The sequence below is a fragment of the Pseudochaenichthys georgianus genome, chromosome 22 (assembly GCF_902827115.2).
Source record: "Pseudochaenichthys georgianus chromosome 22, fPseGeo1.2, whole genome shotgun sequence".
Taxonomy (NCBI): domain Eukaryota; kingdom Metazoa; phylum Chordata; class Actinopteri; order Perciformes; family Channichthyidae; genus Pseudochaenichthys; species Pseudochaenichthys georgianus.
Genome location: NC_047524.1, coordinates 22,617,072 through 22,872,767, shown reverse-complemented (window position 1 = coordinate 22,872,767; position 255,696 = coordinate 22,617,072). Strand labels below are relative to the sequence as shown.

At 41.4% G+C, this 255,696-nt stretch overlaps 6 protein-coding genes across 11 annotated transcripts; 3 read left to right on the top strand and 3 right to left on the bottom strand.

The window, feature by feature from the left end:
- Positions 1–14,712: 14,712 nt before the first annotated feature.
- odc1 (ornithine decarboxylase 1) lies at positions 14,713–20,428 on the bottom strand. Its single transcript, XM_034111679.2, has 11 exons — positions 20,309–20,428; positions 19,267–19,416; positions 18,906–19,035; positions 18,366–18,539; positions 18,058–18,230; positions 17,746–17,962; positions 17,580–17,663; positions 17,311–17,473; positions 16,954–17,069; positions 16,639–16,853; positions 14,713–16,550 (listed from the first exon to the last, which is right to left on the bottom strand). The coding sequence occupies exons 3-11, from the start codon at positions 18,999–19,001 to the stop codon at positions 16,412–16,414; spliced, it is 1,377 nt and encodes a 458-aa protein (XP_033967570.1). The 5' UTR covers positions 19,002–19,035; positions 19,267–19,416; positions 20,309–20,428; the 3' UTR covers positions 14,713–16,411.
- Positions 20,429–34,901: 14,473 nt separating this feature from the next.
- nol10 (nucleolar protein 10) lies at positions 34,902–66,258 on the bottom strand. The gene is made up of 21 exons (XM_034112145.2): positions 66,045–66,258; positions 65,512–65,557; positions 65,323–65,421; positions 65,148–65,225; positions 65,027–65,064; positions 62,749–62,885; positions 62,515–62,580; positions 61,810–61,870; positions 61,247–61,332; positions 60,578–60,656; positions 58,528–58,677; positions 57,230–57,296; positions 55,875–55,927; positions 48,173–48,299; positions 45,076–45,155; positions 39,596–39,694; positions 38,378–38,470; positions 38,060–38,236; positions 36,827–37,140; positions 36,456–36,558; positions 34,902–35,165 (listed from the first exon to the last, which is right to left on the bottom strand). The coding sequence occupies exons 1-21, from the start codon at positions 66,108–66,110 to the stop codon at positions 34,902–34,904; spliced, it is 2,283 nt and encodes a 760-aa protein (XP_033968036.2). The 5' UTR covers positions 66,111–66,258.
- Positions 66,259–67,022: 764 nt separating this feature from the next.
- Positions 67,023–86,366, top strand: LOC117468049 (V-type proton ATPase subunit C 1-B-like). Its single transcript, XM_034112003.1, has 14 exons — positions 67,023–67,144; positions 67,378–67,575; positions 68,737–68,804; positions 69,330–69,415; positions 70,538–70,600; positions 70,764–70,858; positions 71,355–71,441; positions 71,527–71,627; positions 72,102–72,170; positions 76,276–76,368; positions 76,460–76,547; positions 83,691–83,788; positions 83,894–84,023; positions 85,418–86,366. Exons 1-14 carry the CDS (start codon positions 67,055–67,057, stop codon positions 85,505–85,507), a joined length of 1,356 nt encoding a protein of 451 aa, XP_033967894.1. The 5' UTR covers positions 67,023–67,054; the 3' UTR covers positions 85,508–86,366.
- A 1,457-nt stretch (positions 86,367–87,823) lies between these two features.
- Positions 87,824–89,143, top strand: kcnf1b (potassium voltage-gated channel, subfamily F, member 1b). Its single transcript, XM_034110805.1, has one exon. It carries the CDS (start codon positions 87,824–87,826, stop codon positions 89,141–89,143), a length of 1,320 nt encoding a protein of 439 aa, XP_033966696.1.
- Positions 89,144–116,223: 27,080 nt separating this feature from the next.
- On the top strand, positions 116,224–131,076 carry mocs1 (molybdenum cofactor synthesis 1). 2 transcript variants are annotated; one of them, XM_034111254.2, is made up of 11 exons: positions 116,224–116,529; positions 117,480–117,588; positions 120,189–120,356; positions 121,906–122,070; positions 123,248–123,309; positions 124,841–124,952; positions 126,120–126,232; positions 126,726–126,836; positions 127,009–127,129; positions 128,045–128,092; positions 128,321–131,076. In XM_034111254.2, exons 1-11 carry the CDS (start codon positions 116,290–116,292, stop codon positions 129,313–129,315), a joined length of 2,244 nt encoding a protein of 747 aa, XP_033967145.1. In that variant the 5' UTR covers positions 116,224–116,289; the 3' UTR covers positions 129,316–131,076. The 2 variants fall into 2 exon arrangements, with proteins under 2 accessions (XP_033967145.1, XP_033967146.1); XM_034111255.2 differs by having other exon boundaries at positions 128,045–128,107; positions 128,321–128,411.
- Positions 131,077–131,395: 319 nt separating this feature from the next.
- daam2 (dishevelled associated activator of morphogenesis 2) lies at positions 131,396–253,737 on the bottom strand. 5 transcript variants are annotated; one of them, XM_034111036.2, is made up of 26 exons: positions 253,598–253,737; positions 197,376–197,656; positions 185,899–185,988; positions 177,097–177,171; positions 168,007–168,101; positions 159,857–160,190; positions 159,141–159,251; positions 158,425–158,528; positions 158,214–158,280; positions 157,904–158,021; positions 157,626–157,764; positions 154,385–154,443; positions 154,106–154,290; positions 153,151–153,453; positions 152,813–152,920; positions 150,185–150,214; positions 148,558–148,664; positions 146,921–147,005; positions 146,408–146,514; positions 145,570–145,658; positions 143,062–143,230; positions 141,934–142,041; positions 141,690–141,750; positions 141,040–141,171; positions 136,471–136,641; positions 131,396–136,384 (listed from the first exon to the last, which is right to left on the bottom strand). In XM_034111036.2, exons 2-26 carry the CDS (start codon positions 197,541–197,543, stop codon positions 136,172–136,174), a joined length of 3,228 nt encoding a protein of 1,075 aa, XP_033966927.1. In that variant the 5' UTR covers positions 197,544–197,656; positions 253,598–253,737; the 3' UTR covers positions 131,396–136,171. The 5 variants fall into 5 exon arrangements, with proteins under 5 accessions (XP_033966927.1, XP_033966930.1, XP_033966929.1 ...); XM_034111039.2 differs by lacking the exon at positions 253,598–253,737 and adding an exon at positions 234,666–234,720; XM_034111038.2 differs by lacking the exon at positions 253,598–253,737 and adding an exon at positions 234,597–234,678.
- Between the last annotated feature and the right edge of the window lie 1,959 nt (positions 253,738–255,696).

The following is a 255,696-nucleotide window of genomic DNA, read 5'->3' as shown; positions in this document are numbered from 1 at the left end:
GTGGAGCAGTCGTTCTACGTGGACAATTGTCTTCAGAGCCTTTCAACACCTGAGTCTGCCAAGCTCCTTGTGGACAAGATGCGTCAATGTTTAGCCTTAGGGGGTTTTGAGATACGGCAGTGGGCAAGCAATATCACTGCTGTCGTCTCCCATCTACCATCCACTGCCAGGTCAGAGAGTACAGAGCTATGGCTAGCAGAGAAGAGCGCTGACCCTCAAGAGCCAGCTCTGGGCTTGATGTGGCACTGTCCGACTGATCGACTTGGTTACCGGTCAAGGCCAATGGAGAGCGCGACACCCACTATGTGCCACATATATAAGGTGCTTGCCTGGCAATATGACCCTCTCTGAGCCATTATTCCTTACACTACGAGGGCCAAAGTGCTTGTTCAGAAGTTGTGGGTGAAGAAGAGGAGCTGGGATGACCCAAACCTTCCTCTTGATATTGTTCAGGCTTGGTCCAGCTGGGAGAGGGAACTCCCCAGGCTGGCGGACATCACCCTGCTACGAACCTACACGCCACTGGAGGCTGCAACTGAAGCCACCGACTACACTCTGCATGTCTTCTGTGACGCCTCCGAACAGGCATATGGTTCTGTAGCTTACCTCGCAATGAAGGTTGGTGACAAAGTCCATGTGTCATTTGTCATGGCAAGGTCTAGGGTAGCCCCGAAGCGCCAGCAGTCGATGCCAAGGTTGGAACTCTGTGCAGCGTTGACAGGAGCTCAGCTATCCTCTCTCCTCCATCGAGAGTTCACCTTAAACATCACCCAGCCCTATCTTTGGACTGATTCCATCACAGTCCTGACTTGGCTGACGTCAGAGTCATGTAGGTTCAAAGTCTTCGTGGGAACCAGGGTATCTGAGATCCAGGAATTGACAGCCAAGCACACCTGGCGGATGTTGACACAGCCAATAATCCAGCCGATAACCTCACCCGTGGCAAGACAGTAGCTGAGCTGGCGGCAACAAATCGGTGGATTCAAGGTCCAATATTCCTACGTGGCCTGTCTGACCAATGGCCGTCGCTTCCTGCCCCCACAGAGCCCGAAGATACTGACGAGCACAAACGAGCTACCTTCTGCGGCCTAACACGAACCAGTTCAGTACCTCCAACACCAGATGTCACACCGTTTGACACATGGACAGACTTGGTCGAGGCCACCAAGCAGTTACTTCACGGGGCGGCAACTGACCTTTCCTTGCCTCAGTCTGACACCTGCGTGACGCTGAAAGCCTCCTGTTGCAGCGCAGCCAAGCAGAATGCTTCCAAGAGGAGATTGAGTGTCTTAAGGCTGGAAAACCAGTAAAACCTGGCAGTAAGCTCAGTATGCTTTCACCGGAGATTGATCCTGCAATGGGTATGATCCGCGTCGGTGGAAGATTTCGCCACCTGGAGACTTCCTGTGATATGGAAATTCACCCCATTGTTCTCGATCCCAGAGCAAGAGGCGGTGGCGTCATTGTCAAATGATGGTTGACTACTTCTGGGTGCAGTTAATCAGAAGCTACTTGCCATCCCTTCAAGTCCGCCAGAAGTGGCGGCAGCACACTGATGGTCTTCTTCAAGGTACTGTCGTGATCATAGTTGATCCTCAGCTTCCACGTGCCCACTGGCCAGTGGGGAAGGTCGTCAAGCTGAAGGCCAGTGCTGATGGATGCATCCGGTCGGCTGAGGTTCAAGTCGGGGACAGGACGTACCTGCGACCCGTGGCACGCCTTGTGCAGCTACCCGCTTTATCGGACGACGATGCTGATCCAGGGACTTCCGCTACACCTTAGGGAATGTATTCTGTTTTACATAATAGCTATGCTACTCTGGGGGCGGCTGTTGTAAATTCCCCTTGTTTTCTTTAGTCTGCGTTGTATCGTTTGTGTTTTTCGGTCGGGCACATTTGGGGACAGCTGGAGTGGGCAGCTGCGGGTCCTCGAGCGGTTTGTTTACCATGTGCGTCAGTGAAGAATAAATGATGCAATCATTCTACATTCATTCATGATTCAATACTGCTATAGCTGTTGTAAGAAGCATTCAAGCTAATTAAAGTCCAAAGACTGTATTCCTTGTCTCCGTGTGAACTCTCTAACCGGAGTGCTGTTTCTGGATGAAGCGGCTCCGGCGCAAACATCGCACAACATAAGATTCCCCAATAGAACCATTTAGGAAATTCTATTTATCCTTTGTCAATTGTTGCAGATATGAAATCCGACAGTTTATTCGCACACAAGTGATGATATACGCCATCAGAGAAATAAACAAGCGCACACCAAGGCCTCTGCCCAAACACCATAGGATTTGACATCTATGACACTTGTGCAGATGTGAGCTTTGCCATCAGAGCGACGCACGAGTTGCTGAAGAACCATTCAGACCCTCACAGCTGTTTGCTAGCTGAACCCAAAACAAAGGCAGTGATAGGAGCAGGAAGTTCAGAAGTATCAATAGCTGTTGCACGTGTTCTTGCTCTGTCATCAGTTGCTCAGGTTTGTCTTTGCTGTACTTTTGACATTTTCAAGATTACTGATGAGTAATGCAGTACAATTTCAACCAGATGTATTCCTGTTTGTCACAGATTAGCTACTCTGCCACAAGCGAGCTTCTCAGCAGGAAGTTGAAGTTCCCAACTTTTCTGCGAACGATTCCTAGTGATAAACATCAGACAAAGGCCATTGCTGAGCTGGTGAAGAAGTTTAATTGGAAAACGGTGGGTATTGTGGGAAGTGATGATGAGTATGGGAAGTATGGTAGTGATACCCTCAAGGATATTTTCGATGAAATGAAGGATATCTGCATTGAATTCAGTGACATCCTGCCTGGCTACTTTTCCCAGAACAATTCAAAGGCCAATGACTGCCTGGATGAGCTGGTGAGAAAAATCAACAATTCCACAGCTGAGGCCATCATCTTGTTCACCAAGCAATCCAACGTCGCTGCCATCATTGGGGCCGCTGTTAAATACTCTCTCAATAGAACTTGGATTGCCTCTGATACATGGTCCACCTCTGAAAAACTCTCTTCACTGTCAGGCATTGAGAAGGCAGGAGAAGTTTTTGGATTCATCTCAAAAAGGAATGAGGTGCCTGGGTTTAAAGACTATGTCATTTCATCAATGTTCAACGGGACCACTAACGCCATCCTTAATAATTACATGACTCAATTTTGTCCCACTAAGTCTGAGGAGAACAGAGAAAGCAACTTCCCCCTAAAAAAAACAGCCAAAAAGATCCTCAAGTGTCTGGACCCAATGGACTTGACCAATTACATTGACCAGGATGCATCATACAATACTTACTTAGCTGTTGAAGTCATTGTTGAGGGTCTAAGAAGCCTGCTAAAGTGTGACCACCGCCAGTGTAAAAGAAGCACTAACTTTACAGCCTTGGAGGTACAGTAGTTATTTTTGCTTATATATGTTTGCATTGCAAATGTACATTATGTCTATAAAGCTGATTACTTGCAGAGTTTAATGAGAAGATTGAAACCAATCTATGCGTTTTTAAAGCAGTGGTTCTCAACTGGTGGGTCGTTTCGACTGGGTCGCAGATGTGTGAGTGAAGAAGAAAAAACTTGAAAAAAAAGATTTTTGTTATTGGGAAAAAAGTCAAACTTTTATTTTGAAGGCCCGATTTTCTAACGCTGTGCATGCAGTCGGCGTTGGACTGAAAGTACCGGGCGGAGACCATAAACTGTTTTGAAAACTTCTGTCACGTAGTGATCATCTTCTCAATTAAACATCTTTGCTGATGTTTTTTCGAGTCTTCTGGACAATGAGGCCCATTCCCAAACCGCCCCCTACACCCTACCCCTACACCCTACCCCTCCGTTTGCGCGTTCACGCGGAGGGTCCGCCATATTGAGGGCTGGTCCAAAGCAATCAGGGCGGAGGCATAGTGGGTTATAAAAGCCTCCGACAGCAAGTTTCCATGGATGCAGGCTTGATAATCTCACTCCACAGGTGTGCAACCGTTTTTCGGGCATGGAGGAAACAACGTCATACAAATGTGAGTTCCATGTGGTTATTTTTTTAAACGATAAATAATACGTTGCCTTAACTAATACATGCCTTTGTGAACATGTATTTATAAATCTACACGTGTTAATTTGATTTGCCAAGATTACATTAGATTTTTATTTTGAAGATGTACAAATCTAAATCGGAATCAAACGAACAACACATGTGTCAATTGATGTATTCATTCACTTACGAAATCGGTTTAAACTTAAGTGTGATTTGTAATGTCAGGGACTGTGGTAAAAACCAAGGCACTTATTGCTTTAAGAATGGAAAAGGATGACCTGTTCTGCAAAAAACGCAACGCTGCCAAAGAAGCATGGGAGTGAGTTATGCACTCAATTCATATTTTGTGCAATGAAAGTAATGAATGTGCACTGTGGGTCATTGCCTTAACACCAATATATATTGTTTAAATATATGATAACAGGTCAATCATTAAGGAACTGGACCTTTGGCAACATGTGTCTCACAAACAGGCCTCCAAGAAATGGGAGAACCTAAAAAAGAAATACAAGGAAAATGGTGTATTGTTATTGTAAAACATGTTTGTTTTTGAAAAAGCTGAACCAAGATTTCTAACATGCATTTGTTTGCAATAGGAACTTAAAAGGCCAAGGACTGGAACAGGGACTGATCAGGGGGAAGAAACCCCTGCCACATGGCCCTTCTTCATGGCCATAGGTGCAAGGCCTTCAATTAGTCCTCCTGTCCTTGTTGCCTCAGCCTTGGCAAACCCCACAATCCTCTTTGATCCGGAGGCTGCTTCCTGCTCCCCCCCCCCAAATGTGGCTGATGATCCAGACCCCTCACCACCCTCATCACTGTCTGAGGCTGGAACCACCCAGCAGCCCCCCCACAAAAGAGTGCCTAGAACGCGAGGCAGAAAAAGAGGACGAACGCCACAGAGAAATAATGCAGCACTCAGATAAATTTCTAACCCTGTTCGAAAAAAATGGTCAACAAAATGTGATTTATTTCCCCCCCCCCACCATTGGCCATTTCTATGTTGATTATTGATGTTACTTTAAAGACTTGTTTTTGTTCGCTTGTATTATTTAACGTACTGTCCTTCATGTCTTCAATATTATATGGGATATAGTAAATACAGGTAGACGGGTGATGAAGGTGACATTGCGTTTGCTTGATTGTTAGATGGCTACATTGTTCTGTGTGGGTTTCATAATGTAGAAGGAAAAGTTTTGCACAAAGTAATGTTGTGCACGCAACTAAAGTGTTTTTTCCAAAGTCTGAAGATTAACCCTGAATATCAGCATTTTAAATAAAGATATGTCTGTGCGCTTCATAAGGCGTTAAAATATACATGCCATTTACGGTGTTAATTGCTCATGTCAAACCATTTGCAGAGTTTCACTCAAAAACAAAAGTGATTGTATTAGAAGACCTGTGTTCATTTGCTGAACCTTTGCTCTGTGCTCGTGATTGAATGATCCAAGAGGTAAGGACATGTGTCTCCAATTTGGGATTATGCAGAAAGACAATTCAGGAAAACCAAGTTTGAAATCAACGGTGCACAGGTTTATTTTATTTCACCTCTTTTCTCTAAAGTGAGAAGTGGAGCTCACTCAAACAAACACAATTAAATCAGGTATGTGTGCACATCATTTCAAAAACACAAGTTAACAGACAACCACGTTTTGCCAAAAAAAAACACAAAACATCATTAGATGTAATCGTGCTCTCAGGTGTGGTGCCATTTGGACAGGAGCAGAGAGTTGTGCAGCAATCCTGTTCCTTAGGTGGTGTCCAGGACTTTCCTGTCCACATGCTGCGGCAGGGGGAGGACTCTGGTCCCCATCTTCAGGGGGGAAGGCTTCAGCATCCTCAAGGACATCGTTCATGTCTATGCACAGATTGTGCAGAAATGCACAACATGCAATGATGTCGGGGCAAAGCTTGGACTGACCTCCAGCGCTTTGAAAAGGGTGGCCCTCCAGCCTTCATCCTTCCAAATGCTCTTTCCACCACAGACCGAGCCCTGGCATGATGCCTGTTGAATCTGGCCTGCACCTGGCCGCGAGGGACCTTGTAGGGTGTGAGTAATCCCACTGGTTTTTCCAGGCAGGGATAACCACCGTCCCCAAGGAGGAACCAACCAGCTGGGGGAAACCGTGCCTGGCAGAAGATGGGGCTGTTTCGCAGTACTCTGGCATCATGAACGGAGCCTGGATAGCCGATGAAGACATCCAGGAATCTCCCAGTTGAGTCACAGATGGCCTGCATCTGGATGGAAGGAAACAGCTTGTAATTGATGTACTCCTTGTGGTACTCGTTTCCTGGAGGTTTGATGCGAATATGGCATCCATCAATCGCACCAGCAGCACGGTGAAATGCAGGACTCTTTGCAAGCTGACAGAAGCCATCTGCAATCTCTGGCAGCTCATCTGCGGTTGGCAGGGAAATTAGGGTCTTCAGGTTGGCCTTTATCTTCCCGGTGACGTGTTTGATGATCCTGTGGACCGTCGATTTGGGAATCCCGAATGCTGAACCCACCACAGAGAGCGATAGTCCATGGGCCAAGCCGTAGAGGAGAACAAGCACCTCGATGTCTTGTCCCCATCCGTGGTCCTTTGGAGAGGAAAGCATCTGCACTAAATACACCACACTCGATCGCTTAACTCTAAAGTCCTTCTTTAGACAGGCTTCAGGGTTGGCATACACAGTGAGAATTGGGGCAGTAGCATTGAGCTGCATGTAAAGACCTTTGCCCCCTGTCTCTCTCACTCACACACACACACACACACACACACACACACACACACACACACACACACACACACACACACACACACCACACACACACACACACACACACACACACACACACACACACACACAGCAAACAATTCTGAGACCAAGTCAAATTAACCTTTCCTTTTTTATTCTATAAACTACTGACAACATTTCTCTGTGTTGGAATTCTACAGACACTATACAGATATACACGTATAGCTTATAAGGAAAGAATAAATGAATGTATATCACAATATATCTAAATATCTATTTGTATTACACATACAAAGTTTATAGGCTACTATATAAGAAATAAAGTGAAGATAATTGTTGTATTAGCAATATTGAAATGTTTACCTGCCACTGGCACATCGCTAAAATGCGCCTCAACCTTCTGCGCCTTCTGTTGGATCTTGCCATTGCACCCGCTAACAGGCGACGGATAGCAACGCAGGTCAATGCAGCCGACAGATGTGGGTTGGACACCATGACGTCCGTTTCCGTTTCCTGCGGAGAGAGGGGAGGCCGTCCCAAAGCTTGCCGCTGTATTTATACCCTTAACCCTTAATGGAGGGAACTTCATTCAGCTGTGAGTGTGCCTACAGACGGAGTTCACTCCGTCACGGAGGGGGAGGGTCGAGGGAGTGGTTTGGGATTGGGCCTCAGAATCAAGATTGTTGCCGGAAGTCAACTATTCTTTATACATCCATGGGTACAACTTCAGATAAAAATGAACACGTTTGATGATTGGCAGGTCACAGAACAATGGGAGCTATCTACCGATCTACCCTTATCCACAATTTAAAGTAATTCAGACTCTCTCCTCTTTGCTCTTCTCTCTGTAAGGAGCAGGAAGTTCAGCTGTCAGAACAAAGTGAAAAACAAACAATGGCATAACATGTTCTTCATTATGTCGGGTAGCAATAGATTTATTTATTTTCTTCTCAGAGTGTACCAGAATGCGTAGTTTATATGTTAGTATTTCTAGAAATCTCCTGTGGGGGAGAATCCCCCCAGACCCCCCTTCTGGGGTTGGGTTTTCAGCAGTGGCGAGCCGTGACTTTTATACCTAAGCCCTCTGACCCCCCTACCCTCGAGAAAAAAAAGAAGAGATATTACGTCACAGTGTATACATTAACGGAATATCAAAACCACGCCCCGGGGTGCAAAACGCATTAATGACAGCGACCCTCTACCACACAAAACAACACCATTTATATAAACACCTATCATGACAGGGCACCCACAGCCAAGTCACAATTACAAATGAATTAAGTCGGCACGGCGGCCCGCATTGAAAATGACTTAGGCCTACCTTTGATGATCAAATCACTTAAACACAAAGTCCATCCTCCTATCCTTTTGGATGAAGTACTTGCGGGTCATTCAGCTGATCCTTTGCCACTCCAGTTTATCATTGTAACTCAATCTTGAAAATGACTCGGTTAATAATTTCACAACGATGTCATCATTATCACTGAAGTGAGCCATCATGAACGAACTTATGCTAATTATAAATCTATCGATCATAAATCTATCGATTAGATTTATGATTCGAAAATAATAAAAGTAGGGTAGACATGTGGATATTATCCGGCTGAACAAAACCTGCATTTATCTAACTGGTTCGTTTTCCACAGACCTTATTTCGAGGTATTTTCCAAAATCCTATGGAGAAATCCCGTTGCTTTCTGTCGAGGGAATCCGAGCGAAGCTTACTTCCGGGTTTTAGGATGCATCACTGCACCACTTGCATAGACCTCACAGCGGGCGGAACTTGTCATAAAGTCCGCGAAAATAAAGCCCGCCCATTTAGAGGTAAGATATGATTGGTCAATTGTACTGTCATTTCACATTACTCTCGTTCAGTTAATATAGCTGGGCCCTCTGTGAATGTAGAGAGGGACCAACAAGCCCTCCTGTCTTCACATAACTCGCAAAGAAGGCATTTAACCCTTCACATTCCAACATAAACTGAACAGGCAGATTCGAAGGATTTATTTCTTTGGAAATATTATTTGAAATACAATTAAATCAAGTTATTTTGGTAAAACTAATGAAAAATGTAACAACAACTAAATATTTAAAAAAATATTTAAAAAAAAACGTTTTTTTTTTAACGTTTTCAAATATTATTTTTTAGAATATCTTAGGCCCTCACAGAGGGCCTAGGGCCCTGACGGCTCGCCACTGGTTTTCAGCATGTGTGCCTTTTTATGTTATACAGTTTCACTTTAATTAATAATGTATGATGAAAAGCGTATTACAGCACTATTTTTTGTTGAATACATTTGAGTGGTTAAAAATGTTGTGTCGCGATTTATTGACAAAGGAAAAAGTGGGTCCCGAGGCCTGACCAGTTGAGAACCACTGGGTTAAAGGATACAGCCAACTCTTGCTAGTTAGCTTAGCCTAGCATAGAGACTGGAAACACAAGGAAAAGCTAGCCTGGCTCTCCAAACAAGATCATCCCAATAGCACTTCTACATTTCACTGATTAACAGGTTACATCACCTTTGTTTAATCCCCACATTAAAAAACTTGTTTATAGTTTTTGTCCTTATTTATCAGGTTGAGAACAGTAGAAGGAGAACAATAGAAACTTCAGGAAGTTACCCCTGGCCAATAAATGTCTGCATATAATTCCCTTGTAAAACCATAATGTATTGTACACTTAATGTAACTTGGTCTTGATTACACTAGTGTGAAATATTGTATTGGCTTTAGAGTGGCTGCAGACAGATTTTGTTTCAGGTTGACTGAGAAATGCTAGCCATTTCCTCGGGTCTCTATTTCCTACACTAAACAAAATAGATTGTTTGCTGATGGTAGCCTAGAGTTCTGGATGAAGGACGTGATTTTGTACACCAACTCTAAAGATAGCATTACGTTGGTTCCCTCTACAAAAAGCAGACAAAACGCCAGATTGCTAATGGCCTAAAAATAAACTATATGATTGAATGGATTTAACGTCACCATCACTGAGTTATTGCGTTTCCCTGTGAATGCCGACACATCATTGGTAATATAATGTAGACACTTGTTAGCAACCAATTTTTTCAACACTAGTGAAAGTTTCAAAACTTACAAGAAAAGTGATATATTTTCTGCCTTGGAACAAACTGTAAACTCCTTTAAGGTTATGTTAACCAAAGACCTCATTTTAGGAATGTAATCCCCTTCAGGGACCCAGAAGTGAGAAAAAAATGCGAACTAATTTCCAAGGTTAAGGACTCATTCTTTTTTTATATACCTTTCGAAATATTTTGGAAATGGTCTCCTATATGAATTATTTCCTGTTTTATTATGTATAGACATAGAGGAAATAAAAAACTTGTGTATTTTATGTAACATCAATGTAGTTCTGTTTATGTTTATCTCTACAGCTTCTTATGGAAATCAAGAAAGTTAACTTCATTCAAGTTAACACATATTCAATTTGACTCCAATGGAGACCCTTTTTTAGGATATGACATTCTATATTGGAACATGACTCAATCCAAGGAGAGCACACGCATAACAAAAATGGGAGAATACGAGCCAGAAGGAAATATCACAGTACCACATGATCTTGTTAGAAATAAGGTCGGTAAGGTCAGAATGTCATTATATATTTGTTTCCCAAAATTGGTTATGATTTTTGCACTAATTGGGTTTTTCCGTTTACAGGTAACAGCCTTCAGGAGTTCAAAGAGCAGAACAAAGGAAAATTGTGCTGCAATGACTGTGTTCCATGTGCAGACGGAGAGTATTCTGATGGTACGTGTTTATTCTTGTATGAAATAACCCCAAGCTCAGATGTTTAAATGTTTATCCGCTAAGAGGACCCTAATTATGGATAAATAACTGAGGATATAATCGCATTTCCAGAAACACAGTTTGATATTATTTTCCTTTCTTACACATACCAACTGTGTTCTACTCTGCTCTGTATTTGTTAGTGGTAGATTGAATTTCATTTGGAATAATTCATTTGTAAAATGGTTTGTTAATTGCATTTAGAGCCCCTCGGTTCTTCATGCCATGTTGAAATATAGGCTGCATGAATATAAAGCATCAGATGTACTTCCCCTTAGTTCTGAAAATATTGTGTGTGTCTCCTAAAACTGTCTTGTTTAGCTTTTGTTTTTATTTAGCTCCACCCTTTGGTGTCACTTCTGGTTCCAAACACTAAAATGGCAACAACTCAAAAACTAAGATGGCAATGGCCAAATTGACAAACTCACAAGCCAATGGGTTACTCAGAAAGGATGCATAAATGTCTTCTTTTGTTCTCCAGTGAATAAAGATAAAACTAAAAAGATTAAAGAATGAATGATAGTTAATAATCATTGCTCAGCCTTATTCTCTGAGGTTACAGACCACATACCTGGTCTGAAATATTGGTGTAATAATGGACTAAGACCTATTTTAATATTAAGAAAATATGAATTATTAAAGGACTTCTGTTTCGGGAGAATGTAAAAAACGTGCAGACTGTGGCTGTTAGAGTCCCCAACAAGACTAAGGATCAGTCCAGTTCTTAGGTCTTTCCAATTGCAAATAAAATACCATTGTTGGTTTACAAGAACTGAACGTTTTAATGTAAAGATACATGCCTTTTCTGCATCTACAACTCAAAATATTCAAGTCTGATAAGAATCTCAGTTCTTCGATCTTCCCTGAAAAATGTTTTAATAACTTTTAATAAGCTTTTTAGGAAACAAATATTTTTTGTTTATGTTATAATCTGAAAAAGAGTTTAATTATTACATTATGCGTTCAAAATGGATTAAAACTAAAAAGTGCACAATTTAAACTCTTTTAACAAGAACTCAATTAAATAATATCATGTTAATGTTTTGTTTTCCCAAATGTCTAAAGACAATTTTGCAAGAATTTGCAAATATTCCAAACTCTTCTGTCACACTGTTGCACGGTAAAGGGATACAGATGCTGGGGTTTGCCATTTATTCATTTATGTATAGCAAAAAAATTATGTTTCAAGAACCTCTCACGTAACCCTTTTCAATGCAGTGTTTTCATCATAATGATACTATTCTTTCCTCATGCAAATACATTTGCATTTATAATTTTTTACCTTCTTTAGGAGAGGAATGTAAACGCTGCAGGACAAAGGAATATTCATCTGAAAATAGGGATAAGTGTTTGTTGAAAAAGAATGATTTCCTAAAGCGGTCACACCCTTTCATTGTCTTTTTGAGTGTATTGGAATTATTTGATTGTCACTATTGGTTTTGCTGTTGTGTTTACAATCTATCGGAAAACTCCCATTGTGAAGGCGGTCGGGGGTTACTTGAGTTTCGTGGAGCTTTTTTCCTTGCTGGCCTGTTTCTGCCTTTCATTAAGCTTTACGGGAAAACCAAATCACACTTTCTGTAAGGTGCGACTGCCAGTCTTCGGCATTGCTTCCTCCCTCTGCATCTCGTGCATCCTGGCAAACCTGCTCCAAATCTTAGTGGGCTTTAACTTTGACCTGAAGAAGAGGTCCTGGATAAAGAATGTCAATCAACCACTGGCTGTTGTGACAATCGTCTCTGGGTTCCAGGTCATCCAGTGTGTAATATGGATGATCTGTTATGGCCCACATCCTAAATAAATCATATTAAGCAATACCATCCTCACTTATTGTGACAGGGGCTCCGATACATTCTTCATTACCATGTTAGGATACAATGCCTTCTTAGCACTTAATTGTTTCCTGTTTGCTAGTTAAACAGTTGCCAGATCTGTATAAAAATGCAAATGTAATCAGCATCAGTATGCTGCTATTTTTAATCGTTTGGATTTTCTTCATCCCCATTTATATCAATTTGATCGGGAGTTACACACAAGTCATTGAAAGCATAGCCATTCTGATTTCTTGCTACGGCATCCTCGGCTGTCACTTGGCCCCAAAATGTTACATTATGTTGTTCAGGAAAGAAATTAATAATGAGAAAACAATTACTGACTACATCAGGAATCATTACGAGCAGACAAACATGCCTGTGATGACCTCATGATCGCAAATCCATAAATGATTTGGTTCACAAGAATACAGCTTCCTGTGGTGAAATCATAGCATCGTTTTAATATGTAGCCTATCAGACGGCTGCTTAACATATAAATCAATAGTTTGACCCAAAGTATTGATTCAAACATGTTTAATTAAATACATAATGTTTGCATTGCTTCTGCTATGATAAAATGTTCCATTATACTAGCAACATTTCGAGCAAGTCTATTTACATTTTCTTTCTATAAACCGACTCAAACACTGCGAGAGCCCACACCGGTGTTTACTTCCTGACTGTTTTCTTCTGCTGTTCCCTTAGTGTTTACTTCTTGTCTGTCTCTGTCCTTTTATCTTTTAACCTATTTCCTTGTCTTGTTTTTTGTTCTGTTCTTCACTTTGGACACTTTAGGAACCATGAATCCAAAGTTGTGTGCTCTCCTTAAAATATAAAAATGATTTTTAAAAAAAATACATATTCAATGGAGTTTTCCGATGGAGCGAACGGACAGAAACAATTCAACAACAATGTGTTTTTTGATGCAGATATACACGAGTGCATATGGTCCCTTGATCAGATTGTCCTTAGCAACGTTCTGCTATCCCTAGCAGCTGTCTGCTATAGAGAAATAACAGACCACTAAATGTCCAAATAGACCAATCAGAATTGATTATTCAACTAAGCTGTGTAATATAGCGTGTTAAATACTGTAGGCAAAACATTAACCTAGAGACAGAGCCAAAAGGTTTCCCCCTTTTGCAATTGATGTTATAACTCAATCTAAATGGCTGGCAGCGTGTTCACTTGTAAAATGCTAATTTCTTGGGTTAGTAAGTTATTTCACATAACTGTAATGATTTTCTTCTTGCTCTAAATGTATTTCATACATATTTACATGGATGAACATTGTGTGAGTGCATGAAGAAATGAATACTGACTGTAAGAAAACTAATGTTGGTCAGGACTCCCTGGAAGAAGAGATCTTGTATCTCAATGGGACATTCCTGGATAAATAAAGGATAAATAAAAAAATAAAAAAAATAATGCTAAATCATCCCAGTTAAACTTTTTTCCACACTAAGATTCATATATATTTTTAAACAACTTAAATGTACCTATAACGTACTATATTTAAATAAAATGTTGTGTATACTCTTGTTAATATTGTCATTTAGGCATGAGTAGTGAACATGAGATTGTTAATGTACACTTTTTGAGCAATGTTTCGTCATGAAGTGCTGTATACTGTGAATAAATGAACTTATTTCGGAACACTGTCACACTTTTGTAGCTTGAAAATGTCCCAATGGAATATGTACTGTGCAGAATGGTTCGGCACCAACATGGAAGACAAACACAAATATTCCAGAAGTTTCCCCGAAACACTTCAGACAAAGGTATCAGCTACAGAATACAAATCATATTCAACCACATAACAAAATCCCAGTTGGAATGAAAAAGCCTGAATGGGCTATGGTGCAGTGCTAAACATAATGTATTTAGTTGTGTCAATTATAGTTATGGGTGTGTAATGTCACTCATAAATTGTTTCTAGTATTCTTAAATGTAAAACATGTTGTAAACGTAATTCTATGTCTAATATAACTAGTGAAAGTATAATTATATATGCATGTATCCTCATGTTACTTACAAGGTAACCAACTCCCCTTTAGGCTAACTTTCTGGAACAAAGTACAATTATTTTTTAGGATTTGGCATTTGAAAAGAAAAACGACTAACGAGTCGCTGTGGGCATCAGGAAAAGCTCTATATAAATAACATTATATTATGAAACAGCTGTTATTAGAAGGTTGGCCAAATGAAGCATCACAGTTCCTGCTGCAAACACTAGATGGAGCTCTTGAAACATCCTCTGAAGAATGTTTTAAGATTCATAAAAGTAGTTGATTTATTTTTGTCCCACATGTAGAAAAACGCACAACTCATTTGGCTCTGCATCCAATGTTTTTATTTATTAAAAAAATACAAAACTTGAAAAAGTTTCCATAGGAAAGCGCTATGAATATGCAATCCCGTCTCTTTCGTATCAATTTCTCAAATGTATTCTTTAACACTGGTTCTTATTCATATAATTAACAGACTTCTTCACGTCTACAAGTTACAACAAAATAAAACTGAAAATAAAATAAGGAGAAGAGGTTCAGTATGCTTCTTGAGTCCCTGTGTTTTAAGTGTTAATCTTGAATATGTGCATTTGGTGGCACCTGTGAGCGTTGGGTGACCACGACAAATGAGAAGCGACCTTTGACAAAGGTAGCTGAAATGTTATGAGTCTATAATGCTCTGTGTGTACCTAAAAGTAAACAAAAGGTTACTTTACATGTTAATATCTTCAGGATTAACACTTGAGAGGTGCTGTACAGAACTAGAGATCATGGAAAGGATAAATATAAACAAAGCAGCCATTTAATGAGGATTTAAATCGCCCCTCCAACCACCTCTTTGCAAGTTACAATTTTGAAGTCTTAAAGGGGACCGATCATGCAAAATTCACTTTTGTACGTCTTTTATACATGAATATGTGTCCCCGGTGTTCCAGGGAACTCACCAAGTGTCAGAAAACACAACCCTCTCCATTTTCCTCCATACCCAAATCTCTAAAAACGGGGCTGCAACGGAGCTGATTATTATTTGAATTTTTCTGATGTCAGAAAAGGGGGGCCCCGCCTATCAATCAATCAATGTTTATTTATATAGCCCAATATCACAAATGTTACATTTGTCTCAGTGGTCTTCACAGTTTGTACAGAATATCAGTATGACAATATGACACCCTCTGTCCTTAGACCCTCACATCGTACAAGGAAAAACTTCCAAAGAAAACCCAGTTTAAAGGGAAAAATGGGAGAAACCTCAGGGAGAGCATCAGAGGAGGGATCCCTCTCCCAGGACGGACAGACGTGCAATAGATGCCGTGTGTAAATTGAAAAGATAATAGATTGCCTATATGGGCAACTCTCCACCTATCAGGGGAAAGAGAGACCGCTCAAAAGCGTTGTAGTACATATGCCAGGCCTGTAAGTGGCGATGTAGTATGCCACAAAAGCAGAATCAGCCCCTGCAAAAACAGGGCTGGAAAAGAGCAAATAGAGCGAAATGAGGCATGGCTAAAATGCATAAAAAACTTCACAGACATGTTTTATATAGGTATGGCCCTACAATATATGTTTCAAATCTAGCATGATAGGTCCACTTTAAATTAATAGCATTAGCGACCCCTTACCTCTTGGACTTTGGCTACAGTTTCAAATGTTGCGAGACCTTACACGATATCAGTTCCACTAATAGTTTCTTCATAAATTAACAGTACTGAAGTTCTTCAGTCACTTTCCCAAAATGAAGGGCGGAATACTGCAGCAACAATTTCTGAGGACAGAGTAGCCCTGTGACACTCTGCCTGGAATACAGAGACACTCTGTGATTCAGCCTCATTTTATCTAGGGTTGATCCTCACTTCTGTACAGAACACAGATGTTTGTGCAACAACATGCCCCTCTCGTTCTCCTGTCAAGTAACTGGCCTTCAAAATATATCATGACATATGGGGAGAAGAAAGAAACTTCTCCAATAATTAATAATAACAAAGAGATGCTAGATCAGGAGAACATAACTGTGATGTACGGTATGCGTTTACACCACAGGGGCCTGGCAGGGCTTAGTGGGCATCTCCAAGCTGCTCTCTCGTCCACAGCAGGCCGGCACCTCCAACAGGGAGGACTCCTCCGCAGGAGCTGGCATGCCCTGGGAACAGATCTGCTGCACGTGTTGCCTGTAGGAGACGAAACAGAGAAAAGTTATATTGCCTTCTTCCTCACAATGAGACAAGTGTTCCATCAGGAGCTTTCGGGACTACTCACCAGGCAGTGCGAGACATGACGTAATAAATGTCGGGTCGTTGGAAGCCATTGAAGGTGGAGGCAGCGGCCACGGTGTAGGCCCCCATGTTATCAAAGATCAGCCAGTCGCCTACCTGCAGGTCAGGCAGGTAGCACTGCTCGACGATGCGATCAAGTCCATCACATGTCGGGCCCCAGATACTGCAGGGGTATCTGACCTGATCTGGCTTTGGCTTCTATTGAGAAGGGGGTGGACACAAATCATTAGTATCCACTTTTCAATTACTCATAGTTATGCAGATAATTTGCCACATTTTTAAATCTTGAGTCACTTACCTTATGTAGTGTTGGCAAACAGTGAGCATGGTCATAGAGTATACAATTGAAGGATCCATAAACGCCATCGTTTACGTAGTACATCAGGGTCCTATCTGTGGTCCCCTCGTCTTCCTCTGTAGAAAAGTAGAAATAATTTAAGTACTGAGAAATATTACCAATCTGCCTTAACAATATTTGTGCAGTTGAGCATTATTATCGTTATTAATCCTTCTGTTAATTGTTTTCTTGATTTAAATGCTTGGTCTATAAAATGTCCATCCTTTATTTATCAAAATAGTCGACTTATAGATTAGTTGCCTAACGGTTTGCAGCTCTATAACAGAATAAACGAGTATACTAAATGAAGGCTGTTACCGTCAGAGGCAGATTCCTCGTCCATGATGACCTTCTTGGCGATGATGTTGACAACCAGTGTGTAAGCAGAAGCCACATAAAATCGTCCTGGCTCAGAAATGATCTTAATGCCAGTGTCAGCGGGGAAATACTTATCCAGGGCTGGGCTGATGACTGCAGTGATCTAGCAAGGGGGGGGAAAGTGCCCATTGATTATTATAATGTAAAAAGGATTATCTTGTGCTAGTTCTAGCCTAATGTCCAAAGAAGACAAATACAATTCAAGATACCTCTTCGAATTTGAGTTCATTATCATCTGAACCAGGAAATCCACCTCCGATGTCGAGCAGGTCCATGTTGAAGCCCACCTCAGCCTAGATAGTAACAAAATTCAGTTTAAGACAACTTTGATGGGTACAAAATTAAATATTTTTTTAAGCAGTTGTCACAACTCACCCCTATATCGAAGACATAACGGGCATCAGCGATCGCCTGAGAGTAAGTCTGGGGATCGGTGCAGCCACTGCCAACATGGAAGCTGACGCCAATCACATCCAGCCCCAGTTCCTTAGCTTTCTCCAGGAGACCTCGACACGCTTTGAGTGTCACACCAAACTTCACGCTCAGGCGACACACAGCCTTTGAGTCATCTGTGGCAATACGCAGCACCAGCCTGGGCACAAAAATAGAGTTAGAGGAATAAATATTGGATATAGAAAATCAAAATTCCTGTTCAGTCTTTATATTTAAAATGGAAAGAAATCTCACTTGGCATTTTCATGACAGCGGGCCACTTTCATGAGTTCCACCTCGCTATCAAAGGTCATCATCCGGACACCGTGGGCAGATGCGTACTTGATCTGGGAAACTTGCTTGCAGGGGTTGGCATAGATGATTCTGCTTGGATCCACTCCCAGAGACTGAACCATATGAATCTCCGTCTAGAGGGGGACAATGCCAACCGTCAGCAAAAAATAAGTGGCAATTTAAAAACTCAAGCTGCCAATGCTAGTTCAGCTTATCATCAAGAGAGCTTTGAATAGTAGAGAAGATCTATGGAAGATTACAACACACACCTTGCTTGCACAGTCGAAGCCAGCTCCCAGGGAGGCCAGTACCATGACTACAGCCTGACTGTCATTGCATTTGACGGCGTAGAAGGGAGTGACGCGTGGCAGGGCCCTCACCCAGCGCAGGTGCTTCTTGAAGACATCCCCCAAGTCGCAGACGTAGAAGGCATCCCTGTCATCCTGCGATGGAACAGATGAAAAAATGTGTTCAACAAAAACTATTTCAAAAAATAGAATATTACACAACACCTAAACAAACACATGCTAAAATAAAATGTGATACACATTTTATGACAAGATAATCGCCACATGGCAATATCCTATTGTCCCATGCCTATTAACACCCTTGTGTTCTTTAGAATTGTGTAAAGGGAATACAATTTTGACATTCCAACACCAGTCACCTGAACAAGGTGACTGGTGTTGGAATGTCAAAATTAAGTGGTGAATGTGAACATGATGCAACACTGTTGCATCGTTCAGATTCACCACTTAACAAATGAGGCTATCTGCATATCCCCGAACAAGTCAACACAGGACACTCACCGTCATGGATGACTCATTGATCTTCTGCTCGACGATATCCCGTGCAGAGAAGCCCTCCTCAAGGAAAGAGAAGTCAAACTCGGTGGCAGTTTCCATGCTCACAATAAATCCTTTTGATTAGTCGAGGAAACTGAAAGAGGGAGCGGAGAACATATTGAGATTACACTCAGCTTTGAGGACAAAGTGTATTTTGTGTCCTTGATTGCAAAAGACTATTTGTTCCTCACTCACAACTCAAAAAAGTGAAAGTGTAAGTGATTCTCAAAGCATGGAATTTGACTGAAAGACACTTTTGTTACTGTATTATCTGATACAAAGCAGTATTTTATAGAGTTCAAACAGCTGACAGTTAGATACTTACTTGGATATGAAAGAGATTAAATTTGATTGGTGCAGTTATTCAGGTACAGAGCAGCCAAGGCGGTTCACCAGTGAAGTTAAATCCCTTCAAATAAGACTCAAGGCCAGGGCCTGCTGAGGAGCCAGTGTGTGTCTTACAAGACTGATTATTCTGTAACAAGAGCATTTGACAGGATTTTAACATAAAAAACATTTTCTGATGGGAATACACTTGGAAAGTAAAAACGTTGCTTTCTATGGACTCACATTTTGTTTGTTAAAGACTAAAATAAACCTCAAATTACAATATAAATGTAATCTTATCCTTACTACTGAATTTTAATTATGAATTAAAAACATCAAAGTTACGGATTATTCTATAAAACGAACCTAATTTATAGCCAAGACATACACTATTTTACGACTATGTCATGACTAACGGTACTACGACACCATCTGCACAGTGTTTAAACCCCGCCCAGTTTCAGATGTAATCCTATCATAAAGAAGATCCGCCTTCAACGTAAAAGAATGGCACGAAAATTGACCAATCAGTGACTTACAACTGACGCTGACGTCGGCATGCCGGTTCCGTTTAGAGCTCTGCGTGCCATGAGGTAATTTAGCATGAAAGTTACTACTAAACGTGGTTTCGCAAAGTCAACGCAGCCAATGTTAAAACATATTTTGTGTATAGTGAAGACACCGAAGCAATAAAAAATCGAAATAACAGACAAATGTCGAACCGGTTAGATGGCGAGATTAACACCAAAGTAGATAACTATTCCTAGATAACGTCCGCTAAAAGGCCGCCTGTCACACTGGCCACGTCGTAATGGTAAGTAACATTTACAGCTAAACTCAGCAGCAATTCAATTTGAATAAATTGTTACTTGATAAACCAACAATACCAACACCGTTACGCCCAGGAAGACAATTTTTCATTGTCCTTGTTTAAGCCGCCATAACCTTAGCCTGTTAGTTAACGTGTGCTACCGTTAGTTAAAAAGCGAATGGGATAGCTCACATTTCACGTTGTTTAACATCGAAAATCCTTCACTTACCTTAAAAAGCATTTACAAAGAGTGTGTCCATTAGACCAGAATGCTGGGATAAAAAAATTAAGCCGTACTGAAGGTGCCGCCTCTGTCAGGACTGAAACTGGAGTGGAAGCCGGCTAAGGAGTCAGCCAGTATTTATAGAGAGCTGGTAACTACGACAACGCAGCCAGCTGAAACCGGCCCCCTATCCACGTATGAACCGGTTTAGGCTCGTCACCTCATCCACATGGTGGGGAAGAAAGACAGACTGCTGTAAAACTGCGTAGCCTACATGCGGAAGATAGCTTAAGGTAACACAGCGAGTTCAAACCGAACATGCATCTACGTAAATAAATAATACGAATAAAAAAACCTTCAGGGCTATTGATTGCATCGTGGTGAGACCAGATATACAGCCGGCTATCTCGTAACCTCTGTCTAGCCCAGGTCTAGCCCCAGCGTATCCTACTTCTCATCTGAAAAGTTGTGTGATCCTTTTTCCAGGTTATGGCTCTTGCCAGGCTGAGAGTATGTAGAGACATATGTTCCAAATATACATTAAAATACTTGAAACCGTTTAACTGATTATAGATTCCACATTTCATTCATTTTTAAAGCATACATTTTTAACATTCTCAGGTGCCACGTTCAATCAAATTAGTAGAAAAATCACTAGTCACCGCCTTAACAAGTATTTGTATGCTAAGAACTACCTGTACTTTATGATGATGACCACCCGACAGCGGGTGTGGCTCAGGATAGGTAAGGCTAATATCTCACTAACTGGGTCATTCCAGAATTGGAGGACAATTTAGACACCACCATTTTTGAAAAATTAACCTTTTATTGTTTATGTATTTAGGAAAAACAGATAATAAACCATCAAAAAAAGTGATTTGCCCAGCTAAGGCATCAAATGTATATTTTCCAAGAATAACCCCTATTATATTAACAGGGTTGAAAGTAACAGGGTTGAAAATCAATGCTAATTTGAGCTTTAACCTCAGGAATGAATGCTAGATGTAGCATGTACTTTCAAGGCAAGGACAAACTTGGATATTTAATGAAAGAAAGTTAACTTTGAAATTAATGCTTTATTCTGATAATGAGTAACAGGGTTGAGTGGGTTAGAGTGCCACCCTCTTTTAAAACACAAAGACAGACCCGATAACTGCCGTTACAAGATACATAAAAAAACAAATTAAATTTATGTATCTGTAAAAGTGGAAGAGCTGTGCCCATTTACAAGTGTTAGTTACATGCTGAGTTTTGCAAGATTGTCCAAGGACTCTGCCAAGGTTCAAAGTAGGAAGTGCAAAAAGAATTCGCAATGTGCAGAGATAAAGAACCTAAGATAAAAAGGGAACATAAATGTAGACCCTACAATGTCACATGTTGGTTTTTGGTGTTAGGTCATAATGGAGCCTGGGACCTAAGATTTTCATCGACATAACTACACTGTAGCTATGTACGTATGACAAATAAAAGCCTTGAACCTTGAATTGTTAAGAACATCATGGTGTTACTTGTCCATTAGCTTTGATCATGTTCAAATAGAGTGTAGTTTATTTGCTTGAGAAAAGTCAGGGAAAGTTGTGGTTTGTGCTAATGCCTGTCTCAAGACGTGTTGTGCACACTGAACTGCACAGTACAGGAACATAAGTTGATGAAACAGTAAAACTGACCGTGGCATTTCCTTATGGGAAGAAGGGAAGAGAAATAGCCAGATGCAGTGATACACATGACACAAAGTCACCAAGGCCCGTACACTGCACTGTATCTTGTGGGTGGCCAATAACAATCATCATCCTTGTCCTTTTGTGAAGCCTTGTAAATGTGGGGGTTAGGCCACAATGGCCCGCAGTAACGATAACAGAAAGTCTACACATAGCGAAAGATAGACATGACAAATGGAGGAGAAGGAGAGGGGTGAAGGAAAGGGTGGAAACAGACATTTGGTGGAACAGAGACAACACATTAAACAAAAGGAAATGACTGGAGTCAAGAGGAACAATCTAATTCGGGTATTTTATGTGTTTTGGGATCTTGTGATTTTGAACAAGCTGATAAACATCTGTTGTAAATGAATTAGCCCCCAAGTGTGGGCCCACTTCCTGACTGACAGGTCTGCAAAGGAAGCGACGCCTGCTAGAACAAGTTCAGATTCAGGGCAGGACCATAGGGAAAACTACGACGTATGAAAACGATCATATTTATGTCATCATACGTATTTGGCGCTTAAACTAATTACAACTTTTTTGACCGATTCGGGAAGGGCTAGGCTTTTTAGTTTTTGATCATTCAAATTATTGGAAAACATGACTTCATTCACAGAGCCTGCAAAAGATCTGAATGGAAACCCCATCGTGCAAGAAATTTGACTGCCATCTTGATTGTAGCCTCAAGACCTGGAAAAGATATTAAGTCAAACCCACAGATATGCGGTCCTCATGAAGCCCTAAAGTTTACTGTTAGTGTCCTGGAACCGGTGCTTGTGCAACATTTCCACATGTACTTTTAGGTCACACTAACCAAAATCTTCTTTTCCTCCATTTGGTAATGTCTGCACGCAGACTAAATGTCTATGAAAGCAACCTTTGGACTGATTAAACTGTGGTAAGGGGGGGAAATGTCTGGGGGCAAGAATTTTAGGGCTGGGAATGAAAAAACATTTAGGAGTAGACGCACCATTGGAGCCCTTCCCACCATTCTCAGTAGCTTGCAGGGTCATCTGTTTTTGTATTTGTTGTCTCAAACGTAGAAAAGGATATAGATATAACATAACAAGTGTATCTGTGAACATGGCATTTGGAGCGCTTTTGTGACATGTGTGCGAGTTGACAACACCTCATGATTGAGTCATCTAGTGATCCTGTTAATCAGGTCACAAATTACACTTTGCAGACTGCCATCACTTTATTGAGGCCATGCTGTCAGTTATGCGGCTTTCACACCAGCGCTTTTCAGTTTCTAGCTCCGAGCGGGAGCTTTTCTGGTTCAGCTCCGGTTTCCCTTTTCAGCTCCCGCTCTGTTCACACCGCCCACTGGCGCCCCAGAGCTGCCCCTGCTGCGTCATGACGTCACCGTTTACATAGCTGATTTGCTCCCCAACGGAAGCCATTACGGCGCTCACAACAACAGCAACAACAACAACAGCGTCGGGTCGATGATCGTGTTGCTTTTAATCACACGAAGCCAGAATAAATTGAATAACGACTTCTCCAACCTTATACTTTTCTCCAGAGTGCCGTGGTTCATTGTTTATTAATGTGTTTCTGCAGCATTTACCGACCGCTGCAGTATTGGCTGCTCTTCCACGGGAGTTTATTCTCCCGTTAGCTCCCGGTTAGCTCGCACTGCAGCGGCCGCTCTAAAGTATTCACTGTCCGACTCACACAAGCAGCTGATGCATATCCCCAGTTCCCCTTAGCCTAAGTGAATGTGTGTCAGTCTGAATTGACACTGTTTGGTATCACAACGCTGTTATGAAAGTTTCTCTGGTATAAAACGGGTGATGTTAGCATAGCAACCGAAGCTAAACTGACTACTTGCATCCGATAGCTGCAATAATACAAAACAACACGTCTGCCTCTCTCCACAATGATCGATAACAGTGAACGGATGGCCAAAGTAAGGTACAAATAAACAGAATCACACGAAGCCTGGTTAGTGTTGCCTGACTTTATAAAGTGTGTTTATAGGCACTACTGCTTGTAGGCAGGCATAACAGTCGACCCATGTTCAGGGGAGGTGGATTTAGTTTCCTGCACGCCTCGACGTAAGAGAGACGTAAGCGACGTCGCCTCTTAGCTCCAAAGCTCTTGCCTCTGGACCGACAATTTTTGGAGCTGGAAATGAAGCGGATTCCGGAGCTAAGAGCCGGCGCCGCTGCGGTGTGAACAGGAAAACCCGGCGCTTTTCAGGCTCTAGCTCCGAGCCGGAGCTGAAAAGGCGCTGGTGTGAAAGGGGCATTAGAGGCAGACAGCGTAAGTGAGAATCTCTGGGATTAACACACAGCAATACAGGTTTCCTTCCATCACATCTGGATAGGACAATAGTATAACCTGTACTAATGAGTATTGTCATCATCAGGGGCAGTCCTGTTACTATCGTATTGTGTGTTGCACTAACTTAATGGTACTCACAACAAACAGCACTAGGAAAGAAACGTGTGTTTGTCTCACAAGCTGCATCTGTACTGTCAGTTAGTGCCGCTCGGCTCTACATACACATACTTTTTAAGTTCTGTCATGTGCATTATGCCTCAAGAAAAAAGCTAGCAGGGTGTACCAAATATGTATTTATGTGCATACTGTTGATGTTTGTTTGCATAGTAACGGGTGAAGTCTCTGCATTACCATGGTTTTTGGCTCTCAGCAACAGAATTGAGTAAGTCCACAGATACTTTCTGTGATTTAGATTTTGCTTGTTAGTTTGCGCTTTTTGTAATAAACATTGTGTATGCATTTTATGTTTTTATGTAAATTCATGAAATGTGTTGCGTTTGCGTTGTAAGCTAAACAATGAATAACTTGTATTTAAATCACATAACGTAAGCATTGTTGTATATTGTCTTTCTTTAGCCTAGTAAGCTATTATAAATAATCTAAATTTCTTATTTCTTTTTTTCAATTCATCACCTGCTATGAACATCCAGCCCCTGTAGCTCCTGTGCTGTGCGTTATTGTTGGTCTGTGCATATCATTGCTGTTGTAAAAATGATAGCATCTTCTGTGGTAGTTAAAACAAGTATGATATAAACAATCTAATAATCCATGCCCAAAAAGCTAAAACATGCACTTGTTGTGTTAAACATACTTGTCTTGTGACAAAATGTATATAAAGTTGTAGAAAAAGTGGTTTCAAAATATTATTTAAGCTATGATAAGTAATAAGGGTATCTTTTATCTTGAGTTCTGTGCCAAAGTGCATTAGCATTTTTCGCTCAGGGGTCATTTAGATGCTTCTTATGAGACTTGTGTTTTGTTTTGGTAAAAATGTATCGTCAGTTACCTGAGATTATTCCCGTTAATCTGGTATAACACAATAATAGGTTCTTAAATATTAAGATCCCCTGAGACACAGTGTCGTGAAAAAAATAAAATAAAGGACCCGCCGACTCGCAAAACCCCTTTGCGAGATCTCGCAATACTTTTCATTTAGTACTTCCTGGTCAGTTCGGCTGCTACGGCAACACAGAAACCACAACAATGGAGTGGTTCATCGATTTTACTTTGAGCTTGGCTTTAAATATAAAGATATAACATCAGTGCTTGGCAATAGGCACGGGTTTCACACATAGACTGTATATATAAAGGGTTTCACATAAGTGAAGACACCTCAAGAGAACACTCAGAGCGAGGGGACATGCACGTCCCTCTGAGCTGAGTTATTGACAGATTCGAATTTCGCGGATCAATAACTCACATAACGTTGTAAAAATACAAACAACATGACTTTACAATCATAGCAAGGTAGACAACGAGCTACAGAGTCGTTTTTATCAGAACAGTTCGATACGCGCCGTCATCTGAGCTAAACATCAAGAATTGGTCACAATCTGCAGCTGGAGGAGGGAGAGGAGTGCTTAGGGACCGTCTACAAACTGCAACGGGGTTTTGCGAGATCTCGCAAAAGTATTGCGAGATCTCACAAAGGGGTTTGCGAGATCTCGCAAAAAAAACTGAGAAAAAAGGGAGGAAGATACAACATTTAAAACAAGAATGACTTATTGTCATTTGTATGGGTCTGCCCCGGTCTGCCCACAATATGTTTACAGAGAGATAAAAACCCCCATCAAATTTCAGATTAATCAAGGATCTACTGTTTCATTGTAAAGTGAAGATGGTACAATTCACCTTAAGGGGGAATTAAGATAAGAACATCCTGATGTATTTTCTTAGTTTTCTTTGGTAATCTAACCAGTGTACCAAAACTGGTATAGCTCGGGACTATTGTCTGGAATGTCCCAATTAGTATTAATTATAGGATAAGATACATGTATGTGTACATTTGGTAAACAAAGTTGAAGCTCTTGGCCTGTGTGTTTTTCTATAGCTTGTATTTACGGTCTTTTTTTTTTTTTTTTATCTGTCCATGATTAAGCTATCAAGATTAAGAGTTTATTAGTTGGGGAAAGAGGGGTTGGAGGGATTTACAGTGTAGAATATTCAATATTGGCGTGGTTAAGACTGGAAAAGTTAATACACAACATTTAAAAAAAGAAACAAAAGGACTACTGTGACAAAGACATTCCGAGGAAATAGTGGAGGCGAATTTCGAGATCTGTATTTTCCGAAAATACAGGCTTGTAATTTAGGTCGAACTGTAGTGTCTGGCTTGGTACCGCAAAAAAAAGTGAATTGAAGGTTTGGTCTTGTGGGTCTCTGCTGACTGGGCTCATCCATAGTTCATTCACATGGCTGAGGTCATAGTAACACTACCCCTTCTGGACTTCTGTAATATATATTATGCAATGGAAAGGGATGAGGGCCACGTTTGAAAAAGGTATTTGAATCCCAAGTTTAAAGTCAGGATTTTGATGATAAATTCAGATTTGTGAGACTAAGTATATATTTTGAAAGTAAAGTTGTACAAATAAATGACCTATTTAAAACCTGAATTCCTCTTTATACTCATAGACCAATTCTCAAGTTCAATGTTATAACTTAAAAAAAAGTATTCAGTATTCAATCCGAAGGTCAGAATGACTCCATATTTCCAACAACCAGCAATGTTGAAGGTTGTTTCAGGCCCCTTTGAAGTACTTATTGTTTTACCTCTTTTCAAAATACAAGCCTGCATCTTATATTTTATCCTTGTCATATTAATTGATTTTGAGACACAGGAAGAGAATAAAGATTCAGTGTGTGAATATAAATAAAGCTAGATGGTTATAGTAGGTTTTGTGTGTGCATTTCATGCACTTTAGAAAACTATAGGACAAGTAGTTATTTCATAACATGTCAGTTTTTTCAAAATACTGACTTTTTCAGAATAAGACCAGTACATCAAAAGTAACACCTCAACCCTTTTTTAATTATATTCCTTAATGTAACACAAATGTTCAAATATAATGAAATGTGCATAGCCAACAACTATTATTGCATTAAAGCCTAGTTAAAATAAAAGGTTGTAATAATGAATAATTTTAACCATGCAGGCCGGCTGCCCCACTTGCCCACTTGTCAGCTCTGTCCCTGGAGTGATGAGAGGAGAGTTGTTTAATCTGGCTCTCTGCTGACTCATCATTTCTTCTTCTTTCAAGGTTGAGCTTCCCAGAGTTAGTTTGCCAGAGGCAAAAAAAAGAAAAATGCGATGATATTTTCACTGGATCTTTTGTGCTTTTCCTGGGCTGGCCTGAAGCTCGGTGAACAGGCTGCGTCAGCACATTTCACCCCTTTTGATCCTTTAGGGGAGAAAGGCACAGACTGAAGAGAAGGCTCACTGCATCTTATTGAAGGTGTCATGTCATGGCACAATTATATTTGCTCTGTGAAATTAGGATGAAATGGGTAGAAGAAAAGCATTGAATATGTTCTACATGAAATCAGGATCCCTACAAAGAAACAATAAGTTGTCAAATAAATTACCTGCAATGTAAGTGTGTACAATACAAATTCTAAGTTTGTGGTGCTCACAACATCAATAAGTCATGCACACCATTACGTGGGGCTGTGTTTAGGCACAAATTAGCTATAGTGCAAAGTTATTATTGTCTACACATTTAGAATGTTAGCATGTTAACATTGCTAGTACTAACAAAAAAGGCCCAATGTGGAAGGTATTTCGTCGTAAAACTAAGTATTTTTCCAGGAAATCTGGAGAATCCATTTACTTGAAAAGAACACTTTTCAATGGCAATACCATCTTCCTGGGAAATAGCCCCTAAGAAACATTTTAGAGTTTTTTGTGGACAAGCTACAGTAATAATGGACACACTGCCTCATTAAACTTCTCAACAACCATGATAGATCAACTAACCTTGATCAGATTCAGTTTGATTTAGGTAAAGAATCCCTGGTTTTCTTCTTTTTGGATTTTAAATGAACTTGAGTGGCTATTACACCCCATTGGCCTACTGCAATCAAGCTCTGATTTGCATTGATTGGAGTTAGCATCATCTTAGATCATTAATAAGTGAATAATGCATTGAAATTGTTAAGTATTACTTTATATTAGCACCCTTACTCCATGTTTAATGGTATGTCCCGTCCCGTGGTGGAAGATTTTACACGCGACGTATTACGTGAGAACCCAATGCTAACAAGCTAGTTTAGCAAGCTAATCGCCGTGCTAACAAGATGGCAAGCAGAGCAACGGGAGTTTTCGCGCCACAGCTTTTGTTCGATGGAACCGATGATAAGTATGACCTTTAGGAAACAAGATTCTTAGGCTGCCTACATATCCTGAAATTAAAAGGAACTATTCTCCATGAACCCACTGGAAATAGTCCTGAACAGCTAGCAGAAGACAGGAAAAAGAATGTTGATTGCTATGCTGAGCTAATAAGACTGATATATGATAAAAGCCTATATAAGACACAATGCCGCTGATGATGGCAGGAAGGCTCTAAGATTATTGAAAGAACATTATTCTTGAAAAAGTAAACCACAGATAATAAACCTCTACACGTTGTTGACCCAGCTACACATGACAGACAGCGAAAGTGTTATCAACTACCTTATATGGGCGGAGAACATTATCACGGCTTTGAAGGAAACAGGTGAGACCATGAGGGACGGACTCATAATCACCATGATAATAGGAGGACTAGCAGACACCTTTAAGCCACTGGCTGTTCATGTAATGCAGAATGAAGATAACGTTATAGACTTTAAAAGGAGACTGTATATGAAGAGGCAGACAAATTTAAGATAAAAGAAACCACAGATAACGTGATGAAAACTAATGTTAAGCAAGGCAGAGGCAAGATGTCTGCTAAGAAGAAGATGCTAACGTTATGCTACAAATGTGGAATAAGAGGGCATAAGGCAAGAACATATTATAGAAAAGTGTTGTGTGGTTACTGCAAAAATAACACACACGAAGAATCCCTGTGCAAGAAAAAAGGGGGACAAGATGGTGTCAGAAAAGTGACAGGAGGAAAACAGCGAACAAGACCAATTCTTCAAGGCAAAGCATACAAAGAGCGGGAGACCTCCAGACAACGTAGAGATGAGAGGCATCATGGTGGACGCTGGAGCAACATCCCACATCGTGAACGATATTTAAAAGTTTGACAGCTTTGATGACTCATTCCTTTCAGGGACACATTCAGTGGAGTTAGCAGACGGGACCAAATGCAGCGGAATAGCACAACGCAGAGGAACAGCGACAGCACTGGACGACAGCACAGAGCACAGCTACGAGATGCACTTCATACCCACATGACATCTTCTCTGTGGCAAGAGCGGCAAAAAAAATCCTTCAAGAAAGGAGAAAGCCACATGGTTACCAAGGACAGTAGCAAGTTTGACATCCACGAGAGTAGACATTTGTATTACTTGCCAACTGTTACAGAAAATGTTGAAAAATGTAAAGGGTGTCATGATATGCAAACTTGGCATGAGATTTTGGGTCATTGCAACTATGAAGATGTACAGAAATTACAAAGTGTAGTGACAGGCATGGAGATAAAAGGAACAACAGTTAAGCCTACTCAGTTATGTGAAGTGACTAGAAATAGGGAGCCAGACAGAAAGGCTGAGAAACCCTTAGAGCTAGTACATACTGATTTAACTGGTCCCATGTCAAGACTGAGCAGAGAAGGCCACAGATATGCACAGTCATTTACAGATGACTATTCAGGCACTGTGATGGTATATTTTCTGAAATCAAAAAGTGATACAGTGCAAGCCACAGAAAGGTTCTTGGCAGACATTGCACCTTATGCAGAAGTCAAGTGTATTCGTTCAGACAACGGCACTGAATTTACAAGCCGCGACTTTCAGGCACTCTTAACTAAAAATAGGATTAGACATGAAACGTCTGCACCCTATTCACCACACCAAAATGGTACAGCAGAGAGAAGCTGGCGAACTCTTTATGATATGAGCAGATGCTTATTGATAGAGAGTGGGTTACCAGACAAGCTATGGAACTACGCTATGCAGGCTGCAGCTTTTGTAAGAAACAGGTGCTACAGCAGGCGCACAAAGAAAACGCCATAGGAGTTGTTCACAGGCAAAGAACCAAATGTATCCAAACTGCAAACATTTTGAACAACATGTTTTGGTTACAAACGAGAAAAATGGAAGCTAGACTCTAGATGTGAGCAAGGGGTTTTCATTGGCTATGATAAAAACAGCCCAGCTTATCTGGTGTATTACCCAGAAACAGAGAGGGTGCAAAAGCACAGGTTGGTGAAATTCACAACCAAAAAGCGCAAAAGGAAACGCAAACATCTGAATCACACATAATGTGGTCATGAGGATGCACACTCCAGGGCAATAGGCAATGATATAAATGTAGAAAATGTATCAAGTCATGGTATTCAGATTTGTGTAACTGAGGCTTTACTTGAAGAGACTGAATGTATACACAGCCGAGTAAAGCCACAGAGACCAGGGCCACCCCTCCCTACAGGCCAATCACGCACGCTGCATGGGGCCCCGCCCAGAGGCTAGAAGAAACTAGAGCATCACTCGAAGGTGGGTTATTGTATGAGTCAAAAATGTACAACTTGCGAATGTTGTATAAGTCAAATTGCCAATTGCCATATTAAAACAATCAGCTGCAATTCATGACATGAAGAAGGCAGTCTCTGCAGAGCATATAGGCTAATGGAGATGCAGTTATTTCCAGCATTCTTTATTTAACATTCATTCAAGTATGTGATGCCTTTTATCTGCTAATGTACAGGAGGAAGAGTGATACACTGTCTGTCTAGTTGGCTTACATAACAGTTAAAGTTTACAGCCTAAAAAACATGGAGCATTTTCCCCCCTTTTATTCATTTTTATGTCAATTTGCACACTTCATGGTGACGCTCAGCCTCTCCCCTTAACTCCTAACAGTCATCATCATGTCAACCACAACACAGAGAAATCTCACAATGTCGCTTGGGGCCCCCTCTTGCTTGCGCCAGACTTTTTAGTTACCCTGACAGAGACTGTAACCAAAAGGTATCCACAGAGAAACAAAAAGAGACCAGCTCATCGACAGGATTTTGAGGACAAAGCACAAACATGCATGGACTTTTGCTACAGAGCAGTCTGTGATATCCCTCAAACCTACAACGATGCCATAGTGTCAGCAAAGTCAAGGCAGTGGAAGAATGCCATGGACGAGGAGATGCGGTCTCTGGAGGAGAACGAGACCTTCCAGCTCACACAGTTGCCACCAGGTGAAAAGGCAGTGGGGGGAAAATGGGTCTATGCACTCAAAAGTGACATTGATGGATCAGATAAATACAAGGCAAGATTTGTAGCAAAAGGCTACAGTCAAAAACCAGGAACTGACTAAAGAGACATTTTCACCTAGCTGATGTGACAAGTGTAAGAGTACAGAAAGCAGCACAAGAGGGTCTCATTTTACACCAGATGGACGTTAATGGCCTATTTGCATGCACCCATTGATTGTGAAATCTATATGGAGCAACCGGAAGGCTATGAAGAAATAGAATAAATATATAGGCAAAATCCCAGAGGTTCGAAATGCTGGATTGCAAGGCCAGGGGGACCCCATGTGAGCCAAAACTTGAACAAACATGATTCTGAAAAATTGACAGACCCAACAAAATATAGAGAGGCAGTGGGAAGTTTAATTTACTTGTCCACATGCACTAGACCAGATATAGGTTTCGTGGTCAGTAAACTATCTCAGCACATGGCTGAACCAACAGAGGAACATTTGAACAGAGAGTTCAGATATCTAAAAGGCACAACAGAACAGGAGTTATGCTTTAAGAGAAATAACAGAGAGACACTATAGGTCTAAAAGTGTACTGTGATGCTGACTGGGCATCAGATGCAACAGACAGGCGAAGCACATCAGGATATTGTGTCAGTCTATGTAAAGGAAGCTCTCTGATCTCATGGGAAACAAAGAAACAACCAACAGTGGCATTATCCACCTGTGAGGCAGAATACATGTCTTTAGCATCAGCTATACAAGAATGTATCTATTTAGATCAGCTACTCAAAGGTATAGAGTAGACACATACCACCAGTATGCACAAACAAAGGTGTACGAGGACAACCAAGGTACTATAGCCCTTGCCAAAAAAACAGTAAACAGGCAAAGGAGAAAACACATTGATATTAAGTACCATTTCATTAGGGAAACTGTAAATAACGGAAAGTTAACTTTGGAGTACTGTCCAGCTACAAAGCTACAACTAAAGAGGTTTGCTCAAGACATGTTTGGCACTTAAAAGTGCACGAGTGTATATTCACATTGTTAAGGCAAAAGAGAAGCCTTATTATGTTGTTTGTTTTTGATGTAACCAATAGAGTTAAGTTATGGTACGTCCCGTTTGTGACGTCATAAGCATAAGCGCGGAGCGCTCTATGTCTCATGTTGATTACGCAGCACAGCCATGCTGGGTCATGTCCCCATCCATGCATGTCCCTGAATAAATGGATGAGCGAAGATGACTGCGCATACTTTATTGATTTAACAGAAATCCTCAGAAATATCAAACCACAGGTGTCGTGCAGTTCTACGTAATGGTTTGGCATACAAGGTTAAATATATCAAATAGCACTTCCTTGCCTTTGTGGGGATTCAGTTTCCTTACTCTTTGTGCCAGCTTTGGTTGACCAACTTCCTGTGGCCTGATTTTCAGTTGTCATGGTGAAGCCAAAGCATACTGAAAGAAAAGGGGGGTGATTTGCCTGGAGCACAGCTTAAAGAACTTTACCTGATGACATTTTGCGAAACGGTGTTTATTTGTTCTACAGTTAAAAAGTTCATGGTGAGTCCCAACACAAAGGATTGAACTAAGCTGGAGCCCTGTCACGTAGGCGGTGGTTGAGGCTCAAACAAACAGAACATACATTCAAGTTCTTTATAGTTATCCGATAATCAAATGTAGTCATTGACTATTTAAAAAAACAACGTAGCCTGATCCTACAGGCTGACATTTGGAGTTGCTGAATACACCATAGCAATAGCCTGTATACACGTTTAGGGAAGATCTGTGTTCACAATAGCAAAGGGAACAATCATTTAGGGAAAGCTTAGCTTCTATAGTCTTCATTACCAGCCACACCTTGGCCTCAGAAAAATATCAATTCTGAATAACTGGCTCGTTGTAACAAGTGACACAATTAAATTAAAGGGTTTGGGAAAAACTTTTGTTCTTGTTGATTCTGAGTCACATTAGAAAATCGATACCACTCTGTCTACATGTTTAATATGTTGCTAGAGCCAGCAACCTTCAGCACAAAGACTAAAAACGAAGGGAAAAAAGCTTGTCTGGCTAGGTAAAAAGCTAACAAAATGTGCCAAAAAACACCTTTAAATTCCCTACAGATTACAGATAGTCAGGCTAGCCTTTTCAAGTCTTCATGCTAAGCTAATTTAGCTAGTTGCTAGCTTAAGTTTGTTATTGACTGGACAAGCATGTTTGCTATAAATCCTCTCATGTAACTATCAGCAAGAAAGCCAAATAAGTGTTTTTCTCCAAACCGTCAAACTATTCTTCTAAAAGGTTACAAATGTAAAATTATGGCTCTCGGAGCAAATGTCGAGGGTGAAATGTGTTTTGTGTTGTCTAACATGCTGATTTATTGGAGTCCTCCTCAATGAGGTGTTGTTAATGTTGTCACAAAACCTGACAGATGGGTCACGGTGAAAAAGCATGGTGACATCAAATGAGTTCAAATGAGCCTGGGGCCAGAGTTGGCACGCTGGGGGCTGGAATGCACCTCCCTCACATTTCAATTTGACCAATGCTGGAGCAGAGGGGGTTCACACCATCAGCACACTGGGGGGATGGGTAGGACACCCACACAGACCTTCTATTTCCAAGAACTGCAGTTGTTGGCGGGGAAAAGAGAAAAAAAACGTCCCGCACTAACATTTTCTCCTCCCCTCCTCTTAGCTGTGACGCATGAAGGTAGTGAGCTGGAAGCATGGCGTAGTTTGAGCATTTGCACATTTTGAGCAATAAAAACAATGTAGACAAAGTGTTGTACCAAATATAATATACAGCACAAGAGTTGTTAACCCAGTGTTGGCTTAACAATATTCAGTAATAACAAAAGGCATTACAAATACATATCTTTTTACATTTCCTACCCCACAATTTACTGCAAGTAGTAGGCTGAGGAGCAGTAGTTTAACTCCGTCTGCCTGCTTAAAAAGTATGAAGACAAGGTACTTTAGATAATGGCATAAAAATGATATGCATACAGTCAGGCAGAGACAAGGGTAATCTTTTATAATATGCTCTAAATTGACAGAAAGCACGTAAAACACATGGCACAGACCACCCAGGAGCAGGGTGGGGAGAGGCATGTCTCTTCATCAATGTCAGTCTTTGCCACTTGTGCACAATCCCCAGTCTCCAGTATGTCTCTAGAGCTTAAAATCTTCAACACTTGAAGTTGAGTTAATTAAAGCTGCCTCAAAACCTTGATGTGAGCCGAGTACGAGTAGGCTTTCCTCCTCAGTACTGGCCTCTTGCTCTACCCCTTCCTCCCCCTCTCCCCCTTTCTCCCCCTCCTCCTCTCCCCCTTCCTCCCCCTCCTCCTCCTCTCCCCCTTCCTCCCCTTCCTCCTCCTCCTCCTCTCCCCCTCTCTCCACCTCTCCCCCTACCACCCCCCCAGCCTCTGCCGCGGTCGCTGCTTAGGTGTCCGGCCGAGCGCCTCAGCTTCCTCCTCTCCTCATGGTGATCCCTCTCTGCCTGCTGCTGCTTCCTCTGCTGATCTGACTGCAAATGAGAAAAGGAAAAGGCACGTTAAATAAATAAAAGTATCCTGCTGTGTGTTTCCACCACCTGTGCCTTCATGGAGTGAACAAATTGTACATTTGGGGAAAGAGCAGAGTGAACCATTACTCATTTCCAGGTTATATTTTAATGTCAACTCGGTTAAATACACAATTTTGTGTTAAATACACAAAAGCATAAGCAAAACTTGCTCAGCTTGTTTCTCTAATAACTTTTTCTGACAACCCAGCCATCCGATGACTAAAATCCTTTATTCGGTTAAAATAAGTAGTAGTAACAACAAGATTTAATGGTGTATTGTAAACATGTGGCTAAAAATATTATCATAGCTTCTGGCAGACGTTAACTCAAGAGGAAACGTCATTACAGAAGACCAAAGAACAAATGGACTGTTACCTTGAATAAAAGAGATTTTTTTATTATTAATGTTGGCTGATCTAAGTTCACATAAAAAAAATATTTAACAAAGATCTAGCTTTATTGTGCAAATGTTATATCTTATACCTTATTGTGTATAACTTACTATTTTCAAACAGCCTGTGATTATTTTAAATGTATTTTCTTATACATTATTATGCTCCCTTATATTTAGCGGTTGTTCATATTTAGTTCTTGTTACGACAACATTTCTCTTAGTTTATCATTTTCAAACAGTTTTAAGTATGTTGTTAGTGGTAAGTGAAGCTGGCTTTATGTGAAACGCCTTTTGTTTAACCAAAAATTCGACCATGAGTGTCTACAGTACGCAAGCGATGGAAAGTGCAATATATCTATATAATTAACATCATTGCAATTACACTCACAGCTATATATAACTATGTGCAATATTATATTATTATTATTATTATTAGTATTATTATTAATAATGCTATGATAATGTGCAATTTACGTAACTGCCACTACGTTTTAATTTTTGCACTACCAACTACTGAAAACTACTGAATACTGCTAATAATGATTGCATTGATTGTGTGACCATCTATGTTTCTATGTTTCATGTTGTCGGTGGATGTTTGATTGCTCTTTTTCTGCTGTGTTTATTGTGTTTGTTGTATTTCGTTACTGTTACTCTGGCACAACAATTTCCTTCGGGATGAATAAAGTCTTATCTTATCTTGTCTTATCTTAAAGAATGTTTCTTGAGTGACTGTATGAAGTTACAAATTCTCCAGGCCAATGCACCTTTGACAATTGGTTAGATTGAAGAAGTTGAACAGAGTGACGGGAGCGAGTTACAGGACAGACGGAGGATGGTGCACCAGGTTGGTTTACCTTTTTGAGACTGAAGGTCAGCTGCTTGCTGCCTACTGCTGTGTCGGCCATAGTGCCGGTTCCAGAGTGCTCCTCTAACTTCAGGCGGTCCTCCAAAGAAGCCCTGGCCGAAAAACACAAATTCCTCAGAAACGATGTACCAAACAGTATCACAGGGTCAGGGTACAAGTTATCAATTCCACACCAAACTCGAGCACCGTTTTATTTGTTATAATTAATATTCTAATGAATTGACAACTGGACAGGTAAGGTTATCCCTCATTGTAAACAGCTGAAAACCCTGAAGCAAGAGCCTAAATACTAGTCTGGGTTTCAAAAATGTCCTGCACAATAAGCCTCCAACACTTCCCATTTGATACATTTCCACATACTTCTGTAGTTTCTGCTTGCGGGCCATGTCGTTAAAGCTTCTGAACTCCTCCCCGGCTTTGATCTGATAATACTGAGGCTGGCGTGCCTTCTTGCTCTCGGCCGTGTTGGAGGTTTCCTCTGCTCCGTTTTGCTCCTTCTGCAGCACAGTGTTACGGTCCGCTTCCTTCCTCTCCAGCCGCCGGCGGTCCCGGCCCTCCTCCCAGAGCAACCTCCGCTGCTCCCGCACCTCCTCCACCCAGCTCTTGTCGTCGTCGTCGGAGCTCTCCTCCTCGGAGCTGGCCCGACCCTCGGGCTCCTCGTCGTCCTCACCCGCCTGGATGGAGAAAGCCATTCATGTGATATTGTTTTTTGGCACCAAAATACGCCTGAAGCGTGTCTAAATATACAGTTTGCAACCAAGAGAAAAATGCCGCAAGATAATATCTAATATTTTAATCCAGTACATGGTATTTATTTTTATATATTTATTATGCTCCCTTCTGGCAAGAACCAATTAATATCCCTACTTCCCCTCACGTGGGAGCAGCTCCAAACTTAGAAAGCCGGATGTCCTACGTTCAGACACTTGCATTTGTAAATTAGGGCTGGGCAATATTCAATGTTATATATAAGTATATAACATGGTCAAAGACAAGAAATTGTACTCTAAATGTCTGGAGACTATATGTGGGCGATATGGAGAAATTCTTCTATCATGGAAAATATTTTTTTAATATCATGGTAAAACAATACCTTATTCAGTCTGTAAATTAAATTAAGAAATGGGTTGAAATAACCATACCCTGCTATTATCCCCTTTTATTTTAAGAATTATTTTTTTAAATGGAAGTTTCAATGTTCCTGAGAACAATTTCAAAAGGTTAACAAAGAAATGCATGCCTGACTATAGTTAGCGCAACAAAAAACTCACATGCGTATTTTAGAGTATAGCAAAACAAAAAGGACTCGACTTTTCCTGCAGGATTTGCTTATCTGTCGGTTCAAAAACGGACAAAACACTATCGAAATAAGATGCAACAGTTCTTCCTTCTCCTTTTCAATAATTTCACTATTCTCAACTATTCCTACACGATACCTTGCAAGGCAGCTAGATTTTCTACATCACCTAAGAATCACAAGACCACGCAACAAGACCTTCCCTGGTGGAAACCATATTGCCCCACTCTGCTGCAGTAGCTGTATGTTTTCCTACCTGTGCAAGAAATGTGAGTGAGAGCCAGGTTCAGCGTTACCTGTTGGGCGTCGGCGGCCTGCTGAGCCATCAGACGCAGCTTCTTCTTCCTCTTCTGTCCCACCTTGGAGACGATGGGGTTGAGGAGGCGGAACTCTTCGCTCCGCTCGTCCACCTGGTACTCGGGGTTCTCAAACATCACCTTGAAGCGGTCGTCTCCCAGGACGCTGGGGAGAGCCTGCAAGTTCGATAGTGACATGGGGAGGGGGAAGAGATTAGAGTTGGTGTTTTTTCTCTTGCATACAGTATATTAAGAGTAAATACATTCAAAGACTTGGGAAGTGCTCATGGTGACATGTTGAAATATATGTCCTCCTACCTTGCCCTTCTTTTTCCTATTAGTCAGCTCTGCTTCGTCATCACCCTCCTCCATCAGCTTGAGAGCCAGCTCCTTGTTCACCTTGGGTAACTTCTGTCTCAGAAAAACATATTGGGCATTTGATTACACACATAAAAAAACAGGCAGTATAATCCGCTTAATCCTTGAGTCAACATATACATTTTTAGTAAGCTTAAGGTTTTATTCGCTTGAAGAAGTGTGACAGAATGTGCTTTGCATGCCACCTTTGGCAAGATTTCCTGTGTCACTTAACGCATGTTCTCATGTCCAACTCTTCACAAACAGACGTGGAGTCACAGTTTTATGAGTGTTTAACATTTTTTATTTTATAAAAACTAGTTGTTTTGGTCAGGGTCTGAAAAAGAGTCTTATGGCGCATTTCCACTGCAGCGCGTAGCACGGTTTAATCGTGCCGTGCCAAAAGGTGAGCCTGGTCTACCAAGGCCTAACTATACCGTACTAAGCCGTGCAAGGCCCTGCAGTGGAAATGCGCCATTAGATTTATAAAGGGGCCATATAATGCCCTTTTCTTTTAGGTTCATATTTGTATTTCTATTTATACAGAATTACACAAAATTATCAATTTCTCTGGTTTTTACTAATTATAGGTATGTGTTTATAAAATAAAATAATGAAAAATTAATTTGACTCAAACTACTGACAACATTTCTCTGTGTTGAAATTCAACAGACACCGGAATGGAATGGCTGCCACACATGTAGAGTGTCTCAATTATTTCCAGAGCTGTATATAGAAACGCCCTCTGGCGTGAACTTTAAGATTTGAGCCTTAGCATGCACAAAAACCTATATAACGCACTACAGGAAAGTGAAACCCCCAAAAAGCATAATAGGGCCCCTTTAAGTTGTGTAACTAAGTTAGGTAGTCATCGTAAAAAAGTCAAAGTCCAGGGCTTTAGGTTTATACTGCCATAGCGTGAAATGACAAGCAAAGCCAAACGTGCTAAGTGTTAACATGGGAAAAGACTTAATACATTATCCAGGTAGGCCAAACCAGTTTAAAAAGAAAAGTGGATCTGATGAATGTTCACATCATGAATGTATGTTGCCATGAACATGTATATGAAAAACAATACTAGAAAGATTGTGATCTGCAGGATTTTCTCCCTTACACCAACTTATGTCACTAGCTATAACCACTAGTGGAAAGTAGAGACTTTATGTCAGGACCGCTTACCTTAACCTGCACTCTCTGCGTCCTGGACTCCTCGATCTTCTGGCGGATCTTATCCTTGCGATACTCGTCGTATGCGAAAGGATTTGCCATGGTTTTCACCTGCGGCCAAGACAAACAGCAAACAGACACTTAAACAGAATGTTTCATCTGATGTATCATCGATGCATATTCTACACCATTTAAAGGACACCTATCATGCTATATTCAGGGTTCATACACTTTTTCACCAATGATTTTTAATGACTTTTCCATGACTTCTCAATGACCTTTACCTCATTTTCCATGACCAAACAAAAATTACCACTGAAAATGGTTTATTTGAACATGGAACAGGAAAATAAGGTCTGCATATGAAACATGTAGTGCCTATCTAAAACAAATCAAATAGTAGGCTTACTAGCTTCTACACGCTAAAGCAACTGTAGTCAGGGATGCAAACTAATCAGGTATGAAAAAGGTGACAAGGATCCGAGCCCCCCGACCCCATGGAATATCGGCTTTAAAATTATGAATAACAGATGATTTTAGCAGTCAGAACAACTAAAGCAGCAGTGTTAATAATAACAGAAACGCCAAAGAGTCACATCGAATAGAAATATATAAAAGCATTTATTTTAATTGTGTAGCAGTCAGTTTATAATTTTAACAGCACTGTTGAGCATTTTAAAAATGTATTTTCATGCCTCTGTGCAAGGCTTAGTCTTTCTATCTTTATAGCCACTGGTGTAAAGTAACTAAGTTCATAAACTCAACAAGTACTATACTTGGGTACAATTTTGAGATACTTGTACTTTATTTAAGTATTTCAATGTTTTGCTACTTTGTACTTCTACAGTTCAGAGGTGCATGGTGTATTTCTACTCCTCTACAGTTCAGAGGTACATGGTGTACTTCTGCTCCATTACAGTTCAGAGGAACATGGTGTACTTTTCCTCCACTGCATGTATTTAATACCTTTAGTTACTTCACAGATGTGGATGAATGATGTGAAATCTAATCAAGTGTTAAATCAGACTTTAGTTCCACCTGGAGTAAATTCACAAGCTACCCTGCAGTATACAAAGTCATTCAAACTAGCTGCACCTTCACCAGCTTTGAGAACACTTTCATGATCAATCATTATAAAACATATCATATATATAATTCTGAAATGGACCAATCTGCACAATGACTACTTTTACTGTCGCTACTTTAACTATATTTTGATGATAATACTTTTGTACTTTTACTTGAGTAACATTTTGAATGCAGGACTTTTACTGTAACAGAGTATTCCTACACTCAAGTACGAGATCTGAGTACTTCTACTTTTACTCAAGTACAAGACCTGAGTACTTCTACTTTTACTCAAGTACAAGATCTGAGTACTTCTACTTTTACTCAAGTACAAGATCTGAGTACTTCTACTTTTACTCAAGTACAACATCTGAGTACTTTACTTTTATTAAGTACAAGATCTGAGTACTTCCACTTCTACTAAAGTACAAGATCTGAGTACTTCTACTAAAGTACAATATCTGAGTATTTCTATATGGGGTGAGGTGACGTGACGTGCAACAACATTAACCTTTCTGTTGGTCGCTTGTTAGCAGACCCTTCACGCGATGGCAGAGCGAACAGGTACAGGCAGGGCCCATAATGATAGCCCTATAGTTAAGATCTACTACCCACACATGAACATATGGAAATGGGTTACTATTTAAAAAAATAAATGTATTTATAAATGTATTTAGGAACCTATCCATGTGATTTTTAGTGGGGGTCGACCTCAAATCTTCTAGGGGGTCCAGGGGCATGCCCCCGATAAGATTTTTTTTTTAATTTTGGAGTTAGATGCATCAATCTGGTGCATTTTGAGGGGAAAAATAAAGAGACTAGATCTATGGAAACACCTATATTAAACAGAACTGTATACATTTCAATAATCATAAAATCATGGCCATAACCAATAACATACCATTTCCAATATGAAAAAAATACTGAAACTTGTTTATTAAATTTATTTTTGGTTCATTTATAGTTGTGAGTGTCTGTGCTCCTGAATCAGCCTCTCCTGTCTCCCTCCTCTCCCCCCTGCTCCTCTTTGAGGCAGCAGCAAAGACTAGTTTTCTCTCAACAAGTTTTAAAAGTGTATCTTACCTTTTTATTTATTTATTCATGCATATTTTACTAATCACATTACATTTCATTTAGCTGACGCTTTTATCCAAAGCGACTTATAATGACCGATTACAGGGACATTCTCCCTGGAGTAACTAGGGATTTGAACTCACAGCCTTCCGATCTTCAGCCCACCTCACTATCCATTAGACCAATCACTACCCTCTCAAATGGAAATATGTGTTTACATAAATGGTGACCACACCGTTTGAGACCCACTGAGAACTTAGACTAAGTTAACTATCTAAACACTCAGAGTCCTTTACCTCATCTGAGCTGAGGTTATCCCGAGCTTGAATGACAAACAGAGACCAATCAAGGGCTTTGATTTATGATCTGTATGACAGTGGCCATGTCGGCAGGCCACATCATGTGGACAGCCAGTCACCCTGTGTGAGGCAGGCCACTTAACAGGCCAGAAGGAGGCGAGATCAGTGCAAGGGAGCGAGGGATCATAGTCCACAAGTTATCGATCGCAGATGGCGTCGTGGTCACGGACGAATAATAAAAAAAATTATTAAAAAAAACAAAACCTAAATGGGTCGCGAAATATACTTGGGCGGCCGTTAATATACCTGGGCGGCCCGCCCAAGTATAGTCTATGTGTGGGAAACCCTGGGGCTGATTCTGTGAGCTGCAGCTGACCACGCCCCCCTGCAGGAGAGGGGAGCATGCTCTGAGATCAGCTGCTAGGCTGAGGGGGAGAAAAAGAGATCTCCGTCCACCGTGTTTTATTCTTATAGAAGTAAGAAGAGAAGTAACGGGGCAGAAACCCTCCTTTTTACGCAGCGGTCCAGACATAGACATCAAACGGCGACACATATTCAGTTGGCAGTTACTTTGGCATTAGGGCAGGGATATCTAGATACTTTCCAAGGTTTGACATAATGAATTGTGCTACTTTTAAAGCAAGCAACGATGTTTTCAAATCTGTAATCAAAAAGCTCCTCAAAAACACTATCGAAGCAGTTCCTGCCGTTGCTACGTTAGTTCAAACAGTAACAACGGATTTTCTTAGCGGATGCATGTCAATTTAAATCAATAAAATCAATTTATAAATCCATAAAAGCATCTCAATTAATATTGTGAGTCATGTCGTTACTTTGTTGAGAATGTGGCCATGTAATAAGCGGGATAATGTGCACATTGCATAATGTGCCTTCATGCCGATCTAGATCCCTCCGCTTCGCGTCGGGGATCCTGATCAGCCTGTCGGTGTTCTTTTCCCCATAATGACCGCGTCGCTGCACATTATCCCTTACATATGATTATATAGAGCAGGGGTGGCCGAGCCGCATGCGGTTCTTTGCCTAGTTTCATGCGGCTCTTCAGTTCATATCGAATTGTATATGTGTGAGTTTGGGGGAGAGACACTGACTCTGTCCTGACTAGTGTTGCATGGTGTACCGATACTTGAAAGGTATACCGCGATACTCTGCCGTTAAAAACGTTACTATTCCTCCGTTTCATTAGTATCGGCACTTTAAGAATGAGCGGGGAAAGTACTCCGGTGAGAAAGCTCCGTTTTAATAAGAGCTGTGTGTGTTCAGCGCTCTGCTTCCACTCCCTGCACTGCAGCCGTGCCTGCAGTCCCGCCCCTCTCAAGCACGTTCTAAGTGCCTCCCCTCTCTTGTGCACGCGCTAGCTGCCAGAGCATGTGAGAAAACGAGAAGCATGGTTGCAAGTGGGAGTGCAACTGCCGCTGCGCATCGGCATGTTGACAAAAAAGACGCCAGAAGCGAAATTTGGAAGTATTTGAGCTATATCTCTGACAGTGAGGGCAAGCCTACGGACACTACGAGGCCTGTCTGTAAGACATGTATTAATTTTATTTAATACGAATTCTTGTCATTTATTTTATTTATTGTTCTCATTGTTTAAAAGTTTGTGTTATGTTATGGTTCTGGTGTGAAATAAAGCACAATAATTACATTTAAGACTGTTTCCCTCTTTTTAAGAAAAGAATCGGAATCGCAATTCTTGACTTGGTATCGAAACCAAAATGTTGTTATCGTGACAACACTAGCTACTCCTGACAGTTAAACCTGATATTTAGTGGGTCTGTTAAGTATTGAATGCTGATAATTCTGACGCAATTTGGCCGGTCAAAGTTGCTTGGGCTCGGATAAAATCGCTCCTCTACTTTCGTCCCGTGTTAATTTCGTCCCGGCTCTCCCTACGTGTGTGTGGTGTCAGGTGTCAGTATGAGAGGATGACAGCGCGTCTAACTTTGATGTGGCCCAAGAGCCAATCACAATAATACCTGCGATGCAGTGAACCAATCACCTTTGAGGGGGGGGGGAAACCTATCGTTGATTAAACACTATCCAGTGTTTCCCCTACCATTGTCTTGGAGGGGCGCTGCGCCTCAAATAATCTATGACTACTGTCACATTGAACATGTGCTCTTTTATTAAATAAACTAAACGCTTTCATTTTAAGTTGTAAGTTTAGTGTTTTTGACCCTAAGAAACACTGATGCATTAATCAATAACAATAATACACAGCTCCTCTCTCTGCTCCAGAGGATTTAAAAAATATATCCCAATGACACAAAAATGCATCAGTGACGTGGTTGAAATCTTGTCTCCAGAAAACAAAAAACTGAAACAAGCGGTATCAGTGACTGTGTGTTTGATGTGGCTCTTTGCAGTAACAGAGAAAGAAATGTGGCTCTTAACCTCTGACTGGTTGGCCACCCCTGATATAGAGTCATTATTCGTTTGTTTTAAAGCAGGAGGCGCAAAAGCTTGTCTCAGCCCTCGGGAGGGAGAAAAAGAGCCACAGCGGAGAATAAACAGAAGGGCAACCATGGCAACCATGCAAGGGAAGTCTTCTTTGCTGCTTTTGTGGCAGACTACAGCGCCACTTACAGGCCTGGCATATGTACTACAGCGTCTCCAGCGCTTTCGAGCAGCAATGGCCGGCCGTGGCCCAACCTCTCATTCCCCTGATAGGTGGAGAATTGACCAATAGCCGTAGTGCCACTTCACTGACGTCAGTAAAGTGTTGTGGATCAGTGTCTGGATCAGTCTGTATCAGATCCGTTGCAGCCCCTTTTTTAGAGATTTGGGTATGGAGGAAAATAGAGAGGGTTGTGTTTTCTGACACTTGATGAGTTCCCTGGAACACCGGGGACACATATTCATGTATAAAAGACGTACAAAAGTGCATTTTGCATGATAGGTCCCCTTTAAGATACGTTAACACAAACTATGAATTCATTCAAACCTTTATTTAACCAGGTCCCATTGAGATCATTGATCTCTTTTTCAAGGGAGACCTGTCCAATATGGCAGCAAGCAAGAATGGCGCCTTACCTTGTGATAAAGCCTGATGTCCATGAAGTAGCCGTGCATGTAGGCTCTCAGGAGAGAGGATCCCACCAGGTGAGACAAACCTGACGCACATAAAGACAACACAAGATCAGCATGATTATCTTTAGTTGGCTAAATAGATTAATACAAAATAACAAAGTTATTCAATAAAGCTATTAAAGGAAAACAATTCAAATCAGAAATTCTTGTATTCTGTATTAAAAAAAAATGAACGTATTCTTTGTCACAAATACTTTCATATAGAACATGATATTTTACGAGGCGACATAACTGCCTAATTGACAACACAAGGATAATTGTAGTCAGCTACATAGGGTTGCAAAATTCCGAGAATTTTCAAAGATGGAAACTTTCTATGGGAATAAACTGGGAATTTTCAAAATTGAAGGTTGGCTCTTCATAGGGAACTTAAATATAGCTGGGGAAAGTATATTTTAGCATAATCTTGACTAAAACAAACGGATGCCATTCAAGTACACTTGAACATCCATGCCATAGCACACTGCTTACTGCATGGCTATTGAGACCACACAAAGGTTCGCAACAGGCTCACAAATGTGAGAGTGGAAAAACTGGTTGGCTCTGACACAGAGCCATCCTCAACAAGGCTGGACAGTGACACTGAAGAGGAAGACTCAAGAGTTGGATGTTGATGAGGCCCAGGAAGAGTCTATTGACTGAAAGGGTTCAGTAAAAATGCAGAGGATTGCTTGAAGGAAGATTTGCATGTTTAAATGGGACTTTTTGGAGGGAGAGGAGATCTTTTCATTTAACATTTTTGAATGGGACTTTATGGGAAATGTTTGGATGGGGGTGCATTTTTGTTCAATTTTTAATGAGTGGGGTTGGGGGGGGATGAGTAATATTTAACTCAACACTCCTGTTTTCGTTCTTTAAGGCGAGACACCCCAGGTGAATAGGGTAATTTTTTTAACTTAAAGGTATCAGCTAGAAATTTCTCCAGTTAATTACTTACAATAAGGCAATTGTCTTTTGTATTACAAGTTTTCTGAAATAGCATGTTTAAATATACAAATTATCCATTATCTCATTAAATATGCACATATTTTAACACATTTCAGGAATTGAAATCTGAACTTTGGATAAAGCCAGATTCAAAATTATTGTTTCATTTTGTAGTCATATTAGTATCTAAGGCTTTTACAGAAGGGATATTGGATATCTCTTTTTATCACTCCATAAATCAGAAAATACTGTCAACAGCCCTAAAATATATATTTTCGCCATGTTTTTAGGTATACAATGTTGTATAATTCAGGCTATGAATGATATATGAACAAACCCTTTTGTAAAAGCCTTCATAATATTGATAGGAATATAACTGGAAGGTTTGGTGGATCTACATGCTACTGAAGTTGAAATTTTGAACTCAGAGTAGGAGAAAAAACTCATTTTGAGAAAACGACCTTTAAAGATTGCAGTGAGGTGCTAGCTAAACCCTCCTGTTCTTTGGATGATAGCTTGCGCCTCGACGCACTCCGTGAAGGTATTTCGTGTTCGGGGTCATTTGTTTTTGTATAACCTTGCTTCGTGCAAGTGACAATTGTTGGCGTCTTCTCTGTGAACGTTTTTTTCGCCGTTTTTTTGCCTTTTTGAGATTTCAATTTCTAGCGGAAAGCTAACCAGGAAGTGTTTTAGCACATCACGTGACGCATCTGAACGAATCACGTTGTCAGAAATTGACACCAGCCAATGAGATTTCGTTTCTTGGTTTAAGACCCCTTTGTGCTTTCACGATTGGTTGCTGATACAAAGGAAATGACCATATTTGGATCCGATGAGATTGTGCAGAAGAGACACAGCTTTCCAGCGATACCTCTGTTGACATGGTGCACACAGCGGTCGCGGTACTTTATGTTACGTTAGAATGCTAACTTTTGGTGAATTTAGGAGAAATCTACAGACGCAAATAGACAAACTATAGTAAAATAAACACTTAAATGTGTATTTTGTACGTTTTCCTTCCAAAAGCCTGAAAGAAAACATGTTATAGAATCAAAATAGCACAAAATCTCAAAATTGACCAGTACTTGAAAAACGATGTTTTTGCCTGCCGTGTCTCGCCTTAATTAAACAAATAATTGTTCAATTAAATAATTAAAAATTGTTCTGTTCTACTTAAAAAAAAAAAATGAATGCATCAACCAATCACGTTACATGGACGTGTCACGATATATAAACACTACAAAAAGCATGGACGCTTCATATTCATTAGCCAAAGGCAGCACATGTCGAATACACTCTTTTAGCTGTTGCCTGTCACCGTAAAATACATTTTATTTGACATTTCTGTCATTTCTTCACCAAGCTTAAGTCTTGTTGTTTTAAGGCTTTAGCTAAGAATTATTATATTCTTTCTGATTGTACAGTATAAGTAAATGCATTGCCTCATATCTTTCCCCGAGGTATGAATGGGAGCAGTCACACGCCCAGGTGATTGTTAGAAAGCATTCTGATAGCTTAAAAGGCTGATGCATGTGAGAGCGTGTAGAGTGTCACAAAGAATGCTGACTTATTGCTCTTCCCTAAGATCTCCCGTCAGTGAGTTCTGCGCCGGCTGCTTCCAGGTTACATAACAGGGCCACATCACACAGCTTCTGTAAATCAACACTGCTGCTCGCCTCCCTGCCCCCTCATCTCCTTTTATTCCACAGCAGCCAACCACCTTTCTGCTTCTTGTCATTTGATCTCTTTACTGCTGATCCTGCATTCCAATGTTCATTCAACCCTTTCAGTATCTCCCCTGACCCTCCTTCCTCCCACCCCCACACACTTCTTACCTAAAACCTCTCAATCTGTCTTTAGGCCTCTAGTTAGGTAGACGGGCCGACTGTGGAAACCTAAGGTGGCAGATTGATTTATAGCTTTTGCGTTACTTTGAGGGCCCTTTTTATGCAGGAATCTGTTTATTTTGTTACCCTCTTTTAAAATACAAAAGTTAAATGAACCGATTGGGGTTGCTTGGTTTTCGGAACGTAGGGAATTAGGTGCACAACTTTGAGTTTTGTTTCCACAAGCAGTGAGCTTTTCAGGAGAAATGAAGGCAGCAAGGTCTCACCAAGATTTTCCAGGTCCTTCCTGGTCACAAACTTGTAGTCATCGTACACTGTGCTCTCCGGACTCTCCTCCAGCTCCTCTGTCAAGTTGTCCAGGAAGGAGCACCACCGAGGTGCAGGGCCAAGTGCCTTCACACACACACACACACACACACACACACACACACACACACACACACACACACACACACACACACACACACACACACACACACACACACACACACACACACACACACACACACACACACACACACACACACACACACACACACACACACACACACACACACACACACACACACACACACACACACACACACACACACACACACACACACACACACACACACACACACACACACACACACACACACACACACACACACACACAGTGTTGAGTAAGTACGAAACCTGTCGTGTATTTGTTGAAACAGAAATAGACTCACTGTACAAGCTCTGGTTTCCATTACAGTTAGGTATTACAGAACTATTTTCAAAGAAGCTTGGAATTGTGCTGACGTTACCCGAAACTAATGGAGCAAAAGCACTGGCACAGCAGAATGTCACTCAGGCCGAGCAAATCAAGAAGGAACTCCATTTCAGAATCAGAATACCTTTATTAGTCCCACAGAGGGGACATTTGCAATTTGTAACAACTTCAATAAAATTGATACCACAAGTAGCTTTGTTTAAAATTGTTAGATCTTTAAATCTTTCTTTTCTGGGAGGAGACTTCAGGTTGTCTCGGAGTACAAGTACTTAGGAGTACATATTGACACAAACCTCAATTTCAAAACCCATATCAAAAAGGTCTGCAATAAAGTAAAGTTCAATCTGTCAAATTACAGATACATTAGAAACTTCCTATCATCTGCAGCAGCTAAGCTATACTTTCACTCAATGGTCCTCTCCCACACTAACTACTGTCTGATCAGCTGGTCTAATGCACACTCTACAGCTCTAAAACCACTGGAATCGCTGTATAAACAAGCACTCAAAACACTAGACAAAAAGCCATTCCGGTATCATCATTGTCACATAGTTAAAAGTATAATCTGTTCGGCTGGGAAAATCTCATAGTTTACAAAAACATCTGCTTAGTTTATAAGATCACTCGTGGGTTGGCTCCTCCTCTGGCTGGCTTTATCAGCCTAAAGTCCACCTCAACCAGGGTTACTAGAGGTGCGGCTAGGGGAGACGGCACCATCCCATTTAGGAAAAGCGCATTCAGCCAGGCTGTCTTTTCATTCCATCAATGGAATTCAATACCACAACCAATAAGAGAATCCTCATCCTACTACACATTCAAGCACAGTGTTAAAAAATGGCTCATTAATAACCAACAGTGTCAGCACTGATGTCTGGGTGTAGGTGTGTGTATGAGTGTGTATTGTAAATGTTTTATTTATTTATTATCATAACTTGCTTCTATCTGTATTCAGTGATGTAATATATTGTAAATGTGTACAATGGTATAACAATGTTGTGGTATTTTTATTATTGCTTTTAGGATGTCTATCACCATCTGGCAAAGGGACTATCGATGAAAACTAGCCTTTTGGCTAATTCGAGTACTTTTACATGTTTTTAATATGTTGATTAATGTACACTGTCCCTTGTTTTAAATAAATCAATTCAAAGTTTAAGTATGATTACATTTTCTAATTTTAGTTTGTTATAAACAGATTGTGAATGCAGAATTTGTTGACGGGACAAGTTTAGAGCAGGCTTCGGTTTAACCGTCGAGGAGAGCAAAAGAGCAGAAACACATTGGTCAGTATGCAGAATCAGAACCCATTGGCCAACTTCTGGCCATGATTTAGTTTTAGTTACTTAAAATTAGCTTGTTAAAAAAATCTATTTGTAGATCTGTCGTCTTGCAACTCAAACGCCACACATCTTCATCGGACTGTAAACAACGAGTGCTTCACAGAAAAGGTAGTCTTGGCCCAGATATCTGCTGGCTAGTACCGAACTTGACCACTGCCTCCAGTTGCTTATCATCGTCATCATCGGGACATGGGTTTTACTTTTAATGTAAACACTTTTATCAGGATAAAACGTGCACCTTACAGTTGCTGCAATTTTAAATAATGGCTGTTAATGTTCACTTAAGATGAAAATGTGAATCACTTGTCGCTCTAGTTATCCCTCATATCCATATTGGATGTTAGGACATACCCTTGAAAAGGGGCAGCTCTGTAAGTGAGTGTGTAAAATCCTCCACCTTTGTTCTGTGTAAAAATGCATGCTAAAGTCCAGCTTTTATGCTGCTTGGGAAGTCTGAGTAAGCTACAATCAATGGCTATCTTGGTCAATTAGTTGTTCGTAGGTTTAACGATTGAGATCGAGAGTTTTTGTCCCGGCAGCAGACATACTTGAGACTTTTGTCTCACCAAGGAAATGCTGTTCAGGGAGAATAAATTGTTTTGTTTCCGATCTCCTACATTAGAATCCTTATTATGGGGTCACTTTCAAAAGGAGGATTACAGTGCGCCATAACCTTTTCAATGTGCAAAAACGAATCATTGTTGAATTAAAATGGACTTCCAAAGGTTTTGATCTTATCCTTTAAAAAGGGGCACTACTCCCGTTTCTTTTTGGATTTGACATTAACTGAAAACTCAGGTTGAGTGCGATTGTCTCACATGCGGCTTTCACACCAGCGCTTTTCCCTTTCTAGCTCCGAGCGGGAGCTTTTCTGGTTCAGCTCCGGTTTCCCTTTTCTGCTCCCGCTCTGTTCACACCGCCCAGAGCTGCCGCTGCTGCGTCATGACGCCACCGTTTACGTGCCTGCTTCATAAATTCCAAACCGCGGAAATCCCTCACATCGACAACAACAACAATGGCCGATTGTATTGAAGAGCTGTTCGCTTTGGTTATCCTCTTACGAAACGACATGGAAGACATCGGACGACTTTACAAACATCACATGCGAAATGCAAGACTTCTTTGTGGTCTTCAGCATCAACGACGAATCTGCCCCTGCCCCCGCCTCGACGTAAGAGAGACGTAAGCGACGCCGCCTCTTAGCTCCGAAGCTCTTGCCTCTAGACCGACAATTTTTTGGAGCTGGAAGTGAACCGGATTCCGGAGCTAAGAGGCGGCACCTCTGCGGTGTGAACAGGAAAAACTGGTACTTTTTAGGCTCCAGCTCCGAGCCGGAGCTGAAAACGCGTTGGTGTGAAAGGGGCAACAATGGCATGAAAGACACTACATTTCACCCAAAAAAATCACAACATTAATAGTGTGTCATGTTTCTATCCCCGGTAACACAATGGCATTTATTTTTTGCGAAAGAAAACACACTGAAAAGTGCTGCAGTGGACAGGGCCATGTTGCATTGTTCGTGAACCAAATTCCGGCTGGGCTGACCGTGTTTTCTACAGAACTGCTGATTTAAATAACTTCCCGCGTTGCAGTGTATTCAAACTGGTCCTCTGCAACAATCTCGTGAAATTTAAAGTAGATCGGTTCGAGGGTTGATGAGATAATCAAAACTCAGATACATTCAGAATACCATCATTATAGCACCACCTGAATGTAGGCGGGATCTGAGCCGATCGCTGTAGTTCTGGGATCAACAGGACACTTGTTTAATAACTTAGTTGGCAGTCAAACAGAGTAAGGCCTCGATTTTTTTGCAATTTTAGGGTGAAATGTAAGTATTTTCTGGCATTCCATCGTAGCTTTGGAGGCTGCCATTTAATAAAATCTGTTTTTTTTTTGCACCCGGCTGAAAATAGCGACACCATAAGTGTTTGGCTATTTACACAAAATCAGCCACTTTCCTTACTTTTGCTTACATAAAACCAAACAGAGAGAGTCAACTTGAATAGTCATGCTTTACCATGCTGACGTCATGTGAAGTCGAACATTGGGGACAAAGTCTAGCCTCCAGCACCTGGTCATTCTTTAGTTTAATCACTGCTTTGCTTCCAGCTGATAAACTGTGCAACAGACACAATCAGAGCTGTTAGTGAGAGCATTTCTTCTACGTAGAAACATTAGAGAAGCATAATGTCAGGTTGTTCACACGCCTAAATGCACAGGCTTGTCTAGTCCTGGCTTTTTCCAAGAAAATTGATATCTGAGATTATAAACAACATAAAAGTCCCCTCAGGACATGAAGCACTTGGCAAATTACAAAATGTCTCGACTCATCGCATAGCTACACATATGCTTCATTTCTCAGAGAATGCAGTAATATGTTGTATCTTAACATGCCCAAGCCAAACGGCCTATATTGTTAACAGCAATTCCTAATTGATAAAGGATTTGATTTTCGAAGGTTTATAAGGTTATGTTGAAACTAGAGCTGGGTGACATGATATGGCGATATTTTATAATCCCTTTCCATACCTATCACACCAGTAAGAGGGTTTTTATATTAAGACATTTAGCGCTATTCATGATACCCCGGACTAACCTTACCACTCCTATGCATCTGTATCAAATATAAGAATAGTTACATTTAACTGGAATTAATTTACGTCTTATAATATCAAGTTATCATACACACAACTTTTTAAATATTCGGATTGGGATTCATGTCGAATCATACGCGTGGACTGGAGGGTGTGTGCAAGCAACCAGGGCTGCTCAATTAATCGTATTTTAATCGCAATTACGATTTTGGCTTGCAACGATTATGAAAACAACATCGAAATAAAACTATTATTTATTTAATTTTTTTTATTGGTTTTTCATTTGAATTATACTTAAAGTTCAGGGTAATCAACAGTTAAAAACATACTATTAACATTTTTTTTTTCAATAAATGGATGTTTTCGAAGTAAATGGATAATCGTTTTTAATACGGGGTGGCGCAGTGATTTGTGCATCCGATCATCAGATCAAGTGGGATCAAGGGGAGTGCTGGGGAACTCCAGTTCGAAACCCACTCCTGCCGCCACTGCGTTGTGTCCTTGGGCAAGACACTTCACCCGGATTTGCTCCTGTGGGTATTGTCCACAGTACATGTATAATACGTGTACTTGTAAAAGAGCCTCGATGACCTCGATGACCTCGAGGCGTGAAGATGGACGGTGTGGCGCAGTGCGCTGTGCAATGATCATCAGATCAGGGGGGGGGACACGCCGCTGCTGCGTCTGTAAAGCCGGTGTGTCCTTGGGCAAGACACTTCACCTGAACTTGCTCCTGTGGGTATTGTCCACAGTATCTGACCATTGCATGTATGATATACGTGTAATGTGTGTATATGTAAAAGCGCTTTGAGTCATTGAAAAAGCGCTATAATAAATGTAAGGAATTATTATTATAATCGTGATATCAATTATTGACCCAAATAATCAAGATTATGATTTTTTACAAGGTTCACTTTACTTTTTTATTTAAATTCCAACCGTAGAAAAGAAAAATATATTTTTCATTGTTTTACGTTTATAAAGCCCGGCAGTCCTAATGAATTCTCCTATCATCTTTCTTTGACCCCATGACGTTTCACATCGAGGTTAGGAAAAGGCTCATTTCTTTACAATACGACCACAACCCCAGTTTCATCAAACGAGAAACTGTTTCCGTTCAAGGAGGTGAAATGACGGCTCGCTAAAAGTCAAAAGCTCTCGGGCTGCCAGATAACTCGGTGGTTAGAGCTGTTTTTTTTATTTATTTTTTATAAACCCTCTCCAATGCTGGCTGAAGTCTGGCTGTAAATTCAGGTAACAGGGTACCTCAAGGCTCCATCTTGGGGCCTCTACTCTTTAACATCTACATGCTACCACTGGCTCAGATAATGAAAAACAACAAAATAAGTTACCATAGCTATGTGGATGACACAAAAATGTACGTAACAATTTCACCAGGAGACTATGCTCCAATTCAAACACTGAGTAAGTGCATTGAACAAATCAATGACTGGATGTGTCAGAACTTTCTCCAATTAAACAAAGATAAAACTGAGGTGATGGTTTTTGGAGCCAAGGCAGAACGTTTAAAAGTTAGTGCTGAGCCTCAGTCTGCAATGTTCAAAACAACAGATAAAGCCAGAAATCTAGGTGTAGTCATGGACTCTGACCTGAGTTTCAACAGTCACATTAAAACAGTTACTAAATCAGCCTACTATCACCTAAAGAATATATCTAGGATTAAAAGACTAATGTCACAGCAGGATTTGGAAAAACTTGTCCATGCTTTTATCTTCAGTAGACTGGACTACTGCAATGGTGTCTTCACAGATCTCACTAAAAAATCTATTAGAAAGCTGCAGCTGATTCAGAACGCCGCTGCTCGAGTCCTCACTAACACTAAGAAAGTGGATCACATCACTCCTGTTCTGAAGTATTTACACTGGCTTCCTGTGTGTCAAAGAATAGATTTCAAAATACTGCTGCTGGTTTATAAAGCTTTGAATGGTTTAGGCCCAAAATATATTTCTGACCTCCTGCTAAACTATGAACCATCCAGATCTCTCAGGTCTTCAGGGACTGGTCAGCTTTCTGTCCCCAGAGTCAGAACTAAACATGGTAAAGCAGCATTCAGTTATTATGCTCCAAATATCTGGAACAAACTCCCAGAAACCTGCAGGTCCGCTGCAACTCTTACTACTTTTAAATCCAGGCTGAAGACTTTTCTTTTTGCCGCTGCTTTTAATTGAACTATTCACATCTTAAACTGCACTGTAACTTTTATCCATGTATTTTTTCTTTTAATGTTTATTTTAATGACTGATTTTTAATGCCATTTTCTTAATGTCTTTCGTTTTTTGTAAAGCACTTTGAATTGCCTTGTGTTGAAAGGTGCTATATAAATAAACTTGCCTTGCCTTGCCTAACGCTTGATTCGATATGCAGCAGCGTTTCCGTGAATGGAGCATGCATTTCCAACACATTTATATAAATAGCCTAATTGAACTTGAGTTTGTGTAACGTTTACCTGAGCTTTTTCTGTCTGTGTGTCTCAGGCCAGCAGCTTAAAAAAATTACGGGACAATTTATACTCGATTGTTCGCGATATAGTAATTTCATACATCGTGCGTAGAAAAGGCTGCGATACATTTAGTTTACTCAATATATCGCCCAGCCCTTGATAAAACCAAATGACCAGTTCAACAAATAACTATAAACACAGTATTGTATAGAACTGTGGCAAACTGAATTTATAACCCAAAGCCACAAAGAGACATGTGCTTAAACGCAGAGGGTGTAAACAGGTATAATCAGACATACAATACAATTAAAGCATGCAGCCATATTCCCAAGAACTCCAAATACAAGCATGGGCCTGAAGATGATTCTTGTGACCCTTTTAATGCAGGATATCATGTGCTTAAATGCAGAACGACCACGTCCATCATTCCTGGAATGAACCCATTTACACAAAGCAAACTGTAGTGTACTGTAAACACACACCTACTCTATAATAACCTCGCTGTCAGATCATATCAGAGTCACAGGACGGTCTGTTGACAACAACGCGCTTCAGCAGCTTTACTTGTGATATTGCGTCCTTGTGAGCACCACAATCTTGAGTGTGAAAACAAACTGCCAACAATCTATTGCTTAATTCCGCCCACACATGTCCTTTTTACACACCTGAATAAGCTTAGTACAAACAGTCCTGTTCTGCTTAGAGCAATTATTGTTGCACAATTGGGTATTCGTATGAAAAAGCAACAGTATGAGAGTGTGACCTGCGTGCTGTTAAGTAAACAGTGAGGAGTGCAGATGCCTCTTGACTCACCGGCATGTAGAATGTGTTCATCTTGGGATCCTCATTGGCAGTGAAGAGCATACCTGACGAGAGGACACAGGATGCAGGCAAAACAATGTGAGGACGTGGGAAGATATTAATAGAGTGCCATCTGTGGTGTAAACACTGAATTTAGTTCCGCTTGGGAATATTTGAAGGTCCAATAACACTCGGAATGTCCCATTAGCCTTGGGACGCTACTGGTATGCCGAGAAGTAAATGGGACTTTTAAGGATAGAATGACTTTGTGCAAATCTTGCCTACCAGAAAACTGTTAAACCTGTTAGGCAGCTGAAAGGAAAAATAAATAAGAATTTGTGTGAAATAAAATGTAGGAAGGGGTCTTTAGCTCTCTGCTTTTTAACAGTTTGTATAATGGATGAAAACAATATAAAAAACACATTTATGATTTCAATGATAACTTCAATGACGGACAAAACTCCCAACAGTATGAACTTTACTGGAAGATGGCGCCCCCTGGAGGTGAAAGACTGCTTCTATTCCTCCCGACCACTCATTTATAAAAGGGACCATATCAGTCCCAATACACTTAGGTCACTATTTATGTTGGTTTGTATCGTTTTTTTCCATTCTTCAATTTTATAAAGTGCAATGTATTTAGGAATCCAATGTTCATGCTTAAAAAAGGAGAACTTTGAGTAGTGTAAATCAATCAATGTACTTTTTAATACCCTACATGCTTGAAAAGGATCTAGTGAACTTTAAACCGCACAGAAAGTTTTTCAAGCACAAAAAGGTTTGTTACTGTATGGAGAGGTTATTAGAAATTAGAGATAGTCCGTATGTATTTAAAAACTTTAAAAAGGACAAAAACAAAGAATAGATGCATCTGTTATCTTATGAAATGGTTGTGATAAGGAATAAGCAACATGTAGATCCCTTAATATTAAAAATAAATAATAAGGTTAACACAAATAGCACAGAAATATGACTATTATGTTGTGATTCAACTCTTAAAACTCTAAATGTCTTTCGGTTTCCTGCTTCGTGTTTGTATAGCCTATATGTAGTACTTTCAATGATGCATATTAGGTAGAAAGTGTAAAACGGGTAAACATAAAATAAGCTTAGGCAACGGCATGCACCTTTTTAGTCTTTCGTTTGCCCTTCAAAGCCTTGTTTTATGTTCATTCTTTTTTGTACAACTAGAAGAACCACAATAAAATAGAACTGCTACTATCGTTTAAAAAAATTAAATTAAATTCAAAGCATTTAATCCAACTGCTACAACGACACTTGTGTTGTCCAGCATGATCAAATAAAGAATAAATAAGAGATATAAACATTATCTTATGTTTTATTATCCTTGGACGGACTGTTCTCACCTGAATTAGGGTAGATGCAAACATCATTGATGTTGGTCTGAGGTTGTATGGAGGAGAAAGCCTTGCCCTGTGAATAGATAGAATAAATAAAAGTTAAACAGCAATCTAGACAGTCCAGCCCTGATAAGGTTGTTTAAAAAAACTAATATACAAATATGAAAACACATCATCATCATCATCCACATAAAGCAAAGGTCAGGTTCTGTAGTGCAGTGGTTCCCAACCGGTGTGCCGCGGCACACTAGTGTGCCGCAGGATCTTTTTACGTTCCACATTTTGTTCTCACTTATTAAACTTTACTTCATATAAACTTTATTTTTATTACATGTACAATGGAGCTGATAAGCTAATAAAACATATATTGCTCATATTTACAAATATTAAATACCGACTGCTTAAATTCCCATGACTTACATCAGCCGTCATTGTTTACGGCGTGCAGAGCAGCTTTTTATCCTCGCGCCAAAATAATATAAGAGGAGTGAGAGTGCTGGAGGAGAGGTTTGAGTCATATTTCCCTCCTATGAATGAAGACTTCGATTGTATGCGGGATCCGTTTAATCCTCATTAATATCAGCCACTAGTTTAAATAGCAGAGCTCAGGATGCACTCGCAGAGCTATGGAGCGCTCCCTGAAACTGAAGCGCGGTGAACTCCTTCTGGATATCTTTTGGCTGCTTGTGGGACACAAGTATCCATCCCTGTCAGAGAGTGCTATCAACGTGCTTTTACCGTTTCCAACCTCCTACTTGTGCGAGCTGGCGGTTTACTCACTCGCATTTCATGTCAAAAACAAGACCCGCCCCAGGCTGTCAGTGGAGCAGGACATCCACGTTGCGCTGTCCACTATCCCCCCACGCATAAAGAGACTCTGCTCCCAAAAGCAGGCACAGGTATCGCACTAACATGTGCCTATCATAGTTTTATTTTAGTTTTGCCGTTTAAACTGATTAGTCTGTTATAATTTTTATTAATTGTAAGTTATCATAGGCCTACCTCTTTTGAAATCCAAATGTAAAATAATAACTCAGTGGTTTTTAGTCTGGTTCCATATGATGGATTATATGGTTTTTAGGATGACTTATATTTGATTATTTGTTCTATAAAATGTTCTATTAAATTAAATACACATTTGAAAACCAATTGATGGTGTATTTATTGTTTGTAGTTTAAGCTCTGAAGTGGTTTTTAAATCTACGAGAAGTTGGTGTGCCTTGGGGTCGAGAAATATTTTCAGGTGTGCCTTGGTAAAAAAAAGGTTGGGAACCACTGCTGTAGTGACCATTGTTGAATCTTACAGTGTCTTTGCTCCAGACTTTTATAATCTTGGAGTCGGCAGACACTACCAGGTCCAGTGGGTCGTGGAAGTTGATTGATTTGATTGGCAGGTTGTAGAAGTGATCTTTAACCAGCAGCGGCTGGTTGGAGCGCAGGTCATAGATCAGCACCTTCAAGACAAAGCAAAGGGTTCATAACGCTGCTGTAGTTCACGCATCCATTTCCTTCTGAAAAATGCTACCATCATTCAAACCAACAGTAATGGCTACATGTATTAACAGAGGCCACATCACAGGGCACTTGCTGCTCCTGACCTTTTTAGTCAAAATAGAGTTTGTTTTGAGAACAGTGTGGCTTTTTAGAGACTGAATGACATCAGTCACAACTTTATTAGAAAACTAATCTCAGGAAACACACAATATAAAATGTTCTGCTACTATGGGTATCTTATATAAACCAAAAACCAAAGTTAGAGGTTGGTTGTGAAGTAGTGTGCGATCATGGTGGATCATCTTGGTAAGGAGGTTATACCATGAGCAATATTATAAACAGTGTTTAGAGCAGGGCTCTCGACTAACTTTTTTCACCATCCTCCCGGAACCGTCCCGAAATACAATCTAAGCCATCCCGAAATTAATGTGGACCGTCCCGATTTTAAAATGTTAGTTTTTCTACATTATCATTAGTTAAAATCATTCAAAGTGACCTTTAACATAAATAAAACATCATACAAATCATTAGATGATAATTCATCAACCTTTTTATTTGAGTAAATCACATAAACAAAGGCCAAATATATTTAACCAAACACACACACGAGAAAATTACTCTAATATTGAATTCAATCAAGTCCCATCCAATTAACAAAAGAAATCCAACACTGTCCTGAAGACAGAACCCAGAGTAACCACTAACCAGGATGACAGTCTGAAACACAGTCAGGAGACCTTTACAAACGGCCCGCCCCCTCGCACATAGACGGGAGAGAGAGATCTCGTCTGGATTGGAAAGCTCAAAAATACATCATAGACGCATGTTGTAGTCTCATATTAGAAACGGAGTTGGCGAAACTAAAACTGCGATATAATGTGTATGTAGCAATAATACATATGACATACATTTTTTAAATGTCTCCAGTACCGATAAAAAGTCCGATAACGTCGGAGCTTAACGTTACCACTGTCTTCCGGCCCGGGGCCCGTTTAACACCGGGGCTCGGTACCCATCCCTACATGGGGAGAGGCGCAGCATATTGCTAAGGACTAAATACGATGGAGGGTTCTCTTCTCAGTCTTATTACCCATAGGGGATGAAGAGGAGTAAGTAAATAAAGAGACCGGCGCTCCAGGGTCTGGTTCTGCTGTGCGTTTTTGTGATGTAACGGTAAAACATTTCAGAATTCCTCCACGGGATGCCATTGTGCATCACTCAACCCGCAAAATACACACACTCAGTACATAGCTAGACCCGCGAATTTGCAGGCACAGCCAGCGGCACAGCTGTAGCTACGTACTGTGTGTGTGTGGGTGGGTATTTCGCGGGTTGCTAAATGTTTTGTGCGTGTGTGTGTTTATGTTGACAAGGAGGTTTAATAACTGTGCTATTATATCCTAACTGTTAGGATACGACTGTGGCTATGAAGTAGTGCGGTCGTCTTCCAATCTAGTCAACACATTGATTTATCCCTGGGCAGGGACAAGGGTGTGTGAATGTTAGTGTCTGTAGGAATATGTGAAAGAGCCTTAAGGGGTCATACAGACTGGAAAAGCGCTGTATAAATACAGTCCATTTATCATTTACCATGCTGCAAATGATTCTTCAGCTTTTTTCTCTGGTAATGTAACATCCAGACATGTGATGACTTAAATCCTTCAACTGGGAGAAATATAAAGTTAAAAACAACCAAGATTTGTGGTTGGCATAAATGAAACTGACTAAAATTAGAGATTTCTCTAAGTTGGAAAATTGGTGAAAACATTGCGATAATGCAAGTACACAACTCAACACAATAAATAAAATGGGGTAGGTTTATAGACATTTCAAGGAAGAAATGCTACTTTTTTGGCTCACCTGTCCTGTGCTGGTGCCTACTGCCATGGTGAGGGAGCCGTTAAACTTCAGAGCGGTAATGGAGGGCAAACTTTGAACTCTGTCAACAAAAACACAATGAGAATAACACTAGTGAGGCAAAATACTAAAAAATGAAATGGTAATAATAATAATTTTAATAGCGCCTTTCAAGAGACCCAAGGACGCTTTACAATGGGAAACAAAACTACAAAATAATAATACACTGCAGTGTTTTAAAACACACCGTAGAGGGTGTATTCACCATTTTACATACAATTGCATATCGTTTTAAGGTAAATGAATCATTATAATACTTTGAGAGGCATTTGAAATGCAATATATGTTAACAATGTCGTGCTCATGTAAATTATTTGTGACACATGATTTGTGTCATGTTGTGCTTAATTTAATCCTAAACAATTGGTTGTATATAATAGAGTTGACCTAAAAAGGTAAAAAAGTCACTTAGTAATCTTCACAGTTGGTGATATGACACAGGGTTAAACTGTGAACCCTATACAAGCTGGACATCTCAAAGTGTACTGTAATAATGCGCAGCTTGTTTTTGTGCTGCAGAGGAACAGGTGGGGGAGAAAAGTGAAATGTGGCTACATGTGCATCGTTAGCTGAATAGAAACGTGTTCTGGGTGTGGCACACATGGTACATACTCTGCTCCCTCAGCCAGGCTGCTCAGAGCGCAGTCCAGCTTGCCCACTCTGGTCCGAACACGAGGGTCCCAGCACTCCACCCTCCCCTGGTCATAAACAGAAGAGAGGACAGAGATAGTCAGATAAATGCAATTCCCATGTTTCTAGATCCTTGGAAGTGAGATACAACGTTTTGAATTTTAACACTCAGAAATGACTTCACACACCTATGTTCATCAGCGAAGATAGTTTGTAATACACAATATCTAAGCAGGCCCATTTCAGAACAATCGTACAAATAAGTTCAAATCAACCACTTTATTAAACACAGCCAATGGAATTGATACTTCTTGTTTCAGTGTAACTGAACTCTCTATTTGAACTCGGATACAATAACAAATAAAAAGTCTTAATCCAAAGATTTCAAGCTTTACCAGGGGTTTCTATTCGTTTTTATTATGTAGTTTATATCTTTGTATATTTTACAATGCTATAAGCAATCAATGCACGGCCACACGCACAGTTCTACTTGTGTCTGCTAGTAACCGGTGGCTCATTCCCAAACTGCCTGCTATGGGGCTTACCTCAGAGGATCCTGTGGCGAACAAATGATGGACAGGGTTGATGTCACACACGTTGTTTTCCCTGAGAAGTCCAGAAAAACAGGCAACATGAACATCAGCAGACAGCAATCACCTTAGTGCTAGTCAGTTAATAACAGATCACACATGTTTTCCTCTGGATACAACTAGAGTTAAAGCCCACCATCTGGAATACATTTAAAAATGTTAAATGTTTTAAAAAAAAATCTCATTTAGAAATCCTGCATCTGATGTCGCTCACAATGAGTTTCAGCAGCCGCTATTTCCTTGTGTCAGAGGAAACATCAGAGACATTCAGCTGTATGTGATTGACTCTGATGAGGAGTCTGTTTGGCACCAAAATCTGTGACTAGTCGTCACAACAGAATAGTAAGGGTAGTTAGCTTTTCTTTGGTGAGCTTTTGTAACTGGCAGTTCCTGAGATGGCGATGTTAAATATACAATAACTGCACATCAAAAACTGAACACTGAGTATGATCATTTTAGAGAAGAGCACAGACATCTGCTCCCTCAGTATAAGAGGAATGTGAAAACACCTCTCTGGTGACAAACTTTGTGCTGAGAACAGTCAGTGTAGTCAAGGTCAGGCTTTTTATTGGATAAACACATTACGAAAACATTTAAGGGTTTATGAGATCTGCAAGTGTTATTGAATCATGCACATGTAAACAACATTGTTATACTCACACAGCATCGGTCTGAAGTGAGTTAAGGAAGCGCCCTTGTTCCAAATTCAGTCTGAACACCTCAGAACTGAAGAGGAACAAATACAAAAACAAAAAACATTAGCAGTATCGCCAAAACAGCTTATTTATCTGGCACGCACAGGAGGAATACAAAAACATGCCAGGAGTAGAATACTGCGTATCTCACGCCACATAACTTATGCAGCTGTATGAATAGTGAACAACTCTCTCTCACCTCGTCCCCACAAAGAAGAGGTCACAGGAGGGGTAGTGGTAAGAGAAGTCCCGTCCAAACTTTGGAATACGTGTCTTGTAGTAGCTTCCATGCTGCGAGTGGAACTCTACGAAGCGGTCACAGTGCAAAAACACTAACTGTACGGAAAACAGGTAGGAAATTAAAAAGGTAGAAGTGTCAAAAATACAGAATTATTAATTGCATTTTCATTTCAAAAGAAAAGTTAGGCAGGGTATACAAACCATAACCAGCTGTTTACCACAGAGATATAACAAATGTTTTCCTTAAATACCCCCTCGTGTAAGAATATGTCAGCAAATCACTTTACATTTCATCAGACACATTTTTGAAAATGAGTGATGCTGGGAAATTGTATACAGCTCCGGAGAAAATTAAAGGTGGGGTAGGTAAGTTTGAGAAACAGGCTCGAGATACACTTGTTATATTCCATGGAATGCTCTTAACATCCCGATAGCAATGAATATCTTAAGGGCTTTGACAAAAAATCCATAACAAAAATTCATCTGAGGAAGCCGTAGTGCTGTAAAAAGCACGACCAATCATCTGAGCCGGCCCGGCTAAAGTAACTGGATGGCCTCCCTGCCTGTCAGCCTTCCATCTGTGCACAAACTTATCTCGTGCCCTCATTGGTCATGTGCGCGTTCGTGTGTGTTGGAGGAGGGGCTCTGTAAGGAAGTGGCAGATTTGTTCAGGTAGTGTATTTTCTAATTCTAGCGATCTCGAGCTGGTTCCTCCAAAATTACCTACCCCACCTTTAAGAGCCCACTGCAAAATTATCAGTTTCTCTGCTTTTACTATTTCTAGGTGTGTGCTGGAGTGGATTTTTTTTTTTTATATTGTATTCATAAAATACTGACAACATTTCTCTGTGTGGGAATTCAACAGACATTGGAATGGAATGGCTGCCATCCATGCAGAGATGAGAGTGGTCTCTTATTTTTTCCAGAGCTGTATATATTTCCCCTAATTATCTTAGCTTATTAAGCATAAAATAAAAATGTTTACCACGTGGTTGGCAATTTCAAGGCATGGCGTGAATACTAGTTTCTAGGGATGCTCCGATCCCGAATTTCGGGGCCGATCGCCGGAATCAGTATCGGCCGATACCGATCGAGTCTAAATGGAAGATTTAAACATCACTTTAAATCTTCCATTTAAAGTGATGTTTAAAACTCAGTTAATGGGGCTCATTCACTGGAGCTTCCACAAACATCAACTTAATTATTACATTCAAATGATGTACATTATTCAAGTTTACATTCACTTTGGATAATAACACGGGAGAAATTAGCGGAAGCGCTCTCTTTTCCTCTCTCTCTCCCTCTCCTGACAGCCTGTCAGTAGCTCATGCAGCTCACTGATCCAGTAATGAGTGACCCGACAATGAAGAATACATATATTTATAATAACTAGTTTAGCTTGTTCCAGAGGTAGATAAAATAGCTAAGTGTGTTAGCTGTTAGGTCTAACTCTTACGGTACCTCCACACAGCAGCTTTTCAAAAATCTTGAAAATCTTGGAGCTGGGTGTGTCTGAAAGCTTGGGGATTTTTTGCGAGCAACGCGACCAACAACCAATCACATGAATCTCCCGCCCCCGACATACAAAGCAAAAAACCCCGGGGATTTTATGCGACCAATATATATATATATATATATATATATATAAACTCCCCAAACAGGCGAAAACCTACCAGTTTCACCCACTGTCTCTGCCACCTCCCTCCATGCCTGATTCCTCCGGTTTGTGTCCCGTTAATAGTTCTGGTCGTAAAGAACCGGGTGATTTGCTACCGTAATTTCTCGTTTGGAATATGAGGAAATGAAATGCAGTCTGGTTCTCCCTGTGTGTGTGTTTTGCTGCGCTTACCGGTCCGGCGGGCGGAGCTGCAGTATTTCTGCTTCACACACGTTGCATACCACTATTTTACTGTCTTTTTCGGACACCTTCAAATAATGCCAGACCGGTGAAGCCATTTTGGCGAGCTTGTTTTGCCGCACACAGAGAAAAGTGTCAGGTATTTTACGTCATGCGATCGGCTCTCGCGATCGGCATGTTTGGAGAGCACCGATCGATCGGTAGAGAGTGAGTATCGGCCGATCTCGATCGGAGCATCCCTACTAGTTTCTGATAACCTTACACAAGACAATGTTATGCATTTACAAACCATAAACAATGACAATGATACATGACACAAAACATGCATAAAATCAAACGTTTACAACAGCGTCTATAAAGCGTTGGGGGAGTGTCTTACCTTTGAGTAGTCATCAGACAGGATGTCAAAAGCCACAACTGTGAGAAACCGAGAAAGAAGTTAATTAATTAAGACGGAGATGACATGAATGCCTTAAATCAAGGTGTGTCCACTGACTTACCATCTGAATCCAGACAGCGCTCAAACTTTAGGGACAGCTGGTATGTGTCATAGCAGCGAATCCTGGGTTTGTAAGTACCTAAAAGTAAAGGAAAACAGATGTGTTTATTTTTTATTTCGTATCCACCATGACATGTTATCATGACATTAACTTTAGAGTCCACACTTTGTCTTACCTGTTGCCAGGATGAACTGCCCATCCCTGGACACTTTGATGGAGGTGCACACTGTGGGCATCTCAAAGTCCTGGATGAGCTCAATCCTGCGCTGAATGTCTGGAAAAAATAAGATTATTCTTACATTAGTTGGAATAAAGACATACAATTAACCTGTCTGTAATAATTAAATTGAATGGGTCAACTCACCAACATCTTTCTTCTGTAACTGCCTTTTCTTCCGATCTGACAGCCACTGCATTCAAAAAGGTACATGTGATTAGGAATTGTCATAAAAATAACCAATAAAACAATACTTACAGGAACACTTATAGCTCAAACTTTATAGCTATGTTTCATATGAATTTCTTCCGGTTTTATTTCAGCTTTCAAACCTTATAACTATGTTTTTTTATTACTCTCTTCTGGGTTAATTTAAGCCTATATCACTGTTGGAGCATTTACTGAAATGAGCTGTGCATTGTGGGATATGAAAACTAAAATGAGTGTTCCCCAAATGTTTTTTTTCTTTATAAAGCAAGAAATGTCAGTTTATTTATATGACACATTATATCAAGTGAGTGTTTTCTTGAATATTGTTCGTTAGTGAAACGTTGTCCATGCACATTGTCAGAGCTACAGTTGTCAGGGCTACCTGTGTGAGCTAACAGTTAGCTCCTGAATTGAACGCCAAGCAGTAACTTCATCCCTCTAAGTGCGCTCGAGCGTTTCGTGCTTCTTACCTCAGGCAGAGATTTTCCATGACTTAAATTATAAATCTTCACGTCATTCACACTAGATATCTGCATTGTAGAAAATGAATAAGACTCTGGTCACACATAACACTGTTACTGCACACCGGCAAGCAGCATTGAATCCACGTTGTTGCTGCGGCCGGGGCAAAAACAGGAAGCGAGGGTGAGTTTTCCGAAATAGGTCCGACTAGAAACTACTGTGACTGAGCATGGTCCCTCTCCTCTCCAAACTAGTTTGGGTTTAAATAATAAATACAAAAATAATGGAGTCTTTGGATTAAAATCCAAAATTGGTATATTTGAAATCTTGTGAATTCACGTTAATTCTTTAGTAGCATCCAGCCCTAAAAGTCACCATTCTATTTGATGTTTTCTTGTGTGCGAAACTATTTCATACACACTATGGCGCATTCTAATATTCAATTAAAATTCCTTGTGATAAAATAAATAATACAAAATGATATCCATACAAGAATGTAGGGACTCAGTTTACAAATATTATTTATAAATTGTCTGCAACTCCACAAAAGTGGTATCTTTATGTTGCACACTTGTTTAGCATAACATTTATCTAGACATAAGGTTGGTTAGCTAGCTGTCACTGTTTCAAATGAAATAAAAATAAACATGTATTTATCTGCTTTTATTTATTATTTATTAATAAGGATGACATTACAATAGTTTTTAAGCCGACACCTGTGGTAAAACCAGAAATACATACGAAGAAAGGTAACCTAAACTGCGCTAATATATATATGCCACACACAGCTCCATATTGTATTTTTTAAACACAATGTTGTATTTTGGCTACAGGCTAGGGCTTTTCTATTTATATTGTTCCCATACATAAATGCAAATCCCATGTGGTTATTACAAAAACCACAGCACACATGTATACATACTGTATATGTATAAAAAGAAGATATTTTTTTCCAAGAGTCCATGAAGAGTGACAGCTGTACCCAGAGTGATGTCACAGCCTCTTGTGGGCTGGCTGGATGTCAGTGAGTCTCAGGTGGAGCTGCTGCTCAGACTTTCCTACACTCACAGTTGGACTGACACAGCACTGTCATGAAGATAACCTGACGGTAAGAAACATTGCTTTGAAATGTTCTATTCTATTTAGTAGTTTATTTTATTAGTAGCCATAATAACAAAGGAAACTTGTTGATATAATCCAAGATTACTCAACGAATAATGAAAACAGAATAATAATTATATCACGGAAATATGATTTTAAGAAGTCAGCTTAGTATGAAAGCCTATACATGTCTCTATGATGGAGTTCCTCTCATTCTTTGTGTTTTGTCCTGGGTCACAGTGTTTTTGGTGCCAACGCCTATTTTTGGAGGATTTAGACTGGAGGTCTCTATGTGACACACTGGGAGTCATGACAGACTTTTGGCTGATTTCGGTCCCTTTGGACAAGACCAGTTTAACCAGTGTGGAGAAATTGAAGCGCAACCTTGCCAAAACCAACCTGGCCTCCTGCTGCAGGTTCTCCATTCCAGAACTCAAGGTGAGGCTGTGTATCGTCTCTCCTAATGAAGAGCCCGGTGGAGCTTAGGAAAGTAAACAACATCAAATACAAACATTATGACAAGCTAAGGGAGTGTGAGTATAGCATTGTTAAACAAATAAAAATAACTGTATGTTAGCACTGTGTTTATCCCAGTACAGTAGAGTGCGGTGAGGAGGATGACGGTGTTTGGTGTCCTTTCTCTGGTGAAGGGTTAAAGGCTCAGGTTGCTCTCTACAGTTTGAGGCAACATTTCCATCCGACCCAATTCACTTAATGTCATCCATGTTCACCTTGGCTACCAGAAGTCATATTGTAACTGCAGTTTTGAATTTCTATCAAGAGTTCTAACCTGAAAAGCATTAATACAATTATACGTGCCAATCTCCTGGCTGAATCTGAAGTGGAGACACCCCAGGTGAACAAGATAGAAAGAAAAAACTAAGAGATATCACCATAACCCCAGTAAATTACTAACATTGAGGCCATTATTTTACAAGTTTTCTGATATTCTAAGATTAAATATGCAAATGACGCTTTATCTTGTGAAATATGTCCAAAAATTGGATAAAGCAAAGTGGTTTTATTTTGTTGACATATAACAGTCGAAGGTTTTAGTCAGGTCGTTTAGATTCTTGTTTTTAACACTCCATGAATCAGAAATGAATAAAATAATATCTGCAGAAACCCTCGGAATATAGATATGAAGTGTAGATTTCTGGTGCAGAGCACAAGAAGAAAAATCATGTTTATAAAGGTCGGCTTTTAAGCATAATATGTGTTTTAAAATTAAAAATATACTACAAGGCCCTGATACTTAAAAAAATAACTAATAAATATCACCATGAAAATTACTCAGTTGATTACTAAAATTAATTCAATGATTTTTTCTATTACTCATCATTAGTTTAAATGTACAAATAACGCATTATCCCATGCTAGCTGGTACATTTAGGATAACATTTGCAAAGTGTAGTACAAAGTATTTTTATAGTCTGATGGAAGACATGTTATTAAAGCCAATAGCCTCAGAGGGGGGCTCGCCTCAGGGGGGGGGGGGGGGGGCGCTCGCCTCAAAAGCCAGCATGTTCATAAGTCATTATACATGCCAAACTGTTTGAGCCACGGTAAAACTGACTGTTCTGTCTATGCTGTGACCAGGTGGGAATACTGGACAGTCTGCTCAGCGTATCAGATGACCTCTCCAAGCTTGACACACTGACTGAAAGGTAAAAAGAAAATTCCAAGCATGCTTAAACAAACAGAATATGTCTATTCACACGAAACCTGTTTGCTTCCATGGTCACGTGCACGTTTGTAGCTTAATGTGTCTTTAGTTAAGACGTGGTGTAACTCTGAGCTTGTGTGCGGTTTGCGCCATGATTCATTGATGGTCAGGGGCATGCTGATGGTCAGTTTCCCTCCTGATTTTAAATTCATTGTTGGTGGATGAGAGCCAGTAGCCTATAGCCAATAATGAACGTACAAATTTGGCCTGGCAAGTTCAAACGACACAGATTTCTACTTGTAATTTAGTCTGGTATTTTATTTATTATCCCTTAGTTTTTTTTACATCTCTCTTTATAGATCTTACCTAGGATAGGAAAACCCTTGTTAGACATGTATAGTACTTTGTTGACGTCATTAACAGCATTTAGAAAAAATTGATTTCCAAAATTTGAACCGAATGAGCATAACGAAACATGACCAAACAAGTCTTTATTTAATGTTGTGTTTTTCTGTTGCCCGGTCAGTGTGATTAAAAAAACACATCAGTGTATGAGGGAGGTGATGGAGCAGTCTGATGACAAAGTGCTGGAAAACGCCTTAGCCAATGGAGGTGATTCACACACAAACACACACACTCAACATGCATAGGGTGTTTATTACATAGTAGGAACTCATAAGTAAGTGCTTAGAAGCCAGCAGGCTACATGCACACTGCAGATGAGACATATAACGACTTAAACCAAGCTCCATATGCATGTCTACACATGACATCCACTCCCACTCACACATTCAGAGATCCCTTTCACCTTGTTTCCACTTATGTTCTGTGAACATCGGAGTCAACCGGAAGTTTTTCATTACTATGGAAACCTGATCTCTGCTGCGTTATTTATTTTTTCTCCAAAATGTATCTCAATTAGGTTTTTGTGGCAGATGCAGGAAGAATCCATAAAATGGTCATTTGTTTAACATGTTAATTTCATGTAAAAGTAGCCAAAAAGTGAAATTTATTTGATTACGCTTTTTGTCAAATTGTGTATGTTTATCAACAAAGTTAAACTTTTCAGCTAGTTAAACACATTTCTAAATTAGAGTCAAATGTTCTTACATGGTTATCAGCTACATATGAATCGAAGTAAATACAAGTGGAAGACTACATTATAACATTCATATACAATGATTTATTTGGATAAATGTTACATAAAAACAGTTTTATCCTAGCAGCTATTGCACACATTAACACATCATAGGAGCGTCACACAGATGCCTATTTTTATTTATTTATTTAATTGTGAATTTTGAATGTCCATGTTTGTACTAGTGTTTTCCTTCTTAAAATGTTTTTTAAATATTTTGAGATTCGGTTGAGCAGGGTATACTTGTACTTTTACTAGTCCTTTATTAGAGATGTGTCTGTTGTTTGTGTTTATTTTTAGTGTCAGGATGGAACCCTTGTCTTTTTCTCTGCAAACAGAATCTACCTACGGGTACAAATAAATAACCTGAACCTGAACCTAATTGTCCTGTTTCTGTTGGTGAAAAAGTGACAAATCAACTTAATTGAAATCTCTGTGTTTCCTTGTGTTGAACACTGGGGAACTACGGAAACGAAACAAAACTGTGTGAAAACGAGGGAATGTGTTAGTGTCCTACATAAAGGCAGACAGATAAAGCAACTACAATCCATCACAAACAAGGCTAACCCCTGTCTCTGATCACTTTCCTCAAGCAGACCACAGCATGAATCAGACTGCCGCCGTGTCACCCCTGAAAGCTTACCTCAACTCTCTGAGGGGTATTTGTTCTGCCTGGAGTGCAGTGCTGTGTGATACAAAGTGTGCATTTCTACAGTAATGTATTGACACTGACTTGTTTTCCACTGTGTGGTGTGTTTACAGTTGTTCGATTGTTGTTTTCGGGTGATTTTCTTACCTGTTTTGTGTGTGTGTGTTTCTCAGTGGACCTGATGAGCTACATGACAAAGTTTCAGTGGGACAAAGCCAAGTATCCCACAGCTCTGCCTCTCTCCAGCCTTGCAGACATCATCACCAAGGTACAAACCAATGGAAATGAGAAGGATATTCCCATGAACCTTCCATTTATGAACACAGACAGAAATGCTCCGTTTACGTATGGGAGTCAAACAGATGTCCATTCATTCCTATGGGAACATCCATGATCCAAAATGTGTTTGTGAAAGTCCCCCTCTTTCGTTTTTTTTCTGTCTAATATTTACCTCTAGACAGAGATTTTGAACACATTTGAGCTTTAGCAACACATTTTGGATGGACTGTATGCATATATGCTGCAGTAATGCTAACTTCCTGTGGAATTGTATCCTAATATCCTTTGTGTGAGTGGGCACATTTGCTAAAAGCCAAGTTGATACATAAATTAATCATTGTGTATAAAAAAAAAGGAGTTTAGGTACTTTTACAAATTTAGCAAATTTGAGAAATGTTAATTTGCTTATGGATTTTTCTTGTTTTGAGCTCAGCACATGTTGTTCTGATGTTGACATGTCTTGTTAACACTTGCATGCGTGTCAGGAAGTTTCCCAGATGGAGACGGAATTAAAATCTCGAGCTGCAGCGTACAGCAGCGTGAAAACGAGCCTTCAAAGCATGGAGTACAAACTACAGTGAGTGGCTTCAGTGACGTATTAAGTTAGAATTATATCACTTTATTGTCAATTAAATGTTCAACTTGAATGTCTATCTTTCCTGTGGGAGTTTGCAAACTTGCAGTCTGAATGACATAGTGAGGAAGGAAGACCTTGTGACCTCGGAGCATCTCACTACTCTGCTGGTAGTGGTGACCAGGTGGGTGATACAGTGGCCAACATGGGCAAACACTTTACAAGGGCCCGAAAAAACACTTTTATAAGGAGAATGGCACCGCATTTTCAAAAACAATGCAAATGAAAAAACACATTTGATCCCAAACACAATGCAATGAAGAATTATATTCACCAATTTAGCAACACATGCGTAGCATTTAGAAAATATTCACCTATTTGACTAAACATGCACAGCGTTTACTCTTGCAGAGTTAGTCTCATAATTCTAAGTGTTTTCTCAGTATATTTGAAATGACTAGGTAAGCTAGGTTAATTAGCTAGCTTACTGTAGATCTGCAATAATATCAGAAGGAATCATGCGATCACATTGTTAAGCCAATAAAACCTACATTTTAAGGATTTTTCTACCGACAGTGACAGTTGGCAAAATTCTACCCTCATTGTATGGTAAAACTCATGTGTGGTTCTTCATTTGTAAATGTCTTTCTGATCACAGAGGGAGCTACTTGCAGTGGGAGAGGACATATGAATCTTTTTCACAGTTCGTGGTTCCACGGTCTAGCAGGTGAGTGGTCTGAATTCACTCTTAGCTTTGGGACAAGCCATTCTACTCGTTTTCAGTAAGTGCACCAGCAAAGCTCTAAGTACCTGTTCTTAAAAGGTCAGGCTAAGTAACCACGGGTGATCCATTACCGGCAGAAAGTAAGAGTCATGGCTCAGATCAGTTGCAGGGAAGGAAGTGGGGTTTTTTTTCTGAGAAAAAAATGTATTCAATTGGGGTTGAATGCTTTTTGGTATAATGCCAAAACTTGAAAGGCATGCCTTACAAGAAAAAGTTATTTGTAAACTGACAGTTCAAGTATACCAAGACCTAACAAGCTCTACTTAGCCACAGATCAAGTGTTGTCCATTTGTTTGTATAACTTCACAATTAACAGTCTTTATTTTAGATAAAGTGAATATAAGAACATCTTATTATATAGATTTTTGAAAGTTGTGGCGGCTTTGCTTTGGTGAAGCAACTGATTTCATATCATTATTTACTATTTCATATTTCATCTCTTCTATGGCAAAAAAAACAAACTGATTTACTTAAACAACTTTTCATCGGTGCTTGAACATAGTGAAATGGAACTCGGCCGTAATTTATTTTATTCCTTAAAACTATACTTTTTATTCTGTAAAGTTCATTCATTTTGTGACATTATGCTATTTCTATAATAGTTGCTTTGAAAATATATGAGCATATGAGGAAGTGCTGTAAACCTGCATTCTCTCTAATAACTAGCAGCGGGCGACTTCACAAAAAGAAGTTTTGTAGAAGTCTATGAGAACATTTACCAATGTATCACTTTGTCACGATTCTATCACGATTCTCATGTTATGTCACGTTTGTAGTTTTGTCTGTGTTGGTGTTTTTCTTGTCTTTGGGTTTTATTGTGTAAAGTGATCACCCCCGTTTCCTGCCTGTCTGCTTTCTGTCTGTTTCCCTCCCTGATTACCCGATTGTGTTCACCTGTTGTCCTTGTGTTTCTCCTCCCCTGCCCAGCTGTGTCTTGTTCTGTGATTACCCTTCTGTGTATTTTGTCTAGTCTTCCCCTGTGTTCCATGTCGGTTCATTGTTTCCCCTCCATGTTATTCCACGGTCTGTGTTCCTTGTGCTGCTTTGGATATTTTGGATTCTGCCTTGTTTTTGCCACAGCTTTATTATTTAATAAAGCTCGCTTTTCGCTATTCTGCATTTGAGTCCTACCTGCTTCACCCGTTCGTAACAGAATGAACCGACCACATTTGGACTCAGCAGATTTTAATGTTTTGGCCCCACAGGCGGAATGTCTTGGGTACTCTCTGGAGTACATTTTTTACACCTGGAAGAACGCCTCATCTAGACGGGGTAAAGAGGCTGCTTTGAAGGAGGCACGCCGGGAGGTTGCTCGCAAGCCCTGGCTCAGGAGCTTGTTGCCTGAGTGGCTACAAACCTTTTCAAGTAGCCCTGAGGAATTGGCACAAGCTTCTAACCCTTTCCTGGGATCCAACTACTGTCCTGTTGAGGGTCCACAGAGTCTCCAAAAGCCTCTAGGAGACGCAGGGCCAGGATTCCAGCCCGTGCTCCAACAGCCATGATCCCGGCTTCAGTTCCGGTTTCCACAGCCATGGATCCATGCACCAGTACCGGCCCGCAGAGCTATGTTTCCTTGCTCGATTACCTGGCCCACACAGCCATGGTCCAGGCCTCTGTTCCGGTTCCAGCGGCTCCAGTTCCAACCTCAGACCTTTTCTCAGGAACCCGTCTGGCGTTTGGAGGTCCACGGAGCCTCCAAAAGGTCTCTGGAAGATGCAAGGCCAGGATTCCAGCCCGTACTCCAGCGGCTCCGGCTCCAGTGCCGGTCCCAGCAGCCATGGGTCCGGCCCCAGTTCTGGCCCCAGCGGCCATGGTTCCGGCCCTGGTTCCGGCCTCAGCAACCATGGTTACAGCCCCAGTTCTGGCCCCAGCAGCCATGGTTCCGGCCCCAGTCCTGGTCCCAGCTGCCATAGTCCCTCCTCTAGTCCCTTCCCTAGTCCCTCCTCAGGTCACTTTCCTAGTCCCTTCTCTAGTCCCTTCTCCAGTCCCACCTCTAGTCACTTCTCTAGTCCCTACTCAAGTCCCTTCCCAAGTCCCTTCCCGAGTCCCTTCCCGAGTCCCTTCCCAAGTCCCTTCTCTAGTCCCTTCTCTAGTCCCTACTCAAGTCCCGCCTCTAGTCAATTCCCTAGTCCCATCTCTAGTCACTTCTCGAGTCCCCTCTCCAGTCCCTCTCGAGGTCCCTCCTCTAGTCCCCTCTCTAGTCCCTCCTCGAGTCCCCTCTCTAGTTCCCCTCTCAAGTCCCCTCTCGAGTTCCCTCCTCTAGTTCCTCCTCTAGTCCCTCCTCTTGTTCCTCCTCTAGTCTCTCCTCTAGTCCCCTCTGGAGTTCCGTCTCTAGTTCCCCTCTCGAGTCACGTCTCAAGTCCCTACCCAATGTCCTGTCCCGTTGGAGGCCCCGTCGACTACTCCTCTGCCGGGGGTCCTACCAATCGTATGTCTGTCCCGTTGGAGGTCCCGCCATCTACTCTCCTGCCGGGGGTCCTGCCAGCTTCTTGTCCTGTCTCGTTGGAGGTCCCGCCGTCTACTCTCCTGCCGGGGGTCCTGCCAATCCTATGTCCTGTGCCGTTGGAGGCCCCGCCGACTACTCTCCTGCCGGCGGTCCTGCCAACTCTTTGTCCCGTCCCGTTGGAGGTCCCGCCGTCTGCTCTCCTGCCGGGGGTCCTGCCAACCCTTTGTCCTGTGCCGTTGGAGGCCCCGCCGACTACTCTCCTGCCGGGGGTCCTGCCAACTACTCTTCTGCCGGGGGTCCTGCCAACCCTATGTCCTGTGCCGTTGGAGGTCCTGCCGACTGCTCTCCTGCCGGGGGTCCTGCCAATCCTATGTCCTGTTCCTCTGGGGGTCCCGCCGACAACTCTTCTGCCGGGGGTCCTGCCAACCCCTTGTCCTGTTCCGTTGGAGGCCCCACCATCACCTGTCTCACCGGGGGTCCTGCCAACTACTGGTCCTCTTCCGTGGGGGATCCTGCCGAAGCCTGTCCCACTGGCTCCGGTTCCTGTTCGGCCGACACCGGGTCCTGCCCGGCCTCCGGAGCTGTCTGGTCTTCGCCCTCGAGCCCGGCCCCCTGAGAGCCGCGGTCTTCTCCCTCGAGCCCGGCCCCCTGAGTGCCGCGGTCTTCGTCCTCGGGCCCGGCCCCCTGACTCTTCCTGCCGCTGCTTTTGCCCTCATGCACGGCCCCCTGAGTTTGCCTGCTGTGGCCTTCGCCCCTTTTTGAACTTTGCCTTGCCCCCAGGCCGTCCACCCGAGACCCCGTCCTTGGTCTCTGCCTTGCCCCTGGGCCTTCCGCCCGAGACCCCCTCCTTGGTCTCTGCCTTTCCCCCGGGCCGTCCGCCCGAGACCCGTCCTCCAGACCCCCTCCACCCACCCTTTCTTGGCCCTAGTTATGTGTCCTCCCTCCGTTCCCCCTCCACCCACCCTGCTGGACCTTTTTTTTTTTTTTTGGGACGTCTGGGATCCGTCCTTTGAGGGGGGGTTCTGTCACGATTCTATCACGATTCTCATGTTATGTCACGTTTGTAGTTTTGTCTGTGTTGGTGTTTTTCTTGTCTTTGGGTTTTATTGTGTAAAGTGTTCACCCCCGTTTCCTGCCTGTCTGCTTTCTGTCTGTTTCCCTCCCTGATTACCAGATTGTGTTCACCTGTTGTCCTTGTGTTTCTCCTCCCCTGCCCAGCTGTGTCTTGTTCTGTGATTACCCTTCTGTGTATTTAGTCTAGTCTTCCCCTGTGTTCCATGTCGGTTCATTGTTTCCCCTCCATGTTATTCCACGGTCTGTGTTCCTTGTGCTGCTTTGGATATTTTGGATTCTGCCTTGTTTTTGCCACAGCTTTATTATTTAATAAAGCTCGCTTTTCGCTATTCTGCATTTGAGTCCTACCTGCTTCACCCGTTCGTAACACATTTTCTTTATTAATAGCGAAGATAACATGTTCCCGACGAGTTCATGTTCTCTATTGCTTCTATTAAGTCTTCTCCAATACAGAATAATGTTATTTTATATTGTATGATCTTATTTAGAATAAGATGCAGGGTTTATTTATTTTTGTGTGAACATCAGGAAGCTGTACGAAGATGGAGAGGGAGGCGTTTTCTCCGTTACACTCTTCAAAAGAGCTGTGTGTGAATTCAAAGTCAAAGCCCAGGAGAGCAAGTAAGCAGGATGGATAGCCAGATAATATTGCATCATGTCAAAGCTGTGTTGTAGGTGTCACTTACCATGGTGTAGCCTATGATCCACACAGGTTCACCGTCCGCGAGTACAGCTTTGATCTGGAGGCGAAGCAGCAGCAGGAGAGGCAGCAGCGTAGTGTTCACAAAAAGGAACAATACGTGAGTACAACATCATACTCTGAAGAGTTTTTATCAGGCCGTCTGTACCATTCCTTTGAACACGTTATCTCTGGAACCATCTTCAGGGATTTGTTTCAAATTTAGCACAAACGCTCACTTTGGCTCAAGAGGTAACAACCTAGATTTTGGTGGTCAAAGGTTTGGTTGAGGGAAAAGAGTAGGAACTAAGATGTATGCGCCACATCTATACCATGAGCGCATTGCTCAACATTTTTTTTTTTGGCACCGACACCAATCAACAGTTGTGCGTCAACTCGGCAGGGATCAAGGCACGTATATGCCTCTCCCTGCTTCCACCGTCTACACACAAACTCTTTTTCCTTACTGATGGTATGTAATTTGGTTAAGAACTCAAATGCAGGGCCGCTCCTCCCTACAGGCCAATCACGCAGGCTGCATGGGGCCCCGCCTTGCGCAGGGGGCCCCGCCCAGAGGGCCTCAGCTGCTGTGCGCAGTTCTCCACTCAGTTCTCAGCGCACCCCCCCGCTGACACGCGAGAGTGAGAGGTGACAAGGGGAGCACGTCTGTAACCCGACACCGTTGCAATGAATCGACATCTGACCAATCACGGCTTTGATACGGCCACTAGTGCAGGTGAAGAGATGTTGGTGAAAAGACAGTTTCAGTCCGGCGCAAACAAGAAAAACAAAACATGAAGAAACTAGAGCATCGCTCGAAGGTGGGTTATTGTATGAGTCAAATGTACAGCTTGCGAATGTTGTAAAAGTCAAATTGCCATATTAAAACATCAGCTGCAATTCACGACATGAAGAAGGCAGTCTCTGCAGAGCATACAGGCTAATGGAAATGCAGTTATTTCCAGCATTCTTTATTTACCATTCATTCAACTATGTGATGCCTTTTATCTGCTGATGTACAGGAGGAAGAGTGATACACTGTCTGTCTAGTTGGCTTACATAACAGTTATAGTTTACAGCCTAAAAAACATGGAGCCTCTCCCCTTAACTCCTAACAGTCATCATCATGTCAACCACAACACAGAGAAATACTGATAGCAATGTGTGTGTAGTTGTTGATACATTGCTGACAGAGGGAACTACATTTGAACACAGATTTAAGAAATATCAGTTTTTGAGCATGTCATAAGCATGTTTTGTCTTGACTATATTATAATAAAATAATATAGTATTTATATTATTGAATTGATTAGGATTATTATTATTAGTAGAAGTAGTTTATTTGCATTAATTATATTTGAATCTTTTTGAGGCTAGTATTTGGCAGGAAATGTAGACGCATACTGAACGACATACATGCACATTTAACATTTACCTCACTGTATAAAAAAGTAACTGTGTTGATAATAATAAACAGGAATTATATTTGCAAAGTAGCCTACTTTGTTTCCAAACAAAATGTTGTTCACTCATGTCGGTTGGGGGGGGGCCTTATCTCACAATGTCGCTTGGGGCCTCAAGTTGGCCAGGGGCGGGCCTGCTAAAATGTATAGGTGAAGAGGCACAACGTGTCTACTTCAATGCACTCTTATTAGATTATTTTATCAACTATAAGCTTTATCAAAAAGGAAGGTCTTAAGCGTACTCTTAAAAACGGATAGGCTGTCTGCCGCCCGAACACAAACTGGAAGCTGATTCCACAAAAGTGGAGCTTGATAAGAAAAGGCTCTGGCTCCCATTGTACTTTTAGAGACTCTAGGAACAACCAACAACCGTGCATTCTTGGAACGCAATGCCCTAGTTGTAGGAAAGTAGGGTATAATAAGTTATTTAAGGTAAGATGGCGCCTGCCCATTAAGGGCTTTGTAGGCGAGAAGAATAATTTTAAATTCTATCCTGTGTTCTATAGGGCAGTGGTTCCCAAACTTTTTGTGCCCAAGGCACACCAAAGGACAAGTACAAATCTCAAGGCACACCTATTGTGCAAAATAGCCCTTATAACACGTGTTATCACTGATATCATGTAAAATATCTGTAAATGTGCATAATTATTTACTAATGCCAAATAAAATGTGACAAAGACAACTATATTACTCATGAAATATTTATTAACGAAATATTTCAGAAATTAATTTGAAACGTTATCAAAGCAGCAACACACTCATTTAAACCAGACAGGTCACAACATTAAAAATGAGACAAAGGAAATTCAGCACAGAGAACTGTCAATGCAAGGAAGCTGCATTGTCCATGGTCCTGAACTACAAATTATAAATGTAACATTTCAGCAGAGATGGGGTCGTTACTAAAAAAAAGTAATATATTACATATTACTTTAAAAAAGTAAAAAAAGTAATATATTACACTACTTCGTTACTCTCTACATAAAGTAACTCGTTACTTTACTCATTACTTTACTCGCAGGGCCGGCCCGCCCCTCCCTGCAAGCAGATCACGCAGACTGCTAAAGTTTCAAATGTTCTCTTTAGTTCAGTTTCCATTGTCGCATAAGACTGATCCAGATCCTGACCGTGGCTGTTCTCTGTCTCCTCCTATCTGACCGTGGCTGTCCTCTGTCTCCTGCTATCTGACCGTGGCTGTCCTCTGTCTCCTGCTATCTGACCGTGGCTGTCCTCTGTCTCCTGCTATCTGTATATTTTGCGCAGTCTATCTCTGCTCACTCTGTTGCGTCGGCGTGTTCTCCTGCGTGTTGGCCATGTGTTGCACTGGAACCAGACACCGCAAAGACTTCAGCCGAGCACGTACGAACTGCGCATGCGTGAGTGGCAATAACTCTCCTTACCAGCAGGCGGCGGTAGTGTGTATTCGTCATTCAAAACAGGCAACAACCGGAAAACAGAGAAGAAGAACAGACTGTGATATAAACAAACAACAAATAGCTGTGCGGTAGCTCCACCTTAGCATGAGTTCTTTGCAGGTGTGTGTTGAGGTTTGACGTGGTGTTTACAGCAGTGGATAACAGCTTCTGGCCTGGACACAGTTTGCACCTCACCGTCACATTCCTGTCTATTCTTCGGATGAACTCAAAATAATGGGCATACCTCCACCCCGCGAGAGTTATCGCTGACTCAGCCATGTGTATGCAGCACTGCACGTGGAGATGTGGACGCGCAAGTCGCGCAGATTACGTACATATAAACCTACAAAGTACTGATGTAGTACATTTTTTATTTTTTATTTTTGTGTAGTTGTATATTGCAATAATAAGGTATGGTTGTCACAAAATTCCACGGCACACCCGGACTTGCCTCACGGCACACCAGTGTGCCGCGGCACACCGTTTGGGAACCACTGCGGGAACCAGTGTAAGGCAGCCAAAACAGGAATGATGTGGTCTCTTTCCGGACTCTGGTTAGTACACGTGCTGCAGCATTTTGAATTAGCTGAAGCGACTTAACATAACACCCTGATAATAAAGAGTTACAATATTCCAGCCTTGAAATAACAAATGCATGGGCTAGTTTCTCTGCATCGTTTTGAGGCAAGATATGCCTGATTTTTGCAATGTTGCGTAGATGAAAGAGAGAGCATTTCTCCGCGATCCAGTCGTGGTAGATACCTTGTTTGTTTTAAACATCATAAATACACAAACAACAATGAATACTTACAGGTTGTGTACCTGAATCTCCCACTGGTCCAAACAAAGTAGGGACAGCATCGTTCTTCAGTGCCCTACGCTGTACATATCTGGCATGAATCGCTGAAAGGTTTGGGAAGGTTTGTTTCGTGAAAGGCTGGCAGAGGGTGCAGCCATAGCTCTGGGTGTGGCTACTGGGTATCCCTAAGTAGCCATACCCAGGAAGTAAACATGAAATCTCCAACGAGGTGTTTTTGGGAGGTCTTTTCTCTGTTAGAGTTTTACTCGCTACAGGGTGTACTTTGAGGGTTTTTTACTCTGCAGACCGTTTACATGCATAAAAACCTTCATAACACACAAGGGGACGGGTAATAACCAGAAAAGCATGACATGGGACCTTTAACATCAAAAAATGTACGGTCATCCACGTTTTTAAGTCCTTGAGGCAGTCTTGAATTTTATTTAGATGATTGGATTCATCAGGCTTGATGGGTAAATATAGTTGAGTATCATCCGCATAACAATGAAAATGTACAGAGTGATTCCTTATAATATTGCCTTACGGAAGCATATATAATGTGAACAAAATAGGTCCAAGCACTGAGCCCTGTTGCACTCCATGGCTAACTTTGGTTTGCATGGAAGATTCATCGTTAACACGTACAAACTGAGAGCGTTCAGATAGATAGGACCTAAACCAGCCTAAAGCAGTTCCCTTTATGCCAACTAAGTGCTCTAGTCTTTGCAATAGGATATCATGGTCGATAGTATCAAATGCAGCACTGAGATCGAGCAAGACAAGAATAGATACATGTCCTTTGTCTGAGGCTATTAGAAGGTCATTTGTGACTTTAACCAGAGCTGTCTCTGTGCTATGATGTGTTCTAAAGCCAGACTGAAAATCTTCAAATAAATCATTGTTTTTTAAGTAATCACACAACTGTTTTGCGACTGCTTTTTCAAGAATTTTTGAGAGGAACAAAGATTAGAAATAGGTCTATAGTTGGCTCAAACCTCTGGATCGAGGTTGTGCTTTTTAAGAAGATTGTGGAACATAGCCTGATAATAAAGACATAATCATAATATTTAATAAAGAAGTGCTAATTAATGTAAAAACTTCCTTTAACAGCTTAGTTGGAATTGGGTCTAAGATACGTGTTGATGGTTTGGAAAAAAGAATTTAATTTAATTGTTCAAGGTTTATGGCTGAAAAGCATTCTAATTTACTATCTAGTGTAATATTATAATAACTTATGTTTCTGGGAGCTGTTGATAACACTATACTGGTCAAAGGCAAGAGGTCATTCATTTTGTTTCTAAGAGTAACAATTTTATCATTAAAAAAGCACATAAAATCATTACTACTGAGTGCTATGGGAATAGAAGGCTCAATCGAGCTATGGCTCTCTGTCAGCCTGGTGCTGAAAAGAAATCTTGCATTATTCTTATTCTCATCTATTAATGAAGAGTAAGCTGCTCTCGCTTTACGCAGTGCTTTCTTATATACATTGAGAGTAATATGCCAAATTAAACAAGATTCTTCAAGTTTAGTGGAACGCCATATCCTTTCAAGTTGTCTCGATCTTTGCTTTATTTTGGGGGTTTCGGCATTGTGCCATGGACCTAATCTATGTTGTTTTATTTTCTTCTTTTTCAAAGGAGCAACATAGTCTAATTTTATTCGCAGGGCATCTGTAGCACTATCAATAACATGATCAATTTGGGGTGGTGTACATTTTGTATAAGTGTCCTCCCTTACATGCAGACATGCTATCGAGTTAAGTATTGGTGGAATCTCTTCCTTAAATTTGGCTATAGCACAAACAGATAGGTTTCTGCCGCAGGAGCTTTTGACTAATGGTTTGTAGTATAGTAACAGCAGGCTTCCATCAAAAGTTACCAAGAAATTGTCGGATAAAGCAGGATTATGGTTCGACTAATAGTTGCTCAATTTCAATACCATAAATCAGAAAAAGGTCGAGAGTGTGATTATAACAGTGGGTTGGTTTATTTACACTCTGACGGAAACCAATAGAATCTAATGTTAAATGTAACAGTAAGGCTATTTTTATCGTCGTCAACATGAATATTGAAGTCACCTACGATAATTACTTCTAGAATTCTGATAACAATTCTGAATAAGGACCTGGTGCACGGTACACTGTAACAAATAAGATTGGCTGCAAAGTTTTCCAGGTCGGATGCGTAAGCCTAAAAACGAGGCTTTCAAAGGAGGTATAATTTAATTTTGTTTTAGTATTGATAAGTAAACTTGAGTCAAAGACTGCTGCAACTCCACCTCCTCAGCCTGTGCCTCGGGCAATATGAGTATTGATATGGCTGGGTGGAGTGGCCTCATTTATGCTGACATATTCTTCATGTCTCAACCATGTTTCAGTGAGACAGCATATATCAATATTATAATCTGATATTAAATCATTTACCAATATTGCTTTAGATGCTAGAGATCTTATGTTTAATAGTCCACATTTAATCTTCCTGTTTTGTTGCTCTGTAGTAGTTGTTACATTTACTTTTATTAGGTTATTATGTATGACACCTCTATTAGGTTTTACTTTAAATTGTCCTTGGGCAGACACGCACACCGTTAATATTGGGTATTGTATTGGAGAGAGCGCAGAGAAGCGTGTAAGACTGCGACTCCGCCATAGTCTCAACTCCAGTTTGTCATGGATTAAGTCCACAAAGCCCTGAAATGTTTGCCGAAATGAGATTTGCACCTTCCAGAGTAGGATGAATGCCGTCTCTCTTAATCAGACCAGGTTTTCCCCAGAAGGCTGTCCAATTATTTACGAAGCCCACATCGTTTGCTGGGCACCACCAAGACAACCAGCGCTGAAATGATGACATGCGGCTATACATGTCGTCATTTATCCGATTGGGGAGGGGACCAGAGAAAATTACGGTGTCCGACATTGTTTTGGCATATCTACACACCGACGCCACATGAACTTTGGTGCATTCTGATTGGCGTAAACCAGGGGTCGGCAACCTTTCTGATATGAAGTGCCATTTAAAAAGAAAATGTGTGATCAGTGTGCCGACGATCGTGAACTGTCAACAGGAGGGCGGGGGGATTGTCTGATTGTCTGTGAATATTTATCATTCCTGAGCAGGTGGCGCATCGTATTCTCTGCCTCAATATGAATGTAGGTAGGCCTATATGTGTATGCTGACTTGTGTACTTGTGCTCTGGTCACAAAGACTGGAAAAGCAACATATATAATGCAGTCCATTTACCTTTTTAACACTCTTTTGAACGCACTCGAACAAGGTAAAGGAAATGTAATCAGAAGTTGGCACAAACTTCGCCTTGCACTCGAGGATGAACTGATTAGAATATATGGTCTAAGGTCAAAGTTACTGTGACCTCGCAAGACAAATTGTTGGCTTTAATTAGCTAATAGTGACAACACTACCCGCATGACTAATAGGATAGAATGAGGACAAGTGATGACATTTTGGACAGGGATGGATGTAACCTGCAACCTCACTGCTAGATGGCGGCATACAACTGCAATTTTAGTTTAGATACTTGATGTGTGTAAAATGTATATTTTAAATGTCATTGTTTCCTGTCCATAGGGAATCTTTGTGCGTTGGCTGAAGGTGAATTTCAGCCAGGTGTTTATTGCCTGGATTCACTTGAAAGCACTGCGAGTGTTTGCGGAGTCAGTCCTCAGGTCAGCGCTGATGAGATGTACTTTCATTTTCTCTTTTAATCTTCTTGAAACATTTAATTTGAATTATTTTACTATGAGTACACTCATGATGATGTCTCCTGTTAGGTATGGACTACCGGTGAACTATCAGGCTCTTCTGCTGCACACGGACAAGAAGCGTTCAAAGAAACTCAGAGAGGATCTCGCGTCACTGTTCAAACATCTGGACCCCACTGCCTCTAACAGCAAGACTGATGTAAGAGGGCAAATACAGCTTCACAAACCAAGTTCATTTAAGCTTGTTCCTTCAGCTATCATGTAATGTTGAAATATCATGGTGGACTAAGTATTCAGATCTGTATGGAGTAAAAGTCCTGCATTCAGATTTTTACTTTAGTAAAAGTGCAAATAAATTGGCATTTAAATTTTAAAAATAATTATGCCCCAGAATAGAGTGGTGCAGGGATAATTTAAAAGCAATGGGATTTCTCCATAGGATTTTGGAAAATAGCTCGAAATAAGGTCTGTAGAAAACGAACCTGTTTTATAAATGCACGTTTTGTTCATGTGGATAATATCCACATGTCTACCCTACTTTTATAATTTCGAATCATAAATCTAATGGCCAGAAGCAAAAGGCTAATGTTATGCTATAAACGAACTACAGCCGAATAAGCAGGGTCGCACGACTTCAACGTCACGCCAACTTAAGATCCATATTCAAAAATACAGATTAAAAAGTGTACAAGTTGAAGCGTTTGTTTTTAACAGTTTGCAAGAGCGCAGGTACTTGCTTTCAAGCAGAACAGGGGCAAACAAACTTAGAGGAGTTCGGCGTAATAAAGTACAACGTCCTCGACAGCTTCTGTGGTCCTATTCAGCCACTTGTTAACAACCATCGTTTTTCAGACACGTAAACTCTTCAAAAATCACCAGTGGGGTCACTGCTGATGTATTTAATGTCGTAGAACAAAAAGTGATCCGTCTCTTAAATTTGTGTCAACCACAGACCTTATTTCCAGGTTTTTTCCAAAATCCTATGGAGAAATCCCATTGGCTCTGAGACGAGGGAACCAATAGTGGTAAAATGCTAACTCACTTCTGGGTTTTAGGACTCGTCACATTACCTGGTAGAGGTGGGGTTCATTTTGTTCTCCAATACAACATCATCATTTGTTTGTTAAATGTATTATGTATAAATGATCCGAACATGCAACGTAATGTCCAGGTTATCAGTTTGTAGTTTTGGTGGTTTTATGGGCAAGAAAATAATGAATGTTCAGATACAAACTACTATAGTCTTTGATCGGACAATCCATTCTTTTATTTTTAACCTTGTTTTTTTTAAACCAAGGTTATTGATAAAAAGCAGTCCATTGTTTTTTATCTTCAACGGTAATGGATAAGAATCAATCAGATTCTGAATTTAGCAAAATATCGTCCAAATTTGTATTTATTTTATTCATTTGGGCAAAAAAGGGCTATTTACAGCAAAAACATGTACACATTCAAATAAGGCCAAGATTTTCACAATTTAAAAATTATATAAAGAAAAACTGCCTGATTTGAACTATGAACATACTCCTGCAGCTCTGGGTCAAAGTGTTTGTCACATGCTGTTTTCTGAGGTCTCCTCTCTCTGCCGAGCAGGTGAGCTTTGACATCCCAGGACTCTGTCAGCCTGAGTACCTCTCCTACATCTGCTTCAACATCAACACCAACCTGCTGGAGCTCAGCTAGGATTAATCAAAAAAGATGAGCCACACAAAGACCAAGCAATGAGAGTCTTGTCGATCATCTGGTGGAGTGGGCCAATCAGAGCCGAGGAGACAAAGACCCTCAACTATAGAATGAAACACTTCCTGTGATCCACGAGAAGATCTTTCTTTGGACGCAGAAATAACAGTCCAGCTTCCCACAAGTGTAAATACTCATTGAACAGTGGATGCATTTTGAGTTTCTTTTCAATACAAAATCAGCTGCACATGGACTACTTTTTGTGCACATGGAACTGCGGAATAATTTAATAATACAATGACACACACTGTTATTTGAATGTTGATGTACAGCTTAAAGCATTTTAATTGAGTTTATCTTCCTAGTAACCTCAAAAAGCCATCACGGTGGGGTATAGTGTTTCTCTTTCATGCAGGTTTCACATTATACAACACTGCACAACGACTATGTACATATCACTTTTATTTTAACATGTATTTAATCTGAATGTTTTTAATGTAATGTTTTCAATGGTGGAAGAAGAACTCAGTTAATTAAGTACCACAATAGTCACTCAATGAAAATATAATAACCCAAGGGTAGTTTTCATTGTCAGTTGCCATTGTCATTGCATTACAAAACCAGTAAAGCCTTTTGCAGCTCCAGAGGGAGCTGTGAAGTCCGATAAATTGCCTCATAATGATGTCACTTGAGTCAGCATTGGCTTGGGCTTTAATACAATTACGGGTGGAGTTAGAAAGAAGTTAGCTCACTTCTGTAGCCCGTTGCTCGTCTCTGCTTGTAGCTACATTAGCCGCTAGTAGCATAACACATTGTCAACGGAATTGTCATTTGTTGAGTTGCATTGTGGGTTATGTCAGAAAGAAGAATGTATGAAATAAAATAATATTTCTCTGGTTACGCTGCAATGACTATTGTTTTTTAAGATTTTAAAAAACATTTAAAAGATGATCCAACAATTAGTATAGCACTGTTAGCTAAACATGTGCAGTATTCCTATAGACCATGAGATGATTTTTGAGGTATGGGAACACATACAAAAAAAACATATTTGCTGCACATAATTGTTTCATTTGTTTTGCTTTTCTCTAACCTTTGATTATCTTATCATGAAATAAGAGTCTGAAGTCTAACTCTTTTGTACATTAACTTTTTGAATGCAGGACTTGTAACAGAGTATCTCTACAATGTGGTTTTTACTTTTGATTCACTAAAAGATCTGTGCACTTTGTCCATCACTGGTTACTTCACCACTAAATGCTATACTGTCTCTGATCACCAGAGAGCACTGTTCGTGTTCTGTGCATGTTCACAGCTTGAGTTTGGCCTCATAAAAATATATTTGATGACTAAATATGTTCGATATTGGAAGGAATCCTTTGGATATTACCAATCCTCCTTTGGTAATGCACCTTCAAATGAAAAAAACGTAACACTATAAGGAAGGGATAACATTTTGTATGTATTAAAGGGGCCTTATTTTTCTCATTTTCAGGTTTATGTTTGTATTTATTGCCTCTACTGTGACATGTTGACATGCTTTAATGCTCATAAAGGTCCTTATTTTTCTCATACTGCCTGTGCTGCAGCACCTCTTTTCACCCTCTGTCTGAAACCAGAACCTAGTCTGCTCTGATTGGTTAGCTGGCTCGGCTGGATGTCTCACCCCTTAATCTGTTACTTACAATGTGTTGGAGCGTTAGCCAATAGAAGCGCGAGTGATAAATAGTGATGTCACTATGTTACAGAAGTAAACAAAGGAGTCCTATGGAGGTGTTTCAGGCAGAGCCATTTACATGCACGAAAACCATTATAGGCCTAAAGACACTATGAAAAGGGATAATTCCCCAAATGATGATAGGGCCCTTTAAAGAGTGCAGTGCTTGTTAATAATGAATGATAATGTAAAATGATGACTAATGATTGAATGAATTACTGAAGTAACAGCCAAACAGGCTACATATTGCATCCCCCACACGTGAAAAAGATCCATCTGGATGTGTGTGAGTGTGTGTGTGTGTGTGTGTGTGTGTGTGTGTGTGTGTGTGTGTGTGTGTGTGTGTGTGTGTGTGTGTGTGTGTGTGTGTGTGTGTGTGTGTGTGTGTGTGTGAGAGAGAGAGAGAGAGAGGGAGGGAGAGAGAGAGAGGGAGAGAGGTGGGAAGTGTTAGGGAAAGCTGGCCGCTCAAGCCGTGCTCACAGTGCATGAAACACTCTGAAGAGGAAACCTTTACGCGCAGATATAATGGACATCAATCCTGGTTACTGCGCTTTACTTTAACAAGATATTCCACCTACTTGTTCATTCAAAAAATTAATAAAATGTGGACAGTTCCGAAACCAAAGTATAGAAGAGGTTCGTGCGACGAGGGGGAGATTGCTGTCAACATTGGTGGAGTACGGGTGGAGCTTTTTGGGGATGTTTTAAATCGCTACCCGGAGAGCAGACTGGCGGTGTTGTTGAACTGCTCCACCCAAGATCACGAAGTCATATCGTCGCTTTGTGATGACTTTGATCCGGGCAGAAAGGAGTTTTACTTCGACCGAGATCCCGATGCCTTCAAGTGCATCATCGACGTTTACTACTTCGACGAAATCCACATCAAACCCGGCATCTGCCCCATCTGCTTCATCAAGGAGATGGAGTTCTGGAAAATAGACCAATGCGTTTTGGATGAATGTTGTAAAAGTTACCTCAGCGAGAAGGAGGAGGAGCTGACAGAGATCGCAAACAAAGTCAAAGTGATTCTGGAGGACCTGGAGGTGGATCGGTTCATTACGCGCACCCAGCGGTGCCGGAGGTTTTTATGGAGACTGATGGAGAAACCGGGGTCCTCTCTGCCGGCGCGCGTCATTGCTATCATATCCTTCCTGTCTGTCTTGGTCTCGGCGTTGGTGATGTGCATAGGCACCATCCCGGAGCTCCAGGTGAAGAATGCTGACGACAAACTGGTGGAGCACCCGACCCTGGAGGGGATCGACACCGCCTGCATGTTATGGTTCACCGCAGAGTACTTGCTGCGTCTCGCCTCCTCTCCGAACAAGCTGCACTTCACGCTCTCTTTCATGAACGCCATAGACTTTTTGGCCATCATGCCTTTCTACGTGGTCCTGACCCTCACCTCCCTCGGCACCGCGTCCATGATGGAGCTGGCTAACGTCCAACAGGCGGTGCAGGCGTTGCGCATCATGCGTATCGCGCGTATTTTCAAGTTGGCGCGCCACTCCTCCGGGCTGCAGACTCTGACCTACGCGCTCAAGAGTAGCCTGAAGGAGCTGGGGCTGCTCCTCATGTACATGGGGGTGGGCATATTTGTGTTCTCAGCGCTGGCCTACACCATGGAGCAAAGCCACCCGGAGACGCTTTTCAGCAGCATCCCGCAGTCTTTCTGGTGGGCCATCATCACCATGACCACGGTGGGCTACGGCGACATCTACCCCAAAACCACGCTGGGCAGGTGCAACGCAGCCGTGAGCTTTCTATGTGGAGTCATAGCCATCGCCTTGCCCATCCACCCCATCATCAATAATTTTGTGGTGGTTTACAATAAGCAAAGGGTGTTGGAGACTGCAGCAAAGCACGAAGTGGAGCTGATGGAGCTGAAGAATGGCAGGGGCGTGCGCAGAAAATGCAGTAATTAGTGGTTCCCAAACTTTTTTCTCCTAAGGGGGCCCTTTTTCCATCGTTAGGTAAACTGATGACCACTGACTAAGTGACATATACAATGGATATTTCATGATATATTTAACAACATTGCAGAATAAGGATAGAGTGTACAGTTCGTACAAATAATTAAACTAAAACTGCAGGAAGTTTGCGTAAAATGAGAATGTTTGATTTTGAGAATGTTTGATTATTTCCTGTGAATGTTGCACCAGAGATGAGTTTTCCTGTTAATTTGAGAAACTTTCATGACTATTATGACAAATTGTTAACTTGTTAACTTGGTAACTGTATACATTTTAACTACACAACGAGGCAGTTTACCAGAGAGGGAATAGTTTGTGTTCTGGTTTTCACTTGCCCGTATCACGTCTATGCTTATAACATTTTTGAAACCATTTTAGTAACCATTTAATAAAATGTGATTTACAAAAGGCAATGCAATCATGCCATAAGCCAACTGTATATATTTAGAAAAATGTTTTATACAAGTTGTTGTACACTTCTTAAAGTCAAGAAGGCGTTTGATGTGTCGGCCTCGAACGAGCCGATTCTTTTGAACGGCTCTTTGGTACGAACGAGGGGAACCGAGTCGTACTTGGTGAGAGCCGTTCTTGTTATCGTTAATCGTTGGTCCGCACTCACTGCCTGCCAAAATCCACTCGCCTTTTAAAAAGCTTGATTTTGCTCCCCAAACGTATTCTGTGAAGACCCGCCCCTACTCTGATTGGTAGGTTTCAGCACGGGGAGTGAGATGGGGTGGGTCTTAACGGAATACGCGCGAGAGAGAAGTCATAACAAGTGGTATACAGGACAGGTAGACGACGTGTTTTTCGGATGGAAAATGAGCCAATCACGAAAACGCAGCAGCACTTGGATGCACTTCAACCAAAACCCAGGCAGCAAGTGCACCATTTGTAAAGGCAACATATCCTTTAAAGCAGGGTCAACAAATAATCTCCATCACCACTTAAAAACACAGTATCTAATATTAAGAGATGCGTGAATTTCATTCAAGGCAAGGCAACTTTATTTACTTAACACATAGGCTACAGAGGGTAAATTCACTGACATGAATGACATGGATATGGCGCCACCTTGTGTCATGTTTACAATGCAGATTATTGACATTAGGTCTGGCAATACAGTCAATCATTATCCTGGTGATTATTTCGCAGATAAACCTAGTAACCCCGCCCCCTTTTAAAAAACGGCTCTTTTGAACGGCTCTTTGAAAGGAACGGAGCCATAAGATCCGGCTCCCTTCAAAGAGCCATAATTCCCATCACTAGTTGTGACCCCCGGGATATTTTGGCGACCCCTAGTGGGAATGAGGACCCTTACTTTGGGAACCAGAGGATTAAGAGACTGTGTGGAGGCAGCAAATACTTTTCCAAGACCTTTTAAAGTTTTCTTTCTGAAGCAATAAATGGTAGATGGTAAATGGACTGTACTTATATAGCGCTTTATCAGGTCTTTTCGACCCCTCAAAGTGCTTTACATACTACGAGACATTCACCCAATCATGCAGAGCAGTACCACTTGTTCTATGGAAGCTAACATTTATTCACATTCACAAGCAAAAGTCACATGTTCAAATGTAATTGGGCAAAACACATTTAAAACATCTCAAACCACACATGACATAATGTATTTGGTTTGCAGAGACTTTGACATTGAGACTTGTTATGGTCCTATGTTGTTTCTGTTGTTGTTTCTTTTACAATCCATAATTTTGTTATTGCGAATGTTGTTGTTATTATTGGATTAAAAGTTGTGCATAAATAAACTCTTTACATACTTACGCTGGTGCATAGAGAATCATTCAAGCATCACTTGTAACATATACTTATGAGCAAGGTGGCACAAATGTATGATAAGAAAAACAGAATTATTTGGAGGGGAGCACAAATCGAGTTTGATCTTCTTGATATGTTATTCATTTCATTTCATTTCAAACCTTTATTTATACAGATAAAATCCCATTGAGATCATTGATCTCTTTTCCAAGGGAGACCTGCTCAAGTAGTTCCACATGAAACATAAAAGCATAAACAGAACAACAAAAGGACATCATACAGCATCATTTACAAAATTATCCACATAAACAGGTACCAACAGCTTCCGATTGAGTAGCATCCAACCGAGCTTTAAAAACATTTAGTGGCACCAGATTGTTCAGTTTCCATTTAATTTGCAGACTATTCCAAGACAGAGGAGCTGCGCATCTAAAAGCTGTCTTCCCTAAGACAGTCCTAGCAGTTGGCACATTTAATAAAACCACACCATTCGATCTCAGGCAGTAGCCACTTACAATTCTCCGTGAGATCAGGGAGCAGATATAAGATGGAAGTTTCCCTAGCATGTCTTTGTATATAAAAATGTACCAATGACTGAGCCTCCGTACAGTTAGTGAAAGCAAACCAGCCCTTGCATACAGGGTACAGTGATGGGTTAATGCTTTACAGTTTGTCACAAATCTCAGTGCACTGTGATACGCAGCATCTAACTTGACCAGGCAATGGGCAGGTGCATTCATATAGACCAGATCCCCATAGTCCAGCACAGGTAAAAAGGTCACAGTGACTAGCCTTTTCCTGGCCTCAAGCGAGAAGCAGGACTTGTTTCTGAAAAAGAACCCTAGCCTAACCCTCAGCTTTTTAAGCAGGTTATTGACATGAAGTTTAAAAGAGAGACAATCATCAAGCCAGATACCAAGGTATTTGTAACAGGCAACAACTTCAAGTTTTGTTCCTTGCGTAGTTACAATATCTAAAACAGGCTCTGGTGTCTTTTTAGCTTTTGAAAAGAGCATTACCTTGGTTTTATCCACATTTAAAAGAAGCTTTAATTCAGAGAGCTGAGTCTGAATAATGTTAAAAACAGCCTGTAATTTAACAACAGCCTCCTTAATGGTGGGACCTGCACAATACATCACAGTATCATCCGCATAAAAATGTAAAGTAGCTTCATCCACATTATCACCTACGCTGTTAATATATATGGAGAATAAAAGTGGTCCTAAAACAGAACCTTGTGGTACACCATTAGAAATGTTTAACCACTCAGAAGACAGTCCATCAAAATGAACACATTGGGACCTTTCAGAGAGGTAGTTCACAAACCACCCCACTGCAAGGCTGGATATGCCTATACTGACCAGCCTCTGCTTTAAAATGCGATGATCAACGGTGTCAAACGCTTTGGAAAGGTCAATAAACAGAGCTGCACAACTCTGCTTATTATCTAAAATACTAGTAATGTCATTTACCACTTTCATTGTGGCAGTGATGGTGCTGTGTTTCTTTCTGAATTCTGACTGATGTTTAGACAGGATGTCATTTGTACATAAAAACTCCTTTACCTGTTCACTCACTAGGCGTTCAAGAACCTTAGCCAGAACTGACAATTTAGAGATTGGCCTATAGTTATTTAAAATAGTTGCCTCCCCTCCTTTCAGTAAAGGCAAGACATAAGCAGACTTCCATACTTTTGGAATTGTATTTGTGCTGAGGGAGAGGTTAAATATATATTTGGTTTCAGTGCATTGGTGACACATCAGTCACAGACTTGGAAAGGAGCATTGTGGGTGGATTTATAGCTGATAGCATCTTAAGAAATGCCTGTTGAAAGATTGATCTATGCAGAAATATGACTAAAGCTGAGTTATATTTGGCAGCCCCCGGAAAACAAGCGTGTGATTAATCTCTTAAATCAGATTATGCTGAAGTTTGTTGTTAAAGGGATATATTGTGTGTTCTTATTTAATGGTGGACCCACTGACCAGTAAGAAGGTGTGATTTTGTATTCCCTTGGGACAGATAGGGAATGTTGGTGGGAACATTTATAAATTATGCTTTTGAATAATCCAAGGCAATAAGAAAACGTTTTGTCACAAAAAAAAACAATCCATATTTGATATTCATTCAAGCTGTCAAAACTAGGCCATTCTAAATGTTCACAAGTTGCATTCACTTGCAAAAAGATAATTATAATAATATTAAAAGTAATGCAATGCTTGTTTGAACCGGTTTGAGCAGGAACAAAATATTTCAAGACTGCAATACAAGTAAAAAAAATAAGTATGTTCAATTACAAATACATCATCATACGGTTTTCCCATTAATACATTTGTATATACCTATTTATAAATTATTTAAAAGATATCTGATTCTCTGTCATTTATTGTGTAACTACTATACTGTAAGTGCATCGTAAAATAAAAAAAATGTAAGCTCAGGACAATCAAATACAAAGTTCAATAATTCACTCATAGAGATTTCAGATGTGTACATAAGTACAGTAAGTGTGCATAGTTATATTTTACGAGTTACTCGGAGACTAAAAGGATCGTGCAGGGAAAAAAAACACACATATTTATGCATTAATTCAAATATTCAATAGGCTTCTTCTAGTACTACTAATTCAGTCATTGTGTGTTTGTTTCTTCCTGCAGCCATCTTGCAGGAATGATAAAAGAAGTCGCTTTAAAAACTGGTTTATTCCACTAAGGCAGAGTTTGTGTAAGCATGAATGGGTCAGTATCTGTTGTCCGGGTGAATGCCACTGCTGATGCTGGGAGATGTTTTCAGAGTGTGTCTTTATCAGCATGTTGCCCGATGAGTTACTTTGCATCGCCTGTGACACGATGCAAGGCAGCGGTCTGTGAGAATCTGCTGTCCCCAGCGGGAAAACACTTCAAAGTAAGGCTATGCACACCCACACATTGAACTCTCAAAAACACTCCGCTCCCTCTCTCCTCCTCCTCATCCTCCACCCCACCCGCTGTTTCTCTGTGTCTGTATCTCACTCCTTCGTCCTGCCTCCACCTCCTCTTCCACCGTCTCCGATGACGAGCTGTCAGCTTCACTGGGAGTTAGTGCTGTCATCTTTTTAGGGCGCACACATCCCAAACTTCACACTTTGGAAAGTCTTTCGAATTCTGAAGGTAAAAATAGCAGGAATAACTGATTCATTTATGCAAGGATGATGGGAAATTGACATTTAAAACACATTGAAGGCTTTTATGTCAATGTAAGTTTATGGAGTAAATGTCCTTTTTAAAACATAAAAAGCAAAAATTGGATTGAAAAAAAAAACAGCCATACTTTCCGCATTTAAATGTGAAAACGCATTGAAGGTTTATACATACAGCAATGAAACAAAGCAAACAACAATAATTATAAAGGAAAACAATTTAAAAACACAATAATAATAATAACAATAAATACAAAATAGAAAAGGTAGGTGGTCCGACACATGAAAGATATTGAAAATGTTTAAAAAGAAGAACAAAACACACTATTTATAGTTCATACCAACAAAAATTAAGAAAAAACAAGACAACACCAATAACAATAAATTGAAATAAAATAATATTTTTTTTTTTTATTGAAGACATTTAAAACATAATAATATAAATAATAATAATTAAAAACAAGGTGATGGGGTCCCTATCAGGAAAGATTGAAAGTGTTAAATAAAATAAATAAATAAATAACATGTTTGGACTATAGAATTATCCAAGTCTGTTGTCACTTAATATATGGATAGATATAAATTGAGTGCTAGTGGGAGCTTGACATCACCAAACATTGACTTTAACAGAAACATAGCACTTTATATGCCACACGATGTGAGACAAACTGACCTTCGTCCAAAATGTGCAGCTAGACATCTGTGCTACTAATGCACAGTTTCTCCCAACTGTTGCTTTCCTACTGTGTTCGATCTGTGGCAAACCTGTACACAAATGCATCAAAGACGTAAGGGCCTCCTCGTCAATACCCCCCCCCAAGGTGCATTGTAATGCTTCACAGGAAAGGTCTCCCACGATCCTTTCAGTCTCCGAGGGCACGTGTGTCTGTAGGAGGATTTACAGATAAATAGATTTGATTGAAGAATGGTTTAATACCGATTCCTTCCTAATGAGTTCCCACTGGTCATGTTATTGTAGTGTAGGCGTGCACACAGGTAGGTTAGTCTAAAGGGAATCGGAGATTCACACTGCGCGTCTTTTATTTTTTCTGTAGTGTTTCATGAGACATGTGAAACTCGATTTTGACAGGATAACAACTGGTGACTTCTAGAATTGTGTGAGTAACATTCTGTTTTTAGACTTCTCTGTTTCAGTGTGTGTACTCTGTATAAATGCTCTGTAGTTGATCTGACTGAAATTGTGATTTTAAATCTCAAAACCGCTACAGTATCTGTCAGGCAGAAACTTGGGACAAGTAATTTGACTGAAACCTTAAAACTGAACTAACTGACTGCTAGGGTTAAATTTGATTCAAACATTTGTAGCATACTAAGAGCTTTATTGAGTAGGTGTAACTGTATTAAGGGTTAAACTCATAACTGTATAACTTAGGGTTTAATGTAATTGTAAAACCATTGGGCCACTGAAAAGACAATAACAACTCAGGAGGGAGCCAGTCTAGGGCCCAATCCCAAACCACTCCCTCGACCCTACCCCTCCGTGATGGAGTGAACTCCGTCTGTCAACCCAGTCTCACGGCATTTCGTGTTCACCAACACGATTTTTAATCTATTGATTCGTGTTCACCATCACGATTTGCCCCTTTTTTTCGTGTTGTACAGCACGATTTTGAAAGCAATGTATTTCTACTGGTAACGTGTTTCGTGCCTGCAGGCTGCAGCACGTCTTTTTCTCCGGTTGGGTCGTGGAAGACCAGAAGCTGTGTGGTTCATAAAAACATGTTCTTACTCAATATCAAGCCACAATTATTGCTTTTATTTTAAATCGTATAATTTCTGACTTTTGTTGCCGTCTGTGAGGAAAATAAATGGGGCTCAGAGCCTCAGGATACTGAAATCTGTATTTTTAAATATTTCTTTCCTTCTAATTTGTTATTCTTTTCAAAATAACACACTGTTATTTACTCACCAATAACACACAATTATCCTTGCTTTTATTTATTGGTTTAATTCCATAATCTCGGGCTTTTTTGGTGTCCGTCAGGAACTGAATTTCAAAATAAAAATAACCGGAAACAGACGTAGGCCTATAAGGGACATTTCGAGCATCATTGCGATTGTCAACATTTCTGAGTTTAGGATGGCCGAAGACACTACACTACCCATAATCCCCAGCTATCGTTTAGGACTACAGTCTTTACGCAGAGCGTCAAACAGCTGTGTGAAATGGAACGAAACCACGCCAGATTATCCAAAACTGGAATCGAACACCCCCCCAGAACTACACATGCTGGCTCTTGTGTTTCGCAAAATGTTCTATGGGACGTCTCTACTGAACGTTTTCGTTTTTCCCACAATTAGAAGTTGCCATTATTAAACACATTGGTGTTATCAAATGTAAAACATATAATTAATAAATGGGTGAAAATCGCTTGTGTCCATAATGCGCAGCATTAATATATAGCATTAATATATACCCACATGACAGCTCATTGCTACTTTGTAATTCTACTCCACTACAACTCAGAGGTTAACCTGGTATGTTTACTCCACTGCATTTATTTGAGTTACTTTGCAGATTCTGATGAATTATGTGAAATATATAAACAACCCTTAAATCAGACTTTAGTTACACCTGAGTAAAATTCAGGTAAGGTGATTGTCAAGTGCCAACAATCAGGAGAGATATTTGATAGTTGGTGCTTGAGAAGACTAAACATGTATCTGCAATTGACATGAATGGAAACAAGTAATAAAGTATATTCATTACTCGTTATTCTCTACTAATAGTTAATTAAAGACTGTATATTATGGCTATTTTGCACATCCCTTTCAAGATTTTCAAAGGTTTATTGACATATCATACACAACAAAGGTGTAGTTATGCAATGAATGAAAAACTTGGGTCACAGGTTCCTCAACAGTGCATTACAAGACATCTATCAATATGTGTGTACCTCCACCATTAAACTGTCATATTCTGCACATTTCTTATTCTATCTACATACATAAGAGTATAATTAATGTGTATAATATCAGTTAAAATAAGTGCTTCAACATAGTTAACATTGCAGGAAAGCAATATATTAGACGTTAATTACTTTGTCAGGCTTAATATTTAATATTTAATGTTTAAATAAAGGTTAATCCGTTTTTCTGTTTTGCACCTCCTCCTATTAATATCTTTGTACATCCTGCACTAAACTGTTTTATTGTAGAGATCACTTATAGTATCTTCTTGATTTTTTATATTCTATATTTCTATATTTATACTTTCCCCCTATGAAAGTATGTACTCTTAATATTTTTTTAATCAAATATAACACATAAAAACAATAATTCAATAACGTGCTTTAACCACTAGGAGGTGCACACAAGGTGCACACAGCCATAATAACTTTGTATTATTAGTGTGTATGTACAACATCTGAAGATGTATCGTTTTATGCATGCTTTCACATCATTTTACAGCATATTGCTATACTATTTCAGACTCAGTATTTACATTCTTACATTCAAAGAAAATCAGTAATATCTTTAAAAACTACAGTCCTTTTCTATCAGCTGTGCACCGTTATGGTGTAAATATAACCTATCTATGAATTAGATCAAATGTAAAAGTCAGCCGAATTAGTGTTGATACTGCAAGGAGACGTATTGTGTGAAGAGAAATTGAAGATGTTGTTTAATTGTTGATATATTTATGATCCACGTCAAGTATTCAGTTTCGGCGCCATTTCTTCCAGTTTTTCCAAAGGTCTTCTCATCAGGGCTCTCTAAATAAAGAACAACGGCAGATCTGTAATATGTAATGCGGCCGAACCGTGTATTACAATGCCGTTATGTGATGACTTTCAAAGAGAAAAGCAAGAGCACTCGGAATTAAGTATTATTTTATACTTTTAAAATGTTTTCCGGATTTCATATAATATAAACACCAACTCCCAGCATGCATTGCGGGTAACACATCCAATCAGCGAGCTTAAAACCATAGCTGAGGATCTTGGGTAATCGCTCGAAATGCCTACGTCTGTTTCCGGTTATATTTATTTTGAAATTCAGTTCCTGACGGACGCCAAAAAAGCCCGAGATTATGGAATTAAACCAATAAATAAAAGCAAGGATAATTGTGTGTTATTGGTGAGTAAATAACAGTGTGTTATTTTGAAAAGAATAACAAATTAGAAGGAAAAAAAGATTTAAAAAATACAGATTTCAGTATCCTGAGGCTCTGAGCCCCATTTATTTTCCTCACAGACGACAACAAAAGTCCGAAATTATACGATTTAAAATAAAAGCAATAACTGTGGCTTGATATTGAGTAAGAACATGTTTTTATGAACCACACAGCTTCCGGTCTTCCACGACCCGACCAGAGAAAAAGACGTGCTGCAGCCTGCAGGCACGAAACACGTTACCAGTAGAAATACATTGCTTTTAAAATCGTGCTGTACAACACGAAAAAAAGGGGCAAATCGTGATGGTGAACACGAATCAATAGATTAAAAATCGTGTTGGTGAACACGAAATGCCGTGAGACTGGGTTGCGTCTGTAGCCACACTCGCAGCTCAACGAGGCTCCCTCCTGTCAGATGGAGGGAGTAAACACAGCAGCAAGCTTTGGGGACGGCCTCCCCTCTCTCCGGCAGAAACAGGAAATGCCGTAACTGTATGTAACAACGGTTTCAAATCAGCATCTCTTAGACACAAAGTTTAAATTAATAACTCAAATAAAACTCCAAACATCTTTCATTGTGTTTCAAAGCTCTTTTAGTTTTAAACCTGATGTTTATAAGCTTCTTAGTTTTTGCAACGGTCTGTAAATATACACAACTTTATAATAAAATGCACACATTTACCTTTTTCTAGACTAAACACAGGTATGACCCTAAGTTAAAAACATATGAGGTTATCATGAGGTTGTTAACATCGCAATTTATCAGTGGATGTTTGCTGGAACTACTTGTAAACAGCGTGTTTCCTGACGGACACACACAGCGTGACTCCGGTCAGGTAGAGACCGGTCTCAAGTCAGCACCGCTGCAGACTCGCTGTTTGAGGGCTTGATAGCCCACTCCCCCTCCACACTCGTTGCTTTGGAACAGCCCTCAATATGGCGGACCCTCCGCGTGAACGCGCAAACGGAGGGGTAGGGTGTAGGGGGCGGTTTGGGAATGGGCCTAGATTTCCTTTTGAGGGCCACCAGCTGCAGAGAGTTAACTAATTAAAGGGACGTGGCCCCACAGCTGTGAGAACTCAGCAAATCAGGTGTCCATTTTAGGTAGCACTTTCCTGGAGCGTCAGCTTCAGCGTCGAAAAAACTTTCAAGATGGCTGAGTGAGAAGCAGCAACGTTGCAGGCTTGTAAAAAAAGTTTAGATTTGAGTCCTTGACTGCAAAACTGACAGGCAATAGCTTATTCATGATACACTTTAAGTTATTATAGAAGCTTAAATAATCACAATTTACTTTAACTCTTCAGTTACCCACACTTTTGACATAAAGTGCCTGCTAGCATGACCGACCACGATTACAACTTAAAAGTTCTCCGTGAGGCGTGTGACGACTCGGATATTGAGGACATGGAAGCGGACAACTCTAAGGGACACAAAATAAATTGGGACCACACACCAACTAAAGGACCGAATCCAAAGAAATCAAAGGTTCATGGCGAAACACAAATGGCAGAGGATAGCAGCAGCACCATTCTCCAGGCAATACAAATCTTGGATGAACAGACAGAGCTGTTAAAAAAGTTTGAAAAACGCATTGAAGCAAACACTGAAGCAGCTAAAGAAAATAAGAAAGACATTTCTGCTCTTCAGAAAAAGTTTGATGATCTTCTGAAAGATAACACTTTACTACGTAAGTCTGGCGAGGAGCAAGCCCGCTACAAACGGAGGTGGAATCTGAGGATGAATGGTCTGCCTGAAAAAGAAGGAGAAAACACAAGAGAAGCTGTGATCGGGATACTCACAAGAGTTGTTCCGCTGTCTGTGGAAAAGCTGCGTGACTCAGTAGACACTGTCCATCGGCTGGGTATGAAGGGTAATGCAGCTACTTCCAACAACACACCGAGGTCAATCATCATTCAGTTCGGGATGAGGACTGTTCGTGACGAGATCTGGAAAAAGTCCAAAGATGCGAGAGTCTGCAGCGAGATGCACATTCGTTTCAAAGAGGATTTCTCCAAGGAGGACCGGGAGGCTCGCTCCAAGCTGTGGCCACTGGTTCAAGAAGCCAGGAGAAAGGGGAAGAGAGCTTTTCTGAAGGAAGGCTTCGCGCTGATTGACAACAAAAGAGTGGACCCGGAATAACGTGAAAAACACCGCAGTAATTAACTGGAGGGACAGGGAGCAGGTTTTCGGTCCTCAGTAGGTATGCTGAAGTTTTCAGTTTGAGTGTTTATTTTTTTTTTTTTAGGATTGGACATGTCTCAGGTTATATTCAAAATGTTGTGAGCTATTGCACTAAATATGTTTGTTAAGGGCTACGTTACTCACTCCTGCGCATCGATATAGCATTCCTTTGCGCATTTTCTTAAGGTTTCTATCTTTGCTCTTTCAATGTTATCGTTCATATCCTTAAATGCTAGGGGGCTAAAAAACAATGTGAAACGTAAGGCAATTTTTCTTTTTTGTAAGGAACAAAAGGCAAATTGTGTTTTTCTGCAAGAAACTCATTCTGCAGAGGCAGATACAAAGTTCTGGAAAGTACAATGGGGAGACAACATTTTCTTCAGCCATGGAACATCACATTCGGCTAGAGTGATGATTTTATTTAACAGGTTACCTGGAAATATAATTGACCACAGGAGTGATACAAATGGTCATTGGCTAATGGTTGTGACTGATGTTAATGGGACTAATTACATACTGGTGTGTGTTTATGGATATAACAGAAAGATTAAAAACAATAATTTTCTTTCAATCTTGTGCCAAAAATTAGAGGAATGGAAAGTACTTTATATGACTGATAAGATTATAATCGGAGGGGATTTTAATGTAGTTCCTGATGAGTGGTTAGATCGTCTTCCTTTAAGGGGACATTGTCATAATTTTAATGATTCTATTATTCACTTGGCCTCTAAACTTAATTTAACTGATGTTTGGAGAATAAATAATCCCTCAAAGTCACAATATACCTGGTTTAACTCTTCTAACAATGGTCAGTGTTCTAGGCTCGATTATTGGTTAATCTCTACTAGTTTAACTAATAATGTCTCAAAGTGTGACATTTCAGCATCACCTCTGACTGATCACTGTGTCATCTCTTTGTCCTTTTTACAATGCAACTTCAGTCCCAATCTTAAACCTATATGGAAATTCAATAATAGTCTTTTGGAGAATGCAGATTTTTGTAAAAAGATCAAACAACTGATAAAAGAAACTCTGGCTTTGGATATGTCATCTCTCAGTAAATGGGAATGGTTTAAATTTAGTGTGAGACAGATTGCGATAAATTCCAGTAAATACTCCTCTAGATTAAAGAAACAAAAACAACAAGAGATGACAAGTGAAATTAATAATTTATGCCTTAAAGCTGAGTTATCATTGGATGAGCAAATTAAACTGAACAATTTACAAACTCAATTAGACAATATGTATTTGGAAAAAGCTAAGGGAGCTTTTATTCGTTCGAGAGCCCGATGGATTGAGCAAGGAGAGAAAAACACTTCTTATTTCTTCAATCTTGAAAAGCAAAGAGAAGTGAAAAAGAAAATCCAAAAACTGAGTGTTAATGATGTCACTATTGAAAATCAAGACCAGATAAACGAAGAAATTAGACTTTTTTATAGCAATTTATATAACTCAAAGTTTTCTAAAGAAAACTGTGATAACCTTTTTAGTAAAATTACAGAATTCAAAAAGACAATAGATGCTCCTTTTAAACAGTATATGGACGATCGACTAAAGATTGAAGAATTAGATAGTGCATTACTGCAAATGTCTGGTGGCAAATCACCAGGGCTGGACGGTATAACCATAGAGTTCTACAAATATTTTTGGTCAGATGTGCGAAAAATGCTTTATAAGGCTTTCACAGATTGCATTTCAGCAGGAAACCTTTCGCCAACCATGAAACATGGCGAAAACAAAACCAAATAAAAATAATCTTTTGTTGGATAATTGGAGACCTATTACCCTACTATGTAATGATTACAAACTGTTAGCACATGTTTATGCTAACAGGTTAAACTCAGGTCTGAATCAACTAGTAGATGAATGTCAATCAGCCTTTATTAAGGGCAGAAGTATTCATAACCATACCAGACTGATATTGGATATGCTCGATTACCAGGAGTTTATTGATACTGAAGGTCTCGTATTATTTCTGGATTTTTATAAGGCTTTTGATACTGTTGAACATTCCTTTTTAATGGAAACTCTAACATTTCTGGGTTTTGGTGAACATTTCTGCAACATAATTAGGATGCTCTATTCGGACATAGATAGTTCTGTATCTTTGAACCCTGGAATGAGCCCTAGGTTTAAGGTTTTACGTGGTATTCGACAGGGTTGCCCTATTTCCCCAACATTATTTATTCTGACCACCCAAGTTTTAACAACGCTTATTATAAAGAATCACAAAATATTAGGCATTACCCTCTTTGACAAAGAATTTAAAATTAGTCAATTCGCGGATGACACATCCATTTTCCTAAAGAATAAATCCATGGTAAAGGAAACTCTTAACACAATTTCAATTTTTTCAAAAGCATCAGGGTTATCTCTTAATCTTTCAAAATGTGAATTACTCCCTATCCATTCATGTGATGATTCCGTTATTGACTCTATTAGAGTGGTACCTGAAGTGAAATATTTAGGAATAACATTGTCTAAAAATTATATCAGGAGAGAAGATCTTAATATTTGTAACCGTATCACAGATATGAAGAAATCTCTCAGTCGTTGGTTAATTAGAGATCTTACTATTTTTGGCAGAGTTCTTCTTACTAAAGCAGACGGTATATCTACATTTATTTATCCATGCCACTCATGTTTTGTCTCTTCGGCCAATATTAAAAAAACTAACTCAATTATTTTCCAATTCTTGTGGAGAAATAAAACTCACTACATTAAAAAGTCACAGCTTGTTAAAGAATATGATAAAGGCGGAATTAAAGCTTTAGACTTTGAATCGATGATTGGAACAATTAAAATAAAATGGTTGAAAGCTTTTTTGTCCCAGCCAGAATCCATGTGGTTCCATATTCCAAAGGCCATATTTAAACGTCTAGGAGGGTTTGATTTTCTTTTAAAATGTGATTTTGAGGTTAATAAGATTCCGACCAAATTGTCAAATTTTCATAAACAGATACTTCATTATTGGAAAATGATATTTACCCACAATTTTTCTCCTCATGGATCTACTTTATGGAACAATAGAGTGATTATTATAAACAGAAAATCCTTGTTTAGGAGTGATTGGTATGAGAGGGGTATTTTGTTTGTTAGTGATTTACTAGATTGCAATGGTAAACTGCTAGATGTTTTGGCTTTTTCAACGAAATACAATATAACGTGTACTGCTAAAGATTATAACAAAATCTGTAAAGCAATTCCTCTACCACTTATTGAAATGATTCATAATACTTTACTGTACTCAAATGTTGTATCAGTTTTACCTAGTTTGGAATTTATTGGCGATACTCTTAAGAATAACAAATCTATTAATTCTTCTTTGAAATCCCACTTTTTTCACAATTTGAACAGAGGCTTATTTCCACAAGGGACCGATTTAGACACTTTATCTGTAATGGAAAAAGCTCTATCTTATTTTATAAAATGGCCTATTTCTCCTAAAGCAAAAGAAACTCATTTTAAAATTGTTCATAAAATCTACCCGGTTTCTACTTTTTTAAATTCAAGATTTAAATTTGAAGTGGAACCATGTTCCTTTTGTAATTTATCTGATGAATCGTTGGAACATTTATTTTTCTCATGCCCTTTTTCTAAATTGTTTTGGTCGAATGTGAGAGATTGGTTGTTACTTAAATTAACAAACATTCCGGCCTTCAAAATATATCACATTTAAAAAAGAAATATATTTTAAGATCATGTTTAATCATCTGATTCGTCTGTACATTGCTGTTTTAGTCTGTCTTCTTCTAATTAGTGTCTACACTGTGTGCCTATTGAGCTGTTTAGAGCCATGTGGGACAAAACCCGATCCTGCCCCTCCCTCTTACTGTCTAAGTGAACGGTGACTGTAAAAACTACACTGCGCATGCTCAGAGTATTGTCCTATTTAATGTCTGTGGCAAAAAAAAAATGACCATAGGGGCATAGTGCTGCCATCCCCACCATACTCATCTCACATAATTCAGAGCTTATTGGCTGTAAGCAGAGCCATATAATAGAAGAGTTACGACATCTCCTTTCACTCCAATGGACCACTTTTTTACAGAAATGGCGGATCGTGGAGCCTCTCAATCGTTCCCCGGAAGTTAGCGCCAAGGCTGGCAGAGCTGTAGAGTTGCAGCATAATAGACCGTTCGTGACGGACTTTTAAAGGTAAGAAGAGGTTTAAAGATTTATATTGCGGATATTATCAGTACATCTGATTCAAATTAACATGTGTATTAAAGGATGTCAGTGGATTATCCCTAAATTAGTAGATTTAGGGAACGTTTACAGATAACAGATTAAGCTAGCATACCGAAGCAAGTTAGCAACACACGTTGAACAGCCTTTTAATTGTAAATTCCGTTCTCTTAATGTCATTTCGTCCAACATGTTGAATTAGAGAAGAGGGGCTTCTAAACGGGATTATATGCGGGAGTGGAGGGAGTTAAATATTAGATAAATACAACTTTGGTGCGTGTAAGAGTGAGTGTTTTTAGCAGAGCCATATTGTGTCCTTGTGATTCTGTTGATTATTACCTGTCTGTATAATGTTGCAGCTCAGCTGATTTTGGATTGATGGCAAAGGGAGAGGGACTTAAGTGAGAGTGAAAACACAAGGTAAGTTTAATACTACTGTTTTATATAAGTACACACCTTATCTCCCCAAGGCATTTCCCATCCAATAGGTGTGCTATATAGGTGTGTATAACCCTTTCTCCTGTCTGTTACTCCCTCTTTCAGCACAAGAACCAGAGGAGGATTCAATGGAGCCTGAATACCTGCACTGAGACCCTCACCCTGCACCCTGAGTCTCAACTCTCAGTGTTTTTCAAGCCTTTCCCTGTTTTTTTGTATTAAACAAAACATTAAGCTTTCCCAATGGTGTGGTTTTCGTTTTGTGAAAAAGTGCAAATGCAGTGTTTGTATATAATTACATCACATATGTTGTTGCTGTTGGTCGTGAAATTGCTCCTGTTGACTTGAGCCAGCCATTTTTTCCTCCGCTCTGTGTCAGTGGGGTACCGTAGCCGTACATTCTTACTCCTTTCTCTGAGCGATTTGAGCATCCCCAGGCAGTACAGCAAACCATGGTGACGACTAGGAGGCAGCACAGCAAACCAGGACAACACGGAGGAAAAGGCACCGACAAACTGCATGATATGCTATTCAATATTTATTGAATTCCATGTATTTGCAATGGATGTTCCTAAAGCAACACATTTAACATCATCATCATCATCATCATCATCATCATCATCATCATCATCATCATCATCATCATCATCATCATCATCATCATCATCATCATCATATGCTGCTGCTGCTGCTGCTGCTGCTGCTGCTGCTAGTCCTTTCATAGTCATCTGTCGGTCTCCTGTCCTTTCTGAAAGCCATAAAGATGACATTAGTCATTTAGATAGCTTGTGTCCTCAATTACCAGGGGATTACTGAAACTACCATGAATTTAAGAAAATGGTAGAAATGAATCTAATCTGAATTTTAAAGCATTACTTTAGATCCCCTCCCTCTAAATGTATCAATAAACATTAGAAAGTGATCCTCCTGACTACCATACAAGTTTAAGAAGATAATATTGGTTTGAAAGAATTCAAAGCTATAAATAAACAGCAATAGGCTCTTTAACCAAGGCACTGTTAGTAACATGTAAACTAGTTGTTCACACTAATCCTAATATTATCACTTAATATTAGCAAATTCGATTTTAGTTTTTAAAACATATTGATGTAAATACATACACATATCGATTTGTTTTATAAATATTGCAAATCAAAACCTTTGTTCACTAATAATTACCAAAAATCGTAGTTCTATCTCCTGTTATCAATGTATTCACATTGCCCGCCATGAACTTCCGGGGAACGATCCTCGTCTACATGAACCACGTGACGATAACCGTTTTTGGACTTCCGTTGTCGTAACTCTTCTATTATATGGCTCTGGCTGTAAGTACGTGTGCCGCGAAAAATGTGGTGTGTGAAGAGGAGACAAGAGAGCTGCAGTGACGCGTCCTAAAACCCGAAAGTAAACTGCGCATGGCTTCCCTCGACAAAAAAGCAATGATATTTCTCCATAGGATTTTAGAAAATAGCTCGAAATAAGATCTGTGGGAAACAAACCTGTTAGATAAAGGCACGTTTTGTTCAGCCGGATAATATCCACATGTCTACCCTACTTTTATAATTTTCGAATCATAAATCTATTGATTAGATTAGATTTATGATAGACTTTTGAAACTACAAGAAGATAAGGAGGACTTTTACAAAAAAGTAATAGAGATTTTTGTCCAGAAGGATAGGCAAATGGATTTAATCTTCATGTCAAGGTAAGACTGCAATTTTATTGAAAATGGGATCTTACTAAGAGAGAACAATTCAATATTTAAATGAAAAAATTAAATTTTTTGGGTATCCTTTTGTTGAACTGTCTGTTTAAAATTAATTGAAGCATCAGACAAAAAAAGCTTTTGAAAATAATATTATATTTTGATTTAGGTCAAAATATAATATTTGTAAACCTGAAGAGTCAGTGCCAGTGCCTCACCAGCCATGAACCTCACTGCAGAAGCTTATATATAGAAATGTTTTGTGCCCCACCACTTTTGTACATATAAAAACGCCACTGTATATATAAACTCCCCAAACAGGCGAAAACCTACCAGTTTCACCCACTGTCTCTGCCACCTCCCTCCATGCCTGGTTCCTCCGGTTTGTATCCCGTTAATAGTTCTGGTCGCAAAGAACCGGGTGATTTTCTACCGTAATTTCTCGTTTGGAATATGAGGAAATGAACTGCGGTCTGGTTCTCCCTGCTTACACGCGGTTTGATTGGCTAGCGCTTCTACTGTCAGATTTGCATAAACGTGATTTGATTGGCTGACGCTTCCAGCTCAGCTTCAAAAGTTGAACATTGCTCAACTTTTGAATCCTGGAAATCCTGGAAATCTTCGCTTCCCCACAATGCAGTTCGGCAAAAAGCGAGGCAAAGTGACGTCATCCCCATTCAAAGTCAATGGGCAGAGAAGCGTTGGAAGCGGTGGAAGATTCGTGTGCAAGCATTATCCATGTCTTTAGGCGGCTCTTCTAACGGCCCGTCCACACTACAGCTTCAAAAAAAGCTTGGAGCTGGGCGTGTCTGAAGCTCGACCAACAACCAATCACATGAATCTCCCGACCCTGACACACAAGCAGCGGTTTGATTGGCTAGAGCTTGTACTGGCATATGATTTCATTGGCTGACGCTTCCACCGAAAGCTTCAGAAGCTTCAAAAGTTGAACATTGCTCAACTTTTGCAACCTGAAACGCCAGGAAAGCTCCGCTCTGCTTCCCACAATGCAGTTTGGTGAAAAGTGACGTCACCCCATTCAAAGTGAATGGGCAAAAGCGTTGGAAGCTTCTTCCAACGCCGCTGTGTGGACGGGCCGTAATGATGTAGTAGTAGCAGCTTCACTTGTAGCTTCGGTGCTGCTAGCCTCTTTCTTCTTGTGAATTATATTCTTTTTAGAAAATAAGTCAAGTAAAAAATGTTTGCCTGCCATTATAGAGCTTTTTCGTTAGCGTTATTGAGGGAAAGAGCTGCCGCAAAATCGGCTCGCTGCGGGGTCACGAGCGTGATGACGAATCATACTTTTTTAAGGAAATCGTTTTTATTATATTGTGAAATGTATTGTGTTTTTGTCATTATTACAACAAATACACACTTGCAACTCATAACACTGGCAATTATGTTATATTTATTAGACTTTTAAAAAAAAGATCATGCTCCAAATAAGTGGGGTACAGCGTACCCCCGCGTCCAACACCCACTACACCACTGGATACGAGTCCAAACAACTCACAGACACACAGGCCAGAGCGCTGACAGGGCGCCCTTTGAGCATCAGATCTGACGACGCTGATTGGCTGAAATTATGTTTCGGCGGCATAGTTTACAGATAGCAACAGTCAGCTTGTTGGCTGCTGCTGCTCTGGCTGAGGGCTCCTTTCTTACCACCCAGACGAGAGAGGGTAATGATACACGCTGCGGCCAGGCAGGAAACATGTGACTTATCAGTAACTTTAGACATCGTAAAACAATTTTAAACGAGATTTTATTGTAGATTATACATTTTACTGATATCAACTATATAATATTTACCTAGTTCATTAAAAATACAAATAAAAAAAATATATTTTTCCTTAAATATATTTATTTTTTTATTTTTAAGGACAATCAAACATGTGGGAAGAGGGGGAGCGGCGCCCCTAGCGCCCCTATGGGCCGGCTGCCACTGCCAAGCACTGACCCCAAAGTGGCATGAAACCGTAATAAACGTATTATATTCTTTGCAAGCTCTTGCGGGCCACATACAATGAAGTTGCGGGCCGGATTTGGCCCCCGGGCCTTGAGTTTGACACCCCTGCCATAGACATATAGACCTTATGTTGATGCTAATTTGACCTCGTTTTGTAGGCTACTTTTAATTAAGTAACATTTTCAAAGCATGGCTTGTACTTAATAGAATATTTGCACATTGATGTAGACAGGGTTGGGAGGGTTACTTTGTAAATGTAATCAGTTACTGATTACTGATTACATGGCTCTGAAAGTAATCCGAATACAGTTACAGTTACGTGTCTTTAAAAAGTAACGTAATCAGATTACTTTTAGATTACTTTTGGATTACTTTCTTTTTCCATCTAAAATGGGTATGTTTTGGTGAACAGGAGACACAAAAAGCAAAAGGAAACTGAACGTGTTTTTACTGTTTTAATGGCTTATCAAGAGCACAACTGAAACATCACATCTGAAACGATTTAACAACATAATACACTTGTTGGGGATGCAGCTTGGGATGTGAGGAGTGAGTGAGGGACACGGCTTAGAAAGGGCGTGTCGCCTTCTGTCCTGCCAGTGTTGGCAGGACATGAATTAAAATGTCGAACTCGGACTTCATTTTAAGGACATTTCGGACAGGGGCGGACTGGCCATCGGGACGTTCGGGACGAATCCCGATGGGCCGGTATTGAAGTGGGCCGGTCGGACGATGTGGGCCGGCCGGTAACCGGCAGGGCTCGACATTAAATGGCCCGCTGGCCCTGAAGCACTATTAAGACACCCCAGGCCAGCATAACGTACTTTCCACTTGCCCGCGCTCGGGCCACTAAAAATATTGCCTTAAAAAAATGGTCCTGTGGTATTGGTATTTTGACTAGCAATTTAGTTAAATTGTTTCGTTTATCAACGCTACAACATAGCGTTCCGTGAGTCGGTTGTCGTTGTTGGGTGAAAAGCAAACTGCTGTTTGCTGCGGAGCGCAGCGCGAGCAGGCTCCTGTGAGCGTGCTCCTTCACTAAAGACTATCGCGCCACCTAACCATTCACCAAAATGTTTTTAATACCAGCGGTAACCGGCCAAGCGCCGGGCAAAAAACAATCTTCAAATAAAAGAAAGTCACCGGAGGAGTTAAAGGAGAGTGACAGGGAGCATGAGAAGAAGAGGGAGAGAAAGTTTCAGCTTGATCGATGGAGTTGGCTTCTAGTGGTGCGGTCACGCGTCCTAAAACCCTTTTATAATCTATCGATTAGATTTATGATTCGGAAATTATAAAAGTAGGGTAGACATGTGGAGATTATCCGGCTGAACAAAACGTGCATTTATCAAATAGGTTTGTTTTCCACAGACCTTATTTCCAGCTATTTTCCAAAACCCTGTGGAGAAATCGATAGTTATGGCTGTAACTACGGTTCTATGAGTCCCGGATGACCGCCAGAGGCGGTGCTTTAGCACTGGCTATGTCCATCGCGCGCATGCGCAGCTCGAGTACCAATAACAACAAAGTCACCTGTGACCCACGTGACACCGGCTACATCAGCCGGTGTCGACAGAGGATCTGTTCCCAGAATCTTCTCGCGAGCACACAAGAATTCTGAGTGACAGGAAACTCTGGCGGTCATCCGGGACTCATAGAACCGTAGTTACAGCCGTAACTATCTTTCTATTTCGTCCCTACTGACCGCCAGAGGCGGTGCTTTAGCACTGGATGACCTATACCAACCATGTCATGAAGAATCCAAGCACTTACTCACCTAGTTGGAAGCAGCGGAGCTTGGCCACAAGACCACCCCCAGGGGGTGAGGAGTGGCGACATTGACCCGGTAGAACCTGGAGAATGTGCCAGAAGACGCCCATGACGCCGCGGCGCAGATGGTCTCCAGGGGCACCCCTCTTAGGGCAGCCCACGATGTTGAGACGCCTCTTGTAGAGTGGCATCTGGCCCCTGATGGCGGGGGGCGGCCACTGGCCCCATAGGCATATGTGATGGTATCCACCACCCAGTGGGACAGCCGCTGTTTCGAGAGAGCACGACCCTTCCTAGTGCCGCCATGGCAAACGAAGAGCTGCTCTGACTGTCGTATACAGGCCGTAGCATCAATATACGCCCTCAGGGCACGCACAGGGTACAGCAACTCAGGTGTGCCGTTCTCCTGTGGAATGTTAAAGCGTGCCAGCTGGATAGGCCGATTGGAGTGGGCTAGTGGAAGCACCTTGGGCAAGAACGCCACATTCGGCCAGAGGGTGACACCCGAGCCATCGGAGTTCCACCTCAGGCATGTACTGCTTACGGAGAGGGCATGAAGCTCTCCGACTCGCTTCCCTGAGGTTATGGCAAGCAGAAATGCTGCCACCAACCTGTGGCGCCCCACTGTGGCGCCATCGACTCCGACATGTCGGGCAGAGATAGCAGCCATATACACCTTCAAAGTGGAGTGAGAACGTCCACTATCCAGAAGGGACTGCAGAAACTCTAAAATGGTGGCCACGGAGCAATGTCCCGGATTCTCAGCCTTACTCACACACCAGTGGGAGAAGAGCCTCCATTTGCACTCATACTGTGCCCGAGTGGATGGAGCTCTGGCATTCAGGATAGTTTCCCTGACAGATGCCGTGACACCGCTCAACAGTGGGTTGGGCCCTGCAGAGGCCAAACCCAGAGCTGAAGGCGGCGAGGGTCGGGATGCCGAATCTGACCCTTGAGCTGTGACAGAAGGTCCTTCCTGTCGGGGAGACGCCACGGTGGGCTGCAGCAGAGACTGCGTAGCAGTGGGAACCAGACTCTCCCCGGCCAGCGGGGGGCGACTAGAAGGAGCCTGTGCCCCTGAGTAAGGACCCTCTGAAGCGTCTGAAGTATCAGAGGCAACGGCGGGAAGGCATACAGGAGAGTGTCCGGCCAGTCGTGCGCCAGGGCATCCTGACCCAATGGGCTGGTCACCTCCGTCCAGGAGAACCAGAGGGGGCAGTGCCTCGACTCTTCCGAGGCAAAGAGGTCCACCTCGGCCCTGCCGAAGAGGCTCCAAATTATCTCCACCACCTCCGGGTGAAGCCTCCACTCCCCCGGTGGAGGCTTGCGCCGTGAGAGGAAATCTGCGACCTGATTCAGGTCCCCTGGCAGAAAAACTGCCCGCAGACTGGTGAGGCGGGGGAGCGCCCAAGGCAAGAGGCTCTGTGAAACGCGGAGCAGCTGTGCGGACCTGGCGCCCTCCTGGTGGTTGATTTGGGCAACTGCGGACATGTTGTCCGAACGAACGAGCACATGCCTGCCCGCCAGTTGGGGTAAAAAGTGCATGAGTGCGAGCAACACCGCCCGAAGCTCCAGCACATTGATATGGCGTGCACCTTCCTGGGCAGACCACTGACCCTGCACGGTCCTGCCCTGCCACACCGCACCCCACCCCGAGAGACACGCATCCACAGTGACAGTCTCCCGGCGGGATGGGATGGTGCCCATGGGCACACCCATCAGAAGATAGGCCCTGTCCCTCCAGCGGGACATAGAGTGGAGGCACCGCTGAGACACCCTGACTCTCTTGTGCCTGTGCCGCTTGGCGTCCAAGTGACAGCTGTTCAGCCACATCTGCATGGGGCGCAGTGACAACAGGCCCAAGGGCACAACGGCTGAGGCAGCTGTCAGTCTGCCTAAGAGCCGGAGGAACTGTATGTAAGGCACCCTCTTGCCCAGTCTGAAGATGCGAAGATGGTGGGAAATGTCATCCACACGACGAGGTGTCAAGTAGGCCCTCATGGTGACCGAATCTAGGACCATCCCCAGATAAGTGACCTGCTGGGAAGGGTCCAGGCAACTCTTCCCGGTGTTCACTGTCAGGCCCAACCGGGCAATGTGGGATGAGAGGCGCGCCGTATCCTGGGCCCCTTGGGCCCGGGATGGCGCGCAAACCAGCCAGTCGTCCAGGTATGGCAGGACCTTCATGCCCTGTGCCTGCAGGGGAGCGAGCGCTGCCGCAACAACCCTGGTGAACACCCTTGGGGAGAGGGAGAGACCAAAGGGAAACACCCGGAACTGATAATGTCGGCCCTGAAAGGCGAACCTCAAGAACTTCCAGTGATGGGATGCAATTGGCACGTGGAAGTAGGCGTCCCTCAAGTCCACGGTTGTGAACCACTCCCCCTGTGTGACAACACGAAGGGTGTCTGCTGTGGTTAGCATATGGAAGGGTAGTACCCTCAGGAATCTGTTGATTCCTCTGAGGTCCAGAACTGGACGGAATCCGCCAACTTTCTTGCTCACAAGAAAGTACGCCGAGTAGAACCCCCCGCCCTGACGCAGGGGGTCCACTGGCTCGATTGCGCCTTTGGCCAAGAGGACGGACAACTCTTGGGCTAGCGCTAAGGCCTTCGCCGGGTCCTTGACAACTGTCATTCTGACCCGGCCGAAGGCTAGGGGCCGGCGTCGGAACTGCAACTCGTAGCCCTGGGTTAGTGTGGAAACCACCCAGGGGTCGGAAATACAGGCAGCCCAGTAGCTGAGCTGCTGCTGGGAAAAACAGCCGACGACCGGCCCCGGGACTTCAGGGCCTAGCCCCCCGGCCCCTGGAGCCCCTTGGGGGGCGCCGGTAAGGCTCTGAAGCGCCTGGAAGCCATTGGGGCACGAAAGTCATTGGCCGGTTGAGTGGGCCGCTGGGAACTCTGCCGACCACCCCAGTAAGCCGGTGGCTGAGTGCGGCTGCTAGAGCGGCCCCTGGGCCTGCCGGGAGTGGCCGCGGGACTGCGAAGACCCGAGAGCTGCTGCCTTGTCTGCCTCGCTTGGGCAGCGCGCTCCAGTGTCTCCAGGGCAGCTGACCCAAACAGCTCCCCTGGCTCGACTGGCACGCTACGGAGGACTCTCCTACATGTCTCCGTTAGTGGTGACTGGGCCAGCCAAACCTGGCGACGAGTCTGTACCAGAAAAGACATAACTCGTCCCAATTCCCTAGTCATTAGGGCAAAGGCCTGCAGTGATGCATCACTGAGGCCCAGCAAAGAAGGCTCGGCCGGAGCCTGCTGCAGCGAGGCGGAGACGGCCAGCATTAGATGGGAGAGGGAGTTCCCGATACGACCCATGCGTGCCGCTGCGTCGTAGGTGCCTGGAGCTCCCTCAGGTACTCCTCTGAAGGAGGAACGGTGAGGGGGACAGGGGCTGGGTTACGCCTGAAGAAGGCACTAGCCGGAGACAAGTTGGCCTGCGGAACCGGAATCTGCAGGTGCGCCAAGGCCGTATGAATGATGGCCGCAATGGAGCCGTCCTCCCCGTCCTGCAGAGACCCCTGAGCAGAGGAGAGGGAAAACTCCTCGAGCGGGACCTCGTCCTCCGTCTCTTCATTGAAGAGGTTAGCCGAAGCCGCTAGTGACAAGGCATCCTCATACAGAGGTGCGGCAACCGAAGGAGGGGCGGCAACCGAAGGAGGGGCAGCAACCGAAGGAGGGGCAGGCGGCCCGCTAGCAGCCCCTATACCGGGCCCTGGCTGAAGGGCCACGAGGAGCGACTTCATCGTGTCCATGTCGGTAGCTAGCTGATCCACTTTAGAGGACAGCCTGTTCCTAGTCCTCCTATTGGGGGGTGCACCCATGGCCATCGCTCCCTCAAGTCGCCAGGGACGGTCGAACTGATCTGGGGGAGGATGTGACCAAGAGAGGTGTCCGTTGGCTGCCGCCAGACGTTCCACCTCAGTGATTCTAGCCACTCTGAGTGCCCGGGGCATGCAGCTACAGTTCATGCAGGCCCCTACCGTGAGAGCTTCCCTTAGATGCTCGAGGCCGAGGCAAGAGGGGCAACGGTCGTGGCCGTCCTCGGGCTCAAGAGAAGCCATACAGGCGCTACATGAATGAGCCATTCTGTAGGTAGCCAGATGCAGAGAAGCCGGGAGCGGGTGCGGGAACACAGCCTTCACCAGCTACCTGCCCTTCACTGGCTGAGCTCGAGGCGAGTTCCAGATGCAGCGTAACCGGGAGCGGGTGCGGGAACACAGCCTTCACCAGCTACCTGCTTAAACCGAAAACACAAGGCAGTTTAGCGTCTACCAGGAGCGGGGGCGAGAACACTGCCTTCACTGGTTAATTTACAGACGAATGCCGGATGCAGCGTAACCGGGAGCGGGTGCGGGTTAGGGCTAGGGTGACTTTGTTGTTATTGGTACTCGAGCTGCGCATGCGCGCGATGGACATATCCAGTGCTAAAGCACCGCCTCTGGCGGTCAGTAGGGACGAAATAGAACCCATTGCTTTTTGTCGAGGGAACCAGCAGCTACTTCCTGGTTTTAGGACGCGTCACCTCTCAATATGATGCCAATATAAACAAGGTCTTCTGTCGGCTCTGTACATCAATGCCGACCTATGCTGACAAGTAAGTGAAGAGTAGACAATATAAAGGTATTGGCGAAATGTCCCACCAGTTTAGGATAATGAAGGTTCTAATCAAATCAATTACATAGCCATTACATGTCTAACTCCTAATGACAGGAAGGCAGAAAGCGCATTATACAAATAATAATACTCATAAAAATAGCAGAATTTTTTTAACAATGACCACAATATCATTATTTTAATAAACCAAATATGAACAGAGGGCCAGTGGCATTTTACCCTTAATGTCTACCTCTGCGGTAAGTCACTAGCACCCCCCCCCCCCCACCAGACTGGTGCACAGAGTGTGTGCACCAGTCTGCCTTGATCTATGAATTCCTGTCTGTGACTCTCACGGTATCTGCTGCCCGCAGCTGTTTTATAGAAGGAAAACCTGCTTCACTTCATGACATCTCTGTAGCGCCAGGAGGCAGCGGAAGGGTTAACTCAGCCTCTGAGAAGATGAGCTCGCACCGCCTTCACTGTGTTTACCTTCAGAAATAATCATTAGTAAGGCTAAAGAGCGACCGCAGGCTGATGTGTTTTAACCACACACACCTCTATATACACACACGCGATTTAAACGCAGACTTTTGTTCCTCCATGTTTCGTTGTTATTGTTTCAGAGCGAGCAGACCCGCGATTTTTTTTCAAACGCTTTTTTGGCCCATCTGCGGTGGTAATAGGTTTTGTGCGCTGTGATGATTCCGCTGTACCTTTAGTAATGAATATTAAATGTTGTGAGGAAATCTTTCCACCAATAATTCCAATAAGTAATCCAAAATGTATTCACTTCAGGTTTACGAAAGTAACTGTAATCAGATTACTCGTTTTTCAAATGTAACGCGAGCTGAATACAGTTACTTGATTTTTGTATTCTGATTACGTAACGCCGTTACATGTATTCCGTTACAACCCAACCCTGGATGTAGACTATTTCTTTGAGCATGTCGTCATATCATAAGTGATTAAATGTGGGCTTTTAACAGAATCTATAAACATTTACTGGCTCCAGTCTTTTATGTTTCCCCCGGACTACACTACCCAGCGTGCACCAGCACTTACGTTGGCTGGCCCGATTGGCTGACGTGGCCCCACTCTTGATACTCCCCTCCCAGACTTCAGGTCGACTGACATGTTTTACTGCAGCAGAGGAGCTCAGAATGCCGAAAACAACCACAGCAAACCTCAGAGCTATGACTGCTTACGCTAGCATGTGCTGCCGCTTGTTTGACAGACAGAGGAGTTCAAAACATTTCAGAAAACTCCTTGTCCAGTGTGTAAATGGGAACATTCAGCGACTGTATTCCGGCGCTACGCACAAGGAAAACGCTCTTGAACTTGGAGACTCGACTTCATCTGCTGCCAACTTTGCTTCTTCTGTGAAAGCCCGGACAAAACAGGTAACCTAATACTGTGTATGACTTAAACTCGGTCCTTTTAGAGTGACTGTCTTAGTTATCAGCTTATGTTAGTTTATGAGTAATAGCATGTCGTGTGTCAGTTTGTTAGCCAGAGCCAATGTCCAGTTAGGGGCCCTTTAAGGTTAAACTGCCTAACTCTTATAAGAACTAAATGTTAAACCAGCAAGTTAATACCTACCCAAGTGTTGTAAAATGAGTTGTGTCCCAGCTAAACTATAAGCTTCAGGATACTTTTGGGTGCATGCATATTCAGTAGCCTATCTGGCTATCATGTGATTAACTTGTGTTTAGCATGTGTTTTCTTCATATGCTGCCAATGTGTTTGCTTCCTATTTTTCTGATCACTTCTTGCATAACAGTGGACCACTGCTGACAGTCAAAGGTCAGGAGCTAGCTACAAAGTCAGGGTGACTAACATGTTTTTTAAAGCTTCAGGATATTCTTGCATTTCCCCAATAATATGCTCCTGGGGTTATGACTTTTTTCTGGTTTATGGCCACTGATTCAACCTAGACTCTAGACTTGGAGACCAAATATTGTTCATCAAGACCAGTCACATTTTGGTGACATTCTGATCATTATATCCAGAGATGGCGATAAGGCGGACCCCTGATGTTTGGTAGGATCCAAACATCAAAAATAAAATCATTTTGCAGTAAAATATTTTTGTACAACCATCCACAAGACCTATGAAAAAACATAGTCATGCTTTTTTCTACTTTGGGTAGGGGCAACTCAAAGCCTTTTTTTGTGTGATTTGTTCCTCTACAAGATGTGAAGTATGACAAATTAAATGTGTGTAAACAGAAGAAGTCCTGCAGATTTAGGTTTGCTAAACAAAAAGAGATCCCAATGCTATTACCTTATTTTTCTTTGCAACAGTTTCACTTCACAGTACCATTGTCGTGTTTTTCCTTTATCCCCATCAGAGTCTAAGTGACGACAGCATACTACCCTTTTCGGCGTTCCTGACTGACAACTTTGGCAGGAGGCACAACTACCTGCGCATCTCCCTGACTGAGAAATGCAACCTGCGTTGTGAGTAGAGTCTCATTGTGACTTTAAAAGATGTCCTTACTGTGTTTCCCCTAGGATGGAGTCATAGCAGCGGTGCTAAGGCACGTGGGCCCAGCATAATGTGAGCGCGGAGTGCGTGGAATTTTTTAGTGCGTCCCGCCAATTTGTTTCTATGTCTGCCAGCACAAGAAAGGCTCTTGAGGCCTAGTACCAGGGCCGGTTCTAGCCAATTTGCTGCCCTAGGCGAGATACACTACAAAAACTGAAACGTATTGACATAGGTAATATACGTCAAAATGGCTTCAAATGTATTCAGTATTTTATGAACATGTTTTAATTGGGGGGTGGACGTCACATCCTCTAGGGGGGTCCGGGGGTATGTCCCCCCGGGAAGATTTTTTTTTTTGAACATTTTATAGTAAAATGCTTTAATCTGGTGCACTTTGAGCACACACTTACTAGAGACCTGATCTAGGGGGTACAACTCTAAAACACCCATTTTACATTTTAATAATCAAATAAGTATGTGAACATAACCAATAACCTACCATAGCCAATAACAAATAAATGTAACATTTATATCTTATTTTACCTAGTGAACATTTATTTATGCATATTTTTGTATCTCTCCAACTTTAAACGATATTTTTGGTTTACTGTCCTATAGTATACATTGGAATGATTTCAAACCTGTTTTTATTTATCCTAATAATTATAAAGGAGTGCCTTGAAAATATGCATTTACATCATTTGTAAACACATATTTGTTTGAGACACTGAGATAACTTGGACTACAATTAACTATCTAAACATTCAGAGAGTCCTTTACCTCACTGAGCCTCTCAGTCTGACAGGAGAGCTCTCCTCCACCCTGGTTGTAGAAACATCTACTTCTTATATCCGTTAGCGCAGCTAGCACCAGATTCTAATAACAACTGCGCCGGTACCGGTGCACCCTCTCTCTCTCTCTCCCTCGCTCGCTCTCTCGCTCCCACGCTCGCACTTGTGAGCTGCGGGCGCCTGATAAGCCAACATCCCCCATTTTCATCACTTACAGCGCCCATCGTACAGGGCAAATTAAAAGTGTAACTGGTGTGAAAAGGGTGTTACATTTACTTAATTCTGAATGTTGTTACATCAAGGCCAAACATTTGGATGAGCGCCAACGGTCAAACATGATTTTCCCCCTCCCAGAGCTACCAGCGCAGAACCCCCCAGATCTGGTGCCAAAAAAATCGGCCCTAGTACTTACAGTGGCAATGTCACTGCCTTATGTTCTTTTAGTTTTTCCCCAGATGCTGTTTATCCCGCTACTTCAAGAAACCACTTTAACCACTAACTACATCACAGCTCCTACTGCTGGGTAAAAGTGTAATAAAAATGATCTGGAAAGAGGATTAAAACAACAGGATATTAATTGTCGTTTGTGAATTGAAATTCCCTTTGCATAATAATAGCAGAAAAAGAAGAAAATGCTCACTTCTGTACTTTGAGAGGTTTAGTTTAGGAAGATTAAGGTGGTAGTAATCAGCTGCGAATATTCGGTGCGCGCGTGCACGTATTTATCATGTGTAACGTTACTGTTGAAACTGCGGATAAAGCAGCTTCATCATGGCAACTGGACAACAACTAAGCTAAGCTACTACTTACAACATTCAGGTAACTTTTCTTGTTGTGCCCAAAGTTTCCGTTAGAATTAGTTTTTCAACATGTCCGTTAAAGTTGAAATCTTCCGGACAAAATTTGAAAAGTGCCGGTCAAAGGTCTTCTTTGTTATTTATTGAGCTTTAAAACAAATTGATATGATTCGATATTAAACAAACTAATTATAGTAGATTAACTACATTCAAAAGTGTACAGTAACTTACAATAACACGGGAATAATACACGGAGCCCTCTCTCCCTCTCCTGACAGCCCGTCAGTATCTCATGCAGCTCGCGAATCCAGTAATGAGTGACCCGACAGTGAAACTAAACATATCTATAACTAGTTTAGGTAGTTTGAGAGGTAATTAAAATAGCTACGTGTGATATTCTAACCTGAAGTGTGTGTTTTGTCCGCTCACCGCTGCATGTGATCATGCAGAGCTGTGTGTCGACTCGTCAGCAGCAGCTGATCTCTTTCCCGTCAGATTAGACTTTACTCGCGTTTATGTCCATATCGATCAGATCCAGCTATTAAAAGCGATGTCAGGCGCCCAAGCTGAGATTGTATATATTACATTTAGAAAAAAAAATAGTAGGCCAACGGAATTCAGGTTCAGCCCTACAGGGTTCTTGCTTTTTTTTTTGTATCTTCAAAGTTTTTGCACTTATTGTACGTTTTTTGGGGTTAAAAGGGTCTGCTGAATGAAATGTAATGTAAACATTTATCAAAAGTATTCTTCGGAAATAAACGTAAGCTACAAGAAAAGATTCTAACCAGCCAAGAGTTTTTTTACAAGGACACTTAACTGGTTAAGTCTCTAGTATATTGTTATGGATCCACCTTTGGTGCACTTTCTCCTTGACTTTACGTGTCTACCAGACGATATGTAAACCAGTAAGTATTCAGGATAAAAGCATATATTGAGTGGCAAATTACGTAATTTTGTACCATTTCACCTACTCTCTATCTTCAGGTCAGTATTGCATGCCGGAGGAGGGGGTGAAGCTTACACCACGCGGCCAGCTGCTGTCCACCTCGGAGATTCTGACCCTGGCTCGCCTCTTCGTCCAGGAAGGGGTGGAGAAAATCCGCCTCACTGGAGGAGAGCCCCTCATCAGACCTGATATCCTGGATATCATCGGTACGGAGAAATTGAGTTGAAAGAGTCTTGTTATTTCATCTCATGGAAGGGTGCATTAAACCAGGACATATCAATTATTATTATAATTGTATTGTATTTGGTACAGGCCAGAGATGCACATAAAGAACACGACAGTATGATGAGATGAAACAATACCAGCTCACATATATATATATATATATATATATATTGAAGACAAAATAAAGTTATTTAGCTTTTTGGGGTCTCGCTTTCTGTAGTGTGTTGTATAGGTTTTTGTCCATATAAATTGTCAAAGGCTAAACTGCCAAAGTTCCCTCCAGAGGGAGTTATTTTCCCACACACTCAATCAGAGCAGACTGGGCTCTGGTTTCAGACAGAGGGTAAAAAGAGGTGCTGCAGCACAGGCAGTATGAGAAAAATAAAGACCGTTTTGATAATTAAAGCATGTAAACATGTCCCAGTAGAGGTGCAAAATATGAACTTGAAAATTAGCAACATGTGGCTTTTATTTATGGGATTTACTTTAAGACTGAATATAAGTAAGCTATCAGTGATTCATCTTTAAACCCTGTTGACTAGACAAGAGCTTTTCTAAGTGACACAAGGAGAGGAGCAGTAGTGGGTTTTCCATGCATGCCTTAAGGTCAAGTCATACTTGTGGTGAGGAAAATGATTTGTCATAGCACGGCTATGTGCTTAGTCTAAGGACATCATCATTTTACAGCCTCATTTTAATATTAACCATTGTAATTAAGGCGATCAGTTCCTGACCATTGCGCTTGTGTGCGCAACATTAAAGCATGACATTCGTCAACAAAACATGTGTTGTGACCAATGGGCAATGACTATGTAGAAAGGAGACCTAAGGCTTCCTCATGCCCAATAAAGATCATCAATTATCTCTGTCATGTGACAAGCCTCCACCATGACCTTACATGGCCTCACTGTATTCTTTGAAGATGAATAGTGTAGTTTTTTGAATGCAGGCTAGGACTGGACCATGACAGTCGTTTTTAATGTCCAGCCGTAATCATGACATAACAAGTGAAATGTTAAGGTTTTGTTAATAAAAGCTTTCTTGCATATTGATCATGAGGTACTGTGCAAAAAAGCAGAAAACTCAATGTACATTCAATCATTCTCTCTTTGACGTAGAGGACATCAACCCATTTTATGCAATGACACTAATATGACTACATCCCCCAAATTGGGTTGCACATTTCCAAGCTTGTGTCTAAAGTACACTAAAGGGTCCCTATTGTGCTCATTTTCAGATTCATAATTATATTTTCAGCCTCTACTGTGACATGTCTCCATGCTTTAATGTTCAAAAAGGTCTTCATTTTTCTCATACTGCCTGTGCTGCAGCACCTCTTTTCACCCTCTGTCTGAAACCAGAGCCCAGTCTGCTATGATTGCATTTTGTAAACCATTCATATAACTGTTATTACTCTTCAATCAAAAGGAGTCATTTATACGTGAATATTACTTTGTGTGATTATATAGCACAACAGTTTTTCTCTCTGTTTTTCCTTTTCCTTGTGCTCATGTGTCTCTCCCTCTACAGCTGAACTGAGGAAGTTGGAGGGCCTGAAATGCATTGCAGTCACAACCAACGGCATGAACCTGGCCAGGCTTCTGCCTAAGCTGAAGGATACCGGTCTTGACCTGATCAACATCAGCCTGGATACACTGGTCCCGGCCAAATTTGAGTTCATTGTCAGGCGGAAAGGTACAGAAATGTGTTTGGTTGTAAGCTTAAACGATTTTAAACTGTAATAGGAGCTAGAAAACCGTTTTTGATGCCCTGCTTCAAAGTAATCTTTAAATTACATGAAGTGTTTGATACTGTACTTAAAGAGGCCCTGTTATGCTTATATTCAGGTTCATATTTGTAGTTTGTGCCTCTATTGTGACATGTCTCCATGCTTTAATGTTCAAAAAGGTTCTCATACTGCCTCTTTTCACCCTCTGTCTGAAACCAGAGCCCAGTCTGCTCTGATTGGTTCTATGGTGATTTGTCAACCGCTTAGAGATGTCCCCTAAGCATATCACATACAATGTGTTGGAGTGGTAGCCAATAGAAGTGCGATTGTTACGTAGTGTTTTCACTATGTTACATCAGTCGACTACGAAGTGTGTGTCAGGCAGGGGGGATTGTGTGGAAGAGAAACTCTACAGGAAAAGAAAAACCCAAAAAGCATAATGGGGCCCCTTCAAGTGTGGCTTCAGTTAAGTTGTATTTTGTCTTTGCCTGAATCATGTCTCAATATAGAATTACCGTTATACTCCAAGAGACTTGTGTTGTTTGGTCCTCAGTTTCCTTGACAACGTATGAGGCTCTTATCTCTAGGATATAAGGAAAGATGTGGCACATTAAAGTGTTTGTTCTTCTACACCTTGGTGACATGTTTTGCAGATTGTAAATCCTGAAATAAACCTGGTCTCCTAACCTTAAGCACACATGTGGTGTTTACAGAGGGAGTTACCAGCCAGCGTGACACTGCCACGGTTTGTGCAGATGAAAAATGATGTGTGACTTTTGCCAAAAAAAAGCTCTGACTGCTTCTGAGGGAATAAATGTAGATTTGACATATCAGTGTTTTTTGGCCAATCATGGATTCAGACAGCTTAGAAAAGGAAGCAAACAGTTAACGCTGAAGTATGTTGTAAAGCTCTGCCAAGCGGAAGTAGCCCACATTTGGAGAACATGACTCCATTTTAAGTGTATGTGCTTGTAGTATGGCTCTATACATTTTTATTTAAAATGTCCTTCAATCATACTCCGTCTTTGCCTCGTAGCACAACATTCAAGATATCACAGTAAAACGAATGAGTTCATATAATGATTCATAATTGAATGACGTTTAAACACTCATCATCAATTTCTATCCATGTTTTTCCTCAAGGGTTCCACAAGGTCATGGAGGGCATTGATAAGGCCATCGAAATGGGCTACAACCCTGTCAAGGTATTTTGTTCATCTTTTTAAAATGTTTTACCTGGGAACAAATGAATATTTTTGCTTAATTTTATTTGTTAAATCATTATTTTTATGTCTTCAAAAATCTTGTTTATGTTTGATTTGTTGTGTTTTTGTTCTACATTGTGACCTTTTTTACAAAAATGTTTACACAAACAAATTGATGTCTAATATAGTAACATTTTTTATGTTTCCTTAACATTTTAAATCCTTCTTTTCATGTCTCTGTTTGAGAAAAATATTTGTATGTTTTAATCTTCCTATTTCTCGCATCTTGTGATTTTAATTACATTATTTTTGTCATTTAAAATGAACAATATTTACAGAAAACAAATGTATGGTTACTGAATCATACGTTTTGGAAATAATATGGCTCGATACTCATAAACATGATCAGGAACTATTTTCAGTGATACATTTACCATGTTGTATTTGGACCTCTTGTTGTCTCTTAATAATCTGTTTCCTCTCACTAGCTCTTAATGCAAAGTGCTGTGTCAGCGCAGTGTCGTAACAATATGTGACCCGCTCGATCCAAATCAGTCGGAAGTCGCAACGGCTCATTTCAAAATAAACGTGGATTTGTGTAAAAAAATGGTTTTTCGGGGTTCGGGTGTTTTGTTTGAATTTAAATAATCAAAGTGTTGGCTTTCAGAATATGAAACTTTTATTTCCAAAATTACTCGCTCTCACTCGCACCCTGCTGTTCCGCAGTGCAGCCCCCCCCTCCCTCCGGCTGAAGTTGTGAATGTAAGGCGTATAGTAATCATAGATTACATGGCAGGTTCTGTTACAGTTTGTTTTCATCTGATTTCAATTAAACAAAGTCTTGGCTTTCAAAATATTAAACTTGTTTCGGCAAATTCAGAGGATAAATATAACTTTGAAGCTTTTAACGGCATAATTACAAGCGCAGAACGGAGTAACTTGACGTCACAGCAGGCATAACAACAGCCGGTGTTTCTCACGAGTGTTTTCCCCGGGAAACAAACACAATACACACAAACGCAAAAATATACAAACACACACACGTATACACACACACACTCGCGAGCTTCCCCCAGACCAGTAATCCAAACGAAAATATCTTCCCTCCGTAGTATTTCGATCCTTTGCTCCACTAATAATCAATCAGATCGATGGATTCCAGAGAAGAGGAAACTTTGAAGGCCTTTTTCTCAAAATGATGACTCGGTGACAGTCACTATATAATGTGACATATTTTGCTTAATATTTGGAGCAAAAAAACAATCCTGATATCATCAGACAGCTCGGAATCTCCTCTTTCCAACAGTGTATACAACTCAAAATGTGTCTTCGGGTCAATGCTGAATATAATATTTCCTCCATATCCTAACACTTGTCCTCAAAGTTTAGAAAGTCATTGAGCTGCTCCCTGATTGGCTGTCTGTGTCTAATGCTACCTACCGTAGTTCCCTATTGCACTGTGACTGGAAGAAAGAGAAACAAAGCCACAATCTGAACAGGCTCACATACCCTGGTGTGTTGCCCCCTGCAGGTTAACTGTGTGGTGATGCGCGGCCTCAACGAGGATGAGCTGCTAGATTTTGTGGCGCTGACAGAGAAGAAGCCTCTGGATGTGCGCTTCATTGAATACATGCCCTTCGATGGTGAGTGCTCCCTTCCCACAATGTCTTGTTACGCAGGTCTGAAAACTGAAGTCATATTACAGTCATAGCTTAGACATTCAAAGTTGGGATGTATGATCTGAGCACAGATACAGTAGGTGGCAGTATGCACCTTTCAAGCTGGTTTGAAAACTGCCAATAAACAAAGATAAAAAACAAGTGCAGCCCAAGACCCCAGGACATAGCAGCCAAACCATGGATGTATAAAGAGAACAACGTTGGAGGGGGGACCTCGCTCATTCCTATGAAGGTTGCTCAATTGCACATGAAGCCAAATTGGCCTGCCCCTCGAGAGCAAAAGGCCCACAGAGCGTTTTCAGATGAATGAAGAGGTAACAGAACTCTGCATTCAGCTTTTAGCACACTTCACCACTTTTACACCCTATTGAAGAAATAAGGGCTCTACATGTGTTCGTATACATTTTGTTAAAAAAAATGATCTGCTGATTTACAGACAGCGGTCATTTGTTTCAACGTCCTGCACACTTCCTCAGGGCTTGGGCCAAAAGGTGGTACTGCAACTTCGTCTGTACATCAGCAGATACTAAATCAACCACCCATTGTTAACATGTCTTCAGTTCAACTTGCAGAAAGTGATGTACGACTACACACACATAGGTTGTTATATTCAGGGGTGCACATAACTTTCTCAGATGAGTACCTGGAGTCAGTGTTTGGTACTCCAACTTCTGGCTCCACTCAAAGTTATTTGATGAAGCCCTCTGTATCGCCAACGTCAACGGGGGGGGGGGGGGGGCTAGTGGAGTACTTCGTGACCACGGAGTGTGAACGCTGTGATCAGCTGTTTTAGCCCAGTTCTCCAGTGAAGGGGGGAGTCTCCCTCCGCAGCCGGTTGGCGTAGTTTTGGCACAGTTCCGTTGTACAGACCGACGTTAACAGCAGCCCTGTCTGTGCACACGGAGACCGACTCTGTCGTCCGGTGATCGAACCGCCTTCTGGAAAAGCTTCACAAGTACGTCGGTACGCAAATGCGCTTTGTGACACAAGTGACGGGACGCATTTCAGATTGTTGCTGCACATGCGTACCTGCGTACCAGTTCTGTGCACCCCTGGTTATGTTGCCTAGGAGCTGAATTGTGCTGTAGCTTGTGCTACGATCTGCATGACTTGCTTCTCTCCTGTCTGCAGGAAACAAGTGGAACTTTAAGAAGATGGTGAGTTACCAGGAGATGCTGGACCACATCAGGCAGCAGTGGCCCAACCTGGAGAGGCTTGAAACCGGACACACAGAAACAGCCAAGGTCAATACCTCAAACGGCACTTAATATTTCTCAAGTATAAATGTTATGGCTTATTAAAAGCTAATGTACTTTCTTGCTGTTTGTGTCCTAATGGTTGCTTCCACTTATTATTAAAGTCTTTGGATAAACACGTCAGCTTAATGAAATACAATGTGTTGATCAATTAGTGAGTATCCAAAAAAAGCAATGATGCTATTCCCATTCAATCCTGCTGAGGTTATTGCCTGTGGACATTGTTCTTACTTCGGGCACTTTGAATCGTTCTAAATGACTCGAATGTTAGTTTGACTCTCATCTTTCACCACACATCTGTGTTGCTGGAGTCATTAGTTTATAATAAGTTGGCCAATGAAAAACTGAAATACAAGAGACAATCAATATCTTCTGACATCTTATCAAAGCAATTTGCCAAATCAATCATTTTGTTATTAAATGCGCCACATTATTGTTTTTCTAGGATAATAGTTTGACCCTTATTTATGTCTTGTTACAGACATTTAAGGTCCCAGGCTTCAAAGGGCAGGTGGGCTTCATCACCTCCATGTCTGACCATTTCTGCGGCTCCTGCAACCGCTTACGTATCACTGCAGACGGCAACCTGAAGGTAAAGCTTCTGGCTTCTAGAAGTATTAATGTGGTCTGATTTAGTATTAATATTTTGTAATGCAGTATTTGTATTTGTATTTACATATTGTTAATGATCCCATAGTTTCTTTGGAACCTTTATTGATTCTATTTGAAATGTCTTCGCTTCCTTCTTACCTTTCTCCTCTCAGGTGTGTTTGTTTGGGAACACTGAGGTGTCTCTGAGAGATGTGCTGCGCTCCGGAGTGCCGGAAGAAGAGCTCCTGCAAATCGTTGGCGCTGCTGTCGGCAGGAAGAAGAAACAACATGCAGGTAGACTTGTGTTCCTTTGAGTTGGAGCCGATCACATGACGTCAAATACATGACACTTTTCTCTGTGCGCGGCAAAACGAGCTCGCCAAAATGGCTTCACCGGTCTGGCAGTATTTTAACGTGTCCAAAAATTACAATATAATAGCGTTATGCAACGCGTGTGAAGCAGAAACCCTGCAGCTCCGCCCGCTGTGACGGACCGGTGAGCGGAGCCAAACACACACTAAGAGTTAGACCTAACACACTTAGCTATTTGATCTACCTCTGGAAAGCTAAACTAGTTATACATATATTTATTCTTCACTGCCGGGTCACTCAGTACTGGATCAGTGAGCTGCATGAGACGGTACTGACAGGAGAGAGAGGAAAAGAGAGCGCTTCCGCTCATCTCTCCCGTGTTATTCTCCAGAGTGAGTGTAAACTTGAATAATGCACTTCATTGGAATGTAATAATGATGTTGGTTGTTGTTTGTGGAAGCGCCAGTGAATGAGCCCCATTAACTTTAAACATCACTTTAAATGGAAGATCCCCATCCCCCCTCCCCATAGCCCCCACCCCCTCGATCGGATCGGCGATCGGTATCGGCCGATACTGATTCCGGCGATCGGCCCCAAAATGGCCGATCGGAGCGTCCCCACTGAACACCATTCCTCATGTAGCTTAGATCTGGTGACATTTCGCTGTAGCCTAACGTTAGCTTTTGACCTCTGTTAATTGCTTTGAGCTTCAGAGGAAGGTCATTTGTGAACATTCTTTTTGCATGTCGAGCGTTTTTTCTCAATCGCCCAAAATCATAATGGCCTTTTGTGAAGGTAAACAACGCAAAGGAAACGTCCAAATGAGTCGCCCCTGCAGCACTCTTTAACCTCATAATGTCAAGGATCATTTGTTCTACTTCCTGTTTGTCTCCTCAGGCATGTTCAATATTTCCCAGATGAAGAACAGGCCTATGATCCTCATTGGTGGGTGACATGGCTGTACGTACAAATCTCTGAGACACTCTGCTTAGTCGTGACTTATTTGTGATGTTATGATACTAATGGGGTACACCACGATAGCTGTCCTACACATCATACACATTTCAACATGTACATCTGAACTTATAACAAAAGAACACTTTTATCTGAACGGTGAATGTTTGTTGTGTTTGGTGACTCTGTCTCCTTGACTAACGTCCTCTTTTCCAACAGACACTACATCTGAAATGCGTTTGTCTCTGCCAAAGTCTCGAGACAAAGCGACATCTTCCCCCGTAGCTTCCCATTATACAAACGCCACATTGCTCTCTCCAACAGCGGCTCCTCACAGGAGAGTCCTGAGTAGAGAGGGGTTGTTGTGCCTTCCAGACTGCACTGCTGCAACACAGGCAGCCCGTGTTTGCTGCCTTAGAACCTTAACGAGTGGGGGTACCGGCGTTACGTCGCATATCAACACAAATACACGCACACGTGTCAGCAGCGACATTAATGAAGGCTGTCTCAGGTACGCACAAGCCAGTGGTCTCAATGCTCTGAAGAGCCACTTACTCAGGCCCCCAGGAACACCCACTTGTTGTACATTACTCATGAAGGCCAAAATGAATCTTAAACAACACAATGTAAGACTTTTCCACAATCAATGCTCCAGCAAAGACCCCAGTGTCAAACTCAGACAATCTGTGAGTGATCAGACGCAGTCGGGCACACATGTCTATAACACTGAGCTGGATGAAGCTCAGCTAACGCATACAGACACACAGGGCCGAGCCAACATGGTGGATGTTGGGGGGAAAGTTCCCACACGTCGGACAGCCACAGCCCGCGCCACCGTCATCCTGGGCCCCACTGCTTTCCGGCTGCTTCGGGACAACCAGCTGGCTAAGGGTGACGCCTTAGCTGTGGCGCAGCTGTCTGGCATCATGGCTTCCAAGCACACCTCAGCCCTCATCCCGCTCTGCCACCCCCTCCCCTTAGACCACGCCTCTGTCACCTTCAACCTGGACGAGCAGCAGAATGCAGCGGTCATCACAGCAACGTGTCGCACTACGGGCAAGACAGGAGTGGAGATGGAGGCCCTGACAGCCGTTTCCGTTGCTGCGCTGACCATCTATGACATGTGCAAGGCGGTGAGCCATGACATCATCATCACTGATGTGAAACTGGTCAGCAAGACGGGAGGGAAGAGGGACTTTCATCGTCATCCCTGACTTAGTCCCTCCACTGACTGCATCAATCTTCACTGGCGTTGTAATATTTTTCCACAAAAATGAAATGTATGCCATCGTAATAATTAAAAAAGATATGCTCTAATCACATGAAGTTCGACACACATTCGACCAGTAGTTAGCTTGATCTCCACTAACATTGCACCAAGATTAAATGACTTGATCTCTCACTAATCCCATACAATATGAATCATGGTATCTAAATACGTTTAATTTAAACTAGAAGGTCTTAATTATTTATTTCAGTGTCATAAGTGTTAATATTTATTTCCTGTTAGACATTCAACCAGGTGCAAGTGAAGAGCTTAAAACAGTTGGTCACTAGAGGGCACTGAAGATGCACAGGCCTCCCTGTTGGAACAAACTGAGGGTGACCCTATTGTATTCACATGTTGAATGTATTCATCTTTTATTTAACTACATAAACTTGTGATTTAAAAAAAGAGGGAAGCCTGGGTGCGGCTCCGGGGGTTGCTTTCATTGCTAGTGGACTAAAACGGCGGATAAACTGTGGCGAGCTTACACTAATTGCGCCGCATAAGCATATAATAGTGTGGCGCATTTGCGCTTCAGATGAGGAGAGGCCCCCTCATAACGGCATGCACCTGTCTGGCACAATACAACTCAGACTGGCTTACTGTACGTCAATCAAGTGGCAAATGCCATAGTAAGGATGGATGATCGGCTAACTGTAAAATAAAAAAAAATTAAATGTATTTTTTTCTTTCTTTTTTCCCCCAATGCCATGCATGCGATCGACATATTGAGCACCCCTGAGTCTATTACATTCATTATAATACATGATTACATTATTTTTGTTACCCTTGAAAGAAATTCATTGATTGTTTGTTGATTTGATGGTAGCACAACATGTGTAATTCAACTGCCTGCAGTCCTGCACAACAACAGATGCAGCCTTTATGTATTATGTTTCATATTCATGTTGTCAGTTCTAATGTAAGTATGATCATCACTAGTCGACCCAAGTTATACAGGTTATAGCTTTTGTATCATGGCAAATAGTTGATTGTATTATTCGCTCTGCTTTCAGATCACTGCTTTTGATTTCCATAAGTGAAAGCAAGCTGTGAGATGCTTGGGACACATTTATTTTCCTTAGAGAAATTATAGTATTCTTTAATCTTTTTCCTGCTATGTCCATTGTGGTTTAATTAAAGACAATTGAAAAAAGGGGTTTATCTTTAAAACATGTCAAATGTTTTTTCAAATTTCAGTTCAAACATTGCATTTGATTAAGTCAACAGTTACTACAGTATTACAATCGGACGCATACTATTGATTACATTACGATGTTAATATATGGGCGGCACAAAAAACTTCAGTGTACAAAAGAGATTTTGAATTATTTTCTGAGTAGATTTCATTCATTTACTTTTATAAAAAAGGAACTGCAAAACATAAACTTTCAGCTGCACGTTGCATCATACAGTACAGGCTGAATGATCAGCAGACTGTAGATAATACAAAAATAACTTGCTGTGTAACTTAGTCACCAGCATTCACAATGATATGGCTCGCTTGAAGTGAATATATCTGCACTTTCCTTGTTGGTCGGAGTTTGAATCTTTATTCAGCTAAATGTAATGTAGTGAGTCACTACCCCTCAGTGGTGACAGTGAGGAACTACAACACATCATTCAGAGGAAATGTACACTTTAATGTTTATCATAATTATTCTTATAACTACTGCATCACTATTATTAATAAAGATTTAAGAACTTATGTTGAAAGCATTTGTGATCCATTTCCACAGGGTTTTTCACGTGGAAAAGAATACATCAGTTTGCAAGTAAGAATTACTTTTATTATCAATAAATCAACCTTTTATATTGTTCAAGCGGTGAACATTTGGTCTTTAAAAGTTCTGGAAAATATATAATTTAAAATGAAAATATTTCAAAATATTTTTAAATGGTTGTAGAATAATTCCTGTCAATGGGCTATGAATAGACTAATTGTAAATGATTGCACAACTTTGGAGCATGACACATTTATATTGAACTAAACAGTGTAAGCATGTAGAAATCATTCTCACAATCAGTTGCAAGGGACAAAGGTTTATTGTAACCTTACAAAAGGACCAGGGTAACAAAAAAACAAAACGAAAATAATAGAAATGGAAGAGAAAAGAAAATAATTCTCATACATCATCCTTATGTCTTAAAACTATACACGGACCACAGTTTAATTCTTCATATTTTTAATATAACAATTTTGTCGTAATGCTGTGTGGACATACAAAATATAGCTAAATAAGGCAAATAAATAGCGGTACAATTTACAGGAAAATTGAACATTCCTCAATGTTTTAATTATTTTTTTATTACCTTATCTCAAACATCAAGAATGGTGTACAAAATGATTTTTCCACTTCTGTACATCTTTCGGTGGAGGATACCTTTTCTTTCCAACCTTAAAAATACTGACTGCTCACAATCATACAACATCTGAAACTGGGTGCATTTTTCTCAGGCAGTACAAATTGTTGTGTAACAGGTGTGTATCATATTGCAAGCAATATTCTAATAAAGTCAACACATCACACCTCGTGCACCCTTCTTTAGGCATGCAGGTCAACGCCAAGTGCATGATTTGACAGAAATGTGGCGGTGTCAGAAACACACTTTTATTTTTACAAGTGACCCAGACTGGTGGGGGTTAAAAACTCTGTTAATGCAGCGGAGTCCAAACCTCACTTGCCCCTTTTCTCTTCTTCACACCATGCTTTTTTGCACCACTCTTTCGTTGCACCCCTCTCATATTTAAAAAAGGGCTCTAAATCCTCAAATTAGCGCTGCAAAATAAAATGTCCCCTGACAAAAGTGCATTGAACAAGCTACTAATTTCATTCCTTTTCCATCTGTACACTCCGAAATCAGCCAGTCAATGGCCGAATAAACATCCAAGCATGTAACAACATAATCCTAATAATACTGAAAATATTACAATACCCCTCAGTAAATAGTCTGCACTACAAAATGTGTTAAAGCTCTGGATTAAGAGTTTAAAGGGGCTGCCAAAGTCTGATATACCAACCGTGGTTTACTGGAAAGACAAAAGAGCAGAGGTTAGGAAATCGAGTAGCTCAAATATACATGAGATGCTGGTTAGAGAATAAGCAACCATATGTCATTTTCCCCTTAGGACTTTTCAAAGTGTCTGATTTTATTCTATTTGGATTTCTGGTTATCCTCTAAAGTGTGGGACAAAGGAACTTAAAGATCCTCTCTGCTCTCTCTTTGTCCTTTAACCTCATAATAGCATCACTCTGCAAAAAACCCAAAGGACTATACACGTGGTAGGAGTAGGTTTCTCTGCAATGTGACCGATACAGGATGGAATAAATAAACGTTTAGGGAAAAAGGAATTTCTCTCTACAGGTAGTATGTCGAACATCTCTAATCACATGGCAGCCATAGTGTAGTACACCTGCCGCACTTTAATAGAGGGAACTTTGGTGAGCTTAAGCCTAGAGCTTGGAACAATTGCCTATGGAAGAGTATTAAGGCCAGGTAAAAGGTGGAAATAATTCATGTTCTTAAGAATTAAGTTGAGAATAGAGTCAAAATACAGAGAATAGTTTTGAAATATTTAGGATCAAGTTGTTGATAATGGAGTCAAAATTAAAGAAGGTTAAACTTGTCAGAATAAATCTACTCAACTAATTTGCACCTACGCAATGTTCGATTTTATTCTCTAAAGGCAAGACAAATACTAATAATGTCCTGCTGACTAATGCCTGGCCCTTATACTCTTCAGAACAGTCGCATCATGTTATCACTTTGGAGAGCTGCTATTTGATGTTTGAGACGTCAGGTGGAACATGAGTTTACATCTGAGGCCACAAGATGGCGCCAATTAGTCCAATTCCAACTGTCGGCTAGAAAACACTGTATTATTTTGGAAAGCCACAAGCACTAAAACACAATGATAGGAATGGTACATGTGTGAAAACAGGTGAGAGGCACTTCAAGGTGAAAATAAAAACAAAACAGAAAAGCTGGTAAAATGAATGAGAGACAACACTGGGATAGCTCTATATATAGATGCTCAATAATTCATTGGAAATGTCTTTTTTTGTGTATTTTAACACTACTGTTAATACACAAAGTGCGTATTGAGACAAGTGCAATTAAATAGTTTCTTATTTAAAGTGATACAAAGGATCTTCAATATGAGCTATTTGTGTTTAACTGTAACTATGAGAACAACCATGTAAATCCAACCCCTTTCCAACTGATCCTGGAGCTATTGTGCAACTGCTTTGGCGCAACAGCTCCGGGATCTTACCATAATAAGGACACATGCCAAACAGAGGAAAATTAAATACGGGATGTGTCCTTTATCTTTTTATCCTCTCCAAAGAAGACCAAGTCCAATTTCCCCACTGTACCGTTGGACATTACACAAAGCCCTACGCTGTGCTGCAGTAACCATGCAATGCAGATGGAATAACTCAAACGGGTTGCAGCCATGCCTACTGCCATCTACGGAGGAGGATTAGGGCCACATGTGAATGTATTTTTGGATCTTACCAAAAGTGATTTATTTTTTCTTTGAGCTCTGAAAAATCTGAATTCTCAATTCTGACTTTTTTCTCCACATTTCTCACTATATTCTCTGAAAACACTTGTGGCCCTAATCATCTTCCATATTAACAATTTAGAAATGCATATACAAATAATAAAAGAATGAATACGGTAACAACTTAAAGAAAAGAGACCTAGGTTGGCAACATGTTGCCCATAGTAACAGGGACTGAAACATCTGAGAGAAGATGGAAGTAAGGATTGTTTTCTATGACGCTCTCTGAGGCGCTAGAAGTGCTTTGTTGTACCCTGACTTACGTTGTAGACTGATCAAATGGTTTATCTGACATTACTATGCCAATTTAAATAAAAATCCACATAAATACTGCATTATAAGCCTTAAACCAAGTAACTGTACGGAGGACCAGAAGGGCCATTTCTGCCATTCTTTTTGAAATGGCGTCTCATGCCACAAGCCACAAGCTAGTTTTCTCGGGATAACTGATTACTGTAGGTCCATTCCCAGGAGAACAAAGGCGGATTTGATGAGATAATAAGATCACACGTTTTTCAGAATCTCACAATAATTATGTAATTTAAAAAAAAGGAGTGTCTTGTTCACACATGGTTTTAGCCTTTGGTCACAGATGATTTAAAACTGCAAAGTAACTACTTTTGTATTGGTCCTCTCCTGATATGACTATGGGTTATGTGAATATTATGTCTTTCAAAAAGACCATTAATAATGGGTATTCCATGATCTGACTTTGTAAGCTTAAATCAGTTGCTTTAATTGTTGCGTCGTCATATATGTATTGAACTCCTGATCCCATAAACATACATTTTAAAGTAAAATAACCTTTAATTTTCTTGTGATAACGGGTTGATTATCTGGAGATAGCAAAGCTTTTTTTTCTCTCGATATGGCGAAAAATGTGACTTGTGATTTAACGATAACGCATCAGAAAACAAAAATGGCAATTCCAGCTTTGTTGGCCTCCGTACTAAGCCAGTGATCAAGCACTAGTTTAACTTAAGAAACCCTAAACTGCAGATCTAAATTCATACATGGCATTCCTTCATTATCTTTGTTCTGGGGGAAGGTAACTGAAGTACAGAGAGGACTTTTTCCAGAGGACCCTGTAGATCGGATCATGGAGTGTAAAGTTGGTCAGAAAAGCTACAGTGCAAACAAGACGTACAGGTGTGAAAAGGAAGCAATTATCTTTTTTTTTTACATAAAGCGCAAAATGTATAGAAATTCACTTTAACAGCAATGTGAACTTGCAACACCAACAAATAATGCATTGTGTGGACAAAACCCCAAAATGCCATGAAAACATAAAAAAAACCTCTACATCTTTGCAATTAGCTTGTCTGCATCTAAATATAAATATATATCAACGCCTAATTGCAGTATGTTTTCTATTAATACATGTACATTTGTTTTGCTTTGGCACGCATTAATGCCAGAACAATGTCAACAACAGTTAGGAGTGTAGGTGAGGATTGACCCTTTTGGCACAGTCATCACTTTTGAGTTTTTCCTTGAACAGAGGATCCTCTTAAAGTCGAAGCTTGGGATGTACGTGCGTCCTTCCTGGGAATGCTGTGCGCTGGAGGAGGCTGCTGGGATGACATCTTTCAGAAGCCTACAAAGCATTCTGGGATTTGCCAAATACAAGCCCCTCTTTCCAGTGAAGGACGTTTTAAGAACAGCCATCCATTCTGTGGATATAACACTTTCCGCGGGACACTTGAAGTAACCATGACTGTGAAGGTTATGGCTTACTTCCCTGTTCCCACTTTCTTTTTCCCATGCTTTCTCTTGGCCCTAAAGTCTATGTACAATGTGACCAAAGTCCCATGTGTTTTCAGGAGCCAGTGAGTAAAAGGATAGGGCCGCTCTATCACCGAGGAGAGGGGAAATGAGCAGTGAAAAACAGGGAGTGGAAGAGAGCCGGAAGCTTGAGCACAGTGTTAAGAGGGTAAGGTCAAAAGATGGCGGGATTATGTGTCACAGTGGTCTGTCTGTCCATCCATTAGATCCAAATACAACGCCCAGGACAAACAGTTAGGAATAGCTGTAGGAGACCAATCAGAGGAGGGTGATGCGTCCTTCAAAATGGCGTGGCTGTCCATACATGTCCAGTCCAGCCGTTACTTACATCCTCTCCAATGTCTATGGTCGCTATTCCAGGACCTGGACTAACGGTGTTAAGAGATCTACACCACGGCAGTATTTACGTGTCTAGTGTTTTCTTTTTTTGTCCTTCCTTTTTCCCGACCTAGTAATTGACCTTAGTGACTGCTCGTTCGCGCCCCCCGCCCTCCACCAGCTGGTTGACGGAGCGCTTGCGGTTCCGCTTGAATTTGTTCAGGTCCTTGTCGAAGACCTCACCGGAGCGCAGTGCCGACACCAGGTCGTCAAACTCCCCGCCGACCTCGTCTGAAGCGCCGCTCTTCTTGGCCCGACGCTCCCGCTCCCGCTGCTCCTTGAGCTGAAAATGGAAACCGGAAGTTAGACACATTATGTTTGTTTTGTATATTGGTGTCTCAGGGTTGATTCTCTGAATGTGCGAGTCACCATGGCCTCCATTCGTGCCCTCCTCTCCTCCTCGTCTTTACGGCGCTGCATGTTCTCCAGGTCCTGCCGTGCCTCGCTGAACGACTGTAAGAAGGTGTCAAAGATCCCGAAGAACTCATCGGGCTGCATCCTCCCTTCTTCCTCCCCAAAGTGCTTGAGAGATTTGGTAAACTGCACAGAGACATTTATTGTATTTTTACAATTCGTTTAGAAGAGATTAAACATTTGGCCAATAGAGTGGTGAGTCCTGAAACCCACTTCCGGTTCTCTGGCATCAGAGTCAATACTTTGTTGACATGTTTGTGGTTAGAAGCCTGAAATAAGATCTGTGGCTAACAAAAGCTTACGAGATGTTCACGTTTCGTTCAACGACATGAAATACGTCAGTGAATAGTGAAATATCCAAAGCCTTTATGTGTCATATAAACGACGGTTGCTAACAAGTGACTAAATGAGAATACTCAAGGTCAACACGGCCTTTAGCTTAGCGGTGGTGACGCACAACTATGCAACGGTTTTGTAGTTAATTTATAGCCTGTTAGCTTTTAAATTCTGACGATTGCATTTATGCTTAAAACATGGTTTTAATATGTGGAGATTATCCTGCTGAACTAAATGTGTTAGCTATCATAAACGTGTGTTGTCAACATAGCCTATTTTTAAACAATATATCAAAATCCAATGGGGAAGTTCTGTTGCTTTTTATTAAGGGAGCCCTTGCGAAGCTAACTTGCAGGTCGGCCAACAAAATAAGACATCACTGCACCAACTGGTTTCGTAGTACAGGGCGGGTGGCTGCATACAGTAGCAGCGCTAATGTCAAAGACACAAACATTATATTTTAATTTTGACCAGGATGCAGTGACACAAATATTAGGGAAGGCTTAGCTTCCCTAGCCTACAGCACCCGCCGCCCCTGGCCAGGACCATGCCTGCAGCCAAACCTACTTGAGCTTTCTACACACACATGCTTTGTACTGTGGTATACAGCAGGAACACAGCAAGATCCGGGCGATATCCTCCAACTTTAAACTATACTAAACTATTAATTGGTGCAGCTTGGAAGTTTAGATTTCTTTGTATTAAAACTTTTCTAAAATGTTAAGCAGAAATGCAACTGTGTATCTTTTGCCAACTTTTGGTGAATACGGGAGAAATCTACAAACGGAGAATAATGTATTTCCTGATTTCCCCCTAATCTGATGAAGACATTTTGGATCAAAATATCCCAGACTTTTCAAATTAACCAATGCATGAAATGTTTTTGTATGTGTTGTCTTGCTTTAATTGCGTCAACATATTGTTTTGGTTAGCGAGCAGAAGTCCCTCCTGCTCGGTTCTATTGTTCCAGTAAAGTAAAATATCAATCGTGTTTACAGCACACTGTGTGTGTTCTAGTATTGTGATCAAAAGGAGTTGCGGTTTGCTCTAGTCTGAGGATGTAAGATATCCTGTCATCATGGGCTGTTCACCATGGAAGCCACACACACACACACACACACACACACACACACACACACACACACACACACACACACACACACACACACACACACACACACACACACACACACACACACACACACACACACACACACACACACACACACACACACACACACACACACACACACACACACACACACACACACACACACACACACACACACACACACACACACACACACACACACACACACACACACACACACACACACACACACACACACACACACACACACACACACACACACACACACACACACCTGCTGTTTGTGCGTGTATTTGTATCAGTGGACGTTCATTGAACACCTTGTTGAGCATTTAGATTCAAAGTTGTTATTTTAAAAGGCTGACTCATACTGGCTCTGGTAATCACATCATGTATTTGTTATCACTTTAACAAATGTAGTCAACCTCTGCTTAAATCACTCATGATATGGTGGTATTGTGACTGCTCTGCATGTCATCTTGCTATAGAAATCTGCTGTAAGCTAGCTAGCTAATGTAGCTAACATAGTGATTTCAAATATACTGTCAAAACACTTATGGATTCATGAAATCCTGTATTGCGTCAGGGAGGATTAGGTTCTCCCTTAGGGGCGCCCTGACGACGTTCCATGATACCTGGCAGCCTTTGCTGGACCACATTGACACCCTTACTATTGGTGAAGAACCCAATACTTAATTCTCAGCAGAGTATCCCCCCCCCCCCCTTTTTCTTTGAAATACTATTTAATATTCACCCTTTATTTAATTTTGTTTTTATTTCCTTGCCCCCCCCCCCCTTGTATGTCTGTGTGAATGAGATTGCGGGGTATTGGGGTTCGTGTTTATTTGTCAACTGTACTAGGAAAACACAGTATTTTACATGCAATGTCTTGAAAATGTCCGTTTGATATCTGTGCGAAAACTAATAAAAACATTTATAAAAAAAAAAAACACTTGCCAACAGTGACATTTCGGTTGTGCATCGTGCAGCATTTTCTTTAGCAGAATGTTGTATTGGCAGCGTTTTGTTTATGCAGTGCATTTAGTAAACGCATGTTTCGTCAAGATGGTGAACTTTTTCTAAACGCTGCGCATTAGTTCAAGAAGATGTTTCTTAAGTTACATGTCCATTGGCACATTTGTGTTTTTTATATATTTGCATTGTTTTTTAAACTGTAGCGCGTTTCTTCTAATGTAGGTGCTTTGGGCCGTTGAAGTGCGTTTGCACCTGTTGGCCACCGTATGAACCGAATGAACTCAACTGCATCTAGATACAAACTGAACTGAAAATCAAATGTCTTTATCCAGCACGAAGAGCTTTTTTCTGGAGCTGGAAGACGGCGATGTCTGCCAGCGACGCTGAGCCAACTTATTAGGTAAAGGAAGAAAAATGTATCTGGCGATGGAGTAACAGTTAAAGTATTATGGATGAGCAGCTGCTACTGAAAGTGGGATTAACTTAAAGTTGAAGATTGGTGCTGAGCTAGAAATAACAATATGAACAAATGATTGCCTATGTCAGGGAGTTCTGCAGAGTTTTGGCAGATGCACCTGTGTAAGATCTGCAACCGTGTATACTAGCTTTCTTTGATCCATTCATTGCCATTAGCACGCCGAAACAAACCCCATGAGTTTGTCACAGGGTTGAAAACCTGATGCTATTGGAGGTAAATCAAAATACAGACTTTAAAATGTCACAGCAGTGTTGCATGTTTGGCCTATCCAACTCCCATAGACTTCCACCAATCAAATCATTTCTCAACCGTTTTCAGTGTGACATCTCTAGTTTAAAATTAAGCTTAAAACTCTTTTTATGTATTGCTAGAAAATGTGGTGCCGATGTCTTGTCCTCCACACATCCATGTGATAAGCTTAGTGATCTTCTTTACATCGAGCCCCTTCTTCAGGTGACATCACTGCTGTGTTAGGAATAATCCAGCACACGTTCAAATCAGTCAGCAATTACAATTGTAAGCCTAAACTGTTTTTCTTAGGCTGGATCTTTCATTGTCTGTGAACATGTCTCTGTGTGGGTGTTTTAAGGATACACCCGAGCAATCTCTCAGGATAAGAGAAAACCCCCTGTCCCAATAACCCACATGACCTTGGACAGCTGTAATCCCTTGTACTGTATGTAGTAATGTCTGGCGAGATACATTTGTTGCCATGGCGCTGTACTGTTTATTCATTCTCCTCTACTTTCTTGAGCCGAAACACCCACACACACACACACACACACACACACACACACACACACACACACACACACACACACACACACACACACACACACACACACACACACACACACACACACACACACACACACACACACACACACACACACACACACACACACACACACACACACACACACACACACACACACACACACACACACACACACACACACACACACACACACACACACACACACACACACACACACACACACACACACACACACACACACACACACACACACACACACACACACACACACACAGGTCCTTTTGTTTTACAGTGGTCACCGGTGTCCTGCTCCTCCCGTTCCTTCCCCATGACTTCCCCTCCAATACTTTAACCTCCTCCTTGAACAAATAATTAAGTTGCGGGGAGGCTCTGTTCAAGCCCCTCGAGCCCTTCCTCCTGTCTTCATTCGAACGCTCATGAACCTCATAGCAAACAAGGTAAGAGGTTCACATCTTCCAATGAGTCGGCAGCTGGATGCTAACAGCACCCAAGGCCTTTTTTATTAAATCAAATGTTTAAATAAATGTTTTAAACACTATATTTGGGGATCCCCACAGTCCCACTGGTAGCTGAAGCTTACACCATTGAATACAGACATCAATGCATGAGCCAGTAGGATTCCAAAGGCCATGTGTTGCACTAAGGAGGAGTGCAGAATCAGAACGAAACAAGATGAAGAGTAATCTTTGTAACTGCTTGTTTCCCTGGCGCTGCTCACGTCTGTCTACAAAGGACACGGCGGGATGCACAGAGGTGAGGTTCTCTCTTTAGTATCTTTGCTCACTCCTCCCCCGTCTGTCCACGACATAAAGGTTGTGCCGTTACCTTGTCCTTGGCTTCGCTCAGCTGGTCCTCCAGTTCAGAAAAGCTGAAGCCAGCGACGGTGATGAAGTCTCCGATCACAGCCACAAACTTGTCCCCACGTTCCCTCGTCCTGCTCTGCTGGTAGAGCAACTCCTGCAGGGCAGAACAAGACAAGAGATACGTGATTTAAAAAGCCAACGATGGTGAAATCACGAGGTAACTGTGTGCTTTAAGTCGGGAAAAGGAAGACGGGGACGGAAGAAAACATCTACTTCATAGGGGTCTGAAAACAAGAACGATGACAGTTTGATGCCATGGTGAAGTCCTGTGAGAGTTTGCAGTACGTTGCCGGTTAGGATCCCTTCATTGTTCATCGCTTAGGACTCTTTTACAAGGAGCTGGGTTTTCCGCAGGTGTCCTCCTCTTCTAAACAAGCCGCCCCGGGGATTAAAACCAGTTCTAACATTGAATAATGGAGTTTCACATAAACAAATCACTGTTTTTCCATCTCTGTGACGCGTGACTCCGTGTTTCTGTGTGCGGCTACAAATGTTCCGTTTCTTGTCGGTGTGGAAAATGACCAGCACGTAAACACTTCACTCTGCTGTCCATCGCTGCCCTGCTCCGACACATCATTACAGACAGGAGTAGAACGTGACACAACAACTCACCGCCTCTAGAGCCTTCAGTCCACTTCTGATATTGTGAACCTCTTTTTCCAACTCCGACAAACTAGTCAAGGAGAAAAGAAACATGAAGGGACATGTCTTTACTGCACTCCCGACTAGTTTTGGCGTGCAACTTGGGACCTTATTTACATTTTCAGCAAGTAAAATTAGAAAAGACTTTTTATATTATACAACACATGCATGTAGGACTATCTCCCTCCCCCACTGTAAATACTTGTGCACTCACTTGACTTTGGCAGCCTCGGGTACACTGCAGAGGTCGTTCTGGACGTGCAGCGTGTCGCTGTAGTTCTTCTCCATGATCATGATCAGGTAGTGCAGCATGGTGATGTTCCTGTCGAGACACAAGTGAAGTCAAAAGGTTTTTAACCAAAGTAATCAAGGAAACACTTATTCTTGTTGAGTTAAAGTATCACCTTCAATACTCTTATTTAACCCTTTGAATCCTTGGCTGTTTTAACACTTTGTTATTCATTTAAGTGACATTCACTAGGATTGCGATATATATTGAAAAGTCCAGTGAAGTCGCTTGGATACCCTTAGAGAAACCCACCTGTTGTACTTGTACCTTGGCCATGAACATTAAAACAGTTAGCAGCTTAAGAGTTTGATTTGTGCACCAGCACTTACAATGGTCTGTCTTGTTTGGAGAGAATATGTCAGCAGTTTGAATCTTTATCGTTTATTGCACTTATTTCAAGTCGCTTTGGATAAAAGCGTCAGCTACATGAAATGGAATGTCATACCACTATCTGGGATGCAAATAGTTGAAATGCTATGTAATGCTTTTACAAAGAAAAATGCAAATTGACCATATTGATGAGTTGTTTTTTTTCTGGCCAGAGATTGCCTTTATTCGAGTTGAAAGGGGAGGACATGACATGTTTGGTGGGCTCAGGAGTCGAACCCTCCTACTTTGCTGCGGAGACTGCATACTGGATGCTGGATGGGACCTTTTTAAAAGTATTGCCAAAAATGTACTTATATTTTCAGGAATTTCGGCACTACTGTATGCACTACAGTTCCCATAAAGCTTTGGGTGATACAAACAGGAAATGTATGAAAGTGCATCTGAGTAACTGTGGTTTAGAGAAGCGGAGGCACTACAGGCAAACGCTTTTTTTTCATGCAATTTTTTAGAGTTTATTTTTATTTTAAATCAACAAAATGTTACCATTTGATAATGCATATTTTGCACATAAAAAGTTTTAAAAGTATACCAAAAGTATCATGCTATATAAGTTGCGAGCAGTATCTGTTTTTCACATTTATAAAGGAACTCTGGAATTGAGAGGACATTTATCTCTCTTTGGAAAAATGGAGTCACAACAGTCTCTCCCCCCCCCCCGATCACCTGTCTATGCTGGACTTGGTGTCAGCGATCTTGTTGAGGCTGGAGACCTTGAAGCCGTAGGCGTTTCCTCTCTGGCCCTTGTTCATGAAGTTGCCGAAGGCCAGCACAACCTCCAGGATCTGAGTCAGCTTCTTGCTCCGCACCACCTCCTTGGATGCATTCAGGATCGCTGGAGGAAGATGGATAAAGAGAGAAGCAGCTGGAGCGATCATAGAGTTTGTGATTGATACGTGTGCACTTTGCTTAGTGCATCACTTATATTATAAGACTAGCCTTATTCCATTCTGCTTCTCTACTCAGCCCCCGTGCGCACACATCTCGTCTTTCCTTCATTTTTGTAATCCTTCATGATGATTGATCAATATTCCCCACAACAACTGGGCAGCCGAGTAGGGAAACCCATCAAGTCTCTCCATCCATCCATACAACAGCAGGGGGGAGGGGTTGTTCCCGTCCCCCCTGAGAACAGAATGGTCTGGCAGAGTGCAGGTGGTTCCCTCTCTCCGCAGAGGAAGCCTCGGTGTGAATGTGAAACGCATTAACAGAGCCACATTGTTATTGTTCCAGTTCGCTCTGCAGTGATACAGCACGGGAATCGTTCTTCTGGCTCTGCTGACAGGGTTCTGCTGGCGGTCTTGTGAAATGCTTCAATTGAACATGCTGGGTGGTCCAGGAAAATATAGTCTCATCGAGACTATGTGACAAAGTAACACCAATAATAAAAGGGGATGGAGGCTTTATTACGGGCATCGATGGACATTGTGGTCTGGGAACATCTGGATCCAATAACAATGATTGTTAAGGCTTGACTCAATGCTCAAAACGCACAGGTTGTTTCCTCTGCGCACACTTTCTTTTCCAGTAATAGATAAATGGATCTGACAAACAAGCCACAGTCAAGAGGCAACCTTCGGGTGTGAGCCTTGCTTTCTCTCTGGCGTCCAGCAGGGGGCGACCCTACTCGTTGCATAAAGAAGTCAGATTTTATAGAAGGCTAGGAAAACAATTCTCAACATTTTCCTAATAGGTTGAATCCATAGTCTTCTTCAATACGGCGTGATGTCAATTGTGTAAATGGTGGTACCATTAAGAGTGAAATAGACGATTAATGGGGGTATGCTTCGGGGCGTTGCCATCTTGTGATTGACCGATCGCAAGAACACTGTTGTGTGGTTTGAATGTTTTCTGTGTTTTTCGACTTAAAACTTGAACTCCTTTACAATTGGTTTTCAGTTCATGAATGTTAATCGTAAAATTCACCAGAGTCCGTTGTACTGGTCACTCCTGGTTCCAAAACAACAAAACAGTGTCTCTCAAAATGCCAAAATCAAAATCATTAAAACCGCAGTCTAACAACCAACGGGCGATGTCGTGGTGAGTAAGTTCCCTTCTTTAATAAAGTCTATGTTTAGCGCTGCAAATAAGACACTGCTGGAAAATATAATGTGATGGGTGAGAGTAGGAAAAGGGCATTAAGGCCAGCAGAATAGTGTTTTCAATGATCTCTTGCTTAAACAGTCCTCAGGACAGCTCAGTAGTGACACACCCATGAGCACACAAGTCTATAGACCTCAGTGGATGCCTTTTTCCTGGGTCTTTGAAGTGAACGGTTTATGAAAGGCTTTCCCATCGCAACATGGGCCAGCTTTCCAAAACAGCCTCCTTGGTAACCTGGAAGCTGGCTGGAAGTGAACAACTACCCTGGGCCAATGCACAATGGGCCAGCGCTCTCACCATGCATACACATGTGCACACTTAGAACAGAGAAAGACTTTCTCATGTCATGATGAATAGCATTAGTTCAAAGTGATCAAAGATGCTGACATTTTCAGTGTATGTTTTTGCTTCTAGATGTGTAAAATCATGTGTATGTGACACACCCTCAAAGCATGTTCTGTAAAATGATTATAGCTTGCTCCATTTCTGTTTAGGGTGAGGGTTTCTTTAGTAGCTTTGCTCTCGGACAGTGACTTGAGACAAAAGTGTACTAACCCATTAGCGCCCAAATACTATGTTCTGATTGGTCTGAAGTCTTGAACTCTGGTAAGGACAATCCTTTGGGCAAGTACGTATCTAACGGTAGAGCTTATTTTTCTCATACTGCCTGTGCTGCAGCCCCTCTTTTCACCCTCTGTCTGAAACCAGAGCCAAGTCTGCTCTGATTGGTTAGCTGGCTGGCTCTGTTTTGATTGGTCAACCGCTTAAGAGATGAACCGCTCCTTAGCCGATCATGTACAATAGCCTTTGCACACACATTTATATAAACACACTACAGGAAAGGGACAACCCCAACATGAAAAAAAGTGCCTCTTTAAGTGGCGTGGCATTTAGTAGTTTGTGTACAACAACACAGCTCTGTGGCAGGATACACAGTATAAGATGTATGCTTTGGCAGAAAATAGATATTATGATCGATTTATTTGTTCAAATGTTAACAATATAGAATATTGCCGCCATTATCCTCTATATAATCACTTAAGAGTTGAGCCTTTTAGTGTTTGTCCTTACCTTCAACCTTAGGCTTGGTTTCGCCTAGACGCTCTGCAAACTTCTTCTTGAAGAACAGAGCCTGCAGTCTCTGCTGGTAGTGGTCAATTCTGATGAAGGGAACAAAGGGGAGTGTAAGTTCAAAGCTTGAAGTCACCCAATCGTACGAAACTCCCCCTCTCAGTTTTCACAGGCCTTTTATCGTCAAACAGGCTCCCATCAAATTGGCAAGTTGACAAATGGCATTGTTGAACCTGCCCAAAAGTTCACAGGGGCAGAGAATGGGAATTTCAAGGACGGATGAGGGATATTAAATGGCAACAAAAAAAGAAATAACTAAATCCCAGAGGTATTCCTGGGACCAAAGGAGATGTGGTCAAAAGGGAAGAAAGTGGACAGGGTAATATTTCACGGAAGGAAATGAAAAGGTTTAATTATCTAAAAAAAAAGGTCCAGATTCGGAGAATGGAAGAAATGCGCTTATTTAAACATTCTCCACTGTCTGATGCGATGGGAGTCCTCAGAGGGCCGTCGTGGCTTCTTTTCACAGCTGAATGAAGAATTGCTCAAAGTTAGAGGCTTGTTTTTCATCCCAGCCCCCCCCACGTTGCTTTTGAACAGCCATCATACTCTGCAGGATTTTAGGATCTATTTGTGGTAACTGTCTTATGTCTTGATCCTGCACACAATCTGCATGTTGTTCACTTTGGAAATGCTCCATTTCAAATGCTGACAATAGACAGACCTATTGCATCTGTTTTATAACAGAGACACTGACCTTTGTGACACAGATGTTCATCACCATATCTTAATGTTACAAATGAATAATATGATTTGATAATAAAGTAGACCTGTGTACCTGCTCATTTCAAAGAGGAAGCGATCAGCCCTGGCCATGCGCTCCAGTTCGTGTTTGTGCTCCTCCAAGAGATCGATGTCACTCTTCTCCGGGACAAACTTCAGCAGCTGCAAGGATGCAAAGTCAGAGTTTATCCAGATGCTAAAGCTGTGGAGCATACTTCATGCATAGTAGCTAAAAAAAAAAAAAAGGATTTCAGGATTCCAACCCCCGGTCCTCTGCTTAGGGGCCGAGAGCCCAGTACATTGGCCACCAGCTCAACCAATTCAACAATACGGCGGCCCCTATTAGCTCGTTGATTAGCTATATACATTATGCTGTAATATGTGTAAATCATTCCAAAACTTTATCAGTAAAAAAATATCAGGATGTTTCTTTTTTTTGAAATATATGAAATCTATAACTGTGTCTTCTGATCAAGCAAAGAACATCAAACCACTTAAAAAAACATGTCTACCCATAAGAGACTTGATTAGCCCCTTTTTTGATATTTGCATCACCCCCCACCCTCACCTGCTCCAGCATATCTTTGGACAGCTCTTCCCTCTCGTCCATCTCCAGGATCGCCCTCTTGATCTCTTCATTGCTCATTTTTAACCTGCAAGGGAGAAGCAAATTCGAAGGGGTTGTAATTACATTACATTAAATGTAATTAATTGGCACATTACAAACAGTGTAGAGAAAACTGTAACTAATACTCTGATCTGGACCCTAGTCAACTCCCGGGAGCAATGCCAGCTGTTTTCAGTGCATGTTAAGTGTGCCGGGTTGCGTTAGGATCAATAACAGCATTGTTAGTCTGTGCGTCAAAGCCTTATTGAGCAGCTGCTGACCCCATTTGGATCTAGTTCGTACCCTAGGGTCATTTTCTATTGACACGAGAGTGGGTTTAGGGACAGTGCTGCAGCATGTCAGATGGAGAAGGCTCCCAGGGACCCTCTTTATCGATCTGTAAAGGGAGGGGGGGGTTTGGTTCAAATTTGTGAAAGGGCTTTGGATCATTGCCATAAGAAGACACACACATGGTAACCATACTGTTGGGTGGATTCTAAATTATGTCAATTGATTACAGTTTACATAAAGTACGCCTTAAAGCCTCTTGGGAGGAGCAGGGTCATTTGCATGATTTCATATGGCTTAAAAGGGACTGTTCAACCCAAACTCAAACATATATGTATATTATTAGTTATTCCTGAATCCAGATTATTTTGGAGTGTTGGAGATATCGGCCATAATAATGGAATTAGATTTTTAAAAACACAATAAAAAAACTTAACAGCAATGTCTTTGAAAAATATAATGACCTGGTTACTGAAGACCATCCCCAAAATTAGCTGTGAGCAGTTTCATGTACATGTAGGAACTATTTTCTTTCTACCCAGCTACACCCGCAAATCATATGACCGTGCAAAAGGAAGCGTCTACTTACGAACAAGAGGCTTTCTGAACTGTTTAACTAAACGGCTCAGCAGAGAAGGCCACAATTCATGTTTTCCTCAAGTTTTTCATACACATTCAAAAGTACAGTTGTATATTCAACTTTCACAACTTACACTGCACATTGATACGGTTGGCGAGTGTAAGAAAATAGTTCCTACATGAAACTGTTCACAAGTCTGTGTCATGGTTTCTGGAAAACAACATTTCTTTTGAGTTTTTCAAATGAATTTTTTAAATGAACACAAGACTAGTTCCATCATATTGGAGGCAAGGCAGACCGAAATATCCTTAAATAAAATGTACAAATACCACAAATAAGAAGAAAAATGGTATGTTGGGGGTAAATTGTCCCTTTATTGGGGAGACTAATAGCACTTCGATGTCTAAGAATAGACAAAAACCTCATAATCTAAACACTCCAGGGACACATCCTGGATAATGCTTTCTGTCTGTCATATGACTAAGCTTGCTCTTACCATTGGTTATTCAATTACACGGACAGATGTCCTCGTGTGTCCATTAAAAACACATTTCCTGTACCAGACCCAAGAAGCACCTGCCTCAAGCAGCTTACACTGAGTTACATCTCCAACCCCTGACCCAAAGTGTTTCCTATTTCAGTGCTCAGGGCATCTCTTCACAATTACATCTAAGATAAAAGCAAGAAGATTACTGATAGTACAACAAAACACCATTGATGGAACACGTACTTTGAAAGAAGAATGACACAATTCTGTGCACGTCGGCCATCGATGACCGACAGCTCCTTGACCTTCCGCGTGCTGACGTATATGTCATCCATGGAGCCCGTCTCTTTCTGCAGAAGGAGAAAGACAGAGATCCAGATTACATTTGCAACATGGTTCCACCTATAAGAGAGCTCAAAATGAGAAGCCTGCTCAGTGCTGCTTCTCACATCTGTTAACTTGTTGAGAATGAACTTTTGAGCATTTGACAACGCGTTCATTTGGAGCAGACATTTTAAAAAAGAATGAAAAAGTATTGCCGTTTGATCACTGATACCATCAAGCACGTACCATACTAACATGTTGCACTCCATCCAAATACGTTAAGAGGTCTCAGCCACTGACCCTGAAGGCATAATGCACGTCTTATTATAAACCCTGAACTGAATTATGGATGCTGTATGAAAACATGTTTTAAAAAAGATGTGGAAAAATTCACAAATGTATGCCGTTTGCAAGAAAGAAATATATACATAAATTCCTGCGGGGGAAGATTTGATTTGGCGAGTCACCACAGCAAACACAATGCAGGCAGACCTATACAACTCTCAGGAGGAACAGGAAACACTGCGCAAGACTTGGTTCAGGCCAGTCACACGAATGTAGCATTAACATTCCACACGGAGAGGGAATACATGTCTGAGAATAACAGTCAGGGCTGCATGTAAAACACAACCTATTTCTGGTCTAAGCCAGCATACTGTTGCCAGAAAACATTATTTTTGAGGTTACCGGCTATGACGTATTTAAAACAGATGCAGCTTATAAAGCAAGTGCCGTTTTCCATGCCTGCGTTGACCCGCAGTGCCTGGCAACAGCCTGAGGTTGGCACTGGGTTAGCGGGACAACTCCCATTCACAGAGCCCGCCAAAACCCTCTCTGCCTACGCACTAAAGGCAGCTTTGCCAACTTGTTTCTAGACTGTGCACTCAACCCTATGTAACTGGAGAAAAGCCCCTTCATCTGTTATAGAAGTTATCAATTGATCGAATTGGAAACTGTTTTCTTTTCTTCTTGTGCCAGGAAACATGAAGGTTGGACATGCAAGTGGCAGCATTTCAATTCAGACGTTTCCTGCTAAGTTAATGATGATGATGAATTATGAGGATTAAAGGAGACATTATATGCACATTTTCAGCTGCATAGAGATGTTGGGTTTCTACTAGAATATGTTTACATGCTTTAATGTTCAAAAAACACATTACTTGTATCATGTGGTCTATCTAGATAAACGCTCAGTTTTAGCGCCTGTCTCTTTAAAAAGCCCAATCTGCTTTGTTTGGAAATGTTTTAGGGTTCTACTGCATCACTGCTATTGGCGTCCCGTCACTGTCATTGCAGCCAGGAAATAACTGCAACGGCACTTTCTACCTATTTCTCTAATTCTGTGGCATCATAACTGAAGTGCTGATGGCTCATTCAAAGTTTCTGGATACAGGAACGTTTTTCATGGATTGAACGTTTTAATAGTTTCACAGTATTTATATTGCAACTATACCTAGTTTGTAACAAAGAAACATGGCAGAGGAGAAGAAGATAGAGCATTGGAATGAAACCATGAAATAAAGATCCTGAAAAAGCTTTAACTCACCTGTTTGAAGGATTGGTTAGTGAGCAGCTCCTGCCCAGGCATTCGTAGAGTGCAGAGAGACAAACAAATTGAAAACACATGCAAAGATTAGCATTTCAAGCAGAAAAAAAGAGGTGACCATAGAGCAAGGAACTACAACTGTGCATACTACAAGCTGAAGCTGGGAAGCAATGCTAATCTAATGTCCAACTCATCACAGGCTCATGAATTTTTTTGCAATTTTCTCTGCATAGGTGAACAGAAAAGCTTTTAAACTCTGTTCTATTTTGGTTTCAGTATTTTAAAAAGAGGTCACAACTGTTATCAGGACCGTTTCTTCCTATAGGCAGACTACGCAGATGCATAGGGCCCCCGCGGCCACTAGGGGGCTCCCAAGCTGAAAGTTCAGGTTCAGCCTCAATATATTTGGCGAGAATTAAAATGAGCCGTCTTTATTTGTAGACAGCCAAGCCCCCTCCTGTGTTCGGTGAAGCATTATATACTTAAAAATCAAATGTAGGATATAAACACAACTACTGTAGGGCTGCACGATATTGAAAAAAACTGACATTGCGGTTTTTTGTTCCCCTGCGATATATATTGCGTTTTCTTTAACCTGTTAAGCCCCAAGGTCCCTGCGGGTACTTTACTTTTTTTTTCACGACACTGTGTCTCAGGGAATCTTAATATTTAAGAACCTATTAATGTGTTATACCAGATTAATGGAAATAATCTCAGCTAACTGACGATACAAACCATTCTTACCAAAACAAAATAAAAGTCATCTAAATGACCCCTGAGCGAAAAATGCTTTGGCACAGAACTCAAGATAAAAGTACCCTTATTACTTATCGTAGCTGCACATACAAGATATCCAATTAAAGCTGAGGTTCCACAGATTATTTAGGTATATAGTATCATCACTGAGTCATCCAAACTCGCGACAGGGGAAGCAAACACAGACATCACAACACGTACCTTTTACGGAGCTTCTAGGGAGATCGTCTCACCGTAGCTGTCAATCTGATCAAAAGACGTGTTCAATGGCATTAAAACGAGAAAAAACGAGGCTGAATCGGTTAATCCATAGGTTTTTAACGTCTCTGTATAAACAAATTATTTCATTTATAATCCATAATTCCATTTTTATGTAAAAATCGCAAAGCAAAAGTTAGCTGCTAATGGTAGCCACCAGAGTGGCTGCTGCTTCCGGTCTTGGCTATGCAGCAGTCTAACCCACACACATGACCAAATAAGGAGTGAGAGTGACGCGTAGCCAAAACCGGAAGCTGCATACACTCTGGTGGCTACTATTAGCAGCTAACTTTTGTGCTCCGATTTTTCCATAAAAATTGAATTATCGATTATAAACAATTGCTTCAAAGCCACAGATACATTATTAACCTATGGATCAACCGATTCAGCCGCGTTTTTTCTCGTTTTAATGCCACGTCTTTTGATCAGATTGACAGCTACGGTGAGACAATCTCCCGTAAAAGCTCCGTAAAAGGTACGTGTTGTGATGTCTGTGTTTGCTTCCCCTGTCGGAACAAGGAACATGAAAAATGAGTGTGGTAACTGAACCTACAGAAGGGGGAATGTAAACTAAAGTCAATTTTGAAAGAAAAACCAATGACAAGTTAAGAAAAGCAATTATGCCGTGAATACACTTTGCAATATCGCAGTTGAATGGAATCGCACTCTTGCTAAATCGAGCAAGGTTGTCAAAGCCAGGCAGACCTTGGGTTTTTATGTGGCCGTAGAGATGGCCATTTAACCGCTGGCCCGTGCCAATAAAAGCCTGCTCTGTATAAATAAATACACACAGTAAATAAGCGTCAGCAACAGCCCCAAATGAATTATTACTCTTTAATAAAAGCCTGAAAAGAGAGGTTGTGCTTTAAGCTGTCAGAAGGCTTTTAAGCATGGCAGTAAAATACCTTGTAAAGGAATTCAACAATAGTAATACCTCTTCAGAGACTTTGACAAGCATTACTCTTCCACTGATGTGAATATTTGAAAATCATTGCGGCATATTAACGTTCCACTTTGACGCAGTAAAACGTATCAATTCATGCATATAACATTATCCCATGACAAGTGGCGTGTAATAACTTTGTAGCATTGAGGGGAGTAATTGCTATGTACTGTATGGTGTCGCCCCGAAGGCACGCATACGGCAATTATCCTGTTAGCAAGTCCCTGGTTGAACATGCTTTAGTCAATTGCCTCTTTATTTTAAACCGTGTGCTTTAGTAAAACGCTTCCTGTGTCGTGACTCTTCGTGACTTCCCTGGTGTTTCCTCAGTGTTGCTCTGTTCCATGAGCCCGTGATGACCCAGTCAATTCCCCATTTCTCACACTAATACACCGCAGATATCAGGGCAAAGCTCGAGCTCAGAGGCGTTTCGACAATACAGCATTATAGTGAACAGCTGTTCATGTTAGCCTGGAGCTAGACTCTTAAGACTCAAGAGACCTCTTACAACATCCTACCCTTCAACCCACCACACACACGTATACACACACACACTAGAGAATCACTTCCAAGTCCAAATGCAGCAGTTAGTAAAACAAGAGGCTTTCTGGGCCTATATTTGTATCCTCGCCAAAACACACACTGTATCCCACTTGGTAGAAAATCCAAACCTGTTGTCTCTGATAGGCGGAAAACATCTTTTCGATGTCCTTGAGGTCAAGAATCTTGAAAGCTCTCAGGTCATCGATGTCATTCCAGATGGTGCCGTTGATCACATTCTGAAAAGGGTTAAAGGTCACAAGGGGTTGATTAAAAAAAACTTCTACATAATTATATTAGTTTTTGCTGTAAAAAAATCTTAATGCTAAATAATGAAAAACATGGATTTTTCTGATGTAATGATCTCAGATTTTGGACAATGGTTGCTTTCATTAATAGGTTTGGTTGCAAATGTGATTTTTTTTGTTCTTTAAATTGAATTAGAGTTTGGCAGAGTAGATCTTCTCACCTCTCCTAGTTTGGCCCAGTTGAAGGACTTCAGAGGATGAGAAGGCGTCGGGATGGACTTGGAGCGCATGTTGGAGTTGAATGAAGAGAGAATAGGAGGAGGCGGAGCTCCGAATATGGGAGGGGCTCCTGGTGGAGGAGGCGGTGCTCCAGGTGGGGGAGGAGGCGGCGGAGGAGGCGGGCAGCTAAACGGCAGCGGAGGAGGAGGAGGAGGTGGTGGACAGCCACCCATCATAGGTGGTGGAGGTGGAGCCATGGGGCTGCCAGGGGGAGGAGGAGGAGGCGGGAAAGACACACCCATCCCCTATAGGTTGGGAGAGAGAAATAAAAGTTATGCCATGTTTTGAATAACATTTCATTGCAGCAAAGATGCAATTTAAACACAAACTAGCGTAGCATATGTATTGGAAGCAGGGTTAAATAGCTAGCTTTCATGAAAGAAGAGGAAAAAACTGCTAATGCCCCAAAAACAGTCCAACTAACATTATATCTTGTTAGCTAGCAAAGTAGCACACAATACATCCAACAAAAGTCAGTTACTGGGCCCAGCCTTTTAAATGTAATTGGCTTATTTTATCTTATGCAAAGAAGATAGTCTCAATTAGCTATCGTTATTTTTCTTGGTACCTTTGTCAATAACACATACAGTACATGTTCAAAGAGTAAAATATGAAAGCTGTGGAGCGGCTAGAAGGCAACGTTGACCATTTCCTGCGTGTTTTTGCTAAGCTAAATGCACATTGAACACATCTTATTAGGAACTGCAGTCAATCAAGCAGATATGATTTCTATCAATTTGTTGTGTTTTTGTATTTAACATTATTTACTGGGCTGTTGACAAAACAGAGAAATCTGTTCAAAATAAGATAAACACAATTAAAGAGCAGCATATCACCGATTCATACAGGGTGATTTATGTTTTGTTGTAAGGTTGTATAAGAAGCAGCACGGCTCACAGATATGTTATTGATGTGTGAGGACAGGTCATGGACTTGTTCCCTGGCTGAGCGAAGCTCCACTCCCTCACGCTGGAGTTTGTCCTTCATTTTGTTCAATGTCTTCATCATGTCATCCTTTTCCTGGGTCTTGGTTTCACACTCTCGCTCCTTCTTCTCTAGTTTACCTAGCAGCTCTAAATGATCTAAAATGACAGAATGGCAAAACAAAGCATGGTATATTATAAGATGCATTTTCCCTTTCAACCTGCAGAGTGCAGTGTGTCAAACACGTCTTACCTTTCCTGAACTTCTCTGCCTGTTCTCGCCACTGTTTCACCTCATTCTCGTTGACCAACCTGTGAAGCAGGCAGACACAAATGAGCACAGAAACAAAAACAGACATACACTTGCACAGAACTCTCACATGTAGGGGTCAACAGCAGTACAACCAAGTCAAGGGGAATTCAATATTTGGGTTGGAAATCAACTGAAAATAAATCTTATCATCCAGATTCATCACCGGCATTGACTTGGTTCATGCGGTTTGCTCTTTTAAGCAGCGTAACACAACATTAGTGCTGAAATAAATCCTGCAGGAATTAAATCAATTATATTCAGTTACACAATTTGGCACTTGGTTAATTTGGTAAATGTGATCAGCTAATGTGTGGGCAGGGGCAGGGTATGAGTAAAGAAATAAATAGAAACGTTAAAACTGAATGAAAAAAACAAAGGAAAGATGATCATATGAAGTGTTTTGAAGAGTTAATTTAGCTAGAAAGATTTGAAAAGTGAAACCTTGAGCATCGGTGAAAGCCATGTCTAGAGTTGAGAGAATAGACATGTTTCAGTAGGATAGAGAGTATACAAGTAACAAAGAGCATAAGAGAGGGTGCTAACAAGTGCTAACGTACGACTGCCAACGAGGATAAAGCAAACTTGCAGTAACGATTCACCCTTAATTACTTGCAATCAATTCACAAGCAAATCCACAAGAGCATTTCGAAGCAAGTTGGTCATGAATCAGATTTAGGTCCTGCAAATGATTGCGTTAGTGAACAGGACGGTCGGATTATAAAGTGAGGGCTGCTTTAATGACATCTGATCCAACTCGTTCAAACCGAGCACTTTCTTATTCACTGGTCAAATAAATACCGTTACATTGTTGTGGAAAGAATGTGATTGGTATAGGAGTGTTAATTTTGGATGAGGCACACGTGTGAGTAGTCAGAGCAGTCGTCATGGTGACCGCAGATGATGGATGACTTTGTCTCCAAGTTGTTTTAACAGTTGTTTTAACATCCCCCTCGTCCGCACCACAAGACGTACAGTACATTTTCAACCTCCGGCACGCAGCCAAAGCAATGAGGAGATCTTAGTTTATGCAAATCCTTACAGAATTTACTCCCGGAGAGTTTATGGAAACACAAAAATACTTGGCAGTGATGTGAAAGCAAGGGATAGGCTTTGTCCGCCGTGATTGATCTGCAAAGGACAGTAATGGACTTTTTTCGATGCCGCGTCCAAATCCTGCTTTCTGTATGTTACTGGAAAGATTTACGCTCAAGTGAACTGATTGCACAAACAGTAGTGGCTGAATTAGTGAACAAAGTAGGAGTGAGCGGGGGCCAAGATTTACCACGCAACATGTTTTACGGAGCTTTCACTGCGGAGACTAAACATATTCATCACTGGTTTGAAGCTTGCTTTAGAAATAACAAAAAAAGTGGAGAGTGGAAGAAAGATGGTGAAAAAAAAGGACGTCTGATAGAAGAATTATGGGAAAAACACACTAAATGTATTGTATGGATCCATCTTCTTACACTACCAACAGCACACCGTTGTCTTTGGCTGCTGAACACAAGTAAAGACTGGTTTTTAAATTCCGTAAAAACAAGACCACAAAACCCTCAACATTTGAGTAAATCCCTCTGTTCAACAGTGTTATGAAATACAGAACACGTCTACTTGCGCTTGGTTTTCCCTTTATAAAAGATTAATTTCACCTTCATGAAAGTGACTGCTTGGCCGCACCTAAACATGGCTGACTTGACCGGCCTGTCCGCTTAATGCGATTAGAGCAATTTTCCTTTTGATCTCCAGCTTCCGCTTTCATGCCAATTCATGCTTGGAGCGTGGCTTCCTCTGATTCTACCCAGGACCCCCTGCTGCTAGCTTCACCTCACCTTCCTGTGAAACCACATTCTCCACTGCCATCATAACATGTTTGAATATAGCCAGTGCAAGAGTGGTGTTTTATTACACGGCTTAGTTGAATACTAGATTCTGATTGGTCAATTCAGAACACGTGACACGTTGTTAATCCAGAACAGACAGACCGCTGTCAAGCACTTATTGACCGTTTTTAAGGACGCTTACATCTGCACAAACAAGAAAACAGCGGAGAAGTAACGGGCAGAAACCCTCCTTTTTACGCAGCGGTCCAGACATAGACATCAAACGGCGACACATATTCAGTTGCCAGTTACTTTGGCATTAGGGCAGGGATATCTAGATACTTCCCAAGGTTTGACATAATGAATTGTGCTACTTTTAAAGCAAGCAGCGATGTTTTCAAATCTGTAATCAAAAAGCTCCTGAAAAACGCTATCGAAGCAGTTCCTACCGTTGCTACGTTAGTTCAAACGGTAACAACGGACTATTTTTCTTAGCGGATGGATGTCAATTTAAATCAATACATACAACTATTTTTTAAATCAATAAAATCATTTTCTAAATCCAGCATTTCAATTAATATTGGGAGTCATAACGTTACTTTGTTGAGAATGTGGCCATGTGTAATAAGCGGGATAATGTGCGGGATAATGTGGATAATGTGCGGGATTCATGCCGATCTAGATCCCACCGCTTCGCGTCGGGCTCCTGATCAGCCTGTCGGTGTTCTTTTCCCCATAATGACCGCGTCGCTGCACATTATCCCTTACATGATTGAATATTGTTTTACTGTGAATGCTTCCTCCACTAAAGCTCTGACGCAGTGGTTATCTGCCCTCCAGCTGTGCCTCAAACAATCTGACATATAGCTGGAGTTGATCAGACTTGTCTTTGATCTTGGTTGGAAGTGATGCATTAACCACGAGGACTTTCCATAAATGAGGGTTTACAGCTTCGGAGAATAGGAAGCAGCTTTTAGAGGCCTGAAACACTCATTGGAAGTAGAGTGCACTTACAGTAACTCTCCCTTATCATATTATGAATTACAGTTCCTACGATGGTTGGCGTGGATCCCTTTGTACAATAGTATCCTATTATACAATTTGAAGGATATTATAGCAAATAATACCATTTATTTGAATGACAAAAACAAGACGATTACGAGATAACAGCAATGTCATTAAACACTAATTGTGACGAAAAAGACAAGAATGAAATCTAGTTAAAAAATTAAAACGTTATCAGAATGTATATTTTGTTTCTCTTTCTCCATTCCTACTCTTACTCACACATAAGTACACATCTACTGTACGACAACTGTCAATTGGCTGAGGTTATTTGAGGATGATGAGATTCCACTTACATGCGAATGATGTTCTTAACACTGAAGTTTTCCAGAGGGGCGCTGTCTGGGTCCTGTCCCTTCTCGTCCTGCAAGACTATCTGCTGGAGGATCCTGTCTAAGAGCTGCCAGTGCTGCAGGCTGCCACCACCACGTTTATCTGGATGTGAAGTCGCACAAAGACATACTAAGTTCCTCCATATATTGGTCAGTGCAACATGTAAAGTTGGTCTATGACGTACACTTTATCTGTTAATTATTGTTATGTTAGAAAAGCTTCCTGTCATGCATGTACTCACAGGGCATCTGGAGGCAGTGCTGGAGGATGGAGAGGAGGTTGGGGTAGGCGTCTGAGTGACTCAGCTTCTTCTTGATCAGCTCAAACATTGCACCGGCACTCTTAGTATCGACGTGGGACTATCAAATAAAGAACAGGTTTTGAATGACAAAATACTGTCTGACCATTCATTTGTTTGCCTTTTGGATGAGTTAAGCCATATGGCAGCTGAACCTTATAGCCAATTGAAGCCACATTAATAAACACAAATGACTGAAAAAGAAGAAAAAAATAGTTTTGTGTTAAAAAACACACAAGAGTAGGTTACTCACAGTATCAAATCTTTTGGCTAACTCCGAGTCATCTTCATTCCGCACCATCTCAAAAAAGTCCAAATGCCTGGGCAGGGAGAAATAATTGTCGGAGATTAGAGGAGTTACTGCCTCTTCACTGCAATTAATAACAAAGTCAATTTCTACAAAGAAGAAGAGCTGAAGAGTAATATCATTTATTAGTTAATTGCTCATTAGGCTTCTTCCTCACCTATCCAGAGTGGAATTCTCATGCCCTCTGAGCTTGTCGATGACCGGCTGGATGCCCAACATCAGGAACTCGTACCTTAGGTGGAGGCGGAACTCAAGGTTGTCCTATAAATAAAAGAACAATCAACACAATGACATCAGAAAAATTGAAAACATTTGAATTGTCAAATAGAGATTGGTTATACATTTACATTTCAAACAACATTTACTACTGAATAACCAGAGGGACATTTAGATTAATATTAATAAAAGACATGAAAAAGGTGGAAGGTGGATTCTTTTTAACCACAAAGCTAGGTTAGCTGTATCTCCTGCGTTTCCAGTTGTTATGCTAGGCTAAGCTAACTTAAACTAAGCGGCTTCTCGCTGTCGCTTCATATTTACTAGGAAAACACAAGAGTGGTATTAATCTTCTTAGCTAATGTAACTCTCTGCCAGAAGGTCCATCAGTTTATTTTCAAAAATGTTGAACGTTGAAGTTCACATAAACATTTGAATTGCAAGCTAACAGAGGCTAACACTTTGGGGCTTGTCAAACCTAAGCAGGAATTCTTGATTTGTTAACATTTCAAGTAAAATAAAAACATATCCCACTACTTTTTCCCCTCACAAATGTGTTGAGTTCTTCTCTAAATACTGAAACTAAATTCAACTGAAGTTTTCCCCCCTTTATTTACAGTTATAGGGTGTATCTAAAATGCCTATGGATTTGCTGACCTCCCCAGCTCCAGCGTTGAGCACAGCGTTGATGAAGGACATGATGGCAGTCTTTAAGTTGACCTCGTCTCTGTAGCGGCCTGTACTCTTGTCCAGCTCATTCAGCAGCGTCTACATGGGCAGGACAGATCGAACAGTTAGCCAGCAAGTTAGTTTGATCCAAAAATACATTTTCAACACTTAAATCATCAGATAGCAACTGAGTCAGACATTAAAAAGGAACATGTCGCTACAATCTTGATTTATCAAAACACAACATTAAAGAGAAACCTGATAACACACAATTTTTTCCCTTTGAAACTCACACCGACATACTTTAGCATGTTAATCATAACTCAAAAGGTCTCAAAAGTTTGAAATCACTCAGCCCCTGTGGTGTTAGCTTAGCCTGAGGCGGCATGATTTAGCACACACCCCGGGGGGACGTGTGAGATGTGGCTTGTTGACTCAGTCCTGCTAGTCACTTAAGCACCACACAATCCATTATTCTGGATGTCCTCACTTGCCTTTAATATGCCCAGTGTTGATTTAACCTGAGGCAACAGTCTGAGCTGCGGCAGCACGAGTCTCCAACTAATCAAAATGACCACAGGGTGATTTATTTGAGCATTACTTTGAAATATTTGTCTGCAACTCCCCATTATGTCTGTCTCCCCCATGTCTACAGCAAAGGCCTTATACAGAAGGTATTTTTGACCAACATTTAGCACCCTCACCTGAAAGCGAGTCCTCTCTGCAGCATATTTCTGGTAGTGCGCCATGGCCTGTAGCACCTTCTTGTGTCCGTCAGGCACCAGGCACACCGCCCCGAGAATCTCCAGCACGGCCACCTTGGTCTTGATGTTCTCTGTCCGCAGGCTCTGGGAGATGGTGTTGATGCTCTGTGGGTGTGCCAGGACGTGCGCGCGGCCCTGGGAGTTGTTCATCAGGGCCTTGATGCAGCCGATGACCGAGGTGTGGACGCGGCTCTCCGACGTCTCGTAGTCCATGCTGCGCAGGAAGTTGAGCAGGCAGGTGAGGCCGTCGAGCTCGATGAAGCGCGTGACAAACCTGGAAGAGGTAAATAAGTAGATTCAGAAGAAAGTATACATCCATGGACTTTCCATTAGTGTGGTGCGGCTTGTAGGGCTGTAACTTCAGTCATCACGTTGAGATTTTATTTAGTTCTATTAATAACTTACTTCTATTAGAAACATTGCATGCAATACGCTCTCTCTTTTATATCACACACACACACACACACACACACACACACACACACACACACACACACACACACACACACACACACACACACACACACACACACACACACACACACACACACACACACACACACACACACACACACACACACACACACACACACACACACACACACACACACACACACACACACACACACACACACACCTTTAGATTCTGATGTTTTATTTATTAGGAATACTGATACAAAGATATTATGCTGCAGTGCCCTGGTTCTCAAAAACCATGAAGTTCACATATTGCCGTAGACCATTTCCCATTTATTTCTCTGGTCTTTCTGTCATCTCGTCAAATATGCTTTATCAATATAATACTTTTTTTTATCTGATTATCAGATATCTTTAAATTCCTCTTCACAATATCCCACGGCTTAAAGCCTACAATTCACTATAGTCCAAACATATAAGTTCATTTAAAAATGAATAATAATAAAGAACTGATCAAAGCAGTATAGGTCTTTTCATTTGAGGGGTGTGCAAAAAGCAAAGGTTTGGCTGTAATCGACTCAAACAGTTGATCACCAAAATTGTTAGAATTGGTTAATTATCACAATCTTAATATCCTGAATTTTAGTCAGTATTTAAGGCCAAGATCCTAAAAACAGTTAGTACTCCACATAAGGAGGACACTGACCTTTTTGTGTAAAATTGGCGGAATCCACTTAAGTGCTACCAATGCCTAATGTCTTAGTGAAACTTCATCCAATCTCCTACTGACAACCCTACTTTGTTGAACTAATTAGAACTCAGCAAGTCATTACCCTCGCTGGATGAGAAGCAGACCTTTCTGAATGACAGGCAGGACGTGTAAACATTGAGCGAAGTCACGTCTAGTGAGAACACCGTGGGCTCTATTGTAAATGACCTTCCCACTCACTAAGATTCCTGATAGGCCTCATAAATAATCAAACAAATGAGGGCTTGTATTAGGAGTAAAGAGGCAGAGGACGAATAGAGGAAAAGAGAAGAGGGGTGGACAGTGAAGAAAAGAGGAGAGGGTCTGAGTTAAAATGTATTGCCCCTCATTGCAACAGATACATTGGCAGAAGTTCCACTTGGCTCGAGCAGGCATGGAAAAAACTATGAAACATGTAAATCATCCAATTATTATCCCTACACACGATCAGTCATAGATTTTCCAGCATACAGGCACACACGCGCAGACTTCACCTGGCATGACCAGTACATCTCTCAAAGACACAATGCTATGATCTCCAGCAGCTCCACAGTGTTAGATCAAGAGGTCATGCATGCACGCTTACAGCCGACCTTCCCCCACAATGTATTTGAATGGTAAAGATCGTGCACACAACAGACGGTGTGCTTCTTGCTTAAGCTGCCGTGTCGGCCATAGCTCCCCACCAAGGTGGCGAAAAAATCAATCGAGTACATTAGCTACAACTTGATTCAGATGAAGCACAGACACTGAAACTAGAGCCAGGCAGAACTGATCCGACTGTTTCAAGTCACACGTCTTATATCAGCCGTTGTCCGCCTCTGAGAGAAAAAGGTTTCATTCCGGGAGAGAAATTAAGCTGAACATCCTTGTGATTAACGTATGGAAAGCAGGAGGGTGAGAGATGTTGTTGTTGGAGGGAGGTTCAAGAGGGTGGACGGGATTCAAGGCTTCGCTCGCTGCCTGCTTTACTGGGCTCTGCTGCCTAGCCAAAAGCTTGCCAGGCGCACGACCGCACGTGCACAAAAATAATAGATGAACTGATCCTATGCACCAGTGCATTCGCTTGAATAGAGAAAGGAGGATACAATGTGATGGGTAGGGAAATAGGGGTAGAGGGGTGGTAGAAGAAAGAAATGATAAACACAACAGGAGTGTGTTAAAGTTTGATTTAGTTGTTTTTTAATCTCCTTGTGGTATTCCGGTTAAGTTTGAAACATTTATTTCAAGAAATACACCTTGTCTTGTATACATTGACTGGTCCATGTTCTGACTTGACGTGACAGACGGTACATTTCCACAGAAACATCATTGGAAACCGTTAGGAAAAGGGCAGGAACTTTCAACAATACTTGTCAGGTTATCCATAGAACCATCTGTTCATCTGACTATTGCCAAAAGCAGTCAAGGAAAGCCTTCAGTGCAGTTTTCTGCTTTCCTTTCAATTAAGAAATATTCTGTGGTATTATAATTGGTCAGGACTATGGATGGACGGACGCAAATGGACAGAATTCTTCTGCAATATGTGATCCTAGGATTCTTGTGAGATCTTGCAAGGTAAACCAATTTGAGCCAACCTTCAAAATCTTGGTGGAAGAGCCACGTTTCCGTTGGATACGCACTACCAAATGGTGCGTTAGCTAGCCGAATATGCATCTGCTCTTGGCACCCATGGCATTCTGTTAAGATTTTACACTCAAATTAAAGCCTGGTTTCATGCCTTAGCCAACTGGTTAAGAAGCAGTTCACTTGTCATATTTGAGAATTCCTACCATATACGTGGTTACATTTTAGATGAATGAATACAATGTGTTTAATAGGTTTTTAAGGATCTGTTGCAGACATGCTCAACATCTCACAAAAACACATGGCATAACTTTCTTCTCCGCTCCGCATCTTTCATCTTCTCTCCAGCGATCAGAAATCTGCTCTCTGAGAAATCAATGGACCCCATCTCCCCTGACTTTGGAGCCGTTGACATTCATGCTGAGGCGAGTGGCGTGCAGGCCTTTTCCCCTTTTTGTTTTGTTCTTGGAACCACCGCTGCATACTTGAAAAGCCGCTGGGTTTGCGTTCGAGACAGTGAGAGCTTGACAACTGCTGCATACATTATGAGCTCAGGCAGAGCTGAACAATACCACGGTCGAGCTAACCACACCACACGTCCAGCTGTTCAGACAGACAATGGAAAGAAGCGAGGAATATAACTTGGCATGGGACAAGACATAACGAAAGTGACAGTGTGTCGAGGCCAAGGACGGTCAAAGGTAACGTGAGGTGCCAGTATGGTTGGTTACCCTAAAAAATGGCCATGTTCCTTTCATTGTTCTAAACAGCGTAAAACCCCTCAACCAAACGCCGACAATACTCTGAATGAGGAAGACAGTGCAGAACCAGATGCTCACAATTAAATTCATTCCAACCGACCAGACTTGTTGAGGTTTTAGCTCCAGAGGCAAAAACATGCAGCCTTTCTTAACTGTGGGCGACCCGTGCGTGATACGTTGGTCGAGAGTTCAGTCTCGTCTCAAAGCCTAACCATACAAACGTATCAGAACGCTACACTCAAGCCACCACGCGCTCCCTGCCTCTCTTCCGCACTACATTTAATCACCCCGTTCGCACACACTTAACATCTCCATCAAACACTCACTCACCTACCCCAAGGCACACACACACATGCACCTATGTCTTACGTTAAAAGAGTCAGAGTGTGAACAAGGGCCCCCGAGGTTCTGCAGAGGTGTGCTTTTAACTATTGGACCGAGGTGTCTGCAGCGTTGGAAGACAAGTCATATGATATCAGCACTGCTCTCACTCAAATACATTTGACTTGATGTGAGGCCCGGCATATAAGCTGTGGTAAAAAAAACTAAGGGCAACACACATAAAAACTGAAACACACACATGTAGAGATCAAAATAAAACCATGAGCCAAGGTGCACATCTGTGAGGTGTATAGTATATCATGGCAGGAAGGGAATGGCTTTTATAGACTGGGTTTACTGTTAAACCTACAGGGAGAAGTTTGTGTTTTTTTAACACAGTTATACAATATGAAAATACAGTCTGCTGTGACTTATTTGTGAGCGTGTGACACTAAAAGGCAAACCGTTTTCTCATGGAATGGTACATTTTGAGAGTTTTGGCGTCTTCCATAACATGTTTTCTTTCAGACTGGTGGAAATACTTTGATTGTCTATTTGTGTCTTTCTCCAATGCTCAGACTTCTGTTAGGTAATTGTCTGCGAATAAGCACACATTTAATAATACAGCATAACATTTCAGACGACTTATAAGACAACACAATATTATCTTAGTACAAGTAATCAACTGGGGAAGTGTCATGGTGATAGTGTATGCAAGTTCAAAGTGTTACCCTATTCACCTGCTGTGTTATAGAACTGATTTAATGGCTGTCAGTAAGAACAGTAAACAACTCCCTCTCCGAACATCATCACTCTCCTTCTCTCCATTTGTTTATTGCCATTCCAACAAACACGACCTGCTCTTAAAGCTTCATGCATCTCCACACTGTATTTGTCTTTACCCCCCCCCCCCCCCATTACATGCTAAGTTCCAAGGGAAGAGAAATCTGCTCTCTGAGAAAAGCAGCCCATCCAAGATGTTTTAAATGTGTGATACTGCCCTCCTCCTCTAATGTATTTGGGGGGAAAAAGGTTCCGATTCTGTTCGGCAAAACTTGTGAGGGATCCAGCGGTAAAATGTTTTAAAAGATAGTATTTGCATGTGGGGGTAGCAAACGGTCCAATTAGCTATTGACACGGGAGCAGGGGGAACGCCTGCAGTCCACTCGAGTCAATATTCTTGCTGGATGACATTTTCAGAAACAATGTCCTGCGAAAGCCTTCTTGGGAAGCGCTGCGGTGCTCTGCAGACGTGAGCCCCGGGGCTGTGATACATTCTGGGCCAGAACGGCCTCAGTAACCTCCGGGAAAGCTTCATTTCCTGTCCTCTCAGAGTTCTTTCACCAGGGAAACCACACGATGGTGAGATACAAGCATGTGCACACGGTATGCTCCTCGACACGCACGCAAACATCAGCGCAGATGATTTAATGGGTCAGCAGTGCTTACTGTATGTAAGCACACTTCAATGTGTAGCTTAAAAACCACAAGGGATGGTAAATATTTAAATATCTGGAAGCTAAATGGACAGCAGGCTGACGACATGGCTGTAGCAGTTCGTGTTTGCATGCTGGCCCTCATATGCCCACTTCAGCTGTATGTGAGTAAATACAGGTGATGGTTCAAGCTCCATTTGACAGATGGTAAACAAAGCAATGACAGCTGGCAGCGGAACCAGATAAGCAGTAAACTCACTAAGAGACAAACATAGCCAGTTTCCAAATGTCTCTGTTTATGGCTGTTTGTGATGAATCAAATGTATATTTGTAGATAAGACATCTGGGCCATTACATTGGTTGTGTGACATGTTTACATGCTTTAATGTTCGGAAAGCTCTTTATTTTTCTCATACTGCAGCACCTCTTTTCACCCTCTGTCTGAAACCAGAGCCCAGTCTGCTCTGATTGGTTAGCTGGCCAGCTCTGTTGTGATTGGTCAACTGTTTAGAGATGTCCCGCCTCTTAGTATATCACGTACAATGTGTTGGAGTGCTAGCCAATAGAGAACCGCAGTGGCGCGTCCTAAACCCCGGAAGTGAGTTAGCATTTTTACCACGTCCGGTTCCTTCGACTAAAAGCAATGCAATTTCTCCATAGGATTTTGGAAAATAGCTCCAAATAAGGTCTGTGTTTGACACAAATTGAAGAGACAGAGACATTTCTAAAACTTTGGGATTGTAGCCTTTGCAGACCATTTACATGCACAAAAACCTATATGACACACTACAGGAAAAGGAAAACTCAAAAAAGCATAAAAAGGGCTTCTTTAACCAACATTGTTGTCGTCCTGTCTACCTCTGTTCTCCTACATTACCCACAATGCTTAAGACATATTAAAGACATTAGCACTAATTCTGCTTCCAGTCGTTAGGTTTTAATTCAGTTGAGAAAGCAGGAATACAACACGTTACTAAACTCTTAGTGGAAGGGTTACTTTAAAAATGTATCCTGTTACAATTAAATATACACTTAAATTGTTTTAATAAGTAGTAATTTAATAATTGTACTTTGAAATAGATATTCTGAAGCTTGAACCTTGAAATAACTATTATTGTCGGTGTCATTATCACATTCCACATTCATTACCGCTCGGGGAACATATCATCCAAACCTTGTCACCTCGTGTTTTCAATGGGGTGACAATCAGGCAGTGAGTGGGTGCTCTGCTGACAATGTGCTGTTCTGTGCGCTCTGCCTGGCACCCTGCATGCCCACCATGTGTGTGTCCTGTGGCCCTGCAGAGCGGGCGTAGGGCACAAGGGCACCTCTTCACAAGCAGACTCAGCTGCCTCTCTGAAATACCGGAGGGAGGGAGGGAGGGAGGGAGGGAGGGAGAATCGGGCACTCATCCAAACACACAAATCAACGCATAGACACCACAGTGTCTCAGTAACTGCTGCCTTAAAGGAAAAAAGTACCGCACACACACTCGCTCAAGCAGAAAGTCCTCCCATTTGTCACCAAGGAGAGGACATTTACACGCTGCCCTGGCTTTCCCTGAAAACCCATATACTGTGGGACACACCTGCTCCCAACATCACTGAAAAACACATCTGCGTGCTAATGGGCAATAACTCACTCAGGGCACAGCCTGGGTGCAGGTGCATTACTGATCAGCCACTTTTGACGAGGATAATAGAATACACTTGAATAAAGTAAAAGGAGTTAGTGATAAATAGGGAAACAGAGTGGCTAAACACCTGCACATTATCAAAATAGTAAACAAAAGAAAATATGTATCACTGTTGACCTGAAATACCTTTTAGCATAACATTCAGCATGTACCTTTTGGATAGTGTACCGTCTTTACTGTTTGAACTGTCCGAACCACACAATGGTACTGACTAAGGGAGAATCATAACTCTTCAAGACAACTCTGGAAATCTACTGTGACATCAACTAGTGAGAAAAAAAATAGCTTTGTCACTTTAAGAGTTACTAATAAAGGAGTATTGTGATATGTTTGTGCATTTGTATGATTTAGTGCTAAAGCAGGTTATGACATAAATGACATGAAAAGATTCCACTCATCGCATTATTTTTTCCTGACATGCAAATCTTCAAAAAGCCTGTTTAAATAAATACGTTGACCAGATATAAGTCCACATTTGTTGTCCCAGATTTACGTGATTCATTTTCCCCCTCATCTTATTACAACAACTCAAGCAAGCTGCTGGAATAAATGCACACAACGTATGCCATGCATCTGGAATCTAGTGTCTTCTTACCAGCGGTGTTTCTCGTTATGGTGTTTCGGATACCCCTACATGCACTGAAACAAACAATCAAGCGTACGCACACTTGGCCTTCAAACACACACATATAACCCAGACATGACCCAGACACTGAGGCTGCCTCGGGTTTATGTCACTCTGCACATTAGGTCTGTCACTTGTGAACACTCAACACCCCCGCTTTTGGTCCAGACCACTGCATCATGCAACTGGCACGGGCTGAGGGACGGACTTAAAGGAGCTGCTGACGGGGGGAGAGGAGGGCGGTTTGTATTAGACGTGATGAGTGAAGCCTAACAGCTGTGGGTGCCCATATCAGGAATAGAAACAATATCATTAATTGGGCGTATTTTAATTGGAAGATATTTAAAGATTTTTTTTTTTTTTTTTTATAAATGTAACCCTGCCATGACAAGAGACAGACTTGGATGTAATACATGCGGCATAACCTCAACAAGTCCTATAGTAGGAATGCATGACTTTAAGGAGAAGTGAGCACTGCAGAGCTCTGTGGTGCCTGCAGCAGAGGAAAATGTCCTCTTACCTCATTGGCTGAGTCCGAAGTGCTGTTTTCAGATCTTCCACCACCTTGTTCCTCATTTCCATTTCCTCCTCGTCAAAGGCAAACAGGGTCTGCATCTGCAGAAAATGCGGAGAAAATAAATAAAAATGTAATTTAGTGAAACATAGAGCTGCAATGATAAGTCGATAAATTGATTCGTTGATCGTCAGAAAAACGTCTACTTTAGCAAATACAAAACTGTAGATTTCTTGCAAAATTGTGTATTATATCTTATTAAACTGATTATCTTTAGGCGTTGGACTATGAAAACAAGGTATTTGAACTAAAGACATAACTTGTACAAACTGGTATTTTATGACATTTTATAAACTAAACGATAATTATAATAAAAGTGAATACAAAGCTGATGGATATTGCTGAATTTTGGCTATCAAAGCAGGTGTTATTGGGCAAGCTACTGAACCTACTTTTTTTTTCACTTTCATTCATTGTTTAGTCGACACCAGAAAGGTTATCTTATTTTGGAAGCCATCTAACAATAGTACATATATAAAACATTGTTTTCAATTTGCATCACAGATAATTAGAGCCTCATTAGTAGCTCCCTCTTCCCATTTCGTTTCCCCTGTTTGAAGTTATATACGGTGCCAACATAATTCAGGCAGGCAATTAACTCAAATCAAGCTACAACAAATCTTTAAAAAGAAGCACTTAGACCGGTGGTAGTGTTAATTCATTTCTGCATCACTTAAAGGCTCCCCGCAGCAACATCAAAGAGATGCTGTGCTCCCATTAGTCAGGGCCACAGCGCTTCTGTTTAGCCTCTGCAGGTTCTTTCCAAGGCAAGTCACTGCCAACTGCTAAGGTTCAAACAGTGTGCGTCTCAGTGGAGTAGGCTAGTCAAAAAGCTGACTATTAATTTGCCTTGAATATATATTTGCTTGAATGTGACCCTGTTTTCCAGTCCTTAAAATATTTGTAAAAGAAAAAAAGGCATACAGGTAATAATTCGGTGCAAATATTCCAAATCAAGATCATACTTTTTGAGCCAGCGTTGCTAAGACATGTTGGACCCCATGTTTGACTAACTCACAATATCTCTGTTCTAAGTGTTTAATCTAGAAACAGTGCAGTCATCCATCGCGTCGACTTAGCCTCAAGTCCAGATGGCTCGCGGACCCTGTGCCAAGAAGCAAAGGCTCTGGCTCCTGTTTCTCCCAAGGAATATGTTCATAGTCAATGGGAAGTTGGACACAACAAGTGTTGGGGAGAGTGGATGTTTTGGTCGTGCTGCGAGCCAGCTCAACGTGTCAATGAGTCTCGCCAAATGGCTCCTTGCTACATCTGCTATTCGTAAAGTCATTCCGAACTTTTGGCCAATGGGCACATGAGGATGCTATTACAGCTTGTTGGTAATTCACCAGAAGGTACTTCCCTTAATCCGTATTATGGGAAGTGTCCCCCAGAGCCAGAACCATGCCCTCAAGCTGGTCATTGGTGCGTTGTTAACCCAGTGAGTGGTGAGTGCAGCTCATCAAAACCTTAATAACGACCATGTGGGGCACTGATGCGCAAAGTAAAAAGTATTTATTGAAATAGTTAGAGGCACAAAACATAATTAAGCTAACAATAGACAAGCTGAAACATAGCAGTTACTATGTGACTATAAACTAACAACTGAAATGGATAGGAATGATGTGATCGGAAACATGTGGCATTAACAGCTCTGTTTAGAGTTCAACTGAGTGCCAGGTAGATGGTAAGAAACCATGTTGTCACAGCTAAGCAATGTAGCTTGTAAACTGGACAGAACTTCCCAAAACAGAAGCTTTGCTATTAAGCTCAAGTTTTACTAGAGCACTGACGAGAACAGTGAATAAAATCTTCAAAAAATAGATTTGACATCATTTAGAGAATGGTTGGGGAACTCAAAAACGTGTTCACAGTTTCTGAAACTTCAGAGATGGTTTTTGACTTACTTTATCAGAAAAAACAAATAAACATTTAAAGAGTCAGAACTGTGTTTTGTATTTTTTGTGAATCGTGATGTTAGATTTGTTGAAGTATGGTAGATCATCCGTCTTTGATCATTTAATGTTACCCTTTGTTACCCTCCGATGTGCATCGTTTAAAAAGGTTTTTAACTTATTTTGTAAAGAAAATTGAAATTGTCAGTTTACTTATCGATATCAGCCAAAAAAGCAGGTAACAAACATATTGTACGTTCTTAATGCACAGGTAAAGGTTGACTTTTAAATGTAGGCTACTTTAACAAATGTGTATCACGTTAAACAGGCTTCACTAAATAAACTGCTTAATTCAAATAAATGAAATCAGTTAAAGGTGGGGTAGTTAAGTTTGAGAGACCGGCTCGAGATACACTTTTTGTTATATTCCATGGAATGCTCTTAACATCCTGATAGCAATGAATATCTGAAGTGCTTTGACAAAAAAATCCATAACAAAATCAAATGTCATCTGTGGAAGCCGTAGTACTGTAAAAAGCACGACCAATCATCTGAGCCGGCCCGGCTAAAATAACTGGATGGCCTACCTGCCTGTCAGCCTTCCATCTGTGCACAGACTTATCTCGTGCCCTCATTGGTCATGTGCGCGTTCGTGTGTGTTGGAGGAGGGCTCTGTAAGGAAGTGGCAGATTTTTTCCGGTTGTGTATTTTCAAATTCTAGCGCACTCGAGCTGGTTTCTTCAAAATTACCCACCCCACCTTTAACAGCTAAAAAACTAGATGTAACACTTGAAAGCACTCTAATGCCAAGGCTACAGAAACCCTTGTCAGAGTCACAAAGACATTTGAATTATCACGCCAACCAACAACCTCAGGGCTCTGACTTTATGAATGAACATCAAGATGCTTGTTGTATCTCTCAGGGCGGCAATGACAAAATGAGCTCATCCAATAACTCAGCTGCTGTGAAGGGGCCTTCCCTTGTGAGCGCGGCAAGGGGCCAAGACATGAAGTCATGGGCGAGCAGAGGACCTCCAAATGTTGAAAATCGCTTTTGTCACGATGCTGCCTGGTTCACGGTGCTGGAGAAAATGGATGATTGATGGTGGGAGTAAAAACAAATTAGGGAATTGGAGGGAAATGGTCGACTAATAGTGAATAGGGGAGACTGTGGTCAAGTGATATGTTTTACCAAGAGACTAATTGGAGGAAAATTGCAAAAATATCTTTCTGCCAAACCTTATGTTGATTTATTTTAATCAAAAAAACAATTGTTAAATAACTTTACATTTTAATAGACTTGTGTCCTTTCCTTTTTTTTTTTTTTTAAAAACACATTTTTTCCATCACTTGTGTGCAATTCTACAGTATGCACTGAGACTTTCTAGAAAAGGCCTGGAGCAAGTGAATGCCAATATCTCATCTCATTGGCACAATGTTCCACTTGTTTTATTAAAAATGTCAAGACTTTAACACACATGACTTACAGACTCAGGTTGTTTTGCACAGTAGGTACAGTAAAAAAGGAAAAGTCAGGCTGAAACATAACTCTAACAGCGTGTCAGACACATAATAGCACAGAGGCACCGCTGCAGCCCTGGTGGATTTTAAATTCCTGGCAACTCACAAATCAGAACTTCCTCTCGACTAAAATACTGTGCATGTCTGTGAGAGTGTGTGTGTGCTGTCTGAGCCTTCAAAAGAATGACAGCAAAATTGTTTCTCCAGACTTGAGCTCAGGTACCTACAGAAGTAGCTCGTTCTCATCCCCGGAGTGGAGGCAGTAAACAAAAAGCTGTAAAAATAGCAACCCTTCACATGGGTTGTTGCTATAGGGTCTTTTTCACCAGAAAAACAAACAACATGGTAATAAACAGATATTAAATGCCATTACTTTTGTTGGCCCTACATTTATATTGTAAGTTATGGTTAATCACTTTATCTGATTTATAGCTTGGAACCACTTGGCTAGATTTAGAAAAAAAATCGCTCTAGTCGGCTGGTTGAAAAGTCCATTAAGACTTTCTCCACCAATGACCCTCTAAATGTCTTACATGTCAACTTTGAAGAGCCCCTCTTAAAATGTCATGTTTTATGCTCTGCAAACATTAGGGAGCCAACTTGTCGTCCACATAAGGACTCCGGGTCAGAGGTCACTGTCCCAAACTGGTCAGTTGCCGAATGTACAATCAAATCATAATACTAACACGGTGGTATGTTTAAAAGGACGCTGTCTGGCAGAAGATGTCTTTTTGAAAGCATCACGCTGTTCCCACTGGCGGCCAAAGTTGCTAGAAAAAAATGAATATTGTGTGTGGCTCTGTGTTTGACAGTGGTTCCTGCTGACTGAACTGCTGAGTGTTTAAATGGCCTTTTGTCATCACAGTGTGTGTGTGTGAATGCCGGGGTCACAGCGCAGGAATGTGGCCATGCGAATATAACGAGCAGTCAGCAGGGACACGTTAAAAATGAGCCAAGATTCTGAGAGGGGATGACTGAGTGAACAGTGACCTCTCATGAGTGGTGGTCAGATGCTCAGTAATCAATGTTTATTTAATCAATCAATGTTTATTTATATAGCCCAATATCACAAATGTTACATTTGTCTCAGTGGTCTTCACAGTGTGTACAGAATATCAGTATGACAATACGACACCCTCTGTCCTTAGACCCTCACATCGTACAAGGAAAAACTTCCAAAGAAAACCCACAGTTTAAAGGGAAAAATGGGAGAAACCTCAGGGAGAGCAACAGAGGAGGGATCCCTCTCCCAGGACGGACAGACGTGCAATAGATGCCGTGTGTAAATTGAAAAGATAATACATTTGCAACATAGGTAGTAAGTGAAATATATATTAATTATGAGGAGGCGAGACAGGCACTACACACAAACATTTTGTTTTTACAAGTTTAAGAGAGTGCTATTAAAGGTAGGGTAGGTAATTCACTTCAGAAACACTTTTTGTTATATTCCATGGAATGCTCTTAACATCCCGAAAGCAATGAATACATTAAATGCTTTGACAATAAATACATACTCCTTACAAAGCTGACTCATTTCAATTTTTCTGCAGTTTCTAAACATTGGTTTAAGTCTTACTTATCGAACAGAAAACAGTGTATTTTGGTCAACAGTGCCAAATCCCCCAACCTTGTCAACCCTGTTGGGGTTCCACAAGGTTCCATTCTTGGACCATTACTGTTTTCACTGTACATAAATGACTTGCCTAATGTATGTCAAATGTATTTGTATGTGCAAATGTATGCCGATGATGCGGTCATCTTTGTACACGGGAAGAACACTGAAATGATCTCATGTTGTCTCTCAAAAGCTTTGGAAAAGGTTCAGCACCGGCTGAACAACATTTGCTTACAGTTAAACGTAAAAAAAACAGTATGCATGATGTTCAGTAAACGACCAGTAAACGACCAATCTAAGGATCCAATGTGTTTTTAAACGGAGCAGAAATAAAACTAGTCTCCCAGTTCAAGTATCTTGGAGTCATATTGGACTCAAACTTGACTTTTAAGAAACATATTAAGAAATTATCCAATAACATGAAATTCAACTTGCAACATTTTAAACAAATTAGACCTTTCTTAACTATCAATGCTGCAAAGTCATACCTCCACTGTATGATTCTATCCCACATTGAATACTGTTTTACAAACTGGTCGTTTGCTTGTGCCATCAAGGTGTATCAAGGTGTTTGACAGAAAGCCAAATTCATACCACCACTGTACCATCCTTGAAAAACACAATTTCTTAAGTTTTGACAATTTTAAGTCTTTTTAAAAGTATGTGTTTTATTTATAAATGTTTACATAGACCCTCTCCCCTTAGGGCAGGGGTCGGCAACCCGCGGCCCACGGGCCGCATGCGGCCCTTTAAGCCCTCTGCTCTGGCTCCCTTGAGTTTAGACAAAAATAAGAAGGAAATAAAATAAAAGTATTTGTAGGACTATTTATATTTTATATTTTGTTGCATGGTTGAAAATGTTTCGTATGTTGTATTTTGAGGTGATACTGTGACACATAAATAAAAAAAAAAAAACGGTTTTAATTAGGTCAACTAAATTATGCGTCACATCCTGCTACGGTCCCGCGCGAGCGCCTTTTCTTGGAGGCGAATAACCTGACTCCCGGCTCGATGAGCGAACTATGGATAAATCAGAGAAAAGTACCGGAGGAACACAGGATTTAATTCTGTGTGGACAGAGTTGTCTGCTTTCACAGCAAACGATGCTGGTTCACCGGTATGTTTGATATGTAGAGAGAAGTTGTCAACGGTGGTGCAGCATTTACGAGGGAGAGGAAGACAGCTGACGATCGTCAGTCATAATTCAATGGGGTATGTCATTTATTTCAGAAAACACTTTGTTATATTCCATGGAATGCTCTTAACGTCCCGATAGCAATGAATATTAAATGCTTTGACAATAAATACATACAACAATTAATCTTTGGAAGCCGTAGCGCTGTAAAAAGCACGACCAATCATCTGCCTCGGCCCGGCTAAAGTAACTGGATGGCCTACCTGCCTGTCAGCCTTCCATCTGTGCACAGACTTATCTCGTGCCCTCATTGGTCATGTGCGCGTTCGTGTGTGTTGGAGGAGGGGCTCTGTGAGGAAGTGGCAGATTTTTTCCGGTTGTGTATTTTCAAATTCTAGCGATCTCGAGCTGGTTTCTCCATTCTTACCTACCCTACCTTTAACTCTTTTTAGGGTGCAGCTATATGTTTTATTTATTTCAAAGTGGGCCCATTTTAATAATGTTTTTTTTCCCTTCCAATGTGCAGAGGACTCCCCAAGTGCTGTGTTTAATTTATTTTAAAGTAGGCCTGTGTATTATTTTTAATTCTCCTTATAAGAGTTCTTTGCTTCTTATTAGAGGTTAACAGTTTTATATCATGTAATAAATAGCCTAATAAATGCAAAAAACTGTAGTTTTTGTTTGATATAACAATAAAAAACTATGAAATATGTTTTGCGGCTCCAGACAAACACATTTTGGGGAAAAAGGAGCAAAATGGCTCTTTTGGTCAAAAAGGTTGCAGACCCCTGCCTTAGGGGAATTCATCCACAAAAAACACACTGGACGCTGCACTAGGTCAGAAACCAGAGGAGACTGTGAAGTCCACCGTAGACGGACCACTTTTGGACAACATGTCCTCTCTGTTAAAGGCAGCTCATTCTCAATAGTTTTTAAAGGTCAACTAAAAGAATGGTTGAGAAACAAACAGACGTGCTAAATGCACTTTAACACAGGGGTATCTCCTCTTGCACTTTATGTAGCGCTTGTATCTTCTCTTGCACTTTATATGTTGTTGCTGCTATATTCTATTACCATGTCATAAATACTTGTGTATGCTGCTCTTGCTCTTTTGCACTTTTTGCATATCATTATTTTGTTTTTGCTATGTTTGTAAAATGTAAACGTGTTAAATGTTTTATGTGAGGGACTGCGGATGGAAATGAGCTCAAAGCTAAATCTGGCACTGTTGTGCTTGGCACATTTGTTATGTTTTAAGTGTTCATCACTGTGCATTGTCCCTGCCAAATAAACGATTAAATGAAATTACATAAAAATAAAAATTATCTGTGGAAGCCGTGGTACTGTAAAAAGCATGACCAATTATCTGAGCCGGCCCGGCTAAAATAACTGGATGGCCTTCCTGCCTGTCAGCCTTCCATCTGTGCACAAACTTATCTCGTGCCCTCATTGGTCATGTGCGCGTTTGTGTGTGTTGGAGGAGGAAGTCTGAAGGAAGGGGCAGATTTTTTCCGGTTGTGTAGTTTCAAATTCTAGCGCACTCGAACTGATTTCTCCATTCATACCTACCCTACCTTTAATCTGTTAAGCCCTGAGCCTGTTTTTCAGGTGTCAGGCTCGAAAATGACATTTTATTTTAAAGAAAATTCAGATTGAACAGAGTAAAAAACTGTAAATTATAGTGTCCGTCCAAAAATTCTTTTTTACTTATAGTGAAAACTACCCTTGGATGATGGTAAATTAGACTAAAAGCTTTAGGTTTCCCTTACAATAATAAGTACCCTGTATCAAGATTGATGTAAAACTAGTGACAAAAAACCCACTTCTGGGGTCATTTGGGTGGATTTTCCATATCTCTGGCCCCCCTTGGTCGATGTTGACGAATGAAATCTCTTTATAACCACTAGAGCCAATGGAATCAAAGGGGGATTTACACACACACACACACACACACACACACACACACACACACACACACACACACACACACACACACACACACACACACACACACACACACACACACACACACACACACACACACACACACACACACACACACACACACACACACACACACACACACACACACACACACACACACACACACACACACACACACACACACACACACACACACACACACACACACACACACACACACACACACACACACACACACACACACACACACACACACACAGTAAAAAAGGTGGGGGCTTTGCGCATGCAGGTTTGCATCAGAGTGAACCTGTCTCTCGCTCTGACATCTGGAAACGGAAAAGCAGATTTATTGCTTATGGATTATCAGAAATCATTTCAAAGGGACACAGACACATTGGATTAACCTATGGATTAACTTCAGCAGCGTTTTTGTCGTTTTAATGCCATTGAAGACCAGTTTAGACCAGACTACGACACAGGTAAACCATGTTAGCGTTTTTAGCTACCTAACGCCACATGTTTTGATGTCTGTTTTTGTTTATAAAGTCGCGAGTTCTAATCATGGAGTGATAATGTCTGTACCCATCGATTCTGTGTCATCTCACGATGCGAATCAATGGGTTGGATGTGCAGAAAGGATAAATAATAAGGTTTCATGAGCAGAGTTGGGTGTAACGCGTTACTGTAATAATATTAAAACAATTGCCTTAATGTAAGTAATCAACTGGGTTAGTTTCATGCGGATTTGTATTAGGTAATGCTACTAGTGTCTTGCAAGTGTCTGGAATTTTACAAATCTTTAAAAGGTAATTTTCTCAAATTGTGATAAAAAAGATAGAAATAAGATTGTCTCTGCTTGAAGGTTGGAAGCAATATGTAATATATTGTATTCAACTGGAGATTTTAGTAAAAGTGAACAGACTTACAGCAGCCATGGAGTTGATGCGGTCGATGTAGTAGTCAGGCCAGCTGGTCGCAAGCTTGTTGGGATCCTCTTGCTCCTGTGCATGGACACAAAGAAAGATTAAGTCAATTTAAAATTGCATAGCTCTGATTGTTTAATGGTTATTGCAGGTAAATCATAGAATATAAAACCCACTGTGACTTGAACATACACACAGATGCAAACATTAAGCAGATGTAATAATCGAAAAATGTGTTCCCGTCTCAGAACATTTACATGAACGCACCCTTAAGTAAAAACTCTTAAAGCACTGTAAACGCTCTGAACATTGAAATATTACACATCCTCTTTCAAGTTACCACATAACAACGTAATGCTCATAAACGCATCAAAATTGGAGAATCACTTCCCAATTTGAGAACTTTGACTATACGAGGAGCACGTATGCACCATGGGCTTTGAGAAGGTCCACGCTCTCCGAGTGTCATTATAGTTTATCAACTATTTCTCTAACTGTGGGAAACAGCCAACAATGAGCGCCATTTCAGAGGTCTACCCAGGAACACGGTGCTCAATGATTATGATGATGTCCCTGATATGTCCTTGAGCACCTGGGGTCCAAACTCCATCAACCGTCTGCTTTCATGTAGCACTGCCATCAGGTCAAAAGGCTCCATAGTTTCGACTCCTCCATATGTAAAACTGAATTGACTGATTTCCATGAAATTTGCCATGAAGATGGTTTCTACTCAGAAAATGAATCCTAAGGGTTATGCTGAGCCTTTGTCATCTCCACTAGAAGTACTATCAGTACAAGTTCTAAGTATTTTGAAATTATCAGTACTATGTCCATTTCTGAAAGACCTAAGGCATTGTACTGAACAGATCAGGGCTGCTAGTGAGGGGCTTTCTTGGTTCAAAACTACTCTCTGTACATTATTATTGCCTCTGCCAAGGGGATTGTATTTTGGCTCTGCTTGTTGGGTTGTTCGTTTGTTTGTCTACGTTATTATGAAAAACCTTTGGCCCAATATACATAGAGGAATGGTGTAGCATTGTCCAAGGAACACCATTGCATTTTGGAGCAGAATCTGAATCACGGGGTGGATACACACACTGTTTTTCACTTATGGAAACAGCCTTGACGGAGGTTTGCTCTCTCCAAGTGCCCTTCTAGTTTCCTACTATTTCACTCTTCTCGTTTCCTTTTCCCCCTTTCTACCTTAGCTGCACACTTCAACATCCATGCAGACTAAATGGATGAGGCAGTCCAGCCCACAATAACTGGGTCACAACATCTCAGAGTATTCACTTGTCTTAGCTTTTAGTACAACATGACAGAGAGAAATAAGAGAGAAAAAAGAACTGCCTTGAGGAACGAAGTGCACTCCACAACAGTTTTCAAATCGCTCCGTCTGAGATCAATTTGTCCTGGCCAGTCGGAGGTAGCGTGATGCCATGAGCAACCAAGGCACAGGGGAATACAGAGACCATGTTCCTCGTTCACATCTGGTCTTGTTTAGCTCGGGCTTAGAGCACTGGTGTAGCATTGTTGTTGTTCTTGTTACTGTGTGCAAGTAAACAAGAGCTGGAAAACATGCAGTACATGGTATGCAACATTAATGCAAAATGTGATTTGTTAGATAATAGAGAAATACTTGCGAAAATGTATAATACAACATAAATAGAAATGTTACTTGATCCACAAATTAAGAGGGCATTTAAAAAATAAATGTGGCGTAAAAGCAGTGCAATGACCAACTTTTGGCTCCAAAGACCCTGTAAGTAATTCATTTCTTGAGATCCCCAACATACAAAAGGATTATAATACCGACCCTAGACTGTAGAAGCAGTTACAGTTAGATCAATTGAAATAACCCTACGAGAGACCATAATGCTTAGCATACAGAGTGTTGAGATATGAGACTTTGTTGCAGCCATCAGGGGCCAACTAAGCTCTCTGATAGCTGAATCTCATCAAGTGCTACAACTTCATTAACTACAAGGACGTTCATGCTGCAGCAAGACCTCATCAAATCTCACTGGGCTCCTTCTCGGTATAGAAAATCAATATTTCCTGCCACCAAATCCCTTCATTTCTGAAATGTAGCTTTAATACTTGCATGGCGGTACAACACAGCTTTAAGCTAATTACATTTTCTGTTAATTAAGCCAGAACAACTCCATTCTGGGACAGGCCTCAATCGATTGTCCCCGGAACATAAAACCCTCTTTTTATGACCACTAACCCAATGAACTTCCAGTCTGGACATAAAAAGGAGCTACAGAAACAGAACATCCACTGATTTGTGAGTCCTATACACTCAAGCAGCTCCACCAGAGACTTTTTTGGGTTGGAGTATAAAGTTGGTCGATGTGGATTCCAGCCCTGGTTAAGACCGCCGTTTCTAATCTACGGTACTCTGTGCCAGCATTTGAGCACGAGCTAAAGAGCTGGGCAAAAACAATAGAAGTCACTGTACTACTCAGCTTGTGTTTTCAAGCTGGCCGTCGTTTCCACTATACTTGCTGACACGCTTGGGACGGGATGCCAGACAGATCCTGACGCTGAGATTAACAACTTAACTGCCTCTCTCTGGCCCTTCAGCCCAATTACAGCGGCCGACACGCCCTCAAAAACATCAGGTCGAGTCCAATACAACATTTACTCTGGCAGTTTCACGAGCCACAGTAAAGTACTGTAATTTTGTTTTGTTTTTGGATAAATGAAAAATGATTGCTACATGAGCTCTGTTATGGGGGTCCTGGTCTTATCAGTTCATACACTTCCTGAATATTTGCCCTTTTAATGGCATTTCTTAAACAGTCAAGTGATCTTGGGTGCTTATTTTTGAATCACAGTTGATGAGTGGTATTAAAATCTCTGGATAAGAAGCCAGACTCCAAATAAGTGGGGCCTTTTACAAATTGAAAGTGCTAACAGCAGGCTTTTTATATGAATAGAGAGAGTGTATTCACATGTGTATCATAGCATTCAGCATTTATTTAAGGTATATGCATGCATACTGACTATACTACTGAGATACCAGTCGCGTGCTTTGCTGCGACAGTTTAAGGTCAGACCCGTCATTCCATTACAGCAATTACACACTTACACTGTAAATTCCTCACGTCTGGTGACATTAAATATGATTTACAATCCAGGTTGCAGCAAGCAGACGAGGACAGGAATCCCCAACAGTGTATCAGGTATTTCTGTAAGGTGTTCCTCTTGTTACAACCATCTGTTGAGGGGTATATTGTTTCTCCAAAAGAGCCAAATACTTGACTAAAGCCAGGGTTCAAGAATATTTCTCTGTGTGTTTGGCAGGCTATTGAGTTTGCAGAGGCACCTGTTGAAAGAGATTACATTACTATTTCAGCTCCCCCGCTGTCATGCAACAAGCCGCCTTACAGATCTCAAACCTCCTCAAAAGGTTTGAATGACAATAACGTTTGAGTTCACAGATTGTAATAAACCTATGCACATATACATTTCAAGTCAAGGTTTCAGAAACAACAAGACGTAGAAAGTCAAAATACTCAAATCCTTAGATGTGTCATGCGAGGTTTCTACTGTTTGCTTGACTCCTAATATATACAAATGTACAGTTCACCAGGAAATCCAAACTACACATTTTTCTTTCTCGCCTGTAGTGCTACTTATACATCTAGATTGTTTGGGTTTTGGCTACTAAGGGTTTGATTTATCATCCATTATTAATCTTGGAAAATCTTTCTACTGTATCATCGCGCAAAAGTTGGTTTATACACATGAACAAGCTGCTCTCATGATCCAGTTCATGTCTCCTCTCCATTTGAGCAAAGTCTTACGTCCAATAGCAGACATACCCTTCCTACTTCCGAGGTGAAATGGTTGGCGATGTAGTTTGATAAAAAAAAAAATAGTCGACATGAATCAGCTCAAAACAAAGGTCTGTTGAGTATTTTGGGTGACCTGTTCACGATTTGTTAAACGAGACATTGCTGTCGTGTTTTTAAATGTACTTTTTGGACCTTTGAGAACCACAAGCGAAGCACCATCTAGTTCCATTGGAGGGAAGGCAGACATCCCTACGGCCAATATGTTTAACACTGGGCAACTTACACCTTCATTATTTAGATAATAAAACAGGACAACAGGTACTGTAAGAGGAAACATACATCTTGTTTGGGTTTTAAAAGATGAGCAAGACAACAGAGATATTACAACGTTCTTGTTTTTCAGTCTGTGAGCTTTGGCAGCCAGCTTGGCCAAGTTACTTCTTTAAGCGTAGTCCAACTATTCTCTGCCAGAATCTATACATCGCCTCTCAGTGACATGCAAACATGTTTCCTTGAGCTCTTCAGTTTCTCTGGCAATTGAAGTGCTCCTTAGGCGCCTCAAACTTTGTTCCCATGTGCTCAGAGGGGCCCTGGGGGACCCTGACTGCAATGTGGGCGCTCTAATAAGCTGTACTAAACCATGAGAGCATCGGTAAGATGCACAGAACTGAATTCAATGCTGTATATTCACAAAGAACACTTCATAAATAAAGAAGGGACAGAAAAGTACTGCATAAATAAAAAAAATGGGGAAAAAAGCCATTTACCAAATGTTAAATATTGTATCAGTTTTGGACCCAAGCAAAGATTCTTCTAGGCCATTTTCAGAAACAAACAGATATAAATGAATAAATACTCTTGCAAAAAGACTCGGAATTATAGTATGTAAAACTTTAATGATCTCCTTGGCAACGTCAAATGAGCACAAGCTCGACAATGAGGTTAATGTGTCTATTTCACTGCACCAACATAATATTCCTTTTGCATACACCAAATTATTTACATTTAAATCCCTGTATAGTTAACTACTGAGAGTAGCACAACTACAATAGCACGGTGTGTCAGCAGGACACTGGGATGCATTCGCTATCATCTATGTGTACTGTATATCGTGTATATTTATGCTTTTCTGCACTTGATGCTGCAGCTGACACCACAGTACGTTCCGGTCTGCGCAACCAGTGGGATTGTCCAACATTCCACAGAGCCAATGTCTCTGCAGGGAATATTTATCTATGGAAGCCGGGATATAGAGTCTCACCAAGAAAGGCAGGAAATGGACAGGATATTGAATTCTGGACGATTATGTAACGCCTGCCGTCTCTTACAGGTACACACGTTTTAGCACAAGCTCAAGCAGAAATAGTTGCATTAGTTTAAGGGATGGGGATAAAGCGCATGTGGATGATAAGACATAAGCTGCTGCCAAGAGGGTACAACGTGTGGATGCATATGGGACGATCAGGCGGCGCATGTTAAGCAAGGCACTCCACTCACAGAGATGAGGAGAACACGCGGTTGGATGATTTCGGACAGCAAAGATTATATTCAGAAAATCCTCTTTTTAGGGACATTTAGGACGGTAGAAAATATTGTGTGTCAATGTTTTGATAAAGAGCCATATTGTGTGACTGTTGTCAGTGCCGCACTACTAATAGGAGTCCGGAGACCGTGTTTGGCTCTCAGCACTGAATGATTTTGTAGGAACTATTAGATGATACATCCTGTTCTCTACCTGGAGGCTGCTGGACGCGAGTCAGGCTTGGAAAAACAAACAAACAAGTATATACACACACACACACACATACACACACACACACACACACACACACACACACACATACACACACCCATCACAGACAGGAATGCAATTCACTCATGCGGAGATGTACTCACGCCAAGACTTTTTCATTGGACACTAGACATGTATACAAGCCATCCCTTCATTCTCACGCTTACCGAGAATGATGTCTACTCTTTCTCACACGCACACATGGACACACAAACCCCCTGGCTGTGGCTGACTGGGTGGCTGAGATCAGAGGTGCCGATACGGTCAGATTATATAAAGCTCGAAGGCCTGGACAAGATGTTCGAGTTAGTCATGGTACACAGAGACCATATTTACACTAATTCCCTTACTTCATTGCTGACTGGTATGAGCGAGAAGAGGAGCGTATTTGACTATTCCTACAGAGTGTTGATGTTGGAGAGGCTTATATGGTCTATAGATGTTAATGTTAATGTTGCATTCAACAATATATTTACATTAACAGTGAGATGATTTTGTGTGATATGAAAAGGAACTCTTGCAGCAACAAACCCACAGAGAATCCTCTGCTTAAGGCAGCCAGTGTTGAATTACAAATCTGAACAGATGTTGAAAATATGACAGGCGTCGAATATGACATTTAATCATCATGTTCTGCTGTCCTAGAGGTTTCTCACAGTGTATTGGATTGTTCATATTTAATGTGTTTATTATTGTGATTTCGAATCAGTGAGGGATAAAAACACACTTTAAACATACAGTACTTTTTGCACCTCCACGCCAATACAACCACTGCACGCTAGCTCCCTTGTGAGGAGATAGGAAGTGTGTACCATTTGATACCATTGGAACAGCTTGTAATGTGCCATTTTTTGCGATAGAGATTTGCGAAAGTCTCGATAAAGAATTATGGTTAGGCATTGACCTTGAATTGTTCAAAGTAAGGTTAGTAAAGGCCCTTCCAGCATCGAGTCTGGCAACAGGTTGAGAGGTTTACAAATCCAAGGTTCTCTTCTAGACTCGTTCTAAGATGGTGGTGTCGAGAGACGTAACCCAAGATTTGTGAAACTCTCAACAGGGGATAATGGTTGGGCATTGGCCTGACTGGTAAAGGAAGGCCTCAATGTGAGGTATGGATCAGTGGGTGGGCATCAAGTCTGTCAATGTCTTTTGAGAAGTTTTCCAAATTGAGGGTTTTTGCCCTCAACCATCTTTGCTTACACAAAGACACAGGGAAGCCACATTGGGTCAAACCAGCTAGACAGCAGTTCTAGTGAAAACTCTGAAATAAAAATATCTGAATTTAAATATTAAGTTGGTTTTATTAGCCTGACCATTTACCTCCTCAGCTTCTGTGAAAACATAAGATTCATTCGATTTGGAATGTGTGGTGTTGACCAGCCAGTAAACAAGTGGAACTGGCAAAGTCGCAGTGATTCACAAAACATATGCAGTTTGTGTTGCAGGTGAACAAAGTTAGTGTGTCCCTCTGTCCTGCCCTCAGTTGCTCCCTCCAAGTGTTATCTCACCACAACAACTGGAGCCGTGGTTTGGCTGCAGCAAACAAGGGGACCAGTGTTTGTCCCCGACAGGAGCGGCTGGGGTCAATTCTGCTGTCCTCTGCTCCCCATTCAGTATCAATGTAATGCTGTCATTTCCAGGCATACAGGGCACTTCTGTGTGGTGTGTGTGTGTGTGGGTTGTGTCTTCAAAACCTGCATCTTTTCCTACATTTATGTGGTTCTTCGTGTCGGTGTGGGTGTGGTGCACGTAAGGACAGTATTCATGCACACACAGACAAGCAGGTTATTTTCCGATATTGCACGCCAGTTGTTTTCCCCCCCTCATTCTCCATTACGGCGTCTCCACCCATGAATGAGGGGTTTGTTTGGTTTTCCTGCGGCCTTCCGCTGCGCACTGTTACCCGGGTTGTGCTCTCCGTTTCCTGGCCTGGACACACGGCTGTTTCTTTTTTTTTGTACCTTAGCCTCGGAGAGGAAATGATTTCTGACTGGGAGGGATGGCGCAGGAATGACAAACTAATATATCCTACCTCTGAAACCGGCTTAGGCGCGCACTGCAAACCTTTTCTGTTCCAATATGATGCTGCCAAATTTGGTTTCCACTAGCTTATACTGCAGTACAAAGAGTCTTCATAAACATCTGTGGTTACTTCAGTACAATATGTAATAACTGATATTGGAGTATTATTGAACTGGCTCCTTTTATGTGGCTTCACGAATGCAAAAGCACCTTCTGCCAACAATTCCTTCCCTCTACTACAGCACATTGCACGTTATCATAATGTATTCGAAGAACGATTACATCCTCCTCTCGAATTATCTTGACCCGTATTGCATTTCCTTGTAAACTGGTGTGGCGCTCCAGCTTCCATCCTCGCCTTGACAGCCCTCTAAACACACCACAATTCCACCGCTCTTCTTTTTCCTCGTAACTCAACGCTGGCCTCAATACAAGTACACACTTTTACACATGCAGGTGCACACACACTCACGCATGCACACACACACACACACACAAAGCGCTGTGTGTTTACTCCTTTTTAAAAAGGTTGTCAGAGCCTATCATCTCAGCTAAGCCTGCCTGCCATGGAAAGAGAAAGGAGGGGTCCGATCCTCGTCCCTGCTTCCAACAGAAAAAGCTCATCCAAAAAACAAATTAGCAAAGAGACGCACGGGAGGGTTTATTGCTATTTATTCAATTTGCTATTGAGCGAGAGAGGGGGGCTCAATTCCCCTTCTCCTCATAGCACAATGTCATATCCTGTTGGGGCTTTGAGCGCAAAGTGAGACCAGAGTTGTTGTGGAGAGACACGCTGAAGGGTATTAAGAGAACGAGAGATGTTTTGGCGAGGGGAGAGGGGTGAACGAGAGGGCTGACCAGAATGTTCTAGTGCTCCGATGGTATGTTGACAATTGTTAAACAGCACAGGAGAATGACTTTCTCCAACGTGGGGAAGGAGATGTAGAGATGGAACGTATTCAAACAATGAACTGTGTTGTTTACATGTATGTACTGTATGTGCATAAAGGAACATATGAGAGTAATGTAATATGGGCACATGTTTACGTCAATGCTGCAAAGAGGAGCTGGAAAGGGGGCTGTACTCTTCAATAACATTCAGTACTGACAGTTTAGCGGTACACTGTGGCTTCAGGCAGCCATTCACCTGAGGGCCGCCAGAGATTAGAGCAGAGAGCAACGTACCTTCTTCTTGCTGCAGTAGATCTGCCATTTCTTTTCATCGGGCAGAGCGAACATGGCCTCCCTGTTCTTGTCCGTGAGGTCCAGTTCATCCTGCAACAACAAAAGAGGCCGTTCACATTATTTGTCTTTAAACCATTGCACTCATTGTTGTTTCTACTAGAACATGTGGATATGCTTTTAGGCTGAAAAAACTCATTATTTTTCTCATAAATTATATCACAATTTACATTCATTCGCCCCGAGTCTTAAACGCGCCTCTCTCTTTAAAGCCCCGCTGCTGGGAAAAAAGCCCGGTCCTCTCTGCTTGGTTCTCACGTCGCTGGTGAAGACACCCAGAAAAGAGGACGATATCAGGGCTGGGAATATATATATATTATATTTTGATATTGAAATACATATCGTCTTTGATTTTGGATATTGAGATATGGCAAGTGTTTTCTTTCCTGGTTTTAAAGGCGGCACTACAATAAGGTGTGTTTTTGTAAGACTGGTCTAGCTGTTATGTTGTTTACCTTTACCCACTGTATCCACACTACTGATGACTATTCATCATTAATCTCACCGTGTGAGTATTTTGAGAAACAGTAAACTCTATGATATTGTCACAATAGCATTTGGTAAAAATATAGTGATACTTTATTAACTCCATCTCACACACTATGTGGTATTTTCTAATAAGCCTCAATAAAACATCCTGGTTGTCTCTTCTCATAGTGTTTTGGTTGGTCGTCCCTCCACATCCCAAAATGTCCTCTTTCAAAGTAATCACCGGGAGACATGAACACTACCAGCCCCATCGTTCGGCACACAGTCCGACTATCCCTTTTGTTTGGTTGTCACTACGTCAATACGGAGCCAAAGATGTTTAGCAGTGACTGCAGATCATTGGATGAGTTGAGTTTACACAGCGCCATTTGATTGTCTGACCCCCCCACTGCCTGACTGAGAACGGGTCTCCGCAGACCACAGAGAAGGGTTTTAATATTCACCCTGCTGCTCTGCTCAATTCCTCCGCTCAGTACAAGGAGCCTCCTGCTCCCTTTGAAATGCATATGAGGCCCGGAAATGAGTCTCTGTATGCATGGGAGGAACAAGTAAAGTCTCGGAAAGAGAAGTACATTTAAGTTGAAGGGAGAATGAGAGAAATGGAGGAAGGAGACAGAACTGTGCGGTTCTGGAAATGGATGAGGACAAAACAATGGAGGATGAGATGCCGTAGCGCGTAGAGCTTTGTGCTCTGCCTCAAACTAATCTCATGATAATGGTTTTGCTACCATGACGTCAGGCAGAAGTGCTGGGCCTCCAAGGCCCCCCAAAGGGAAGATGGCTACCAGCGCCAGAGGTAGCCCTTAAAGCCGGGCCGGGAGATCCAAAGGGTTTGTTTTCATCCATTCAGCTGGACCGGGTAGGGTGAGGTGGCCCACATTCCAAGCACCCGATACTATGAAGGATGACATCATCTCTCACACAGGGCTTTCAAAGGGAGAACCAGCAGCAGCGTGGTTTTGGCAAAAAAGGAAAAATGTGAAGGGTGTGAACTTTAAGGGGGTCTAACACAGATAGAAGCCACAAAGAAGCTTTGGAAGCTTTGGTCAAAGCCTCATTTCATCTTCGCAGCATGAATTAAAGAGTGAATTGTGATTCACAACGAGAGCTTATCATCTCGCGTCTAAATGACCTGCTGCAATAAATGAATACCATTGATATTAGTGTGCTGTTATTTGTGGCCTGTGCACTCTCAAGAAGAAAACCAACCATCTTTGCAACTACACATCTAGCTAAACTCTTCGTCCTTCAGTCTTTACAGGTTTTAGCTTTGGGTTGGACCACGATCCTCTCTCCACATCCCCAGGCTTTAAAACCGAGGCTGAGAAGCCAGCTCGTCTCTGGCATGTGGCCCGGTCGCCGGGTCAAAGCCCCGCTGTCCAAGCTGCTGCTGTTTGGAAGAGCCGATACTAGGAGTTGGTTGGGAAGTCGGCGAGAATGAGATCCCTGGATTTGAACCAGATGGGAGCTGAGCCCAGTACTTGATCTCTTTGCTCTTTCTTGCTCTCAATATCTTCTCCCCAGGCCTCTCAGTGTAAGGTCTTATTGGGAAGTTACAGGAGAGCAGGATATACATCAGCAATGAAAATGAGGATTAAGGTGTCCCAGACATGCAGGTTCAACAGTTTAGCGGAGCAGGTAAGCTATCGGAGGAATCAAGAAGTCCACTTAAAAATAGGTATATGATTACATAAGGCCTTTACATAAGATTTAAGGCGTGTGAGGATAAAGGCAAAGTCAAGTATGGCAGCAGGAACAGGAAAACAGGAAAGAAGTGGCAGGGTGGACCAAAGGCTAATGCATCAGGAGATGTTATAATGAGAACTGCATGTTTCATTTAGTTGTTCGTCAAGCAGAAGGGTCACCAATCTTATCAGAGAGAGGAAAGATTAAGTTGAGGATGAAGACAACGACTTTTCTATCCAGTTATGCAATATGTTACCTTTTTCTTTCACTTCCAACCCCCAAATTACTTACAAACTTGCTCCAACATGACAGCTCCATCACATGGCCTGTCCAAACAAGTAAAACCCACAAAACAACCTAACTCAATCTTCCAAAACAGAACAGGACCGCTTTCCACATTACTTGTAAAAGCTTCTCTTGATATGCCTCCGTCCTCCTTGGCCAGCACACTCCAGTCGGGAATTCACATAAACCCAAACTAATATTGTAACACCTGCTGACCGAGAGGCGAAAATACATACCTAAGGCTTCTCAACCTTTTCTTTTTCATATTTCCTCCACAAACGCCTTTTGAATGCTGTTACAAATTCCAAAAAGATGTCACGGTTGTGAGCTGTTTAGATCTTTTAAATGTTTGTTTCTCTAGTCTAGACTGATGAGCTTTGCGTATTTGCTGACATGATACAAAAGATATGGTGTAGAAAGATGGCGCTTAAAGCGGGAAAAAAACAGGTCTTCTTCCACAAATTTGATCAAATAGTCATTTTGAAACAATTGAATTTCATGTCATCATTCAATAATTTAATATTACTTCTATTCCGCAATATAATTTTGAATGTTGTATGTATTTTCTATCCTGTTAGCTCTATGGATTCATACAATTCAAAAGAAAGCACTTTAAAACCCTTTTAACTTGTCTTTATTTTACCATAGTTGGTAAAGTCTTAGGAGTTTGTGCCACTCACGTCTCACACTTTGTATGCATCACACAATGTCTAAGATTCACTTTCAATTCTGTCTCAACATAGAAGATGTTGGTAATGTACTCTCTGTACATGGTTTCTTTTGGACAGTCAGGCTAGCTGTTTGCACCTGCCTTATGATGTGTCCTACTATTCCTCTAAATAGCAACTATTCAGAATCACTGGGAGAGCTTTAGGGAGAATGAGCTTAGTTGCTACATGAATGTATACTCCTACTGTAATTCCCATCAGGGATTATGATGAAGAAGATACATATATCTTTTCCAGCAGACATGTCTTATATATTAACATTCATTTGTATGACATAATAGGATTCAGATGATATACGTTTATGTATACCATATGGCAAGCATGTAAAGGAAGAGAGACGGATGAGTAGCAATGACACATCGGAGTAGTGTGGGAAAACAGAGATGAACTGAAGGACAGGAGGATGGCATAAGGTCGACAACAAAGTAGGGAGTGCAGTTGGGATAAAGATGGAGGCAATGCAAACTTGACACCAAAATGTTAGTGAAACAAACTCCACAGGAAGAGTAAGGGTCAGTGAGTGAGTAGGTGTGAGTGCCTGGCATACTGTAGGAGTGTGAGTGGGTGTGTCTCTGTGACAACTGACTGAGGATGTGTGAGGCTCCACCTAAATGGGAAATGTGTGTGGTCCAAGAATGACATCCTTTCACACGCATGTGCGGCTAGGAAGCGGCGTTTCCAGAAGGCACGTAAAGGTCTTACAGTATTGGCAGAGGGGGTCTGTCTGATGTCACACACACACACACACACACACACACACACACACACACACACACACACACACACACACACACACACACACACACACACACACACACACACACACACACACACACACACACACACACACACACACACACACACACACACACACACACACACACACACACACACACACACACACACACACACACACACACACACACACACACACACACACACACACACACACACACACACACACACACACACACACACAGTACTGTCTATATATCCTCTGCAGCAGTCTCTGGGCGAGACAGGAAGTCAGAGGAAAGACAGGCAAGATGGCAGGAAGTCATACGAGGCCACCAGGGAGCCAAAAGGAAGCTGTAGCTGCCATTATTGATCTAAACGAGTTTTAGGGTGTATGTGTATGTGTATGTGTATGTGTGTGTGTGTGTGTGTGTGTGTGTGTGTGTGTGTGTGTGTGTGTGTGTGTGTGTGTGTGTGTGTGTGTGTGTGTGTGTGTGTGTGTGTGTGTGTGTGTGTGTGTGTGTGTGTGTGTGTGTCTAGGCCTGTCATAATATGTTATTTAATTGACAATATATTGTAACGTAAAAAACATGATTGTCATTTTAAGACCTGAGGCTGATAACGATAATATAATAGCAAAGTAAAACTTTTGAATCACAAATCAAATTTAATTCTAAAGAATATACAGGCTTCTGATTTGGAAAGTGAAAAAAAATTGTTAAGTATCCCAAAAAATAAACAAAATTGACTTATAATAGTGCGGTTTAAAATGCTTGGCTCCAATATTGGCGAAAAACTCTTATTTTAACAAACATACAAATCATAAACAGGGCATTATTGATGTCAGCAAAAATAAATAACATAAAAATGATATGAATCTTGTCCAAATATCATATAGGATTGTTGATAATGTAAAATGATCGAGTTTTAATAATGTACAATAAATTGAAAATGTGGTTACAAGTCCATATTTTAATTATCATGACCAATGTGTGTGTGCTACAGCAGTCATAGCCTCACAAAAAGTCCTAGAGTTCTTCAGACAAGGCATTTACATGAGTCATAGTATCCTTCATGAGTCATTAGGTAGCCGTTGCTAGTCTACTGCCTCTCGAAACAAGGCTCTACTACTTCCATTATAAGGTCGGCTAGGAAGAGAACATCGGAAATGGGAAGCCCGTTAGATGAATGAAAGGGAGGGAAAGATGGTGCATCCCAGGTCGTACACTGTGGAGGAAACTCACTCATAATGGCTCAGAGGGTGGAGAACATTTCCATTTTCTGCTCTCTTGCAACGTATTTATGATTTGTGTCCGGCTTCGGAAAATTAGGAGAGGATTTAGGTTCTGAAAGAGTTCTGTATGGACTGTGATTGTGAGTCACATGGATTGGAAGCTATTAAAAGGTTGTGGCGGACAGATTGACACTGGACAGCTGGACAACTGCCCAGAGTGGTTGGATTAAAACTGTCCCAAATATCGAGACGGAGAAAAAAAGAATGAGGCTACCACATAGAAGAAACAGACGGGCGGAGAGCAAAGCGACAACACACTAATCTGATGCCTGCCAGAACAGTATTTGCCAGATGTTGACCTAATACAACCTGATTCAGCTGCACCGATTTGGCTAGATAAACTGTGCATGCATCTTCCTTTTTAAATAATACAATAAACTATTTGGGGAGGGCATTTATTTGCAAGAAAAACAATGACATAGAGAGAGTGTACCAGGGAACCACAGATGGATCCCACACATGCTTATTCTGCAATATTAGTTTTGTCAGCTACACACCAAGGACAATAAGTCTTCTATTTCGCTACATTAACTATTCTATGTTCCTGCATTTTTCATGAAGTGGCATAGAAGTTAGAAGAGGTTGCTTAAAGGTTATGCACTTGAGAACGCTTCTCATATTTAGGTTGCCATAACTTGCTGGCGTTTCTTTATAGTTGCCTAGTTTGTCACCATAATAACAACTATTTTGCGGCTTACTTGATTAATCAGGAAATAGTTTTAAATATGTATGTATTATATGTCAAAGTCCAAGCTGATGTCTTTAAATGCCTTGTTTTGTTAGTACAAAACCACAATAAATTCAGTTTGAAAACAGCAGGAAGTGTGAAACCAGCAACATTTTCTGCCATTTTTGCATGAAAATTAACTTTTTAAATGTTTTAATATCCAAAAGGTTGATGATTATGTTTCTGACGATCACCTAATCCATTAGTCCACAAATCATTGCCTGTTTATTCTAGTCAACCTCTATCATCTTCCAAAAACACATGAGAGACAGACATTTATTTTCATTTAATATCACAATAATAGAGTCAGGCCACATGGCCACCAATTGTTCATACAATGTTTCAGAGACAATCAGCTTAAGGTATTTCCTCCCAGTAACGGTGCAAGGAGACCGGACAGTGACTAGAAACAGGGGAATACCCATTATGGACGCGGAGGTGGTTCACTCCATTTGGCCCAGATATTTCGCTCCCACTTCAGAGCCTCCATTGAGACTCATTCTGCTCCTCATGAGAGGCTTTCATAACAATAATCCCATCTCATGTTGCCATGGAAACACACTGTTATGTTATTTTATTTTATTTTTTATTTCCACGCCCGTAGCACAGCCCCTTGCCTCCCTGCATTGACTTTTAATATCAGCTTCAAAGGCATTGGGCTTTATGTCTGGTAGTACTGATTTGTCAAATGTATCAGCATTTCCGTCCAGTTAAACAGATGTGGGGGATCTTGGGCAGATGACCGTTACGTAGAAGAAGTTGTGCATTAGTCATCTGATCAAAGCAGACATGAATCAAACCGTCAAAAGAAACTAGATTGAAATCTACGGTTTTGATCTACGTAGATTGATCTACGTAGATTAATTTTCAGTTTTCTGTTGAATTTAGGCAAAACTCCGGGGTGCCATCATGAAACCAAAAAACATAAATTCTCCCCTTTAGTTTCAGATTCTTCCTCAAATGAGAACACATTAAGTGATTTACAGATTCGAAGGTCATTTGAGTTAGACATTAACCTTTGAGTGCTATTTTTAATGCTGGAATTCTGCAGTCAAGTAAAGACAAGATTAACCAGATACTTACACACACAATACCCCAAAGACAAAACATCTAAGGGATCAGATGAAGCCATCCAACAAACATCTGAAGAGGAATCTATTCACAACATGTGAAAGGGCCCAGATCCAATGACACAATACCAAATCTGCTTTCTCTCCTGGGTCAAATGCTGCAAGGGGTTTGGATTTATCTGCTCTGCTTTTTCTGTAACTTGTACATATGTGTAAGCTTCTTTGCAAGATCAGAAATGTACCACCTCAAAATAAGATGTGGGAGTAGGGTCTTATTTTTCAGACTGCTGAGATTTGGTCAAGTACTCTAGCATAAAATAAAAGTTTTGATTCAAACCTTGCAATAAATGTTTTCCAGACAGAACTACAGGAGTACCGTCTTGCAGTTGTTTCCCTCCGTAAACTTACAGTTTACATCTATGTCATGAACACCACAACTTATTCAGTTTAACCTCGTGTCCAGGTGGACTTTTTTTGTACCAAATTTGAAGAAATTCCCATAAGGTGTTACTGAGATATCTTGTTCATTAGAAAGGAACGTATGGACAGACAACCCGAATAACCAGGGCTGCACATAACTGGTGCGCAGGTGCAATTAGTCTCACATTGATTATGACGCATTGCTTATCGTTTTCTGTTTTATAGCTCTATTCTCATCCACCATCTTTGTTTGTGACGTAAAGAGTGTAAGAGCCACGTTTCTGAATCGGACACTCTAAGTGGATGCAGTCACAGCCAATCGGAGTCTGATTCAGAGGGTTGCCTGTTAGTGATGGGAATTCCGGCTCTTCTTGGTGAGCCGGATCATTTGGCTCAGCTCACCAAGAAGAGCCGGCTCTTTTGGCTCCCAAACGGCTCTTCAGTTTACCACATATTATACCTTTTAATTAAATCAAATGTAAACCTGTTTTGACTAATGCTTTATATTTGTACACCAGTGGCGAACCGTCAGGGCCTTCAAGGTATTCAGAGAATACCCTGGAACACTCAGATAAAACACAAATTCGATTTAATTATATAAATAAAATGTATATAAAATGAATAAATGAGAATCGTATGTGTTGTTGATATGTAATATGACAGTGTTACGTTGATTTGTTTGTCCTTCTCGGACCATGCACTACTACGCATTTGAGTGGTTTTGTGTTAGAAAAGAAAGCAACCAATCAGATCTTGTTCTGGGTCTCTGGGTAGAATATCCTTCAACCAAGGTATTCTACATCCTTGATCGAATGCCCTGGCCGTTGCACTGAATGAGAGCGTACGTTTGGACTGACAGTTTGATCAACCAATCATATATTGATTTGTAGCCAACGGGAGTATTCTTTCAGAGTTTCCCTCGGTTCCAGGGTACTCTAGAAGGCCCACTAGTTAACTGGCTCGAGACAGAGGATCTAGATCAGTGGTTCTCAAACTTTTTCATACCAAGGACCACTTAACCAATAAAAAAACACTCGCGGACCACCTAACTCCACAAATATCTAAAATCACATCGTTTTTCTAGAACAGATTACTAATCGCCTGAAAATGGTACAAACAAGTGGCAACATGTGTGATGAAGGTGTTGCGCTGGGCTATATCATGCAATCGAAAGCTCGCTCCATTGCGGAGATATTCCCGCGAGAGTGCGTAAAACTTTAATTTATTATTTTATTTAAAATGTGAAATTGTTACAATATACTCACGGACCACTAGGGGGCGCTCACGGACCACCAGTGGTCCGCGGACCACACTTTGAGAAGCACTGAACTAGATGAATGCGACGAAGCAATTCATGCCGTGTTATTGTTTTTAACGTTGAAATGACAAGTGCAACAGGTGAAGATGAAGTCGTTGCGGAATTGTTGTGAGTACCCTTTTCAAGACGACAATTCAGTGTGCAGACGGACATTATAATGCCGCGGGGGGGGGGGGGGGGGGGGTGTGAGTGTCTACAGAAGGTCCAGTTGTGATAGACACGGTTCGCTACTGATGTACACATAGATCACTTAAATTATTCAATACATCATTTGTACTGAAGTATTCAAAAGTAAAAATTACATGTTTAATATAAATGATTTGCTGTGGCCAAATGTTTTCATTTCATTTACAGACCCTTGTAACTCTGATACCACCCAATGAATGCACTGACTTGCTTGAAGAACCACGCTACACAAAGCAGAAAGCAACACCTATAAAAATGTAAGCATAGACATTTCAAAAAAGGGGCTACTGTATCGACATTTTAAAATTATATTTAAAGAAAAGGCCCTGACAAAAGTGTTGAATGTTTCTTTCAATGTTATGGTTAGCAGTTATTTTTAATGAAATAAGTAAAAAATGCAAGCTCTGTTTTTTATTTATTTTGTATTTATGTGCAAATATCCCCTATTATAGTGTATATAAGTCTCTAATGAGTGACATATATCATTAGCTGAGGTTGTGCTGATTTCTGGGATGTGTAAAACTTGATTATACTGCAAAGAAATTACAATTTATAAGGCAAACACAAAAATATACAAAAACGGAAATGTCCTATGTGGGTCTCAGAGGGTTAATGGATGTATTGGAAGTAACTACTGATAGGTTCTCCTCAACAAAGCTTTAGTTATTGCAGCTAAAAGGGCAATAGGTCACTCCAGTTTAGGCGAACTGATTGATGCAATCAGTGTCTTCATCGCTACAATTCTAACTTATCACGGTAATAAATACACTACAACTACCAAGGTTTAATGGTTTGTGCAATGCCAGTGATTATGAGAATGAGCCTAGACAGCACATTTAGGTTCAAATCAGGTACATTTGCTGGAAAATGGGAAAAGGATGCCTGTTGGGAAAACATCTGCCTTAATGATAGTGAATACTTTCCCATCTCAAATGGAATTTCACTTAATCTCCTGAATTGATTCTGCCAGTTGGAGGAGTGATATATCTTGCAGCCGGTGAAGTTTAGCACTCCCCAAGACTAAGACTTGACAGAGTCAGAAGCAGTCCTTTAGCCAGGTAGGGAGTAGGAGACACAGGCAGAATGGAAACCTGAGGTTACAGGAGCATGGCAGAAACTTTAAGATGGATAAAGACAGAAGATAGGAACTGAGTAAACATCGAGACCGAAAAAGGAAAGCCTTGTCTTCCAAAAAAGCCGGAACTTGCATGCATGGCAGCTGAAAACCCCCGGGAAACTTCTCCGTTCTGACAGCTGTGTCCTGATCCCTCTCAAGACCATGGGCGCATGTTTGGCACTGGTTGTAGACCAAACACTTCTGCCAACAAGTGTAATCCATGCACAACATCAGGAAATGTCACACAAGGGTGGGCTGTGTGTAGTGGAAAGTATTAGCTGCTAAATGTCGTGTTTGGCATGGCCTAATCAAACCATCAAGATGCCTTTCACAAGACCCAATCCCTTCCGATTCCTGTCCATACTCCTAGTGGGGATAATGAACAACACGCATGGAAGGAAAAGGGAAAGAAATGGACCACTTACAATTAGGAAAAAAGGAAATTCCAGGGATTACATTGTACCAAAGTATTGCTTAATACCAACTTTATATATTTAACTTTAATGGGCAACATTTCTGCATGGTGACTCATTTTGGAAATTGGTCAAATTAAAGCATCCATAACAACATTGGACTGTGTTACAATTAAGTTAAATAGGCTCATTAAACAGAATCCGTGGATGGCTATTTTTTATATTCCTAAAGTGTGGCGATTTAAGTTCCAGCTCTTGCATTGTAGAAAAAATCTATACTTCTAAAAGTAAGTTTTCACGGCAACTGCCAACAGGCAGGAAGTTAGTTCACATGTAAAACATACTGTATGACTAAGTCATGCATTATGTAGCCTATGAAGCCACTTGGGTCGTGTTGCAGTAGTATTCAATGAACAAAGAGCCAATGTGATCACTTAGTGGGAGAACTTTTCAACTGAAAAAGTAATGAATCTTAACGTTAAATGTATAACATTTCCCTTACGGAACGTCTACACAGCGGCGTGCGTTGACGCTTGGCGGTGGGCGTGTCTGAAGCTTGGGGAGTTTATACGAGCAACGAGACCAACAACCAATCACATGAATCTCCCGTGCAAATCTTACTACTTATAATAACAATCTGAACATTTTTAGTGGACACACATTGGCGGTGCGGAATTGCAGGGCTGCTATGCGTCTGTTTCGTGGCTTCTAGCTGGAGCGCTGTGAGGAAAATACTGACAATTTCAACAAATGGTTGTCCTAATTAGTCAAAAACATAAAAGGGGAAATAGGATCCAAGTTAAAGAAAGCTTAAATTGCCCTTTAGGATTTAGGCCAATATAGTCCAAACTTAATATATTCTTTACGGGACATGCATTTGCTTTGGATGACAATCTTAGAAGTCATTCCAACAAGCTTCCTCAATTATTAACATCACTCCATCTTTACTCACCACCAGTTCAGAGAAACGTGCAAGCAGCTCCTCTGCGGGCGGCATGGGGGCGCTGAACTCCAGCAGCTGCAGAGGCACGCTGTCCTTGAGGTTGATCTCCGGAGGCTCGCTGCTGCCGAAGCAGCACAGGAAGCCCAGGCCTGGCCGCGTCCTCTTCCTGGGCGGCATGGCGGCTGTGGCGACACGGTTGGCAGTGATGGTGCTGGATGGTAGAGGAAGGGGCTGAGGGGCAGGGAGGGGGAGTGGAGAGGAGGATGAGGCTGCTATCTAGGGGGCATGATCTGGAAGAGAGAAAAGATCAAAGGAAAAGGTTACAGAGACATCCAAAATGCAAGGCGGCCTACGTTTGGTTTCCCCAGTGTCCTTAACAATGACTTGTAATGCCATTCCATCCATTAGGACAAGCATGACGTTTCCATGTACAGTAAATAATTTAAATAATTTCCAATCAAAACGTTGCATAACAGTGATTCAGCCTCGTGCTGGTCGACACACCCAGTGTTTGGTCAATGTTTCCTTGGAAATGTTTTATTTTTTGTAGTGCACAGGAAGTGAAGCAATTCATGTTTCCAGCTGCCTCGATTTGTTTGGATTAAATACAGGAAGATACATAAGCAACAACAGCCACCATGGCCAAACAGAGGGCCACCTAAGACACCTAAGACACTTCTTGCATGCATTTTATCTCATGCTGAAGACTTACTTGGAAAAATATAAAAATACAGACTCCTTGAGAAGCTATCTTTGAAAAGTACCTCTACCACCGCAGATGACACCAACATCAACAAAGGAAAAAATCCAAGACCAACAAGCATTGATTTCATCTATTTTCTTAAGAAATCTTCCTTAAATGTACAGGTGATGAGAGGACAGAGGAGGCAGCAGGGTCCGCCATCATATCCTCATCCTGACATCGGTTGCTCTTACGCCTCGACAAAGAAACCTCTTGTCCGTGAAGAACAATGGCGCCTGTGCAATGTGTGTGTTTTGTTTGTGCACCAAGAGCTGCCCCAGCAGTGCCCTCACTCCTTCACTGGAGCAGACACTGTGTGTATGGACAGTGGTGAATGACACCCACTATAACAGGAGCAAAGCAATGAATAGGCCGAGACACCCTGGAGGATTTCCTCAATGCCACTAAAAGGATATGGGTGGTCTTCACTGTAGGAATAATATACTCTTCACACCATATTATGTCCCATCAACCACATACTTACACAATGTGAGTGTACACCAACAGAGGCTCAAATGGTTTCTAAAGCTGTTATTTATGCGACAGTTTACAGCATTTGTGAATGAATGGACCTCATGCAAATACCATGGACATGCAAATACAGCAGAAATAGTGGACCAATAAATCCATTTTGGAGCCATCAAGGTTGCCATCAAGAGCACAGAAGGCTATCACAAGCAGACTTCTCTTCTTGGTATGCTTTTATTGATACGTGTATACACTAGCATTACGGTATGGCAAGAGCTTTGCACCCGTCTGTTTAATATGGCAATGAAAGTTTACGACTTCAGTTTCCACAAAAATCTACTTCATCTTCACTGAGCCTGACTCTCCGCCATTGCTCTCTCACACATGTGTTCAGTGTAGGAGTTCTCACTGCATGGTTTAAAAATAGCCCGGATGGTAAATTCTTTATGAAAGCGCTCAGCCCTCGACAGAAGCTTAAAGGGGAAAAACAGAAAAGAGAAAACACCACATTTCCATTTTGCCCTGTTCGTCTTTTGCTCATTCGCTTTTTCCGCCTCCTTGAATCTGCAGCCTTCTCAACGTAGAGGCAGCTGAGCTCCACGTGAACTGGAGGCTATTTTAAGTTGAATGCAACCAAGTTTTTCTTTGGCTTGTTGAACATGGAAATACCCGTGCAGCTAACACTTGGCTTATTTTCGGACAAGTATTATCTAAAAGTATTCTGTAGAATGGCTTTCTAATATAGAGACTGTTTCATAGCCATTGCATCGGAGTGCTGAATGTCAATTATAGCATGTTTGTCATCGTGTATCAGTGGGCCAGGCACATCTGATACTGCAGCAACGCGCGTTCGCCGAGGTGACAATCCCTGAACTCCCCCCCAATCAGGGAGGGATTAACCTGCTGGGGCGCTCCAGGGCAAACATTACTCTGGGGGCCCCCATTGATCCCCCTCTCCTCCCATTGCCTGTGCATAGTGTTTGTATCATGTAACCCGTGCAGAGCCCAGTAAACTCTCAGTTAGTATGTGTTCATTTGATGAAATATATGAATTTCTGCAATAACGTCATCAACTGCCATATAAATAGGCATTAGATCTACATTTATACACAGGACTATTTACAAGGCAGGGCTTCAACATTTAAAGAATTAAAAAATCCCCATGTAGGTCCCAATGATGCAGGATGACAATTGCCAAACTGTCCTTTCAATGTTTCCAGACCAGAACTAGAATGCAACAATAAAGCTGTGAAAACATTATTGGTGCCTAGTTAACACATAAAGGTATTTTTTGAATCAGGGTTTTCACTTCATATCTTGTAGTTGTGTTTGATTATGTAGCAGTGACCTCTTTAGTACTTTATGAGGTCTACATTTATGTGTAATAATGCTATAAAACCTGTTAGCAAGGTTAGTGTCAGCCCTTTTTTTGCCCCGACCGCTAGTGCATGAAATGTTGCCTCATAGGCGATGCCTTACAAGAAGAGATATTGGTGCACACTATAAAATTACAAGCCTACACACAAGTAAGTGTCTGCCAGCAAATTATGTCCAAGATCCAGTTTGACACCAACAGAGGCACAGTGATAATGATTAAAGACAACAGTCACATGTGCATCGAGTATTCTGCACAACAAGATGCAGAGTTTATTATCAAACCAGATGTGGCTAAGCATGGCATGCTGATCAGACTTAAATGTACTGTATAGGCAAGGGGGAAAGGAAACAATGAGAAAGGCCCACTCTAGCATGGTAAATTATGGAGATTCTTTCCATAGAGTTACACTTGAAAAGGCTCTGCATCGGAAAAAAAGCAACTGCTCTTCATCATTTGTATTACTACAAGAGAGAGTAAGCACTGATGCCAATCTTTACGGTGGTGAGTTAGAGATTGACACAGTGGACAGCTGGCTGAGCGTAATAGAAAAGGAGCCGCTCTACAGGGGTTTTAAAGCCATTCAGTGAAAAAAGAAAAACACAACCTGAACCTCCTGTCAGTGTGTGTGCTTCTATCTTCACTCTCCCACAGAGCCCCACGTGCGGCCGGTGATCACTCAACACCAGTTCTACTGGCCGTCTTCCAAAGCATGCCCAGAGAAAGAAGCTCAAGGAATCCAAACACAGAAGTATACTGTACATACAGTGTATACAGGGGGATGTAAGGCGCTGTGCCATTATCATTGTCTGTATGGTGGAGTCACCACACAATCACAATTCAAATTGACCATGTCCACTGCCATGTGTGCCCTGAGAGCCCCTCTTATCTCCCTGCTTTTCACTCCACCCCGCTCTCCCTCCCCCTCTGATTTGCTGTCATCTCCCATTATTCCCCTCTTTTCAGGGTGAATAGAGTGACATTTCGCTCTGTCAACCCCCCTCGGACAGTAACATCTGTCATTTTTCCTAGGGACTTCTCCACTATCCTCCTGCCAGCTTTATTCTCCATTTCTTTCCCTTCCCCTGCTTATCTGTGCTCAGGTTGGCATGTAGCTGCTGATAGCTGGGCACAGTGACTGGATGCGAGGGCTGCCAGCTCTTACTCTTCGGTTTTGTAGTCAATATTTCAAAAGGAGCCCTATTATGCTTTTTAGGTTTTCCCCTTCCTGTAGTGTGTTGTAAAGGTTTAGCTGCATGTAAATGGTCTGCTAAGGCTAACATCTCAAAGTTTCTCTCAGATTTACAGATCTGTGGATTATACCAATTAATTAGCAACATGATCTTATGAATGTTTGGCTGTGTTCACACCACGAGCAACAATGTGACAACAAAGTGATGCTAGTTGACGACGTGTTGTTGTTGGTGTGTAGTCCAAAAGCAATACGCTTTCTTCCTTTTTTGATATATAAATAAAAATGTATGGTTATTTAAAGCTTGGTCACGTTATTAAAAACAGGGTTCATACACTTTTTCACCAATGATTTTCAATGACTTTTCCATGACTTCTCAATGACCTTTACCTCATTTTTCATGACCAAAAAAAAATTCCCACTGAAAATGGTTTATTTGAACATGGAACAGGAAAATAAGGTCTGCATTATGAAACATGTTGTGCCTATATAAAACAAATCAAATAGTAGGCTTACTAGCTTCTACACGCTAAAGCAACTGTAGTCAGGGAGGCTGGTATGAAAAAGGTGGCAAGGACCCGACCCCTGACCCCCTGAAAGCAGCAGTGTCAATAATAACAGAAACGCCAAAGAGTCACATCTAATAGAAATATATAAAAGCATTTATTTTAATTGTGTAGCAGTCAGTTTATAATTCTGGCAGCACTGTTGAGCATTTTGAAAATGTATTGTAATGCCTGTGCAAGGCTTAGTCTTTCTATCTTTATAGCCACTGGTGTAAAGTAACTAAGTTCATAAACTCAACAAGTACTATACGTGGGTACAATTTTGAGATACTTGTACTTTATTTAAGTATTTCAATGTTTTGCTACTTTGTACTTCTACTCCTCTACAGTTCAGAAGTACATGGTGTACTTCTTCTCCTCTACAGTTCAGAGGTACATGGTGTACTTCTACTCCACTACAGTTCAGAGGTACATGGTGTACTTCTACTCCACTACAGTTCAGAGGTACATGGTGTACTTCTACTCCTCTACAGTTCAGAGGTACATGGTGTACTTCTACTCCACTACAGTTCAGAGGTACATGGTGTACATCTACTCCTCTACAGTTCAGAGGTACATGGTGTACTTCTACTCCACTACAGTTCAGAGGTACATGGTGTACTTTTCCTCCACTACATGTATTTAATACCTTTAGTTACTCTACAGATGTGGATGAATGATGGTAAATCTAATCAAGTGTTAAATCAGACTTTAGTTCCACCTGGAGTAAATCCACAAGCTACCCTGCAGTATACAAAGTCATTCAAACTAGCTGCACCTTTACCAGCTTTGAGAACACTTTCATGATCAATCATTATAAAACATATCATATATATTATTCTGAAATGGACCAATCTGCACAACGACTACTTTAACTGTCGCTACTTTCACATTATTTTGATGATAATACTTTTCTACTTTTACTTGAGTAACATTTTGAATGCAGGACTTTTACTGTAACAGAGTATTCCTACACTCTGGTACTTCTACTTTTACTCAAGTACAAGATCTGAGTACTTCTACTTTTACTACAAGATCAGAGTACTTCTACTTTTACTCAAGCACAAGACCTGAGTACTTCTACTTTTACTCAAGTACAAGACCTGAGTACTTCTACTTTTACTCAAGTACAACATCTGAGTACTATACTTTTATTAAGTACAAGATCTGAGTACTTCCACTTCTACTAAAGTACAAGATCTGAGTACTTCTACTCGAGTACAAGATCTGAGTACTTCTACTCGAGTACAAGATCTGAGTACTTCTACTTATCTGAGTACTTCTACTTTAACTCAAGTACAAGACCTGAGTACTTCTACTTTTACTCAAGTACAAGATCTGAGTACTTCTACTTTTACTCTAGCACAATATCTATACTTATACCACCTCCGTTTATAGCCTATGAAAAAAACTATTAGAAAACGAAGGCTAAAGCTAACGTTAGCAGATAGTGACAATGTATGCTAGCTAGTAGCTAGCTAGCTAGCTAGCTAGCTTTTTGTTTCTAGCTAGCTTTTTGTTTGCTAGCTATCTCAACGATTCCTTAATGATATTGTGACAGAAAAACATTTCAGTTCACATCACGCTCTGCCGCTCTGCTCTGAACACCTGAACGGCCCGTTCTAACAGCTGTTCACCAGCGGTGCAGTCTGTGCCACAGTGACTCCGCACAGTTAACGAACGCACCGTAGATAATGTAGCTGACCGTCATACCGGAGCAGCAGAGTTCAGCCGACAGGCAGGAAGACTCGAGCACACAGCTCGCGCTTCATATATTAAAAAATAACACCATGTGCGTCATGATGGCACATAACAGCTCGCGACCGCAGATTATTTTGGCGATTAGATCAAATGTAAATTATATTTGACGCAACTTTAGTTACATTTCCATGACTTTTCCAAAACTTTGGGATAAACATCGTTTCCCATAACTTTTCCAGGGCCTGGAATTTGCATTTTGAATTTCCATGACTTTTCCAGGTTTTCAATGACCGTACGAACCCTGTAAAAAGGACTTAACATTTTGTTTCATTAATGCTCTTTTCAAAAGCTAAAAAGACACCAGAGCCTGTTTTAGATATTGTAACTACGCAAGGAACAAAACTTGAAGTTGTTGCCTGTTACAAATACCTTGGTATCTGGCTTGATGATTGTCTCTCTTTTAAACTCCATGTCAATAACCTGCTTAAAAAAACTGAGGGTTAGGCTAGGTTTCTTCTACAGGAACAAGTCCTGTTTCTCGCTTGAGGCCAGGAAAAGGCTAGTCACTGTGACCTTTTTACCTGTGCTGGACTATGGTGATTTGTTGTATATGAATGCACCTGCCAATTACCTGAGCAAATTGGATGCTGCGTATCACAGTGCTCTGAGATTTGTCACAAATTGTAAAGCGCTTACTCATCACTGTACACTGTATACCAAGGCAGGTTTACCATCACTCTCTGTACGGAGGCTCAGTCATTGGTACACGTTTATTTATAAAGCTTTGTTGGGTAAACTCCCGTATTATATCTGCTCTCTGATAACACAGAGAGTTGCAAGCAGCTATTGTCTGAGGTCACATGATGTAGTCTTGTTAGATGTGCCAAGAGCAAGGACTGTCTTCGGTAAGACAGCTTTTATGTGCGCAGCTCCACTTGCTTGGAACAATCTTCAGCAAGAATTGAAACTGAGCAATCTCATTCCTCTGCATGTTTTTAAAGCTAGGCTAAATGAAATGCTTGCTGATACTATGGGCACTTGTAAATGTCTATAACTATGTATCCTGTAAATATAATGTATAATGTCCTTTATTGTTTTATGTTTCATGTGGAACCTATATGCTGCAGGTCTCCCTTGAAAAAGAGATCTATGATCTCAATGGGACCAATCTGGTTAAATAAAGGTTTGAAATGAAATGAAATGAAATGTTACGCCAGCTAAACTTTTGTAGCGTGTATCGCCTGTTGTGCGGCAAGTGTTTGGCGTTGTAGCTTCCTGTATAGGCTTCCATTGAAAATTAAGCAGAGTGAATGTAGCATGAGTCAAAGTAAGAATATCTTTAGTGATTAGTTAAGGACAGCCTTACTGTGTGCTGCTTCTTGTGTGCAATTATACACACAAAACAACACATCAACCTGTGGTCAACCTCCCCTAGCAACTAGCACGATAGCTAGAAATGCTACAGAAGTGCTAAGCGCCGAAGATTCGGATGTAAGCTCATACACACATGCAGTATTTGCATACTCCCTGAAGCAAAGAGAGGAGCCTGCTGGCTGCTCTGTGTTTAAAGAGTCTGGAGAGCAGCGGAGCAGAGAGGGGAGAGACTGGGAGATGAAGGAGGTGAGGGAGTGAGGCAGGGATAAAGGGAGATACTGCTGCCACTTCTCATTCAGCCCACTACCTCATCGCCTCTCATCCCCAGCGCCGGGAAGTAGGTCAGTGGAGGGGGGGGGGGTTGCAGTGAGGAGAGACTGGTTACTGGTTGCTGCTGCTGATGTGTGATTATGTGCAGGCCAGAGGTGTCTATGTAGAGATCAAACATCTGTGCCTGTATCATTGTTATTCTCTACCCAACATCTGTCCCACAACACAGTGCTTTTAGGAGAAAGAAAAAAATCAGATGCAAAATCAAGCTTCTGTTTTTGCCATCCCTCCACAATAGAACAACTTCAGCTTCAGGATTTATCAACTGGTTCTTCCTTTTTTTACTTTGCACACTTCCAACCCTTATTCCTCCCCGTCCTTCAACTTTATTCTCCAACAATGTCTTCTCCACAATCAAGTACATCCACCTGCCCCTCACTTTTACATTAATGGTGTGTTCAAACAAAGCGCTGAAAACTTTCTTTGTGCGGCTTGATCAGGCACAAAGTCAATGCAAACACCCACAATATGAAAATGGTTGAGTTTATATCATCCTAAACTAACAAAGTATGTTGATTTATGTGTATAACAACCATGTTTCTCCCTTTGTATACGAGTGTTGATGGAGCAGCTTGAGTGTTAGCAAAGCCCTGGTGGATCAGAACTTCATTGCGTTTGCTTTTCGACTTGCGGACAGACCCGGCAAAGTACAACAAATATAATTCAGACAAAGCTGCATAATTATGACGTTATTTCTGCAAGCTTGTGTTCCTTTTATTGCATTTAAATAGCATCAAAACATGGTTTATTTAAATAACACAAATGTTGCTAGAGTAAAAAAATGGCTTTGTGTTGTGAACATAGCACTATGTTCCATTGTCATCTTCTTTATGTTACCTGGATGGATTCTGATCCAACTCTTTGCATCCAACTAACGGCAGGCAGATGGAGAGGCAAAGAAAAGAGGGAAAGCACAATGTAGGAGAATAAGAAGCAGCTATAAAACTCTGACACAAATAACAAGAAGAATAGGCAAAGGCACAATTATTTTTAAGAGGCACTGAATAAAAGATCATAGGGAAGCCAGCAGAATACTGTGTTTTTGCACACACATTGTTTCTGGGTCCCACAAATGAGGACCATTCCTCTGGGGTGCTGGGCTGTGGAGGATGGTACAGACAGGCTTACATAAGCACCACAGTTGGCACAGGCAGCAACAAGATGCCAGATACAGTGCAGATTAAGGGATTGGCATTGTTTTGGGAAACTGTTGCAACACACTAAACAGGCAAGCGGAGCACACGTGGGACTGAGCCAACACCGGAAAGTCAAAAAGCACCAGGGAATTAGAATGGTGATGACAGCTATGGTTATTTGAAAAAAGCAAGGGCATTGTTTTTGTTATATAGTCCATCCGTAATGACATATCAAAATCCACAACTGGGTGGACAGAAAACACGCATTAAACAGCTTCTCTGTATTCATTTGGGACACTTGTTGATCCATTTTCAATGTGTCACCTTCAAAACAACTAAGGTTAGAGAATACTGTATATCGATTCAAGTTGTTATAATACAGTAGACAGTTGTCCAACATGTTCAATCACAGCTGAACAAATCTGCACATGAAAGGCATATTCCAACTTTAAAAGTGAAAACTATTATAGGATGGTAATTTCAAGTTAAATCTAATGAATAGCTGTTGATATCTAGCCAAATAGGATTAGATAAGCCTTAATCACTTTTTTAACCAACTGCCAACTATTGCTCAGCTATATCTGCATTTGAATGGCATTTGAACAAATCATGATAGCATTATAATCTAACTCAATGCAACTTCTCTTAACTGACCCACTGGCGGCGAAAAGCTAAAGTTAACTTCTCCAATTTCAAGGAAAGGGATTGGCGACTGCAAAGAATAAAAGCTTATCTCCCAACAGATATTTCTACTCAGTATTGGCTGATAATGATCAGTGGCCGAGCACGAGGGGCATCCCTGAATAAAATCATGAGATGTGGTTTGATACGAAGACATTTGTGAAGATTATAACAATAACGCAGTTATCCAGCCTTTGAACATCCTATCTTTTCTAAATGAAAGTAATTGGTAAGGCCACATACACTACACTGCAAAGGTTTCTTGGTGTTCTTATACAAGATACAAACATGGAGGGACACCAATGTGATCAAAAGGGCTTAATGGTGTTGGCTCATGTCTCATTAATTCATCAATTACATGGGTTTTAGCACAATGGGTGGTCAGAAATTGTGATATTTGATCAAACTCAAAAAGCTAGCATGACTCATAGACAAGACCTATCAATAGGGGTGTAACGGTATCCGTATTTGTCCCGTACCGTCACGGTTCGGACGTCACGGTTCGGACGTCACGGTTCGGCACATGCAGTCACACGAAGAATACGCCTTTTTTTTACGAGTGGGAAAAAAGTCTGTCATTCAGGGCAGTATCCATTACACTATGTATAATCCAGGGGGCGGTATTGCGCCTAAAAGCTGTTTGCCAGCCGCCCTTAAACAACAAATGAAGAACAAGAAGAAAACACAACAAAACGGAGAAGGGTCTAGCTGCGTCCGCCAGTACACAGCGGTACACGATGGTACACGACACGCCCACCTGACACGACACTACGGTGGCTGAGAAGGGTCTAGCTGCGGCCGCGGACAGTGGAGGTTGAACCAAGCCCCCAGGAGTGCGCTGGAGTCTTGTGGCCAAACGGCGGTACTACACTTCCTTTGTGGTCTCTAACTCGTTGGATAATCTTTTTTAAACTAAATAAACTACCCAGTATGAACGTTCCCGGGTAGCAGTTCTCTTCCCTCCCTTCAATCTAACCCTTCCCTTCCCCCCATCCTAACCCTAACCACTCCCTACCTTTTTACCTAATCCTAATCTTCCTTCCTCCCTCCTAAACCCCAAAACCTCTCCTACTGTAAGAAATTAAAATCAATGTTTATACTACATGGGCTGTATGATGTAAATCTCGTCAATTCGCTTTTAACGGTGGTGCCTCTCAATCTTAGTGTCGTGTCAGGTGGGCGTGTCGTGTACCATCGTGTACCGCCGTGTACTGGCCGCGGCCGCAGCTAGACCATATTGACAAAACGAACAAAATACAAGAAGAAGAAAAGTTAGTATGGCGATTTCAGATAACACACAGGAGCTAGATCCCACCTGCTTCTTTTAAATCAGCTGCGTGGGAACATTTCGGGTTCCCTGTGGACTACAATAACGATGAAGTGTGCGAGTGGTGGATCGGACGAGGACGGTGTGTCGGCGTTGTTCGACAGCGGTGCGGTATGCTAATGAGACCACACGCCAAAATGCTAAATCATATCAGAAGGCATCACCCAGATTTGCCACTCACTGGAGCCCAGCTAAAGACAACAGCAGTTCAACAGCTGATCCCCGCTGTTTTTAAGAAGCCAATAGACATGAAAGCCGAGAGACCAAAATAAATAAAGGAAGCTTTTGGCATATGTTTTTCAATGGCTATGCGCTCTTGAAACACTTTCTTATTATTTATAATGTAATATTTTCAAGACATTCTTTTTTTTACATCTTGATGAAACCTTTTTGTTTGACATCAGCCATTATAGATAATATGGCCATCTGAGTGTGTGTGGTACCGTTTGTGATTTGTTTTTAACTGTTTAATACAGTTAATTATTCAAAATGTCAGAGTTCCTTATTTTTAAACTGAAACTTGCACTACTGTTCAAAAATAAATAACAACAAACCTGGAATTATGCATTTGGGACTTTTTTTTGCTTTTTCTTTTTGTACCGAACCCGTACCGAACCGTGACCCCCAAACCGAGGTATGAACCGAACCGTGACTTCTGTGAACCGTTACACCCCTACCTATCAATGATCAAATGAACTTCCCCGTTCACACATTGTGACTTACATACCGGAGGTGTGACATCACCCATCTATTCCAGTGGAGGTTTCCATGGTTAGTAGTTTCAGCATCAACTGACAAATGACCAGAGCAGACAGTGTTAGAACTGCCATTATTCCATGGTACATTAGCATGCGATGCATTCCTGCGCTCGTAGAAAGCACACAGAAGGCCGCCGCTTTTCTTAGAGTCTGTACACCGAGTGGCTTTCTCATGTGGACATGGACAATGGGCCAGTGGATTTGTTTGGACATTTCTGCTGGGGCCTGACAAGGTAAGCTAAAGCAGGCAGGAATAGCCATTTTGGCCTGTAACTTTACATTTCCCAGCACTGGAGTCCATGTGTATCTGATCTTCAACAGGACAGTTATTTTTAGCTAGAGTATGACAGCATGCTCTCTTTACAAGCTGTTCAAGGGCCTCTTTGATTGGCAAGGCAAACAAATACATGATTTTAGATATTAAGATGGGGGTTATTTCAAAGTTATTCCTCACAGTAAGATAATTTAAAGTCAATGTTTGCTTATAAGCAACGTGTCAGTAGTAAAGATACATTCAAGGTGGCTACTGACAAGAGATTTCTGTGATTTAATGCCTACGTGCAACTACCAGGAAAAGAACATGGAATCAGATGATCAGAAACCCACCCTTTCCCTCATTCCAATGCTTACATTCTCCCTGAATTGCTTCCTTTCTGCCCTGCAATCAGATAGGGGTAGCAGTATGGATGAGACAGCTGAAGACCTATTCAGCTGTTGGACTGGAAGCCGTGCCTTCAGACAGAGTCTGGAGCAAGACATGCACCGGAAAACCCATGGTGATCTGATACTTCTGTAACAACATGTGGACTTCAAGCACTTTCAAATGTTAAAGTCACCTCTTGTCACTGTGTATAACAAGCTTTGGCCAGTGGCGAGCCGTCAGGGCCCTCTAGGCCCTTTCTAGAGGGCCTTTTTTTAAACATTGTTTCCCAAATATTTTTTTAGTTATATTTTTCATTAGTTTTACCAAAATAACTTGATTCAATTATATTTAAAATAACATTTCCAAATAAATAAATCCTTCCAATCTGCCTGTTCAGTTTCTGTTTGATTCTGAAGGGTTAAATGAGAGAAGCTCCTTCAGCCGTCTCTGCGAGGTGAAGATAGGAGGTGATTGGTGGTCCTGCTGTAAATTCACAGAGGGCCAGCTATAGTAACTCAACGAGAGAATAATGTCAAATGACAGTACAATTGACCAATCATATCTTCCCTCTAAATGGGTGGGCTTTATTTTCGCGGACTTTATGACACGTTCCGCCCGCTGTGAAGTTTATGCATGTATAAGAGGGCCTAGGTATGAAGGTCACGGCTCACCACTGGCTTTGACAATGGCAACAGAACAATGTTAAGGGGGTGCAGTTGAGCCAGTTATATTGGGTTTTGGTACAGTATAGAGCCAGCACTGTGGGTAACATAAGGACATAATTAATAAGTCAACATTCCTCCATTTAAATTGGCTACAACCACAATTATTATTAATTACTTTAATATCTCATGTTTAATAATGTTGCTTGAATACAGTATAACCAGACCGCCTCCAAGGCATAGGCAATTTCATTTGGAGAGAGAGACATTTTTCATTTTCTTTGTTTACAAACAGATCTTGTCAGACAGCCAATGGAAGGACAATGTAATTATATGTTACCGCCTTAGGTTTCTAAAGTGGTTACTGAAGCACAGATCATCCCCTTCAGGAAAAATGGCAATGGTTATTGATGCTTTTCATATCTGTCTACTTTCAATTGACATTACATCGCTGGGAACCCAATTGCTAAAAAACAGTTATTCTATACAAGCTTTTAAAACTGTGATGTTTCTACCTTTTAATGTATCCACAATCCATTTTGTTTAAACAGTGAGGTGCCAGATCTCCTACTCATGGCAATCTTTCAACTTCACATCATAAACCCTTTCACAGCCAACATTCGAGAATTCTCAGAGGTGTTATTAGCTGCAAGCCTCATTCGAAACAAACACATAAGCACTGTTGGCTTTAACAGGCCATGAGGCACAGTAACCCACCTCACCCATAAAGAGGAAATGCCTCAACTAAACCAATGGAAAAATAGGAGGGGGAAGATGTTTCCAATTCTCCAAGGATTTCAATAATAGCCATTTCATTTAGCTTGATTAATTAAAAAGCGGACATTTCCTTATGCGATGAACATTGATAATAGCGTAGACCAAACAAAGTTAGGGGTTGTTACAACTGTGCTTTTAGATTATGTTATTTTACCATTATCAAAACAAATGTAAAAGCTCCAAGCAGAAGTGGAGAGGCCCAGAGTACCCAACCATGCATAGTTGTCGTTTGAAGCTAATTATTATAAACATGTTAAAACCCCTTCATAGAAGCCGCGAACAACAGCTAAGAGTTGCATGAACACAAGTTGAAATGAGAACCTGTGGAGACCCGTACGACTTTGATGAAGTTAACATTTGGAAGGCCTAGTGGGACAAAAAGCTATTTTTGTGACACATCTCTCGAGACAGGTCATCCGCTTAAGCAAAGGCTACCCGCAGCAGTGTGGGACTCTAATAATGCAGATGTTCATATTGGCTCATGAGGGGGGTTGTATCAAGTGGGCGAGACTAACATCCGAAGCACTGCTGACCCACTTCTCTTTTAGCCGATGGGCACATCTCTGCAAGTCACATCCCTGCTCATCAAATAGACCGGCTCACCGAATAACTATGCTATTAATACTGGCAATGGGAAGAAAGTCGGCCATGCCACATTCCAAACTCTCCAACATTCCCACATATTAACAGCGCTCAGAATGAAATACAATACTAGGCATCCTTTTCCCTCAAACGCAAACCGCTACACTGCAGTGTCAAATAACTTTCTTATTTCATATGGGAAGAACGCCAGAGTCACAAGCTTCCAGTCTAACTAAAGACATGTTATATATGTGTAGAAACATTTCTTGAGTACAGACTGAGGGCTGGTTACCACTCTCAATAGGGAAAGTGTGCTTAACTTCCCAGAGATGTTGTACAACACCCGGGAGTCTAGTCTTTTTGAGAGTAGAAGCCCTTTTTATAATTACAGTACCTTTATCCATATAAACGGAGAAGGTCAAGGTTTTATGGGTGTTGAAATGGGTTAACTATTAAACAAACTCAACAAAAAACGGACAAAAAAAATAGTTTTCTATGCCGACGATGACAGGTCAACGGTTCTCAATCGTTTGTCAGCTTGCCACCGTTTGGCTTTTCATGCTGTGCAGCCAGGTTTTAATGTGTCCATCAATAGCAGTGAGTGGATTGGGGCACTCTATATTGTTCATTGTTAAGCTATTAATCTTGCCTGGGTGAGAGGTCAACAGCTGCAACATCGAGGACATAGGGCTTCTGGGTAATGTCTGGAATGCTCTTCTGGGACAGTTATAGTGACACACATAGGGACAGCCCTCTGAAGTGACCAGCATTTTTTTCAAATACCCCGCAGTAATACTGCACTGAATTGAGGCAGTGTAAAGGGTAGATATGCTTACACATCATAAGCCCAAGAAAGTGTGTCACTGGCACAAATACAATGGTGCCATTTGACACACACTCAGTGTGGGGGACTTCCAGTAAAGGAGAGAGAGCAGCAACAGTCTTACTGCTAAAGGCTCTATGAGTTGTTTCCCTCAAACACAGTAACCACTCTATTATAAATACAACATGACGATAATCCCATCCAAAAGATCAGATAGTTGAATTTAAGCAGCTTTACAGACCTCATCTTTTTTTCTCTCTCTGTCCCCATCGTAATGAGGAGGCCGTTGAGCTGCCAGTCAGCCGCACGGCCGAAGTGATAAAAGGCCGACAGTCGTTCACTAACTCTCACTGCCTTTAATCCTGAGAGAGCAGTTCATGCATCCGTAATGGTCGATAAATATGAAAAGCCCTGAGAGCGCTGACGGCAGCAGAGGCTGTGTGTGTGTGTGTGTGTGTGTGTGTGTGTGTGTGTGTGTGTGTGTGTGTGTACACTACTTTTGAGTCCTCAACTTTCATTAATGCCCTCCCAACACACTGAATCTTTTAGTGATGTCACTCAGCTTGCTCCCTGGCACACGCTAGTGTAGGAGGATTTCAAGAAGACTGGAGAATAAGCCTTTAATGTGGTGGAATTGGATACCATCTTGTTCACAATGCAAAACGACATCAAAGAAAACACATTATGGCCTTACGACTGTATAAATGAGTTTTGCCTCCTGTTCAACCTTCAAACGCAAGTCATTGAAAGGAATGAATGGTGTTGAATGTTGGAGGAATAATGTTTTTCTTATGTTCTTTTTCATTTTGCTATTCTGTCCAGCATCAGCATTTTAAAAGCTCAGCCTCAAGTAAAATGTTCACAAGTGCTGAGTTTTCTGTTGGGAATGTTACCTATTAGGCAAGCCTCAAGTAGGCATCAATAATCCATTTCACAGGTGGAATTTGGAAGGCCAGTAAATGCACTTTCACCACTGAGATGACAGCCTCTCAACTGGGATAGGCAATGATACCACACGGAAAAGGAGGCTCCATACTTTTTTTAAATCAAGAAGCCTGGGAGATTAAGACAGTGTATTTATGTTGGTCTGAGCTGTTATGGAGTAGTGGCTTCCCTCGAGGGAAATGTTGAAGAATAGTCTATAAATTCTTGGGATGTTGGATGGCTTTTTTTTAGAGGTAAGTGGAAGTCTGTTCCTCAAGTTTCATGTTAGGTTGAGGTGTTGCTGGGAGGGGAGATGTACAGCATATGGAATGTCTGGCTGCCAGGCCACAACTTACACCAAAGGGCTGACTGTGTGATTGATGAACATGAGTGATCAACCCACGTCTAGGACCCAAAATAGGCCCATCCATTACATGACACTGTCCCATCCTGCCTCAATTCCTAAAATGCCAAACATGTCCATGATCTAAGTGCCAGCCAAACGTTATGGTTTAAACCAAACATGGATGTCAATTGCTTTAGACTAACTCCTCCAGCTATTGTAAATGCTGAACCGCCATCCATCCCTGAAACATCATGTCACTTCTTCCAAAGAAAAAAACTCTAAACGATCTCAGCTAAAACTGAATCCAAGACTACCATCAATGCTCCACAAGGCTTGCTCATATAATGCAGCAGCACACATGGGAGTTAAGCAAGGAGTGCTGTCAACACCACTGAAGAAAGAGCCAAAACATGAAGACCATGCACATTTCACAAGCCAGCTTTTTGCTGCTGTTTATGACCTATAAAAGCTACCGTAGTGAAGTATAGTAAAAAATGGCCCTACCCTTCAATCACAACAACACAAGAATGAGGAAATGTTAACATCTTAGTGGGATAAGAAGCCCGTATTGCCCGCCGGCTTCTTTCTTTGTTTGACTTTGTACTGAACCTATTGACTAATGTTTATTTTATTGACGGCAGTAGTCTGTGTTTTCTCGGTTGAATTGAGCAGCAGGATGGAGTGCATAGACAAACTTGGTTTACACTCAAACATCTGTCAAGTGTGCAATCTCCTACTGAATGAAAAGCACTACGATGCATGTGTGTCCGGCAAGGGTCTAAGGTATCAGTATCAAGATCAAGTATCTCCTACTTACCAAAGTCAGACAGGCTGCCCTGAGAAATGGATTGTTCCTGTGTCACGTCACTTTAAATATAAAGAGCCTGTCAACGAAGCAAGGCTACGAGAAATCTTTAAAGCATTCCTCCAACCTCTGGATTTAAATCCCTTTTTTTGCCCTTTGGAGTTCGTGTTTTGTGGCCGAATTCCATGCCTTTGCCGAGTCTGACGATGTTTCCCGACCGAAGCTGCTGCGTTTTGTCTGCTTCTCCTCTCTGAGCTTCTGAGCCGAGCTGTGGATTTCAGCTGACTGTGCTGGGAGCCGAGCTGTTGACATTGTCCCCACTCTCTCTCCCCCCTCCCTCTCTTGCTTGCACTCCCTCTTTTGCTCTCCGTCTTTGGATCACTCGCCCCATTTCCCCTCCCCTTCTGGATTCCAGCTCCAGTGCATGACAGCATCCATGTGGTTGTCAGCGAGAAGGTGATGCATTTTCTGTGAATATAAATGCATGTATGTACAGTATGCATGTGTGTTGGTGTCTGCTTTGCGAGGCTAAGGGAGAAGTTCAAATGAAAGGAAATGACCCTTGCCAGCCTGCGCTTCCCAAACCTCTCCGCAATTCTAACTCCACCTAATGCAGACAAAAAAAGGCTTTGGATGGAGGGGATATCACACACAACGCCCATAGGAAACCCTTTTCCTGCCGTGTCTTCTCTTGGCCAGCACACATAAAAGAACACACGCCCATGCGAGAACACACACACAAAAGACATGCCAAATATGGGATTCTCCAATACACCGGTGACCGCACAGGAAGAAGGCTTTCCCTGAGATTCAATCAGTGTTCATTTAGAAGAAGTGAATACAGGATGCCTGATTGTGTAAAGCTCTGCTGAGGTTTGTGAAGTTCACACCATTATCTCATCCAATTGTAATGTATGAAGGGTGGGGGGGGGGGTCAGCTGGAGGGCCACACCACAGACGGTTCAAGTATGTAACTGTGATAATATGAGGGGTCAGCAAGTGCAAACATTGGCGTCAAAATCTCAAGACCCCCCAAGACTCCCATGCCACTGGGCAAGACACAAACATCACCCCTGACCCTAGATGGTCCAAAGACATTGAAAAGCATTTAAAGAAACATTTACTCATAATGAAATAAATGAACTTGTAATGAATGTTTTCACTATTGATTATTCTCAATCAATGTGTATTATGTGGAAACATGTATTTCAGCAAGACCAATATTGACAGCCTTTAGACACAAATCAATCAAATCCTCTAACATTACCTTTACTGTCCATCCTATAGAAATCCGCACACATTAGAGTGACTTGATCTTTATCCAGACTGCATGTTCACAGGTTTGGCGAGGTGACTGCTGGTCTGGTGATGATTTGCGATCCATACTATTGTTTGATTTCAGCAAATAATGTGCAAATAGATAAAGAGCGGCTGACCAGATTGGGGGAAAGGATTTTTTAAGGCCAATATTAAAAAGATCTTGGGTATTGAAAAAAAGACCTGCAGAGATTTTCTGTCTTTGTGTTTGATAGTTGACCTACGGAAAGACTGAGTAGCCCCTATGAAACTGGAACTGTGTTTATGCAATCAATACATGCCAACCGAATACATTATCATTTAGCAGTTGGTATCTGCTACAACTCTCAAAATATGTGTGCATACTTAAAAAAGTAAAATGGTGCCTATAAAACAGGACAGAAACGCAAACACTAACCATCTTCAAGTATTAGCAACACTGTGGCTTTTGCACTCTCACACATAAACTGGAGCCATTTATAAGCCACAAGTGGGAAAAGAGGGAGTCCTCATGCCGTTTGTCATCTTTCTCAAGGGAGGGAAGATGGATGACATCAAGCTGCTGGCGGAAATGCCTTGGTGCATTCCTAAGCAAACCCTGGGGATTAGGGATGTGCATCTCCATCACTGAGGCCGATGTGATGCGCATCTCGATACGTTGCCACGATACGATACATTAACGATACATTTGAAACACCAGGCAATGCGATACGATGCGATACGATTCACCCCTGTTGCGATACAGTTCGATACGATTTAATTCAACATTATGCGATTCGGTGCGATACGATTCTACACGATGCAAAAATAATGATACTTCAATATGGTACGACAGAGGATTTTGGTTTTATTCCTTATATGCAGCAAATCATACATTAACAAAAAAGTGCTTTACATATTTGGTACTGCACATCCCATCATGCCGTTTATTTTTTTACGTTTAAAAGCTCTCCAGAGTAGGCTACAGTACAATTGTATAACACCTCACAGTTAAACAATGTAAGGATGCATTGCTCATGATTAACAATGTGCAAATAACAGCTACCATAGTGCAATGCCCATACAGCTGCCAGCTTGATGTGCTTAAGGCTGCGGCCCCACGAGGACGAATTCGGTCGTTTGCGTTACTGTTTAGTGTCATATAGACCGTTCGGCCACACGAGGACGACCGAATATGGCACTAAACGACTGAGGAAACGACAACGGGTCCCAAGGTGGATAGAAATGCATACGCCACTCTCTGGGGGGTCAAACATCCATAGGCTGACTCACCAGTGAGCAGAAAGCAGTGGGTTCTACATGAACAATAAGGAATACAAATAACCTTTCACAAACAGGTATTTCATAACTGCTTACAGTGAGGAAGACATTTAAATTATTATTGGCCGTCACAGGCTGCTGTAAACTAAACACCACTCTCTCTGACCGAACACCTCACTGAGTGATTTAACTCATAGTCTAACTTTCAGGTTTCTCTTTTCAGCCGCAGACCCCATGTCGCCTCTTTATGTGCGTCGCTAAGTTCCTCGTACTACTTGTGTACTTTAAAGCGGCTCGGCATCGTTAACAATTTGCGAGCGATTTTTCAAGTTGACCGTCTGTAGTATATAGTGCCGCGCACATATACCATCAGGACGTTACTGATGGGGTGCGGCTGCGGAGTGATACTGTGTGTATGCAAGCCCGCGTCTAGGACGGATCTATAGAGGCTTCTCAATTCTTAAATTTCCCCTCCTCGACTCCCCTCCTCGAGACTTAGTCCCGCCCACAGGAGATGCGAGCGGAGGACCGAGGAGGGGAACTGAGGAGAGAGGAGGGGAAGCAGCAGACGTTTAAAGAAATGAGAACTCCTCTCCTCTGAGCGGTCATATTAAAGCTACGTCCGTTCATTATTACGTGGCAACAGCTGCATCAGCTGTCGAGGGTTTTGTCATATTTTATAATCTCTGTTAAATCAGCTGAACTTTGTTCATATGTACTTTTAATTCATTGAGAGTGCGGTATAATGAGACAATACCAGGCTACAGATGCGGACACACACACACAAATATATGTATATAAATATATACAATTTAAAGTATGAGAGCACTCTCATAATAACGTAACACAATCAGAGACTGGATATATCCCCCCCTCTCTCTGGTCGCTGAAATGGGGAATTGAAATTACGGGCCAAAAGTTGTATTTACAAGTATTAAAAGTAAGGAAACCAAACCAACTGAGACCCGTCCGTCCGCCGCATCTACGCACTGTACAACACACACCTACACCCAGGGGCGGCGCCAGGGGGTATCTAGGAGTTGCTATAGCAACTCCAACAATTGGCCTAGCAACGGCTTAGCAACCCTATTGTTTTGATATGAAAATGTATCATTTATACACATTCTCGCAGCCCGCGAGAATGTGTATACATATGATACATTTTCGTGGGATCTATCAGGGGCGGGTCGTTGTAATTTACTGCGTGAACTGTTACTTGGCTAATTCTCAGTAGATCGAAAATGGAAACATTTCTCACAGTCACAAGTCAGCGTAAATGACCGCGTTCTCCAACGGAGCCGGTCCAGCCGGACAACCCTGCTATCCACAAGGATCCCGATGTGCACTATGAAAACCGGGAGGATTGGGACCACGAAGAACAGGTGCCCCCGCCAACTGACCCGCTGCACCCGCAGCAGCAGCACCAGCTAGCTGCTACCACGAGCTGCAGTGGAACTAGCGCTGCCCCTCTCCGCACCGTGATGATCCACTGCCCTCATTTCCTCCACCCTGCTCTCTGCAGAGCTCCACTCCAGAATATACAAATTCTGCTAGTCAGTGATTCTCAGACAGTGTCTCACCCTTTGTGCATCTCGGCAGAAATGAGCAGTCACTCCTCTCAGTTACAAATGGTCATTTTAAATGAATCAAGAATGTGTTGTATTTTCCGACATGGCACATTGTTCGAGGCGTGCTGACAGTGAGATCTAACACGGGGAATTGTGAATGAGGAGAAGAGAACTGAGAATGAGGAGGAGGAGGAGGAGGAGGAGGAGGAGGAGGAGGAGGAGGAGGAGGAGGAGGAGGAGGAGGAGAGTCACAGAATGAGGCCAGAGAGGAGGAAAAGTGCGTTATTTAGGCAATGTTGTTGGTGGGAGTTAGGGAGAGACCGCCCCTTCCAGGTGTGTATGTGTGTGCGTTTTCCGGTGTGTGTTACGTGAAAGTCATGAGTGTTACACTATTGATTGGTTCTGTAAATAAAGAGAACGTTTTCGACATTGAAGGCTTGAGTGATCTTGAATAGCGGTGAACGCTACAATATGAACAGGCTCGTGCTTGGCCCACTGGTATTGTTTGTTTATTTTGAAAATTAACTAGCAACGCCGTGCTGTCATATAGCAACTGCTAAGCTACTACAGCAAATAAAGAGAGTAGGCCTGTTATACTGAGTGATATACATTCTACACACTGCTCTGCTTTCTGCACGGACCTCACAGCTGTTCTCTCTGGAAATATCACGACGCGATGAAAGCAGTTACTAAAATAATATCCAGGGGATGCATGCAGAGCTGTCATTGGCTGAGATAAGTCCGGCCGTGCGTCACGCCTCCACCGTTCCCGGAAATGTATCCGCGGAGGAGCCGTGGAGGAACCATCAGTGTATCCTCGGTTAGAGCTCCTCCAGAGAGCCTCCTCGACGCTCGATCCTCGGTCCTCGGTGTGCATTTAGAGAAATGAGACGTCCTTCAAAATGACGCGCTGAAATTCATTTCCGGGTCACTACCGGAGGACCGAGGAGTCGAGGAGGGGAAATTTGAGTATTGAGAAGCCTCTTATGTATCATGGCTGTAGACCTGTTAAGTAATAAAGATACCTCATACAAAGGTCTACGGATACCTTATTACTCTCCATGACCTGCGGTCAACTATAGCATCAAGGACTACTACACCGTCTTTCTTGAACAATCCGAAGTGTTGCCAAACGTTTGATTTTGTAGGTATTTTTCGGTGCGCTGTGTTTCACTTTCTCCTCAACTTCCGTGTGTTGATAACTGAGACTCTCGGCCTCCGTAGTGGCGAAGCAAATATCAAAGATCGTCTCTGCTGAGCGTTGACAATATGAAGGGATTTTATATAAATGAATCGGTTTTTTACCGATGCAAAGACGCTACGCAATCGATGCATCGCGAGTTCAACCCGGTTCAACCCAAACTGTAGCCGATGTGCACTCTTTCAACCGGTGCACTCGCATCTTGAACGTTTATGCCGGTGCACCGATGCGAATCGGTGAATCTTAACATCTCTACTGGGGATGCATCCATTAACCCAGCGTTTCTCAAAGTGTGAGGCGGGCCAGAGATGTGATAGGTGGGTCGCGAATGGACGCGAGATTTTTTTTTTTTATTTAAAAAAAAAAAAATGTTTTGGACTTCAGGCCGGAATCGAACCTGGGTCCTCGCGGGCGGTAGTGGATTATTACAGCCGGAGACTCGCAACGGCGGTGGACTTTCACAGCACCGCTGCACCGGACCTGCCGGAGCCACCAGAGCCTCAACGGCGGGTGTTTGCGGCGGCGGATGCGGTACCGGCGTTGTGAAAGTCCATGGCCCACCTATGCCAGAGCCAGCAGCCCAGAGCCAGCAGCCCACCAACGGCAGCGGCCCAACGGGAAAAATCCCGAATCTCCTGATGGCCAATCCGAGCCTGCTCACACACACACAACTGAAACCAAAGTCATTTGCAGACATATGCAAACTAGGGCCGGGACTTTAACGCGTTAATTAAGATTAATTAATTACACAAAAATTAACGCGTTAAAAAAATTAACGCATTTTAAATCGCACTTTAATCGCACTTATTTTTGCACAGCGGAACGTTTCTCACTGGATGAGTTTCAGGCGTACAGATTACACTGGAGCACCAACTAACGTTCATGACTTCAGCATGGGACTTCAAACAACAACAAACCACGGTGAACAATAGTCAAACATGAACGAACAAGCTGATGAGACCGCTTTGGTCGGCCCCGTGGATGGGAAATTTTGTTTTAAAAAACGGACGGATGGAAGCGTCGATAAGAGCACGGTTGTGTGCAAATTATGCAAAAAATTATTTGCATATCACCGCAGCTCATCAAGCCTAAAGTATCACCTAAATGCAAAGCATGTAGCAGCTAGCGTGGACGTTAGCCCGACTCCGAGTGCAAGGAACCACACCCTGACCCAACCCACACTCAACCAGATGACTGGTTTCAGGGCCAGGATAAGTGAGTCCACGTCTGAGAAAATAACCAGCTCCCTGGCTCACTGGATTGCACTCCACTGTAGACCACTTGGAGTCAAATCCATGTGAAAATTGCTTCTCACTGTTCTCAGGTCAAATATGTATATTTGATTAAAAATGCGATTAATTTCGATTAATTAATTACAAAGCCTCTAATTAATTAGATTAATTTTTTTAATCGAGTCCCGGCTCTAATGCAAACATCTCTCATACACACATGTGAAACGCTCTCACACACAGACACAACAGCGTTACAGTCAGGAAGAAAAGCAATGAGGAGCGGCACCTCACCACTTCATGAGTTTAACCGTGACACTTTTCGAAATCTCGTTTGTGTCCCCCCATTTTACAAATAGGCCTATGTTTATTATTATCTTTTAACGCAAGCCATCATCGCCACGGAGGAGCACACAGCCTCTGTGAGCGAGCGAGAGAGAGAGAGAGAGAGAGAAAACACACCTTTATATATTTAATATAGCCTAGTTGTACAAAATAAAGTAAGAAATCATTCCAATGTGTACTATATTAAAACAGTTTAAAAGGGGAGTGATTAGTAATGCATAAATAAAAAGAAAGAATGCTAACTAGGTAACATAAGATAAGAATACACAAGTTTAAATGATTTGTTATTGGTTGTGATCATATTCTAAATATGTTGAAAAGTATACAGCTCCCTTTCATAGAGTGTTGAGAGCTCTATCCATACATTCATTTTGTGCTCAAAGTGCACCAGATTGATGAATTTCACATTTTCTTTTCACTGCAAACGGGTCCCACAGACCCAAACAGCACACAAAGGTTAAAGGTAAGCATATAATAATGTTAAAATGTGCTAAATATATACACTGCAAAAAAACTGAAATAGAGGAGTAAAAGTAGCTCACGACTTGTTTTATTTTTTTGAAAGTAGCTCTCATCCTAAGAAAGGTTGGAGACCCCTGTTATAGAACGATACATTTGACCATTTTAAGCTTGGCCTACCATTTGATTGGAGCGGCGAGGAACAGGTGGGGCTTGAAAAGGCCCACCTGTTCAAAGTGGGGAATGGCAGAAAAAGTTTGAGAACCACTGCATTAACCCAACTCTTAGACATGTCCAGCTTTTCTCCATGATCTCCACTTTCCCTACTGCCACTTTCTGTCTTTCTATGGATCATCAAAGTCAGGTTTGGATCACTTCTCCTCTCTCTAGGGTAATATCTCCGAACCGCGACCCAGAGGAATACGCTAAGTTCATTCTGCAGGGTAGCTAAGTGCATTTCAGCTACTACTGTGTCATCCATCACAGCCTGGTGAATTACATCTACTAATTGACGTAAATGGAGTGGGCTTGGCATGTTTGGGATAAACATCACACCCCCCTAAAAGAAGAATTTAGGGTCTAACTGGCCCGTATGTCCATCTTTTCGACTTTCTTAATTTTTTAGGGTATGATTGTCTGGTCAACATGCATTTCTGAAGAAAGATAAACAATAAGAGGTTACACACTCTGCAACTTAAAATTGTCACTCTGTATGACTGGAAGCTGACCGCAGAATCTACAAACTCGGTTTCAGTGAACTTGCACTGCCCCCTGGGTAATTTTGTTAAATGCATGCTAGAGTAAACCACACAGGAAGTGCAAATGTCATGATGGATAAACTAGCTACCGGAGTATGTTTAGCAAGACTGGCACCTCAGGTAGGGGGCTTTCCTCTTCGCATATCTGTGTTGGTGGAAAAGGACGTGAAGCTCCAGACAACCTGCGATTCACTGGTCTGTCAGCTGGTGGACGCTTGCTGAGCTACTGTCTAAACCTTCCAGTACCCACTGAGGAAGCAGACAGAAGACTCCACTGAACATTCCGGGCAACAATCTTTCACAACCAAAAAGAAATGCCTGCCACAGTGCAAGGAAAATGTGGCTAACAAGAGCTACATTTGGTCAAGTGGAGCAGTAAAAATAAAACTTGGCACTTGGCGTAGAGTTGAACAAAAGGTGAATGACATTTTGGACGAAAAGAATCAGGTCACCCAAGGTGGTCTTGTCTAGGCTCATAAACCACCCATTCTCCGTCAGACCTCTGATGTGCAGTCAAACGGGTGAAAAGTGAAGCAGCTAAAAGAGAGAAGTGTATCAAACTGCAGATTCTGGCATTCAAAGCAACCTTTCCACGGTTGTCACTGAAGAGCAGTTGCAAGAATCCTCCTCCATACCGGCAGCTGCCAGAGCCAACATGGCAAACAGTCCTGTCTTACGACGTGATGTTCCTTAATGTATTATTTAGGGTTTCTTCAGACCGGGGAGCTTTCATTTAAAGTTTGTTTTGTTTAAGCGAGGAATTCCTTGTGACAGCACTTTGCACACAGCCATAGCTTTCACGCCCGCACAGAGATACATTGCCACTGAGGAAAATACCACTGCTGCACAACGCCTGAACTCTTGACAGCGTAAACATGAGAGCCCATTTGTATACATGGTCTAATTGTATGTTCCCTATCAATCATCATAGTGGGGAACATGATACTATCCATCTTTCAAAAGCCTCCGCCGAAAAGTACTGTAATGACTGTAAAGCCATCGAAGTCACTATATTCATATGGTGACATTCTTTCCCTGTCTTTATTATTTACACACTTCAGTGTTTCCCATACATTGATTTATTTGTGGCAGTGCCCCCACAAATAGAATCAAATTATGTGGGAAACACTGCATTTCCTGTATACATTCTCACTGTTGGATGCACTTCTACCTTAACCATTTAGTCTCTTCTATACATGTGATAATCCTCCTGCTTTTACCACTCTTAATTGAGTAATTAAGCATTTAATTACTGGGATTACTATTGGATTGTCATTTGTACTGAGGGCTGGGTGCTTTTGGCAAGTGTTGGGCATCTGAATGGCTCTCTTGTCCCTGAGTCAGACTGGGCAGGGTCAGAAGTCACCAAACTATTCTGCTCCCACAGTACCTCTGCTGTCTGCCTGGATATGTGCCAACTAAATGCTGTCATGTTTGGACAATGGTACAGCTTTTTGCTGACTGTCTCATGACAGCCTCATCATGTTAACAAACAAGGTAATGCCTTGAAGACTGGGCATGAAAGAAAACACTATTTAACTTTGAATTATGTCCGAATAATGTTCATCTCGGAGTGGAAAAGGCCTACATTAAAATCATTCTAATACATCACTTATTTTAGCTCCTTTTTTAGACTGCAAGGAAAACAGGTGTGTGAACTGTACAAATAATAAAGGCTGACAGAGAATAGTGAAAAAAAAACATTGCTCTTTTCCCCAGATGCTTCCAATCAAAAAGCAAGGTTTATGTTTCCCAGTTGCTATTACTATATATTGGCAATTTGGGGACTTCTCTCCACAGAGTACCACTTCAGCTGTTTGACCGACCTTGCAATTTATCACCATTTCTCAGTCCGCAATCAAAAGGGAACACTCAAAAGTACTGATCTTTTCAGTAGAGACTGTTCAGAATGAGTCCCTTCTTTGCTGACCACGAACTGAACCCAAGACTAAGTCCTCCTCTGAGATTTTCCAGGTGTAAGAATGTCCATTTTTAAAATCCATTCAAAACAAAGTAAATCAAGTCTTTGACTTCCTTCAATGGTATGGTGAAGCAGTTCTGGGAATGAAATGTTTAGTCCAATTCTAAACAGTGCATTCACCCCCTCTGAATCTATGGGACCGTCAAACCACACACTCTTTAGAAACATCTGGGAGTCATCTGTTCTGCAAAGAGGCCCCCTGTGAGCAGGTGCGTGTCTGCGTCCATGACCTTACACCCTTGTTCTTGACCCGTGACCTCTAGTTAAGGGTGGAGATCTCTTTGAACCCAGTGGCTGTTCTGTCTGGACAGAAAAGGTCACGTTACACTAGACTTAGGGCTCCAGTAATCTTCACATTTGCTTTTCAACACTCAAAAAACTGTAGGTTGGAGCTTCAAACAAAGAAGCATTGAAGATTGGCAAATATCATAACGCGCATAAATAAGCAAATACAAGAAAACAAAGCTGTAATTATGCATTTGCATGACGCTGTTACAGCAAGGGCAACTACTGACAAGCCGTTGAAGCCACTTGGACAAAAACACTGTTCTTTTCTTTCTCAAAAGATTTGTATCTCAAACCAATTTTATTCTCAAACCCTTTGGTCTGGCTTGATCATAATGGGTCCAACCAGCTTAACCACAGTTTACTCTGAGCAACGCTGCTGAAAATAAATGACAGTGACCATTTTTTCTTAATCCCTTTCTTTCTCTTCCTTGGAAGATGTAATGCTTCGAATGATGGCCTTACTGGGTTCAACAGGACGCTAAAACTATTTTCTGAGCCCTCCAGAGATGACAGATTAATAACAAACACTTCCTGTTTATCTCCACAGCAAAGGACTGAACCACGAAGAAAGTTGAACAGAGCCAAGCTTCAAGCCCAAGTCATATAAGAACAGGTGGCTGTTGACTTGTTTTGTATACATTCCATCAGCTGAGACTCTATATAGCTGTAAAAGCAAATTGTTACGAAAAGCCAACACAGCTATTTGGTCTGGAAAATATCCCCCTTTTGAAGAAAACCTCTTGCAGATCTAAGTCCAGAGGTTTTTGCAGTAATGGTAACGTTATTTTCAAAGGGGTTTCTTAATGAAAGGTTATTTGTATAGTCAACTTCCATTCTAAACTCTTAACATAAACCAGTAGTTGTGCAGAGTAATCTATCATGGCCATCTTGCTGGTTAAAATGACAGCTACCTTAGTGTGATTGGAGACTCTGGCTTAAAGCTAAACATCTACCTAACTCACTAATGTCACATTGTGGTACACCTCTTAGCAGCTTGTTCTGAGCTGCTATCATGTCTATGTTGAAGGAAACAAGAACCATATCAAACACTGAGGAGGAAAACACTCACTTTAGGAATAAACCACAAAATCACATCCAAAACAGAACACCTTAATCCATCACCATGAATCCCTTGGTCCAGAATGTGGAAAAGGCAAATTATTTCCCCAACAACCATCTATCTTCATAGAAAACTTGCCAAACAACTGTCGACCTTCAACCGTTTGGCATCACTCAAGCACACGTGCTTCATAATCCATCCAAGTACACAGAGAGTTTTTCTGTCCAGCTGCCTCTCATATGGTGGTAAGGGTCAGACATGTTATTATAATGATTTACTGTCCCCTTGAGTAAAGGAGCCCTTTGCCACATCCTGTTACCCAGCTGAGAAGGAGCTACCTAAAAGCTACTCAGTGGTGTCACCAAGTGAACTGTCAAATAGATTATACTGCTGTCCTCTCGGTCAACATTATGTTGAACCAGTGGCTGAGATGAACAGGCCAGTGTTTCCGCCAGACCAGGGCTGAGAGTGCGTCCACCCCGAGGTCGCGCGGGGGGGCAATTGAGCGTCCCTTAAAAGATACTATCTCTTTACGCTAGTGATGGGAATTCCGGCTGATTCATTTGGCTCGGTGGCTCTCAAACGGCTCTTCATGTTACCACAGTTTACCACGGAGCCTCAGTTTTGTTGCTGCGAGGCTCCGGCACTCGCAGTTCACACGCGTGCTCCACTAGCACCCCCACGCTCATCGCGGGGGTGGTAGCAGGCACCGGCGATATCGGGGAAACGATCTTCAATACTCCGAAAATAATCCCACCAGACTCCTTTGCCCCTCCAACAGAGGGATGTCCTTGTCCTTTTCGTAATTTCAAGCGATAAAAACTCTCGATCTTCTCTCCAATTATTTATTTTTTTGGACGCCCTCGGCTCGAGTTCAGGGCGTTCCGAGCTGAATAATGGCGTCAAATGACGGCGGAACCCCCCTGGCGGAAACGCTGCTCCAGGCCATCCTTTCTGTGTCAGACAAAGACATTTCCAACCGGCACAAAAATCAACCACATACTACTGTGCTTTGTTGCTTAAATGTGTCGAAAACATGCAGATAAGACATTTCAATAATTCTTTCAGTAATAATTATTAACGCCTTTGTTACCTCGAGACTGGATTACTGCAATGCTCTGTATGTGGGTACGGACCAGGCCTCAATTAGACGCCTGCAGCTAGTGCAGAACGCAGCTGCACGTCTTCTGACTGGCCATAAAAAGCATGACCATATCACCCCAATTCTGGCCTCATTGCACTGGCTTCCAGTTCGGTTCAGAATAGATTTTAAAATCCTTGTATTTGTTTTCAAAGCCCTAAATGGGCTGGCTCCGGCCTATGTAGCCGAACTCCTCCATCGCTACACTCCAGGCAGAGCCTTGAGGTCGGCTGATCAGCTGCTGCTGGTAGTGCCTAAGACCAGGCTTAAAACCCGAGGGCATCGAGCTTTCGCAGCGGCTGGCCCCAGGCTCTGGAACATTTTGCCCCTCCATGTGAGGTCGGCCCAGACCCTGGGGGTTTTTAAATCAACACTTAAAACTCACTTTTTCTCTCTGGCCTTCTAGGCTTCTCTTATCAAGAATAACTTTTATCAAAGACCTTTTCCCTCTCTAACCTCTCGAGGTTTTATTAGAGGGAAACGGTTTGTAGAGTGGCTTAGACAGGCCGGGGAGTGTTACAATTCGTAGACACAGCGTACCTCACTATCTCTCATCAATTTCCAACTAAGGCTCCAGTGGGGACCTTGTTCCCTGAGTGTGCCTCTCCACCTATGCTTCTTACTCTCTTACTTGCTACCCTTTGCTCTCAACCTATTCTAAGGGAGTGCTTGTTCTTCCATCTGTCTGTCTGTCTGTGTCTGTGTATTCTCTTGTTCCGATTAACCCAGCCACATTTTTTCTTGTTTTGTGTCCATATCTACGCCGGGATCCGGAGTCGAGGCTGATCCTCTTGCTGTAGTCCTGTGTCTTGGATCCTCTATCCTGAGTTCTGAATTAAGTCGTGGACTTCGGGTCGTGGCTGAACCTGTCTCTGCGGTCCTGCCTGGGTCTCGTCATGCTGCTTCCTTGAAGGCTTCCACAAGATTGTAGTTGACATCTTCGTAGATTCATCTTCTTATTACAGACACATGCATTTCCTAACATTTGGACTACCTATGCTGTAAAATGTATTATCTCTTCGATTTACACACGGCATCTATTGCACGTCTGTCCGTCCTGGGAGAGGGATCCCTCCTCTGTTGCTCTCCCTGAGGTTTCTCCCATTTTTCCCCTCTAAACTGTGGGTTTTCTCCCGAAGTTTTTCCTTGTACGATGTGAGGGTCTAAGGATCGAGGGTGTTGTTTTTTCTCATACTGATATTCTGAACAATCTGTGCTGTTGTATTTGCTGTAAAGTGTCTCTACTGTAGACTATTTTTATTATATGTACAGCACTTTGGCTCGACCAAAAATCGTTTATAAATGTGCTATATAAATAAAACTTGATTTGATTTGCACGGGAGATTCATGTGATTGGTTGTTGGTCTCGTTGCTCGCATAAACTCCCCAAGCTCCAGACACGCCCACCGCCAAGCGTCAACGCACGCCGCTGTGTAGACGTTCCGTAAAACTTGATTTGATTTGATAATTAGTACAAATTGCGTCCTATTTGAGTTGTTTTCGTGAACTCTGCCATTGGTAGCACTCCTAGGATGTTGAGTTTTATTATAAACAATGGTTAAAACAACTTGTAGTAGACCTTTTTGATCTTTTAAGCTACTTTGCTTATAAGTGAGGAAGTGTGGCAGCACACATTTGTATTTTCTGACTGCTGTGTATACAAAAGAGACAATGTAAATACATGAAGCACCATGCTGTGTGGAAGGGTGTTTGGGGAGCAGAGGTGGAAGGGAGCGTTGCTGAGGGGGCCCATTGTGTGCCGATTACCCGCAAGAGGGGTAAATGATGGTGTTGATTAAAGCCAGCTGAGCCCAGGGCGGGCTCCTGCAGGGGCAGACACACGGCCAGCACCACGTGCCCCTGAAATCCATCTGGCTTCTAAATGACACACACTGACAAGCCAGACCTGCACGCTTGTTCATTTTCTGCTGCTAAAAATGTCCTCACAAAAACACACCCACACAAGGCTTTCGAAATCGAGCTAACAAACATCATTTTACCTCATAAGAACGCAGGCTAGTGCCCACATGCTGGAAACTGACCAGTTTACTATGATAAACCAATACATGGGTTTATATTGCTACACTGAGGAGGACTTTCAATACAACCATGCATGAAGCTCATCCTTGTTGCCATTCGAATGCACAAAAGTGCATTCATCAGTAGCATCCAATTAGATCAGAACCAAAGCTGAAGGCCTCACTTTGCCAATATAAACTAAAACTTGTATATTTTCCCATACTTATTTTGGCCGATTGGGCGATGCCGAATGATAATGATGAGTCATTGGTATAGACCAATAAACAATTTAAAATATATTATTATATCATAAGAGGAGAGACAGGAGAGACATGATGTTCTCTGTAAGTAGGTGGAAAGAAATATGTGCATACAACAGCCTACTGCCAACATTAGTTGAACACAAATAACAATTTTGGATAACATTTTGGATTTTTTTCCAGCCTACTTGAATAAATAATCAAGTTTCTTATGCCTACTGTTATCATTATGGGCTACTGGTAGATACAGACATAGAATGAAATGCATTTCAAAATCTACACATTCACTGGGAAAAAACGGAAAGTCCTTCAAATTAGGTTACATGCAAAACATTGCATATTGAATATTTTTTGTATATTAACATATTGGGCTGTCATATATCAATTCAAAGGGAATGTTTATTTTCGACCAATGCCAACATTCTGATAGGTGCGCATTTTAATGTTGTGCAGATGTGTCCTTAGCCATGCATCAAAAATACATGGCATGTGTGCAGATTCTAAGTGAAGAAACGCAACATTTCTCACAATGAGAATGTGCCCCATTCTCTGGCCTCAACAGGCTGAAAACCTGCTCTGAAAAAGAAGCCTTGACCCCTGCATAACAAATCTGGGTTAATCACATCTGCCCTGGCGGCGTACAATCAACACACATTGTTGCGATTACATGCTATTTAAGCTAAATGGTCAGGTTGGGCCTGGAGTCGTTGTCCAATTGCACGCAGCAACAAAAATGTGGGTCAGCAGCTTTTCCTCTTTGCATTTTAGTTTCCTTCGCTGAACAATGAGTCTGCCTCTTTGTTTTCCCACGACAGAAGAACCGTCGTAGGAACTGGCATTATTATGACCATAATAAGGTCACTGTGGTACACACAGTTGACACGCCTGCCGTGATATGAAATAGAACTCAATGACCTTCCCCTCTTTATTTTTTCTTCCCAAGCTCTAAGCAGCCATTTCAATAATCATGAGCATTGATCCTTCAGATTGAGATGAAAGGACAATGGGGGCAGATCGATGAGAGTACAGGGAACAGCGCTCAACGGCAACATCATCCTCTTCCACTGTCAACAGCCTCCTTAGGGGAACCAAAATGGCTTACTCAGCTTTGAGCCTAGTGGTCTAGTTTTACAAGACAAAAGTAACAGAAAAAGAAAAAAGGAAGCCAATCCAGAGAGGTGTCTGCTACTGTTCATCCAAACTGGCATACTACAGCTAAAAATACACTACAGTAAAAGGTACAGACAATTGATATGCCATTACTTTTCAGCATTTCAAGTAGAATCTAATGAAAAGAGAAGCTAGGTCTGGGAAATGTATTGCACATCACTGACCGGTAGCCAACGGCTTGAGACAGATTTATGGTCAGCATCTGTTTGGATACTTTATCAACTGGGTTCTAAGTGAGTTTGTGTTTGTGTTCAAATGTTCGCAACAAATGAATCACAGCAGGGCTCCTTCCCTTCATTCTGTTTCATGGGCCAGACCATCAGGCCTCTGATCAGCAGATCCCTTTCCTCTTCCTCAAGCTCTTGGAAGGAATGTCAGGAAGGCAAGGTACTGACGGCTAGGGTGTGTTCATTCATGTGTGCTCTACATTAGCATGTATAGCATATATGGTAGAATTGGAGGATGTGTGCACAGCAGTGAATCTAATCTTTTGCTGCATGACAATACAGTATGTTTTTTTTCTGCTTTTTACAAACAATCTCTTCCTTGCATCCTTACGATTTCTTCCAAATACTTTGCGTGGGTTGTTCCCATCTTCAAATATTTTGTTTATCTTTGGCTTAAAATGTTCCAAAGGATAAACTGCGGAAGAACACATTGAGATGTGAGAAAGGCGTCAAGTTAAACTGGCAGCGAATCAGGGCCTAGCACTGGAGTGGTGGTTATTGAAGGAAGTTGAAGAGTGGGAGAGGCAGATTCAGAAACTGGGATGGAGTAATGTTTGTTTTTAATGCAGGAAGATTCAGATGCAATACATTAGGTATACTCTGCTTTAATCTTTGAACTGGGAGTATGTACATCATACCATTACTGTATTGCAAATCAAGGCAATACCTTAGCTTTTAGGCAAGTTAGACAACTGCTTAGCTTTTAACTTGACTTGACAGGAGGTCGATATCCAATGGCTGCAATCAAGGCCTTAAGTTGGTCACTCCCCTCTGGGTCTTAGTATCTTACCCATCATTTCACATATAAATAATACAAATAAAAAATATCACATTCACATTCATTCAAAGCCTTCCAATAGCCCTATTCACCCTGTTAAGTAACTGTGCATTTAAGGGATTGTGTCTGTCAACACAACAGAATATTAAACGTATTTTTGGGTTTATATAGCAGCGTTAAAAGTCTGCATCAAGGGTCCAATCTGTCTGCCTAATGCCTCTAATCCCCCCCAACGCTAGCATCAATCCCAGTAGATGTGGTCAAGGGTATGGTTACGGTCCGGTAGCATCGCTGACCCCCCCCTCCCCCCTTCATTTCACATCTCCCTCTCTCTCTCTCTGGGGATCACAAATGTCTTTAAGTCTCCTGACGCTACACGGCATAGCTTATCCCCGCGGCTGCTGGACAATATGGAGGTAGGGGGTAAAGAGGGGGAAGGGAGAGGTGATTTGTGATGATGGTTGGGGGGGGGGGGGGGGGGGCGCTGGACTTTAAAAGGCAATTTTCTAGATGGCTCACTGCCTGAAGAAATATCACAGGCTCTGATGCTGCATGAAAATTGAGAGTACCGCCAAGGCCTGTTCAGATAGACACAGAGGCAGAGGGAAAATATATCAGCCTCCAGTAACTGTATTGAAGGCCAATTCTTGTGTGTGTTTGGCACACACAGCAATGGATTATGGGTTATCTCTCCATCACGCCTTTGCAAGTGGGATGGTTCTCTCAACACACATTTTTGCAGAGCTTTTAGCTTTCTAGATGTGTATTTCTTCCATATTGATAATTGGAAAAGCAAACCCTTTTCCTAACCCTTAACTGGTCAAAGCAATCACTTCCAGCAGCACATTACTGTAGGGGAGTTAGAATAGAGCTACATAACCACCACCATTAGAAGAGTACTGGGGCATGGAAGTGAATACACTTAAATGACTGATTACTCAATGGCAGGACTGGAAAGAGCTTGCATCATATGCCAACTGGCACAGTGTGCGGTGATACTTAATATGAGAGGAAGCTTCATTTTTCCAAGAACATGTGATCTAACAAGTGCACAACCAAGTTTTCCCTGACACTTAAACACATATAAACAACCCCCATATTAACACAATGCACGTAGATTCCAAAAGCACTAAAAATAACTTGCAGTTGACGGTTGCTAGGACATGGCCGGGTCATTTGAGTTTCCCCTGTCTGGATCCTGGCGTTTGTTTACCCCGACACTTCCTGAATGCTGATGGCAGATAGTCTCCTGGTTTATACAAGTGGAATGAGAAGAAAAACAGCCCACTGCTCTGAGAGGCACGATACAACAGAGGAAGAGGGGGATGAAGGGGGAGGATCAGTATCCTAGTAACCAAGGGAACAGCACCAAGGAGGTCAGCTGATGTCCACATGCGATATTTACCACAAGGGAGAGATTGAGTGTATCCTATTGGAGGATGGAAAATGTTTAACAGGCGTCCTCACCATCTCCTCTTCATCTGCAAAACTTTCAAAATAGAAAGAAATAACCAGATTCCACATCGGAACCCGTGTTTTGCATAATTTGCAGATGACAATATTGAGAATGATGGTATAGAGGAAAAATACCATCAGACAGTCATGAAGGAGAGATAGGGGTAGTATTACAGGAGAATGAAAGAACAGAAGAAGGAAAGGGTAGAAGAGATGGTCTGGTACTGCTTACGGATGAGAACACCCACAGATGCTAAATATGGGGAAATTACGCAATTTATCACATAGCACAAATGAACGCCTTGCCTTTCAACAGTCCATTTGAAGTGCAATGCCAGCGCAAAACCTGCGTAAGATCAATCTGCCTCTCCGGAGGGATAAAAGCAAAAGGCCCCATTTCAACAAGCCTCTCCCGAGACAGACCCCTATTCATACGGCCTCTGAATGCTTTAGTTGTTACCATCCATGCGGTTTGTCACTTGGCGAAAAGGAGTTATTGCAAAGAACTTGCCGGGGATGAAGGATCTATGGCTCGGGTTTACCGTTCAAATGGTGTTTGCCTGTTTAGGTACTCAAAAGTAAAAAGACAGAACCATCTATATATGCTCGTGGATGCTGAAGCGAATACATCCATCCACCTCAAAGCTCAAACATGACAGTTATCTCAGATGAAGCATTAGAGGCTGGAAGAGAGCCCGTAAAGCACAGTAAAAGTGCCTGCCACACGTTTTCTATTCTACTTAAGAGCTTTGAACTGCAACATCAAGTCATTACATGATTGGAAAGAAATGCATGGGAAAATGAAGAAGCCAAAAGTAGGAACAGAAAAAGTTTAAGCAAGAATTATGATAGTGTTGAGGTTAAAAATGTTTTAAGTTTTGCCTAATGGCATTGGGTTTTATAATAGAATGTGATTGCTGTGAAGGTTCTCTCAGATAATGTTCATTTAAGCCATGGTTTTCATCCAAAGGTCAAACAATGAATTGGTTGTTTGGCTTCTTTGAAGATGAGGTTAAGAATATTATGATGGCTTAGAAGGGGAAGGAAGATGGGTGGATTGGTTGCATCTACATCTTAAATCTTGTTAAGAGGCTCCAGCCTTAGATCACTTTGTTAAAAACACATTTGACATGCAGGTAAAGTGAATAATTGTTGCTTAAACTTAATTTAGTTAGGAGATGGGAGGCCTGGTTATCTGAGAGACTGTCATATTCAGTAAAGAATTACAGACAATTTCTTTGTTGGTCACTCGAGTGTCAAACACATCAAGACATTGGTGACACTTCTATAGTATAGTGACGTAAAACCAGTATTCCAGGGGAATCCCATACATCAGATGTGAAAATGAAATGGTACCAGTGAATTATTGCCGGTTGCAACCACATGCATTTAACTGAAAATGTGAATTTACAATCCAAACATAAAAAGCCACAGACTTAGTTTTAATAAGGAAATACCCTTAGTCAGATTACATATACTGTACACATGAACCAGAACATTCCATCTCATTAACACAAGTGCAAACTCAGAGCTATAAACTGTACCTATCTCATGTTGAATATCCAGCTTTGGAGCCAGGACGTATTCTGCAAGAGTGGCCAAAGTAAACCCACCAGAGTCTGGAACATTCTCAAAAACTCTGTGTCACATCAACATCTATGTCTCGATCTCAGCCCCGGTCCGAAGTGATTCATTGGTAGGGAGTGCTTTTTGCCAGGCTTCTTTATCGCTGTGTTGAAAAGCCTGAAGGATCCCCCCCTTATGAAAAGATTAACTATGTTGATCAGCTGACTATACGGGAAGGGGGCTGGTCATACTTAAAGCTTAGACAAATGATTTGGGACTCGAAAGACAGGCCAGGGGATTTCTGCTACCACTAGGGGTTGCTGGCAGGGCAAGGGCCTCAGAGCAATGGTGGGGCTCAGCCGTTCCGAGCCTGGAGGACCCCAAGGGAAAAGCAAGTCCAGAGAGCGGAGGACTCTCACGGACAGTCAAGACATTTTCCCACAATCAAAAACACAAACAGAGCCGCACAGGGCAGCGAAAATGACCCTTTTCCACTAAGGAGACAGAGGAAGGGAAAAAGGAGGAAGATCGGATAGTTACAATAACACAACCCCTAAGAAGTACAAGTATATGCTATACCGTATCTCCTGTTAAAAGACCCCTCACGGTTAATGCTCACTATAGACAAACACTGTTCTGTGAAGGACATTCAATAGACTCAAGATTCTTCCAGGAATGGTTAACCTGTAAGTAACCGTAAGTACATTTTTTAGGGCCTCTACCAGATGATTTGGCCAAACCGACACAGTTCATTGGTAAATTACCTTATTAAGGTAATCTGTTTTCATCTCAATCCACTGCTACAAATACCGTCTGCTGGGCATTACATGGGGTGTCCGGCCACTGAGGACATCTGGATTGTTAATGTTGACAAATGTAGGCTTCTTTGGCAAAGATTTGATCCTGGGAAACAAACTATGCAAGATAAAAACTCAAATAATTGGTCCTCAGTTTGGCACAAGGGTTTGCAAGTGGAGGATCTCTCAGTTTAAGAGGAACTGGTTGATCTTTATTGTTAAACTGAAGGAAAAAAAAACACATGACTCCGGATAGAGTTTGAATGCCATTAGCTACTCAACCCGACATGATAATTCAATCTAATGCACATAATGGCAAGCGCTTTGTAAACATTATCTATTTCCTACAGGGCTAGCCAGGCAGTTGGACCAGGTCACAGATCACCTTTCACCACAGTGTGTTGAATCTATTCTCAACAAAAACATAGGGTTGACCCTATAATTAACGAGCTGTATTTCTTGCCATCATTGTACACAGTTTTTATTCTCAAATACTTATTGCAGAACAGCAAATAAGCTCAAGGCTCAGGGGTTTCAATCTTTGAGGGGTCCTACGGAGGGAACTGATAGATTTCTGTTTTGGTTCTACAGTGTTTTCAGTCCACACTTCAGTCATGTATGCCACTGTATTTGAACCAAGCCAAACTGGTAATTATTTTGCGTTTTGATTGATGTCGTTCTGGAAATCTAACAGTTACATCTTGAGAAAATGTGGCATGCAAGCCTCCTTTTCGAGTGGGTAGGCAAAAGTATTCAAACTTCCTTTTATAGAAGTAACCCCCCGAGCTGGATATCATAGCCATTATAAATAAGAAGCTGGAATGCAGAAGGGGAAAAAATAAACATCCAAGCTGCTCCGTTATCAACACCCAGCTGTGCACTTTAGAGGCCAATCCTTGAAGATGATGTCACGCTGGAATTGTGTTACTGTTAAAATAGTGTGCTTATACATTTATGTGGACACTAATTCATTCAAGGAAAATCAATAACACTTTACTAAAATGTAGGACATTGAATTCAGATTATTTAACCCTAACTGAAATTGTTCAACAAAGCAGCAGTTCGTGCTAAATGTCCCATGTTGAAAGTATTAGTGGAATTAATCTGCTTTATCAACTGGAATGTAAATACTGGCATCACTATGAAAGTCTACCCTTTGTAGGTCAGTGCAGTAGGTCATTAGTGGTTCAAAAACCAGCAGTTAGTTATGTCCACAGGATAGTGTGTACAAACCACAAGGTCAAAACAGAACATCCCAGACACTGAAAGACATTTGACCTCAAAGTGGTTGGGTAATGTTAGATTCAGGCTTTCAGGAGTACCAAGGAGCAAGGGCAGACGAAGGAACATCTCCAGGTGCAGCCTTTCAAGCTAATTTCAGAGGCAAAGTCAATCTGAGATGCGGAGATGAGGGAAACCTGCAGCCGAGAGAATATGGGGGACTGACGCACTGGAGGTTTGATAAACGTTTCCATATGTGCTCCGTATCCCAAGTGAAAGAGCTGCTTTGTGTTCAGTAAGGAAGCACGCGCACAGGTCCCGAGTGGGAGCCCCCTTTCCTTTATTTTCCTTCCATCTACTGACAAAACCTATCTGGCACTTTCCCGGTAGCACAGGGTAATATTAGCCAAGCGAAGGGGCAGGAGCAAGGGGTTTGGATGGCCGAGTCTCAACCTTGAGTCTAGGAGTGTATTTTGACGGGAGCTAATTACCTGTGACTACATGGAGACAGGGGAGTGAAACAACCATTGCATTGAGTTAGTTGTCTGGGGGTGAAGGAGGGTAGAGGGTAAAAGCGACCATGGTTGGGAACAAGGAGGGGGAGGTAGGGGGCAGGGAGCTGTCAGGAAGTGAAGACATATTAGAATATTCTCAACTTCCATTACCCCCAGTACTTAATCTTCCCAGTCATGGGGAAATAATTCCTCAAGACATTAAAGAGCCAATCTTACAAGAGCACCTGCTCCCTGTGTATATAGTCCCATACTGGTTGAAAAAAAGATTATTTGGCCATCATGCAAACAATGCAAAATACCACCTTTACAGTGCCCACAAGCTCTTCTTCGTCAAAATCACAACAATGCATAATGAAACTTGATGAGACTTAAAATTGCCTTATAGAAGGGGTGGAAACATGCAATTCTAATCAGATAGTCAAGGCAGCAAGCTACTGTTTCCAAAAACACTACAGAGGTGCGAGAGCACAAACACTGGCTAACAATGGCACATTGTGCAGAACTGAGAGTACTGAACTTGAGGTGTCTATCCTATGATAGAGTATCCAGGGTTTATGAGATTTTAATTAACCACACAAATTATGTAACTCGTTTTTTTCATTTGGAGGAAGGGGGTGTATGTGGCGAGACTGAAAGTAAATTAGACTATAGGGACAGAAACAAGGAGGAAAAAGACGAAGGAGGGGTGGCGGAAGAATGCAAAGTGTCTTGCACCGTTTTGTTTCATAGATCCCATTGGACATGAGGTTTCCTCCGTGAAGATAAAAAAAAAGGAAAAGGTTTGACACATGACCCGCCGGGGATGTTGGTTTTCCAAGCAATTAGGTTCATAGCTGCATAATTGTACACACCACAATAGCATGTTTAAAGGGCACGAGTGATGCGATGAACAGAAAGAGAAAGTAAATCTTGGAGATATACAGATATTGAGGTGAAGTGCAGCAAATATACATTAAGATCATAGCCGCACAGCTTCACAGTTGGATAACCTGAATGCTGATCTGATGCCATGGGTTCCTGGCACATTACATTACATTACATTACACTTGTTAGACGCTTTTATCCAAAGCGACGTACATACTCAATACTGTGGACAATCCCCCACAGGAGCAATTTGGGGTGAAGTGTCTTGCCCAGGGACACAACGACATTCTGAGTGCAGTGGGGTTTGAACCTATGACCCCCTGATCCCAACACCAAGGCGCTATCCACTGCGCCACACGCCTCCACAGACGCACTGGGACATGGTGTGCTTCCTTTCCAATTTAGGTTCTTTATGGCAAATAACAGCCTCTTGGCACAAATAACAGCCTCTTGGTACAGGAGAAACCAACCAGAGCCTATTGCAAACATCCATCAGCAAGACTTGCACACTGAGCCCTTATGGTCTTCTACAAAAGGATGATATTAAGATTGTCTTAAGGTAAAAGAAAGAATACTTTTTTTAGACAGAATAAAAAATGAGCATCCCCAAGAAAAAGTCATGTTTTTGTAAACTTTTGTTTGTCTTTTGTCTAATCTTCCATAAAAAATATTCTGTAAAAGTTGATTTATGATCCAAGTCATGGGAAGGCAACAGGCGGCCCGCGGGCCATTGTTGGCTCGCCAGCAATACTATTTGGCCCGTAATTTTGAGAATCAAAAATAAAATATTATTTTGAGGGTTTTTTTTGAGGTTTTTTTTTACAACATAGGACTGACAGTTGCACATCAGGGTTTCCGTTAGCCGGTAATTACCGGTTTTTATCTGGTAAAATTCATTCAAAACCGGTAAATTCAAAACCTGCTGGTCAAAATGTCTGGTAATAATTAGGGATGCTCCGATCGATCGGCCGCCGGTCATTATCGGCTGATATTCACTCTTAATAGTTTGATCGGTGCTCTCTATAAAGGCCGATCAGGAGAGCTGGATCTGATCTATATGGACAGAAACGCGAGTGAAGTATAACCGGACCCGAGAGAGAGATCAGATCAGCTGCTGCATAATCACCTGAAGCCCCGCCCACTGTTTAGAAACTGACGGGCTGTCAGGAGAGAGGGAGAGGGGAAAAGAGAGGATCCGTTTCTCCCGTGTTATTATCCAAAGTTAATGTAAACTTTTGAATAATGTACTTCATCTACTACAAGTAGTTTGTTTGAATGTAGTAATTATGTTGTTTGTTGTTTGTGGAATCATTTATTGAAAAATGATTATAAACTGAAGCAATATAAAAATGACTCCCATTAACTGAGTTTTAAACATCAGCATATCCGGTCATAGTCCGGTGATTACCTGCTAACGGAAACTTTGCGACACCATTCTTATTATTATTATTGAAACATGACCGGTAAGTTTCAAATTTGTCCGGTAAAATAAATTCTGTCCCGACATATCCGCTTACATTCATAATGTCAGCGGAGGGAGGGGAAGCGGCACTGTGGAAGAGCAGAGTGGCGATGGAGAGCTGTCATCTTCCCTTTACAAGCTTCAAACATGTATTTATCGTGTGATTTTGGAAATAAAAGTTTCATATTCTGAAAGCCAAGACTTTATTTATTTAAAATCAAACAAAACACCCGAACCCCGAAAAACAATGTTTTTACGCAAATCCACGTTTAGTTTTAAATGAGCCGTTGCGACTTCCGACTGATTTTGATAGAGCGGGTCACATATGGCAAATGTGTGGTTGTGGGGAACCAGGTCAATTAAAGTACTTATTTAACTATTAAATGCATTGAGTTTGAGTAAAATACTTGGTTACTGATTCATTTAGGTTATAATATATTAAATTGCAAAGCAAAACATGCTGTAATTGATTTATTTTGTTCTTTGATATTTTTAAAGGTTTTCAACCTGAAAGAATCCTAATGTGTCCTTGAAAAGTTGAAATAAAGAAAAGGAAAAAGGATTCCAGTTGTCCATGCGTCCTCTGTTGCCCCTCAAGCCTCTCAAATGTGGGCAAACACTCAAATAAATGCCAAACACCCAGAGAACTTGACAATACTTATCAGAATAAAAGTATGTAAATAACACTGCTACCTAGTTAATAACTTTACTTTACTCAGTGGAGGCTCGTCCATTGAGGAAAGGGAGGACCATCCTCCCTAAAATTTCAGAGAAAAATTCACTTTGAAGAGAACAATAAATACACCTCAATTTAAAAGATAAGTCTGTTAAAATACAGATAATAGCCCTGGCTTAAGAGGAAAAGATGCCTGTTTTTTGTTTTGTTATTACTATCAGGAAATGTACAACCTAACCCTGGTCCGCCCAGTAGTAGTAGTCAGATCGCTACTCCTGCTGATTTTAAAGCTAGATCTGGGTTCGATTTCATCCACTTGAATGTGCGCAGTCTGTTAGGTAAACTAGATTTTGTCCATATTTGGGCGAGCTCGACTGACGCTGACGTCATTGTTTTATCAGAAACATGGCTAAATAAATCTATTTTGGCCTCTGACATTGCCTTAAATGGTTATAATGTGTATCGTACCGACCGGCCTATTAAAGGTGGTGGCGTTGCCATTTATGTTAAGAATAAGTTCAGTGTATCCACATTAGTTTCCAAATCTATCAGTAAGCAATTTCAATTTTTAGCCTTAAATATAGAAGTGGCAAAGGGTCAACAGGTCATGGTCGTGGGCTGTTACAGACCCCCCTCAGCTGTCAAAGACTCCTTGTCTTCGCTAGAAAATCTTATATCGCAACTAGACTACAAGGAAATAGTGCTACTTGGAGATTTTAACTGGGACTGGTTAACTGCAGTGTCAGAGGATTTTAAAAACCTTTGTATCTCTTTAAATGTTACTCAGATTGTGGACAGTCCTACTCGCCCAAATATTAAGTCCCCAAATAAATCCTCCCTAATTTATCTCATTCTAACTAATATTCCCTATACATACTCAGCTGTGGGAGTATTTCCGAATGATCTGAGTGACCACTGTGTTGTAGCCACAATTAGGGACACAAAAGTCCAAAAGGTTAAACCACGTATTATCATCAAGAGAGACATAAAACATTTTGTGGAGCAGGGTTTTGTACATGATCTGTTTGGGTTTGATTGGGGAAAAATCGATTTGTGTGCTGATGTTGAGACTGCATGGTCTTATTTTTATCTTGGTTTTATGGAAATTATAGATAGACATGCACCCCTGCGTACATTTAGAGTGAAGGGACGAGACAATCCTTGGTTTTCTGCTGAACTGTCTAGTCTCCTGCATGAGAGAAACAAGGCCTGGGCAAAGGCTAGGAAATCAGGCTCAGAGGTAGAATGGCTGCGTTTTAGGCAGCTAAGAAATAGATTCACTTCACATGTCAAAAGTGCTAAATCTAAGTATTATCTGTCAGTTACCACAAAGAACCTGAACAACCCTAGACAATTCTGGAAAGCCATAAAATCGATATCCACCGGTGATATCCGTAATGAGCTACCTCCGTGCCTTACCACAGCATCTGGCACTATATCGGACAGGGCCACCATGTTAAATTGCTTTAATGAGCATTTTGTGTCCTGTGGCTCTCCGTTTCTAATTCTGCTTCTGTGAACACCACGGTCGGTGACACAGAACAATGTGGTCTGGAAAACCCTTTCAGTTTTACTCCTTTTACTGTTGATGTTGTTCGTGAAGTCTTAACCAAGCTCAATCCTAAACAGCCGGCTGGTCCGGACAACGTAGAACCTTTCTTTTTAAAGATAGCTGCAGATTGTATTGCTCCACCTCTTACTACTCTTTTTAACCTCTCTCTCAGCACGAACAAAATCCCAAAAGAATGGAAGTAAGCTTATGTCCTGCCACTACTAAAAGGAGGGGAGGCCACCTTATTAAACAATTATAGACCCATCTCTAAATTGTCAGTTCTGGCTAAGGTTCTTGAACGCCTAGTGAGTGAACAAGTAAAGGAGTTTTTATGTACAAATGACATCCTGTCTAAACATCAGTCAGGCTTCAGAAAGCAACATAGCACCATCACTGCCACAATGAAAGTGGTAAATGATATTACGAGTATTTTAGATAATAAGCAGAGTTGTGCAGCTCTATTTGTTGACCTATCCAAAGCTTTTGATACCGTCGATCATCGCATTTTGAAGCAGAGGCTGGTCAGTATTGGCATATCCAGCCATGCAGTGGGGTGGTTTGTGAACTACCTCTCTGAAAGGTCCCAATGTGTTCAGTTTGATGGGCTGTCTTCTAAGTGGTTAAACATCACAAATGGTGTACCACAAGGTTCAGTTTTAGGTCCGCTATTATTCTCTATCTATATTAATAGTTTAGGGGAAAATGTCGAAGGAGCAACCTTACATTTGTATGCGGACGATACCGTTATGTACTGTGCAGGTCCCTCGATTAACGAGGCTGTTGTTAAATTACAGGCTGTTTTTAACATTATTCAGGCTCAGCTCTCTGAGCTTAAGCTTCTTTTAAATGTGGATAAAACCAAGGTAATGCTCTTTTCTAAAGCTAAAGCTAAAAATACATCGGAGACTGCTTTGGATATTGTAACTACGCAAGGAATACAACTTGAAGTGGTTACCTGTTACAAATACTTGGGTATCTGGCTTGATGATTGTCTCACTTTTAAATTTCATGTAAATAACCTGCTTAAAAAGCTGAGGGTTAGGCTAGGTTTCTTTTACAGAAATAAGTCCCGTTTCTCGCTTGAGGCCAGGAAAAGGCTAGTCACTGTGACCTTTTTACCTGTGCTGGACTATGGTGATTTGTTATATATGAATGCACCTGCCAATTACCTGAGCAAGTTAGATGCTGCGTATCACAGTGCACTGAGATTTTTGACAAATTGTAGAGCACTTACGCATCACTGTACCCTGTATACCAAGGCGGTTTTGCCATCACTTACTGTACGGAGGCTCAGTCACTGGTACTTTTTCATTTACAAAGCCATGTTGGATAAACTACCATCTTATATCTGCTCCCTGATCTCTCTGCGAATTGAAAGTACTTATTGCCTGAGATCGCATGCTGTGGTTTTATTAAATGTGCCAAGTGCTAGGACTGTCTTAGGGAAGAAAGCTTTTAGATGTGCAGCTCCACTAACATGGAACAGTCTGCAAAAAGAATGGAAAATTACCAAGCTAGTACCACTACATGTTTTTAAAGCTTGGTTGGATGCTACAAAATCAGATGCTGTTGGTACCTGTACATGTGGTTAAATATGTAAATTGTAATCCCTGTACATTTTGCTGTATGATGTCCTTTTGTTGTTCTGTTGTTTATGTGTTTATGTCTTCTTGTGGAACCTACTGCTGCAGGTCTCCCTTGAAAAAGAGATCATTGATCTCAATGGGATTTTACCTGGATAAATAAAGGTTTTGAATTGAATTGAATCAGGGCTCTATAAATAAAGAACTACGGCAGATCTGTAATATGTAATGCAGCCGAAACGTGTATTACAATGCCGTTATGTGATGACTTTCAAAGAGAAAAGCAAGAACACTCGGGATTAAGTATTATTTTAAAATGTTTTCCGGATTTCATATCATATAAACACCAAATCCCAGCATGCATCGCGGCTAAAACATCCTATCAGCGAGCTTAAACCATAGCTGAGGATCTTGGGTAATCGCTCGAAATGCCTACGTCTTTTTCCGGTTATTTTTATTTTTTAAATTCAGTTCCTGACGGACGCCAAAAAAGCCCGAGATTATGGAATTAAACCAATAAATAAAAGCAAGGATAATTGTGTGTTATTGGCGAGTAAATAACAGTGTGTTATTTTGAAAAGAATAACAAATTCGAAGGAAAAGAAGATTTTAAAAATACAGATTTCAGTATTCTGAGGCTCTGAGCCCCATTTATTTTCCTCACAGACGGCAACAAAAGTCCGAAATTATACGATTTAAAATAAAAGCAATAATTGTGGTTTGATATTGAGTAAGAACATGTTTTTATGAAACACACAGCTTCCGGTCTTCCACGACCCGACCGGAGAAAAAGACGTGCTGCAGCCTGCAGGCACGAAACACATTATCAGTAGAAATACATTGCTTTCAAAATCGTGCTGTGCAACACGAAAAAAAGCGGAAAATCGTGTTGGTGAACACGAATCAATAGATTAAAAATCGTGTTGGTGAACACGAAATGCCATGAGACTGGGTTGGTGTCTGGTATAGGATTATACCCTCACAGCTAATTACTCCCAGACTTCTTTGCTCTGAGCCAGAAACTGCACAGATACAGTAAGCCAGCACGCTGCCTGCTTATCCACCGCATTAAGACAAAAGAGACTAGCATGAGACCTTCTGGGTGCACTATGAACGCTCAGTGTAAGTTATGAGGTGAAGGTGAAGGTGAAGGTGAAGGTGAAGGTGAAGGTGAAGGTGAAGAAGAAGAAGAAGAAGAAGAAGAAGAAGAAGAAGAAGAAGAAGAAGAAGAAGAAGAAGAAGAAGAAGAAGAAGAAGAAGAAGAAGAAGAAGAAGACGAAGAAGAAGAAGAAGAAGAAGAAGAAGAAGAAGAAGAAGAAGAAGAAGAAGAAGAAGAAGAAGAAGAAGAAGAAGAAGAAGAAGAAGAAGAAGAAGAACAACCAACTGCTGGCAACTTTAAGGATGCAAGTTTTATGAGGCCAGACTTGGACAAGGCGATGGACTTGGAACGTGCATTGATGAACTGCAAGGGTGGAAGTGCTGTACATGTTTGGCTTTCTAGATGATGTGTTGATCAGTATCCATTGCATACAACCTTATTAAAAGTGGACCATAATGTACATCTAAATCCGGAGTGCCTTTGACAAATTATACATCAAAGCAATTGGCTGCTCATGTGTGTTTACGGTGAAGGCTGCACAAAGGATTTGAGCAGCAAGCTTCACGCACATGCAGGGCCGTTTCAATAAATGCATATATATATATATATATATATATTAGGGGTGTAACGGTTCACAAACATTTCGGTTCGGTACGTAACTCGGTTTTTTGGTCACGGTTCGGTTCGGTACGTTTTCGGGAACAGCAGAATTTGTTTTCCCAAAACAAAACATATATATATTTTTTTATTATTATTAAACTGTGAATAATGTATTCACTCAAATAAATACAAAATATAATAAAATAAACATTAAGGTGCAGCATTTCGATGAACTGAAATAATCTGTATTTGAACTGTACTGTACTTGCACCTAAGCAGCCAGTTTGACATTAGGACTTGCTTGTCATTGTATTTTCATGTTTTTTTAAAGAAAGATGAACTTGTCCACATTGCTTGCCGAAAGGGCAGATCTGCTGGCACTAACAATGTCTCCTGCTGTGGAGAACACCCTCTCGCTAGGGACAGAGGTAGCAGATACAGCCAGGTAGCACTTTGCTAACATGGCAACATAAGGATATTTGGCGTTTGTAATAGCTTTGGCTCGGTCTGAACTTTCTGCGAGTGGTGGAGGCTAAATGCTAGCGGGAGTTGGGTTTGCACTTCAGTCTTTTTTATTTTGGTACCGGTGATATTCACGTTCGGGTGATGCCTTTTCAAGAGTGTGCCAGTTTGATGTATTGCCAGCCGCGTAACCAATGTTAGTTGAACAATGCCGACAAACCGCTTTGGTTTGGTCCACCTGTCTTTGTCCGTCATCCTTGTACGTAACTGCGAAACCAAAATGTTCCCAAACCGGAGACTTCAATGATGCTGGAGGATTTTCGAGCTCAACTTTATCTGCGTTCGCCATTCATTTTCGACAGTTCCTCAAATTACTGACTACATTTGAACGCATCCCTCTGACCAGCTCTCATAGTATGCCCTCTCATCCAATGAAATGACTTGCTCGCTCTATGACGCGTTGAACCCAATGTGAGCAAATGTGTTCACTTCATGTTCTCAATTTTTTACGTTTAACGTTATATTCGTTCAGTACACTTCGGTACACACCTGTACCGAACCGAAGGGTACGTGTACCGTTACACCCCTAATATATATATATATATATATATATATATATTAGGGCTGTCAGTCGATTAAAATATTTAATCGTGATTAATCGCATGATTGTCCATAGTTAATGTCAGAGAATATTTTAAGGATATCTCTTTGTGTTTTAAGATTCTCAGTTCTTCTTGTATGTGCTCAGTCTGTAACTTGAGGAGGACAAAGGTCAAAGAGGTCTTCTGCTTTCCTGTTGGTGAGGGGTTTAAAGGCACATGCAGAGTTGCATATAGAGATGTCTTTGTTCCTAATGTCTAGTATTGATTAGATGGAAGCGCGGGGAAATAGGCCACTCCTTATGGATATACAGACCATGTATTTTATCTTATGTCTTCAGAGATTGCTAGGTTGCCCCACATGCAAGTGTGACTATGCTGTGTAATCTCCCCGGCCGTATTTGACTTAATAAATATCAGTGTTTGACATTCAGAACTCCTGCTCATCCCGTGTCTCTCTGAGTCCTGACTTTCCATTGCAACAGAAGTTTTCCTTACAGTTAATCGCACATTTTTGATCTGTTCTAAATGTACCTTAGAGGAATATAGTTTTTAATACTCTTATCAACTTTATGCTAATATTTATTATCATTTGAACAATGACAAATATTCTCATGAATATTAAACACAACAACCTCTGAACATTACAAATATTTGCCTCGATTCAACCTGGATCCTCTCTCATACAATAATACAATACAAATTGTGTGTGCGCGTGTGTGTGCGTGTGATGGATCGTTGGAGCTATGTGCAACTCAAGGCATATGCTCAAATGGGAGCTGCCTGAACGCTGCAATCATGTTGCGCACTACCCGTGCTGAGTGTGCTGACTTTTCGTACAATGTCCCACTGTCTGGCTGCCTGCATAAAGTCAAGTGCTCGGCGCAGTTGTGGCGAAATGTCGCTCCTCGCTCCACTCCTTATATCCGTTAGCGCAGCTAGCTAGCACCAGATGCTAACAACAACAATGCACGTAAGGTCTCTCTCTCGGGCCACACATACACACACCCTCCCGGTCCTCCCAATAGCCAGTCGGTGCCTGCCGGTGAGCGTGGAAGTGTGGTCTGCCACAAGCGGGCGGCAGGAGCGGGACTGTCAGCATCAGCTTGTAGATGGTATTTTAAACTCGATGCGCTCTGAAACTACGGGGCGGCCGAGGAAAAAAAATACACATGCGTTAATCGCGTTAAAATAATTAGAGGCGTTAATTAACGCGTTAACTTGACAGCCCTAAAATATATATATACGAAAACTATATATATATCGGGTCATTTTCTGCACATGTCAATAGCAGTTTCAACTATATTTTTTTGGAAATTAAAATACTATATATAAATATATACATAGGTACTTGGCAAATGAATAATAATAATAATATATGCATAATTGCATATAAACATTGTGAACACTTATTTTCAAGTAACTTTTTTTACATTCATATGTTCACGCTGTGGTTTGGAACTGCTTTTGAATGTTATTAGGCATTTTGTTATGGAAAATGTTGTGCACAATCAGTACTGTTTTAAGCTGTACTATGTCAACACATTTTAATAGATTGAGTTTTTTTAAATATGGGAGTTGTGTGTTCATATTTACCAACACCACAGGCTATTCGTAATACTTTTTTTTGGGGATGTTATTATTTTTTGTAGATTTGTTGATTACGTGTTTCCCCATATTTCGGAGCAGTAGTAAAGGTAAGGGAGAAATAGACTGTTATAAAGAGTATATTTTCTTCAAAAATGTTCTTAGTATAATACAAAATACCTATTGTTTTTGACAGTTTAGTCTGTACATAATTGATTATGGTGCTTCCAATTGAGTTTTTCGTCAACAAGCAGTCCTAAAAATGTACATGCACCAACTTTTTCTATCTCTGTATTGCAAATCCGTATCATTTCTACTCTCAGACTTTGTATTGAATAATGTAATTTGTTTTGGCCACATTAAGGGATAATTTATTAACTGCAAACCAGTTACATAGTATTTTTAATTCTGCATTCACAATTTTAACAAGATCGCCAAGATTATGATGGGAGCAGAGAATTCAAAGTTCAGGTTCAGCCTCAATATATTTGGGGAGAATTCAAATGAGCCGTCTTTATTTCTAGACAGCCAAGCCTCCCTCCTGTGTTCGCAGTGGCGTTTCTATATGTACAAAAAGTGGTGGGGCACAAAAAACGTAGATGTCTATATATAAGCTTCTGCAGTGAGGTTCATGGCTGGTGAGGCACTGGCTCTGACTCTTCAGGTTTACAAATATTATATTTTGACCTAAATCAAAATCTAATATTATTTTCAAAAGCTTTTTTTGTCTGATGCTTCGATTAATTTTAAACAGACAGTTCAACAAAAGGATACCCAAAAAATGTAATTTTATCATTTAAATATTGAATTGTTCTCTCTTAGTAAGATCCCATTTTCAATAAAATTGCAGTCTTACCTTGACTTGAAGATGAAGTCCATTTGCCTATCCTTCTGGACAAAAATCTCTATTACTTTTTTGTAAAAGTCCTCCTTATCTACTTGTAGTTTCAAAAGTCTATCATAAATCTAATCGATAGATTTATGATTAGAAAATTATAAAAGTAGGGTAGACATGTGGATATTATCCGGCTGAACAAAACGTGCATTTATCTAACAGGTACGTTTACCACAGATCTTATTTTGAGCTATTTTCTAATATCCCATGGAGAAATCTCATTGCTTTTTTGTGGAGGGAAGCCATGCGCAGCTTACTTCCTGGTTTTAGGACGCGTCTCTCTCCTCCTCTTCACACGCCACACTTTTCGCGGCACACGTACTTGCAGCCAATCAGCTCTGAATTATGTGAGATGACGTATTGTGGGGATGGCAGCTCAGTGCCCCTATGGTCATTATTTTTTTGCCACACACATTAAATAGGACAATACTCTGAGCATGCGCAGTGTCGTTTTTATAGTCACCGTTCACTTAGACAGTGAGAGGGAGGGGCAGGATCGGGTTTTGTCCCACATGGCTCTAAACAGCTCAATCACACACTGTAGACACTAATTAGAAGAACACAGACTAAAACAGCAATGTACAGATGAATCAGATGATTAAACATGATCTTAATATATTAATATATATTAATATATTTGATATATTTTGTTATTTATTTTTTGCATTTTTTTTGTAATCATTATTTGTAATACTTTCTGCTGACACTAGGTGGGGCTGTACCCCACCTGCCCCTAATGACCAGTCGCCACTGTGTGTTCGGTGAAGCATTATATGCTTACAAATCCAATGTAGGATATAAACATGACTAAACTGCAATGATAGCAAAGCTGTGGCTTGGGTTTTTGGGGTAATAAAGTCCAAATTATCGTGTCAGCCCAACGATCACTCATTGGCTGACCAATGAGTGACATCTGAGGAAGATGAAAAATGTAAATTAAACATTGTTGAGAAAATGCTGCATCTCTTGCATTTATTGACAGAGGAGCCTTATTGTTTACCTTTTAATATAATTTTTTGTAATTTTCAATTGCTTGGTTTTCGTGACCAAGCATTTCGGTTTCCTTAAATTAAAGTGTAACAGATTGATGCATCTCCACAGATCATCTTAAAGGCTTCGGAATCCCCCCCAATGTAGTTAAAAAACTGTCAAAACTAGGGCCCCCAAACAGCATCTTGCATAGGGCCCCCAAAAAGATAGAAACGGCCCTGCGCACATGCCTCCGCCCAGCCTCAGCTCGTGCCCTATCCTGCCCGACACACCACATTCTCACCTTACGGCCCCAAAGGGCAAAGCAATTTCCAACCAAAACATCTGGACCTGGTGGCAATGAGTCAACCTCTGCCTCAGTGACTGGTAGGGAACAATGGCCCTGTCTTTCCTTTGCTGGCCACCTTCTCCCGTTGCAGAGGAGCTTCAACTAGGCAAAGACCAGGCTTGGGGAGTAACGGATTACATGTAACGGGATTACGTATCAGGATTTTTTTTTAACCTTACAACCTTCCTTTAACATCACATTAAAGAAATATTTAGATTACTGTTACATTTCTAATCATTTGGGATTACTAGCAGGATTACAATGTTAGTAAAAAGAGCATATAGTGTTGTAAAAAGTGTTGTAAAAGGATCAGATTTAAATGTCTTCTTTGTAAACTGTACTGTTCTGTAGGCTAATACTTTAATCTGCTTTATGGTTTTCTCTTTCTTTGGTTCATTTGGTCTTTGTTTAATTGAGTAGGGGAAGCTATATGTTCATTAAATAATGTGTGTGAGCCTAACTGTATATTTTAAACTAAAACAGAGCATTTTATATTAGCTCAGATTTGATGTCTGCTTTTTTTTAACTGTATGTATGTATGTGCTCATGTGTTTCATTGTTGGTGTATAGACGACTGCCTGAATATGCTTAATGAAAGGCAGGTTTTCTTATAAGTAAAATCATTTGATACTAAATATATCTTTGTTTCTTCTTTCCATGGGTCACACTGTTCTATTGACAAAAAACATCTCAATCATATACATTTTCTCTTGTATTTATTTGCATTGCATTTGATATTGAGGTAATCCAGAAGTAACAGAAAGTAATCAGATTACATAACTTTTATATTTTGATACTCAGATTTGGTTACATTTTTCTTTTCACGTAACACGTAGTAATTGTAACGGATAACATTTTTTAAAAAGGTCCCATGTCATGGCCATTTCTACTGATCATAATTCCATTGTTGATGTCTACTAAAATAGATTTATACTGTGCAATTTTCCAAAATCACATTGGTTTCACATACAGCATCTATGTATAATATTTGAATTCACTCTCTGTCCTAAACGGCTTGTTGGAGCTCCTGCTCCAAAAAAATAATTCTTTTAAGGATTCCCGATCCCCGATCTTTTTCTCCCGATTCCGATCTTTTAAAAATCACGTGATCGGCTCCGATCCCCGATCACGTGATCGGATCGGGACATCTCTAGTCAATTTGGACCAATCCACGGACTTAACGTAATGGCTCCGCGGACGTAACGTCTTTACGGATTGGTCCATTTGGACCAATGGGTCCATTTGGGTATGGGCACGTCACTGTACTCAGGAAGAAAACAATGGCAAAAGATACATCTCCAACGAGGCGTTCTGGGCCAGCATAGACAGGTTTTTTCTGTGTTAGAGTTTTACTCCCTACAGTGTGTACTTTGAGGGTTTGTGACTCTGCAGTCCGTTTACATGCATAAAAACCTTCATAACACACAAGCATGACATGGGAACTTTAAAGTAACCCTCCCAAACCTGGCACAGACACACACCACAGCCATGTGTGGCAGCTCTGATACCCGGTAACACACACGTAGCCATACTGAGCTGACGAGGCTTCCAGTCATTCCTTCCGCACGTTTTTTACCCTTCGCTAAGTCAGCAGGGGCACAGCCTGAGGTAGAACACCTCAGCCCAGTGGCCTTGTTGCTTTTAGATATCGGACATATTTTCCTTCCCTGCATCCCTCCTGGAAAACACACAGGTAGCTGGACAAGGATTATGCGCTTTAGTCAAAAACAGTGGTCCTAAAAATAGTCCAGCCAGATTGCTGCAACAGCTGCTTCAGTCTGACTTGAGAGTAAATAGACAAATATTATATATATATATATTTTATATGTATAATTGTACACGTTTGAGGCTGTAAAAAAAAGCTTAAAGCGTATTAAAAGCCTGCTATAGTGTAGGGCTTTTCACTAAATCCATCCATTGCTGATGTCCATTAACACAAGTCTTGGGGGTTCAGTGGGCAGCCTATTGATGCCTGTAAAGCATGTGCATAACACATTGTTGAAAATTCCTCCATGCAGCAGCCTTACATGGACAATTCCTGCAAGCCACTTACCCCCAATGGGTTAGTATGATTAAAATGTCCATTTCTATGTCATAATCCATTCCAATCCTTTCACCCATAATCAACGCTTGCTTTATGTTTTTATTTATTTATTTTGGCCAAAAACAGTAAATGATCACTGTGACTTCCAAGCAGCACAATCTGGATCCAGTAGGAGGAATGTAGCTCCTTAAGCAAAGCTCCCTGTGTGTGTGTGTGTGTGTGTGTGTGTGTGTGTGTGTGTGTGTGTGTGTGTGTGTGTGTGGGTGTGTGTGTGTGTGTGTGTGTGTGTGTGTGTGTGTGTGTGTGTGTGTGTGTGTGTGTGTGTGTGTGTGTGTGTGTGTGTGTGTGTGTGTGTGTGTGTGGTGTGTGTGTGTGTGTGTGTGTGTGTGTGTGCGTGCGTGCGTGCGTGCGTGTGTGTGTGTGTAGGAGAAAATGATGTTGTGCTTAGCATGGTGCTGCGCTTGTAAAGCCTCAACAACTGACCAAGAGGAGCCAATGCTGCATCACTGCCAGATGTGCAGTGAGGTTAAATAACTCTTGATGCCGCTTCCCATCCTATAAACTGAAGAGCAATGTGGGATTTAAGAGGTATGGATGCCCCCAAGTGTGCAAGCATTTGCCTTAATTTTCCTGATTGCAAATGAAGAATGTGTTTATTTGGAATAAAAAACAGATGTGTGAGACTAGAAATCTTAGCATTTACATGTGAGATTGTCCAGGTTTATTTTTTCAACTCAAACAAGGAAACACAGGTTTGCTGTTACAGAATACTTTTTTTTACATGATGATTTGGGTAGAAACCTGGAGAATTGCTCAAGTCACTCATCAAGTGATTTATTATGACATTGAGTCTAAAGTTACATTGTCAAACAAGAAAATATCATCCAAAAAATTAATATAATGCCCCTTATCCTGCTTCACATTCATATAATATTTCTCAAGATTAAAACATACATTTGGGGGGAGGGGGGGGAAGACAAACATGTACAAAAAATTGAAAAATTAAGGAGAATCTCACTTGACTTGCTTACTTTAAAAGCAAGACACAATACTATATCATGTCTTGTAATAGTCTTTTTTTTTACAGTATGACTGAGGCTGGCACTGAGATGACAGCGCCCTCTTTGGATGCTCACAGGAACTAAATGTCCGTGCAGCAGTGAACGCACCGCCGCCTAATATCGAGGTCAAATGCATTGCGCATCATGGTAATGCAGAATGCAGTCCACTATTAAAACACACATGGGTATTCATAACTGAAAATGACAATAATGTTACTAAACGTCAAATCTATTAAAAACAAATCGGAAGAGGTAGCCTGTCATGCGCAGAGCTAGACCTAAAGTAACCAATGTGCACCTAATGGTGGCCAATAACGTAATAAATCTGATGGGAGTAGGTGATATTAGCCATGGATCATGTTTAATAGTAAAATTATGGCAGGCTTCAGATCAAGCGATGAGTTTAAGTGGCTTTAAGAGCAGAGAAGCACATTGTCATCTTAAATCACAGGACTGTTGCATTTATCTTCTTATAAAAATGCTAAAATACCAACAGTACCTCATGGTCGTTATTTAAACATCACTGTGACCATATCCAGCCGATTTCTCCCGTTTCTCCACGCTTCTGAAGGGACACCATCACAAGGTAGCCTACCTATACCGATAATTGTAACACTGATTTTTAAGAGAAATGTCAAACTTACCTTCCAGCTTCTTTGCGGAGAAACAGTGTCTGCTCGATGGTAGTAATCCCTGGTCGCTGTCACCGCACTAATATGGCCAAAATTGAGTGTGGCGGCGGCTCGCTGGCTAAATAGAGCCGATGCCCTATTGTGACTGTACGGGGCTGCTCATTCAGCTGAGTGATAGTGGGGAGAGGAGGCACTGGCAAGTCGGTCACAACAGCAGCACCACGCCCCCCACCTTAAAGCTACCGCACTCTGCCTGTATGTCTGCCTGTCCCTCTGTCCCTCTGTCTGTCTGTCTGTCTGTCTGTCTGTCTGTCTGTCTGCCTGTCCCTCTGTATGTCTCTCTGTATATCCCTCTGTCTGTCTCTCTGCCTGCTGTCTCTCTGTCTGTCTCTCTGTATGTCTGTCTCTCTGTGTGTCTCTCTGTATGTCTATCTGCCTGTCTGTCTCTCTGTATGTCCCTCTGTCTGTCTCTCTGTATGTCTCTCTGTATGTCTCTCTGCCTGTCTGTCTCTCTGTCTGTCCCTCTGGCTGTCCCTCTGTATGTCCCTCTGTCTGTCTCTCTGCCTGCTGTCTCTCTGTCTGTCTCTCTGTGTGTCCCTCTGTCTGTCTCTCTGCCTGTCTGTCTCTCTGTATGTCTCTCTGCCTGTCTGTCTCTCTGTATGTCCCTCTGTCTGTCTCTCTGTGTGACTCTCTGTATGTCCCTCTGTCTGTCTCTAACTGTGTGTGTACAAGGTGAGAGATGACCACTCTTAGTTATAACTGGAACATGTCAAGCAAGGCTGAACAAAACCTGCTGGGGAACACTTTTGAATACAAAATGTTGATCTTTTAGAAACTTTTTTTTTGCCCTTTTACAGTAAATAAAATATTTTTCCAAATTATTTATTCCAATGCATTTATTTTATTTTACATTTATATACTTCACTTATTGTTGCATTTACTTGCACATTTTGTTTAATTTGCACTTTTCTATTTCTGTTTCTGCTTGCAAAATCGTTTCATGTCTTAGGTATATTTATTTATTATTATTTATTGGAGGAGGCTGGGACTTAAGATTCTCATTGCCAACACTCTGTTGAAGCTTGTGTGCATATGACGAAAGGCCTTTCATTCTTGAAATACATTGCTTTTATCAATTTGGTTTTGTTGTATATAATTGGCAGAGATTAGGGATTATTAAAGTACACCCATAACCATTTTGTATAAACAGAAATCATTGCAGTTCATTTAAAGACATGTACAGATTTTTTCTTTAGATTTCAGATTGGCTATCTGAAAAAATAACATAAAAAGATCTTGACATGTGAGCCCAATTGTTGGTCTCTCTGTGAATGTTTGGATCTTAAACGTAATTTAGCTGTTAAAGCTAACTTTCGTGATGTTTAATTGATTAGCATAAAAAAAACATTTGTTTACAGTCTGTGCAGCAGTTTTTAGCATCATATAATTTAGGTTCACAATTATAGTTCAGTGGAAAAATAAGTATTGGTGTTATGTTTAATTCATGTCATGGCAAAAATGAAGAGTTATAATTGATATGATATTACAAAAAAGTTTTCAATCAAGAATTGGTGGAAACAATAAGGGATCCTAACTGCATGGCATATTCCCCTCCAACTTTATATATATTTTATGTATGGCCTTGATTTGAAGGCCCTTTTGATTTAATTAAGAATGACTTTCATGTTAGAATTCTTATCATAAATAAACACCCAATAACACGTTATTTCAGTGCAGGTAAATGCTCCCTGAAAAAGCAGTGCAATACCCTATTGCAAAGTTATATAGCAGCAACCTGCATGTGAAATAATAACCACACATCCTACTACCACCATAAGGATATTATGTGTGACTTTTAAACAGGTTAAAATGTTCTACAGATCTCATGTTTACCAATGAAAGAATGTTGAATAACGTTTTCCAAACATATACAGGAACATGGAGTACTCATTGCTTCCCCAGTTGCTAAGCATTTAATCCTCTGAAATATGAAGAAATAGAACGACTCGCTGTGTTTTGATCTCCTCACGACCCGTAATCCTTCATTAATTGCAAAATCTGGGCTTCCACTTTGACGTGGGCTCATATATCAAAACTAGCTTGAAATTAAA

Coding starts and splice junctions, on each gene's coding strand:
- LOC117468049 (XM_034112003.1), top strand. CDS start 67,055: ATGTCAGTGAGTCTCAGGTGGAGCTGCTGCTCAGACTTTCCTACACTC. Junction 68,805..69,329: donor CTTGACACACTGACTGAAAG/GTAAAAAGAAAA, acceptor TTGCCCGGTCAG/TGTGATTAAAAAAACACATC. Junction 69,416..70,537: donor AAACGCCTTAGCCAATGGAG/GTGATTCACACA, acceptor TTCCTCAAGCAG/ACCACAGCATGAATCAGACT.
- nol10 (XM_034112145.2), bottom strand. CDS start 66,110: ATGCAGATATCTAGTGTGAATGACGTGAAGATTTATAATTTAAGTCAT. Junction 65,422..65,511: donor GTTACAGAAGAAAGATGTTG/GTGAGTTGACCC, acceptor TATTTTTTCCAG/ACATTCAGCGCAGGATTGAG. Junction 38,471..39,595: donor CGCAGAGAGTGCAGGTTAAG/GTAAGCGGTCCT, acceptor TTTCTGAGACAG/AAGTTACCCAAGGTGAACAA.
- daam2 (XM_034111036.2), bottom strand. CDS start 197,543: ATGCCGCCCAGGAAGAGGACGCGGCCAGGCCTGGGCTTCCTGTGCTGC. Junction 158,281..158,424: donor GAGAATTCCACTCTGGATAG/GTGAGGAAGAAG, acceptor CTCCCTGCCCAG/GCATTTGGACTTTTTTGAGA. Junction 136,385..136,470: donor GGGCACGAATGGAGGCCATG/GTGACTCGCACA, acceptor TTCCATTTTCAG/CTCAAGGAGCAGCGGGAGCG.
- mocs1 (XM_034111254.2), top strand. CDS start 116,290: ATGCCGAAAACAACCACAGCAAACCTCAGAGCTATGACTGCTTACGCT. Junction 124,953..126,119: donor TGAATACATGCCCTTCGATG/GTGAGTGCTCCC, acceptor TCCTGTCTGCAG/GAAACAAGTGGAACTTTAAG. Junction 126,837..127,008: donor CTGCAGACGGCAACCTGAAG/GTAAAGCTTCTG, acceptor TTCTCCTCTCAG/GTGTGTTTGTTTGGGAACAC.
- odc1 (XM_034111679.2), bottom strand. CDS start 19,001: ATGGAAACTGCCACCGAGTTTGACTTCTCTTTCCTTGAGGAGGGCTTC. Junction 17,070..17,310: donor CGAGGAATCTGCCTCTGACG/GTAACAGCCTTC, acceptor ACTTTTCTACAG/AGGAAGACGAGGGGACCACA. Junction 16,551..16,638: donor GTCATGTCTCGCACTGCCTG/GTGAGTAGTCCC, acceptor CGTCTCCTACAG/GCAACACGTGCAGCAGATCT.
- kcnf1b (XM_034110805.1), top strand. CDS start 87,824: ATGTGGACAGTTCCGAAACCAAAGTATAGAAGAGGTTCGTGCGACGAG.